The sequence below is a fragment of the Ornithodoros turicata genome, chromosome 5 (genome assembly GCF_037126465.1).
Source record: "Ornithodoros turicata isolate Travis chromosome 5, ASM3712646v1, whole genome shotgun sequence".
Lineage (NCBI taxonomy): Eukaryota > Metazoa > Arthropoda > Arachnida > Ixodida > Argasidae > Ornithodoros > Ornithodoros turicata.
This window is the reverse complement of record NC_088205.1, coordinates 52,260,216-52,548,573: the sequence shown is the minus strand read 5'-3', so window position 1 is coordinate 52,548,573 and position 288,358 is coordinate 52,260,216. Positions and strand designations below refer to the sequence as shown.

Sequence of the window (288,358 nt, the reverse complement as noted above, 5' to 3'; positions counted from 1 at the left end):
GCTATATGTAAACTATATTTCCAGTTTTTAGCCAACATTCTTTGGCCGCCGGCTATATGTACACCTCATTGCCCGTTTTGAGCCAATGTTTGGTCAAAGATTATATTCGCACTGAATTGCCCGCTTCCGTGCAATATGGTTTGCTCCTCGGCTATATGTACACCACATTGCCCATATTCAGCCAATATCGCCTGTTTCATGGCTATATGGCAACCATATTTCCAGTGACCAGCGAATATTGACCGGTTTGGACCAACATTCCCATGCAGCAACGATTATTGGAAGAATAATAGTAAACGTGGTCCTATATAGGACCGGTAGTTCCAGTGTCCCGACAATGATGGACAAGGATAGTGTACTGCCTGGGGTATCCCATAGTTACTAAAAATATAGAGAGAAAATCTGGCTGAAGTTTATCGCGAAAGTGGGTGGATGAACACAAATATATAAGTATAACAGGAAAAAGCTGAAAAAACGAAAAGCTACCAACCATGCAAGGAAACAACTAAAACAACGAATAAAGCAGAGGCATCAGTCATGATTCATGAAAGCGAAAAACAAAAGGCCCACCCCTGCTGAAAAATCATATATGCATTGGTTTTACACATGTGATGTTATTTGATATATGACTTATAATAAGGGATATAGGTATTACAGGAGTTATAGGTTTTACAGGGCTAACTTAGGTATTATAGGACATGTATCTCCTATACTACTCGCATTGCTTGTGGTTTGCGACCCTTACAGCTGGCCTTACCTTGGCCCTCGAAGTACTCTGCCTACGCCGCAGCCATGACATACCGTAGAGGCATTTCTGGAGAGAGATATATTTATTTACGTCAAGGGCCCTTCGGGCACTACACGACGGAGGGGTAAAAAATAACTTTCAATGCATAATTCATATAACACGATAAGAATGAAATACAAGACAATACACATTGAACAGTAAAATAAATTATGGTTCAAAATAATAGATATATGACAAATGCTCTGAAATCTTCTTTGTCGCATGTGCGGACATTTTCAGGAAGGTTATTCCACTCGATATTGTACTGGGGGAAAATGATCCAGAAAAATATTATGAGCGGCAATGAGGGCGTTTAATCTTTAGTAGGTGCTCTAAGCAGGGAGAGATATGGGATGCAGGGTGTAGCAAACATCCTCCTGATCCTATGAATGATATAATACGCAGAGTGCGCGCAAGGGTCGATTCCAAGGGTCGAATTTCGAGAGTCTTTCTGTTGGTGTGTTGTTATTGGAAACAATAGGCCTGCCGGGGATGTCAGCCGTATAGGGCGCGCTGGCGTGTACCTTGTGGATCTTGGGAAGTAAATAGAAACGTCCTGCGCCAGTGTTTGATGGGGTGAGGTATCTGAGGTCATCACGTCTAATGAGCTTTCGTTGGTGGAGGACCGACTTAGGAATATATTCATCCATCCAATACAGGTCGACATACCGCCGCGCAAAAAACCTAGCAGACTCCTTGGTCAACCCCAAAATCAGCAAAACCAAAACACACTACTGTGGAACAGGCCCCTGCAATCTCCTGCGCTGTAAAACATACAAGCACGTTCAACACGCTAACTCGATCAAAAACACTGGGAGCAATTACACCCACTCTGTCAACTACGCAATCAAATGCAAAAGCTCCAATGTCATATGCTGCACTGAATGCGGCAACTGCTGAATGCAATACATTGGTGAAACCGGTCAACAAATTAACAATCGCCTTCCCGGACACAGAACTGACACCTCCAACAAACTGTCCAAACAAAGCAGTCGCCGAACACTTTAGCGTTCCTGGTCACAATTTTGACATTAAGCTATATACTCTAGAAAGCAGGTTCAGATCCAGATGTGACAAAGAGTCTTATCTATAAGTTCAGCGCCCTTCGCCCGTTCGGTATCAACAAATCACAAGGCACCCTTGAAACACTTCACAAATAAAATACGCCCAGACCTTTTTCTTTCTATTCTATCCGCTTCATCACCTGTTATTTTCTGCATGTCCACTACTTTTTTACTTTCTTTATTTCATGCCACAACTGCATATTACGAATATACAGGGTGGTCCACCAACCATGATAGAAATTCATAGTAAAAACCGTAGGCCCCGGAGCGACATGCGGTCAAGGGATTTTTTTCTGCCAATAACTTTTGCCACATATTGGTAACATTTTTATTTCATTTCAACTGACGGAGAGTTAATTTCGTGAATTGAACTAAGAAAATTTCCCAAGGCAAACTAACGTTTTCTTTGCGGAAATGGATTCCCCGTGGTCATTTTACTCAGTATAGCACATAATCCCACTCGTAATGCAATATGTAAATACGCCGAAAATCCGTGGAAATGAGGCCTTGGCTCCGCCTCGGCTCGTTGTCTGAGCGCAAAGCAGCGAAGAAAGGAGGTTACATTGACACGCCACGGGGGAAGGGTTAGAAGCCGTCGGGTGACCTCATTTTTGATAAGATAGCTCTGATTCCCGCACTCACAGCGCGTGTTTGTTCTGTGGGGAAGGCTTGTAACCCTTTTCCCCCTCGTGTGGCCTGTCAATGTATGTATATATATATATATTAAAGAGACAAGTAAGTGACACTAGACGTGTTTGAAATTCAGAATTACAGATTAAGATGGCTTCTATGACTTCACGCAGAGAAACAGATACTCATGGAACGATGCGACAGCACCAGAGGACACGTGTTTCACCGTGTTTGCGGCTCGTCAGCTCTGGGTAGCTGCGCATCGTTCGGAATTGGCAAACCAGGGATCGCTCAGCGAGCGATATACACCTGGGAGGAGCGACCCCTGGTTTGCCAATTCCGAACGATGCGCAGCTACTCAGAGCTGACGAGTCGCAAACACGGCGAAACACGTGTCCTCGGGTCCTGTCGCATCGTTCCATGGGTATCTGTTTCTCTGCGTGCAGTCATAGAAGCCATCTTAATCTGTAATTTTGAGTTTCAAACACGTCTAGTGTCATTTACTTGTCTCTTTAATGGATTTTTTCCCTCTGATTATAATTCACTGGCTTGCACTGTGGCATTGAGGAGTGCTCAGTCACCCTCCCAGGTGTATATCGCTCACTGAGTGACCCCCGGTTCGCCAATTCCAAACGATGCGCAGCTTCCCAGAGCTGACGAGTCGCAAACACGGCGAAACACGTGTCCTCTGGTGCTGTCGCATCATTCCATGAGTATCTGTTTCTCTGCGTGCAGCCATAGAAGCCACCTCTGTAATTTTGAATTTCAAACACGTCTAGTGCCATTTACTTGTCTCTTTAGTGGCTTTTTTCCTCTGATTATATATATATATATATATATATATATATAAAGAGGGGGGGAAAGCCATTAAAAAAAATAGGTAAATGATGCTAGACGTGTTTGAAATTCAAACTTACAATTAAGGTGGCTTCTATGGCTGCACGTAGAGAAACAGATACTCATTGAACGATGCGACAGCACCAGTGCTGTCGCATCGTTCAATGAGTATATATATATATATATATATATATATATATATATGGGAAAAGAAAATTTGCAAGAGCTCTTTGGCTGCACGTATAACATATGTTTGTAAGTCAAACGTCGCCATGCCAGTACTGGACAGCTGTTTCGGCCTTGTTGGGCCATCATCAGCAGTACGCAGGCAGGCAACGTTTGAGCGGATGGCGTCAGAAGGTCACGTGGCACGTGATGCCTCCCGTCAGGGTGTCCTAAGACACCTCTGAAAGCCCAGTGCAAAGCCAGTAAAGTGTATAAGGGAAAAGAAAATTAGCAAGAGCTCTTTGGCTGCACGTATAACATATGTTTCTAAGTCAAACGTCGCCATGCCAGTACTGGATAGCTGTTTCGGCCTTATATATATATATATATATATATATGTATATATTACAAAAAAAAGAAAACCACTTCGCTTGCTCTGAAAATTTCCCCATCTAACCACTAACCTTCTTATCTTCCAGAATGCTCGCCAATTCGTGCCTGTTGACCCGTTTCGTCCCCTTGTTCGTGAACCTCCCATTTCTGTAACCGGTCTGGAGCCAAGATCACTCCATTCACATAGTCCCCTCAACACTCTAAGAAAGCGGCCATTCACTCCTGCCGCAATAGCCTGTGCGGACCCTTCTTTCCCCCCCTGCTATTGGACCCACAATTCCCATGAAGCTTTAACACGTCATACCTAACCCTTTAAACACCATGCCAATGATGAGGACGGTGCCCAGAAGAAGAACAGTCTATGTTCGAAACATCGGCGGTTCTCGTCCTGAGGCAACTCCCTTCATATTGGCTCATATAGTTTGTGAGGAACTTGTCCGACACACCAGATGGCCGTGCACTACTTTTCCCTACTAGTCAGGGAACATTTTACCTAATCAAAGCGCAGTACTGTTGTAGTGTAATGATTATCAAGAGTTAACGAAGAACAAATGTAAGTCACCAGGCTAGACTGAAAAAAATGCATAAAGATCGTTTCGCTCCAACAAAAAAGAAAAAAAGAAGGTTTGAGGGGCAAGCATATCAAAAACACAAAAATTGTGCAGTCAATATAAATTACGGTCCTGCAATTCATATAGGTGATGTACAAAGATGTGTCTATGATGTGTCACTTCGTTTTCTAGTCTGCTTCGTAATGATAATGTCGCCCACTTTCTTTTCTGTTTCAGTGCATTATGGTGAGTACGTTGCAGGGCTTGTTCTGAGCACCATAAAAGAGAAGGCTGACCTGAAGCTCGAGCAGCAGGAAGCGGAAGGCCACACCCACGGATACCTTCGTGTTAACGAGGCTCCTATTCGCGGAATTGAGAGCTTCAAGTTTCTGATCTTGCAGTCTCAGATTGTAGACAAGGTTCACGACGTCGTGGTGAGATTCCATGTTTCCTACGACAGGTGGTAGGTTATTATAATGCACAGCAGATGGCCGTCGGAGCCAAAGACCACTCGAGCTAACCCTAGGTTTCCAGTAAATGGAAGTAATAAACACCTGTGGCAGGCGATGCACAACTATTTGTAATCAGTAAGTAAGTTAGGCAGTAGTAAGTAAAGTAAAGTAAGCAGTAAGTAAGTGGTAAATTGCAGCAATACGTTTATACATATCCTCAGAGATTTATCACTGCGAACTACCGGTAGCTGATGCGCAAAATGACAAATTTTACAAATTCTGCGCCGCAGTGACGAAATTATGTAGAGTTGTCGACATAGGTCGTCGGTTGTTCTTGCTGTTATGTAAAAGTTCGAGACCTTGTGATTGCAGGACGGCGCACAGTGAACATTAGTGAGTAGTCCTTCGTAGCACTTGAGGGTCAATCGTTTCTAAACTCAAACATAACAGGCGTTCTAATTTATCCCCAAATCAGCCCCCCTGAACGGCCACGTTTGCGGCGGAGGATGAGCGCTCTACCGCGATGAACCTCTCACGCGGGGGTAGATTTCTCGCACATGCACTTCTAAGTCGCGCCACCCGCTGAGCATGCCGTGAGTCGTCACATTTCCCCATAGAAAGAATGAATAGACAGGGTGTCCCAGCTAAATGTGTGACGCTAGACTTGTTTGAAATTCAAACTTACAGATTAGGATGGCTTCTATGGCTGCACGTAGAGAAACAGATACTCATGGAACGATGCGACAGTACCAGAGGACACGTGTTTCGCCGTGTTTGCGGCTCGTCAGCCCTGGGTAGCTGCGCATCGTTCGGGATTTTCAAACCAGGGGTCACTCAGCGAGCGATATACACCTGGGAGGGTGACTGAGCACTCCTCAATGCCACAGTGCAAGCCAGTGAATTATAAAGAGGGGGAAAAGCAATTAAAGAAATTAGTAAATGACGCTAGACGTGTTTGAAATTCAAACTTACAGATTAAGATGGCTTCTATGGCTGCACGTAGAGAAACAGATACTCATGGAACGATGCGACAGCACCAGGGGACACGTGTTTCGCCGTGTTTGCGGCTCGTCAGCTCTGGGTAGCTGCGCATCGTTCGGGATAGGCAAACCAGGGGTCACTCAGCTAGCGATATACACCTGGGAGGGTGACTGAGCAATCCGCCGGGATCGAACCCGCGATCTTCAGCTTAGCAAGCCAGCATGTTACCGACTGAGCTACCGAGGCAATGTCAACTCCTAAAACAATGTCTTAATTAAATTTCAATAATTAACTGTAGATTATAACTGTCTAGATGTAACTGTCTAATTATAAAAGCGACGAAGTTGTCCCAATGAGAACATCTGAACTCTTCGGTCACCTGACACCGGAGCCGTTTTCAGAACAAAAATCCGTTCGATAGGTCGTCCGTCAAAAATTGGTGAAGGAACACACTTTTTTTCTTTATTTCGTTTATTGCGCATCTTCGGAGACGCATCTTTCCTTCACCCCCAATGTGAGAGGGTGGAGGAGCACAGTGCCGTCTCATGCGTCGAAGACGAGCTTTAACTTGCGGAAACAAAACAAAAACAAATGTATCGGGTGACTCTATCGGGACCGCCCTTATCTTGGGTTGCATTTTCTGTTCTGTTTTAATCTTTTTCCAAGACGCAAGAGGCGATAGTGTGCTCTTTCACCCTCTCAAATTGGGGGTGAAGGAAAGACGCTTCTCTAGAGATGCGCAATGAATCAAATAAAGAAAAAAAAGGTGTTCCTTCACGAATTTTTTGCGGACGATCTATCGAACGGATTTTTGTTCTGAAAACAGCTCCGGTATCGGGTTACCGGAGAATCAGATGTTCTCATTGGGACAACTTCTTAGCTTTTATAATTAAAAAGTTAATTATTGAAAGTTAATTAAGACATTGCCCTAGGAGTTTGCTAATGCCCTCCTAAGGAGTGCCCTTCAGCAAATGCTATACTGCAATTGATTTCATCTCGGAAAAAGTGATGTATATATTTTAAAAAATATGCTCGCATTTAGCTGGGACACCCTGTATTTTTAATAAAGAATGGTTTAATCGACCCCAATGTACGGAAATAATAGACATACGCAGTTGAGCGTTCTTAATCAGTACGATGACATTCCAAATTACAATTCTTATTATAACGTGCCTGAGCTTCCTATTCATGAACGCCATCATTGCGACAGAAATCACAGCACTGATAATTTCCGTGCCAACACAATCACAGAATAGACACTATCATAATTCAACCAAGATGCCACAGATACATCTAGCAACATGCAACCTGAGTATGTTATTATTGGAATCATAGCGAGCACTATCAAAGCTGTCATGATGTCAAACAGATAGATTGCATGCCCCAACACACGCCGACAGTTTCCAGAAATTGTATGCAAAGAACGGATAAACACAAAAGGTACAAGTGAAAATATTTTATTAATGCCAATGAACACGGATAGGTGTAAGAATCAGTAGTCACATCTGACACACAACACATTTTATTAGGAACACAATTAAATGTTGGTATTAGATTCAATGGCGCAGAGAACCCATGCATGCAATGAATAGACATTATACTAATACGCTATTCCGCATCACAACCAGCCCTGGTCCCCGAGCTTGAACTTTCCGTGGCAATCGTAATCTTTTTATTTACACTTCGCACGCTCCAAAGTCGGTTTATTGGCTCATGCGAGAGCTAGTGGCGAATCACACACTCTTAAAAATGAACTTCACAGCATAGCACGCTCCTAGCCCACCATTATCTCGAATGATATCGTTATCTGCCCTGATTTGTTGAAAACGGGAGGCGTACGCCTTTTCTGTGACACTTATGCGGTTCATAATTGTCACAGAAAAGGCGTACGCGTACGATATGATTCGAGATTATGGTTGGCTAGGAGCGTGCTATGCGGTGAAGTTCATTTTTAAGAGTGCAGGCCGAAGGCGTCCTGGGCCGACTTCTAAGGGAACTGAACCGACGTCGGCCCAGGACGTCTTGCGACAGGGCGTAAGTCGTGACGTTGCCCACCTCTGTGAGGCCGACAACGGCGAGCCAACAGGCGGAAGTGACGAATTGAACGCGCGTTGTGGGATAACGGCAAGTTAAAGACCGCGGCTCTTGATAGTGATTCAGGATTATACATGCAAGAGAAAGTGAGTCTGATATCGCATCCTGCTGTTTCAGATGCGCATTCGAGCTTCAGCCCTGGAATGTGTCGCTCCCATCGAAGGACGGATAAATGACGTGGTGATGTCCCCACCGCTGATGGTCCGCTTGACACAGAAAAGCTGTACTTTTGACATCATTCTCACCGTGAAGGAAGGGATGGTTAACGTGTCATCTGTCACCTACAAAGCAGGAGAAGTACCAACAGTCTCTTCCAACGATGGCCGCTATCCGACCGTAAGTGTCATGCAAGACCACATTGTGGAGGTGTACCTAGAAAACACAAAAAACGAGCTACCGAAGCAACTGAAGCGTATGCTTACAGGAAATCACATATTTGATCTCGGCTTGTTTCACGTCAAGAGACATAGTGATAGATTGGAGAGACTTTTCAGCGACTTTGAGGCTCATGTTGAAAGAGTCGTTGAGACCACTCATTTTTTGCTAAGAGACGAGCTGTAACGAGCAAGATAACATGAAAATTTTCACCCAATATATATTGCGGGTCATCCCACACGTACACGAAACTAAACAGCGTATTGTCGAATATCCCTTCTTAACAACACAACCTTAGCTATCTAGTTCGCTTTCCATTATTACGTTGTTATTACCGTTGCACGGCACGAGATGCAGGAAAACATTGTATGGCAGGTACACTAATCGTACACACGCCAGCTTTCGTGCTTGTGTAACTGGAATAACGCACAAATGCTTGCACTGACACATTGTATTGGTGGAATCGTTAATAAAAGACATGTTTTAACCAGTTTGTAGCGCAGGCACTGTTTCACGTAGCGGCGCTAGTCGTAGCGCCCCGACCGTATTCGCTATTTTTCGCACTCGCGGAATGGCGATCGCGCTGCATTTTAAACTGCTAAAGACAAAAGTATTTCAGCTACAAATACGGGTAGCGGCACAATCTTTCTCCGCTACAGCTACATTACTTTTCACGAGATGGAAGATGTGAAGGAAACACAGAAACAAAACTGGCGATAACGGGAAGGCAGATTTTTTTTCTTGCAATTCCTTTTTGTTACCTGTTAACCAGCCGAATTAGCGTGAGCGTGCTGAGAATCATTAAGCATTTCAAAGTGTATTTTGCAACTTCCGAGCAAATTCCTTCTATTCCGAGCAAATAAACGAGGCGTTTCTCTCGCAACAGGAATAACAAAATATATAACAATTTTATGCAATATAACGCAACGCAACGAAATACCGCCATGCTATAGAGTTTTAGTAGACCCTTTTCGCATCTCCGATACAATACCTGCTATAGCATTGGTCTTATTACACATAGGCGACGTTATCGAAGCTCCGCTTTAGTATCGCCGGTACACTCTAAAAACAGAACTTCATCGCATATAGCACGCTCTGCACCAACGATTGCCACGAAAGATAGGATTATCGCATCTGATTTGAGGAGAGAGGGAGGCGTACGCCTTTTTGTGTCAATTATTATGTATCCAAATCGACACAAAAAGGCGTATGCCTCCCTCTTTCTTCGAATCAGAAGCGACACCCTTATCGTCCACGGCAATGGTTGGCGCAGAGCGTGCTATGTTCTGAAGTTCATTTCAGTGTTTCTTTTTTTTTTTTTTTCAATAGTCGTGACGATGCCCACTTGAGTGCGGCCAACAACGGCAAGCTACTTCGACACCCCCTCATTTCAGTCTATCGAACGCGTAACGCGTGTGTTGCGGGGACCCACGAGAAGAAAAAGACGACTAGGCCAACAAGAAGATGGAGGTGCGAACTCCCGTAGCACTATGGTAGTAGCACGAAAGAGGCTTTCTATAGATGACGACACTTTTATGCTGCGCAATGTGATTGTGAGTAACCCTTTTGTGTAGGCGTTCGCCTTTTTGTGACACTTATGCAGAATTTTTATTGTCACAAAAAGGCGTACGCCCAGCGCTTTCCACAAATCAAGTGTGACAGAGGTATCACTCTGTACAATGATTGGCCTTCAGCGTGCTATGTGGTGAAGTTATTTTTTAAAAGTACGCCGCTAATGAACCCTACCGGCTGCTTCTACGGTGTGCCAAAGCGTCAACAGTGTTAATTTCGCGTATCGTGATGTCGTTTCGAATCATCGTATCGTCTACAGTACCTAGGCGTTACGATCAGCTAAAAAAACAATTTCTTTTTTTTTTGGGGGGGGGGTAATATCAGTGCTCCTTCAAAGCAATGACGCCGATACGGTTGGAGTGCAGTCATTAGTGAGTTTTACTAAACCAGATTGCAAGAAAATGAATTTCTGCAACGAATAAAATGAGCTCCAGCGAAAAAATGGTGAAAGCAGGTGACCTGCAGAGCACGCGCAAGGCTCTGTTAATGCCGTTCGCAGCGTTCGCAGTCACCCGCCCCGTCGGCGCTCTCCGTTGCTATGCTCAGCTGCCATGCGGGAAGGCGACCTTACAATGGGAAATTGCGTTTATGCCAAACAACAGCGAAACAGAATAAAACGTTGAAGATGTCATCGCCTAACACGGAAGAGCGCCGTGTAAAGAGCCCCCGAATACATGAAAGGTGCTAAGAGGATATAAATCCAATGCACCCTTATGACTGAGTACGCCCTCCAGGCGACATACCAACTGGAGCACGACTTGTAGGTGTAAACCTTGACGCACCCAGGGTCATCAAAGATGCGACCCAGAGACGACTACTCTGCTAGGCGCTCCACGAGCTAGTCCCAGTATTATTGTAGTACGCATGCGCTAAGACTCTACGGCCGGTCAGAAGGAGTTCGAACGTCGAAGGGGCATTCTTTGTTGATCTACAAAAAGGTTACACAATAGACAACTTTGCAACATTGAGTGCTTACTATAAATATTGTGAGGAGGAAGATCACCGATCCCAATCATCCCCATCGCTCTGATCATCGCGAGAGACGCACCTCCACCAAGTTGTTAGGTAGAAAAGCCAGACAGGTGTAGCCAATGGAGGTAAGGTTCTTTATAAGCAGCCGGAAAGGATGGAGGCCGAGACCAGAATGAATTGGGCGCGGTCTCGCGCGATGATCAGAGCGATGGGGATGATTGGGATCGGTGATCTTCCTCCTCACAATATGATACATTTTACATTTTATATCGTTTTTATACTAAACTGTACACCTTCATAAAATTGTTCATTTGGCCCATCAGAGACAGGGGTAGACCCAGCGCTTGGAGGGGGGAGGAGTTTCGTTGTCCAAGCGGCGAGTAATTGAGGAGGGGACAGGAGAAAAACTGGCGTGCAACTTGGCGTTTGGGGGGAGGGGGCGGTTGCGGGGGGAGCGCCATTGATCAGAGTGCATGTCATGGAGGAGATTTTGTCAAACGCTACCCCTCAGGGTGTAACAAGGGAAACAGGTACGCCTTGGCACCATGATTAAAGGGGTTTCGCAAGTTTCAAAGGGTATTCCTGCCGCCTTTTCTCAACTTTGCGGTCGCCTCTGTTTCAATCCCAGTTGAAGGTCATAGCGTATAGCCGTTGATAACAGCTCTTTGGCACCATAATATAAGTCGTTACGGTCGCTTTGGACATATTTTATTTTGTCTTTATTTCACATCATATCAAGCGCGAAAGTTTATGAAATTTGCGATTTCCCCCGACGACCGCAGTTTTGCAAACGACTTTGTCATACGCGACCTCTCAGGGTGCGACGGGGGAAAGAGGAACGGGCCAATAACTCCTTAATCTTAATTTCACATATACATTTTACAAAATCAGCTTAGGACATTTTTGATGTCATTTTTATATCAAATGATATTAAGCGCCGCAGTTCAGGCAATTTGGCCAGTACCGTTTTGGAAACGGTTTTGTCAAACGCGATCTCTTAGGGTGCAACAGGAGAAAGTGCTCCGATATCCGTGATCTTAATTTCACATATACATATTACGCTCACTAGAGCGAATGACCTGGAAAATTCGTTGTCAATTTTAAGCGAAGAGTTTGCACAGACGCCGCTTCCAGCAGTGCTTCAAGGAAGTTCCTCTTGCAACACACCTGACTTCCATCTTTCATCATTAATTTCTTAGGCACGTTGAGTCTTTGTATGTGTTTTTCCTTTCTATGTGTTCCAGTCTCGGAACATCAATTTCTCACATTTAAGTAGTATAGGACTGCTTCTCCCCCTGTCCACAGAGCTTCTGGTGATTCGCCTTCGAATCCCAAGCAGCACGCCAATATTGGTTCAATATTGGCTGCCAGTATTGGACCAATATAAGCTGCCCATATTGCGCCAATATTTTCGTCATAACGCCAACGGGGAGTCCGTGTAATAATAAAGCATTATCCGGTTTAATATTCACCATTGATATTACTTCTCTCTTTTTTTTTTGCTTTTTCATTGATGTAGATCTTATTGATCCACGTTGTATAGCATTACAAAAACAACACCGCATCGCCGAAAAAACAAAGAGCAGGCTCTATGCCAGTCTTGGTGAAGAACCCACCGAGTCCCACTGAACTATCAATGCCAAACATACCTCAGGAGCCTTCTTTGGGATCGCAATAGTGTGTGCATCAAAAATTTCCAATCCGCTCCGAGACCACAAAGGAGCAAAACACTTTCGTGACGGTGACGGACATACGCCTCAGCAACTCACACTGCCTGCAGTAACCTTGAAAGCACATAGCTTTACAGAAGAGCCATCCCTTCCTATCAAACATTGTGTTTTTTACTTGACCTGCCGCAATCCCGTTATCATTAGATGAACCAGCGACATTTTAGCCGGTATGAAAAATCCGATCCGACTGTCGCGCATGCGCATTAGTTACGCATTATTAGTACGACGCTTGATTTCGCTCAAACGACCAGGCTCTCAGTCGGTTCGACCGATTGGCATTGGCATCGCGAAGCAAGATGGCGGCTATGGGATTGTCACGTATGTTGACTGTTTCGAACAATGTGTATCATCCGCGGGAAGTTGTTGGATGTAACGACGTATTGAATTGAGCATTTCACACGCTTCAACGTCCAATCTTGCCGTGCTGCTTGGGCATTTGTGCAACACGGGTACCTACCATTTTCTGCATTTTCAGTCAATATGGAGTCCATATTGCAGGGATTTCCCCATATTGGCTCAAACTGGGTAATATTGGGCCCACATTGCCAGGATTTTGCCCATATTGGCTCAAGCTGGGTAATATTGGTCCCATATTGCCAGGCCTTTGCCCATATTGGCTCAAACTGGGCACTATGGGGCCCATATTGCCAGGATTTTGCCCATATTGGTTCAAGCTGGGAAATATGGGCCCCATATTGCCCATTTTGGGACAATATGGGGGAAATCCTGAAAAAAAAACGGGTCCCATGTTGGGCCCTTATCGCCAATGACCAGCCAATATTGGTCCAATATTGTGTGCTGCTTGGGTCGTCGCGGGTGACTTCGCTGTCGACACGAACAGTGCAGGTGATATGCGCCTGTGATATTGGGACCAGTGTTTGGGGGGCACCTGTGTGATGAGTGCAGTGGTGTCCGCCGGTGCTGGCACAAGGCAACCTCAACAATGCGTCAGCATTGCTATGGTCCGCACGGGACGGTGTTGGGGCGCAAAGTCGTACTCTCGTAACGTCTTAATCCAGGGCGCGACTTGTCCTTCAGGGTTGCGGAAGGTGATGATCAGCCACTGTAGTGCAGCGTGATCAGTTCTGAGTGTGAAGTGGCGCCCATAAAGGTAATGATGGAAATGCTGATGAAATAATGATGGAAATGCTGATGGAAATGACTACGGCCAACAATTATTTATATGTCACACAATGGTTCCTCTCCGGTTTCCGAAGTGCTCGGCTGAAGCATGCCACCATTTTCTCCTCGCCTTCCTGCACCTGCGACAGGACGGCCCTTATGCCAGTCTGGCTTGTGTCAGTGTCCAACATAAATGGAGCGTCTGGCTGGGGGAACGCAAGTGCAGGTTTCCTCGTTTTGCAGGATTTCAGAGCAATGCTTGGTTGCAAGTGGGTACCCAATGAAAGGTACATGCCTTGTTGAGCAATTGGTAGAGGGGATCAGCGAATTTCGCGAAGTGAGAAGCAAAACGACGATAATAAGAGCAGAAACCCAGAACTGTTGTGCGGGCGGACTTGTCTGTTGGAACAGGCCAGGGCTGGATGAGTGCAACATTCGCTGCGTCAGCTTGCACTCCAGCTCGTGAAACACGGTGTCCCAGGTAGACGACGGAATGCTTGAGATACTTGCAGTTTTTAGGATCGAGCTTCAGATGAGCCGTACGCAGTATCTGAAAGATCCGTCGCAAGCGATCTATGTGCTCATCTAACGTTCTGTTTTGTACCACGATGTCGTCAATATATACCCGACGGACCTCTGGAGGTGGCCCAGATAAGGCAGTTTCCATAAGTCGTTGGAACGTCGCAGGCGCGTTGCATAAGCTGAATGGCATAACTTTAAATTGCCACAGACCTCGGTGGTGAATCTCGTCTTCTTCTCGTGTCCTCCGGAGCTACTTCAACCTGCCAATAACCGCTGCGTAAGGCAAGAGTGGAGAAGCACGTGGCGCCTACTGATACATGTAAAGTGTCATCAATGCAGGGCAACGGATAAGAGTCGTTCGTAACTTGATTTAGGCGCCCGTAGCCCACACAAAATCGTGTGGAGCCGTCCTTCTTTTTGACGAGTACTATCGGTAATTTCCAGGGACTACAAGAGGGCTCTATCACGTTTTGACTCCATGTCCTGGGTGAGTTGGTCGACTTCCCCGATGTTACTCAGTGGTAGCCGTCGGGGCAACTGTTTGATGGGAGGCGCAGTACCAGCTTGTACCAGTACGGTTGTCCTGCCAGGGTCCGCGGCAGCCAACGAAAAAACGTCGTGAAACTCCGGAAATAGGGAGCGTATCTTCTGTTTTAATTCCATGATAGGCAAGCCTGAGCGATGGGCAAGACACGTAAGCAAACACAAACACGAAGGCTCTGTTTTAATCCCCGATCTCCATACTGTTGACAAGCTCGTCGGTATAGCCAGCTAGACGTGAGTCACCACAGCTGGAGGGATCTGCAGCACTGTCTTCTCTGGTAGTGGGGTGTATCTTCATGACCCAACTACACTTCGCTAGGCGTTGTCCTCGCTGAAGCACGATGGGTGAGGGAGTAGCGTTGAGGATACGAATTGGTACCAATGGATGCGCGTGACGAACCAGGTTGCGAGCAACGATGATGCCAGCGGTTGGAGGTCCTTCCAAGCACTGCTCGACAACGGAGACCTTGCATAGTTGCTTGGACGGCGCCGTTCCGGGAACAATCACTTTGGCATATGGTGGCACCATGACAGCCCGACGACACAGGACATAGGGGTTGGGGTCAGGTGCAGTAGTGGTACACGAAGAAAGGACGAACTGTTGGGTCCCCAAGTGTGGAGTACCTTCTCGGAGGTCAAGAATACATTGGCGGTTTTTCATAAAGTCAAATCCAAGTATGCACCGATCCACGATATCGGCGACGTAGATGGCACGCGAAAAAACGACGACGACGTTGGCGGAGCTCGGACGCGCTTAGTCTCTGCTCCGTTACCGTGTATTCACACCAGCGACATTTGTCCGCGTACTCCACAAGAAGATGCGAAACACGTCACAGCTTACTGTTGTTGCCCGAGCGCTCAACGTCATGTCTCCTAGTGTACTGGTAACCTTGGGGAATATGCTGCGGCGGCGGTACAAGATATTCCTCCTTGGAAGTGGTGGCAGACGACAAAAAAAGATGGCGTCGCAAGACGGTGGGACCAACGACGCAGTTTGTTTTGATCTGCTCGTAGTGATTGAAGCTTTGATTGATTCTTTTCCCAGCTGTTCGCCAGTAAACAGCACGTGTGTTTACAGTAGGTGGCCGGAAACAGGTGACGCGCGGTCTCCACTTCTGTTTCGTCTACTTGGACGATATCCTCGTTGCCAGCATCCACGCCCGAGGAGAACGAAGATCACCTACGACAGCTCTTTCATCGACCTCCAGGAATACGGCGTGGTGATCAATCCCGCTAAGTGCGAGCTTGGCGTGGCGTCCATCACATTTCTGGGCCACAGCATCGACGCCAACGGCGTTACACCCCTCCGGCGGAAGGTCGAAGCTATAGGCAGCTTTCCTCGCCCCGCTACACGCCGTAAGCTTCGTAAATTCCTGGGACTAGCCAATTTCTACCGCCGGTTTGTCCCACAATGCGCCCAGCTCATTCACCCTCTGTTTGCTCTACTCGCTGACCTCGGCGGACCCTCGCAATCTATTTCGTGGACCCCCGCAGCAGAGAAGTTTTTCGCGGACATAAAGAAGGCTATCGCAGACTCCGCCTTCCTGGCCCATCCCATTTCCGACGCACCAACCGTCCTACTCGTCGATGCGTCACCCGAGACCGTTGGATCAGCCCTACATCAGGTCACGCCTGACGGCCACCTTCAGCCACTCGGGTTCTTTTCTAAGCCGCCCAAACCCGCAGAAACCCGATATAGCACCTTTGGTCGGGAGCTGCTCGCGGTATATCTTTCCATCAAGCACTTCCGCCATTTTCTGGAGGGACGCCACTTCACAGTCTACACTGATCACAAGCCCCTGACGTTCGCCATCTTATCAGGAGCAAAAAGCCATTCGCCGCGCGAATTACGTCACCTCTCACCGAATACACGTCCGACGTTCGCTATCTCTCAGGCACCGACAACATCGTCGCCGACGCCCTCGCACGAGCGCCGATCGCAGCGGTCACCGATGGATTTCCCGCCTCGATTGATTACTCGGCATCAGAGGTGGACGTTTGTCCTCACTAGCCTCGCCCTCACTTCAATTTTCTAGGAGGAAAATTTTCCTCCACCTCACCTCAAAATTTTTCTTACAATTTTTTCTCACCTCACCTCAAAAATGTTTTTCGAAATTTTCCTCACCTCAATTTTTTCTTGAAAATTTTCCTCGTCTCACCTCAAGGGAATTTTTAGACTTTTCCTCACCTCATCTAAATTTTTTTTCGAAGTTTTCCTCGCATCACGTCACCTCAATTTTTTAAAAGCTATTTGTGTATTCGATGTGAAGATTGTGTATTCGATGCGCGTTGGCTTTGGGTGACTACCAATGTAAATGCATATACCTCAAGCGTGAGTACATACAGGGTGCGGCAGGAAACGTGTCATTTGACCATTATAAGAAAACGGCTTAACGGAAAACTATGGGTTAAAAAACTTTCTTCTGGACATTTAGTTTGTCACCAAATACAAATAGTTTCATCAATTTGCCATTGAAATACATTTTCAAAATTGAACCCATTAAATTGCTTAGTCAATGTAACGTTCTCTTTTTTTCTTGCTGGAGGATTTGGCCTAGTCAATCACAGAAAACGCTTCGTGGAACGATTGTTGTACCAATAAAAGTTGCGCGTATGCGCGTATCAATTGCGGGTATGCGAATCGCGCGCAAAGTCGGGCGTCAGAGGAGCGGCGACAGAGGAGGGCGGTCCCCGCCCACATAAGAGACAGAAGCTGCGGAGCGAAGGAAAGATATCCCGTGTACGCGCGGGAAAAGTTTTCATAAAGTGTGCGTTCGTAAATTTTTCTCGCCTCACCTCAAAAAAATTTCCCATAGTTTTCCTCACATCACCTAAAAAAATTGAAAATTTCCTTACCCCACCTCAAAAAAATTTTAATAAGATTTTCCTCTCCTCACCTCACCTCAAATTTTTTAAAAATATTTTCCTCACCTCACTTCAAAAAATTTTTTGAAGATTTTTCTCACCTCACCTCACCTCAAATTTTTTTTAATTTTCCTCACCTCACCTCAAACATCACCAGAAAAATTGGCCCTCACCTCGCCTTACCTCAAATATTGTGAGGTGAGGGTGCGGTGAGGGTGCTCGTACGCCCTTGTGAGGGTGCCCACCTCTGCTCGGCATTGGCAGAAGCGCAAGAGCCCGACGCCGAGATTCAAGAGCTCCTGCTTTCTTCGAACTCTCTCGACATCAAACGCGTGCCGACCGTTGATTCCCCGCATGCCTTGCTCTGTGACGTAACCACGGGAACCCCGCGACCTCTCATTACTCAAGCCTTTCGACGCTGCGTTTTCTACCTTTGTCGCTCTCTTCACCACCCGGGCATCAAGACCACACAACGGCTCATTGCCTCACGTTTTGTGTGACCTGGCATGAACCGGGACATCCGTCAGTGGGCCCGGTCATGCGTGGCTTGCCAGCGGGCCAAGGTTCAGCGTCACATAATCTCACCGCCATCGCAGTTCCCATAGCCCGACGGACGTTTCCGCCATGTCCATCTCGATCTTGTTGGACCCCTTCAGCCTTCTAAGGGCTGCGCCTACCTGTTCACTTGCATAGATCGTTTCACGTGCTGGCCCGAGGCCGTACCCATCCAAGACATCACTGCCGACACCGTCGTCCACACGTTGCTCCACTCGTGAGTCGCTCGCTTTGGGGCTCCATCGGTTATCACCACCGATAGAGGCAGACAGTTTACGTCCCACCTTTTCGCCGACGTATGCCGCTTCCTGGGCGCTCGCCACCTGCAGACGACGGCCTACCATCCCAGTGCTAATGGCATAGTAGAACGCCTTCACTGAACCCTGAAGAATGCGCTTCGCACTGACCCCACTGGCCGCTGGGTGGAGCGTCTACCCTTGCACTTTTCGGCATCCAAGTGGCCATCAGGTCAGACTTTCCTATTTCACCCGCAGGTCTCGTCTTTGGGACGCCCCTACGACTTCCGGGACAGTTCTTCGACAGCACCACGGCACAGAAGCCGGCCCCAGACCCCTTGCTGCTCGCCTGCAGGCCTACTGTGCGGATCTTCGCACGCCCCCGGCTCGCTCATCGTCACGCCCAACCTTCGCCCACCCAAAACTGGCCACATCCACCCATATCTTCCTGCGCCACGACGCCACCCGTAGACCTCTCCACTCGTAGACCTCGTCCACTCCCGCCAAGGCAAGACTGTGACCATCCAACTGCCGAACCGCCGAGAGGTCGTGTCTATCGACAGGGTGAAGCCGGCCTTCCTCCTTCCGGACGCTCCCGGCCCCAGCGCCACACATGCCCCTGCCAAAACCTGCAGCACGCCGAGAAGGCCCGCCTTCGGTGCGACTCGTGCCGTCGCAGCCCTCGGTCCCGCAGGGGGGGGAGGGGGGGGGGGGCTTCACTCATAACAGTAAAGGGTAAAAATCGCAATATTTTACCCTCTATTTCAGAAGTTACCAAGTACCCTCTGCGCAGTACCCTTTATAAAAGTTACAAAGACACCCACTAATTAGAGGTTACGGCCCTCAATTCAGAACTTGCCTGTAAAGGTTACGCCAACATGTGGCTTTTTATACCGGATATTTATTTTTATTCGTAACAGAGTAGCGCTCATTTGGCAGGTGGGTTATGTGAATTTTCGCTAATGAATCGATCCGTAGTTACAAACACGTGCGTCAGGAAATGTCGGAAATCTTTGTAACTACGGATGGCCAAATTAATGGCCAAACGATTAGCCAAAATTGACATAACCCGCCTGCCAACAGAGCGCTGCCCTGATGCGAATAAAAATAAACACCCTGTACATTGTGCGCATATGGACAGACATTTACAGAACACACCAAGGTACCAAAATGCACCAACAGAAAATGAGATCTTGCACATATGTATATTACAAAAACGGGACTCTATTTAGAGGTATTGTATGACAATTGACGTTGCGAACACTTGAAAGGCCACATGCTGACACAAGTGTGATTCTGATGTGAGGAGAAGCCATGGTCGCTTTACCAGAGATATATGGAAAGAAAAACGATCTTTAAGTGAGAAGTAATGCATAAAACTGTGCAGAAAGCCAGCGAGTGAGAACACTTGACTTATTTTTGCTATGCTAAACAGACACAACAAACCAGAAAATTGCAGCTGAAAAAAATTTATTCCACATTCGTGTTGCAGAGGCGAGCGCAACAGACACAGCATTACGTACAACGCACACAACCTTGGCAAACATGATTGTAGAGTAATGCAGGAGACACTACATTAGTAGCTGTGCACTGCTAGTGCACAGTGCACAGCTAGTGCAGCCAATCACATGGAGTTTTGTATGGCTCAGGCATAATGAACGTCAGATCTGTGAGAAAACTCAAATTATCAAGGTAACCTCGAACAGTATCAGAAGCTGGTTGACAGCTGCGTTACCAGCGTGGGAGGCGCTCTGAGACGAGTTTGTGTGAGGTACGCCATTGCGCAGGTGACGGTGTGTGAACCTGCATGTGGGATCCTGGAACACAAGTTTGGGCATTGAGAGAAACATTTACGGAACCATTCAATATGTTATTTGTGCATATACCGCTTTCTGATGAGCCCTCCAGCCACTGCCCTCCGCTCGAAGAACTTCCTGAGGTGAAGTAAATAAGCAGGTAGCCAATAAATTACCTGTAGCGCTACTCAGAGTTTTATGGAACACCTTTCAAGCAGGGAAGCGCCACCACAAATACAAAAGCAAAAAAAATATAAAAAAATAAAGATCACATACCTTCTTCTCTCCATGTGTCGTGTGGCACCTGAGCCTCCAGAGGCGGCCTTTTTTACGGCATCTAATTCCGCTCCATCTGCAAACATCAGCAGCCCATTATACCTAGCAGCAATTATGTACGAAATGTGCCGTGACCGTTACAACATACATGAAATCGGAGGCTAGCAATACGATAAAACTTGTTGCGTTGTGTGCCTCTATTTGCAACAATGCAGAACAGCCATCCTCATTTAGCAGCAGTGTGGACGAAAAAATGTTTTGCTAAATTACATCCGTAGAAAGCACAAGGTACGCTGAGAGAACAGCATAAATGCTGGAAGGCGTTCACTCCACGACTGAGTCTTAGCCGCGAGTTATAGATACTCGTGTTCTCTATGGATATACCCGCAGCTCAAAAAATGCACGCCGGCGTATCGACTTGCGACCAATTGAGTGCAAAACGTAGCAAGCGTAAGTGGCGTTCACATGCAGGACCACAAAACGCTTGCCATAATCACAACAAACATGCGCTAACAGCTCTTGCTATCAAAATAATGCACGTTACGTAGCACAAAATGTACACTTACCCAGTATATGAAGCTTATTGTGTGAACCAGGGCTGTGGCTACAATATAGGCACTTCAGCCGCGGTGAATGACGTTTGTATTCTTTGCAATCTTCGCACTCACTACGCCTTCCTCTCAGAACACCGAAAATATCCTTGTTTCTTAGCGACATCTCGCATTTATGTTGTTCCTGACGATGCTATGATAAACGCGAGGTAACTCGACAGGCAAAACCACCGATGAAAACAGATTACACCTGTCCACGGACGCACGTTGAGCGCTCCCCATTTCAAGGAAACCGCCATCAGTGTGGCTAGACCAGGCTCGACTACGCAGCGAAATCGAAACTGTCGGAAGTGCGGAACTCTTGGTGGTTGCGGCAGGGGAATGAACGTGTAGTATATTTCTATTGTTGGGGAAAACTCACGTGACCTCCGACGTCGGGCCACTCGTTGCGCCTCGGTAGAGTAGTTTTTTGCTTTGTTTTATTTTGTCTCCCTGGGTGACGGGTGACGTAAAGCGACGCTGCCGAGGCGTTTTTTTCCCTTTCCCCTCTGTTCTCTCCCATTGGCGGTTCTGGATTTTCGTTCGCATACACGGAAATAAATAAAACGCGGAAGCGTTGGCTCTTCCTGTTCCACAAGGTGCTTTATTTTTCGGGATTGGTATTTCCAAATCACACATATGCAGTCGTCTGTATCTGCGCCAAACACAAACTTCACATGAACATTGTTTGATAGCAAAATCTCGGTGAAACAGGGGAAGTCAAGTCTGAAGTTCCTGAAATATGCCGAAGCAACTTCGCATTCACTGTTAGCTGATATGTCTCACGTGGAAGGTTTCACAGTAGATCAGTAAATTCACTGCACAGGCACACACATTCCAAAATCCAGCATGACAGAAAACATGTCCATATTCCTTTGCTGCTTGTGTAGTGTCACATCTCAAGGCTGACTCGTCACAAAGGAACCTGTGCAGCTGCTAAGCCGAAAGATGATGTTCTAACCACTCAGGGTGGCTTATACATTCTCTTGCATCCATGCAGATGCTTTTCTGAAGCAGATATGAGTTGAGCAGTACCTAGTTGATACCTGAGCAAGAAAGACCAGAACAGGGATCAGAAAACGTGAAAACCCAAAATTCTACCGGCCGAAATGTTGCGTATATGCCACAGGTGTGCTGCTATGCTATGCTACGCTAAGCGGCAGAATGGAATAGGAACTGACTTATATACCTGCCATCGAGCGGAAAAACACAGTATTGATCCTTCTCTTCTTGAATCATTGTTGCACCAAGCAAGCGAAGCAGACCTGCCTTCCGCTTATCTATCACTGAATTTACTTGCAGAAGTATCCAAGAGGATTCGAGTTTTGCAGAGTCGGTATCGACGGGCACTAAAAACCATCCAAAGCGGTACCGGCAAAGATGCGTTGCGTGCGTCCCTGCACCATATTTCGAAACTTTACGGCGAGCTGCTCCGGCAGCCCAGACACGACGGTGCCGGCTTACACGCGCCTCGAAAATGTTATAATTTCAAACCGACCAATGAGCGCTCGCATACCGGGGGAGCGGCCGCAGGAGCCAATGGGACGCTCTCGGTAGAGAACTCGCGCTTCGACGTAAAAATTTTGACGTTTCATGACGTTTGATGACGCGAAAGGCTCGCAGCGCCTCACTTTAGTCCGCAAGTGAACTCGCGAGTTTCATCCCCTTGGTTGCGGCAATGGCAATGGTTTTCCACCTTGTAAAAAGAAACATGCTAACAGTATATGCAAGACTGCAAACTTACTATCCGTGCTTATACAGCTTTCATAATATTTAGTCGACGCAAATGACGCTGAAACAGATACAAAAATGTCAGCGTGCAAGTAGATTCGCAACTGTCGTCTCGAATGGGAGGCTGAAACGCGCCATTATGTTGCAAAACAGAACAAAAACAAGCGAAAAGAACATAACAAAGAAATAACCTCCGGAGATTTTGCTTAGAAGTTACAGTGTCGGAGTAAAGGGTACGTTTGTAAGTTACAACATGTTGTTTTTGTAACTCCGAGATGTAACTTCTATTGCTGTTGTAATGACATATGACTTCCGTCGCTTTTAACCTCTAGATATACGTTACAGATGTGTAAGCTATAAAAAATCTTGAGATCTACGTCTACATAGACGTTACATGTTTCTAAAAGTTACAATAAAAGGTACGGGTTTAAGAGTGTTGTAGCGGCAGTGTGCGTAGCCGACGATGAAGATGTCACCAGGCGCGTGTTGGCCACGATCTGCGCCAGCCACCCAGTCATTCTCATTCTTTTCCCAGCTGTTCGCCAGTAAACAGCCTAGTCCGGCCTCCTTCACTCTCGACCTAACACTGGCAAGCCCTGGCTGCCCAGCTACAGGCAAACCACAGTGGCAACGTCACTGCAGATAAGTACAGGGTGTGTGCAGAAAAACATGACCCGCATTTTTACATGTAACTCGTTGTCTACTTAGCCGGGGAACTTCCGGTGGCGCACGACGGCGTATTTATGCGTGCGAAAGCTATAAAAAAATCCTGGAAGCCATACTCAGTGTAAAAAAACTAAACAGAGCGCGAAAACTATGACCTTAGTTGTCTGTGTGCCATAAAAACCGGAATCATCATCATCATCAGCGAAAACATGGGCTTCCATGCATTAGAATAGGGCGGTCATGACAGTGCATGGTAGAGCATTTCGGTCTCAGGAGAGTTATGTGCAGGCACCGCTAGGGGTACTGCCGATGAGCATCCATGTGGGACATCGTTTCGATTTATGCGCCGATAGCTCCCCTAGCGGTACTTGAACACAACTCTCCTACGTCCACCGTGTTGCCCATTCACATACACCCTGTTGTCCACCATGTTGCCCTATTCTGATGCACGGAAGCCGACGTTTTCGTTGTTCCGTTTATTTTTTAAGCTGAGTATGGCTTCCACAATTTTTCTGCAGATTTCACACGCATAAATGCGCCATCGTGCGCCACCGGAAGTTTGTTAGTTAGGTAGGCAACAAGCTATGTGTCTAAATGCCGGTCATGTTTTTCTGCACACACCCTGTATATTGCTTCATCATATGCTTTTTGATGGTCCTGAGGGCGTCATTTTTCTTCTTTACCGTTTAATTTTTCCCGCTGGTATTACACCGAGGAAGTCGTGAATGTTTGACGATATGTGGTTGCGTTATTTTACATATCCTAAAGAAAGTGCTCTCCATCAAGAAGATGCAGTACCAAGATGAAAAACGGAGAAGACTTGTCGTAGAAAGTCGCCAGCCTCCAAAGTATATTGGGAAGTGGAGATTTTTCTCTGCTCTTACGTTCCTCGACACAAGATGTCCTGCAGTGCAAGACAACTCAGTCTTGGGGATGGGACTCCATCGCGTAAGTCCTGAGAGTACAATGCTTCGTATCTGTCTTCCTATACTTTCATTTTATACGTCTGCGCTCACCTACATTTGTGCCCACCTTAATTTTCTCTTCACTGTTGATCTCCGATGGATGGCGAGACAAGACACTAAATACGATAAGCACATACGTTTTTTTTTCTGAAAATCCCAGGTCGAGTCCTGTACAACAAATGCCAGCAAAACTCTTCTATCAATTGCAAATGCATCACCAGAGCACTCACCGAGCAGGGACAACTGTCACACAGAGATAGAACCAGTTGTGCAGCAAACACCAACAGAGTGCGCAACATAACAGTCTATCTGGCAGGCTAGCTGCCCTTTCCAAAATAGCAGACCCACTTTCAAATCCTGCCGATGAGTGTGAAGCTTTTGGCTAGCTTATTGAGTGCAAAGTGAGACACTTCCTTCTTCCTGCTACTCCGCATTCCAGCTTAAGATGCTGGAGCCTATCAGCCAGTTCGAACAGTTGATGTCCGGTGGCTCCAGTGTCCAATTATAAAGTGGCTGCTCACCTGAGGTATTCCTCTAGTAATGGTGTTCACATGCAGGGGCTTTTTCTGTGACAGCCCTAAATGTTGTTGTTATTATTTATGGCGAAGGAAACATAGCAGAATGCCCATTTCCAGCAACATGCACGTAACATACCATGCGTAATCGACATTAGTCATGGAACTTGCTGCACAAAATTCATTAAAGGATTATGAACACTATGTGAAGCATATCACTTGAGGTAGAGGTTCCAAGCTGCGTTAACTAACTAACAGGACAGAAGAAATGTTAACGTGATGCATTTCAGGTCAGCCATGGTGCAGAAAAGGTGTGTAAACATTGCACGATGCAGGAAAGTTACCAAAATAATTATGAGCCAGCCATGCATCCCAGTTGACGACATGACGACAAATCATTTGCTACATTACCTGCTTTTTCAGCCACGAGACTCGTGTTTGAAGAAACAGATTGCACTTTATATTCTGCATGACAGTAAAAATATGTCATAAAATGTATGCAGCATCGAGTGCTTTGATGTAAAGTGCAGATAATTTGCAGATTAAGGTTATTTACTGATGACAGTCCTTGCATCCTTTTTCCTTCTTTTCAGGGCCACCTACTGTCCTGACGATGCATTGTGCCATATTTTTCTTCGTTATTCATCAGTGCCTAAGTGTGTGAGTGCTTCAGCAAGCATTGTTTTGTACAGACACCTAATCCAAACCCTGCAGTAGCTAAAATTTGACACAGTGGACACAGTGGCCCCACAGATTCCCATTTTGTGTGGAACATTTGGCATCCTTTACCATCTTTCACATACACTAAATCATCATAGTACATCGAGTCACGTCGCTCAGGGTGCCCATACCAACCCTCTTGTCCCCCAACCCTTTCTGCTGTTCCCAATGTATCTGTCCATGTCTGTACACTGCTCACAGCCACAGGTGCTTTGCTGCGCTAGCATGTATACAGGGTGTCCCAGAAAACGTGTCATTGAATTATAATAAAAAAACTACGCCACCTAGAATCATGCGGTCAACGGCATTTGTTCTTATTTGGTTTTTGACACCTTGTAAAGTTAATGTCATGTACCCCAAGTTTAATTATGCAAATATATGCGAACTGAACTCAGAAATTTGCCAAGGGAAGGTCACTTTTTTACCCCACCAATATGAAGAGCGTGCCGAATTCACTCAAATTCATGATAATTGATAGTGATATTCACGAGCTATCCCATCGGAAAAAATAGCCGAATATCATGCTCTTCGGAGCACCGGACCATAACGCGCGATGTCTTTCTGAGCGCAATCGCTCGCAGTCCGACGAAAGGAGGTTCCGTAGCCAGCCTACAGAGTGATAGTAGAAAAAGTAACAGTTCCTGAAATTGGGAGAGGGAAAGCATTATCCCAGCGAAAGTCGGACGTGATAAGCCATACCTGCGTTATCTCTTTCTGCGATGCTGGGGTGGGCTGGGTTTCCAACCTCCTTTCGTCGGACAGACACAGATTGCGCTGAAAAAATCATCGTGCGCTATTCTGTGCGACCTCCGTCGAGCATGATGTTCGGCTATTTTTTCCGATGGGATAGCTCCTGAATATCCCTGTCAACTATGATTAATTTGAGTAAATTAGACACGCTCTTCACATTGGTGGGGTAAAAAAGTGACCTTTACTAGGCAAATTTCCGACTTAAGCTCGCAAAAATTTACATAATTAAACTTGCGTTACACGACATTCACATGAGAAGGTGGCAAAAACCCAGTAAGAACAAATACCGTTGACCGCATGACTCTAGGTGGTGTAGTATTTTTATTACAATTCAATGACACGTTTTCTGGGACACCCTGTATATATAAAAAATGTCCAAACACATTGGGTGAAAGCACGTAGGGGGGATATGGTTCGTATGACCGATAATTGTTCCTGCAAGGTAAGTGCCTAGAATAGGCCCAGCGGCGTCTAGGGTTTGGTAAGATAAGTAGCTAAATATACAATGCACGGACATAAGCTTTGTGTTTTCTCGCTACTGTATAAAACAGTCAACACAGGTTGCACACATTCCTGTTCGAGCAATAAAGTACACAAGACATGAACCACCAATCTTGATGTCCAGGTATCATTCAAAAATACATTTGTGTTCACACCAAATATATTACACCGGCTTACATAACAAAATAAAAGCGAAAATATAAGGACGTTTCGACGCCTATAGGGGTGTCCTAATCAGCTCGGATACACACGAGCATTCTTGTATGTATCCGAGCTGATGAGGACGCCCTTATAAGTGTCGTAACGTCCTATTTTCGGTAGTTTTTTTTTCTTTTGTTTGTTTTTTGTTATGTAAGCCGGTGTAATATATTTGTTGTGAACATGTCTCCTGACTTTTGGTCTGTTTTCAACATTTGTGTTTGTATTATTGTCCTTAGCAACCCTCACCTGGGGTCACGTCAATAAAGCAGAGCAGTGCACAATTTCTTGGTGTCATTTATTTGTGTGTATTGATTATTCAACTGACTAAAAATGTGAGAACAAACATTGAATGTGCTACATTAGACATTGTATGTGGTAATCAGTGGTTTATCTAGTATCTCAAGCACGGGGATTGCTGCTAAAATTAGTGGGAGGGCTGTCATTATTACAGTTGCATTACAAGGGCCTAATGTACCCTTACCGACATGTGGCTATGGCTGAAACTAAATGGGCCATTACTGTAGGGGAGCACAGGTAAAAAGTTTCGGGTTGTAGGGGGTATCTGGATGATCCACTGTGGCTCATTTTGCTCGGGCAGTCTTCCTTGGCGACTGAAATAGTCCTAGTCCTGAAGTAGTTGTGGAGTATGCATGTTGTCTCTAAAGTAGTTTGACATGTCTTGGCTCCGCGTAAATTGTATTGTGGTAGATACGGAAGCAGTTCGCAAGTATGCCGAATGATGCACTTTCTACTACATTTCTGGCTTATGCTGCTTATGCTGGCTTATGCTGCTATATTTCTGGCAAGTCTCTTATTAAATGCATGTTCTTCGGGGGAGAGATGACTTAGAGGATACGGCTTCATTATGTTCTCACTGAGAGGGAAAGCGTTGTCACCAAGAAACACTGGTGGTACTAGCAATGAGCCGTTTGGCAGCTGTATTGATTTTGGTAGGCCCAGTTTACCAGTTGTCAACAAAGTTTGTAGAGGTGTACGAGACCAGATACCACCAATACTTGGAGAGCCTGGGGCACTTGCATCGACATACACGAACTTGTACCTGGCATTTACGACTGCAAACAGTACAATGCAGTGTGTCTTCTTGTAATTGAAAAACACTGAACTGGACTTCTTCAGCTTAATGGGGCCGTAAACAGGCCACCAAACATTTCTGGAATAATGATACCCCATGAAAGAACGCAGGTCATAATACCCAAATATACATTTCGTTCGGCTCGTGCCAGCTCATTGACCCATATAACTGCTTTCAAAGATGAGCAACCAGCGACCCTCTCTCCACCACGCATACGTCGCATGGATACGCAGCATTTTGCCGTCCAATCGGGGGGCCGAGCTGCGCACATGACGTTTCAAATTACCAGCCAATAAACATACTTCGTTATCAGCTGTGAGTCGGAGCGCCCAGTTTGTTTGTGTGAAACGACGTTTTGCGCTCCGTGGTTCCGAAATTCAACGTCATGACATCTTCAACATATCCGGCTGGCCCAAACGTCAACAGTTGAGCTGCTATCACATGACGCGATTCGAACCCGGGCCCTCCCAGTCACGACGTGACATGGCCAGCACGCTATCCACTGTACCACGCGAGCTGGTGACGCGATGCCGCGTGGCTCAAACCAAAGTACGGCAGCCCAGTTGTCGGAACCATTCGAAGATGACGAAGATGTTCCATCGCGCACCTACCTAAGATTCCGGAACTGTAGTCCCGGATATTCATTCGCGCTCGTGGTGTGCTGCGTGCTGCTGCCCAGAAAACGTAGTGCGCGTATGATACCTAAATTAAACGCATTTCTTTTTCAGTTTGAGGCTGTAACTGTTTAGATTTTGAATAGAAGAGGATTCACGTTCATCTAGTCCAATTCCGCATTTGAAATAAAATCATACGTGGAACACTCGATCGTAATTGGTGAGGAAAGCGCTACGTCATAATGACGTAAAGTTAGAGCGCGGGGCGGAGCTAAAATGCGAAAGAGTGCAGTGAATATTTCATCCGTATGCAAGCGCCTTTTGTTTTTGAGCGTTAGTAATTGCAAGGAGTTTTCCCTGCCTAAGTTTCAATAATATAACACAAAGAAATGTGCACCTTTTGTACCTGTTTACGGCCCCTTTAACAACCTTTACATGTTTACCGTCCATTGCTCCTGTACAATTGGGAAATTGCCAGTTCATGCTGAAGTCCTGACATTTCTGCCTTCATGCTGCTTCTGTGTTTGGTAGTTCTACAAGACCAGATACGTGTTTGCAGATTGCAGTACATGTAGACCCTATCATGTTGTTAGTAGTGCTGTGACCCATATTGGCCTGAGAGCTCAGTGACTTGGCTGTCTCCTGTGGGGAGAAATGGAGCGCCTCGTGTTCATTGTAAGTACTGTTGCAATGTCATATGTTGTGATACTGATGGGCATCCTTCTACGTTGAATAAATAAACTTTGTTTTGTACTTTTGTGTGAAGCTGTAGCTGCATGCACTTCCAAATATTCCCTATTTTTAATGGGGCTCTATATAGTCGTTACAATAAGTAATTAAGATATAGGGAAGAGAACTTATGAGTGCAGTATGCTATAAAGCAAGCACTGCCATGAATGGATATCGCTCATGTGATGCCTAATCTGCATCATCGTCACCTCCCCCCCCCCCAATTAAAGATTTCCGCTTTGGTACTTGGATGTGGACCCCTTTTCGTTTGCCGTAACATTCGCAGTAAGCGCATTTTTTGATAATGTGAATTGACCATACCAAAAATTGTCTGATTGTTTACCACTTTCGTTGGCGAATGGTACGCTAGTCAGAATAGATGAAGCAGATATAGTACCTGTAGCGAGATGTCTTAGTGTTACACTAAGTTTGTCGTACAGTGAAATTGCGCTTCACATGACTGTGTCCTGCTTCTGGAGATCTGGCTGTACAATATGTAATAGTAGTAAAGATAGGTTGTGAAACTACGACAGGTCCAAACTACGGCACCCTGCCCATGAGCCCTGCGCGTATTTTTCCCCGCGCGGCGCGTGTGCGGAGGGTTCTCCGCGCGATTATCGGCGGGGGAGGGCTGCGAGTGCGCTTATCCTAGCGTATTTTTCGGCCTGGGCAGACTTCTTTGGCCATACGTGGGCCGACTTAAGATATTTTTTCCGATACAACAGGTGAGCGGTTTACATGCAGAGACATACAAAGGATAACCATACACAAAAGTACAAGTGAAAATATGTTTATTAAAGTGAATAGTGCAAGGAATTATGCTATGACTCTGTGTGGAGGAGAAAAACCTAGCCCAAAATACTGAAGCAGAAGAAATACAATACATGTAACAAAGAATATACTTATTAAAGGTATGATACAATAGCATTGAATAGGTATCACAGATCAAACACAATGTCTTTTATTAACTGTAATCACACAAGCTTTCAATGAATCAGAAGTGATAACACATTTAATCAAAGAAGATTATCTTAATCAATACGATTACAATCAAAATTACAAGTTTTATTATAAAAGCCTGAGACGTGAGAACCTCACGGATGTAAGTAATTTCGAGCACAATATGGAAGCTAAGTTTAATATTTCAACATGACTGAAGTGACCAAGGGTCCAGCAGGAGTCCAACCAACAACCAACCGACCTTTATTAGGTTCGGAACAAAAAGTCGTTCGCGTGAGTTTTTTCACGCCACACGCGCGCTCGCTCCAGCTACTGCGCTACTAACCGCGGGATGTTTGAACACATCTATAACAGTCCTTCCCACCTAGCCGGAGACACCTACACCGTAGAAGTCTGGCTTACGCCGAGTTCTCTTTGGTCGGCACACAGGAGACGAAGGGCTGGCACCACAGTCCCTGAACGTATTGTCGATCTCTTGTTCTAATGGTGGAGTCGGTAACCACAACCAGTCGCCATCAGACCTATCGCTCTCGGTCCGTTGCGTGCATCGTTTTCGTATTTGATTGATGTGAGCTCGTTGAAGGCCACCGTTACTACGTCTCAGCTCATGGATACAGGCACCCTGGGTACGCATTACTGTCGCAGGTACCCACTTATTGCCTCCAGTGTAGTGTCGCACGAAGACTTCGTCTCCCACTTGAAACTTCGGAGTGTCCTCCTTGCACCGCTGCTCTTTCGTGGCATTGGTTACCGGCTGAACCTGATGAAGTAGTGTCTTCAATCGTCGATTCATGAGGAGTTCCGCTGGAGTCTTCCCAGTGGTCGCCGATGGCATCGCCCGCAGTGTAAACAGCAATCGTGACAAACGACATTCAAGATTGTCGCGCCGCAGCTGGCGAAGCTTATTCTTCACTGTCTGCACCATTCGTTCGGCCACGCCGTTCGACTGCGGATGATATGGTGGAGAGAAGACGTGTTTGATGCCATTCCTTCTCAGGAAGTTTGCGGTCTCTAATGCAGTGAATGAAGTCCCATTGTCGGATACGACAATATCCGGTAATCCGTGAGTCGAGAAGATCCTTCGCAAATGTCTGACTAGTTCTGCTGCGCTCATGGATGTGACTCGTACCACCTTCAGCCATCTTGAAAAGGCGACCACCAGGACAAGGAAGGTCTGGCCCTGGAAGGTCCCGCATAGTCCATGTGAAGTCTTGTCCATGGCTTTTGTGGTGGTATCCACGGATGGGTCACGTCCTTTGGTGGCATGTTTCGTGTCATCTGACATATTGTACATCGGCTCACCATGGCCTCAATATCTGCGTCAATACCAGGCCACCATACAAAGCTTCTTGCTAGTGTCTTTGTACGGACGATACCAGCATGTCCTGCATGTAGAGTCGTGAGAATCTCCCGTCGAAGACTCTGAGGGATGATTACTCTCATGCCCCAAAGTAGGCATCCGCTCTGTATGGATATCTCTGAGCGATGTGTCCAGTATTGCTTGGCATCCTGCTCTCCGGGTGCTGACTTTGGCCAACCGCCTAGAGCCCATTGTCGTATCCGAGACAGCAACGAGTCCTTTTCTGTCTCTGTCGCGATATTCCTTGCATGAATATCCGCTTGTGGCACTTCTTCAATCAGGAAGACTTCGGGAGGATTAGGATCCTCAGGGTCTTCAGTCTGGACATGTAGGGGCAGTCGACTCAAGGCATCTGCGTTGCCCATGTCAGCTCCCTTCCTGTAACGAAGCTCGTAGTTGTACGCTCCCAATGTCAGTGTCCAGCGAAGCATTCGCGGTGAAAGAATTTGCTGCATCTGCCGATGTGGGTGAAAAATCCCAAGTAATGGCTTGTGGTCCGTATAGACTACAAATTCCCGTCCGTAGAGGTACTGTCTGAACTTTGTGACCCCAAAAATAATTGCCAACGATTCTCTGTCAATCTGGGCGTAGTTCCGCTCACTCTCGTGCAGTGTTCGTGAAGCAAACGCGATCAGTACTTCCAATCCAGCGTCGTTGACATGTGACACCACTGCGCCTACACCGTACGGGGATGCGTCACAAACAAGAACTAAGTCCTTCGTTAAGTCAAAGTGGCAGAGGAGAAGTTCCGAACTCAGAGCATTCTTGATCTTTTCGAAACTTGCTGTGTGCGCCTTTGTGCACTTCCACTTGGCATTCTTGTCCAGCAGTCGGTGTAAGGGTTCAAGTAGTGTTGCTTTGTTCGCTATAAAACGCTCGTAAAAGTTAACTAGGCCAAGAAATGCTTGGAGCTCTTTCTTGTCCCTCGGTTCTCTTGCGTCGTGAATAGCCTTTACCTTGTCGGCGCATGGACGTATCCCTGCGGCGCTGATATTGAACCCTAAGAAGTCCATGGAAGGCACGGCAAACAAGCACTTCTTGCCGTTGAGTTGCAGCCCTGAATGTTGTAAACGTTCCAACACCGCCTGAACTCTCTGGTCATGTTCTTTAACACACCTTCCGGTGATGATGATGTCATCCAGGTATACCGCAACACCTGGTATGTCTCGCAGTAACGTCTCAATAAAACGTTGAAAAATTCCAGGCGCGGCTGACACACCGAATGGTAAGCGCTTTACTTTGAAAAGGCCCAATGGTGTGTTCCGCGTCAAGAGCTTCGATGATTCTTCATCAACTGGCAACTGCAGGTACGCCTGTGCGAGGTCGAGCTTACTGAAAACCGCGCCATTTGCCATCTCCGTTGCCGTTGGTAACGGGTACTTGTCTGGGTGACTGACGGTGTTCACCGTACACCTGTAGTCTCCACATATTCGCAAAGTACCGTCACGCTTGTGCACGGGAACTATCGGTGTGGCCCACCTCGAAAATGCTATAGGCTCCAGTATTCCTTCAGAGACCATCTTTTGGGTGGCAGTGGCCACCTTGTCCCTCATTGCGAAAGGAATCGGACGACATTTCCTGAACACTGGCGTTGCGTCCTTTTCGATGTCAACAGAAACTGGTGGTCCTGTAAACTTCCCTAGTCGTTCACCAAACACTGGGTTGCTCAACCATGCCCGTCTCTCGCCGGTGACGGCGTGAACTCCCTGGACCTGAATGCCTAAATCCTTGAACCATGAATGCCCCAGCAAACAAGGTCCATCACCAGGTGCTACTAGAATCGACTGTCGAGTCTTCACGTTCTTGAACTGTACATCGACGTCGAGTGACCCCAAGATAGGCACCTGCTGATGAGCCCACGTCCGCAGAATCGTCGATGATGGCTGCAGCCTAGGAGGTTGGCTCCATAGTCTTCTGTACGTGAACTCGCTGTGAATCGACGGCCCAGCTCCAGAATCCACCTCCATGGTTACTGAAGCTCCGTCAAGTACAACGTCCACCTTAATCGGTTCCCCGTTTCTGGGTGACCGTAGCGGACCTAAGTGATACATACTGTCATTCTCAGGCATCTCTTCCTGCAGATGATGCACCGGTCCTTGTGGTGAAGCTCTCGTAGCAGCCTTCTTGAAACATACGTGCTCCAAGTGTCCTTTCTTCTTGCAGAAGTTGCAGGTTGCATCTTTGAAACGACAGCTCTGGCCTCCATGGCACTGTCCACAGCGAATACAGGTGTTCCTTGTCCTGTTGGGAAATTGCAATCTGGACTTCTGCTGCTTGCTTGCTTTAGTCTTCGGATGACTCGAAGTGTAGTTGATGTCTCTCGTAGATTCCTTGATCTCGGAAACGTTCTTGTTAGCCGCCTCTGCAGCTAGGGCTAACTCCAAAGCAGACTTCAGTGTCAAACGAGGATATGCGGATAAACGCTTCTGGGTCGCCTGATCCCTGATGCCGCAGACCAGACGATCTCGAAGCATATCATCCAAATCCGTGAATTTACAGAACCCACTGAGTCTTCGGATTTCGGCCATGTATTTCGTTATGCTCTCCCCTTCGCGCTGATCTCTCTTGTGAAAATGAAATCGTCGAAGGATCTCCGAGGGTTGCGGGGCGAAATGCTCTGTAAGTGACTTGTGCACCTCGCTGTATGAGCATTCCGACACTTTCCGTGGCAGCAGCAGAGATCGAGCCAGGGCGTAAGTCTCAGGTCCACACAGGGTTAAAAAGACAGACCTCCTACGACTTTCCTCCATGATTCCATTTGCTTCGAAGTAGAGATTCATGCGTTCCAAGTAGCAGTCCCAGGCGTCTGGCGTGCTCGGATCGAACGGCTCGATGTGTCCCAGGTACCCAGCCGTTGCTCGAACGCCTTGCAACGTGGAATCTCCGGCGGCATCAGTGGCCATCGTCGATTGTGGTATTAACTCCGTATCCGTCGTCGCCAATTGAAGTGGCCAAGGGTTCAGCAGGAGTCCAACCAACAATCAACCGACATTTATTAGGTTCCGAACAAAAAGTCGTTCGCGTGATTTTTTCACGCCACACGCGCGCTCGCTCCAGCTACTGCGGTACTAACCGCGGGATGTTTGAACACATACATAACAATGACACAAATTTAATTAATCAGTTTCTTATGAAGTGAATAGCGCGGACATAAGGAAATAATTCGAATCAACACATAGCATTAATATAGAACCAATCATCCAACATCTAGGGAGATAATAGCTACACCATATCAAAACGAGAAACGATCACAACACTTAATCAAAGAAGATATTCTTAATCAATATGATTATAAACAAAATTATAAGTTGTAAGACTATGGGACCCGAACACAAGAGGAAATAAAATCTATACCACTACAGAGAAGTTATTCTTAATAAAAACAACATAGTAATCTATCATTCAGAAAATCAGAAGAAAAAAAATCAAACTCATCAGAAAATAGATATGTTAAAAATGAACTTCACCACATAGCAAGCTCCTGGCCAACAAACAGAACTAATGATATCTGCCCTGATTTGCTGAAGACGGGTGCCAATAGATGAATGGAAGACCACGGAACACGAACGACAAATAATGACCGACACGATCCAAGAGGAAATAAAATATATACCACTACAAAGAAGATATTCCTAATCAAAACAACACAGTAATCTATCAATCAGAAAATCACAAGAAAAAATCAAACTCATCGAAAATAGACATGTTAAAAATGAACTTCACCACATAGCACGCTCCTAGCCAACAACCAGATCTAATGATATATGCCCTGATTTGTTGAAGACGGGTGCCGATAGATGTATGGAAGACCGCGGAACACGAACGACAAGAACACAAGAGGAAATAAAATCTATACCACTACAAAGAAGATATTCTTAATCAATATGATGACAATCAAATTACAAATTGTTTTATAAAAAGTCTAATATTCCTATACGTGAGAACCATCATTGCAATAGCGTGAATATCTGTCATAACATTTCGAGCGCAATAGGGAATCTCAATTTCATATTCCAACATTACTCAACTTTTAATTTCTTATTAAGTGAACAGCATAGACGTAAGGAAATAACCAGAAACAACACAATGAACAGCTACAATTAATAGAGAGCCAAACCTGTGCACCATCCAACACATAGAGAAATAATAGATAATCAATCTATCAAAAGGCGAAATATTACATTATAGCACAGACATAACGCTGAAGAACAGAGAAACACGCGGCGACACGTAAACAACAACAGAGGAAAATAATCTATCATTGGAACCATCCTAAAATCGACCAATATACAATTTTCATTCTAACAATCACTACGGACCTTGATGGAGGTATCCAAGACGTAGAAATATGCACTGTTTTCACTCTTTTCCTCAAAGCCAGGAGACTTTATGTCTCTATCTATGTGACCATAGCACAGCGCATGCTTTATCACTCAAAGGGTTAGGGGCTATATTACTTCGTCCAGCAAACGGGGCGCTCTAGAGGTCAGATAATGGAGTTGAAAGGCGATATATCCTATTGTGCACCGCAAATAGATGCCGATATCACTCGCGGGGGTCGCTATCTTTTCGCATCCTTTCCTTGAAACGGAAATTTTTCGTCGAAGTGGTTGACAAGTCGACTAAGTTTGTAGAGATGCGATATTGTTATTGAACATGTAGAGAAAGTCCAAATTACTAATTGGTAGCAACGATACTGAATCAAAAAACGCAAAACAAATTTAATTACATCGATTTTTGCAATATCTTGCAACAGAAATTTCTAATGAACCACACAGAAATATCAAATGTGAAATGCAACTCAGAGTTACGAGGCATTCCCATTTTAGAGGTCACTTATGTCAATCGAGTGAACAATTGAAACAAATACTTGAAACAAAATCAAAACAATAATTCTCACGACAGGTGGAGATTATAGCATTCTAAACAGATAATAAAATTTTAATCAATAAAATAAACATAGATATGCTTTTAATTAAGTGTAGACGTGCACTTGAAAACAGAAGAGACAATTGCTCTACATTGAAAAGATGGACAGATTTTGTACTCGATACCATAAGTCATGGGAAGATGTGATAAAAAAACTGCTTCGAAAAGGAGGAGCCGCAAAACGATTTCATTATCGCTGCATTTCAATACGTCCTAGACACGGTCGTATTCGGAGATATGGTATAAACTACAGAACTGAAGGTGCGAGAATTTATATGCCGAATCTACAATACTTATAAAAATATCTGCACATCAACGTCGGAAGGGCCACGGGGATTGATGGCGGAGTTTTTGAGGTTTGCTAACGAAGAATTGAAATACACTAGACCAGATGTAATTGTGATCATTGCAATGGCCATTGTGTTCATCAAGAAAGCAGTCGGATCAAATTATCATATACAAGCGGTCTATATCGCCCGATTCATTACGGATTTGTTGAAATTACATATATCTGAGATGGGAAGTACATAAAATCTTATCACATGATATGTTCCAATACCACGGCAACACAATTATTTTATTCTACCAGTCTCTGCAAAGATGTCGAATGAACAGAAGTTCAATATTGCCGTGCAAGGTCTGATGTATTATCACTTGTTGAAACTCAACAAACATATTAATTGTGGTGGACCACCAGACGATTTTCATCTAATACTCTCTTGTACGCCATTCAAGAATCTTCATACAAAGAAAGGAAACATCAATAAGAGACTGTGCAAGTTCATCGCGACAAAGTGCAAGTTGTTGAAGCAATACAAGCACGGCGACAACATATCGCCTGCGTTAATCAACGCTGGATTCAAGCGCCCAATAATCAGAATAAACTATTTAATGTCTTCGGAATTCATCAATGAAGACAACAAACGGAAACTTCAGAGTTTGAAAGAGAACTGTAATTTATCGAAATAAACAAGTGTATAACTGAAACAATAAATGTAATCTTTGTCATCATTATAATGAATTCTACGCATCACAATGAAAAACACATTGCATTTAGCATGGCTAGACATGCCTTCGGCATTCATCAATGAAGACAACAAACGAAAACTTCAGAGTTTGAAATAGAACTGTAATTTATTGAAATAAACAAGTGTATAACTGAAGCAACAAACGTAATCTTTGTCATCATCATAATGAATTCTACGCCTCACAATGAAAAACACCTTGCATTTAGTATGGTTAGACTGAGAACAATGATCGCTAAGGAAACGAATATTCCACAATTTGTGTAAGAATTCTCATATCGAACGAGACCTGACCACCAAATAGGTTTTACTCGACTACACTCTGTACAAGTTCAACACCCGAAGGATAGAATTGCCGGAGAAGGATGGGTCACTGAAATTTAGAGACATGATACAGCCGTCTATGATTACAAAAAGGGTCACTAATCTAATGTGAAAACTTATTATATTTCTCAATCAGTTGCACTAGCCCAGACATAGTAAAAAGAAGAACAAAAGGGGTCTTTGACAATCAACTCGATTGGAGTACGGAACAAATAAATAAATATTTTTGTCAGCAGAGTTGTCCGTTTGTATGACTGGATAGGAAAAATGAGCCGTCCAAGATATGGCAAAACGGGAAATAAGGCAAGATAACTGATTGCGCGGGATAACTCAAAGGGTTCGCAACACAGTGTCATCGACTTTTACAATCGCATTCGGGTTCAGTGCCTGGGAGATAATACGAAGCCTTTGCGAAAAGCGAATCTTTTATCAGATGCCACAGTGCAAACGAAAGATTTTACGAGCATGACGTGCAGGCCAAGTCTCCATTTCTAATCACGTAGTTTTCGTAACACACGGCACACAAACGTATATGAAATAATTTCCAATTGACAATCAGATTTTGGGAGAAGCGGATCACACAACCGCCTTCAGAAGTGCTTAACCAATATACAATGAAGATGAGCGTTATGCATAAACACAATGGAAGATATGTTATATTAATTATAATAACCAGATCAGCGCAGGTCACACATAAACGTAGATCCAATTCACAAAATATACTCGAGTTTTCCCGTAGCCATACAGAAAAACTATCACATTATTTTAGTGTCATAGCATCCGGGCACTAAAAATGGAAAGGCCATACTTTAAGTTTATAAGTCTTTAGCTCATAACGTTGTAAAACGCAAATTCCACACTAAAGATCATCATCTTTAAATTTTCAAAGTCAAAACTGCACGCTATTTCTTGCATTTTTCTAAAGATATAGGTTGAAAAGTTGTGCATATACTCACACATACTATACAAGATATTTGATTGTGGATTAAATGCTAAAATTTATCGATTCACATTCAGGAGAAGTGGTGACTACCACACATCAGTAAGAGTTTAATTAAAATTTGAAAAGGTGTTGCGATTTATGATCAGTGTCGTTCAATGTGTAATTTCACAATACGCAAGCTTTAATTCGCTTAATTTGACGAGCACTCTTTCATGACGTCAGGGAAGTTAATCGAATGGATTGATATTTTCTGTATACACTATAACATAATGCGAATTCTTTATGTCGTGGGTATTAAAAGTTACGAATATTTTCCTAACCAAATTTACTTAAAACTCGAAGAAATGTGAAATGTGAAGAAACTATGAAAACTCGAAAGAAACCCGAAGGCATGTCTAGCCATGCTAAATGCAATGTGTTTTTCATTGTGATGCGTAGAATTCATTATAATGATGACAAAGATTACATTTATTGTTTCAGTTATACACTTGTTTATTTCGATAAATTACAGTTCTCTTTCAAACTCTGAAGTTTCCCTTTGTTGTCTTCATTGATGAATTCCGAAGACATTAAATAGTTTATTCTGATTATTGGGCGCTTGAATCCAGCGTTGATTAACGCAGGCGATATGTTGTCGCCGTGTTTGTATTGCTTCAACAACTTGCACTTTGTCGCGATGAACTTGCACAGTCTCTTATTGATGTTTCCTTTCTTTGTATGAAGATTCTTGAATGGCGTACAAGAGAGTATTAGATGAAAATCGTCTGGTGGTCCACCACAATTAATATATTTGTTGAGTTTCAACAAGTGATAATACATCAGACCTTGCACGGCAATATTGAACTTCTGTTCATTCGACATCTTTGCAGAGACTGGTAGAATAAAATAATTGTGTTGCCGTGGTATTGGAACATATCATGTGATAAGATTTTATGTACTTCCCATCTCAGATATATGTAATTTCAACAAATCCGTAATGAATCGTGCGATATAGACCGCTTCTATATGATAATTTGATCCGACTGCTTTCTTGATGAATGCAATGCCCATTGCAATGATTACAATTACATCTGGTCTAGTGTATTTCAACTCTTCGTTAGCAAACCTCAAAAACTCCGCCATCAATCCCAGTGGCCCTTCCGACGTTGACGTGCAGATATTTTTATAAGTATTGTAGATTCGGCATATAAATGCACCTTCGGTTCTCTAGCTTGTACCATATCTCCGAATACGACCATGTCTAGGACGTATTGAAATGCAGCGATAATGAAATCGCTTCGCGGCTCCTCCTTTTCGAAGCAGTTTTTTATCACATCTTCCCATGACTTATGGTATTGAGTACAAAATCTGTCCATCTTTTCAATGTAGAGCAATTGTCTCTTCTGTTTTCAAGTGCACGTCTACACTTAATTAAAAGCATATCTCTGTTTATTTTATTGATTAAAATTTTATTATCTGGTTTAGAATGCTATAAACTCCACCTGTCGTGAGAATTATTGTTTTGATTTTGTTTCAAGTATTCACTCGACTGATATTCTATGAGTTGTGAACACACTGCCTGAAATAATTATTGTCTTGTATTTGTTTCAATTGTTCACTCGATTGACATAAGTGAAAATAATCTCTAAGTTGGGAATCCTCATAACTCTGAGTTGCATTTAACATTTGATATTTCTGTGTGGTTCATTAGAAATTTCTGTTGCAAGATATTACAAAAATTGATGTAATTAAATTTGTTTCTCGTTTTTTATTGAGTATCGTTGCTACCATTTACTAATTTGGACTTTCTCTACATGTTCAATAACAATATCGCATCTCTACAAACTTAGTCGACTTGACAACCACTTTGACGAAAGATTTCCGTTTCAAGGAAAAGATAGTGATCCCTGCGAGTGATATCGGCATCTATTTGCGCTGCACAATAACATATATCGCCTTGAACTCTCTTATCTGACCTCCAGAGTGCCCCATTTGCTCGACGAAGTAATATAGCCCCTAACCCTTTGAGTGATGAAGCATGCGCGGTGCTATGGTCACATAGAGAGAGACATCAAGTCTCCCGGCGTTGAGGGAAAGAGTGAAAACCGAGATGAAAACAGCGCATATTTTCTACGTCTTGGATACCTCCATCAAGGTTCGTAGTGTTTGTTAGAATGGAAATTGTATATTGGTCAATTTTATGATGGTTCAAGGATAAATTATTTTCCTCTGTTGTTGTTTACGTGTCGCCGCGTATTCCTCTGTTCTTCAGCGTTAAGTCTGTGCTATAGTGTAATATTTCGCCGTTGTTAGATTGATTATCTATTATTTCTCTAGTGTTGGATGGTGCGCAGGTTTGGCTCTCTATTAATTGTATGTGTTGATTGTGTTGTTTCTCGTCATTTCCTTACGTCCATTCTGTTCACTGAATACGAAATTAAAAGTTGAGTAATGTTGGAATATGAAATTGAGATTCCCTATTGCGCTCGAAATGTTATGACAGATATTCCCGCTATTGCACTGGTGGTTCTCACGTATAGGAATATTAGACTTTTTATAATACAACTTGTAATTTGATTGTCATCATATTGATTAAGAATATCTTCTTTGTAGTGGTATAGATTTTATTTCCTCTTGTGTTCTTGTCGTTCGTGTTCCGCGGTCTTCCATACATCTATCGGCACCCGTCTTCAACAAATCAGGGCATATATCATTAGATCTGGTTGTTGGCTAGGAGCGTGCTATGTGGTGAAGTTCATTTTTAACATGTCTATTTTCTGATGAGTTTGATTTTTTCTTGTGATTTTCTGATTGATAGATTACTATGCTGTTTTGATTAGGAATATCTTCTTTGTGTTATATCCATCGAAGATGACGAAGTGCGCATCGAGCGCGTGGGGATTTGGCGCGTGGTTGCGAGCCAATAAACGATTTCTGCATGTGGTTGTTAACCGTACTGGTCGCTTGTCTCGTTCGCTCCTGCCAGGACTAAAACATCGTGTCAGAAAGTTCTAGAACATAACCACGCTTCCACAACGATGTCTCTTCCCGACGGCGACACACAAGAGCGTTCGACGTTTACGGCATCCTTGGCTACATTCAATGTAACGCCACCGGAACCTTTGACGTTCAAGACGCCGAATGACTGGCCCACTTGGACGAAACGCTTTCTACGTTTCCGTGCTGCCTCTGGCCTCAACGACAATGCTGAGTTAAGCCAAGTAGATGCACTGATCTACATTATGGGTGAGCAAGCGGAGGACATATACGCCACGCTGAAGCTTAGTCCCGAAGACGCACGCGAGTTCGACAAGGTGCTAGAAGCGTTCGATGCCTACTTCGTTCCGCGCCGCAACATCATCTTTGAACGTGCAAAGTTCAACACGAGAGTACTGTAGAGGAGGTGGTCTTCCTCTACATGAGACCCGACCGGCGATGATGGTATGCCACGGAGAGGCGTTGATGGTGGCCTGTCTCCATGGCCGCGCCGGTGGAACTGAGGCAGGTGCTTCAGGCGCGTGGCCATCTTCGTCATTGTCCACGCCCCGCTACAGTGCTCCCCTCCCCAGACGCGGAGCGGCGAGAAAGAAGAAGAATGGTGAACTGCGTCTACACCGGAGGGAGAGAGCGAGAGCGGCCGTGGATGACGTGCACTACTGGACGGAATCGTGGGACAGGAGAATACCCGTTGCGTGAAGCTCTCGATGAGCGAGGCAGATGGAGGGCGAATCGTTGGGTGTCAGAGTCGTGGCCTGGGGTGCCGCAACCGGCACGGGAGCGTGAGCTCATAGGGTCCCAGGAAGTGATGCTGCGTACCCGTGAGGACTGCCGTAAACACTGCCGAGACGCCGGCTAATGCAGGCCGTGGCGTCGGCGGCCGCGACTGCCGAAACCGGCAGGCGAGCACTTTGCTCTGTTGTCGCGGCCGGCTGCGAATGAGCGTGGAGAGGCGGAAGGGAAGTGGCGGGTAGTGAGTTTGCCGGGTAGTGAGTGTGCCGGGGTCCGTGCACAGCGCAGGGCGGTCCCCGGGATCCGGCAAGCGATGGACGGTTAGAGGATCGCATGACCAGTGACCGGTTGGAGCGTTGCATGGTCGTCCGAATCGGTACCGTGGAGGGGGCCGGTACGTGAGCGTCGGCGCGTCAGTCGACAGGAGAAGGGCAGACGTGATGCTGTCGTCGTGAGCCGGACGGTGAAATGCTGCAGAGGTGGGCGGGGCCGTGCTGGACGGTGAGGCCGCAGGTGGAAAGGCGCCGGGTACGTTAAAGGCGAGGTTTGCTGGCGGTGGGTCCATGTATAGAGCGCTGTGGTAATGCTCGTCGAAGGCGTCGTCAGGAATTTGGGATAGTAAAGAGCCGAATTGCTCCGAACATGGTGTTCGTTGTTCGGGTCACCAAATGTAGAGGAGGTGGTCTTCCTCTACATGAGCCCCGACCGGCGATGATGGTATGCCACGGAGAGGCGTTGACGGTGGCCTATTTCCATGGCCGCGCCGGTGGAACTGAGGCAGGTGCTTCAGGCGCGTGGCCATCTTCGTCATTGTCCACGGCCCGCTACAGTACAACAGGATGAGGAATCTGTGGAGGAATTCGTGACTGTCCTGCATTCAATGGCAGACTCATGCAACTATGGAGCGTTGCGCGAAGAACTGATTCGCGACAGACTGGTTGCAGGCCTTCGAGGCAAGAAAGTTTCGGAACAACCACAGCTCGACTCCGAACTCACTCTACAAAAGGCTATCACAGCGCCTCGCCAGCGAGAAACTGTCCGGCTGGAGCAAGCTGAACTTCACAAAGGCAATGACGCTACAGTACATCGACGCACAAAGTGTCACCGGGATCCGATTCAAGGACACTGGCAGCCAGGAAGATTCACGCAGGCACAACCCGTCCTTCTTCAAAGTCAGCTTCCCAAAAGCTCTGCCGGTGGTGCGGCCGTGACAGGCACGCAAGACAGGACTGCCCAGCAAAACACCAAAGCAAAAAGCAAAAGACAAAAAAGTTATGCTCCAAATGCAAGAAGAAGGAGCACTTCTCATCAGTTTGCCTTTCGGCTAAGCAGACCCAATCTTCCCCCGACGGAACTACTGCATTTCTAGGAGTTGTAGCTCATGGAGGAACGTCGAAATGGCAAGTCCCAGTCCTTGTTCAAGGAATACCGTTAACGTTTAAAGTTGACACAGGGGCTGACGAAACGGTTAACCAGAGAGTGTTTTCCTTAAACACTTCACGGGAATCCGGCTCGAACCTCCCTAACGTCGCCTGCGGGGTCCAGACGGCAAAATGCTGATGGTCACAGGTATGACCTCTCTCCAGACAGTTTTTCAAAGACAAGAAAGCCAACAAGACATTTACGTCTTGAAGGAACTTCCTACATGTTTGCTTGGTCTACCAGCCATAGACAGCCTCAAAGTCCTTCCGACAATACAAATGCTCTCGGAGGCATCCCCATTCGAGGAATATGCTACGGTCTTTCAGGGACTGGGAGTTCTACAAGGAGATTACGACATAAAGCTAGCTCCTGATGCTAGGCCCTTTGCCCTTTCATCTCCACGGAGGGTACCACTGCCCCTATACCAAAAAACCAAAGAGGAACTTCAACGTATGGAGAAGCTAGGAGTCATAACGCCAGTCATGGAACCGAAAGCCTGGTGTGCGCCAATGGTAACGGTCCCAAAGAAGTCAGGAGGAATTAGACTTTGCATTGATTTCACCCAGCTCAACCGCTACGTACTGCGTGAATTTCATCCTATCCCTTCTGTCGAACATTCACTCGCAATGCTCAAAAATGCAAAGGTCTTCAGTAAACTCGACGCAAACTCGGGTTTTTGGCAGATACCGCTGAGCGAACAAAGCAAACACTTGACGACGTTCATAACTCCGTTTGGGCGATATTCCTTCAACAGACTTCCATTCGGGGTGTCGTCTGCGCCAGAACACTTTCAAAAACGAGTGGCAACGCTGCTGACGGACCTCCACGGAGTTTTGTGTCACATGGACGACATCCTCATTTGGGGAGCAAATCAAATCGAACATGACCATCACTTGGAAGCTGTAATGACACGCATCCAAGAAGCAGGGATATCGCTCAACAAAGACAAATGCATATTCAGTGTTTCACAAGTGACCTTTCTAGGTCACGTCGTCGACGGCTCTGGCATTCGGCCTGACGAAGAAAAGGTGAACGCCATTCTTAAAATGACTCCCCCTACGGACAAGACGGGCCTCAGGCGGCTACTTGGGATGGCAACGTACCTTACACGCTTTGTACCCAAGGTAGCAGAACTTCTACAGCCAGTATCGTGTATGTTTAGCTCCAAGCAGGAATTTGTGTGGGGCGCACCACAACAAGAGGCGTTTCAGAAATGGAACCAAATCCTCTCTACAAGCCCTGTCCTCGGCATCTACGACTCAGCCAAAGAGACGGTCGTCACCGCGGACGCATCTTCCTTCGGCCTCGGAGCTGTCCTGCGACAAAAACAAGACGACGGGAAATGCCAAGTCATCGCCTACGCCTCCAGAATTCTCACTGATGTCGAGCGTCGTTATGCTCAAATAGACAAGGAGGGTTTGGCACTGCTTTGGGCGAGTGAGAAATTCCAAGACTACCTTATCGGGAAAAAGTTTCTTCTTGAGACCGACCACAAGCCCCTGGTGAGCCTGTTCTCGACAAAACAGCTTGATGACTTGACGCCGAGGTTACAGCGCATGCGGATGCGTCTCATGCGATATACCTACGAAATAACGTACGTGCCAGGAAAAGACCTTCTAGCGGCAGACACCCTGTCCCGTACACCTCTCCGGAAAACGGAGAGCACAGACCTTACAGAGGAGATCGAGTGTTTCGTCCAGTATGTTGAGACTCACCTTCCAGGGACAGCGAGAAGTCTACTTGACATACAGCACGAACAGGAGAAGGACGAGACGTGTCAGCGTATCATCAGGTTCACCAGAGACGGGTGGCCTACTCGACGGGATCTCGGCCAAGACGCTAAACCCTTTTGGCTAGCACGGCACCAGCTGGCAGTAGCCGATAGTCTGCTAATGCATGGAACGCAGATTGTCATTCCCAAGACCTGTCAACAACAGATTCTCCAGCTTTTACACGAGGGCCAGTTCGGCTTGGAAAAATGCACCACACGAGCTAAACATGCTGTTTGGTGGCCAAGTATCAACGACGACATCGCACAAACGGTGAAGAACTGTCATGAAGGCCTGTAACTAAAGACAAACAGGAAGCTAGCCCACATTACAACGGACTTCCCACACAGGCCCTGGCAGAAAATAGCTATGAACTCTCTCATTGCCAGGGATCGTGGGGGCTCATTGTAGTTGACTATTACTCGCGCTACCCAGAGCTAGTCCGGCTACATTCATTGTCCAGCGAAGCCATCGTGAATCACTGGAAATCCATATTTACACGACGTGAAATCCCCGAAGTTGTGATAAGCGACAACGGTCCGCAGTTTTCGCAGAGCAGCAGCTCCCCTTTCGCACGATTTTCAACGGAGTATGGCTTTCGACATGTTACATCCAGCCCAGGCTATCCGCAAAGCAATTGACTTGCCGAGGCGGCAGTGAAGATCGTTAAAATGTCTATGAGGAAGACAAAAGATCCGTACAAGTCGCTGCTAGCATATTGGGCTTCACCCTTGGAAAATGGCTATAGTCCGGTGGAACTTCTAATGGGACAACGGTTGCGCACGAACGTACCTGTCGCGCAGTTACAGCGTGCACCGTACACCCCTGACTACGAGAAACTGGCAGCCTTCGAAACTAAAAACAAGAGGGACGAAGAGAGGCACTACAATAGGAGACACGGCGTGCGGGAGCTACCTCCACTTGGAGTCGGCACAGATGTTTGGGTAATAGATCTGCAACGGAAAGGCGTTGTCCAGGGACAGACTCCGCAACCCAGGTCCTATTCAGTCTCCACAGAGCAGAGAGAAGTCAGAAGGAACAGGACTCATCTTGTTCCTCTCCCAGGTCAACCAGAGCCCAGTACATCGACAGCGAGCGCTCCGCAAAGCAGCCACCTCGAAACGGACACTTCAACCGACGAACCGACAGACCAACAGTGCACCAAAGAGGGCGTTGCGTCATCCCTCCAAAAAAGTATCAATCTTGATCTTTATCTGACTTGACTTTGACTTTGACTTGACTTGACTTTTGGCGAATTCGGGTGGTCATTTCGGAGCAACCTTTTTGCCAGATCTCGAGCAGTCATGTTCGCTTGGTCAAAATGAAGCAAATCTCGCATGTTCGCATGGCGCTTTCCGAGCGCTCGGAATTTGCTAGCTAGCACTTTTTTTGCCCGGTCTCAAAACGATCGAGCTGCAGATTGCTCAACTGTATCCGGTGTCGTCACATCCGCACTGCAACGGTGGCGAGTGCCCTCATTGGCCCTCATGTTGAAATCACGTGGTTTAGCAGACGACAGAACTCGAAGACTTGCGACCGCGACGCCCCTAGCGTGATCCAAGTACCTAAAACCGCTAGATTTCTAGCAATCATGTTCGGGTGGGAACGGTCACGTGATCCAGCTCGGTCGCCAACCTAGCAATTTCCGAGCGCTCGGCCGTTTTGCTACGAAATGACCACCCGAATTCGCTATTTATCTACAAAAGGAGGGGGATGTGTTATAGCCATCGAAGATGACGAAGTGCGCATCGAGCGCGTGGGGATTTGGCGCGTGGTTGCGAGCCAATAAACGATTTTTGCATCTGGTTGTTAACCGGACTGGCCGCTTGTCTCGTTCGCTCCTGCCAGGACTAAAACATTCTTTGTAGTGGTATAGACTTTATTTCCTCTTGTGTTCGTGTCATTCTTTGTCGTTCGTGTTCCGTGGTCTTCCATACATCTATTGGCACCCGTCTTCAACAAATCAGGGCAGATATCATTAGTTCTGTTTGTTGGCTAGGAGCGTGCTATGTAGTGAAGTTCATTTTTAACATGTCTATTTTCTGATGAGTTTGATTTTTTCTTCTGATTTTCTGAATGATAGATTACTATGTTGTTTTGATTAAGAATAACTTCTTTGTAGTGGTATAGATTTTATTTCCTCTTCTGTTCGTGTCCCATAGTCTTCCAGGGTCTCTGCTGTTCACAGTTAGTTACATACAACTATCAGAACTTCCCGCTATTGCACTGATGGTTCTCACGTATAGAAATATTAGATTTTTTATGACACAACTTATAATTTTGTTTATAATCATATTGATTAAGAATATCTTCTTGGATTAAATGTGTTGATCATTTCTCGTTTTGATATGGCGCGCAGCTATTATTTCCCTACATGTTGGATGATTGGTTCTATATTAATGCTATATGTCGATTCGAATTATTGCCTTATGTCTGCGCTATTCACTTCAATAGAAATTGATTAATTAAATTTGTGTCGTATTGGAATATTAAACTTAGCTTCCATATTGTGCTCGAAATTACTTACATCTATCAGGTTCTCACATCTCAGACTTTTTATAATAGAACTTGTAATTTTGATTGTAATCGTATTGATTAAGAATGTCTTCTTGGATTAAATGTGCTATCCCTTCTGATTCATTGAAAACTTGTGTGTAGGATTACTGGTAATAAAAAATATTGTGTTTGATTTGTGATACCTATTCAATGCTATTGTATCGTACCTGTAATAAGCATATTCTTTGTTACGTGTATTGCATTTCTTCTGCTTCAGATTTTTTGGCTTTTTCCCATTCACGCAGAGTCATAACATAATTTCTGACACTAATGACTTTAATAAATATATTTTCACTTGTACTTTTGTGTATGGCTATCCTTTGCGCGTCTAAACTTGCATGTGAACCGCCCACTGCACACCTGTTGTACCGCCAAAATTTCTGAGGGAAGTCGGCCCAGGTAGAAAAATGACGAAAGAAGTTGGTCCAAGCTGAAAAATGTGAGAGGGTAAGCGCGCGGACAACCCTCCGCACACGCGCCGCGCAGGGAAAAATACGCGCAGGGCAGGGGTCAGGGGTCCAGGTTGCTGAGTGGACCGCCCGAAGCCTCGGCATGACCAATTACTACTCATGCTTAATTGGCACAACACAGTGCAAGGAAATTCCGGTCAATATGTCCTTCGTACAGGTTGCTACCATTGAGTGCACATGCCAGAGCTGTGCATGTTCCTAAAAAATAAGTGATCACAGTTACTTCAAACCATGCCCAATTTTTTACCCTAGAAAGTTGCTTTACTGAAAATATAATCAGTTACAAGGCAACAACGTAACATGTTACTGTTGCCATTACTTTTTAACCGTACATCAGAACAAAGGACAAAGCCAGAGTCATAGTAGCTCAATAACATTGTCTAATTCCACTGCTTGTGTGGGATCTGTTCATCCAATCACATATGCACTGTCTTTCACAGGCAAGATGCACTTACCATACCATGTTGTGCTTCTAGAAGGAGAAAATGGCAACCTAGTAGCACGCAGCGATAGCATGTCCGAACAGTAAGCAAACTTTGTCACGGACAATTCGATGTATGGCAATTCATTTTACAGTAATTCAAAATACGGAAGCAATTCACACCCAGCAATGAACACGAGTGATGTTTGCACCCTGTGACGTGAAACCTTGTTAAAACGTACCCTCTTACCTTACCTCCCATGCATATAAGGTGGCCCTGTTAAGCTGTACTACTGCTTAATGCGTAGCTTTTCCGCGTCCCTCACCAAGCACGCTTTAAAGGTCAGCTATGCCGATATCCCAAATTGTCGAAACGGTTGTGATATTTTTAAAGCTCACATCCAGCTCTCCCCAAAATGCACCTTCATTCTCTCCGTTCGGTACTCTACCATGTCAAAAAAATAGATAATTCATTCCGAAACACACATGGGCGCAGCCATTTTTATGACATAGATGCACCGGAACGGGCATTGTGACGTGTGCGCGCCTTCGTACTTGTCAGTGGATTCCAGCTACGGCTTCTTGCGGCTTCACGTATCTGTGCTTGAAGATGGCGGACAGCCGGGTTCCACCGTTCCGCGATAAGTAAACAGTGCAGCAGCTGCGAACTCATTCGCGAACCAACATCTGTGCGATGTTGTGACTGGAATTCGTCATTTGTGTTTTGTGAGCAGGTACAATTTGTATCAAGTAGCGTCTGCGTTAGCCCCTTTACAGCACTTGCCCATTGTAAAGACTGACGTTTCGACAGCTGTTTTAGCAAGAAAATGCTGACAGCATTTTATTCTTGCAGGAAAAAAATGTACTATGTATTTGAGAAACCGCATACTGCTATGGGACAAGTTTTACGTACGATTTATCAATGTGCAACACCGTCGACGATGGTATGTAACGACGAGGGACGTAAAACGAAATACAAATCACATTTTAAACTTTTTTGTGGGATTCTGTGAATTTTCCAGAAGCTTCCTTTGAATCACACACTCCCATGTCACGCCGCGTTGTATGGCACGCTACAAACCACTGCGTTTTATGTCATCTGGATATTGTTTGTAATGAGCACCGTAGTACAAAAACATGCACACGAAAGCTCCGGAAGTCATGTGGTTGCAAACTATGCAGACGCAAAAGAAGCACCAGAGCACATATTGCCACTTAGTAATAGTGTTTTTGGTGTTTTTAGAAATGTGGGGTCTGAAGAGTTAGGGCATAGCATAGATCCTAGAAATCAGGTGCACCTTATCCTTCTGTAGAGTGCTGTTTCAATTCACAACTCAGCCCATGGGGTGTAAAGTGTTAGAGGCAATTATGCGACACGTCGTCCTGGGTGACATCACTGGCGAGCCTCGGAATTAATTCCGTGCTCAGGAATTATTGTACAAATCACATTGTATTTAATATTTATCAAGTAGGACATGATAAGCAATATGTAAGTTGCAACCCTGTCTGCAGCATTCTCGATTGCCTCTTACCTTTACAGTTAGAGACACGTTACCAAACCGTTTGCAAAGGGCACTCTTACAGGGGCCGTGTAACTTGAGTTTTTAATTTATAAAAATTATAAAAAATAAGTATACAATAAGTAATATAAAATTTATATAAAATAAAAATAAAATGTATAAAAATAATTTGTAAAAAATAAATAAAAAGGCTTCATGGAAGCAATGCGTTAGCATACCCATTGCACATGAAGCACAATTATATATGCTTGGACATCATCTAATTAATCTTCTGAACCATATGTGTGGCCGCATACGAAATTTTTTATGCGCATGCTCTACCTTCCTATTCCTACATGTGCACACGAATAACAGTGAATATATGTGAAGTGGCAAAAAGCAATGCTAGCCTCTACCGTCGTTGTGCCTCTTTAACTTTGCCACATTTATGTCTGGTGAACAGAGAATATCTCACTAGAACAGACGACATTTGTGCATTGTTTGGCAAGCAAATAAATATATTTATTTACATTTCACATCAATCAACAATGTTGTGACCTTGTGAAAATATTAATGTCAACAAGGAAAGCACTTGCAAATTATTCCTATGTACTCAAATGCAGATATGACAATTCTCTTTTTGTACCTCAGCACAGTACAGTTTCAAAATTAACAAACTGCACAGCATCAGCAACCTTAGAGTATCTCAAGAAGGGAATCATGTAAAGCTCCAATAATAGACTGTGCAAACAAAGCTCCCAAAAACAAAGTACTTCAAGAAAAATCTGAATAGTCGGTTGCCATTGTGATATGTACTACTATGCACAGTTCATGAATGGAACATTTTACCTCATTGCATTGCCTCCATGTGAGCACTAGAACAGGCAGCTTTTTAGGTCGCTCTTTTCGTGTTTTTCTATTGCCTTTCTTTGTTTTCTGTTTTTGCAATAGCAAGCATGGCCATAGCGAAACACAAGCAGCCAAGGACAGGATGAGACATCTACAATGCGACTGCTAGCTGGCTAGTTCCATCTCAAATCGAACAATCCGGTACACTTGATGTCCCGAATAAACGGGGAAAAAATATATGTTGAAGCCATCGGTGAGTTAGGAGAAATAAACGCTTTCCGAATTCTCTGCGCTGCGCGGTTCGGGAAAAAGGAGAGGAGGAAAAAACTGCCTCTCATAAGAGGACGTCGTCGCGAGCGGGTTTGAGCGTTCGCTACAAGGTCATTTCTTGTCGCATTATAGTAATTTCTTGATCTGGCTTTAGACCACTTAGGGCACAATAGGATCCTTCGTTGGCAGTGCTGTACCGCTTTTTGTTTGTCTGCAAAAAATATCAAAGTTGACTCAAAGTGCCGAAAAACACCATATTCAATGCAGCTTTCCGGACGATGTACAAAACGGATAAGACTGAGCTTTATGCCGTTTAATTTGTCATTCATAGGGCTATCGAATGATGTATAATTTGTTGCTCTACTCTGTAAGGAACGTAAGCGATACCTCTTTTAGTAGCACCATACCACCGAAAAATGACGAATTTTGGAAGCCTTTATCTAAAAAACCCCACCAAAAACTTACCTCGAAAATTTTATATGTTGTAGGTAGTTCCTTAGACTATGCACAGAAGCAAAATCAAAATTCGGACTTGGTCTGTAGGCGCACTGTCAAAGAAATGAATGTGGCACTTGCTTCCGCAGAGAACACCATGTACCATGCTAGCAATGCATGCAAAAAAGCGCTCGAGTGCTCGCACATATATTGATGACAACACTACCTGTGTAGTGTAACGTGTTCTTTCAAGCATATTATGCACTCAAACCGTATTTGCCGCCGGGTAAAATGCAAGTGTGCTCGATTGAACGTCGGAAGAGCGATCAAGCAACCTGCATCGAGTGCTCGTTTTGGACAAAAAAACACTTCATAATGGTCAACTAAATATGCAGAATGAACGCCTATTTATTCCTCGATAAAGAGTGACTCACCTGTATAAATTTAGGCCCTGTAACCTTCCCAGTACGGTTGGTACGACCGTAATTGCATTGGTTTCTTCACGCTCGCGCTCCCTATCCGCGATCCAGCCTTTTACAATCGAGATCAGTGGTCGCTCCAGGGAGCAACCCAGACTGCTCCGCCAAAATAGGCAGATTCAACCGGAACTCTACGTGACGTGTCACTTGTCGCTTGTGCTTCCTATTTCCTGTCTCTGCTTCGGCAACATGGCCGCTTCCCGACGCGTCTTCGCCGTGACTAGTATTTCGCGTCGTAATTTTTTTTCTTGAAGAAAGCAATAAGCCAGACATCACCAGGGCAATGTTAGGAGATTAGGAGGACCTTGATGTTGCAAAACATGGCGTTGTATCGGAACATGAGTACAAGCTTCTTCTTCTTCTTCCTCCGTCTCTGGCCGCCATCCACCAAGGAAGATTGGCCAGAGCTAAACTCCAAGTTGGGCGCAAGTGTTCCAGTCGCAGATTCGGATCACTTGCTCTAGGCCAGATCAAGCCGCTCCACTGCGGAGTGTGCCACTTGCTCCGACTCTGCCATTGGAATTCAACATTGAACGATCCTTAGGACGAGGACGAAGTGTAAAAAACGACATGGACCGGCACTGATTTCGATGCTGAATTCATCAGCACTCGAAACAACAGATAGGGGGGCAGAGGTTAAGAACATGTTTTGATGCAACGCGCTCCCGAAGTAGCACAGTGTACTGCAAGTCGAGTGCAGTGGGGTGGACGGGTAGGTAAAAGGCCTTGAACACACCCGTGAAAAAAAAAAAAAAACACATTGATAAGACACATACCGTCCACCCCCATTGCACTCAACTTTCAGTACATTGTGCTGTTGGGTCTCGTTGGTTGTGCCTTTGGGGGTGAGAGGGGTGTCTGCTTGAGCATGCTCGAAAATAAAAATATTCCACTTGGTTGCAGTTCAGTGCCGGTCCTTGTCGTTTTTATCCTGCGGCCTCGTCCTACCCAGCACTGGGGGTTTTTAATCACTTTTAATTTAAACATGTACCAACCAACCCAAACACTTGTTCTGTTACAGGCTGTATGCATATGATAGGACGAAGATGAAAATAGCGCAGCATCGTAGCATCAATGGCGTCAGCTCTGTGTCTACATGGAAGAGATGAAGCAGAAGAAGAGGAAGAAGAAGCAGAAAGACAACAGAGCAGCAATGGAAGACACAGTCAGTAGAGAAAATGAAGCGCAGGGTGAAACTGGGGGAAAACGTGAGTAAGTCTTCCGTTGTTCACAGTTGGATGGCAGTGACGCGATAAATGTCTACAGCGCAAGCTGGCATACATCGTGTCCCATGTGAATTACGATGACGTGGTTAACAACATGCGTTTTCGCGTCGCTCCTCTACACAACACATCCACGACGCAATAATCTTGTATTTTTTGGTTTCACACAGAGACATGGGCTGAATCGGAAAGGTTGATTATAGAAGCTTGCTCGTCTTATCTGAAAATTCCTATCGCTCCGGAAACGATCGAGGGGGCTCATCGCCTTGGGAAATTTGTTCAGGGAAAAAATCGCCCTATTATCGTTAAGTTTGTCTCTTCGAAAACTAACGACTGGATTCTTGCAAGCAGTGCAGGATTCCGCAATACAAACCATGCTGTATCACAGGATTACTCCTCTGCGACGCGTCGGGCAAGGGCTAGGCCTTGCGAGCACGGCCGCTCCCTTGGTCTTTCTTTCAAACTTCGATATGACAAGCTGTATGTCGGTGATAGATGCTTTGCATATGATTACGCCTCTCACAGCGTACGGGAACTTTCAAAACCTTGGCTATTACGCTCAGCAGAACGCAGGGCAGGGCAGTCTCCTCCACGGCAAGAAATATCTGTTATTTACTAACATCCGCAGCATTCTGAATAAACAAGATGACTTACTCAGTCTTATAAATGACTGTTGTTGTGACGTCACTATCTTAACCGAAACCTGGCTATCTCCAGCTGTCAACGATCATGAAATTACCGCGTTGGTGCCAGCCTTTAACCTTTATCGATGTGATCGCGCTCATCGTCGTGGAGGCGGTGTCCTGATTGGGGTCAGGCGGGACATTCCTTGTACTCCACCCAGCAAACCATCAATACCCCACAGACCTCCCAAATTGGTCTCACACGTCACAGATGTCACGCGTATCCTCACAACGTCCGCTGTATATCCACCATGAGACGTCACAAATATCCCCCAGTGAATATTCTGTGGATATACTACGAATATCACAACAATGACATTTCTTTACCCTACAAGGATTTATTGTGTCGATAACAGCCATTTCCAGCATTCTCAGACGTGGCAATTTCTCACTTTTTCCTCATAATAACAATATTGATTTTATGCCCTCATATCCATACATTTTCTAATCATATTTGTAACGACTCATCACGTATCGCACCATAGTCAATAAACAAAAGAGAGGGAGAAAAAAACATATTTTACCTTTTCCACGGGAATTATAATGATCGGTCACGTATGTTCAGGGATATAACAAGAACGAAGTTCCCAACAAGCGCGAGCCGAAGCGTAACGTCTGCCTCATCGCCATCGACATTCCCCAACCGCCGTTTCAAACAGGCGAGGCGCTTCGTCGTAGCGGTTCGGTAGGATATGACATGTTACACGGAAGGGTCTTTGGAACCTCAGCATCATGCGTATTTTGTACTGGAATCTCGGGAGCATCGAGGCAGTACTGGCCAGTACGTCGAACAACTACGTTGTGCATAACAACGATTGCCGTGTGTGCGAGAGCTAGCGTTCCTTTGTTCTCCGGCTTTGCAGTTAAGGTGAGTTCGTTCTTCCTTTTGCCCCACTTAAGATTTGTGCGTTGTTCTTTTTTTTCAACAACCACATGTTGTAGATGTGTGGAGCAATGACAGCTTTGTATCTGGGTAAACAGCTGTAGTTTGCTTTACCTGCAGAGTCTGGTGCGTATCACTGACGAACTTATGCGAACGGCGGTACTGTGTGAGATTGTGTGTGTACAGCTACAAAGTGCAAGTCCAATTCTTCACATCTCTTTGATTCAGGATTTGATTGGGAATGATGAAAGCAATGGTGAAGCAAATTCTATTAACTATGCGCAGCCTGCTAGTAGATAAGCTTGGCTCAGCTACAGTTGTCTTTCATGTAAAGGATAGCAGTTATGTTTTCACGTTCGACTGCACTGTTTTTCAAAGTTCCTTGTTTTTTGCATGACCGCTTAATTTTCTTAAATGTCACATGGACGCGATGTGACTCTAGATTAATAAAACATGACTGTTTTACAGTATCCACACACAACCATGGATAGCCTCACACATGTGTAAAGTTACTGGTGTCTCTACAACACTGAAGAGCCAGGCATAAACCGGAAGACGTCGCTTGGGTCTGCCAGTGATTAGGCTGCTTCCGCATGTAACCATCTATACTGCATGAGAAACTGCGGTAAGTCACTGTCTTGCATTTGTTCCCACTTTTTGCAGAGTGTCTGTTCTTTACGCCTATTTATGGCAGTGTTTGAGCTGCTATCCCAATAGATGGAATTAACTATGTTATTGATTATCTTTCAGGGATGACGGTTGCGAAGTGGCGTAGCAATCACGTGAATATTATTATGACCATTATTGTCTTATTATGCGTCTTATCCGTGTCACCCTATATTGTTAATAATTAGCCTATTTATGTTGTAATATCATATTTTGTACTATTAGAAAGAGCGTTTCTTACAGTGCATGTAACATCACTGTACTTGGTTTGTGTTCAATAAACAAGAGCTCGTTGGTACGATGTTCTCTGTTGCAGAGTGGTATTTTCCGTAGAATAAGTAAAAATTGCAAAAAAAGCTACAAAATACAATAATAATAATACGTCCTGTATATGTCCTCTATATGTCCAAATATCCCTGACAGACATTCCTGGAACCTTCCCTGGATCAGCAAATGTGGAAGAAATACGGGTCCTCTGTCTGTCCCAGAGACGTCAACGGGCTATTCAGCCTAGTCCCTGGGATATCCCAAAATCCCAAGTGGGATATCGTGTGGACGTTTCTGAGACATATATTGTTTACTGGGCAGTTGATGTTGCATCCCAACTGGAAATGCGTTGGGTTCATATCAGGCTTGCGCATGTCAATCTACTTATCGGCGTGTTCTACAGGCCACCTGATTATTTGAATTTTGTACCGCAGTTTGCCAATGTATTGTCTTCGCATGTTCCCAATTTTCCTAACGCAAAGATGTGTGTTTTTGGCGATTTTAATTACGCTGGCATTGATTGGTCTGTGCCTAGTGGTATTTCTCTTGAGGAATCTAACTTTGTCGATGTCTGTGAGACGTTCGGATTGCTACAGTTAGTCCATGAACCAACCAGAGTCTCGTTCACCACATCATCAACTCTTGATCTAGTTCTTGTCAATGATCCTACCATTCTTGGTGATATCTCATTTCCACTGTCTCTTAGTGACCACAAGGCTATCCACGTGCCGTTGCGGTTATCGCGTTCATTACACATATCCGTGCGAAAAACTATAAAACTGTATGATAGAGCAGACTTTCAATCTATCAATGGTGACCTTCTTTCTTATTTCCCTTCATTTATTTCCGGTTTTAACGCACGCTCCGTCGACGATAACTGGCAGATATTTCGCAATAAATTGAACCAGTTAGTGGAAATGTACGTCCCTACAATTGTCATACGCCAGTCAACCATGTCTCCGTGGTATACTCATAGCCTCCGGAAGCTAGCTAACAAGAAGAAACGCTTATTTCGTCAGGCGAGACGCACGGGCTCTGTTTCCGCCTTTTCGCAATATCAGGAGGTCTCCAGATCCTATACCATGGCTATACGTAAGGCCAAAAAGGATTTTTACTCGGTCCAGCTCCCCGGTATGCTTTCTGGGAACCCTCGTTTTGGAGAGCCATATGTCCCCCTCGTACCGAGTCTGTATCTCTGACGGGAACAGATGGCTCTAACCTTACTGACGCTGACTGCGCGGTTAGATTTAACGAAGCCTTTGCGAGTGTTTTCACGCAGGATGCACGATTAGCACACTCACCTGTCACCAACTTGCACAGCATGTCCGCTCTAATGGATAAGATTGTGGTCACGCAGGCAGGGATTATAAAAATCATTGAGCGTTTGAAGCTGTCATCCTCATGCGGGCTCGATCTCATCGATCTAAAGTTCTTAAAAACACGAATATATATATATCTGTGTGCCATTTTTTCGCAATCCCTCGAGCTTGGGGAAGTCCCGAGTGACTGGCGGCAGGCGAAGGTCATTCCGGTTTTTAAGTGCGGAGACAGATCATCACCCCTGAATTACCAACCCATTTCATTAACAAGCATATGCTGCAGGATACTCGAACATATTATTTATTCTGCACTCACATCATTTGGAATATAACAACTACTTATTCCCATTCCAACACGGGTTTCGTAAAGGTTTTTCGTGTGAAACGCAATTAGCCTCATTTATCTTTGTTATCACATCTCATATGGATAACTCTACGCAGACGGACTCCATCTTTCTTGATTTGCGAAAAGCTTTCGACTCTGTGTCTTACGCGTGTCTCCTCATTCATAAGCTTTCTCTCCTTAATATCTACCCTGATGTCTTCCGCTGGATCCAGAGTTACCTATCCAACCGGTCCCAGGCTACATTTGTTAACCATACCCTCTCTCCATTCATCCCGGTTTCTTCTGGGGTCCCGCAGGGTTCAGTTCTTGGACCTCTATTGTTTCTCGTCTTTATCAATGACCTACCAAATACATTAACATCCTCTATTAGGCTCTTTGCTGGTGACTGTGTCCTTTATCGTCTCATACGTTCTTCTTCTGACCGGATGGCTCTTCAGCAGGATCTTAACTCAATCTACGACTGGTGTTCTGTCTGGCTGCTACCACTAAACGCTTCTAAATGTTGCTACCTGCCATTTTCTCGGTCCAGGTCGACTATAACCCATCAGTATCACATTGGTCCCTCCCCTGTCACTTTTTCTACCTCCTATAGGTACTTGGGTCTTACTCTATCCACTAACCTTTCTTGGTCCGACCACATTCATAGCATCATCAGTGAAGCAAATCGTGTCCTGGGTTTTCTTCGTCGGACCCTTAGACTAGCACCGTCCTCTGTTAGACTTCATGCATACCAGGCTTTGGTCCGGCCCAAACTTGAGTATGCTTTCAGCATCTGGGACCCATACCACGCTAATCATGTCGGTCCCCTTGAATCTGTTCAGAATCGTGCCACCAGATTCATACTTTCTAATTACACTTATCCATCTAGTATCACCTTACTTAAATCGTCTCTTGATCTGCCTACACTCCAGCAGCGTAGGAAACTTTCTCGCCTGTGCCTCTTCCATAAACTATATTACGTATCATCGCTTCGCCCTTCGTTCATATGTCCAGCCAGTTACATCTCATCTAGATTAGACCATTCTTGTAATATAGAGCCTTTTTCTTGTAACAACTCCTACTTTATGTACTCGTTTTTTCCCCAAACTATCTCCGACTGGAACGACCTGCCTCAGTCACTCTTATCTTTATATGCACAAATCACTGGAGAGAACGATATGATTGGGATGATGGCACTGATAGCATATGCTTTACATTGCACTCAACGGCCCACTTCCTCAGAGGAGTCGAAATCTGCAGTACGTCATTTACATTTGGCGTGAACGTACCATGTACGGCCGCGGGCTCGATGCTCTCCTGCCCTGGAAATCACATTGAGTACTTTGGGTTTCAAACTGTTTAGCAGCAAACTGTTCAGACGCCATTCATCATCTCACAATCAAGTAATCAAGTTGTTGTTGTTCAGCACTCTCTGACGTCGACGAATAAGTTTCCTCAATCTTTTCGACGATGGGTGGCTGAGGAGGGACTGCTGACAACACAATTCTCATTACTCTCAATCAACATGTACAGAAAAGTCTTCATCTTGATCCCGGGAACAAGGTGCACAACACTCGTGTTGCTCGCGTAGCGTATTCAAGGCGTCAGCCAAAATCGCATGGAGCTTTCTTGCAGCCCGCATAAGTGCCTTCATGTACACATACCCTTTACCCTTAACTTTCGGCATCACGGCAACTTCATGCACATTTAGTAAGCCCACCTTGAAACCCCACAATGGAAAGTGCCACTGGAGAAAGCACGCCGGCACAGGCGAGCGGATGATGATGATGATGAATGTGGCACTATTGTCGATTTCCATGGCGCTTTCTGGCTTGGTCGCGGCGGTGCAAGTTAGTGTAGCAGACGACGCTCAGCAGTCGACAGCGGGAAACATTTCTTTCTCTTTGATTCCAGAGAACCTAGTGCATATTCCGATTTGATACTGTCGCAGTTATATGCACATCAATTATTATATGCACATTAATTATTATATGCACATTAATTATGGAGTAGGTATTGAGTAAATGAAACTGGTGTAATATTTCTCGCAGGATGCCAGTCGCAACTAAACATAGCTGCTAAGGTTCGGCAACAAAGAATTATGTTATGTAATTTTAGGCATGTAGTTAATATAAGTTGCGACCAGAATGCACCACACCTTAAACCTGTTAGCCTCATTGTCAGTTTCAGGACACATCCGAAATATATATCTACAGGACATCCACGGGGCGTCCCGCTTGCAATGTCACCTCTGGATAAATGTACGAAATTTATGAATATTTTTGGATATCCATGAAACTTCAAATGGACATCCATCATGGATCTGGACGTTAGGACCAAACTTGGATGTCCTTGGACTTCGACGTTGATGTCTGTCTGGGATTTTGGACATCGTGCTTCATTCCACGCCCCTGGCTCAAGAAACAGTGCACGCGGCTGGACTCTTTGTCGAGGACGACGAACATTTAAAGAACGTTTACGACGTCTCGTCTCGTCCGAATCAACGTTACGGAAGGTTACGAAGGGTGGAAACTACTTTAACCTGGTCGGACAGATCAATACCGACCTGTTTCAAAAGCCGCGCCTGATGGTACCTGCCGTCGAAATCCCCGTCGTTTTCCTGTTAAACAACGACGAATGTGAACTCATATCGGCCTCCAACGACAAGAAAACGTACAATTACGAGGTGGACATTAAAGAGATGACGTTGCACTTGAGAAATGTGACGCTGGCACATTCTCTGTTTTTGGAATGCAAGCGGCGGCTTCAGACCACGCCGGGCATCTATGTCTTACGCAGGTTGGAAACCAAAGTGCGGAGTTTGAGTGGCGGGAACTTGGACGCTCACTTTGAAAACGTTTACCTTGAAAGGATGCCTTCCAAATTATTCGTCGCCCTGCTCGCCACATCCGACTTTCTGGGCGACATCCAATCGAACCCCTACAAATTTCGCCATTACGACCTGTCTCATTCGATGCTCTCCGTGGACGGACAGCAAGTGCGAGCCGAGTACGACCTTAAGAACGACCTCGTCAAAATTCCATTCTTTAACTTCTTGCAAGAACTGGGTGAAAAACATTTCAAGTACAGCTACGACCAATTTAAAACAAAGGGGTTCCTTCTCTACTTCGACTTGGAGGTGGACAAGTGTTCTTCTCCTTCGCATTTGAACGAGTGGCGAAAAGGAAATGTTCGCCTGCACTTACGCTTCGCTAAAGCCATTCCATACGCGGTCACTGTCCTCTTGATTTCCGAGTGTCCCAAGCTCATGTACGTCGTCAAGGACCGTACGGTCACCATCCCGCAGAAAAGATGTACGAGAGCGACATCTTGGAACTCGTTTTCCTGAACCCCCTCGCTTCCTCCATGCTGAGAGGCATTTGGGCTTCCGACGAAGCCTTCGTCTTACGCAAGCACGGCTACTTAATCATCAATACGGAGGAGCGAAGAAAGCGTAGGCAGCACTGGGTGCTCTGCTTGAAAAACTACGATGGGTCTGCCGTGTTTTTCGACAGCTACAGACTTGCCCCCATCGAAGCAAACCTTCGAAGCACTTTACTAGTGGACGAGTATAACGACCAGTGTATTCAATCACCTCTTTCGCCTTACTGCGGGCTTTTTTGTATCTACGTAGCTACCCGCATGTTGAAACACTACAGCTTGAAAAATTGTGTATTCATGTTTTCCTGTAACCTCGAAGAGAATGACGAAACAATAAAACGTCTCCTCTTGAGGGAACTCGTTTCGTAAAATAGTCTCTTTTTTTCACGACATACACAAGACGCTTGCGAGGCGATCTTCCAGCGTGCTGACCCTACGCTCGTCGCCGGTCACCGTGACGTCGAGGGATGTGCGGAGAAGCCAGTAGCGACGGACGATAGGTCGGTTGAAACCTGCCATGATGAGACACGGGTCGACTGCCTCTCCTTCGCAGTCCTACTACTTTTCCAACAGCTCGAGCTTGTAACCTACAAAGCGCTTCATTTTCTTTGCAGTCTTCCCACTTGGGTATCGTCTTGAGAATCGAGCGAAAGTCATCCTCGCAACCATCGCCGTGAATATAATCGCGTAATCGCTTGTCTTACAGACAGAACTGTCGGACAGACTTGTCGGCACAGACTTACAAACAGACTTGTCGGCAGTCTGTGTCCAGTCATTACTACTGACCACGTGATCATCCGTAACGAATCGCGAAGAGCGAGCCCGTTAACGGCGCCAAAAAGCGCGCGCTGACTGATCGAACTGCGCATGTGCGCTGCGTGCCCTCTCCTATACCCTCTTACTCGGATTCTCCCTCCCCCCCTCTGTTTCGGACGCTTGGGCAGGCCATCTGCTAATACTATCGGGAAGCAGAAATTGAAAATCCAGAAGGCGAAGGAATTCACGTGTACAAATATATTGACATGGTAAACATATAAACAACAAGCAACATTTGGATGTAAGCAAATCTACACGATTATAACAGAATACTGCACAATAAATAAATAATAAATACTGCAGAACAACAGAAAGCGTGACTATGATATTATACATTCTTTAGGGAAGGGAACCTATTCGGTTTGGAGAAAGTAGATATTATATACGCGTACACATACATAGCACGTAATGAGTCGCAGGACTCACTCGCTTCATCCTAGCACAACTGTAGAATTTTCTGGTGACAGGGGCCACATATGCTCGGGGATCGCAGGGCCACGAACAGCTGTCGGTGTCTCAATGAAAGAAGAAAAAAAAAGGAACCTGTTAATGATATGGTAAACCAGAGCATAGGCAACGTTAATTGGCTGAATACGCTATATAAGACATGCTATCGTTACGCGCCGACATGTCGACTAATGACAAAATTCGAGGAGCCCGGCGTACGCGATACATGCTGTTTTCTTTTTCATGCACACCAGTGTATTACACATCAGACACATTCAAATAGCGGAACAAAACTCAACTAGTAACGCCATACAGAATAGCACATCAACCAGGTCATGACTGATAACCTGCAGAAAGTGATGTAATACGGGACAAGGCGTACCTCAGTCATACACACTGTTAGGCGGCAGTATTAAACGTCTGATCACTGACATGCATCATACGTTTGTCTGCTTACCTTTCATTCCGGCGTTCGTCTGTGGCTCGAACATCTTTGAAATTTACGAAACGGAATCACCGTTTGCCCACGTAGACGCCAGCTGCACAACGGTCACACGGGTCGGCGCCTCGGAGGCGAAACGAACGCGAGCGAATCCACTGGTTAAATGAGCCTCAGCCAATTATGATCGAGAAAGGTCACGTGGGGGACCGGAGCCAATGAAATGTAAGTAGCCGGAATTTGGCGAGAAATGCCAGCGGCGACACTATTTTCGCTGTGGCGAAACCCGCTTACTGTGCCTCTGTCACTGCTTCTGAGGGTTGGATGTAGACATGCGCGTCGCAAACGCCGTTTCGAAACCATCGCGTCGAGAGCCCCATAGCACCTGTTTTCGGACGCGAAAACGCGCATTGCAGCCCTCTCGCAAAGTCGAATTTGTTTCTCTCGGTGCCGATGACGGTAGGTGTTTTGTGCTGTTTTTGACTTGTGTTTGTTCGCGCCGCTGACGCCGTCGGTGCTAAAATGTGCACGAGGCCGCTGTCCGTCAAGTTCCATTGGCGCACACGTCTAGCTGGGGCCCTATCCTCGTCAAAAGCAATCGACCTCGATTACTTTACGTCACAAGCTGTAGGGCGGGGCTGCCACGAAATACTCCGCCCTTAAATCCCGCCCGTTTCAATTGAAATTTATACCTAGTTTTCCTTCGCAGCCTCTCGGCCCTAATCTCGGACCGTGGCCCTACGTCATTTTAACGTAACAATGACGTAAAAGATTAGTTTCAAAGCTGAAAAGTAATCTAGCGAAAGAGGGTCGATTACTTTGAGCGGCGATGGGTTTCGTGATGGGTTCGCATGTGCATTTCCGTTTGTTGTGTTGTATAAAGTCTGTATGTGCTCGTCACAACAAAGAATTCATGTCTTTCTTCGTTTGTGTTTAATAATGAGAAAAAAGCACCGCGTAGCACCCTTTCTCTGCGCCGATCGTGGCATCGTATGCGTGAAAGCGGCGGTCTTTTCGAAGCGTCGTCCGAGCCGTACGTCGTACAATCAATGTTATTGCAACGTAGCGGTGTGCACACAAAGAACTCATCGATCAAAGTTCACTATTTCTTGAGTAGAACTATCAATGCTCATTTGCGGTATCATTACCACCCCCACAGCTCACGAGCAAAAGAAGCATATTGAAATGCGAATTATCATTTCGCATATCGAGCACACGAACACACAGAAAAATATAAAGTAAAGCTCATAAATAAAGTTCAAGATTTAAAGCACGAACCGATTTCTCATAAAAAGCGTTTACGGTTCGCGCCACCCTGTTCGTTCGACCCTTTGCGATGATCCTTCGCGCTTTTATCGTTTTGTTGCCTGTCATCAGCGCCATCTCACGGGCACATACCGAATTATAAATGCAAAGTACAATCACTGTGTCACACAAACATTGCCGTCTTGTACACCTGCACGTCAAGAAAAATGACAAACAGCAAAAAAGGAAATTACGAGCGTGCGTTTCCACGCATTTTCCACGAAATTCAGTTTTACGCCGGCAGAGTTTTCTGTTTCCGACACCTAAGAACCGAGCAACAAGGCAGGGCAGGCAGATCATAGGTGTGGTCTTCGGATTCTCAGGAGGAAACACCGATAAGGCGGGTCGCTTTCCAAGATACCACGTGGGGCGATTGGTTGATAGAAGATGTCAACCACTTTTTATATTCACGCCTTTTTCGATTGTGCACCAATGACAGAAGAAATTTCAAGTAATCGAGGTAGATTACTTTGACCAGGATAGGGCCCCTGGATGACTGTGCTGCTAGCGACGCACTGCGGTGGCTTCGGTATTGCTTCTGCGGCAGTGCCTCGTAAGTGGGATGGAAACCGTCTTCTCAAACACCACGTTGCGGAAAGATTGTCAAGAATGGCGGCTCTGCACTATAATTGCGGTTATAATTGGGGTTAAAGTTATGGAGGAAACTCTACCGTGTGTTGTCTGTATTAGAAAGCACCGACGCGCTGAAGTGAAAGAAACAAGAGATATCTTTTAAAGTATTGAATCGATAGGGTACTTAGCGGTGACCAGAATAAATATCGCAGGTAATTGGCAGTTTACATACATACGATATTTCAGTCACGTGGTGTTGGAGAGCACTGCACGCACTCAGAGGGCACACTCAAAAGAAGCGATAGCGCAGAACTACCACATAGTGCCGAATCCACGAGGGGGCCAGTTGGGCGATCACCCTCCCCAAACGTCAGTTTATACATTGGATTTCCCTCTCTCCCCTCCCCCGCCACGCGCTATGACAAACTAACAGCCCCCAAAAAGAAACAAATAATAAAACAAGGGTCCACCCCTGCTACCGCTGGGTATCATTAGCAGCACACTCATCCACTTCTCCATATGACAGTGAACTCGGCTATGCTCGCCCCACCTCATCCGCCGCTAGGGTGTTGCACCGAAATAAGAATCCGCAGCTTGTGTGTTCTGTAAACTTTTCCCAGAACCTGTACCAGCTGTCGGTAGCGCAGCGAAACGCGCCGCTCCGAAAACAATGTCGCTACTGGCACTGGCACTCGGGAAAATATTAATCGCGTGAAATATGTGGACGATCATTGGTCTCCGAGAACTGATGTTAGTTTTACTTCGCGCTGATTGAGCCAGAGTCGTCTGATTGAAAAGCGAGGAATCGGAATCGAACGATATCGGCATTCCTGTCGATATTGTCAACTTTTTTTCGATGCTATGTTATCGATTTCACATCGATATAGATATGGATAGGCAATTTGAAATATCAGTAATTTGACGCCTTGTGCGCGCGAGCAGGATGCGAAAAAAGGCATGAGCGTTTATTAGATTTTTTTTTTTTTTGCCTATCTCCCTTTTGATTTGTTTTTGTTTTGGCGGTGAGGAATGTTTGTAAATGGGGAGACGATTAAACGACCGGATGCCGATACTTCATGTAAAGATGTGATGCACGTTGGGGCATATCAGTGTTGATGTTGCAGAATTCGTGAACCGTGACGAGTTCGAGCCGAGCGCAGCAAACGGCAAGCTCTGGTATATTAGACGCGTGCTGCTTTTCCGCTAGTATATTACTTTCAGTCATGTTCCAATGACTGTGTCTATTGTGTCGAGGGAAATACTTAACTCGAAAACTAGAGCTCTCGATTAAACGTGTAAACGTCGAAAGGTATAAACGTTTTCTTAAGAAACGCGTTTTGTAACACGTTTCACAGATTAAAAGTTTTCTTAAAGCACATTTAAACGTGTTCTGTTAGATATACGTTCAACAGCACGTATACGTCTTTAAACATTTTCCCCGGATACGTTTAAACGTTTTCGTTTGCATAAACGTATAGCGGGACGTATACGTATATAAACGTTTTCCTAGGAAATGTTTAATCGTTTTTTGTTTTTTTTTACATAAAACGTCTCACGGTAAGAATACGTACGTAAACGTTTTTCCGGAAACGTTCCCTTTTTTCTTTTTTGGTTACCATAAGCGATAGATCACTTGTGCGTTAAACACGGTCCGTTATTTTTCGTTATTTGTATCATGTCCAAGATTAGCGGACACGTCTCCCTAAAGTGCGCTTAGCCTAATAGCACGTGTTCTGTAAGTAAGGCAACTTTACGTTTTTACACATGTATAGGTGACAGGAGGCATGAAACGCGAAAGGAAGGAGGAGGACAGAGAGCGAACACTTATCACAGGGCATTTCCTTCCCTTGGTGATAACGGGAACTGCGTGACGAGCTTGAACTGCTTCATTGCTTTCAAATGACACATTTCTTTTTAGAGGAGTATCGCTGGTACGAATCCCATTCCGAATGCCATCATCTCGACACTTTCTGTTTTCACTATCATTAAAGGGCGTTTCATTTAAAATGAGTAAAATTTTTCTTATCAAAACTTGAACGAGACTTAGTGCGTAACGTTAGAAAGGGTGACTCCGTCTATTTTCTGTTTCCTCGTTAATTACATAATTCGTTAATTAAAATTATTTGGTGGTCCTTTCAACTGCAGGGACTATAGCAAAACTGTCAAAGGCGGAGCTGTAGAGGGGTAAGGGGGTCTATGTTTCTCTTACCCTTGATTTTTCTTTTTTCTCCCCGGTTTCAAAAAAATGCTCCTAAAGTTTCGAAATACCGCCCGACAGGAGCACACACGCACACGAAAAAAAGTGATATGTTCGTTCAAACAAGAGGCGCCATCAGCGCATGCGCGGAGTTGGCGTGGGAAAAACCAGCACCTACTAGGTAGCATCAGGCTTGCGACCACGTGACACGGCGTCACACAGGAAGGCCTGCTTTGGATGCTGCTATGATGTCGATGAAAGAGCGAACGAGAAGAAAACTTGAAGCAGGTCGTAAAGGCCAGGCAGGTCTCCGTGGGGTGACGTAAGCACGCAGGCTTGATTCTATCTAGGAGGTGTTGAAAAAATCAAATGAACGCAGCCGTGCGAATGTTTTCCGCAGGTGCGACATCGACTGTGTTGCACTGCTACACCGCTCTCGACTGTCTCCTTCCACGATACCAGGATAATTTAGAGCTATGAACGAATCAGACAAGTGTCGCTACAATACCAAGTTGTTTATGAACGGTATACAACATGACGATCAGTTTGCGCTACACATCGACAACTGGACAGCCCAGCCACAAAACATGCCACCGATCACAATCACACTGTAGTTTATGTAATATTCTCGTCGAGCCGGTTCATAGCTGATATTGTGAAACCGTGCAAGCCACTGGAAGTACGCAATTACTTCACCTTAGGCGAGCTGTTTGATCGGGGCGTTTCTGGAAACAGCGTTGCTTTGGTACGGTGCACTGGTTCATGTTAGCGTCGTGTATTTGTCAGGGAATCTTTCCGTTTACCTGATCAAAACGGCTCCAATCAAACGATTTATTTGTTCAGCGTTGCGCAAAAACTTATAAAACGTCATTTCAACCTCTAATCATATGATAAAAAGTTGAAAGTTCGACAGTTCCTGTCTGCCTCTGGTGTTGCTTTCGAAGTCTAATGACTCTCTAAACCTGTCTCCATTAGTATTACTAGTACTCTCCTACCAAACTTCTGAGCAAACACTGCAAGGCCGATTTGTAATATTAGTGCCTTCAAAGCTACTAGACACGGACCGGTAGGCTTGGTGATCTCCCGAGTGAATTCGATCATCTACAGGGTGTCCCAGAAAACGTGTCATTCAATTTTAATAATAACACAAGAAAACTACGACACATAGAATCATGCGGTCAACGGCATTTTTTCTTAGTAGGTTTTTGCCACCTCCTGATGTGCACGTCATGTAACCTAAATTTAATTATGTAAATTTTTGCAAATTGAACTCGGTAATTTGCCAAGTAAAGGTTACTTTTTTGCCCCACTAAGGTGAAGAGCGTGCTGAATTTACTCGAATTAAAATTTAATTAATTAAAAATTTTCAGTGGAATCATTGTCAGTCCGACGAAACGAGGTTGGAAACCCAGCGCACACCGGCATGGTAGAAAGAAATAACACAGACATAGCTTATCGCGTCCGGCCTCGGCTGGGACCATACCTTCCCTCACCCTCTGCCAAAACTTTCTGTGAATCACGGGTCTCTAGATGAATTTATGGAACCGAGCGCCGCATATTAATTATAGATTACGATGCACCTTGCATAATTACATCCAAGCATGTAGATTTCAATGTTCAAATCGAGTGGCAGACTTAAACTAGACAATGACCCTTCCATTACAGTGATCAGCCGTGCGACATGAATTCCACGAGTTCCAAGTGAACGTACTGCATTGTGCACGAAGCACTAATATGCTAAGAAGCACACTTTTACTGACAGAAAGACAATGAGGTAATATGAACCCACATGTTAGGAAGGATACCAAACAAAGGGCCATGAAACATGGCACGAAGAGTACAAACTTACCTTCAATTCACCCAAACTAACGGCTTCTGAACGTACATTCAAAGGAATGCCCACAGAAACAGGTGCAGGTGTCACTGAGAGGGTGCAAAAACACAGTCACAGGACGCCGGGCCACCAAGCAACGAAGAAAGCCGAATTCTGAATCCAAACAAACACTCGCTCAAGAATCTGCCATAAAAAATATATCGTTCAAAATAAACTGTCTAAAAATATACTTTATAGCTATAAAAATGTAGCTTTAAATACAGAGGTGAAACCGGCTGCCAGCACCGCCCAAAGCAAGGTGAAGTGCAAGCAAAGGACTTAAACTAACCTCACAGGACCAAACGGGGGTTCCATTAATAAATCTAACAATAAATCATTTCAGAAAAACTCTTTCAAAATACATTGTTTTACAATAAACCGCGTAAAATTCCCCGATAAGGTATCAACCGCGCAAAATCCCCGCCCAGAAAACAATCGCTCAAGAATCCACCATAAAAATATATCGTTGTCAAATATATCGTTAAAAGCAAACTGTTAAAAAATATATTGCTAACAATAAACTGTTTCAAAATGTATCTATGACAGCGGAGTGATAGATATGTATCTCTACGCAGAGGATAGCAGTAAGACTAGCTTACATTGGTGGTTTTTGCCCTTGTTTGCACACGCCTTCTATCTAGTGATCTGTCATGGCTGCCATATTTTTTCTCTGTGTGTGTGTGTGTGTGTGTTGTTGCTATGTTTTCGTTTCTAGTGTAGAAACGCTATGCATTATATGCATGTCTCGCGCATTATTTCGCTCGGCAAAGTGTCGACAGGAAGTGTGGCAGTGTTGAGCGCTCGTTCGCGCGCGCGTGTCCTGAGTTCGCTTTACACTCACGTTCAAGTGAAGCACGCTTGTTTCACGTACGAAGTATCGAGGTGCGATGTACGAAGTATACTCATCGTAGGAGGCCAAGTAAATTTGCCGATTTTGGGAGCATTTGCCGAAGCTGATTGTTTATTTCACTCGCGGCCATACCACGTGACTGTTGCAACCGTAGGGTGGATTTTGGGGGGATTCTGAAACGATTTATTTGAAACGAAATATTCTTAACCGGGGACTCTTTAGTGTTTTTACTTACACGGGGATGTTATTTTTAAGGATTTCAAATGAGACACACCCCACCAAACTAGACTAAACTATGCCAAACTAACCAAACGAAACTAAACCGACCTAACATAAACTGATCTAACTCGACTCGGAATGTAATCAATCCGCCTCCGTGCTAGATGGTGAGGGGATTTTGAAATGGTTTATTTTTAATTGTGGATTATTAAGTGGTGATTTCTAAGCGGAGGTAGTAAGTGATTTATTATTGAATGTTTTATTCTTAAAGGACGACGGAAGCGAAAATAAGCTGCAAAGCTGTTTACCTCATATTGCGGTGTGCACCAAAACAATGCGGAATTCGACTTAGGTTCACTGATATTAGTTGAAATGTCACCATAATCGCGACATAAAATTCGGCCGCGGAGCACTCTGAGCCCTTGGCGAGCGCCGCCGCGCCGCCATAGCAGACTACGGAAGTGACGCACTTTGTCTCTGCTGTTGGTGTTCCTGACTTTCATTCCGCGGTTGTTCTGCGATCGGAGGTTGATTTTTGCGACAAGAAAAATTGTATATGCTTTTGAAGTGTTTCTTGGCTGTGCTACAACATGTTGCCGACTTCCTTTCGGCAACGCGAGGACAGGGTGTTCCTTGGACGAACGACACACGGGTAGACAGCACAAACACAGCGTCAAACATCGACTGACGTTTATTACAAAGACAACACTACCGAGGCTGGCCCCCATTATGAGCTGGAGCTCATTCAATCTAGGGGTGAGAGTCTTGCTGCTTACAGTGCTAGATGTCTTACCTTGCGTTCGGCAAGGTTATGTTTCAGAACAAACACGCTGTACTAGTCTGTGGTTGTTTCCATGGCCGTATTGACCATTGGCGCTAAGCTTGCAATTGAGAGATGCGTGGTTCAAATTCCGCAGATGTCTCGCTTTTTTATGACTCATATTTCAACTGTTTCCAAAAGACAGGAAACTTATTCTCGCCGCGAATCCGTCTCTGCCTACTTGGAGACAGGTGAAACAAGACAAGTAGTGTGCAGAGATATTGTTGACGAATGGTTCAAAACAAATCCGGAGGTGCTCATTAGCCTTGGCTTGACAACGAAGTGCATCCAGCTGCAAGAAGTAGCGGTTCCTTCTATATTTTCGCGGAAAGGGACGGCACAAATATTTGCCTCCACTTGGCCTTTCTGAGTACGTCTGATTCCGGTTGCGGGAAAAAAAAATGAGAAGAAGAAACATAGGTACGAACCTATCTCTCATCGGACACATCACCTTCACATTTCCACGAGATCTCCGAATCGAACATCTTGAGTCGCTGTTCGGAATTCGCCGTGTTTATCCCGTTCACCTGGCAGGCGCACATGGAGCTCGAGAGATATTTGACGTCACGCGCTCCTCAGATTCTCCCGCAATGCTTTGCGGCAGCCTGCGCGCTCCATGGGCGATCGTGTCGGGTGGGAGCCCAGCGGGCTCGTAATCGTCAAAAATATGCCCATCCGTACACCGTATTCACAAAATATTGGTGTGGAACCCATAATCCTACGTAAGATTTACACCTTGTTTGGATCCTTTCTTGCAATCGACGAATTTCGCTTCCGTTGTCCTTTAAGCGGTTTATTCTTGATGGTGGATTTCTGGTACCTCCCGTGATAGTATATGTATCTCTACGCAGAGGATAGCAGTAAGACGTAGATTACATTGGCGGGTTTTACCCTTGTTAGCACTCACTTTCTACCTAGTGGTCTGTCATGGCTGCGACTTTTCATATATATATATATATACCATGTACGAAGTATCGAAGTGCGATGTACGAGCTATACTCATGGTAGGAGTCCAATCAAATTCGCCGACTTTTGGACTATTTCTCGAAACGGATCGTCTATTTCACTCGGGGCATACAACGTGGCTGGTGGGTCCTACCATCCAACCGTAGGGTGGATCTTGAGGGGATTCCGAAACGATGTATTTTTAACGATATATTCCTAACCGGGGACTCTTTAGCATTTTTGCGTACACGGGGATATTTCAGTGATTATTTTTGTGCGTTCACTTTTAAGAGTATATTCTGGGAGATTTATTCTTGAACAGTGGCCACTTACGCGTTTATTTTTGAAAGGTTATTTTTAAGGGTTTCAAGCGGGGTACACCCCTCCTCGCGCTATATATCGAGAGCGGAAACTCGCGGGAAGACGGGACCAAGGCTGTCGGAGAGAGGACGTTTTCCCCGTCAAAATAAGGCGTCAATCACCTTCCTACACAAGAAAACAATCGATATAGACAGAGATGCCAACGGCCCCATGTATCAGCAGCTGTTGACATGCGGTCCCTAACTCGAGAACTGAGAGGGATAGAAAGGTGCTGCAAGTTTCTACAAGTTCGGCGTGTCGAGTACAGTGACGTTCTGAAAGGGAAGCTCAGGTCTGCCGCGGGGTTCGAAACTAAAAAGAGGGAGAAAGGTCACAGAATGGGGACCGCTTCAGTAATTTCGAAAATAACGTCATAACCCCTGGAAGCAGACGGCTAGCGCCAACTGGAAAGGTGAAGCGTAAGGAACGCATCATATACACTCAAAATTATAAGTATATCCGACGTAGGGTGAGCGAGTTACGGCACTAAACAGCAGGAAGCCTTTCCAAACGACGTTACCAGTCGTACTGGCGCCAGGGTTCCTAAATCGATATTTATTTTTATTTAATTATTTTTGTTTATGAAATACTGCACAATTCGTTGGAGTCCGAGTAGGAGTGGTCTCTGACACTACACAGAAAGGAATGCAAACGAGTATCTATCACAACAAGCAATTCCGAAGTCATCACATAATGCGAAAATACAATAGCAGCGCTTTGCACTTCCCGAGATCACAAGTGTTTGACAAGACAAGTGCTACATACGATCGAGACAGGAAAGAAAACAATGCAACCTGAGGGATATTATTCCAATCTTGTATAATGCGGACAAAAAATGAATTTTTAAATCTACTTGTACGAGCATATACTGTCATTAAACTGTATTCATGACGGTGTCGGGTACTTCTAGACTGTATGCTGGATACATACTGGTCAGGGTTGAGCCCTAGTCTACGCGTATACAACATATAGAGGAATTTTAACCGCGCGCATTTCCTTCTATGAGCTAGAGATTCTAAACCGACATCGCGAATCATTTGTGTTGGCGAGCTACGCCTGTTGGATGAATCTCGCTGCAAGGCGCTGAATCTTTTCAAGTTCACCTATGTATTTCTGTGTATTGGGATCCCATACCACGGCAGCATATTAAACCGATGGTCGAACAATAGATTTATAAGCTGCGATCTTAACGTCCTTGCTAGTACAGTGAAGCTTTATTCGCAATAATCCCAGCTTCCTACGGGCCACTGTACATATATTTGCGATATGTTTGGACCAGGATAATTTGTCTGTAATGGTTACGCCGAGATACTTATATTGACTTACTTTTGTTATGGCAGTATCACCTATGTTATATATGAATACGAAAGGATTCTTTCTTGCCGTTATGCTCATAAAAACGGTCTTTTCAGGATTAACAACCATGTCCCAATTGGAACACCACTCTATGTAAACTAATACTTAAGTGCTCCTGACCCTTAATGGATGACACAGGAAGAAACAATATACAATCATCCGCAAACATTCGGATTGAAACCTGGGGACCCACAAAATCCGGTAGATCATTAATGTACAGTAAGAACAATAATGGGCTCAAGACTGGCCCTTGGGGAACACCCAATTTGACTTCTAGAAGGCACGATAGTGTTTCACTTATGTCCACAAACTGCCTACGACTGGATAAGTATCTTTGGATCCACCTAATGATGTTGGATGGTACCCCTATAGCAGACAATTTAGAAATTAATTTTATTTTGTGGGACCTTATCAAATGCTTTGGAGTAGTCAAGAAAAATTACATCCGTCTGGCCACCCTTATCTGAAGTTTTTGAAAATTCATGAACTGCAGTTACGAGTTGAGTGACAGTGGAATAACCCCGGCGGAATCCGTGTTGGCAGTCTGACAGAATGCTGTGTTCTCTTAAAAATGCAGTAGCGCATTTGCTATCACGTGTTCCAAAAGCTTGCATGAAACAGATGTTAACGAAATAGGCCGATAGTTAAGAATATTATGTTTGTCACCCTTCTTAAACACTGGCACGATACGAGCGATCCGCCAACCTTCAGGAATACTGCACTGCTCAAGCGAACATTGGAATATTTGCACTAAACATTTTCCTATCGTTTCGGCATATCTCCGGAGAAACATATTTGGAACACCATCAGGACCAACAGACTTTTTCACATCTATATTCAACAGCATGGATAGAACACCAGAATAGGACACATCTATGTGGAGATGAGGGCCTTCATCATTCAAAACTGTCACGCAACCAGTACCACTTTCAGTGAATACACTTTGAAAATATGCATTAAACAGATCCGCCATCTCTTCATTGTCCGATATAACAGAACCATTATTCTGAATCTGCTCGACACACTTTTTATGTTCAGAAAGATGGGGTTTTGCGGGTTCTCCGTCGCACAGCGGGATAATGAGTAAGAAATAATATTTCTTAGTTTGTCGTAACTTTCCCTGTAGGGACAGTTTCAGTTGTGTTATTTTTTCCTTGTCTGAATTTGACTGTCTTCGTAACCTTTTAATGTTACGTTTAATGCGTTTTATTTCTCTAGTAACCCAAGGATTATTCCTCTGAGTACACTTCCTTTTGTTTGGAATAAAGGTATCTAAGCAGTTTTTGCAGTGATTCTTACATTTATTCCAAAGTACATTAACGTCGCTGTCTGTAAACGTATCCAAAGCCCGGTTCAGATATTCCACAACCTGTACGTCATTGGAAGCATTATAATTTTTAGCAGTGATGATTTTTGAAGGCCCATTGTTCCTTACTCCACTCAACATGACAACAAAATACACCAACCTATGGTCTGATATGCCCTCATCAACTGGAACAGTAGCCCTCCTTATACCACTGCTGACAAGTACATGATCTAACAAAGATGCAGATACGTTGGTTATTCTGGTGGGTTCGTGCACTATTTGAATTAGGTCATAGGCTGTCATCATATCTAACAGTACCTCTGAGCTCACAGCATCACTTCCGCCACACCTGAGGGTATTCCAGTCAATGTCCCCGAGATTAAAATCCCCTGCAATTATGAGCTTATGGTTCCGATAACGATCAACATAGCAATGCAATTGATGCATAAAATCCGGCACCGCTCTAGGAGCGCGACACACACCGATCACTATTACTGTATTCCCGCGGAAGTTAATTTTACAGCATAGACTTTCATGTTGTTCGATCTGATTGAGAGCAAGTACCCCCACATTATGTTTTGCAAGTATGGCGACACCGCCTCCCCTACTTGAACGGTCCCTTATATATACTTTGTAAGACGGGGGGAAGATAACGCCATCAGGGTAAGCGGAGATTAGCCATGTTTCAGTAATTATCATGACATGTGGATCATAACTTAGCAAAACATGCTCAAGTTTATCACATTTATTTACAACACTCTGAGCATTCAAACATACAAATCTGCATTCTTTTTCGCATTCACTTTGTCACTTCGCATCTAGTGACCTCGTGTGTACAATATTACGTGCGTTCTTATCGTCATCCCAAATATACAACGTACCATTAATGTATAACTTATCTCGAACTAGCCTTACGTTGTCCCCGCGTTTCCTTTCCTCTTGGGTACTTTCCCACAAACACTTTCTTTTACAAAGCGTTTCCTTGGAAAAATGATTTCTAACAAAAATGTTAGTACCTTTTAGTTTTGGAACATTTTTCATTATACGTTATGCTGTCAGCCAGTATTACAAGGATGTGCTGTGGTACTAGCACCTGATATGTACAGTAAACTTTATGTCAGCGCTTGGTATAGCCGGTATACTTCTGGTAAGAGTCTTGTATTACATATATTCAAAACAAATCGGCTGATACCTCTGCTGATACGTTCTGGTATCGATTCATATCAGTTTCTTCTAGTAGGGGCGAGAACAGCTTTCCAGTGGGTAATCCCTTCAGGACAGGACCGAATATGACGAAGTACCAGTTGCCACAGACACAGATGCCAAAAGACTCCCGGCTAATGATTACGAGAAGCTCCTGCACGAACTCATGAAAAAATATGAAGACGCAGATTTGTGTCTAAAGGGACTGCATTATTTACACTGGCGCCTGCCTCGTGATCAAAACAGCGAATCATGGACTTTATGGAGCTCCAGAAAGAATGGTTCGCAAAACCAGGGAATTAAAGGCCACAAAAGGAGATCTGAAACCAAATATGAGTACAACTCAAACCACCCACGGTTGCAGGACCGGAAAGGCGGAGTAAGGGAGTAAGTATTGAATAACGTCCGCAGTATACCCCAGGAAATAGAAGGGTCATGATTCCTTGAGGTCCTCCACTCCGCAACTTAGTTATTTGATACAGATTAAAGTTTGTCATTCAGTACGCTATTCTTCCGACACTTTCAAGAAACACTCGAAAAGAGACCACCTGTGACGTCGCTTCATGTCGCGAAATCATTGCTTCGCTCCAATTCATGTTTCTCGTAAATCCGCAATAAAACAATCTAAAGAAAACTACATGGGGCATGACCTGCCATCACTCCTCGTTAATAATCCCAGGAAATGCTGGAACGTGATATCACCCAAGACTAACGACAGCGTCCGTGTTACCGATGCAGCTGGCAATCCGATTCCACTTTCTGATACCGCTTCCGAGTTCGCCACATACTGTTCCTCTGTTTTTGGCCCCTCCAACAACGGATCATTCCAATTATGTTGCACCAAGCCAACATGCACAGATGGACGGCATCCATATCTCATCGCATGGCATTTGTAAAATCATCCAATCACTGAAGCCGTCTACCAGCTCTGGCGATGGCGGTATTTCTGCGAAAATGCTACTCATTACGATGCACATCTCCAACATAATCTTAATCTACATCTGTTCACAGTCGCATCAGGAAGGGGTGCTCCCCGCCGACTGGAAAACAGGGAAGGTCGTTCCAATTTTCAAGTCAGAAAGTAACCATCTAGCGAGCAACTACCGTCCAGTTTCATTAACTAGTATTTGTTGCAAGATTTTCGAACACCTTATCTACTCCCACACAGTGAAATTCCTCGAACACAACAATCTTTTCTACCCTTTGCAGCACGGCTTCCGTTGTAACTATTCCTGCAAAACGCAACTCGCCGGATTTTTACATGACCTACTTACTAATTCCGACTCGTTACTTCAGACCGACGCGATATTCTTAGATTTTAAGAAAGCTTTTGATAAGGTCGACTGTGCACCTTCCTGACATTGTGGCATACCGCAGGATGAAAGCTAAGGTAACACGAGAACTTAAGAAGGAAGACCGGAAGCGTTGGCGTAAGTTTTTTTATTTTTTATTTTTTGATTGCGTGTTAGCGCCGCGAAGCAACTGTGGCTATGAGCGGCGTACAGATGTGGACAGACGAAGAGAGAACAGGAGGAAGGAGTGGGGGACAGGGGGATTAGTATGCGTCCTGGGTCGACTTCAGGGGGAACTGTGCCGACATTCGTCTGGAAAGTCTTCCGAAAACCCAGGGAAAACCTCAGACAGCACAGCCGGCGGTAGGATTCGAACCCACCACCTCCCAGTCTACAGCACGACCTTGGTTACCACCAACGAGCGGACGCCTTAGCCCACTCGGCCATGCCGCTGGTCGTAAGTTCTGTCAACGCCTTTCACCGTTTGACCCCGCCACAAAGATGTGGAGGACAATTCGAGCTCTGAGGGATGCGCCCCCTCAAAAGAATCCTCTCGCGGCATTGGCTATCGTTAATGGTGAAAAACGAAATCACGCTAGCGACAGATTTCTCCGTTGTTCAAACGACACCGGTGGCTGCCTCGACGTCTGCGGTACACAACAATTTTGTCCAGAGCTTGACGACAGAAATCCACCAAGACTGGCCCCTCCCACCGGACGTTATGGACTGCGACTTTACTCTAATCGAGCTGAAGACTGCGTTGAAACTTGTGAATGCGCGATCGTCTCCAAGACCAGATAAAATCACCTATGCCGCCCTGCGCAACCTTGACGAGAAGTCACTCCAAGCTGTCCTTCATGTTTATTATACGTCTTGGCGACAGGGATCCGTAACATCTACGTGGAAGGAGGCATTAGTTGTTCCCATCCTGAAACCAGGCAAACCCCCAAATGCCCTATCCTCCTTTCGCCCTGTGAGCCTGACAAACTGTGTAGGAAAGCTGATGGAGATAATGGTTTTGCATCGCCTCGACTGGTGGCCCAAAAAAACAAGGTGCGTTCCCTCAAGAAGTGGCTGGATTTCGTCGCCGCCAAAGCTCCATGGATCCAGTTCTCGATCTAGTTTCTACAGACCAACATGCTCGTGCTCATCGGCTGATCGTTGTAGCGGTCTTCCTCGACATTAAACGCGCGTATGATACTGCCTCGCACATCTGTGTGCTCCACGGGTTGCGGTTTTTTGGCGTATCTAATCGCCCCTTGAGCTGGCTCCACGATTTCCGTGCGGACCGAACTGTCCCTGTCCGCATATCCCACAGCCAAAGCCCCAAGCACCCTATTCAGCAAGGCATACCCCAAGGAAGCATTCTCAGTCCGACACTCTTTAATGTGGTAATGGCAGGACTAAAATCGATAGTTCCTCGCAAGGTAGCATTCTCCGTGTATGCCGATGACGTTGCCTTTTGGACAGCAGACAAGCCATGACCAGACATTCAGCGCCGTTTGCAACACGCCTTAAACAATTTCCATCTCTACCTTACGCAACTTGGAATGGACCTTTCGCCTGAAAAGTGCGTCGAGCTCCCTTTGACTCAAAAGGCTATGCGTAATTTCCCTCTTTGGGTGGGTCCAAAGAAGCTCGAGCCTGTGCGTTCCCATCGCTTCCTTTGTGTGGTCCTGGACTCGAACCTGCGCTGGGCTCGCCACATTAAGCACCTTGAAACCAAAGTGCAGCGATGGCTTCCTGCAGTTCAACATCTTTCTGGCTTAGGCTGGGGCTATGATCAGCGCAACCTCCTAGCCGTTCACGCGGCTTTGGTGAGGGTGACTGGCTTTACACCCTTCCAGTCTTGCATAGGGTTTCTACAACATCGTTAAATACCCTTCGGACCCTGTTCGCCCGAAGCCTCCATTGCTGCCTTGGAGTTCCAAGAATGGCTGAAACATGGCAAGTCCTAGTTCAAGCTGGTGAACTCCCGGTGGAGGTCCTCTGTGAGCGGGAAACGTCTCGACTACTTCCAACGTTTCCAACGTTCCCCGTCACCCACTCCTCAGGAAAATTCGATACCCTCCTGAAAATGATTTCCATCGCGTAGCGCAGAGGCCACGCCACGCTTTCACGGGCTTCACACCTAGGACACTGTCACACCGCCGAACGACCCCTGGTCTCTGCCTGTGCCACCCACCTTCGCACGTCTTCCTGACCTCGAGGTCCGCAGAGCTCTCGTTCCCCCTCAAGTCCTTTGAGCCAATTTTTATGCTCTCGTAGACGCGAATGTTTCCACCTCTACCGCCGCATACACCGATGGCGCATCTCGCAATGGCAAGTCCGCGTCGGCATTCGTCATCTCATCCGAAGGCGTAGTTGAAAGACGTCGCCTTTGGCATCATACGTCATCCACAGCTGCGGAACTATATGCCATACTTTTCTTTCTGCAGCACATCGTTCACTTTACCCCACGGAATTGGGTGGTCTTCACTGACTCAATCTCTGCACTGCAAGCAATTCAAAATTCTGCCATACGAGGCTTCTCGCCACCGTCGGTTATGGATGTGTTAATGGCTTACAAACTTGTCTACGAAGCAGGACACAGGCTAATTCTTCAGTAGGTTCCAGCCCATTGCGGTGTCGAAGGCAATAAACAGGCTGACAGCGCCGCCGACGCAGCTCTCTCGTCTCGGAGACGGACGCGTATGAAGTGGAACAGCCTTTAGCCTTTAGGCTTTTTCAGAGCCGTTGAAAAAGAAATCGAACCATCACGGACCTCCCGCCATAATCTGGACGGGAGGTCCAACGTCTCTATGACACTTACCATAGGTCAACAGGTCCCCGTCAGCCCTTCCAAACGCCAACGGGTAGGGAGCCCTTCCTCTGGTGATCCCAACATTCCACAGATCGTGAATGTTCCCGACAACACCATGGACACTTCGGCACCGCCAGCTCCTCAGCAGACAGATGCGATGAACGATAGCAACCTTGCCACTTCACTTCATGACCCGTTCACCACTGTCACCTACCGAGCCGGCGGTATTCCCATACTGTTTCGACCAGCAACTACTGACTACTCCTTCTGGAATGTGAATCCTAATGCGGTCGCTAGTGAGATACGCCTGCTAACCCAACAACAGGTTATGCACCACCGTTTCCACCGAGATGGTTCTCTCTTCGTCTCCGTACGGTCCGAAGCAGCCGCCCGCAACCTTTTGTCTGCTAAGTGCTTAGCTGGCATTCCGGTGATACCATCCATACCCCAATCGTACGCCAGAAATATGGGCAAGATATATGATGTTCCAAGAGAGTATTCGAACGACGACCTCGTGCTCTATCTTAAAGACGCAGGGGTTTTATCAGCACGGCGACAGGTTCGGCATTCCCTAGCAGAAGATGGCAGTGATGTGTTCCCCGCGTTACGGAGCGTTATCCTGACTTTTGAACCTACAATCCGTCTTCCTCCCCGAATTGCCCTTGGGTTTCAGACCTTCACAGTCCAAGAGTACATAGAAGGCCCCATACAGTGTTATAACTGCCAACGATTTGGCCATATTGCACGAAATTGCCGAGGTTCTACACGGTGTTGCATCTGCGCCGGACCTCACCGGAGATCAGACTGCAACAATAAAAGAGAGCCAAAGTGTCCTAACTGCAAATCCAGTCATCCCGCATCATTTTCTTTATGTCCTGTCAAGACCGCCGCCACCGAGAGGCACCAAGACCGAACCCTACGACTTCCGTCTGACGCTCCTAGGGATGCTAGTGCCACACTCCCGTCTCGTACAAATGCACAAGAATTTCCTGCACTACCCCCTCGATCTGCACCAGGTAAACGAGGGTCGCTGAACACAGTCGCGGCTACGCCTATCACAAGCGCACCGCCTCCTCGTCCATCAAGACAGATTACAAACACTTACGCCAGTGTGACGGAACCAGCACCCTCATCAGCCCCCCTGTGCCCCCGGCCTATGCGTCATTCCACGTTACTTGCAGTGACGCCGACATCACGAAGTTGCTGGATGAGAACGTCTGGCCAAGCGACTGTCTATTCCGTGAATTTTCTGGCGTTCTCCGACCTACCATGATTCAAGCGGCTCCTCGCGATGACGCAGCCACCTCCTCTCAACACAATGCAGTACCTGCATAACGGCAGAAATAATGTGTTTGACTGCACCGTATATTATCAGAATGTCCGCGGCCTTCGTACGAAAAACGTTGAGTGCTTCCACAATGTCATTGATCTTGATTCTGATGTCCTTTGTTTGACTGAGACGTGGCTGTGGCCAGGCATACCAAGTTCCTCGTGTTTCCCAGAATATTACACTGTCTTTAGGTCCGACCGTTGTCATACGCAAGCCCAAAGGGGTGGCGGTTCTCTTATTGCTGTGCGATCCCGTTATAGCTGTCGCCGTCGTTCCGATCTTGAGCTAGTGCCCGATTGTGTTTGGGTTGAGCTCATCCTCAGTGGCAATGACCGTATACTAATAGGCGTGCACTACTTTCACCCTGGATATAGCCCAGATGCCCTTGAAAGGTACTTCCTACTTCTGGGAGAAAAATTAATTCGACTACAATGTAAAATATTAATCTTGGGTGACTTCAATGCTCCTGGTGTCGACTTTACTAGCAATAACGTAACAGCGCATACCTCCTGCTCAGTCCGTTTCTGCCATTTACTTCTTGACTTTGCTCACTTTCATCAGCTCATGCAACTGAATAATGTACCTAACAAGGACGGTTACACGCTGGACTTATGTTTTTCAAACTTCAGTGCCTCTGTCGAGCGCTCTCTCTCGCCTATCGTTCCTATTGATGGTTATCACCCCCCTCTGTCCATTGTACTCCCACACGTACGGACCCATGTCACGCGTCCCCAGTCCTCGAGGTTGGCTCTCAACAGAGGAGACTATGTCGGCCTCTATCATCATCTTGATTCGTGTGATTTCTCGTCTGTACTTAGCTGTTCTGACCCCAACGACGCCGTATCCCGCTTTACCGAAATTTTTGTTGATAGCATTACTAAGTATGTTCCGCAGTATACGCCTCGTCGTTCAAAGTATCCACACTGGTTTTCCCCTGAATCGCGTCGCTATCTCAGTAAGAAAAAGCATTTTCACAGGAGGTATAAATAACATGGGAACGCGGCTGACTACGAACAATTTGTTATTTTTCGCGCACGTTTGAAAAAAGCCGTTGTGCACGACCGCAGGTTGCACTTGAGCACCGTCGAAGCGAATGTAAATGATAATCCTCGTAACTTCTGGAAGTGGCACAAACTTCAGAAACGCGGTCCGGTCATGTCGCCTTCTCTCCGTGACGGTCACGCCTTGTACTCTGACCCCCCAACCGTTGCAAAGATGTTTGCTGCGCAGTTCAGTTCGGTGTACGACGGTACCAGTAACACTACTGCTTCCGCTGATTTCAAGACCGCACCGTACACTGATGATTTGCCTACATTTGTTATCACTGAGAGTGATGTAAGCGAAGCGATCCGCAGGTTGAAACCCACAACAACACCTGGCCCTGATGGAATTCCAGCTATTTTTCTGAAAGCTTACTCTGATGTTGTTACACCTGTACTATCGTTCATTTATAACTTGTCACTGAGATGCAATAATTTCCCTAGTCACTGGAAGTCATCCGTTGTGATTCCTGTCCACAAGTCAGGAGACCGGCACATTGCGACCAACTACAGACCGATCAGTATTCTATGCGCGCCTTCTAAGGCGTTTGAGCACATCATATATACGCACTTGTCGTCGTTTTTCAAACGCAAGCTCGTTGACTCTCAACATGGCTTCATGGCAGGCAGATCTACGGTAACAAATTTGGTATCCTTCATGTCTTCCGTTGCCCCTGTCGTCAGTGCTCGCGGTCAGATTGATGTTGTCTACTTCGATGTGTCAAAAGCTTTCGATTTAATGAGTCACGGCCTCCTACTAGATAAGCTACGTACATCCGGTGTTTCTGACCCGCTTGTTGCATTCTTCGAGTCATACCTAAGTCTGCGTTCCTGTTCTGTTTTTGTTTCGGGCACGTATTCAGATGCATATGTTCCCACATCTGGGGTCCCTCAGGGATCCAACCTAGGTCCTCTGCTTTTTAATATATTTGTGAATGACATGTCATCCTGCCTCAAACATTCTACTCTACTTCAGTATACGGATGATTTCAAATTAATGAAAGCGATCTCTTCGGTTTCCGACTGCTTACAGCTACAGGCAGATATATCCAGTATACTGTCATGGTGCAGTGCCAACGGTCTCAAAATTAACAGCGCAAAGACGAAGGTTGTCTCGTTCACACGCAAGACAAATATCTCTGTGTTTCGATACTTCTCCGACATTGAAATATGTCGTGTTGACAGTATCCGAGATTTAGGAGTTATTTTTGATGCCAAGCTGCTATTCCATGAACATGTCGCAGCGGTTCGTTCTTCCGCTCTTCGCACGCTGGGCCTCCTGTCATACACATGCAAGGAGTTTCAGACTCCTGCTGTCTTCGTTAAACTTTACAAGTCCTATGTTCTTCCCAGGCTTGAATATGCCTCTGTTGCTTAGAACGCACTTTCAGGTACTGATACAAAGCGTCTTGAGGCTGTACAAAAACGAGCGCTCCATATCATACACAATGGCTTTTTACGAAAAAAGTTATTGTATGACTATGACACACTATTGCAATATTTTCACCTTCACTCACTGGCCACACGTCGCTCTATCGCCGACGCCCTATTTCTGTACAAATGTGTTCATGCCCGTGTTGATTCGCCACTCCTGCTGAGCCTCCTAAACTTTTGTATTCCTCGCGCGGCTTTTCGTAATCCACCAGTCTTCTACGTTAAACGCTTCTGCCCCAGCGATCCAATTACCCGATGCCAAATTCTTCTGAACTCCCTTCCCCCCACATGTGATATTTTCCACGCCTCCAGCGCATCCCTTAAACGCGACGTTATTTCTTTCCTTCATCAGTGAATTTTCAATCGTGATATTATTTCCTTTGTTTTGTACAGTATATCGTCTCATTCCATCTTATAACTTATGTGCTGCGCGTAATCTATGTATTGTAGTTTTGTTGCTGATATTTCATTGCATGTACTGCCTGGTATACTTGTCTGTAAATATGTAAGTACGTATGCCTGTTATGTTTGTAATGTACCTCTGTTTGTATCCCACTGTATATGTATTATATATATGTCTGTATTGTATCTACTGTGAGTTATGTGTATTGTGTGCGCCAACACCAAGGCCTTAGCGGCCGTTCTTGGGCACTAATAAAAATTATTATTATTATTATTATTAAATATATGCCTCCTCTGGGGACTCTTCTCAGCGGTACTCGCTGCCCTTAAGGCCATTGTCTCTGCTTTTCCTGGTGCGTCGCAACTGCCCGAGGTTCAAGCGCTTCTGGCACTGGAGGCATTATCTTCGCATCAGCATGACGGAATTGTATAAAAACGCCCTGGCCATGCAGTGGAATCCTCGAAGCCTGCGTAACAAGCTCCCAGATTTTAAATTACATCTCCAACAGTACAAGTTCCCTTTCATAGCTATATGCGAACACGGCATGGATTGTACACATCGTGTTAGTGGATACAATCTATCGCTCTCATCATTCCCCTGAGAGTAGAGCAGCGCTATACGTTCGCAATGACCTCGTTGCTGCACCCATCGGCTCAGTTTGCCATCGCTCTTATGATTACGTCACATGCAGGATCCGCCTTGGCCCCATGCTGTTAACGGTCGTCAGTATCTATATCCGTCCCGCGGTACAGGTCCCGTGGAGTGACCTGGAACGCTTACTTGGTTCTCTGAAAGCCCCGGCGCTTGTGCTAGGGGACTTCAATGCACATCACTCGGCCTGGGGAAGCCGAAGGACGGATAGTAGGGGAAGGAGGTTGTTAGAGGCAATGGAGAATAATAACATGTGCCTGCTGAACAACCGCGAGCCCACTTACATGCGATCCCCAATGTCACTTGATGTATTGGACCTCTCGTGGTCCTCAAACGACATAATTCGCCACTTGTCGTGCGCTACGGACGTCGACACTAGAGGTAGCGATCATTTTCCTCTATATATTTCGCACGACAGACTGCCCCTCTCAGCAACTGCTGGACTGATTTCTTTCACAAACTGGAGACGTTTTCGTGCGGGCCTCAGAACATCTGTGCACACCGGTATGTCCCCAGAGGCTCTCTCTCAAGCAATTACCCGCGGTATTCAGGACGCGGTGGTCATGTCTAAAAGGGTAACAGGCCATATCGGCCATTCCCCCGCTATTAATCACCTTAGAGCATTACGTCGCCGAGCAGAAAGAACGGCTCGTCGGACAGGGCAACTTACGGACATTGTGGAATACCGCCGGATGAAAGCTAAAGTAACACGAGAACTTAAAAACGAGGACAGGAAGCGTTGGCGTAAGTTTTGCCACCACCTTTCACCGTTCGATCCGGCCACGAAGATCTGGCGGACAATCCGATCTCTGAAGGAGGCGCCCCCTCAAAAGAATCCTCTCGCGGCCTTGGCTATCGTTCAGCGTGTAGACGAGAACACGCTTGCGACGGAGTTCTGTGTGGTACTAACGACTCCGGCGGCTGCCTCGACCACGCCCCTACACCACAGTTTTGTCCACAGTTTGACGGCTGAACTTCACCACGACTGGCCCCGTCCCCCGGAAGTTATGGACCGCGACTTCACACTAATCGAGCTAAAGGCAGCGTTGAAGCTTGTGAACGCCAGCTCGTCCCCTGGGCCCGATAAAATCACCTATGCCGCCCTACGAAACCTTGACGGGCGGTCACTCCAAGCTCTCCTTCATGTCTATAATACGTCTTGGCAACAAGGATCTTTACCACATACATGGAAGGAGGACTTGGTTGTTCCCATCCTGAAACCAGGCAAGCCCCCAAATGCCCTATCCTCCTTTCGCCCGGTGAGCCTGACAAGCTGTGTGGGGAAACTGATGGAGAGAATGGTTTTGCATCGCCTCGACTGGTGGCTCGAAAAACGACGTGCGTTCCCTCACGAAATGGCTGGATTTCGTCGCCACCGAAGCTCCATGGATCCAGTTCTCGACCTAGTCTCTACAGTTCAACATGCTCGAGCCCATCGACGGATCGTCCGATCGGTCTTCCTCGACATCAAGCGCGCCTATGATACCGTCTCGCACATTTGTGTGCTGCATGCCTTGCGCTCGTTTGGAGTATCCGGTCGGCTCTTCATCTGGCTCCAAGACTTCCTTACGGACCGAACTGTCGCTGTCCGTACGTCCCAAGGCCAAAGCCCTCAGCATCCTGTTCCCCAAGGAGTCCCCCAAGGAAGCATTCTCAGCCCGACACTCTTTAACGTGGTGATGGCCGGCCTACAATCAGTAATTCCTCGCAAAGTGTCGTTCTCCGTGTATGCAGATGACGTCGCCCTTTGGACAGTAGGAAAATCACGCCCGGCTCTCCAGCGCTGCCTGCAGCTCGCTTTAAACAATATCCATACGTACCTGACGCACCTCAGGATGGACCTTTCACCCGAAAAGTGTGTCGAGCTCCCTTTCACGCGTAAAGCTATGGCCAATTTCCCACTTTGGCTTGGTTTAAAGAAGCTAGAACCAGTACGCTTTCACCGCTTCCTTGGCGTGGTAATCGACTCGGACTTGCGCTGGGCTCGGCACATTAAACACCTTGAAACTAAAGTGCAGCGATGGCTCCCCGCAATCCAACATCTTTCTGGCCCAGGATGGGGCTGTGATCAGCGTTCCCTGCTCGCGGTTCACGCGGCATTGGTGAGGGCAACTGTGCTTTACAGCCTTCCTATTCTGCACAGGATATCAACAACTTCATTAAATACGCTTCGGTCCCTGTTTGCTCGAAGCCTTCGTCGATGCCTCGGAGTTCCAAGAATGGCTGAAACACGACAAGTACTGGCTGTAGCTGGTGAGCTCCCGATTGAAGTGTGAACGGGAAACGTGTACGGGAAACGGCTCGGCACTACCTCCGTTTGCGTGCTCACATTCCCCGCCACCCGCTACTCAGGAAAATTCGATACCGCCCTGGAAGCGACTTCTATCGAGTAGCGCAGAGGACACGCCAGACTCTCACTGGCTTCATAACTAAGGACACTATACCGCCGGAAGCCCCCTGGTCTCTACCGGTACCGCCCACTTTTGTACGCCTCCCAAACCTTCTGCAAAGAAGAGATCAGGTCCCCCCTCAAGTACTCCGAGCCCATTTTCATGCTCTGGTAGACGAGAAGTTTTCTACGTTTACGGCAGCATATACTGATGGCGCATCCCGAAACAACAAGTCCGCCTCAGCCTTCGTCATTCCATCCGAAGGCGTCGTGCACGGAAGACGCCTTTCACATCCAACCTCCTCCACAGCTGCGGAACTCTATGCCATCCTTTTCTTTCTACAACACATCGCTGATTTTCCACCCCGGGAATGGGCAGTCTTTACAGACTCCAAATCTGCACTTCAAGCAATTGAAACTTCCGGCATACGAGGCCCATCCGCAACCCTAGTCACAGACGTGTTAATGGCTTACCACACTATCTACGCCGCAGGCCACAGGCTAGTTCTCCAGTGGGTTCCAGCCCATTGTGGTGTCGTGGGGAACGAGCAGGCCGACAGCGCCGCAGAAGCAGCACTCTCGTCTCGGAACCGGACCCGTATTGTTCTGCTCAGAGGAGACCGCCGTTCAATTCTGCGACGTCTAGTGACACCCCTGGCTTCCCGCCAACGGACAACCGACATTCTTCCCCCCTCTATGTTGAACAGAGTTGATCCCACGCTCGCTTTCCGCATGCCACGAAACACATCTCGTCAGGATGCTGCATTAATCCACCGCATGCGCCTCGATGTGGCCTTTACAGCTCAGTGGCGTTACCACTTGAGACAAATTGATTCTCCCACCTGCTGCCACTGTGGTGCTCTTGAGGATCTGGAGCACATTCTTCTTCATTGCCCTCACTACGAACCTTCCCGAACCACACTCTCCGAGTCTCTTCGTCAGCTGGACTCTCGCCCTTTCTCCCTACCGAAATTGCTTGGTCCCTGGCCCAATCCAGCCCAGCAACGCTCTGCGCTCAAAGGTCTTCTGACATTTCTGGACACCATCGGACTTCGATCGTTATTGTAAAGGGGCACGTTATTTTATTCCCCCCATTCCACCAAGCACTGGGGTAGAGTATCGCCTGTTGCGATGAAACTCCCCACTCTCCAAGGCCGAAAATAAAGTTGTTGTTGTTGTTCGTCAAGATGCCGCATTAGTTCATCGATTGCACATCGACGTGGCCTTTACAGCACAGTGGCGTTACCGCTTGAGACAAGTTGCCCCTCCCCACTGCAGCCACTGCGGTGCTGTTGAAGATCTGGAGCACGTTCTTCTCCATTGCTCACACTACCAATCTTCCCGAACCGTACTCTCCGCATCCCTCAACGAGCTAGACTCTAACCCCTCTCTCTCACAAAATCGCTTGGTCTCTGGCCACATCCAGCACACCAACGCTCAGTCGCCAAGGCTCTCTCCACCTTTCTGGACACCACAGGACTTCGATCCTTATTGTGAACCATTGTATATATATATATATATATACCAACCAATATATTATGCCAACTAGCCCAATCCCCAACCCTTCTTATTGTGAAGGGGCCCATTATTTCATTCCCCGCATCACCACCAGCAATGGGGTAGAGTATCGCTCCCGGCGATGAAACCCCCCCATCCATCATCCCGTAATAAAGTTGTTGTCGTTTTTGATAAGGTCCCAAACGAGTACCTTATTCATAAGCTTTCTGTACTAATCCTCGACCCATTTGCTTTTTTCGGTTGGATACGTGAGTTCCTCGCTAAAAGGTCACTCTTCGTGACGTGTAATAACAATATCATTCCGACCGTATTGCAGTCACATCCGGTGTCCGACAGGTTCGGTCCGCAGCCCACTTTTATTCTTAATCCATATTAATGACCTCCCTAATAACATTTCCTCTAGAGTTCGACTTTTCGCGGATGACTGTGTAATTTACCGTAGGATATGCTCTGCCTTGCCCTGCAGCAGGACCTCTCTGTCATTCAATCCTGGTGCCTAACATGGAGAATGCCCCTTAACCTTCAGAAGTGTCGCTGTTTATCCGTCGTAACACAATGAGATTCCCGCTTTTCTCTTATTCTCTAGTCAACAACGCTTCCTACGCTGACACATATAAGTACCTTGGCGTCATTATCTCTGCTGCCTGACGTGGAATTCATTACAGGCAATGCTAACAGCTCTCTTGATTACATCAGGCGGAACCTTAAGTTAGCACCCCGACATCTTAAAAAGCTTGCTTACACCTCTCTGGTACGACCCAAACTTGAGCACGCCTCCGCAGTCTGGGATCCCTATCAACATTATCTCTTTCGGGCAATTGAATCCATCCAGAACCGAGCAGCAAGATTCATCGTCAGCGACTATATACTCTCGTTTCTCCTCGATAACATTTCTAAAAGAGGATTTTTGCCTTGCCTCACTCGCTAACCGTAGTCTAATTTCAAGGTTATCCCTCTTTCATAGGTTTTTTCACGTTATCCCTCCGCACATATCCCCAATCTCTCGCTCTCGGCTAATCTTTACCCGTCGTGACCATCAGTACAAAGTCAACCGCTACGACTGCAACACGGACGCATTTTCTAAATCATTCTTTTGTAGAACAGCCATTGATTGGAACGACCTCCGAAGGTTTTACTTCCTAGTGGTGGACGTGTAACAACTTATGTATATAGTTTCTTTTTCTTGTCTGAATTATCCTTACCCCCCCCCCCACCATGTAATGCCCCAAGGGGCCTTTGGGGTACGTTGAATAAATAAATTACACGCACTACATACAATTTAAATGGTGCGGTAGAGAGACAGGCTACCAGGCAGGCCTGCATTTGCCCCATAGATAAGGGAGTAGTGTGTAAAATATAAAAAATGCAGGTAGAATATATGGTGCGCCTGTGGTAATCTCTGACCTGATCAAACTATCAGAGTTTATATCAGCATCAACAGTCCATCCGTGTCCCTAGCTTCTACTGATCTCTGCTATTTGAGAATAGAGTTCACCACATGTGACCTCTACTCACTCACCTCCAGCACAACTCCTTGTTTCCTCAGAACAAGACAAATGGTACAATACAACACGCTTGCAAACCTAAAGAAGGGAAGACTAAACCGTTTATATGTCTCTTGTTTACTTTATGTCAGGTTTTAGAGCTCTGTGAAGTGTTGCAAAGAATAATAGCCATACTTACAGTAACGAACGCAATACAGCAATACAATAAGCACATCGAACGCACTAACTTGGAATCACTTCAGAAATGGGTTCTCTTGCAAAACCCAGCCGGTCATGTTCGTCCATGCCATTCAAATGTCACTTGACGCAAGAGGTCGTACAGACGCGATTTTTTTTTTAAATTTTGAAACAGCCTTTCACACTGTTCCCCACTCTCGAATTTTATACAAACTTGAGTCACTAAACCTCGACCCCGCAGCTTTATCACGCAGAAGGCAGACGGTTTTTGCTAATGATACCTTGACAGAGTTCCTCCCTGTCGCATTTGGCATACTTCAATGATCCGTTCTAGAACCACTTCTTTTCCTCATATACATTAATGGCCTACCCCAATCCCTTTCTTGTTCCATCCGTTTATTTGCTGACGACTGTGTCATCATTTATCGTCAGATAAAGTCTAGCGAACTCATTCAAAATGATTTTTATCCAATTTCTCAGGGGTGCAAACATTGCACAATGTCACTCAATGTCTCCAAATGCAAAAATTACGAGTTTTGCACGTTCTGGAACTAATTCGTACCCATCTTATTCACTTAACATCATCCAGGTCTCATGCGTTTCAACATATGAGTATCTTGTGCTGCATATGGATTCGAGTATGTCCCGTTGAGGCCTTCATATCCAAAAAATCATCGGCGACGCCAATAGGAGACTCGGGTACCTTCGTAGGCGCTTTGTGCTTGCACCACCTCATGTAAAACTGCATTCTTACCGTGCATTCGTGCTGCCCAAACTCGAATACGCAACGGCCGTATGGGTTCCACCTCAAGAGCACCTAGTTCAAGCATTGGAGTCAGTTCTGAAGAGGGCAATGCGCTTCATTACCTCCAGCTATTCCAGAGACGCAAGTGTTGCAGGTATAAAGAAAAACCTTGGCTGTGATCTTCTCTCGACAAGACGGTTGATAGCCAGGCTGTGCCTCTTGCATAAAGTTTCTCACAACACAAACGCTCGCGATCGTCTCTTAGTCCCTGCTAACTATGTTTCATCTCGTCGCGACCACATCCACAATATTTAGCTACCCCATTGTAACACCACTTCCTTTCTAAAATCATTCTTTCCTAAAACAATTAGTGATTGGAATCTTCAGCCTTAACATGTTGCTTGTACCCACGACCCTGGTCGTTTTAAGGCTACCCTCCTTGAATTCACGGCTTCCGATGGATCATACTCTTCCCATGGTAACCTGGCCTTCTTCCCTTATAAACTTGATATTTCATTTTTCACTTTTTTGTAATACCTTTGTTATTGTATATATTGTATATGTATGTATATTGTATGTGTGTGTTTCTATTGTATTTCTATTGTCTCGTGTGATTCTCACCCATCCGTTATGTAATACTCCCTGGGTAGCTGAAAGAGGCTGAAAGAGGGAGGAGAGAGGCTGAAAATCTCACTCCGTCCCCAAGAGCTCTGAACAATAGCACTTAAAAACGTGCGTGTTTAGGTATATTTTAAGCATTGTTGCTTTTGCGGATACGAATTAAACGGTTTGATAAGTCCATTGTATAAACTGGAGCACATTATATCGTTCAGTTTTTACAGTATTTAGACGGCTGTTGTAGCTACGAATACAAACAACACGCTTACACACCAGCTTCCGTATCTGTGTCGTCCCTAATTGTGGCCTGCCTCGTCAATTCTCGTTTAAGTTGTACTTACTTTTGAAAAGTAACTCAGATACACACTCTTAAAAATAGACTTCACCACATAGCACGCTCCTAGCCAACCATCATATCGAATGATATCGTTATCTTCCCTGATTTGTTGAAAACGGGAAGCGAACGCCTTTTTTGTGACACTTATGCTGTTCATAATCGTCACAAAAATGGCGTACGCTTCCCGTTTTCAACAAATCAGGGTAGATAACGACATAATTCGAGATTATGGTTGACTAGGAGCGTGGTATGCGGTGAAGTTCATTTCTAAGAGTGCATGCATTAACATAAAAATTATGCGTCTGGCCTTTCATCTGATATTACCAAGTAATTAAATAGGGCAACTCCTCAATTCACCTGATTAGACATCTGGAAAATGTATCTTCTACTCGCCATTCTATAAAAGGAGTGAGTACATACAAATAGTGAGATGCACTTAGGGGGCGTTCACACGGGCCGATTTTCAGCACCAACTCAGACCAACCCGAAGCAACGTCTTTGGACCAACCTCAAGACGGTACCGTCTCCACGTTCACACGTACCAACTCGTTAGCTCCGCCCACAACCAACCTCACGGCAATCGGGGTGTATGGGTTCAAGTCCAACCGCTGGTGACTTTTTTTTAACTGTCATTAATCAAAACGAAGTCATTTTATTTCGCCAGAAGGTCACCAGTATCTCAAAAAATGCCTATTGATATGTTTATATGGCGCTAGCAACCAAAAAAATAAAAAAATTATCATGTACCCCTGTAGGATTTGAACCCATGCCAGGCAGTACGACAGGAACGAAATCGCTTGACGCCCTGGAGGGTCACGTGGCAATGCTCCTCGCGTTGATTGGTTAGACCACCACCAACTCTCCGAAGTTATCGCTCGGCGACCGATTCCCACCAACTCGAGTTGGTCATGGTCGGTGATGTCGGCCGACTGCCACCAACTCCAAAGTTGGTCCCAGTTGGTGCAGAAAGTTGGCCCGTGTGAACGCCCGCTTACGCAGTACTCATTATGATTTCAGCTGTCGCTGCACCATTGAACTCACAATCACACTTACGCAGTATTTAACTGTCGAGGCACAAATTAATAACAATTATCGCTGGGAGTCACAAAAAAAAAGAAAAGCGTACAGCGGCAAATCTGTACCATTTGGAGCTTGCGTTGTGGTTGTTGCTTCGTGGTCCAGCCTCAGAACAATTATTTTCCAGCGCGATCACAATAATAATTTAATAATGTCGTGTCACTATATGAAAAAAAAAGGAATTTGAACAACGAGGAGGTGAAAATCTTCTGGCATCAATGTTCACTTTTTTTTCTGCAAGTCTGGATGCGCAAAACCCTTGCACATATACGATGGGAAGGCATCGCTAACAACAGGTCCCCCAAACTCACCTCGGAAAAGCGTGCAACGAAGAAGGCCGCCACTAGATACCCCACTGTTGCCGTTCCGGATCACTTCAGCGCGCTAAGTTTAGCGGCATAATGTTTTTGTTGTTTCTGCGAATGAATCTAGTCTTTATATGTCCAAATAAAACGCGTATAACAACTTTCTGTGTCATGTTTCACTTTTTGGTCCCGTTTTTAAACTTGTTGAGCGATCGGAAGGATCTAGTGCACGGCTGCGTGCATCACATGGCGTACCTGTTGTACCAGGCGCCGCCAGTGGGCGCCGCAGGTGCAGTCGTCCGTTTCTCCTTCGGTGACTTGGCCTGGCTTGAATTGTGCTTCAACTGGATCTTTAGCGCGCTACAATCAAACGCAAGCCAACGTCTGGTAACAATGGGGTATCTAAGGGCGCCCTCCGGCATTGCACGCATCGCGATAGGAACAAATACATGGGAAAATGGCGACCTTGGGGGACCTGGCTAACAACAAGCACGACATAGAGAGAGGAGAATCTTTCAATGGGGCCCTCCCCCACTTTCCACTGCGCGCGCGCTCCTAGCGGCAGCGGGTTGCTTCTCCATTTCGGTTTCGCTCTCGTTTCTTTGCGCGTGTTTATTTGTATAATGGCAGCGAGCACTGCGCTCGTGTCATCAATACGTGAAAATGTTCAGCTTCCACTCATTACAAAATTGTTCTCGCCCCCACGCTTCTTGGGAAGAAGTGGAGAATGAATGTTTCAACAACGAAAGTCCCCGCAACGAGCTCGTCATCACTGCTTTTCGCTATGTGATAGACATCGTAGGCTTTGGCGATATAGGAGAGATCTCGCCGGGGGTGCTGCAGGAGATGGTGCGTCGGATCTACGCCCGTTACAAGATCGGCTGTATAATGGTTCCGGACGTACCCCTGGGACTGATGAGCGAATTTGTGAGCTTGGCCAACGCAGAATTCAACTACTACATCGCTGCAGACATCGTGGACCTTCTCGCTCGTGCCATTGCTCATTAAGTACGCCCTGCGGAAGCAGCGACATTTGCAAGCAGTCTACATCGTGAACTTTGTCACCGATTTAGTGAAATGCCATTTGGTTATCGAAATGCAACGCATTAAACAGTGAGAATAACTTTGACGAGACTCTGTGTTTTTTCACTGAAACATCTTTATTGAATACATACAAAGACGTCTCTTGAGTTGGTCGATAGATGCCTGCACCCTCCCTGACTTGTCTGATCTCACGAACAGTATATTACGAGATGATCAGACGTGCCAGAAAAGGAACTGGGAATCTTCATCGTAGCGTCATCATTGCGCGGGTCACTGCACCAGCACAATGACGGAATGGTCCTTCTGTTCGTACACCCATCCCGCTACCACACTGCCACGACGACCCGTGCTTCTCTGTCTGCGAGAGAAACAAAGAGAGGCATATATGGTTTTTCCCGGCGCTACACAAAGAGAGAGTACTATCGTAATCCTATACGCGTCAAAACACCAGGAAAACTTACCGTATTCGCAGCTTCCGTAAGGGAAGGAGTGTACGGCATCCACGAGATAGCGTCTGTCGTCGTACGGGACCAAGCTCTTCTTGAGTCTCGAAATGGTGTACATTGTTTGCTTTATACTCTGGATGGTGCACTGCTTCTGAAAGACTGTCTTCTCATTGAACAGAGAAACTCGGTACACTTCGTGCAATAAATATTTCCTCACCACGTCTTTCTTAAGTCCTTTTGCTCTCGCGATCTGTTTGTGTGTCCCAGCGAAAAGAATGTTGTACATTTTGGCTCAGATGGCTACAACTTCCTGAATAACACCACCTCCCGTCTCGTCTTTGAAGTACCCATCTGATTCGCGTGCTCATCGTTGAATAGTGGGTGGTCCGCTGGATAGGAGGACAGATCTAAGTCGTCCTCAATTTTCATCAGCTGCTCTTTCAGGCTTGCACACGTGAGAGCAAAAATTATGCTGTCCGTATCGCTATAGATCAATTGCTCTGGACACGTCAAGCGAGAAGAGAACGACTCGTAGATGAAGCTGTATATTCGGACTTTGGATATCTCTAAAATGGCAAAGCCCACGTAAAGGGGCTGCGTGCATTTGATGCGACGCTGTTTCATCTCTACAAGATGCACTTGTCACTCAGAATGTGAAAATGCTGACTGTCAACGGAGCTAGCGTTTCGGAGCGCGCTTTCTTCGTCGTAGGCTACAGCGTACCTTTTCATGCGTCTCACATTTTGTATCGACTTACCGAACGTGCTGTTCGACATGGTTTTGTACAGAAGTCCCTCAAATTTCGTGGTCGCGGCATTCCTCAACGCGACGTTTCTCTGCACGTAGGTTCTCAAAAAGTTGTCTTGGCGGAACAAGAGGATGCTGTGAACGCGTTTTATTTTCATGCCCAACCTCACGTACAGAGCGAGCAATGCATAATGAACGGCGTAGCGTTCTTTGTCGTAGCACGTCAGCAAGAGTTTCTTTGTGGGAGGGGCGTTTAGCGCCAACGCGTGTTTCAAGCATAGCTGGGCGAACTCACTCATGAGGGACCTCATGAGTGCCCCTCACCCTCACCTCACGCCATTGAGGTGAGGGTGAGTGAGAGCAAGCCCGCGATCAGGCCATCCGTGAGTGCACTCATGAGGTTCTTACCCTCATGAGGTCTCCTGTGAGTGCACTCATGAGGTTTTGCCCCTAATGAGACCTCCTGTGAGTGCACTCATGAGGTCTGAGGGGCGCCAGGTCTGTGTGAGTGAAGACACTGGTGAGGTCCGAGGGGTGTGAGGTCAGTATGAGTGCATTCAGAAGAAGAATGAAGTCAAATGACGCTTACGAGACGTGGGCAAATTATGAAGGCACTAGTGATATGGTTTCAGCGATCCAGCTACCGGCAGGGTGCACCTTAAAGGGCTGGTGCCCGTTTTTAGCAATTTCGTCTACGTCGCGCTGGAAACACAGCCAAGCGTCCTGAGCTGACGGATTAGTTGGTGATATGGTTCCAGTGACCCAGCTACCGGCAAGGTGCACTTTAAAGGGCTGTTGTTCCCGTTTTTAGCAATTTCGTCTACGTCGCGCTGGAAACACAGCCAGGCTTCCTGAGCTGACGGATTAGTTGGTGATATGGTTCCAGCGACGCAGCTACATGCAGTGTGCACTTTAAAGGGCTGGTGTGCCGTTTTTAACAATTTCGTCTACGTCGCGCTGGGAACACAGCCAAGAGTCCTGAGCTGACGGATTAGTTGGTTATATGGTTCCAGCGACCCAACTACATGCAGTGTGCACTTTAAAGGGCTGGTGTGCCGTTTTTAGCAATTTCGTCTACGTCGCGCTAGGAACAGAGCCAAGAGTCCTGAGCTGACGGATTAGTTGGTGATATGGTTCCAGTGACGCAGCTACATGCAGTGTGCACTTTAAAGGGCTGGTGTGCAGTTTTTAGCAATTTAGTCTACGTCGCGCTGGGAACACAGCCAAGAGTCCTGAGCTGACGGATTAGTTGGTGATATAGTTGCCGTGACCCAGCTACCGGCAGCGTGCTCTTTAAAGGGCTGGTGTTCCCGTTTTTAGCAATTTCGTCTACGTCGCGCTGGGAGTACAGCCAAGAGTCCTGAGCTGACGGATTAGTTGGTGATATGGTTCCAGCGACCCAACTACACGCAGTGTGCACTTTAAAGGCTGGTGTGCCCGTTTTGAGCAATTTCGTCTACGTTGCGTTGGGAACAGAGCCACGTGTTCTGCGCTGACTGACTACTTGGTGACATGGTTCTAGCGACCCAACTACAGGCACGGTGCACTTTAAAGGGCTAGTGTGCACGTTTTTACCAATTTCGTCTTTAAAGCCCTTTAAAGTACACCCTGTCGATAGTTGGGTCGTTGGAACCATATTACGAAGTAATTAGACAGTTCAGGACGCTTTGCTGTGTTCCCAGCGAGACGTAGAGGAAATTGCTAAAAACGGGCACAGCAGCCCTTTAAAGTGCACCCTGCCGGTAGTTGGGTCGCTGGAACCATATCACGAAGTAATGAGTCAGCTCAGGAGGCTTTGTTGTGTTCCCAGCGCGACGTAGACGAAACTGCTCCAAACCGGCGCACCAGCCCTTTAAAGTGCACCCTGCCGGTAGTTGGGTCGCTGTAACCATATCGCCACGTAATCAGTCAGCTCAGGACGATTTGCTGTGTTCCCAGCGCGACGTAGACGAAACTGCTAAAAACGGGCACACCAACCCTTCAAAGTGCACCCTGCCGGTAGTTGGGTCGCTGGAACCATATTACGAAGTAATGAGTCAGCTCAGGAGGCTTTGTTGTGTTCCCAGCGCGACGTAGACGAAACTGCTCCAAACCGGCGCACCAGCCCTTTAAAGTGCACCCTGCCGGTAGTTGGGTCGCTGTAACCATATCGCCACGTAATCAGTCAGCTCAGGACGATTTGCTGTGTTCCCAGCGCGACGTAGACGAAACTGCTAAAAACGGGCACACCAACCCTTCAAAGTGCACCCTGCCGGTAGTTGGGTCGCTGGAACCATATTACGAAGTAATTAGACAGTTCAGGACGCTTTGCTGTGTTCCCAGCGAGACGTAGAGGAAATTGCTAAAAACGGGCACAGCAGCCCTTTAAAGTGCACCCTGCCGGTAGTTGGGTCGCTGGAACCATATCACGAAGTAATGAGTCAGCTCAGGAGGCTTTGTTGTGTTCCCAGCGCGACGTAGACGAAACTGCTCCAAACCGGCGCACCAGCCCTTTAAAGTGCACCCTGCCGGTAGTTGGGTCGCTGTAACCATATCGCCACGTAATCAGTCAGCTCAGGACGATTCGCTGTGTTCCCAGCGCGACGTAGACGAAACTGCTAAAAACGGGCACACCAACCCTTCAAAGTGCACCCTGCCGGTAGTTGGGTCGCTGTAACCATATCGCCACGTAATCAGTCAGCTCAGGACGATTTGCTGTGTTCCCAGCGCGACGTAGACGAAACTGCTAAAAACGGGCACACCAACCCTTCAAAGTGCACCCTGCCGGTAGTTGGGTCGCTGTAACCATATCGCCACGTAATCAGTCAGCTCAGGACGATTCGCTGTGTTCCCAGCGCGACGTAGACGAAACTGCTAAAAACGGGCACACCAACCCTTCAAAGTGCACCCTGCCGGTAGTTGGGTCGCTGTAACCATATCGCCACGTAATCAGTCAGCTCAGGACGATTTGCTGTGTTCCCAGCGCGACGTAGACGAAACTGCTAAAAACGGGCACACCAACCCTTCAAAGTGCACCCTGCCGGTAGTTGGGTCGCTGTAACCATATCGCCACGTAATCAGTCAGCTCAGGACGATTTGCTGTGTTCCCAGCGCGACGTAGACGAAACTGCTAAAAACGGGCACACCAACCCTTCAAAGTGCACCCTGCCGGTAGTTGGGTCGCTGTAACCATATCGCCACGTAATCAGTCAGCTCAGGACGATTCGCTGTGTTCCCAGCGCGACGTAGACGAAACTGCTAAAAACGGGCACACCAACCCTTCAAAGTGCACCCTGCCGGTAGTTGGGTCGCTGTAACCATATCGCCACGTAATCAGTCAGCTCAGGACGATTCGCTGTGTTCCCAGCGCGACGTAGACGAAACTGCTAAAAACGGGCACACCAACCCTTCAAAGTGCACCCTGCCGGTAGTTGGGTCGCTGGAACCATATTACGAAGTAATGAGTCAGCTCAGGAGGCTTTGTTGTGTTCCCAGCGCGACGTAGACGAAACTGCTCCAAACCGGCGCACCAGCCCTTTAAAGTGCACCCTGCCGGTAGTTGGGTCGCTGTAACCATATCGCCACGTAATCAGTCAGCTCAGGACGATTTGCTGTGTTCCCAGCGCGACGTAGACGAAACTGCTAAAAACGGGCACACCAACCCTTCAAAGTGCACCCTGCCGGTAGTTGGGTCGCTGGAACCATATTACGAAGTAATTAGACAGTTCAGGACGCTTTGCTGTGTTCCCAGCGAGACGTAGAGGAAATTGCTAAAAACGGGCACAGCAGCCCTTTAAAGTGCACCCTGCCGGTAGTTGGGTCGCTGGAACCATATCACGAAGTAATGAGTCAGCTCAGGAGGCTTTGTTGTGTTCCCAGCGCGACGTAGACGAAACTGCTCCAAACCGGCGCACCAGCCCTTTAAAGTGCACCCTGCCGGTAGTTGGGTCGCTGTAACCATATCGCCACGTAATCAGTCAGCTCAGGACGATTCGCTGTGTTCCCAGCGCGACGTAGACGAAACTGCTAAAAACGGGCACACCAACCCTTCAAAGTGCACCCTGCCGGTAGTTGGGTCGCTGGAACTATATTACGAAGTAATCAGTCAGCTCAGGAGGCTTTGTTGTGTTCCCAGCGCGACGTAGACGAAATTGCTATAAACCGGCACACCAGCCCTTTAAAGTGCCCCCTGCTGGTAGTTGGGTCACTGCAACCATATCAGCAAGTAATCAGTCAGCTCAGGACGCTTTGCTGTGTTCCCAGCGCGACGTAGACGAAATTCTAAATACATGCACACCAGCCCTTTAAAGTGCACAGCCGGTAGTTGTGTCGCTGGAACCATATCATCAATGCCTTCATAATTTACGCACGTCTAGTATGCGTCATTTGACCTCATTTCTGAATGCCCTCATACTGACCTCACACCCCTCAGGCCTCACCAGTGACTTCACTCATACAGACCTGGCGCTCCTCAGACCTCATGAGTGCACTCACGGGACTTATACCCTCATGGGTGAGGGCTTGCGTTTGTGAGTGCCGTGGGTGTGAGGGCGAGTGAGGGCATGTGCCCATGAGGGCCGTGAGGGTGATGGCGAGTGAGGGCATGTGCTCGTGAGGGCGGTGAGGGTGAGGGCCTGTGCCTGTGAGGGCCGTGAGGGTGATGGCGAGTGAGGGCATGTGCTCATGAGGGCGGTGAGGGCGAGGGCGAGTGATGGCATGCGCCCGTAAGGGCCGTGAGGGCGAGTGAGGTTTCATCAAAATGCCCACCTATGGTTTCAAGTGCTCCTGGTAGGGGGACAGTTCGTTCTCGTCCACGCACCTGCGTTTGGGTGCTAGAGGAAAATCCCTGGTGAGCACGTGCAGATCTTCGGGATATGACAAGTCTACCACGTACACGTAACCCACTTCCGAACCGTGAGGAATGCTGAGAAAATCGATCTCGCTCCACCTCGAAGGATCGACCCACTCAAAACCACCTGTTGGGGGATGGAAAGTCATCGCGTACGGGTACAAACTGTCCACGTCGAGGTACTGGATAAAAGTATTTTCTTGCTGGGGATCGCAATCGACACGCCCCTCATAATTAGCCCGACAGTATCTGTGGAAGCTGTTACAAATGCCTCCCCTGATTCCCTTCTCAATCGTTTCCTACATCTCGCGATCGCTCATGAGCTCGAGTTTGACTTTGGTGAGCTTCAGAGCGTTGCTCCACGCGTAACTGGCGAGGGACATGGCACGTAGGATATCCATCCCATCCGTCTCTAGAGCAATCTTCCTGAAATACAGTACGACGTCGCAGAGCTGACAGGCGTCGAGCGTGACGTAGAGACGCGTGTAACCACCGAGGTTCTTACATTAATAGATACATGAACAATGCACTCGACAATAATTTCTATTGCACTCAAAAAGTGTGGACAGGTAGGTCCAGAGACCGCTGTTGCAAACCTGCTGTTCTCAGTCGGTACCAATGTAGCTGCATTTACCGGATCACTTATTTTCAGGCAGAATATTTCGTTTTCGTACATGATCACTTGGGACAGCCGCAAAGCTTGGTTCCTCTGATCTTCTGTAAACGCGATTGCGCTGAATCGCCATTTGTGTATTTTATTTTTGTCTTTCTGTGAGCTTTTTCGTTCATCCGTTCGTTTCATTACCTAGAATGTGAAATACTTGATAGAGAGAGAGAGAAAGAAATCTTTAAGCCCATGGGACAGATGTGGCTAACAAGAAAATGTGTCATCTGCTGGGAGTTCTTCTCCAATATGGACGCAGCTATGTCGGGGTCTTCACCTACCTTTGAATGACTCTGGAGCACACGTTTCCCGGCGTTTATCGTCACTCGTACACAGTGTTTTATGGAAGCTCCCCGGCTGAATTATCCGTAAACAGGTAGCGATATCTGAAAAAAAATGTTTTTAATGGGCATCCCTGTGACTTCGGTGAAGAACTGGACACTGAGCCTAGGAATTAGCATGCGCTTATTCATTAAATAAAAAGCCGCTTTTCAATGGACGCTCTCGGAACCTCTATGTTACCGAGAAGGACTTCCAGCAAAAACGTTCCAGCGAAAACCCGCGTCGACGCTTGGTGATAGTTTATCAACTCCTTTGTCACTGGAGGTAACCAACCGATAGTACATTTGAGACTCAGATTTTTCTTTGTATGGACCTTACTTTTATCTCGAAAACCCCTACTCATTCATTGTAGAGGCTAGGGCGCCAATAGCCACAACGAAATCAGAATACAGTAATTTCGTTTTCCGAAACACACGGACTCGGGCCGCCCATGAGCAAGTCCATTTGTTCTATGGCTGCGTTGGTGCCATCACTTCTAGTGCAGTTTTGTTGACCACACTCGCGTACAGCCTTCGCCTTCTCCACTAAGTCTTAACTAAGGCTGCCCTCACAAAAATTTCGAGTTTGAAACAGGACTCGACGGTATGAGAACTCCGCCAGTAATCCTCAACAGCGCAACCCCGGGCTGGATTGCAAATCTAATCTATTCGATCACCTGCTCTCCACGACTTCAATCGACACGGAGCTGCGGTCCGAAGTAGGTGCCGCTACATCACATGCAACACCTCCGGAGACAGCATCGCACGTTGAAGTATTTTGCCGACATTAGACACCATGAAAGACGTGTTCTTAAAACGTGCTAGGATCAGCGCCGTCTGTACCAATGTCTAGCGACGGAGCAATCTACACAACTGCTCTAAGGCATGAGCCAGCTGCTGGGCTGTCGTGCACACACAACAGCTTCAGCTACGTAAGTTAAGCTAGTTAAGGAAGGAGTCATATTGGCGAATGCTCAGCTTTTCTGCTTCTACATGGACAGTCATGGTCCAATCCGTACTTCCAGGTGTGCGCACTGTGTGAAACCCTCGGTATTCTGTGATGTCTTAACGAAACTATTGAATTACGTTGCGCCTACGGCAGTGATGTACAGGCAGGTAAAGCCAATTTTATGAGCAAATGTATCTGAAGTCTAAGAACGTATGTGTTTTTTAAACGAAGGCATGTCCTCTCAGCTCAGCAAAAACATACATTGTTGTTGCTTTCGGGTCCTCCACATTTAGGGCTGTCACACTTTTAGTTTCGATCCGTGTTCACAATGAATATACTCAATTATTCTGCTCGTCTATACAGTGCCCTATCCCATGGAGTGCGTTGCCATCAAATGTTGCAAATGTAGTCTTTATCACGATTATTTTGTTAAACTCTGCGAGCTTGTACAAATCTGCTGATGTAGCGCTTCTTCAGGTATAATAAACGAAATAAAACATATATGAAATGTGTATAAAAACAAAAGTGCCACAACGAGAATCGAACCCAAGAACACGATTCCTGAACTCGCCCCCTGTACCACGATACCAACAACGCAACACAATCGCACCTGGAATTTGGTTAGAAATACTCTTAACGCGATCGTAGGCCTATCTTGTACTTTTTCGTCGTCGGAAAAGAAAAAAAGAAATTGGATCTCCTACAGCTGCGCATAAAATTGCAAAGCGCAGAAGAAAGGTCCGCCTTTCATGTACAATGTGGACAGTTTTGGGGAAGCCCTGTTTTGGACGTAATTAAAGGACTAAGACATCCCGATGTATTCTGCTATGAAGCCAACACGCCGGAAAAATCCCCTCACAAAAAAAAAAAGAAAAGAAAAGAACACATTACGGTCTTGGGCTACCAATCCACTTGTGGACAATCGAGGAACCTTCCGTCGTCACGCCTAGATATGGACTTTTCAAACCCTCAGTGCTAATGGATATTCCATGAAAGAAGATGGAATGCATAGCTTCAATGGAGGGTTGCGAGTTCGCAGGTTAAGCCAGTTTTAAGAGTACACTCTAAACCTGGTACCTTCTAGTAAAGTGTAAAAATTTCAAAATTTTTGCCCTCTATTTCAGGAGTAATCTATGGGCAATACCTTCTATAAACGTTACACAGATCACCTATAAATGGAGGTTACTGTCTCATAACCGCCACAACGACGTAAAAGTTACAGTTTCGCATGGCATGGGTGTCTCTAAGACGTTCGCTTCTTCACAAACGCTACAGAACAAATGGTGCTCAAAATGAGCTCTCATCAGCGTACAACGCATACTGTCATTTGGAACATATGGCTATAATATACGTAATTCATCTAAGAGCATCCAGTGGCGAAAAGTGAGTGATCACTACATGTACAGATTCACATGCACAACAAATGAAAGAAAGAAATAATTGCAACTGGAGCATATGTATTATTTAATTGGGCAAACCTGGAACTACAGCTTAGGCAAGAGCACGAGGACGTCGCAGTATGAACACTTCAGCTGTGGTGAACGACATTCAGTTTCAAGGACGTATACTCTTTGCAGTCCTCACGTTGTTGCAATTTTCCAGTACGCCGAAAACATTTCTATTCCTTTCTGATATGTCAGAATGACACATCAGCGACGCGGCTATGGTTAACCAGAAGCACACGAAGAAGTAAAACACAAAGATGACAAAGGACTAAGGAAATAACGGACGTAAGACACATACGTACACACTGTGTTGAACCGTTGAACCGTGTTAGAGAGACACACTGTGCTGTGATTAGTGTTCCTAGACTGTCCAGCAAAAACGTAACCACGTAAACTTTGTAGTGAACATACCGTAGAAATACCTTGATAAAGTTCCGTCACTTGACGCTTGTGCATTCCTCACAGTTCTAAACACGATCCGCAGTTAGTACAGACGCAGAGACACAATAACGTAACGCACATTGATCCGACACTCTCGTACTGAATGATTGAATGTGCGGCTTGAACGAGAACGCAGTGACTTTTGAGCAGTACCTTTTATACAGGTTACTTTACAAACAAACAAGAAAAACAAACGAAGGAAATTCAAACGCGGAATTCGTGTAGAAGTTACCACGTTCCTATAAAGGGTACATTTACAAGTTACGACGATTGGATTTCCGTTGAACACTGAAGTAACCTCTATTGCTCTTCGAGTGGTCACGTTACAAGTCTCTAAATAAGGGTATCGGACGTGTAAGATCTAGGATATTTTGGAAATCTACGTCTATAGAAAGGTTACACATTGCTAAAAGTTACAACAAAGGGTACCGAGTTAAGAGTGTAGGCGTCGCGCAATTCTGGGAATGGTGCTTACGATGACCATACGATGACCACACGATGACCTTGAACGTTCGTTCCGGACATAAATTTAACGTTTTTATTAAGATTTCGGAGTTAGATTGTAAAATTCCTAGACGCACTGGAAAATCGTGTTTTGAGGCACAGACAATGAGACTCCCCTCTATATCGCCATGTGTTCATTGTACTCTTAAGCCGAGATTATAGATCCAGTGGATGAAACGGCGCTAGAACTCATCAGAAAGAGAGGTACACACAACACTACCTCACGTCTCCCTCGTTGTCATGTTGCGTCGCTGTTTCATCCACTTGATCCATGCACCAACTACCATAATTCTCAGTCTTAGATTGTAGATGCACGGCCTTCGAGCCACTACGCCATCCACCTGAGGTATTTGGATCCTATACATCATCAGGAATTACGTCCGGCGCTTGGAACCTTTCGAGCTACAGCATTTAAATGTCTGCCTTGACGGGAACGAGTGGTTACTGGAGAGGGGCGGGGGTCAAATTGTAGCAGAGTCATTCCATATGAAGCGATCCAATCGTGGCGCTCGACCCCCGTGGATTTCGATGTGATTTTTTTTACCGGTCGGAGTAAATGAGAAACCGACGCCCGAGAAGTATTTTTGCTGAATTACGCGGCGTTCCTGCGTTACGTGGCGCCAAACTCCGAGGATCGCCCTGAAACCATGTTATCTTTGACGGCTTCTGTAAGGAAAACGGGAAAAGGTATTTTGTGTCTGTAAACCTCACTGTAGCCGCAACAGGCCCTTCGTTCATCCTGAACCCGACAAAACAAAAGCTATCGTGTTTGTGGTACCTCACGGCTAACGCAATCATGCCGCTTTTTTACACGTCTTTGACATTTTCTGCTGACTCACTGCCTCCACCGAGAGACATGAAAATTACCAGCCTTGTTGCCCGGGACATGAGGCATATTTGTAAAAAAAATTGGCTCTCAGGATAGTCGGGCAAAGTGAGGAATAATTCGTGAAATACGCGAATTTTTGAAAATTCGTCATATTGGAACGTAAAAGAAAACATGTGGCCAACGATGTACGAACGTTCTGTCAACGGTGAAATATACGTCGGTCCCTCCACTTCAACATATAAAAAAATCTCAGGGGTACTTTTTGTTGTTTTTTTGCAATGATTTTTTAAATATGACACGTGTTGAAACTCGTATGTGAAGAAAAAGAGGAGCTGGTGGCCAGCTGACGTGCATGCACTTTTCACTTCTTTTAGTTAACCGAGTTGCGTGGTCTCGCTCACTTGTTCTAATTAAAGCTATTACTTAGACCCGCTTTCAGTCCTTCTCTTCTTCACAACATGGTTACGAGAAGCGAGCATCCGTGGCTGTTATGTCACCGAGGTCACAAATATACAGTCAGATACACATTTAAGGCATTCTTTTATTTGAAATATATCAATATTATGCAATGCAATCAAGGAACACACGCTATGACAACAATTAGACACCCATCAAGGACCATACTTCACTCAGTTCAAATCAGTGACACAGGACGGTGGTGGACTTAGTGTTCAGTCTTCTTGGTGCTGTACACCTTGTACCGGAGAGATGCCGACACTACACGTGCTCGCACTTGCGCTGTGGATAGGGGCTCGAAGGAATGGAAGTCTCGAGTACCCGGAATAGCCTTCGCTAGCTGGTAGCGAGGCGCCAACACGTCCTGCTCCTGCGACACATCAGCAGACGACACCCACATAGGCACTATGTTCCGCAAATTTCTTTGCGCCCACTAGAAAAGATCACGTGGTGTCAATATTTGACGGTCGAAGGGTCTCTGAAGGCTAGCTTTTGCCGCCAGCCGTTTCACGGTTCCTCCAATACCGTCACAGGGTCCTTTTCCATGTGAAGTACCAAAGAAGTTCCATACCCCTTGGACGCCAAAGTCAGCTTCGTGAAAACACAGGTTGATAAAGTTCTTCTTGTTTTTATATTGGGAAGCAGCACCATCAGAAAAATAATGTAACTTCTTAATGTGGCGGTGAGCAGTCAAGAATTGTTCTAGGAACATTTTTTGAAACAGATGAACAGAGGCGTTGTCATGGGTTAGGGAATCCGATATGAAAACGTACGACCCATTTTGCAGTGTTTCATTTCCCGGTTCCTTAAAGTGCGCTACAATCGGATGTAGTGTCGCCTGCGAAGTGTTCCAATAGAATGACTGGGGGGAATTTTGCGCTAGAAAACTGTAGTTCTCAGAGAAGTCCAGCTGCACCACCGCTTCATCTTCAGGAAGGTTATCTTTTAGCTGTTTTAAGTAAAGCGATTGCGATGAACTTATGAAGTGATGCTTCTTTACGGTCTGGAGGGCACTCAGGAGGTTCTGGCTGAATTCTTCCGTTGGTACCACAAAGGTACGAAGCGCTGAGCGCTCACCAGGCACCCATTGTTGAAATGTTACTGTGTCACAAAATTCCGATATTCGCGCCATGTTGACATCCAAGATTTGCTGAACCGTTGATAACCCCGGGCACTGAGCACAGTGGTCAAGCATACAATCCTCTGAGTCCAGGCGACACACCATTAGTCCGAGAAGTTCTTTGTAGTTCTCTTCGATCCCTGCTGCATGAAGCATCATCTTTATATTCTGATGGTAGCTGCAAACACAAACCGAGTGCGTTCCAGGATCTCCCGCCAGGACGCACCACGGTGGTCTCAGGGCTGCGAATGTGGAAAACCCAGCTTTCATCGTTGGATTGTTTGACTTCCATATCTCGAAGGCCTCCCTTAGGCCAGTCAGCATCAGCCGCTTTTGATGTCCCTTCAAGACGTCCTTCTTCCCGGGCATGCAGTACGATATAAAATCATCCTCGTAGAACTGACGGATGTTCTCTTTAGTATCATCTCTTAGTGCTGGCCTTCCCCTCGAGCTGGTGGGTTCAGTGAGGATTCCCACGTTTGTCCTGATGTCCTTTGCTTTGCGCACCATACGGTCCGACGCCCCAAAATAGTTCATAGTCTGCTGTCTTGACCATGATAATGGAGCCAAAGTCAATATCATCACTTTTCTGGAAGTGTTTTCTTCAGTCGCAAACCTTTCCTTCAGGTTCTCGAGCAAGGTTTTGTAATCTTCCACGACTACATGGCACCCTGTTCCTGAGGTGGACGGTTCGTTTAATGCCACTCCCAGCGTTGTCTCTAGAGCTTTCCTGGCTTTACATTCAATTTTTCGCAGCTTCGCTTGCGCGTAGCTCTGTCTTCGAACTGCTGACCTCTTTAACGTCACCGGAGTTTCTCCAAGAAGTTCCAAGGATTCATTAAGGAGATGTAGATCCTCCTGCTCCGTTTCCCTTACTTCTTGTGTGGGACTTGAGAGCGGATCTGCTTCAGTTGGATTGTCCTCATACTGATATTTCGTGCACTCCATATAGCATTTTGGACACAATCTGTCGCCGGGAGTAAGTTTAAACTGTGTAGTGCGCTTCGCCAGAGCCGAGGATATTATTTTAGTCCCGTGAACGTTCTTCTTGTGTTTCTCGAAGGGATCCACGCAACATTTCGATGCCAACTTATCCGTGTACTTGCGAATATAGAGGAGGTAGTGGTCTCTGCAAACTGCTGCAATTGAAGAAGGTAGCCGCTTTGCGCGAGCAGAAATGAGGTACTGCTCTTCTTCAGCTAAGTCGCCGAACTTCGTCACGGATGGGGTACGCACGTACTGATGGCATCCTTTTGGACCGAATGAGCAAATTGTAGTGTCACTCACTTCTGGTGGCGTAGATGCAGAATCCATGGCCAGGCATACCAGTACCAATGCAAGCAACTCAGTACCGTCCACAACACACGCGGCCAATATGAGTCCCGCAGAGGTACGATGTAAGTGTAGTCGGTGGGCTTCACCAGTGCAGTGTTGCGCACAAACTGACGGACACATGAAAGCTGTAGGCAGCTGGACTAGACAAGGTCCTTTAGCAAATGTCGGTAGGATAACCTTGTTGGACCGTCACATGTGTTGCCTTTATAACCGGCGTCTTTTGATCTCACGGCCGCCAGTGCTTGTTTTTGTATCGAAAACACGGAAACAAATCTTGTCACGACATTGAGTTTTAAGAGGATTTGAGGATTTATTGCAAAGCACATACACACACAAAGAAAAAGAGTGAGAAAGGGGAAGTTCAGCCAACCGTCATTATCGCATTTGAGCGAGCGCAGATACTGGTGCGCCTTATCTCCTCACCGGAAGCCGTCTAATGGGATACATGTGTTTGTGTCGTTATTGCCTGCATACTGTTGCGGTCCGTCTTCAAAGGGAGACCAAACGAAAACCAAAGCACCACTCGGACAAGGCACAACCAGCATAACCAAGAGTATAGGCGTAAAAATCGAATTGTTCGTAATCGTGACGTGAAACACGCCATAATACGGCGCACAAGGGTTGAAAGGCTACAAATTGCACACACACACACACACAAATAAAAAAAATAAAGAAATAAAATCAAATAAAATACACTTCGACTTCCCCCGTTGATGGCTTTGCATAATAGTGATATAGTTCCATATACGTATCTGACTGTATATTTGTTATAACAGCCACGCGGCAACAGGATGCTCGCTTCTTGTAACCATGTCATATTAAAAAAATCATTGCAAAAAAACAACAAAAAGTACCCCTGAGATTTTTTCATATGTTGAAGTGGAGGGACCGACGTATATATTACCGTTGACGGAACGTTCGTACATCGTTGGCCACATGTTTTCTTTTGCGTTCCAATATGACGAATTTTCAAAAATTCGCATATTTCATGAATTATTTCGCACTTTGCCCGACTATCCTGAGAGCCAATTTTTTTTACAAATATGCCTCATGTCCCGGGCAACAAGGCTAGTAATTTTCATGTCTCTCGGTGGAGGCAGTGAGTCAGCAGAAAATGTCAAAGACGTGTAAAAAAACGGCATGATTGCGTTAGCCGTGAGGTACCACAAACACGCTAGCTTTTGTTTTGTCGGGTTCAGGATGAACGAAGGGCCTTTTGAGGCTGCAGTGAGGTTTACAGACACAAAATACCTTTTCCCGTTTTCCTTACAGAAGCCGTCAAAGATAACATGGTTTCAGGGCGATCCTCGGAGTTTGGCGCCACGTAACGCAGGAACGCCGCGTAATTCAGCAAAAATACTTCTCGGGCGTCGGTTTCTCATTTACTCCGACCGGTAAAAAAATTCACATCGAAATCCACAGGGGTCGAGCGCCACGATCGGATCGCTTCATATGGAATGACTCAGCTCACAGATGTGGTCCCGTGGGTCTCTTCCAGAGATTGTTGTGCATCGCTCTGCATCTCCATGTTTCGTTCTGGCGACCCCATTCAACTGTATCGGGCATAATTTTGTGTCGATACGTGTCTGTTTTACGGGCATGGAATTTCCCTCATAACTGTCGTTGTCATCGACGTTGAATTCACTGAAGGAATGTGATCTAAAATTATAAAACGCTAACCTGTGTACAGGTCTGTCTATCGACTGCCTTTTATTTTCTAGTGGACCCTATACCAGTTGAGCTCATAATAAAAGACCCGACACCTGGCCGACTGCGGCAACATGGTTGGACTGGAATGCTAGGTCTTCCACTCCACGGACTGGACTTCCTTGTTGACACTGAACTCGTCTTTCTTCTAGGCAACCCGGACGTAAGTAGGTAGACGATTTCTGTGCCGTGTAATCTGTATTTGTAGTCAGTGTAATCAGTAAAGTAATCAGTATTTGATTAAGTGATGGTGACGAAATGACGCCTTGATTTGATGATGATGATGAAATGATACCTTCTTTTTCTTTCAAGTTTTCCTTTATTTTACGTTATTCAATTCACGGCTTTTTCTGTTCCTTAACGTGAATACGTCTTATAAATCGGGGTGTCAGATGGAAAATTGCGTGTCACGAAGATTTCGGACTATCCTTCTCGAGATCGGTCTCATGTCCTCCTCATTCCGTGTCGCACCAACATCCTCGACACGTGACCCAGCTGAGAGGGGGAGGAGGAAGACCCCATCTTTGCTGATAGCCAACCTGAGCAGAAGGAGGCAGGCTCCCTAGGGGGGATAATGCGACGTCTACGTCCCTCTGCAAAATGTAACGATCGTCTCATTAGATGGCGCTACATGAAACTTTGGCCACTTTGAAACTCTGAGGAGAGCGAGTGCCGCGGGCTGCATCCACGTTCCTTGTCTTTACTGTTGGCCATTGTGATTCTTTAGTTTTCTCTTTGGAGGAGGTATGAACTGCCACAGAATGCAGCTCATTTTGTTGGTTGTCCACTGTCCTTTTTCATTTTGTTCTCGGACCTTTAAAGACATTTTGACCTTTCAGAGGCGCTCGGAATTTCGTGACTTGGCATTCATAAGAAGGAAATACCGATGATCGCAACAAAAAAATTTATAAAGACAGAAATTGTGATGATGAAACTTTTTTCAACAGAAAAAGTAGGGCCGGTTGGTACAGCTCCATTTGTAGCGACAAGAATAAGGACACACGGTTAGACACTGAAAAGGCAAAAACAGGTCGCAACTTTCATCGGGTCCAGGCGCATCGGGTCCAGGATAGCCCCGGCTCTAAGCAACATATACCTGGCAGCGTTCGATAGGCAACGTCAGGGAAGACTGCAAAGGACTGCACCCAACGTGATACGAGTTTGTAGGTACGTGGACGATTACCTTCTGATTTCTGTGGGGGAAGTGGACTGGGTCCCCGTGTTGCGGCTGTTCCAGACCAACGAGTTTGGGTTAAAATTTACCCTGGAGGAACCCGCTAGGGACACATTGCAGTTCTTAGACTTGAGGTTGATTAGAGAAGCCCGACACTTGTGCTGGACGTACGGTCAGAGGACGGAAAAACCGTTACTCCCTTCCAATTCGAACCACACGAAGATGGTGAAGATCGGCATCGTAAACAGCTTGGTGAGGGCAGGTGTTGTCAAGAGTTGTCAACATCGAGTCGAGGCAAGCCTGTGTGGGAAAGCTGCTAAGACTTTCGCGGGCATGGTACCCGATCGATTTTACCAGAGGAGTGGTCAGGCGTCTTCTGAAGGGTTCAAGGGGCCTCGGTACAGACCGGGAGGAGCGGCCCGAGAAGACTGTGGTGATCCCGTATGTGCATGGAGCAACGCACCGACTGGTAAAAGTGGCTCAAAAGCAGGAGATCAAGGTTGTGCCCAGTGTCAGGAGCAAGCTCAGTTCATTGCCGGGATGGGTCGCGGCAGAGAGTGCCAGTCCGACTTGCGGGGTAAAACATAGGAACAGATTCGTGGAGTGTTGCGCGGGTGTAGTGCACTCCATACCAACGACCTGCGGTCCAGAGTATGTAGGAGAAACCTCTAGATGTTTGAATGACCGGATCCGAGAGCATCGAAACAAGGTGGACAAAAAAGATGAAGAGGGATCTCGGCTTGCAGGCCACGTCATTTATTGTCGGTGTCAACCCCAGTGCAGCCAGACAAAAGTCTTATACAGATCTAAAGACGTTCAGGTGCGGCATGTGTTAGAAACAAAAACGATATTGCAACTTAAAGATAAGTGCGTCAGTGTGGCGACGGCGACCCTGACAGAGGAACAATGACATCTTATCAACTCCGGACGGGTCTTCTGAAGGGCGGTATCGTCGTTGACTGGCTGTTGACGCAGTGTGCGGCGCTCAGGTATATCGAAGAAGAGGGGGAGGGTACGGGTGAGAAGATTGTATTTGGTTTCATGTTCGGGGCTCATTCCAGTAAAAGTGGTTGAAAGTTGCGACCTGTTCTTTCCTTTTCAGTGTCTAACCGTGTGTCCTTATTCTTGTCGCTACAGATGGAAACATAACACGCAATCGGAAAGTTTACGGCTCTATGTACGCTACAGCTCGGCGTCACAGGTTGATATTGCTTAAAATAAGAAGGCCGGTGTATGACAGTTGTAAGAAAAGGGGCAAAATAATTTTGAATTGAGACGTCCGTTGGCCCGCTGACAGAATTCTGCATTCCTTATAGGTCAAGAACTGCCCTATCCGCCACCAAGGCAGAACTCCCCTTATCGGTTAAAGGGGCACTCTGATTTCCAGATGTGAAGCAAATATGCCTTATGAGATCATTCATTACATCTCCCTGAGCCACCATGCAAATTATTTAGTTGTATTTTTGCGAATTTATACTGCAGTTTTCAACTTGCATCTTCTGCCCCCCAATGAAAGCCACACTTCGAACAGTCGTGACATTAGAAGGTTGTCTTTGCCTCTCTGAGCCTTAGCGGCGACTTCTGGCTTGGCTCCTCGTAGCGGGGTTTGTGTTGTGCTCTGTGGATCGCACTTCCTGGTCCCTGTACTCTCAATGCGCATGTCATTCCTGCTTTTTATTAACAGTGACTGGTTACTGCATGGGTGACGGCTTGTTGAGCGGATAGGCATAGGTGTTGCTTAGTGCATCGTGAGAACAAAAAAGAAGACACAACGTGAGTGTCGTTTTCGGGTTTACGGAGACCGAACCCCTAAAACAGTTGCGGATAGCCAGTATTCACCCCTCGGATAAAAGCTCGGTGCAGTACCAATGCCTTTTGAAGACACACTAGTATCAATACACATTTCCACACATTCCACGGATACTGTAGTTTCACACATAACACATACTTTGTCACCATACATAACGATAATAGAACTGAATGACTGATCTCCATAATGACCACCACGGGTGAGCAAGGACACTACAGGATGGACAAATCCTCGGTGCGGTTGAGATGTTCTGTGGTGAGTCTTATCGCCATGAGGTTGCAATACCATCATCCCACGTAGAAATAAAAGAAGCCTCGTCGTACCAATGTGTGTTTTACAACCAAGGTGGGAATAGAACTGTGTAAAAAGGGGCACCGTGAATACCAAAAATGGTGTAGCTCTAATGTCACAGCCCTGACGGCTACCAAAGGGATTGGTTGTAGGTCAGAGGTCTATGGCATCTGCTCGAGGGCTCTTAGCTCGCGAAGTATGACACGTAGCAAAAATAATAATTGTTTATCAGTGTTATGGTGTGGAGAACGTGGACCTATGATGCAACAAACTGTATCTATGAAAGCGTCCCAAACCCTTTAATCTTACCCTAACACTTCATATAGTTAAAATGGCTAAAGAACCTGGAGTGTCGTTTACCGTGTGAACAGGAAACTAGTGTTTGTTTTCCCATCCCTACTTTTCTACAGGAGCCACCGGTTAATGGCGAATGAGGTGCCGAAAACCAAAAATCCAAGGTATGAGACTGCTTGTACACGTTCACTGAAGCCCTTCTGTTATCCACTTGCAGTTAATGCTTTGCACAGTTGTCAGTGTTTTAGTGACTCATTCACTGTACCTCTTGTGGTGAGCTTGTGTATCCTCTTGCTTCTGGTCAGGGTCTCATGAACAGCCACCGCACACAGAGATTGAGCACAGCTCCAGTAAGCTCCTGGACTTAGCCTAACTTGGAAGTGAGGATTATTAGAATCCCTAAAACACACAGAGACAGCCTGCACAGTAAAGAAACAATGCAATTTCATATTTCAGCAGTTTTCTCGCATGCATCCCTCTTGTGTAGATACAACATGTGGCACACAGATAAGGTGGAAGTGGTCTTCTGATATATCTTAGATGCATGACCGAGAAACAGCATTGAGGCAAGGAAACTTGTAGTGCACACAATGACAGGGTCTACTTCAGAAGTGGAGGTACTGCTTGCGACATACTTGTTTGATATCTCCAGCCCTCGTAAAAGCGGGTTACCGAACCAAGTTGCTGTGCTACCGTCGCCTTCGCCTCACTTCCGTTCCCCTGGTGGCGGCGGGGCTGCGCAGCGCCACCAGACGGGAGAGATGGCGATCCGGTAACCGCGCATCGTCTGCTAGCTCCAAATACGTCGACGGGGCAGCGCTTTCTTCGGAATGCGGAGTGCGGATGCGTGGACCAATGAATGGTCAGAACACCTCAGGGATAACACATCGGGAACAATCGAGAAAGTGTTGATAAGATTATCAACACTTTCTCGATTGTTCCTAAGGTGTTCTTCCGCCCTCTACGCTTCCCTGCCCAGGCGAATGAGCGCTGTGATTGAGAGTGGAGGGGCACCAACGCGTTACTGAGGTCCCGTGTTCCACAGCGTTTCTTTGCCTCATTTTGTATAAATTTATTATTTCATTTTTAATCCTAGCCAGCAAGCGAGGCTTGCTTGCTTCACATAACACCAGTAAATAAAATGAGGTAATCCCTCGCTTGTGCCAGTTTCCCGGAGCAGCCGTGGTCCCTTGCATTACTGTGACACCGCACAAAAAGTCCTGACGACCGCAGGAACTGCTCAAATGTGGCCTAATCCCGGTGTACTTATGTTTCAAAAACGGTAAACAGGAACAAAAGGAAACAGGTTACAATTCCCATTGCACTCAACATTCCGAGGAAAGCGCTGCCCCGTTGACGCATTTAGAGCTAGCAGACGACGCGCGGTTATCGGATCGCCATCTCTCCCGTCTGGTGGCGCTGCGGAGCACCGCCGCCACCAGGGGAACGGAAGTGAGGCGAAGGCGACGGTAGCACAGCAACTTGGTTCAGTAACCCGCTTTTACGGGGGCTGGAGATATCAAACAAGTATGTCGCAAGCAGTACATCCACTAGGTACATCCAGCTGGTCGAACGTTTCAGTCCCTGTAAGTGAGGAATGTAGGACAATCGCTTATTAATCCCTGCTAGCTTGAAATATTGTTAATCACCTTCATGGAGCCAAGGCTTCAAGCCAAGGCTCCAATGTCTCGATGTGCACATCTTACACGAAGACCTTGATTCTCAGGAATATGTGAAGCTACAACATCATCGAAAGATCCATGATAATATTGTGAGCCGCTTTACCAGGACCAACTTTCCATTATCATTGCTTGTCCATGCACACCAGCAGAGGTGGTTTACAATGCTGTGGTACAATTTTTGTAGCACCGGATGTTGCTTCACCAGTGCTGCTTCATGTATCATCAGTTATACCGGTTAAGGGAAATATTAGTGAAAAATGTGCAAACCAGCATCTACATATTTAGCTAATATTGTCAATAATGTTAACAGTAAAGCTTGCCCCCAAACGTAGGCCTTCTAATAGGAAATATCTCGTCGAACAACATACACAAGCTGAACTGCACATGTGTATTACGACTGTGTGCACTACAAAGAAAATGTGGCTTATTACGTCTTGCAAAGTGTAGCACGTCAAAGTGAAGATCCACAGATGAATGAGCCCAATTGTGCCTATCGGTGATGTGCATGCTGACTGTCATCCCTTGCTGGTCAAGGTACTTGAGCACCCTTTGAAGGCATGCTGGTTGCTGAAGTCAACTTCAGCAAACTAAACACAATAGGATTTGCGGCTTGCGATAACCCTACATTACATCTTGAACACACAGCACTCACAGGCACAGCCCTTCTTTTAAAGAGAAAGAATAATGCTGTCATGAAGTGGGGTACGGGGCTCTTCCGCGGTTGGGAAACGGATGAGCCTGATCATACAGAAGTGAAGACAGACACGGAGCGTCTCAAAACAGGAACCCCCCTCAAGTTCTTGCTGATTTCAGCTGCTGTGGCTGTTTCGTCTTTTTTGTGCCCAGGCTCAGGCTTGTTGTAATTTCATGTAATTTCGCACCCAACTTCTCTGAGAAACTGCGTAGTTAACGTACAACCCGCGGACTATCGGGCTCAGCAGCCCCATATTTCTCGCTCACATGTTCATATTGTATGCAAGCCACAGTGCAAGTTCGTGCGGACACTTACCTGCAACTTCAGTCCTTTTTTGTTATCGTCTTTGTCGTCGTCGAACGAGGCAGGTGCCGCATCCCTTTTTGGAGACCTTGCAAGTCCAAATCGGTGCTCAGGTGAACGACCTCGTACATTCTGATACAAAGTGCTTCGAGCACACACGACTGTTACCTTGATAAGTTCGAGCACTCGACCACCGGTTGCGTACCACTCAATCGCGCACAAAATCAACTGGTTACTTGGTAGGAAACATCTTCGCTGTTAGCATAGCAGCTCGTACGGTGAGGAGCACGGCATTCTCACAATTCTTTCACTCCGCATCTCTCACAAGATGACACTGTCAACTAGGGTTGAAAGCCGAAAATGGCTGCAACCGAATAGCGACATGGCTCATTACAGGTTCGGCCGTGGCTCCGGGGGCTGGGGGGCGGAGTTTGGTTGTTGGCTTCTGATCCGGAAAGGGACATCGGTTCACATTCCGGTCACCAAAAGTGTTGGTGTCTGTTAGCTACAAGAGGAAGAAACAAAGCGATCGGCTTCCAGCAACAACTCATTTAATATGAAGACACGAAGGTGCGCACGAAGCTTCGTGCGTGAGAACATGACCGTGCTTGTAGAGGAGGTGGAGTGCCTTTGGATGAGCCCCGACCGGCGATGGTATGCCGCGGAGAGGTGATGAGAGTGGCATGTCGCCAGTGTCATCGCCGCTGGCCGCGCCGGTGGAACGGAGGCCTATGCTCCAGGCGCGTGGTCATCTTCGTCGTTGTCTGCGGCCTGCTACAGTTATGGTGAGATATACTACAGTGCTCCCCCCTCAGACGATGAGCGGCGAGCAAGAAGAACGAAGAAGCGCGTCTACACCGGTGGAGGCGGGCAAGAGCGACCGTGGAAACCGCGCATTGCTCGATATGTTTACGGCACAGTACAGCACACGTTGCAGGAAGAGGTCGATGAGTGGCGAAGTCGTTCAAGTCGTGGTCCGGGGTACCACAACTGGCACGGGAGCGAGAGCTTTTAGGGTCCCATGAAGTCAGGCTGCGTATCCGTGAGGACTGAAGAGACGCCGGCTGATGCGTGCCATGGCGTGCGCTGCCGCGACTGCCGAAACCGGCAGGCGATCACGTTGCCCTCGCTGCCGGCAGCGGATGCGCGTCGAGGTGCAGGATGCATCAGATTAAAGCACTGGGTCGTCAGTGTGCCGGAAGCTGTGGATAGCGCAGGTTGGTCCCTGGAATCCGTGAAGCGATGATCGGTGGGCGGATGCGATGAATCAGTGAGTGGTCGGGTCGTTGGTGGTCGGTCGGATCGGTAGCTGGTCGGTAGAGTAGACGAAAGCGGTCGGTGTGTCGGGCGAGAAGCATAGGGCGTTATGATGCGGTCTACATGGGTCGAGTAATGGCGGTGGATTCCAGGGATAGCTTGCCTTGATAGTGCTCGTCGATGGTGTCAAGAATTTGGGATGGTGAAGGGCCGTATTGCGCCGAACATGGTGTTCTTCGTTCGGGTCACCAAAAACAGGGTGTCGGAGCGAATCGAAAACCGGAACCGAAAACCGAAAAAAAACCCCGCTATTTTGGTGCGAACCGGAACGGAATCGAAACCGTATACGTTTTTTTTTTTTTTTTTTTTTGCTCAGGAGGGAAACTGAAAAATTTATTTAACGGTTTTGGGTTCAAGCAAAAACTTCGCTAGTTTGAACTACGAGTATGCGAATGAAACTGTCGTCGTGTGTTCTGAAGTCGTATCATGGATACTTTACGAGGGTAACGGTTACGGTGCAATGTATGTCGGTGTACTATGACCCTTAGGCCCCCTTTGTAACGTTTTATCGTTCGCGCACATAGACTTAGATGTACATGTGACCGGTTGTGACCCTCTACCAATGTGCGACCCAAAGGTGCTGCGAAACGGCTTCTCTTTCGGTAATCTCGCGCAACGTGTCCCCTGTTTGAGAGCAGCGAAGTTGAATACATGTACGACAAACAAGTCCCTCTGTATCATACGCTTCGAGAAAAGACAAAGCCCATTTGGAAAGACAGTCTCCTACAGGAACCAGGAGCTACCAATTTCACAGCTGCCTATTAATATTAAATACGATGTATGCATACAAACGGGTTTACATTTTGCAGCATTTTTTTTTTCTGGGAATGAATATGTCCACCAGAAGCGGAACCGGTTAAAACCGGTATGAACCGTTATTTTTTTGCTCCGGAGCAGAACCGGTACCGGACCGTTTATGATAGAACCGGAACGAAAATCGGAACGAAAAACGTTTCGGTTCGACACCCTGACCAACAATGTTGGTATGGGCTAGCTACAAGAGGAACAACCAAAACGATCGGCTTGCAGCAACAACTGATTTAATATGCAGGCACGAAGGAACGCACGAAGCTTTGTGTGCGAGCACATGACCGTGCTTGCCTGGTGCATTGCCTTGCATTGCAGCGGCGCTAGGACACCTTAGACGAAGTTCTGTGTGCTGACCATCCGAAGGAAAACGATGGTGATCAAATTTAGACGAAGAGGACGGTGCTCGTGGTCCTTGCATGTACGAGCTCTCGATTTCGCTTTCAGCCTGACGAATGCTGGCAATTGCGAAACCTCGAACAAGTCAACAAGCCAAGAAGAGCCAAAGCGAAAGCTGGCCAGACGTCACTGGTTTGAGTGCACGGCAAACCAAAAATTGATTTCTCCCTAAATATGGGGTATTTGGTCAAACTATTTTGGAGGTACATTCAGTGGGCAAAAGCCTTTGTGCCTGCTTGCTTGTGTTGTGATATGGGACAATGAATTTTGCCCGGAGTTGACCTTTAAAACTGATATGTATCGTCTTAAAGCAGATGTTGGTTGAGACTAATTTGATATATGTATTTCTATTTCCTCAGCATCAGAGATCTACCTGTACGGCTACAAGAAACACCAGCAACTTGTATACCGAGAGAGTAAGTGTATACTGTGTCTATCGTTTTATAGCGCTTGAACGTTAATTACAGCTCAGCTACGCGAATTTTCGAGTGTTACAGAATGAACCGGTACTCGCACGTTGTGTTTATAAGGGAACGCTGACTATGAGCGCAAAATAATTATCCCAAACTCCTCTCAGCTTTTCCAAACAGTTAATTTTTAGCTTTACTGAAATTACGTCTGTCGACGACACATTCGTGGTCTGGGCGGTCTGAGGGCGCTCCAGCTTGACATGACATATGACTTAATTGGTTTCTTCCGCCGAGCCGGCCGGTTTCTTGTGTCGAGCCGTCTGCTGTGCAGATTGAGACCGGGACATTGATATAACAGTTTGCTATTTGGGATTTCTGTGACTTCACTGTACACAAGAAATTTCAATAAATTTCTGTGACTTCACTGTACACAAGAGGAACGTGAGTTTTGCTTCCTTCGGTTACAAAGCATTTGCTGGGCCAGTGCGTATTCCTGGTGTGTTTAGTTCTGTGCTGCGTGCCAGGAATGCGTGGGAGTTTTGCTATAGTCCTCAAGAACACTTCAGTGTGCAGTTCCAATGTTTCAAACCACAAGTTTTCGAAATACGAAAAAAAAAAAGCTATTGACTGCAACAATCGGTTATAACTCCGACTGTGCGCTACTTTCGAAACCCTGCTGGAAATGAAGGGCATGATCTCAATGAATTCTCCCGCAGTTCCAATGAGATTCAATGTGAAATCAGACGACCAATTTATTCAATGTGCATAAGAGGAGTATTTCTCATTGAGGGAAATGGGGAGTTTTGCATGGAAGCGGCCTTCGCGACAACGTGTTCCACCATGTTGTGTGGCGAAGGCTGCGCACAGGGAATAAAGAACCAATTCAAGGAATTGGTCTAATGAGTATCAATGAGAAACGCTGACTTCCAATTGATTTAATGAGATACTCCACCAATACAAGGAATGCGAAGCCAATTGAATGAATTGGCTCAATGTGAACGACTGAGACACGATCATTCCCAACTGAAGGAATGAGATGCTACCTTTTCGGCGCCGTAGCACGTTTCCCCATCCGCGCTCCAAAATAGTTCGCGTGATTTCAAATGTTTTTGAATATTTCCTCAAAGGTACAGGAGCCGTGGTATAACCTACTGTTGCGCCTCCCACTTGAAGCTATTGTGTTGCAATTCATGCAATATTGCACTGCACAGAAGTGGAAGCGTCCGCCAGTCGCCAGCGGAATAGTCAGTCTCTTATGAATCGTCGAAGTGTGAGGATGGCGGTCGCGCATCTGCATCAATTCGCCCTTTATCTTTATGATTTTTGCCGTTTTAAGGTACGTAGTTGACGTGTAAGGCGTTCCTGCTCTTTGTATGCCTTTACCCCTGCAGGTATTATGAGCGCTGACGGAAAGATAGCAAGATGAAGTGGAGTGTTTTAGTGACTGTTACCAACCGCGCTGTGTGAAACGGTACGTAATATGCCTTTTTGCCTTCTGACATTATAGCGACGTCATTTCAAATTGTATTTGAAATATTATATGAAGTGTATCTGAAATGCTATTTCGTGCAGGTTGAACCTGTACAAGGCGGCAGGCTAGGGAGTCTTTGTCATCACGACGTCGTGGGAACGCAGTCTCGCCTGAGTTTGATATGCGTTAATTTTTGCTCAAGTACGGCAGGCTAGATCGTAAATCGTGAGGCGGCAGGTGCACAAGACAGTGAAGAACATGGTCGTCGAAAGACTCAGTGATTGAAGAAAATTTCCCCCCTGCGTTGTGCGCTGTTCGTTGTTTGGACGTTGCGAGAACGAGCCTCCATGGATTACGGTAGTGTGTGTTGGTGATGAACGTAGGTACGCCTTCAAAGACGCGTAAGTGCTGAATTGAGTATTTGTTCGTGCTATTTATTGTTTCGTGTGGTTTCTCAGTTCTATGAATACTCACACATGTGCAAGTCATTTGAAATAACTTTTCGTTTTTGTGTCTTGCTATTTGTCATAGTTTCACACCTACTGTATTGTTATGTGAACAATAAATTTTCACGAAGAAACCACACCGAGTGTATTTCTTTTTGCAGCCACAACTTCTTTCATTCTTCAACGTAACTTTCATTAGGAGCAACGGTTTTGAATACTACTACTCATTAAAAAAGTGCATTGGCAGGGAGAATATCAGGGTGACTTCAGTGGGAAATTCCATAGTGCAGCACGTTGGCTCAATGGGACGCAAGACTGACCTCGAATGAATTTGTATGGATGCTATTCAATGTGTCTCGAATTGGGCCCCATTGACTTCTACAGAGGATTTTCATTGAGACCAATTAAAACAGCAGTTGTGTCCTATATAATATTTGTTCCAAATCATCTATTGGGAATTGGAATTTCAGTTGATTTTTTAATGCTGTTCGTCTGAAAGACGTCCAATTGAATTCAATGAGTTTTTCGGAAAATCTTCAATGGGACCATTTCTAGCAGGGAAGCAGCAATTTGATCCGTTCATTCTGCCCGTATGAATGTTACGGAAGCAACGCGCAACTTTTACACGAATCCGAAAATATCTCGACCGGGATGCTGTGCAAACCTTATCGGCGGCTGGAGATTGCAGGGGCAGGACACGGCAAGAGATGAAGGTAAGTCGCGTAATGTTAGACAAGTCAGTCATGCTGTGCAAATGTCATCACATAGAAAAAAAAAAAAAAACGATATGTGTCGGTTACTGTATGGTAGCTAGAAAGGGTGGTACTTCGACCGCGCCGCTTCTCCCGTACATCGGAGCACGCCGCCGCTGGAAGACGGCGCCAGCGGGCGCTGGGAGTCTGAGGTATGCTATGTTCGCCGTGTTCGCGCGTACGTTTTGCTTGCGTCCCCGGCCCGCTCGTCTATTTCTTTGTCTTTTTAGCGTTTTGTATCTCCCAGCAAGTGACCACTTGGTTCTCTCAGCGCACAGGGATGACACCTGAATGCCTGGACAATGTAAGCAGCATGTCAAACACTGTTTTGTGCCCGGCTGCAACACTGGATACCGTTACGCAACTGGAAAGTTCGCGCTCTTCGCCGTTCCGCAGGATCCAGAAAGGTTTCAATAATGGAATCAGTGTACACCAAGTGCAGACATGCCTCTCCAAACGCATTCGGCCGTGTGCGAAATACACTTCGACGACTGCGCTTTTACGCCAACGCACCCGTCGTGAACGTCAAGATCGAGCCGATGAAGCGTGACCAGCCTATTCTGAAAGATGGTGCGGTACGTACAATACTCCCGGACCCAAAAATTCCCGGACAAATTCCAAGAAACTGCCCGCTCAGCGCAACAGGAGGAACTGCAACGTGGAGTCGCCAGTGCCTTGCAAAAGAAGGAATACATCTGACCCTGACATGGGTGATGAAGCTGTAGACGCCGGGAATACGTCGGCACAGAAGGACCCTTTCCTTCTTCCCTGCTTCCTTTGAAGCAGCTTTCACTAGATTTTTCAGCATGTACAAATTACATCCTGACAGCTATATGGGTTGACCACCAGTGCTCGAGCCTCAACACACCAAGTTGGTTGTGATCTCCACAGAAATGAACTAACAGGTGCTGAGTGCAAATTTTACTTGATCACAAAGCTCTGTTTTTACGTAAAAGGCGTAAACCTCGACAGATACCAGAGAAGAGTACCCAGGAATATGCCCAAACAGTCTCGACTAAACTATTATATCACGCAGGAAGACCAGGCCAAGCGCTTTGTTTATTTATTTATTTAAACAAGCTTTATTTATTATTTATTTAATACTTATTTTATTTTCGTTGCGGTAGCTGCTATGCAAGTCGCCAAGACTTCAGGGCAGGGCTGTATGATCGTCCTAGCCATAAATAGTCAAATGTATCCTGTTTGTGCAGTAAAGTGCCGTTATTGCTGAGGAAAGGGCGGATAACTAAAAGGTATAATATGCAATTGGAGCAGCTGCGGCAGCTTTTTGCGCTCGCTAGAATCTGTCGGCTGTTATCGTGCGAATCGCGTTTTGTTGTTATTGCTTTTTCATGTGAAAGCCCCGCAATCGTTCAGGAATACACGTAGCCCCTGTTCGTAGTGTCTCGGCTAAAAATAAACTCGCAAGAAAATGCTTCCGAACGCGATTATTGGCGAAACTCATCGAAATGCGAACCGCCGACTGGGAAAACAACGCATACCTCCGGCTCGGAGCGCCCTCTGCGCCTTTCTTCCAGCGGGAGCGTGCGCTTCTCTCGCAGGCCGGGGCACCACCCTTTCTAGCTACCATAGTTACTGCTTCATCTTTTAGAGATTAGGCCCCAGTGGGTGTACGTATTTTCATGTTTTAGTTTCACAACTGATTTCGAAGTGCCTGGTTTGGTAAATAATATAGCAGGCATTCTGGCACAACCGAGAAGTCTGCACTCCACGTCCCAACTATCACCTTCTGAAGAAGTGCTAGGGCGCAGGCGAGCTGGTACACCTTATCACCTTCTGAGTTTCGAGATTTGGCTGTGAAGGCTGTCATCACCGCCAACAAGGCGTCCCTTCGAAGTTCATCTGTTTTTGCTGACGGAGCAGTGACAATTGACCTGGTACTGGGAGATTTCATTTTCTGATGAATCAAGTGCGTTGCATCACTTGTGCTCGACTTCTTTTATTCGTATACCCTTGCTGTTTCTCGCTAGCTTAGAGCAAACATGCCTGAGGTGTTTTGCGTCCTTACTTGAGTGATTTCAAAGTGTACGTTTAAGCAGTATGATATGTCCGGCAGCTCATCTTGTGTATTTTGAATAAGCTATAAGTTTAAATATTGGTTCAGTTGTTCTATTTTGGTCACCATGAGGTGTTCTTCTAGAGCCTTTACATTCAAGCAGTTTCATGCGTGCAACAGCACATACTTTATCACAATTTTCAGCAAGGTAAATCTAAATGTTCCACTTGATGTGTTTCTGTCACAAATTACGTGCTTTTCAAGATGTTTCAGGATTACATTCAAGCAGCATCATGTGTGCCACATTATTTTTATCAGGCTTAAGTAAAGTCAATTTGTCAGCTGTTGTGTTCTTGCAATGCAACAGAAGCTTGTGTTGTATTCAAGTGATGTCATGTATTCAGAAACCTGCTTTATGCCTTTTTGTATCTGCTGTACTAATATTGTGGGTACAGAGACATTCCTGCAGAGCATATCAGAGCATCTTGTGTGCCCTTGTTCGTATGGTCTGCAGCAGTGTATTGATAGTGTTAACTATTCAATGACTTGAGCTCACATTTACGTTCCTGCCTGTCACGTAGCCCTCCTTCTTTGTATGTTTAGTTCAAGATTGTACCGAAACAGACCTCCTGAAGCATTACTTTTTCAACTGCCAGTGGCATTACTATCGTAACACGCCACACACTGCATGCCCAATGTACAATGCCTTATACTTATTCTCAGGTGCGGGCCGTTCCGCCTATGTTGTTATCTGTCACGGGTGCGGGGACACCAGCAAATAACCATTAACCGTCTTCATCAAAGCGGTATGACCCTGAACAGACATAAATGCAAATTCGGAGTCAACAAAGTTTCGTTTCTCGGAGTGATAGTCACTGATCAAGGAATCTTCCCTGACCTTCGAAAGATTAGCGCTATCAAGACCCTTCCACCGCCCACAAATGTTACGGAACTTAGGAGGTTCCTAGGAATGATGAATCATGTTGCGCGGTTCTTGCCCCAGTTATCGCACGCGTCGATCACAGCCACTTCGAGCACTTCTATCTAAATCTGCGCAGTGGACGTGGGATTCAGTACAGAAATAATGTTTTGATAACTTAAAACACTTGATAACGACCGATAAGTGCCTGGCAAAATACAGCCCTTCCCGTCCAACCATCGTATCAGCAGATGCGTCATCGCAGGGCCTGAGAGCAGTCTTGCTTCAGAAGCAAGATAACGAAGAAATGAAAGCAGTGGCGTATGCCTCAAGACCTCTGTCAACGGCAGAACGCCGATATGCACAGATCGAGAAGGAAGCGTTGGCGTTGACTTTGGCGGCGGAGCGGTTTGATGAATACCTACGAGGTATGGTACCTTGTCTTTAATACGGATCACAAACCGCTTGTGACACTTCTGGGGGAGAAATCTTTGGACATGTTAACTCCGCGTATACAGCGATTTCGCATGAGACTTATGCGATATTCGTTCAGTATTCAGTATGTTCCAGGAAAACTACTCGCAACGGCGGACACTTTGTCAAGGGCCCCGACAGAAGCGGATTCCGAAGAAACTGGGATGCTGACTGTCGCTGAAGTTGCTTCGTTCGTAAAAGGTTCGATCAGTTCCCTTCCTGCGGCGACTGACCAACCTCAAAGAATTCGCTCCGCACGGAAGGCAGACCCGTTATGTAAAAAATTATATAAACCGTGCAAGGAAGGATGGCCCTCCAAAGACGAGCTACCTTGCGTGCTAAAGCCGTACTACGCAAAGCGGGCAGACGTAACAGTGTGCGAGAACCTACTGCTCATGGGTAGTCGACTTATCATACCTGTCTCACTCAGAAAGGAAATGCTAGACAGGATACATGAAGGGCAGCAGGGAGTCGTTCGTTGCCGAGCAAGAGCGAAAGACTCTGTTTGGTGGCCAGGTGTTAGTGCAGCGCTCAGACAAGTCGTCACGAACTGTCAGCAGTGCGCGCTGAACAACAGCCATCCTCGCGAGCCGATGATTACGTCGGTGACCCGAAGCTTCCATGGAACAAAGTAGGAGCTGATTTATTCTACCTGAATCGTTTTAACTATCTGCTGTTGGTGGACTATTATTCGCGATACCCTGAAGTTCTGCGGCTTTCATTAACGTCAGCAAAAGCTGTAATTCAGCGCATGAAAGAAATATTTGCCCGCTACGGCATACCACAAGAGGTGTACTCGGACAATGGTCCTCAATTCAAGTGTGACGAATGCTTTCAGTTCTCCAGGGACTATAGATTCCGGCATACAACAAGCAATCCGAAGTACCCTCAGTCGAACGGCGAAAGTGAAAGAATGGTGAAGACTGTCAAAGGCCTACTCAACAAGGTGTCCGACCCATATCTAAGCCTGCTCAGCTATCGGACTACACCGGGACCGTCCGGCCTGAGCCCTGTGCAATTACTGATGGGCCGGCGACTTCGGAGTCGGGTTCCAATGGCTTCTTCTGTTCTTCGTCCTGGGGACGTGAATCTTCGCAAGTGGGCCAGAAAAGATCGCGGACAGAAAGCCCAGCAGAAAAAGAACTTCGATGAGCGTCATTTGGTACGGTCTCTACCTCCTCTTGCTGCAGGACAGCAGGTCTGGATTCCTGAGATGAAGACAAAGGGTCGAGTGGTCGGGAAAACAGCAGAACCGCTTTCATACACGGTGGAAACTCCTCGAGGTACTCTCCGACGCAACAGACGTCAGCTCATCGCCATTCCACCTACACCTTCCGAAACCCAGACGTGGCAGTCACCGACCATCCCATCTCCTTCACCAGGGCAGCCTGCAGAATTCAAGACTGCCATCACAGGCACCGGGTACTCTGTCGGACACGGTGAAGTGACCCAGCCAACTGAGTCCGGCCAGCCTTCGCACTCTCAACAAGGAAACACGGACATTACGCCAACATCGAACGTGAAAGTATCACTCTATGGACGGCGAATTAAGCCACCTCGGCGGTTCCCGGAAATCTGAAAAAAAAAAAAAAAAAATAGTGCGTGCTTTCTGAAGTTTTGCATTGTCTTTGTTCGCGTCTACTTGAATCCGTAAGTTAGAACCTGTGTATTCATTTCCGCATTTCCTTGTGTTTGTGCTTAAATTGATGTACAAGCGTTAGTAACCTGTATGAATTAAAAAAAAAGGAGATGTAGTGTTAAGCGCTATCTCTTCGAGCTCAAGCGAGCGATATCACTTGAACTGTAAACAATACGTGACGCAGCTGACTCACACAGAAATATACAAAAGCGAACCTGAATAAAGACTGAGTGTCTGTTTGGTCTTGGCCTGTGACCCAGCAGGCACGGACTTTGTACGCTTCTGTCTCGTGTGTTTCCTCTGCACGAAGTAACAATACACCTTTGTTCTATAATGGACGAGCGAACGCGGAGATAGTTGAAACATGTTGCAACCGTTCCTACGACATTCCGATGCTGCTAATGGCGATGACCCATTCGTGATGAGGCGACGGCGAGACACGGAGGCGCAGAGTCAAAATGTGGAGCAAACCTGTCGCATGCGCATGATCCTCATGTGGATATATATGTAAGTTGGAAATAAAATTTTATATTGAACTGAAGTATAAATTATACGAGCAACCGCTTTCTCAAAGCCATCGAAAAAGTGTATAGCTAAAAGGTGACAAAGTGGCATTCAAGCTACTACATTTAATCATAAGTTCAGATTCAAATACCGCTTTGTTTAGAGCGACGACAACAACCACAACATGAACACCCATAAGGGGTGTACACCCCACATGGTCCCCTAAAGCTTGTCTCCCGATGAATATAGACCAACAAATATGCCTCTATACACATGTACCCCCCCCCCCCCACGCCCCCATGGGATGCTCGGTACCCCGTAGTGGTCGACATCTAGGGACATTACCGGCCGATAATTCAGTGATTACTAATGCAGAATTCATCTATAAAAAAAACAGGTGGAAATAAGCACTTGCTACATAGGTGCACAGGAAGTCCACAAACTGTGAACAACGACACCTATGTACCTTGTCCACAGAAGGTACACATACGGTAGTTCAAGAGATTGTCAAAATGATGTCAACAGCAATTCCTGTTGACTTGATCAACAAGAAGTCAATGTCAACTTACTGTCAAGACAAACAAGAAGTCCACAAGAGGTCTGCAGAAAGGATAAATCCATTTTCATAAGGGGCACACGAAAGCTCCGGAAGCCATGTGGTTGCACACCATGCAGACGAAGGAAAAAAATACCAGAGCACATATTGCCACTTAGAAATCTTGTTTCGGGGATCTGAAGAGTTAGGGCATAGCATAGGTCCTTGAAATCAAATCAGTGGGTGCACCTTATCTCTCTGTAGAGTGCTATTTCAACTCACTACTCAGCTCATGGCGTGTGAAAGTGAGGCAATTTATCTGACTGTCGTCATGGGTGACATTGCTGGTTCGCCTCTGAATTAATTCCGTACTCGGGAATTATTGCACAAAGCACTTCGTATTTAATATTTTTGATGTAGGACATGATAAGCAACTGGTAAGATGCAACCATGTCTGCAACATTCACGACTGCTTCTTACCTTTACAGTTACAGACACGTTACCAAGCGATTCGCAAAGGCAAGTCATGCAGGGCCCGTGCAACTAGAGTCTTCACGGAAGTTATGCTTTAGCATAACCACCGCACATGAAGTACAATTATACAGGGTGTTTCAAAAAACGTGTCATTCGGACTTTATTAAAAAAACGGGGCGACGGAAAAATACGGGGTAAACGGCACTTGTGTGGCAACTGAATTTGCCATCTTGCAAAAATATTTTCATTTGATTTTAATTAAAATAAATTGAATTTCTTTAATTGAACTCTAAAATTTCCCAAGTCAACCTAACGTTTTTTTTTTACAGAATTAGAGAGCCCGTAGCGAACTTAGTCACATCCACCAAGAAATCCGCTCGATATTGAAAATGGAACTGCCCAAAAAAAGACCCGAAATTGAGGCTTCGAAGTTTCGGGTATTCAACGGCTTGTCCGTATTTTTCAACGTAATCTCCAGCTGCACTAGTACATTTGTCCCAGCGTTTCACGAGTGCTTGCATGCCACAGCGTAGAAATCCTTACCAGCGCGTAGCAGCCATGATCGGACCGCATTCTTGACCTCGTCGTCGAAGCTGAAGTAGCGGCCCCCAAGGAACGCCTTCAGTAGCCCGAAGAGATGGAAATCGCTGGGGGCGAGTTTGGACTGTAAGGGGGATGTGGCAGCGACTCCCAGCCAATTTCCTGTAAGGTGCGTGTCGTAAGGTGCGCGGTATGCGGGCGTGCATTGTCTTGTAGGAGGAGGGACTCCTTTGGTGATGGTGCCCGGCCGCTTTTGCTTCAGCGCCTTATGTACGTCCCTGAGAACGTGTAGTAATAGAACCTGTTGTGGAGTATATGCACTATTGATGGTGGTATCACTGGGCAGAAAATCAACATGAACAACGCCAGCCTTGTCCAAGAAAACCGTGGACATGACCTTCCCCGCAGACGGGGTGCTTCGGAGCTTCTTGGGAGCTGGCGAGCCCGGATGCTTCCACTGTTTTATGCGCGTTTATACCCAGGAGTGAAATGGTACACCCTCTTTTCATCGCACGTGATGATCCGATCAAGGAACGGCAGTCCTTCAGTGTTGCAACGGTACCTTAGCTCTTGGGAGATTTCCCGTCTTCTCTGCCGGTCAAACACGGAGAGCTGCCTCGTGACCCAACGGGCACTAAGTTTCCGAAACTGGAGGTGTTCATGAATGATAGTATTCTACGTTCCCGCAGAAAGGTCCATCTTTCGAGACAGTTCGAGACATGTTATCCGTCGGTCCTTGAAGGTCAGGCGCTCCACAAGTTGGATGTTCTCAGGAACTCTGACACTGAGCTCTGAGCCGCCGCGGCCGGGATCGTCCTGCACTGATGTACGGCCGTCTCGGAACCGTTCGCACCATATTCAAACGCTTTTCTGCGGCTAACTGTATCATGTCCATACTGAGCCTGAAGTCTTCTGTGCATTTCAGATGACTTTTCGCCTTCATTCACGAAAAACAATTCGCTGTTCGATGTGCGCTATCACCTCGTTGTCGGCCATCTTGTCCAGCACGTATCTACTGTTTTGCACAAACTTTGGACAACCACGTGGTGGACGCGGAGGCCTGTCGCGTGTGAAAATGACGAAAAAGAAGTAGCGCGATTGGTACACTCAGGAGACAGAAAGTCTCGGTCTGACTTGAACATCCCTCGTAACTAAGGGAATGCGTTGTGATCCAGGGGGCACTGTTAATAAAATGAGGAAATACGTAAATTAATATTTCATCAATCGGCAAATGATTGTATTTTCGTTCCATGAAAATATCATTACATTGACTTTCTCTGTAATAAGCTACGACTGTAATACATAGGCACCCTCACCACGCCACGCTGCACTGTCAGTGTGGTACTTCGCATATAAGAGGTGAACGACGGAGGAGCCAAGATGTAGAACATGTCGTAGCACGTAGCATTGCTCTTTGATGCAGGCAGTTGTAGTGCCTGCACACGTTGCTGGAGATTCTTTCCTAGTTTTGGCATTATTGCATACAAACCTTGCTCAACTAGGCTACCGAGAGCTTTCCTCGCGGTGCTACTTGGCTCTACCCAGCACGATGAAGTCACGTCTGCGCTGGCACGATTGCTTCGGGAATCCAAACTCCTGGGCATTCTCTGATACGTCCTATGCGCAACAATTAGTGAAGGAGCTGTTTCTTCTGTATTTTTTCATAATTTTCTGTATCCCAGCTGTTTGTATCTTCTCTTGTTTGCTTGAAAGCCTTAGGGAGAAGTAAGCCCATATCGTGGCACCTTTCCCTTCTCTTTTTTTTTACTTTGCATTAAACATATTCCCCCCTAAGCTATGATTTCGTTGTTCTGAATGAATGAATCTGAGTTATTTACCATTATTTACAATCCAATTTAAAAATTACACAGTTTGACAAACAATCCACTGCACACACTGCCAGTCTCCAGGAATTCCTGGAGATTCACCATAACTTCGGGAACCACCATGCAATCTACACTGATGGGACCAAAGTAAGCAATGGTGTGGCGGCCGTTGCCCTTGAAGGTGATTCTATTATGACGGCACGCCTGAACACGAACGTCACAGTTTTCACCGCAGAGCTTTACGCGATTCTCCTGGCTCTGCGGCACATTCAACAAAACGACCTTCAAAATTCAGTAATTTATTCCGGTTCGCTAAGCTCTGTGCACGCGCTGCTTTCACGCTATGAAAGCAAGAATCACCTCGTCAAGCGAGTACGAGCGCTTGCGACTGAACTTTGTTCCCGAGGCCTTTCAATCTGTCTCTGCTGGGTCCCCAGCCGCACTGGGATCCCGGGGAATGAACGTGCCGACCGTGAGGCTCGGCGAGCGTTGGCACAAGAGGAGTCAGCTCTAGGACTACCTTACCAAGACATCCTGCCAGTGTTAAAGGGAGCTGTGTACACACAGTGGCAGCAGGAGTGGGACATGGAAGAAAATAACAAGCTACACCTCACACAGCCACATGTTTCGCCCCCGCATCGGACTGAACACATCAACAAGATCCTCCGAAGTTCTTACGCGAGGCTGAGGATTGGGCACACATGGCTCACGCATCACCACGTACTCAGAGGTCAGGATTCGCCAGCTTGTGCGCACTGCGGTGACAGCTTGACTGTCTTGCACGTACTGGCATCCTGCCCTCACTTCGAACGCCAACAGCATTTCACCGCATTCTACAGATACCATGTCCCACTCCACCCAGCCCTTCTACTGGGTGACACTCCTCTTGTGACGTTTAATAATGTCATCCAATTTTTCACCATGTGTGGGTTAGTTAGTCAGATGTAGATGTTAAGTATTGCTCCGCTTTTATCCAATATCACCGAACTCCTCATGTAAATATCTCATCCTGGATCACCTGATCGCTCACACTTGTAGATAGCTTTTAACTGCCATACTCACTTGTTATCGTCATCCTCCTCTTTCTCTTATCCTTGTCCATGTCATCTCTCATACCTGTAGATAGCTTTTAACTACCACACACTCTTTCTCTCACATCATCTCTCCCATAAACATCTCTCACATACTCACTGTAGTTTTGGCGCTCTATGGCCTTTGTTGCCTTTGTGCCATTAAACCCATAATCTCTCTCTCTCTCTCTCTATTTACCATGTGCTGGATGAGTATGCCTCACACAAACTACCTGTCCACCCATGTGAGACACTTCAAAAAGTTACATTTATGCGGCGATCATGTACTTTTTATTAGAAGTTTCTAACGAATATGAAAAATCCCTGCTCAGACAAGAAGTTGATCACATTCAGAGTTTCAACTGAATGGCCTAGGTGAAGCCCTTCCTCTGTCATGGTTTCGTGATAAATGCTTGAAGGGACTTACATATCAGACGCACTTCGCTGTGGATATTCTTACACGACCTACACACAAGCACAAGCACGATGAAATTGAGAAAAGTGACATTGGAGAGATTGGCACTAAAAAGAATAACAGTCTAAGCTTCATCACCTGAACATGCGTGCTTTCTTGACGTGCCGGAATGCTAGGGCATGCATCTGGTTTCAGTACAGCCTGACTGTGTCAACCATAAAAGGAGGACTCGTGGAAATGAATTGAGCACATGAGGTCGCGTTTGTTCACTTCCTTAAGCCACTGGACCCATTCCGAATACCGTTCCGTATGTTGTCGGGGGAGCCTGTGAGGGCAACAAACTTGCAGTACCATTAAAAAAAGCAGCAGAAGTAGTGCTCTCTTTTTTCTTATATAACACATGTATAATACAAAAAAAATGTGTAGAAAAAGCTATAAGGTCCCCATCATACAGGTGCGTGCATCCCCATCACAATAGAGCCTTTCCACAGATGAAAGTAGGAATTGTAGGTCGCTTACTTGTGGAGAGGTACTGAACGTGAAACTGAACGTGGGAGCGTTCTGATTTCGGCTCCGTTTAAAGGCATCGCTAACCAAGAAATCCTTGAAATCGCCGATGAACTTCCGATCACCATCGTCATGTTGCTTTTGGCTGTCGCGTGACTGACTGCGCGATTAAACGTGATGGTTCCTTTTTCGGCTATGTTGCCAAACTCCTTGGTTAGCAATTTGCGAAATTGGTGACCGGACGTGATAGGAGCAACTTCCACTCGGCCTCGGCACATTTCATTCTCATGGCTACGCAGGCGGATGACCAAGCTGAGCAATCACTGGAGATCATCGCTCCCGGCGCTTCCCCATTTCGGCTCCCATCGTTTTGGTCTGCAGAGCCCGTCTTATGGCTCATCCATGCCGAATAACAGTTTGCAAACCGCAACGTCACGAGTCCAAAATACGAAATATCACTATGTCCTATCGTCTCTCTCACCTTCGGACATGGCGGAAGTTCGAGACATACTGTCACAGATACCCGAAGCAAATCCATACGACGCTTTCCGAACAGCGCTCGTAAAATGATTCACAGCATTTGAGTCGACACGCCTACGGCAGCTTTTTGTAACTGAGGAACTCGGCGACCGTAAACCCACTCAACTTCTTCAAAAGATTAATCAGTTACCTGGAGACAACCGCAATCCGCTGTAGACGATCGTATCGTACGGGAGTTGCTCTTCCAACGATTGCCAGCACAGGTCCGTATGATTCTCGCAGCGTCAGGGGAAATAGACCACGCCGCTCTCGCTGCGCTTGCGGACCGCATCATTGACTCCAGCAGCCAGTCATCAGCGTTGACTACAGTAACAACGACGTCACCATCGGTTATTTGTGCAACTTACTATAGGTGCCGTGTAAGGGTCGAGCAGTCGGAGAATCTGGTGTCACAACTGTGAACGCGCACTCGTTCGTCTTCGCCGCAGAGCAGGCGCCATCGACAGCTGTAGCCTCACGAACGAAGCCATCCCCCAAGCTCGGTTGCGCAACAAGGATCATGACGACGGTGATCGGGTCGCTACAAACTCACTAATTAAAGTTACCTTCACGCGCTTTAAGGCGGAATCAACCCAATGTATTCTCTATGGGCATTGCATTGGGAAGTTCATCTCGAAAACTACTGCAGTAATGGAGCAGTACGCCGAGCTGGTAATACATGGGCAAATTCTGCACGTCCTGACATATTTTTTATCTGAATACGGCAAATGGGCGAATTTAGACGATTTTTTGTTTCTGTGAATGCGAATACATGGAGTCTTATGGGAGCAGCAGAAATTACTTCTTCAGACCTTTCAGCGACGAAATAAACGCCTGAAAAATATGTCAGGACGTGCATCTGTGTCCCCTGCTGACAGTACAAGCTAAGTTGCAACGTTAACATTCGTATTATTCAAGATGAACGGGACAAATGTGTGGACATTTGTCGTCTGCTAGCATAGGCTGCATTGTGCTGCCCCCAGTGGGCTTCCGCTCCGGGAGAGGGGATACATCGAGATGGGAGGTGCGAGAGCGAGAGGGAAGGCAAACAGCTACGTGGCTACGTGCACTGCGTGAGGTTGTTGTTTCAACCTGCCTTGGCGACGGGCCAGAACGGCGCGTGTCTTATCATGGTGAATGACTTTGCCTGCTCTATCCGGCGTCAGCGTCGTGCATCGATACTCCTCACGCATGGCCTGTTACTGCGACCTCGGCTGCAATCAGTAGGACATAAATTGGCGTAATCGTGGCGTAATGCACGATACAAATAGGTGTTGAAGAGAAGGTACGACTTGTACTTTCTGTGTGTCAGTTGCGTGATGTTTTCGGGAGTGCGCTTGTTTTATTACAGTGGTTCACAACCCAGTGTATGCTTCAGCCCAAATATGGAGCGATATATTTTTCAGTATTCATACCTGAATCTGGCATGGTCAAGATGTGCTGACATGTCATGCAACCAACACAAGTCGATGTGTGGGTGATGAGGTGTCGAGGATGTAACTAAGCGGCCGCTACGGGAAGGATCGCCGTGAAATGTGGCTTGAGAACGAGAAGACGTGCCTTGATTTTGAACAAGTGTGTCGGAAAGACGCGTGAATTGTGTACCATTATTATTGTGTAGCATTCCACTCATGAGGACTTTTCGAACGCCGTGTGCGGCTGTGTTATATACAACAGCAGGTTCTGTTCGTCATAAATCAGACCATCTGTTTATGGAATTTTATCGTGCATGTGCTTCTCTTCGTTCCTAAGTCCATTTGTATGTACTCTGGTCATTCCTAAGTGTCGGTGCGATCTGTACTAGTTGTCAGAGGACAAAATTAAAGCCAATCAAATGGACTGTTCATCTGCATAGACAAGTGTTATTCATTTCTGCTTAGTTGCACCACGTACACACAGATGAGCGCAAATAACATGCATGCGGGTGACCGTAAGTACAAGAGGTACAAAAAAATCCAGCTAAAGTTGTTGACACTGGGCATATAAGACGACGGTTGATCTTGCTTGCGCCTTGCTCGTTATGGATGTCCGTTGAGTTTTTCCGGGTCTAGCTACAGGATTTGTGTGAGACCAACCACACGACTTCATCCACAGTTATTCGCGTGCTTGCACCGATGGTGCAGCACATCATATTTTCGGCCGTGAACTTATGTTGAATTGTGCGATTATGATACGTGAAATAACAGACGCAGGCAAGTCATGGGGATATTCCTGCCGTCACCCTATCTCCATGGTGTTATTTGCACAACATTTCGATTGGGGGATGGGTGAGGGCGGATATATTTATTGCAAAAAGAATGAAAGGGAAGCGCCAGCCAGGGCACAGTCCGATTGCTCCCGCAATGCGCTCACCAACAGGAGCGTATGAAGTTGTGCATGCATTAGATTGCATTGCATGCAGACTGAGTCAGACGTGTACAAGGTACTCGAAAATGTATTTAAGTAAATACAATAAATACTAACGTTAGATTGTAATTAAGATAGAGTATAAGTACACGAAAATCGAAGTAATTAAGATAGAGTAAAATACTTCAAATGGTATTTGAAATACAATTAAGATACTATTTATCCTTGAACGCAAAAAGTCACTGGTCAATGCGGCTAGTCGCTGCTATGTGACATGAATCACCTAAACCCCGCGCAATACGCTAGCCGCCTCTGTGTGATAGAACTCGTTTAAAGACAAGTCCCAAAAAGATGACAAAGAGGTACCACATAACTCCACTAAGTATACGTGACCAAAACAAAGCAAACTTCTAGCAGGTCCCTGCCCGGCGAGGTCAGAATTCGGCGTCAGGGCACACATAATTGAACCCTCACCCGCCAAGGATTAGTGCACACAGGGCAAGATCTCTAAATGGAGGCTTCCAGGAAGGGCCAATGTCCGGGTCAAGCCCTAGGGACTCAGGAAATTTCCACTGAACAAGCAAGATAATGAAAGACGAGACACAGAAAGTTTGAGAGGGAGATCCAAAATATGTAATTAGGTTATTGAGTACAAAATACCATGAAATCCATTTTAAATAGCGTACAAATACACAAAACAAAACGTATCAAGTAGAGTGCCAAAATACCGCTAATTGTATTTAAAAGACAGTATTTTAAGTACAGTACACCAAATACGTATAGGTCTAGACTGACTGTATACACACACGATATCTACACTCGCTGCACGCGAATAACATTATTATGCAGCTTGCCAGGATGATGAAGTTGCAACAGAATTAAAAAAGTTCGTCCAGTTCGCTCATGTCCACTGCTTTATCCCGTAGTTCCATGTGTCTCGTGACTCATGGATCAACTAGCTCAGGAATCATATATCCTACATAAAAGTTCTTAATGTTAGGCAATATTTTTTGCCAGAACGCAAGGTTCCTCTCGATGGTTACAACTTGCAGGTCCGTCGGCGACCACACTGCGAGTTTGCAGTAGCTCCTCTTCGCAATGTTTAGCTGAGCTTGTATTTGATAGAAGTAGTACTTGTGTGATTCTGGAAGATATAAGCTGCCGTCTTTCGATATTTTTACGCCGATGGAATGGTTGCGAGCGGTTTCTGCGATGGTCATGTAATTCTGTGCTGTTGCAGGGCATTTTATTTCGAGGATTCCGTCGTTGTCGATAAGGCGGTCAGGAGTGGTGCATACGTAAGGTATATCAGGGTCGACGAAAAGGCCACATTTTTTCACTTCAACGTTCGGGTATCTGGCTTGGAATGCTGATGCTGCGTCTTCCTCGTGGTCGATGCCGTACTGACAATCTTTGCTGCGGAACGACTTGGGATACATTATGGCCTTCACTAAAGAAGAGTGCTTGAATGTTTTTCTATGTGGGCGACATATACTATGTATTGAGGGTGATGGTATCCTCATCTTTCTTTGTGAGTGCCATAGATCAAACTTGTTCTGTTCTAGTGTAGACTTCTGCAGACTGTCAGCTTCCTGGCTGGTCATCTGTATGCCACGCACAAAGTCTTTGGCTTTCTCAATAAAAATTGTCCTGTCCAGATCTGGCTTTTGAGATTGTCCTCCATAGTCCTTGTCCCCAACGGTGCTTGCGAATTTGGGTGTTCTCGATATTGGAGCCCTGTCGAACCGCAACGCTCTTTTGCATTTTCGTTCGTTGCGCTTTTGTCTTGATGTTATTAGTTTCTTCAGAGCGGATGATGGACTTTTCGCGACGAACTTGCGCAGATAGAAGTCGTGCCATCTCGCACCTCTCATGTTGTATGCAAGAGCTGCGACGCGACATCTGTTACCGTAACTTTTACCCTTTGCATAGTCAACGCGTTTGCCACCGACTGTACGCGCCACCATGCTCATGTAGGTCTCAGCGGCATTACTTGTTGCGTCGAGGAGCAGCATATCGGATCTGTCTGCGAATACGTCTACTGCTTTCTGGATTTCAGTCATCATGTTGGATCTCAGAAGAAGATTGCCCTTTTCCGTTCTGCTTTCAAGTTCCACAGCATCGCCTCTCTTGACGGAGCAGTGCTCGCTGGGATACCAAATACGTGGTATGGGCCGTTCTTCAGTTGATGGCGCAGGCTACTGACCGCAGCAGGCGATACTGCAGTGTTCTCTTGTGCATGACGTCTTATTGTGGATCTGGCAAGACCTTTTAGGGCTTTGATGTTAGCAGTAGACAATAGTTTCCTGGCGTCTTTGCCTTCAGCTGTGGCGAATGTTTTAGTATCCTTTGCTAGGTTATACAGCCGTTTGGTATAGTTTTTTACCATGTGATTGACGCATTCTACCTTTCTCACTGAACGGCCGTAAGGAACCTGTTCCTGGACTGCAACGAAAACACTGCTATCTCCGTCTCCAATCAATGTAGTGTACCTAAGGGCATACATTTCTTCACTTTCTTTGAATCCCTGGACAATAATGTCTCGCTCCATGGACGTTGAAGACGATTTCCAGTTGCAAGAACACGAGTGGGGTAGAGGCTCCTTATGCTCCGACTCAGCACGTCGACAAGTTGTGCAGAACTTGTTGCGTACTCCGATGTAGAGAATCTTGCGCGTGTAACGACCGACAATGACAGCCACCCCGTATTCGCATTGTACCCATGGCCGAAGGATCGCTTGCTCCATCCTCCATCTACAATGACTGGGATGTTCCAAAAGCCGTCGGGATCGCGACACTCTTTCCGTTGTTTGGCAAGCTCAACCTCTTCGGCCGCGGCTCTCTTCATAGAGTCTAATGTCGCTGATTGAAGGTTTTCCCCAACTTTGTTCTCACATTTCTGGTAGAGCTTATGCGAAAGGAATGGGAGGCCGACTGACGCTGTTAGCTCTTGCGCCTGCGTGTACCCGATCCCGATGGAAAGGCACCCTCTAACAAAATCAAGATTTATGCTGTCGTTTGTGACGGTCATTTTTTCCGTCCGCACGAAGTGAGTGAAACTGCACAGAGGTGACTTCGAACAACGATACTCCAGAGTGGCGATAAGTCCAACTCTGACTTCTTTGTACAACTGTATCTCACCACAAAATAGACAGTTTTGCTGGTGGCGTGTGCACCCTAAGTAAAAAAAAAATTGCTTAGTATTAGTTAATAATATAAAAATATGTATGGAATAAAAGAGGTCACCCTGTACATTGTTCCAAAATGCATTGTCGAAAGCAGAGGCTGTCCGCGGGAACACGACAAATCTCTCGCAGGCGCCTGTTGTTCTTCCATTCTGACCTTTGTGGTTACATATGCGAAGTGGGCTTACTTTTTCCAACCTCTTCAACCTCGTTTATGAACCATTGATGCGTTTCATTAGTGCAAAAACAGTACGGAAGAACAAGATTACTTCGTGTTCACTCATTTTCCAGTGCACTTGAAAACGCTCACACATTCCGTGAACTTCGCATTCCATCGTCATTCCATTATTACGTGTATGCGTGAGTGTATGTGTCAATGTGTGTGTATTTTATTTATTATTTATTTGTTTTGTGTTCCATTATTCTTAAACAGGCACGCACACTCAGAATGAGGTGAGGCGCATGGCACGTGAAATCATAGCGATAATGCGCCGCTGTGCAGCATGTACTGTGTGTCCAGCCGTAGTCAGAATGTGGTGGTTGTTTGGTTCCCCAAATTCGCTATCTCCAACTCGTGGGCAGTTGAAGAGAAAGCCGGATACCAACATAGACAGGAGACATGGCCAGCGACTATGTCCCTTCCTACCTTTATCGCTGCTCACCAACTGGGACTGCAGCAGACAGGTAGAGAATCCTGGGCTTTCTCTGTAATACGCCACGCAAAGCTACTTGATAGATTTGTACCGCCTAATCCACATGCTGTAAATGTACACAACGTTATCACCCAAATTGCGAAGAACGAAAAATCAGACACAAGTTGGTCGCTCGGTTTTGCTCAGTTCCGCCTTCCCAATTAGCGTCCCTCATTCTGTAAGCAAGTCCAAATGGATTATCACTTCAAGCCATTCGCGAAACTGTCAGCAAATCTACGAAGCGATGACAAACCAGCCGAGACGATCGAAGCAGCTGAGCCACACGCCACATCTCAAACACGCGCCGCCGCTAAACACAATAAAGCATGGACAAATATAGCAGCAAACCATACGTGATTCATAGCTCAAGGTCAGGCCGAAGCCCGCGTGCTCTCGACGGCTCCGCCCTTACGAGGAGGAAACCGTCACTTACGTAAAGGAGAGCAAGGAGGGTAAAAAAAAAGCAAAGCATAAAAATTTCTCCCGCGCGCCATCTAGTGAAAGAAGAAGACGTCACCAAGCCGGAGCATTCCCCCTTAAGGCTTAATCGGTTTGACTGCCACGGAACAGAAACCCAAACCTAAGTAGACTCGAGTTACAAAGTTATGTGGGAGGCCGGTTATGTGGGAAAAACACAAGGTATGACCCATTCATGTTTTAATCGTTTTCAGCACGTTTCACATGTATTTGTTTGGTACACACAGCGAAAAACGACTAAATATGAACCAAACATCGTTCAGATTTCCTCCCGCAAACTAGCGATCTCCGCCGGTTCTGGCCGGGAACTCGGGGACGCCTAATAGCGGCTTCCTTCGTTTGCCGGTAGTACAGTGACCTAGAATAACCTAGTAGACTTCCCGGTGAAGCACAGCATGCCGCCGCCTCGAGATGGCGCTTGGGTAGCCTTCCCTTGAAGATCTCCTCGCGCCACACCGGGACGGTGGGTATTGGCGTAGTATATTCACCGCGTTGTGAAAGATATATCGGAGCCATTCTCATGTACGACGATGCAGAAGCAGTCTCCCTGCGCAGTTAAGTTTACGATACTACAGCACCACCAGACTGGTATGCCGTATTGTCCAAAAGTGGTGGTGAGCTCAAGGCGCCCGGATCACTAACTTCTGAACACTGAGTTCATCTGCGGGTAATCCGCCATATCCTGCTGACTTCATGGGAAGCTAATGTTATGCTACTAACAACGATCCACGAATTTTTTTTGCACTATCAAGAACAACGGCAACTTTTAGATGAGCCGCTTTGTTACAACGTAAATGTAAAGCTGATCACACTTGCTCTCAGTTTTGCAGCATGACTAGTACACTCAATGGCACCTTTGAACTTCACTTGCACCATAGACAAGGCGTCATCGGATCGTTACCTCTCATGTAGTACTGCCTTCGACAGAACGGCGTAGATGACGAGAGGGGCGGATTTAGAGGGCCCTGACCCCCTCCTCAATTTCTGTTTTCACATAGTGTTTAATTGACCGAGATTCTGTACCTAGCACGCTGGCAAAGCTGGACCGCCCCCCAGAAAAAGTTATGCATCCGTCACTGGATGACGAGGGTGCTGCCACCTGACGTTGGTGTACAACATGCCTTGCGTGACGCCTTGCGATTCGTGATGGCGTCACTCATGACCTGATGTTGTTACCGGCCTTGGACTGACTCATTAATGAGTTTTCAATTATTTCAATTATTAAATGAGTTTAGAAAGTGTATTTCTTCGTATGTGCGCCCCTTTTCATGCGTCTTGTTGTACAAAAATGGTGGATTTTGGCTATAGTTTGATATTTTCCTCCTCTCTCTCTCTCTCATTAGAATGAATTGAAATTGCGTAATTTATTGAATGAAAATGACATCCCGCGATTGATTATATCATTCTTATTCGTGGATGATGAGCTAAACCAAAAGATCGAAATTTAAATATTGGGAGTGGGAGAGGGGTAAGAGGGAAGGAAATATCAAATTGCTTGTTATAGGGACTATCGCATCCGGAGAGATGTGTCGGAAACAGTTACGAGACTGCATGGCACCATTGGATATTTCGCCTTTTTCCCCCCCCCTTTTTTTTTTTTTTTTTTTCAAATGCGAAATGCTCGAGTATTAAATAAACAAATCTTTTTGGGTCATGCAACCGCTGAAAAAAAAAAGAAAAAAAGAAAAACGCAGTAGTTAATTCGACCAACGCAAGGGCGGCGCCTCGCTCCCTCATTTTCTCTTCGAGATATCGTCTGCTTCGTGCATGGCTTCGAGTTTGGCTACATGTTTCCTCGAAATTACAGTGAGCTTCGCTCAATCGTGAACTTGTCACGCAGCCTTGTGTTCGTGGTTGCAAAAAAAGGTCTGGAGTTAGCACAGAATTGACATTTCACGGACGCAAGAAGAGTGACGTCATCGAAAAGGGAAAACCGCAACGCCGTCAGGCTTCCTGTCGAGGCAGAAGGAATGCGCATTCGGCACTGCTGTACAGATCCCGGCAAAAGTTTACGGAACACCACAGCGACGTATTTCTTGGTCGGAGCGACACCCCAGCGGCGAACGCGAATCACCCTGTCACCTGTTTGTAAGTCTATATATCTGCTCCCATTTGCAGCAACGGCATCGCTCGGATGTCAATACACGCCACTCCAGTGTTTCGTAAACTTTTGTCAGGACCTGTACCTCGTATTTTGTCGACGAAGCGTATTTATTGCAAATCCGTATGGGGCTATAGATGCAGAACGGAAGCGGTTAAACCATGACTGTGTCCAAATTGTTCCAAGTGCAAATGGTAACCCCGAACATGCAGGTGCGCGTTTGTTATAGATACTCCTGTGTGAAACAGAAAAAAAAAGTATATATTTACTTGACTAATAGAGGTACGAAAGTCACGTAGCACAAAAACATTTCAGTACAGTGCGTTGTGCTCCAAATGAAACTGGCGTGTTCCTATGGCATCACCGGTAAACATAACCTATAAGACGTTTTTCGTCACCTACCTATACCGTCAAGTGGCTGAAGAAGATTCATACTGTGGTCATCGCAACAATAGATGGATGCGTAGCGTAAACCAGAAGGAGCTTCATCCGCAGACACGAGTCAAGTACAGCTGACACATAGCTAAAAGAACTACAACATAGGCTTCCGTCAGGTTCCACTGGGGCACATAGGCATCTTTCACTTTGAAGTGGACAACCGCAAAGACGCTTTTCTGACTATGCACAATCACGAACGATTATATGTGCACAAAAGTATCACCGGACGGTTCGTTCGCGTGCCGGCACCTTCACCTGCTATAGGATGGTGCGGCAGAGGCTCTATGGAGTAAGGGTATAATCTAGCATAATTTCATTACTGATGTACTCCTCGAATCACTTGCAAGCGAAGCGGCGTCACCTTCAGATTCCGACGATTTCGACGCAACCAGCGCTTTCCGGCTTGCTCGCCTTTCCGACGCCCGCCGAACAGCTTTGCAGCAAGAGGTGCTCTGATTGGTGCAGTTACACGTGACGTTGTACGTGACGTTTTCGGGCCTTTCCTGGAGACGGACGTAAGGAATGCGTCGCCGCTCTTGCGTTGTAATTCGTCAGACTTCTCAGCGTATTCGCAACCCTTTCACTTGGGGCTGTCGCTGCCATTATCACAGGCCACCGATGAATATCTTGGCACTGAAGTTCCGGAATTGACCGAAATGGATGAGATAGTCCCATTAAGTCGTCATAGTAGAACACTACTCTCAAGTTTCTTAGCTAGCTGTGCATTATGCCCGGTGACTTTGTATGAGGATGTGACTTCGCAGATACCATAGTCACAGTTGCTGAAATGACTCACATTGTGTTTTGGGGATGAAGGATATGTCCGAGCTGTGCCTTTGGTTATGACATTCTCTCATAGTAATCTATCTTCTCTTTCAATTAGTCGAATATCCGTGGTGTATGATGCTTTGTCCTGGCAATCGGCAGTTCGACATGACGGGGATACGTGAAGGACAGACAGTCATGAAGTTCCGAAGGCCTTTTCGCTGGGAAAGTGGCTGCTGCGGGTGCTGCTGCTGCTGTTGCTTACAGGTAACGATGTCAGTTAGCATAATAATGTTACTGAATGGTGCATTCAGTTATTGAAGCAACATAAACGCTCACAGTGAAAAGAGAAAAATCATATTTTTTGCTTGACTTCACAATGCATATTTCTTCATTGAAATGGTTTATAGCCTGTCGCTGAGAGTCGCACAGGGCACAGAAGTTCAATTCAATTCAATTCAATCCAATTTTATTTGGCACCACTTGGCAACCACAGTTCATTCAGAGTACATGGAATTCATAAGACAGGACTTTCAGTGAATACAGTATTGTGCGCACACCTTCTTTCCATGTTGAATTGACATGCGATCATAATACCTATGCCTTTTAATGGAGGGCAGCTCGCTGTACCGATACGCGCAATCGTTACGTTGAAGACTGGGATAACGGTCCTGATTTCATCGGTCCCAGTCGCAATCCTTCATCGGAGGCCTTCGTCCAGGTGGCCTCCACCCTCCCGTCGATTTCCGACGAGGGTGCCATTGTTCTGTGCTAGTGAGTATTCGACGGTGTTACAAATGACGTTTGTCGCTGTTCCTCGATTACATTAGTGTCGACACGGTACACTACTGCGCCGCATTGCAAGTACTACATTAAAGGGGCACTTACGTTACACGCTACGTTTATTTCTTGCTTGCTATCACAATTCAAAACTTCGGAGCTACAATCGAAATTCCGTTACGGAGCTACAATCGAAATTATACCGGACTCTTTCTTGCTTCGGCGCTAAGCAGTGAACGTCGTTTCAGCTCGTGCATCGGTGTTTTTAGTCTATGCTGCGCGTGCCACGCCATGGAACAGTCCCGGTGAAAAACGTAGTGCGCGTTGCGAAGTAGACTGGCGTCGCTGTCCGAAGGATGTGAAGATAAATGTTGTCAATGGAACATTCACGAGAACTGTTGTGGGCCACAATTCAGTGAATCGGCACTGATAAATGCAGAAGTGCGCATCATGCCGCTCATATACGGAACACTACGATCGGCCCCGTTCCAAGTCCACATGCTCACGATAAGTATGCACACGCTTCTCCTGCTGTCTTATTGGATACCGCCACCCTTTGCATCCTGGGGATCCCATTCGTTGCCGCCAACGACGACTCTGTTTTTATTGCGGTTTTCTTCTAAGCGGTAGCGCTGTGTGAACTAATTTTCCTTGCTTTAGACCAACTGAATCACATACTTCCATTTGAGAGCAAGTTGTTTTTGCATTTTAGTGCCCCTTTAAGAGATTACCCGACGTTCCATGGGGAATTTTAAAAGATTCATAGTTGATGTAAATACCCTTATGCCATTGCGTTCTTTCACAAACTTCACGACTGAGAAAGAACAGTGCTCACTCACCGGAATCAGAAGCACTGAGTTGCTGTAGACAGTTGTGTCTTTGGGTACTGATGTTCGCCTCCGTCATTCACTTTGGTCATTCATCTGGTCTGTAAAGCTTGACAAATACTCAAGAAATCCCTTGGCCTTTGTGTTACTGTATACTATTTTATGTGTCAGGCGTAGATGTTTTTCTTCATAGTGTTTGAATATCGTTTACGGTGGTCACAGAAGCAATTATTTGGGAAGCAAAAATATGATGGAAATCGTAAGCCGCAGGGCAGTTTCACTCTTCATGAAAAGTACGGTAATATTGGACTTACGGAGATGGACCTGCAACGCCCCGAGAGCTTAACATATCTAGTTTTCTTACATACAGCATCCATGAAAAGGCTACTACTGTGAGGTTACTCATTAGGGAGAGTTCGGGTCAGCTTTTCTAGATAAGGCCTATAACTGGAGAGCATCTGGTATACAAACGATATGATACAGTTGTACGAATACAATAAACTGTTGAATCCGGCATTCTATAGAATATCTAGGCATTTTAGGAACTGCCCAAGATAGACTGACAATGTACGAAATGAAACGCGTCCCGTACTGCCTGCGACACGGTTGTCTGAAATCTCCAGCCTGCGGCGGAATGGTCCCCTGTCGGCGGTATTGCGCCCGAATGAACTATACTAATACCAACCCGACGGGAGGCTGCGCTCAGACGCCACCTGTCGGCGAGATAATTCAGATGATCGTCATGTACCCGGACATCGTCTGCTAGCGAAAGAGTGAGAGAGAGAGGGATAGCGGCCTCCCCTAGGGGACTGTACTCGTATGGTCCCCTTGTATGCGCCACTGCCGATAGGGCACCGCTCAGCCACATGCTGGGGAGTTCAGACAACCGTGTCGCGTGCAATACGTTGCCTAGGTATCCTATAGAAGGACTTTGCTGTGATAGCCAAGGTACAAAAATGTTTCTTTTCGTCATGGCGCCCCCGTGATGTGTTTACGCATAAAGAAAATACAGTTTAAAACTAACCAAGTTTGTTAGGACCGGCGAATAGTCTTCTGGGGCCTTCTGGGATCACCTGTTTATGCAAGAAAATTGTCCAAAACAAAACAAATCAGTTACGACGACTGCACAGTCTACGGGAACTGACCCTGATCGTGTGTTTATGTAAAAGAACACAAACGAAACAAATCAAGTCAATCACAACGGATGAAGAGACTTAGACCCATTCTGGTGGTGTGCTTATGCAAAAGATACAGATCATAACAAAGTGAAAGCAGAGCACGTCGGGAGCTTACGTTACAACAGGGCGTACATAGTAACACAGAAGCATGGCATAATACATACCCATGTAAACAAAAAATGACGTACTCCTCGGCGCCTTGCCAAACGCGTATGAAATGCGATAGCATTGCTACAATCGTTGTTACAACAACGAAGAACAGCTGAGGGTGGCTATAAAAGCAGACACAACCAATACACAGGCCTCAGAGACAGACTTGGGGGAGGGGGGCTTGCTTGGAGATGACGGCGCGTTGCACAATGGTAAAACAGAGGAAGTCGTGGAACAGGAGATGGAGGGAGATGCAGTTTCCTTTGCTCTCTGGTACTGACTGGCGACTGCAGAAAACACATGATCATTCCTCAGCTAGCCTTCATTGGGGAGCTTACTGTACCGGGTTATCATCAGGGTACATGGTATGTCAGATACTGCACAAAATAGACCTCTACCCAAGAAACGTCCTGTCGTAGGTAGACAGATTGAAACCGAAACAAATTGGAGGAGGAGGGCTGGGTTCTACGAATGGGCACTTGCTACTGAAAGAAAGTAGGACTGAAGCTTACGTCCCTTTCTGGGACCATCATAACACCCTCAAGACCATGGCTTTCAGGTGCATTCATGTTCGCCCCCTAGCTCTGAGCGTAGCTGTAGCGCTGTTGAACACTAGGATGTCATTTGTTTACAAGCAGGGAGGTCTGTTGTTTTCTGTATGTTTTATGGTTATACAAATACCATAGTTCAGCATTCGAAATGCACGAAAATGCGTATCAGGTGCTTTAGTACATATATTGATAAACAGTGCATGGTTTCGCATAAGTCTGCCATTCGATGATATTTGTTGGGAGCTACCATATACATCATCCTCAGAAGTGCCCTGAGACCATTGATCACGTACATATGGAATAAGCTGCAAACTGTTACGCAGAGGGTGCTTCACAGTCACTGTCAACACGCTCCCATTACGTGAGACCGCTTCCTCTTCTGCTGCATATTTGAACGCGTATGCTACCAGTTTTTCATTAAACAAAAGGCATGTCACACATATCACTTGGGGTTTGCTCTCGGCAACAGCAATGGCGGTGCACATCTCATACTGGCATCCAGAATTGTGTTTCAAACACTGACTTGACTTGTGTGACAATTTGTTTTATTCATGTAATTTCCAAGACTATTGGCAGTACAATCAAAAATATAAGGATGCACGCAACTTACACATTTCTGTCAGTTGTACAAGGAGTATTTGTTAGTTGCTGCAATCCATTTCCACAAACACTCTGTTTCAGATATAAAAAAAAATTGCTGTAAATAAAGCATTAGCAAGTTCTTGCCAGGTACAGTTAGTGTGTGCAATGTTGCAATGCTCTGCTCAATCTGCAGACCCTACACTGGACACGGAAACTACATTTTTCAACCGTGGAAATAAGGAAAGGAATACGGTGATATGTAAGACTCTTTATTCAGCTACATTTTCCTTTCTAGGAAAGCGAAAACGTCTATAAGCTCTCGAAGGAAACTGTTTCCTTATTTTATTTACCACGCATGATGGCACGGGTTTTCTATTGAATTTTCCCAAGTACTCCCACACCCACAGAATAAACTGTCGGTAGGATGTGTATCGGTACTGCCTGAAAAAAAAAATGTTGTGGTTGACATATGATAATAGATAAAGTAGAATCCTGCAATGGGTGCTAACTACTTTGATAGATCTTTTATCTACAACTACCAATTACTTCTGCAAAGTATAATTATAGCTACAGAGTAACTCCATTTTACATTAGACTCACAACTACTGCAAGCACTTTAAACTACATTTGCAATTCCACTCTAATTATTTTGATGCCCAAGTTTTATCTGACAGCATGACAAACAAACCTAAGCTTCACATGCAGTTGAACTACCAAAAAATAAGGTAGCTACACACTTCCAATTACTCCTTGTAAGGTAAATGCAGTAGCTGCACAATTATTCGCAATCTACTGTAATTAGTAGTTTAGCTATAAACGTGGTTGACCTACTATAAACGTGGTTGACTCACTGGAGGAATCCTATGTAAGGCTTCATTATTATCTCCGAATGTCGAAAGCAACTGATGAACGTACCACGTGAGTGCAGGGTGTACTATGCAGTTTTATATGAGTATACTTGTCTTCGTGCTGTATAACATCATAGTAGAGTTCCTGCGCTTTGTACTATGTATACTTACTCGTTCTTGGCTTTCCCCGCCTTTACTCCGCGTTGCCGAAGATCTCGGTTCGCGAGACGGAGCACAACCTGATTTAGACACGCGGTAGTGAATTCCTCGTGTTCCGTTATGCATTTGAGTTCGTGTTCCTCGATCATTTCGCAGGTTGTCGGGTAATCGAAGCAGCACACGGATCCCGTGGACGTTGGCATGTTGATGCAGAGTCCGCATCTGCACCTATAAAATTAGGATTCAAGTTACCATACGTGTGCGGTGCGGCCTCACATATAGTAGTCAAGTAGAGATAAGAAATGTGGTGCCATAAGATTGGGAGAAGATGCGCCAGTATGCACGCTGGAGGTGCCTTGGTCTTGCACGTCATCTGCGAATGGTTCCGACGACTGGGTTGCCGACGTACTTTGGTGCGAACCACGGGGCGTCGCGTCATATGATAACAGCCCAATTGTTGACGTTCGCATCAGCATTAGGCGTTCAGTATTGCTCAGTTCACTCGGAAATGCCATGGCGCTGGATCTCGGAACCACGGAGCGCAAAATGTAGCTCCACACAAACACACGGAGCACTCCGCCGCAGAGCTGATATTGAAGCCTGTTTATTGGTTGGTAAATCGGAACGTCATATTCGGAGCTCGGCCCACCGATTGGACGGCAAAAAGCGACGTAGCCCTTATGACGTATGCGTAGTGGAGAGAGGCGCGCAGGTTACTCATCTTTGAAAGGATTTATATGGGTCACTGATCTGGCACGAGCCGAACGAAATGTATATTTGGGTATTATGACCTGCGTTCCTTCATGGGGTACCGTTTTTTTTAAATGTTAGTCGGCCTGTTTACGGCCCCTTTAAGCTGCGAGGGTAGCCAAACCTTGAAAAAGTATCTTTCAGCCACATAATTATTGTAGTAGTGGTTACTTTCTTCATAATGGTTGCTTCTGGCAACCGTGAATAGTAATCAACTAGGAGTATTATATACTCATTTGTTGGTAATTGGCCACAAATGTCCAATACAAGTTCTTCCGGGTCTACTTGGTAAGGGTGTTGGGATGACTGCTGGAGGTTGATTATCCACGGACCCTGTATTCACACGAGTCAGTTTTCTGCCGGCTGACGCTCAGGCGGCAGGAAATGACGTCACCGCTCTCTGGTGCCACGTGACCGGCGCTCTTCGCCACGTCACCACTTTCTGATCTCCGGAGCGGCAGTCGGAGGCAGCTGGATATATTGTCCTCCCGGCACAGATTCTGACGACCGACGGCGTCTGCTGCCGGCAGAAGGAGAAGGTAACGCAACGGATACTTATCGCGCTTGCTTTTTATTTCATGAGGATTGTTCTGTATGTGTCCCATACAACGGCATTCACTATACTATGGCCAATTCTGAATTGGAATGCCAACGATGCTTGGCTTTACCGCGAAAGTGGTGCAACGACACACCGGCGCAGCAGCTTTGGAACAATTATGCGACGCATATGCCTACAATGTAGTGTTTCATAGGAAGCTTTTTCTCTACGTGAGACGAAACAGACACGGAATACAAAGCATTAATTTTATAAACGCGGATATTTCTTTCGCTGGACAGACGTTGACTACACATAATCGTTCGCTTGCACATTTCCAATACATGCATAACAACATAATAATTGGAAGCTACTCGTCCTACTGACAGGAAAATAAAAATTGATTTAATTTAATTTAATTTAAATAATTATTAACTACCTGTAGCTCGGCATCACAGCTTCATCGCCAGTCCATCACTTGTCAGCACGCTGTCGCGCCTATATTGATGCACAGCATCGGGATACGCTTCATTAGTAGAAAATAAAACCGAATGTGACAACGTCTATTATCAAAATACTCCGACAGGCGTTTGCGTCGTCCACACGGAGATTTGGGTTAATGCTGTTTTACATTCCATAGCACTTCTTCGGAAACTATTCTTTGACCCATATCTTGTCCCGTTTCTCACGTGAATGCACTCTGAATCATCCACAAGGAGCCCAAGGGTTTTTTTTTTCTTTCATTTGTCCATCCTACGCTAGACACAGAGGATATGCAAGCGCGAATACAGAAAGGATCGGAAAAGTGACAGCCGCCGGGAAAATGACTCGTGTGAACGAGCTACAGAACGAGCGGGCGTCCTCAGACGCGTAGTGACCTCGTTTATCTCGGATATCCTCTCACTCCTTCCATACTTGCTGCCGGCAGAAAACTGACTCGTGTGAATACAGGGTTACTAGTTCACATCCCGCACACTTCCGGACACTTACATCTTCCGCCTGTTTCTCCATTCCTGGCCACCACACCTTTGTTCTTAGCAATTGTTTTGTCTTGACAATACCTTGGTGGCTTTCATGCGCAATGTCCAAAATTCTGATTTTGAATCTACGTGGAATGACAATCCTTGTTCCTTTAAGTAAAAGCCCGTCTTTCTTGGAGAGCTCATATTGCACCCGCTTGTAAGCGTCATCTACATTTTCTTCATTCCAAGTTTCCCCTTTCATTTTCTTTATCACTTGCTGTCGGGTACGGTCTTCGTTTTATGCATTACGCAGTTCATCTTCAGTAATCGCCTTGGGGACCGCCTCCTCTAACGCAAAACGAACGTAATCTTCAGTTACATGCCTGACCAGTTGTCCTTGGTTTTTCAGCAGTCGTGATAAAGAGTCAGCAATATTCGTCTTTCCAGGTTGATAAATTATCTTGTACTGGCATTAACCGCAAAAACTGTCTCTCAATGCGAGCCGAAGGCCTTGACCTTGGTCCGTAAATTATTGCTAAGGCTTTATGATCCGTTACGAGTACAAACCATGCACCATACAGATACAGCCGTTATCTTTCTACTGCCTATACCACAACCAGCGCTTGTTTCTTCGTCTGCGAGTATTTTGCTTGCAGCAGTACCGCTCCTAGCACCACGCTGCTAGCATCAGTGACTGGTCTCGTTTGTGTATTTTGATCATAAAATGCTAGAACTGTGTCTTTGGTCAAACTGTGCTTTAAATCCTGGAAGTCTGCTTCATTTTGTGCAGTCCATTCCCATATTACTTCTTTTTTACCAACTCTCGCAACCTCGCAGTCCGTGCTGTTAGATGAGGAATATACCGTGCACAAAAATTAATGAGCCCCAGGAAACTTCTCAGTTCAGACACATTTCTTGGAGCTTCGGCTTCCTCGGTCGCCTTTATTTTTTCGGTACTTGGACGAATACCATCCCCAGAGACGGTATTCGCCATGAAGTCTAGCTTGCTAAGACCAAAATGGCATTTCTTCCGGTTCTTTAAATCTTTGGAGAACCATTGCAAGTCTCTCATCATGTTCTTCTTGTGACCTCCCACAAACTATGGTGTTGCCCGAAATGTTGGCCACACCCTTGCAACCCTTTAGTACATCTTGCATTAGCTCCCGGAATATTTCTGGTGCACAAGAAACTCCATAAATCAACCTTTTGTATCGAAAATTCCCCACGTGTGTTGAGGGAAGGGAGTTGCCTCAGGACAGAAGCCGCCGATATTTCGAACAGAGACTGTTCTTCTTCTGGGCACCGTCCTCATCATTGGCATGGTATTTAAAGGGTCAGGTGTGACGTGTTTAAAGGTTCATGCGAATTGTGGGTCAACAGCCCCGAGGGAAGAAAGGGTCCGTACGGGCTTCTACAGCCGGAGTGAATGGCCGCTTTGTTAGAGTGTGGAGGGGATTATGTGAACGTAGCGATCTAGGCTCCAGACCGGTTACAGAAAAATGGGAGGTTCACGGACACGTGGACGAAACGGGACAACAGGCAAGAATTTGCAAGCATAGCGAAAGATAAGGAGGTCAGTGGTTACATGGGGAAAATTCCAGAACGAGCAAAGGTTTTTTTTAAATATATATATTAGTAATACAAAGTTGTGGCATGCAATAAAGAAAGCAGAAAGCGCAGTGGCCATGCATAACATAACAGATAATGGTGATAGAAGGGAAAAGCATATTTTATTTGTGAAGTGTTTCTAGGGTGCCTTGTGATTTGTTGATACCGGACGGGTGAAGAGCGTTGAACTTGTATATGAGATAAGACTTCCTATCACGTCTGTCACGTGTGGGTCTAAACCCGGTTTCTGGAATATATAGTTTAGTGTTGTCAAAATTGTGACCAGGAACGTTAAAGTGTTCTGCGACTGCTTTGGGGAGTTTGTTGGACGTGTCGGTTCTGTGTCCGGTAAGGCGGTTGTTCATTTGTTGGCCGGTTTCACCGATGTATTGCATAGAGCAGTCACCGCATTCAATGCAGTATATGACATTGGAGCTTGTGCATGTGAATGCGTGGTTAACGGGGTGGGTGTAATTGCTCGCAGTGCTTTTGATGGAGTTAGCGTGTTGAACGTGCTTGCATGTTTTGCAGCGCGGGAGGTTGCAGGGTCGTGTTCCCGTGTACGGGGAGCTCGTTTTGCTGATTTTGGCATCGACCAAGGAGTCTGCTAGGTTTTTTGCGCGTCGGTATGTTACCTGTATGGGATGGTTGAATATATTGCTAAGTAGGTCACTGCTTTGGAGGAGGGGCTCGTGCTTCTGTAGAATGGCTACGTTCGCCACGTGTGTTGGGAACGTCGTAATGTTTTGTGACTCTTCATCTAGCTCAATCTGATGGTACCCTTCCGTGTGGTCCAATTCAGTAAGCACTGTGGCTCCGTCCATTTCTTCTAAGACTTAATCCATTGTTACAAGTGTTACACTGTTCAAGGGCTACAAACTAAAAAATTCATATTAATCAATCTGCAGTGCCGGTGGCGCAGCAACATCGAAGTGTTCCTTTCGACTGAGAAAGAAAGTGGAAGAAGAAGTGGAAAGGTTGCTCAAAGAAGATATTACTCAGCCAGTCACAGGACCAACATCCTGGCTTTCGCCTATTGTAGTTGTTCTAAAAGCCAGCAACAAGGTTAGACTTTGTGTGGATATGAGGATTTCAAACCTCGCTGTTAAACGACAAAGGTATGTGATACCAACAGTGGATGAAGTAATGGACGGCAGCCACAGTGCTTACTGAATTGGACCACATGGAAGGGTGCCATCAGATTGAGCTAGATGAAGAGTCAGGAGACATTACGACGTTCTCAACACACGTGGGGAATTTTCGATATAAAAGGTGCACCAGAAATATTCCACAAGCTAATGCAAGATGTACTGAAGGGTTGCAAGGGTGTGGCCAACATTTCGGACAACACCATTGTTTTTGGAAGATCACAAGAAGAACATGATGAGAGACTTACAATGGTTCTCCAAAGATTTAAAGAACACAACTTAACGTTGAACCGGAAGAAATGCCATTTTGGTCTTAGCAAACTTGACTTCATGGGGCATACCATCTCGGAGGATGGTATTCGTCCAACTGCCGAAAAAATAAAGGCGATCGAAGAAGCCGGAGCTCCAAAAAATGCGTCTGAACTGAGAAGCTTCCTAGGGCTCATTAATTTTTGTGCACGGTATATTCTTCATCTGGCAGCACGGACTGCGAGGTAACGAGAGTTGGTAAAAAAAGAGAAGAAAGAAAAGAAAAAGACAAAAATAAGAAATAAATAAAAATAAAAAGGAAGAAGTGACACTAGAATGGACTGCAGAACATGAAGCAGACTTCCAGGATTTAAAGCATAGTTTAACCAAAGACACAGTTCTAGCATTTTATGATAAACATGCACAAACGAGACTAGTCACTGATGCTAGCAGTGTGAGGCTAGGAGCGGAACAGCCGCAATCCAAAAATGGATCATACTCGCATAGGAGAAATACTCGCAGACGGCAAAAGAAGCGCTGGCTGTGGTATGGGCAGTAGAAAGATGCCGGCTCTACCTCTATGGTGCATCGTTTGAACTCGTAACGGATCATAAAGCCTTAGAAATAATTTACGGACCAAGATCAAGGCATTCGGCTCGCATTGAGAGATGGCTTTTGCGGTTAATGCCATTCTAGTACAAGGTGATTTATCAACCTGGAAAGACGAATATTGCGGACTCTTTATCACGACTGCTGAAAAATCAAGGGCAAGTGGTCAGACATGTAACTGAAGATTATGTTCGTTTTGCTTTAGAGGAGGCGGTCCTCAAGGCGATAACTGAAGAAGAATTGCGTAATGCTACAAAAGAAGACCATACCCTACTGCGAGTGTTGAAGAAAATGAAAGAGGAAACTTGGAATGAAGCAAATGTAGATGACGCCTACAAGCGGCTGCAATATGAGCTCTCCGAGAAAGATGGGCTTTTACTCAGGGGAACAAGGATTGTCATTCCGAATAGAATCGCAAATGAGAATTTCGGACATTGCGCATGAAAGCCACCAAGGTATTGTCAAGACAAAACAATTGCTAAGAACAAAGTTGTGGTTTCCATGAATGGAGATACAGACAGAAGATGTGTAGTCCGGAAGTGTGCTGGATGTCAACTAGTAACAGTGGATAATCAACCTCCAGCAGTCATCCCAACACCCTTACCAAGTGGACCCTAGGAGGACCTTGCATTAGACATTTGTGGCCCATTGCCAACAAATGAGTATACAGTAGTCTTAGTTTATTACTATTCAAGGTGGCCAGAAGCAACCATTATGAAGAAAGTAACCACTACTAGAATAATTATGTGGTTGAAAGATATTTTTTCAAGGTTTGGCTACCTTCACAGCTTAAAGACAGATAATGGCCCACAATTTATCTCCAATGAGTTTGGTAGCTACTTCAAGTAATGTGGGATAACTCACAAAAGAACAACTCCGCACTGGCCTCAAGCAAATGCTGAAGTAGAGAGGCTGAATAAGTCGCTCTTGAAGTCAATTAAAATTGGTTACCTTGGAGGTTCCAATCTCAGATTCGAAGCACGCCTCACTGTGTAACAAGCAAAACACCAGCTGAACTAATGCTTGGAAGATTGATAAGGGCAATGTTGCCAGGAATTCAAAGGAAAACACATGCCCAAGAATTAGGGACAAAACGTAAAGCAGGCTTCACCTAAAACGCTTCCCATAGAGCCTGTGCATTCTGGAACGAAAAGCGCGTGCTACATATTCTGCTGGCAGCGCTTTGCATTCGTTCTCTAATGGCATCTTGCCTCTGCCAGGACAAAACTTTTGAGCTATTTTTTGGGCATGAATAGTGGCATCTTCAAGGTTCCATTCGGGTTCAAAATTTTGTACCTGTAAAGGAGCCTTCCATCGCCGCACGAGCACGTTGCGGCGAAGCCTACGTTCAAGGCCACGCGCAACCACAGGTTTGGGAAATTACTCAGCGCAGAAAAGACTACAAGAGAAGACAAACAAGAAATAACAATAAGGAGATTTGTCTGTAACATGGTAAGGGTATAGGATATAAAAAACAAAAAACTTGACAGCTGTTCGGGGAACTAACATCGTTGAGGTTGTTATGAAGAGCAAACGTATGTACATTATGGCTGTTACGAAGTATGTTGGTATCTGCTAAACTGTGAGCAATCAAACATTTTGATCGATCGATCGATTGATTGATTGATTTAATGATTGGGGTTTTTTGCCGCAAAAGTGACAAAGGCCATAGAGCGCCAAAAACAGTGTGTATGTAGCAATCAAACAAAACACAAAATAAAAGTGTAGTCGGAGTGAACGGCACAACAACAACAACCATAAATGATGACGATGAGATGGGGTTTTTCACCGCGGAGGTGCGTAGAATACACCACTGCTCGTGGAACGTTATGTGAAGATGATGAAGGAAGGATGCAAATACAAGAAAGAACTAAAATGAACTGCAGAAAATAGACCAACGACAGCTTAGGGCGACATGTACTGCTTTGCACACGAAAATGTGATATCTGAGGTTCTACGATGTGCTAAGGTTCTCAAACCACGTTTATCGAGGATAGGTTCATAGTTATAGACACCAATATGTCGGTCATAGAGAATGTACAATGACTCCAAGGGCTTCGGTGCTGTCATTGGGTCAATCTTTGAAAATTAGTGAAGCTAGTTAGGTATACCATTTTAGTTAGCCATCGAACACTGATGCGACCGGCTAGGAAAGATATCCGAGAGGCTTCGTTTTCGTTTCTTCTTTCTCGCTCTCCTTTTTTTTTTTTTTTTTTTGGGGGGGGGGGGCAGTGGGAGGTGGCTTATTAATACCTGAAGGCAATTTATGATACAGCTATAGGATGTCACACTTCCTCACGAACGCAGGAGCCTCTCTAGCGAGGAAAACGCAATTGTAAAAGGTGGTCACTGTTATGTATGTAACTGTGATTGAACGTTATGCTCGTTAGGGGGCCTTACTTGTTATGTCCGCCGCTAGGGTGACTGTGATAAAAGGCCGGACCGCTACGTGATGATGTTTTTTCGACTCCAAGCTAGCAAGCGGCTAGCTCTATGTATGTACCATGTAGTGCCTGTGGCACACCACGAATAAAGACGCAACAACATGGCGACGAGGTGAACTACGAACTACGCAGTTACGAAGTATGGCGCAAGGCAACGGAACCAGCGGCGGGAAGCAAGCACCTGCACCAAAATGCAAGAAGGAGCTACAGGCCTTCCTCGGAGCACTGAACTTTTACAACAGGTTTTTGCAAGGAGCAGCACATACCTTGGAGCCACTGTATCGATTACTTGACGCGCAGAGCAAGTGGAAATGGACAGGGCGAGAGGCGACAGCCTTCCAACAAGCCAAGCAGTTGTTACAGTCATCGGACATCCTTGTGCACTATGATGTCCAGAAGCCTTTAGTCATGGCCTGTGATGCATCTCCATATGGTCTTGGAGTGGTATTAAGTCACGTCGAAGCCGATGGTAGGGAGCTACCAGTAGCGTATGGGTCTCGGACAATGACAGCCGCCGAACGGAATTATGCGCAGATCGACCGTGAAGCCTTGGCAATTGGATTCGGGATCAAGAAGTTTCATAAATACGTTTATGGACGTCACTTTCGTATTGTAACAGACCACAAGCCCCTACTGGGACTTCTACACCATACAAAGCCTATTCCGCAAGTGCTATCACCTAGGATGCTACGGTGGTCGTTGATGCTATGTGCGTATGACTATGAACTGGAGTACAGATCTGCCAGTCAACTAAAAAATGCGGATGCCCTCAGTCGGCTGCCTGTGGCACAGAAGGAAGTTCCAGACGAACCACTGTTCGAGGTCCGGATGTTGGAAGCGGCACCTGAGATACCTTGGGATGCGAGGAAGATTGCGCAGTGTACAAGGAACGACCCTGTTCTGTCCCGGGTGAAACACTGGACCGTGAATGGCTGGCCCCAAGGCAAGGTGACTGAACAGTTCAAGCCATACGCTCGACGTCAGCATGAGCTGTCCGAGTACAGAGGTTGCCTCCTGTGGGGGAGTCGTGTTGTTATCCCAAGACAAGCCAGGGACCATGTGCTGGGGTTACTGCACAGTGTGCACCCAGGTATTGTTCGCATGAAGGCACTGGCGAGAAGCGTGGTATGGTGGCCTGGCATCGACGACGAAATTGAACGAAAGGTGCGAACCTGTTTGCAGTGCCAGGAAACAAGGCCAGATCCGTTAAGGGCAAGGCTGCACCCTTGGGAATTTACCAGGAACCCGTGGGCCCGGCTCCATATCGATTTTGCGGGTCCCTTCCAAGGGAGGTGTTTTCTTCTCGTCGTGGATGCCCACTCCAAATGGTTGGAGGTCTTTCAGTTAACGTCTTTGTCTTCAGTAACGGTGTGTGAAAAACTACGAACATTATTTGCAACGCATGGTGTCCCTGATACCATCGTCTCGGACAATGGTGCAGCTTTTACGTCCCAAGAATTCCAAGAATTTATGAAGCGAAATCAAATTCGACATGTCAGGGTGGCGCCTTATCATCCGTCCTCTAATGGCCAGGTGGAACGAATGGTGCAAGAAACCAAGCAAGTCCTCAAGCGCTTGGGTAAAGGCGACTTGACTACAAAGCTGTCACGGTTTCTTTTGAGTCAACACACACTTCCCCACTCCACGACTGGAAAGAGCCCAGCCGAAATGCTAATGGGCAGAAGACTTCATACGGTGCTGGACAGGCTTCATCCCGACATGCTGACTGAGATGAAAGACAAACAGGAAAAGCTCATGCAGAGTGGAAACCAAAGACTTCGAAGTTTTCATCTGGGGGATGCTGTTTTTATTCGGAATTATCTTTCTGGTCCTAAATGGCTGCCAGGAATTATTACAGACATCACAGGACCAGTGTCGTTCAAGGTACGCACCGTTGATGGACGCCTTTGGAGACGTCACTTGGATCAGATTCGTCATCGTGAGTGGACTGAATATTACGAGCCAATGATTGAGCTGCCGGTCCCAGACCCAGTGTTCCAGCCGCAGTCTTCTCCACGGCTTCCGTTACCACCAGATGTACCTTTGGCAGAACAAGCATCGTTGCCCATCAGCTCTGAAGAAACTACGACGGGACATGGCTCAACAGTAGTTCCTGTTCCATCTTCACCACTGCCTACCGAACGATCAGAAGCAAGTTCTCCGGTTCCTGAGCGCACGACTCGTCCGCAGAGACAACGACGCCGACCTGACTACCTAAAAGACTATGTGGTCTAGGAGGGGAGGAGTGTTATGTATGTAACTGTGATTGAACGTTATGCTCGTTAGGGGGCCTTACTTGTTATGTCCGCCGCTAGGGTGACTGTGATAAAAGGCCGGACCGCTACGTGATGATGTTTTTTCGACTCCAAGCTAGCAAGCGGCTAGCTCTATGTATGTACCATGTAGTGCCTGTGGCACACCACGAATAAAGACGCAACAGTCACTTGGCCCCTTTGTATTGTAACGCATAACTCTGCTCTCTTTTGATCACAATAATGCTCGTTGCCTTGTCAATGTCATCTGCATTTTTTAGATACTGTAGATTTGTCGTTCACCTCAAAACTACAACAACAACAACAAAAAGAAAAAAAGTCAAGAGATCACGATTTTCTGTTGTTTGAGTTTGAGTTTGATTTGCGATTTTCTGGCGGCTTTCTGTTGCTGTCATTTCTCAAAATGTATCTATCAAAATCCATCAAAATAAGCACAATTTCAGACAACGAAAAAAAAAGGAAAATATTGTTCTGCGTTCCTCTCTTTTGTTTTCCATACTTAATACAGCTAACGGCGTAGTGGATCAGATCTATCACTATTGCAGCCTAATGCCGCGTGTTTTTCGACAGCCGTAGTCTTGGCTTTTCTTTTCGTCTGTGGAAAGGGTGCTAACAGGTGTGCTGTCTTATCAGCGTTCTTCTGAAGATTTACAATCTTGATGCAGCCGTACATGCTCGCGCTTTCAGCAGTACTGCTTGGGACTGTGTTGTTCGCTATCGCGTCTTTTTTCATTCCTACATCTTTGTTTCTGCAGGTGTGAAGAAAAGTTTATTGACTGGTTGATAAGCAACTGCGTGCACCACGTAAAAGTCAGTCGTGTAGCACCGATTGCTAGTACGTACGAGTCGAATACGAATGAAGCACGATGAACATTTGATTTACACATCGGAGTCTTCATGTTGGGAAAAACTTCGCATGGCTGCATATGCGATCACAATGTCCTCCTTTTAACGTTGAAGCCAAAATAAACGGGGGCACTTCAAACCACCTTACTCAAACTGTGACGCAACATTTGCGTCAGCTGGATGGGGTCGTCTGGATCTTTGGACGTCGTTCCCGATTTCCATTCTTAGCTCACCTCGCGTCATAGAGTCACCATCTAACACGCGTGACACGCGCTGTTCGAGTTCGAGTTCGCCACTTAAACGTGGCGAACACCTTCTTCCCAGTACGTGACGTCACGTTTCTGATATCTCATAGCCTGTATAGCGCTGATGAATTTTCTTCTATCCTTTAACATATATTTTAGCCCATCCCATGTTGCGTCCCATTTGCTTGTTTGCCGATGATGTAGGTTCTCTAAGGCACAGTTTTTCTTTTCTAGTCCTCGGCTAGAAAGCCATCCTAGTCAACGCTGCTGCATGTGGCTCATCGCGGCGTGATGCGAAAAAACAAAACAAAAAAAAAACATGTATATACGGGGTCACGCTCTCCTGTCCGTACCCCTTGCGTTTGGTTCCCAGATCTAGAAACATAGTTGGGACGTTTAACGTCTCCTGACGCAGATCTTTCCCTGCAGTATATTGCTCAAATTCTTTTACCACACCTCTGAAAAGATCCCATAACTGTGCTCGATCATCTCGTGTGTCCGAGGAGAGGACTAGGGTCACAAGGCGTGGTAGATTCTCAAGAAGTAAATCGACATTCTTTCCCGTTAATGATGTGAATTTAGCAACTTCCGTTTTGCTGTCAGTGAGCAGTATAACGATCGCACCAGATCCCTTTATAATGTCCACCAGGTTTCTCATGGATGTGTAATATATTCCTTGCACTTTCTCGTACAGATTATGGGTTACCGTTCTGGCAATTATTCGTTCTACGGCGTACAGGCAATCTGAAGACATATAGGAAAGCCCATCTGTTCGTACTCCCGTCGCAGACTCACAGAATTCTCAGGCGCAGAGCTATACGGGCACAAAAGCTCTTGCATACAAGAACAATAGCAAGAACGCGCGCAGTGAGAATAAGCTTTGGCAACGTCCTAGCATACTTCCGCAAGACAAGACCGCAGTGCTATCAGCTCGAGTAGATATCTTGATGAACAAGGAATGATTTCATTGGATGAAGTATGGAAGGAAAAAAAAAAGTCGCTAAAATCAAACAAAACAATAAGTCAGTCGTTACTTTTGTGCACGGGTTTCATTGATAGCTGCTGTAATCGCCCTCGCCTTTCTGTCTGTCATGTGGTTAACGCGGAAGTCGTGATGAAGCGGGCAACTCTACAAGATACAGATAAAATAATAATTCCGCGCTTGATGCCCCGGTACATGTACATCATGAGCTGTGCCACAATGGCCGGTCTGCGGCCGCTGTAAGAAGAAGAAAAAAAAAAGGAAACTTCAGCAGTTGCTTGGCATCGGCGAGTTCCGCAAAAGAAGCTGATTTATCGCTCTCAAAGAATTTGTACGCGGAAGGTGGACGGTTGTTGTGCTGTGAGACCTACAGACTAATTTATTTATTTACCCTCGCGGCCATGAGGCAATACAAACAGGAGGTTAACAATTGGTAGAATAACGTTAACAAAGCAGCATACAAGATTTACAACCACATGAAAAAATTGCGCAGATACGTGGAGGTAAATAAACAAGTACATGAAAGATGGAGCAATGACAACACGTACGACGTGGAAATTGAAAAATGACTATGCAGCGCAACGGTCATGTCAACCAGACGCGTGAGCCTTCCTCTTCATCTCCCCCTCTTCGTCCCTTCACCGAGCAAAGTGCCGCCAGTCACCCCTCATCCCCCCCCCCCCCCGCGGTCGCATAAACATTTCTTAAATCGTTTGGCATAGGTAATGGAATGCATATAAGCTCTTGGATGAACGATCCTCTTAGGAATTATTATGATAATCAATTTTGTGAAACAAACACCCACAAGTTATTATTCGGCGAGTGGAAAGCAGACGCAGATTGAGGTTATGGTAACAAGAAAAACTCAGTGCGGCATCCCCCATTGTTCTCCATAGAACCCCGCTTCATTGTCCCTGATGTTTTGCACATGAAGGTACGAATAGTCGAGCGGCTTCTTCAAAACCTGCTCTTGGAAATGCAGGACGTATACACTGCTAATAAGTGCGCCACCCGGAAGGAAAAGACACGTCCGTGAGAAAGCTCGTGGACATTATAAAGGGATCTGGTGCGAATGTCAGACTGCTCACTGACAGCAAAACGGAAGTTGCTAAATACACATCATTAACAGGAAAGAATGTCGATTTACTTCTTGAGAATCATAGTTATGGGATCTTTTCAGAGATGTGGTAAAGGAATTTGAGCAAGATACTGCAGGGAAAGATCTGCGTCAGGAGACATTACACGTCCTAACTATGTTTCTATAGATCTGGGAAACAAATGCAAGGGGTACGGAGAGGAGAGCGTGACCCCGTATATACATGTTTTTTCGCATCATGCCGCGATGAGCCACATGCAGCAGCGCTGACTAGGATGGCATTCTAGCCAAGGACTAGAAAAGAAAAATTGCGACCTAGAGAACCTACATCATCGGCGAACAAAACAAAAGGGACGCAGCATGAGATGGGCTAAAATATTGTAGAGGAGGTGTTGTTCCTGAACATGAGTCCCGACCGGCGATGATGGTATGCCACGGAGAGGCGATGACGGTGGCCTGTCTCCATGGCCGCGCCGGTGGAACTGAAGCCGGTGCTCCAGGCGCGTGGCCATCTTCGTTGTTGTCCACGGCCCGCTACAGTGCTCCCCCCTCAGACGCCGAGCGGCGATGCGAAAGATCGAAGAATCACGTCTGTACCGGAGGGAGAGAGCAAGAGTGACCGTGGATGACGCGCACTGCTCGACATGTCCACGGGCGGCACAGCACACGTTGGAGGCAGAGGTCGATGAGTGAGGCGGGAGCGGCAGCGATGAGGTTGGCCAGAGATGAACGTCGAAGTCGTGGTCTGGCGTGGAAGTCGTGGCCTGGGGTGCCGCGACCGGCACGGGAGCGAGAGCTGGTAGGGTCCCATGAAGCGAGGCTGCGTGGCCGTGAGGACTGCCGAGACGCCGGCTGATGCGTGCCGTGACGGCGGCTGCCGCGACTGCCGAAACCGGCAGGCGAGCACGTTGCTCAGGTGTCGCGGCCGGCAGCGAGTGCGAGTTGAGATGCAGAAATGAAGAGGGTGGTGAGTGTGCCGGGGGCCGTGGATAGCGCAGGTCGGTCCCTGGAAGCCGTGAAGCGGTGTGCGGATGCGATGATCAGTGAGCGGTCGGGTTGTTTCGGGTCGGTCGGTGCGTGTCGGTCGGGCCGTTGCGGGTCGGTCGGTCGGTCGGTGCGGGTCGGTCGGACCGGTAGCGTGAACAGAAGCGGTCGGCGTGTCGGGCGAGAGGCGAAAGGCGTTCGGGATGTGATCGTGATGATCCGACTAATGTATGGCGGCTTCCAGGTATAGCGTGCCGTGGTAGAGCTAGTCGATGGTGTTGTCAGAAATTTGGGATGGTGAAGGGCCGAATTCCTGCGAACTTGATGTTCATCGTTCGGGTCACCAAATGTAGAGGAGGTGTTGTTCCTCTACATGAGTCCCGACCGGCGATGATGGTATGCCACGGAGAGGCGATGACGGTGGCCTGTCTCCATGGCCGCGCCGGTGGAACTAGAGCCGGTGCTCCAGGCGCGTGGCCATCTTCGTTGTTGTCCACGGCCCGCTACAATATGTTGAAGGATAGAAGAAAATTCATCTACAGGCTAGGAGATATCAGAAACGTGATGTCACGTACTCCGAAGAAGGTGGCATCCAAGAGACAAGAGGAAAGAGGCCCCGTTTAAGTGTCGAACTCGAACTCGAACAGCGCGTGTCACGCATGTTAGATGTGGACTCTATGACGCGAGGTGAGCCACGAACGGAAATCGGGAACGACGTCCAAAGATCCAGATGACGGCAAGCTGAGGCAAATGTTGCGTCACAGTTAGAGTAAGGTGGTCTGAAGTGCCCCCGTTTATCTTGGCTTCAAAGCTAAAGGAGGACATTATGATCGCATATGCAGTCATGCGAAGTTTTTCCCAACATGAAGAGGACACTAACTCTGATGTGTAAATCAAATGTTTATGGTGGTACATTCGTATTTATTCGACTCATACGTACTAGCAGTCGATGCTACACAACTGACTTTGACGTGGTGCACGCAGTTGCTTATCAACCAGTCAATAAACTTTTCTTCACACCTACAGGAACAAAGATGTACGAATGAAAAAAGACGCGATAGCGAACAACACAGTCCCAAGCAGTACTGCTGAAAGCGCGAGCATGTACGGCTGGATCAAGATTGTAAATCTTCAGAAGAACGCTGATCAGACAGCATACCTGCTAGCACCCTCTCCACAGACGAAAAGAAAAGCCAGGAGTACGGCTGTTGTAGTGTGAAACCTAGTGCGGACCACATGAAAACGCATCCCCAAGGACATCATGTTAACCATGTTGCCATGGGCGCAGGTAACTCTAGATACGCCACTGTTTACAGGTTCAAAATTTGGAACCCGAATGGAGCCTTGAAGATGCCACTATTCATGCGCCGAAAATTGCTCAAAAGTTTTGTCCTGGCAGAGGCAAGATGCCATTAGAGAACGAATGCAAAGCGCTGCAGGCAGAATATGTAGCACGCGCTTTTCGTTCCAGAATACACAGGCTCTATGGGAGGCGTTTTAGGTGAAGCCTGCTTTACGTTTTGTCCCTAATTCTAGGGCATGCAAGATCAACTAAACTTGCAAGAGTTGACAAGAGGAGGAAGGAATATGAAAAGAAGTACGCCGATACAAGAAGGAGAGCAAGAGACAAAAATGTTAAAGTGGGTGACTACGTACTCATGAAAATAATGGCGAAACCTCATAAATTGTGTACAGAGTACTGGACTGAGAAGTGGAAAGTTCTTGAAATACATGGCACGGTTGTATTGGTTCAAAACACTGAAGGTGTTGTTCGGGAGCGAAATATTGGCCACGTCAAGAAATTCCTCAGTAAGGATAATGGGAATACTGCAGAAGACGGACGAAGGTGCACAACGGAAAGCGAACAAGATTCACCAGTGACTCACACACTACAAGAGTGTGTCTTTTTTTAGGTGCCACCGGTTTTTTATTAAAAATCTATGACAGCCCCAGATATGCCTTATACCAGATACTTATTAATCAAGAGTTTCAGGAAAAACTGAGATGGCAGGATTAAAGACTGTCGTATTCGAAAGCTATTCCAGCTGTCACAGATTTTGAAATATCTGTGTGCTTCAAGGTAGGAGCAGCTTTTGAGCCCTATGAAAATGAGCCGCAACCGAATCTGTGCGCTCAAGTTGCGCCAGAAGCGACGTTCTTCGTTCGCGTGCCAAAGGCTGTGACAACTCTGACGCACATGACATCGAGGAATTGGGTGAGGGTTTAACAGCACTGAAGAGACAAACATGTCGGCGTTTCAGATATGATTCGTGTTGTGTTCCGCTATGGGAACTGTTGTAAAGAACGACGTGTGACATGAAAGAATCGACGACGATTCCGTTGCGGTATGCACGTCTGTTCATTCCTTCTCCGGGCAACGTTCTGTAGGCATGGGTTGAATAAACGAGTTCTTCGAGTACTTTGCCGGAGTCCCTGAACTTCGGTCACTCGACTTCTACTGCGTAACATTTGGCGACGAGACGGTAGATACGACGCACGCAGTAGATGCAAGGTTCAGGGATGGCAAATCTAGGACACCTCAAGGAATTCAACCCACAGACCACGGCGTTCGATGTCGCGTGGAACGCTTCGAACTGTACGCTGCTGCAAACGGAATAGGGAACAACAAGAAGAGCAAGGTCTTCCTAAAGGCTCATTCACACATGCGTTTCAAAAAGCAGCGCCGCCTCAGCGTTCGCGGCGCCGCCGAGAGAGGCCTGTCACACATAGCCGAGCCGCCATCCTGAAAACGCGCTTCGTTGTTGTTGATACGTCAAGATCGTACCGACACTTCCAGCTAGAGCCCTGCACGAGCCCGGGCCCCCTACCTGGCCCCTGCCCGACCTAGCCCGCGGGCCGAGCCGGGCTTGTTATTGGCTGTGTGCTCCGGGCCGGGCCGAGCCCGGGCCGACAAAATACGCTAGCACCGCGGGCCGGGCCGTTAAAATACGCCACCACCGCGGGCCAGGCCGGGCCCGGGCCGACAAATATTTTTCCGAGACTCAGACCCGGCCGGGCCACGCAGCTAATTCCACACAACGGAGATGCATTAGTTCATATCATCATGCGCTTGTGTCATTCCTGTGCATATTTTGCAAAGACAGCAAGGGATACTGCATTAGGCATATGATTCGACCCTCTAGAACATTCTGAAAGCCACTTTACATTGCTCCTAACTCCTCACGTATTTCACAATCACTTGCAAAAGCTTGGTGAGAGGGATATGGACTGGGAGAAGGAGTTTGTCGACAGTATCCTCTGCCTCCGCAAAATCTTGACAGTGTAACGACAACGCCCATGCCCGCGTACGTTCTGAATTTAATTTGGTCTGGTGCGGTAATGGTGTTAAACCGCCATCACTTGTATGTTTGTGTTCTCTCCTTATAAATTTACGGATACATTTGTTTGATAATCGCCAGAAACGCGTACGTCGCGGCTGGAAATACTATGCCGGGATCTACTCGTTGGGTCACCGGGCCAGGCAGGGCCGGGCTCTAGCCACTGGGTCACCGGGCCCGGTCGGGCCGCATAAATATATGAAGGTCCGGGTCGGGCCGGGCCATTTTTCGATGCGCCCGGGCCAGGTCGGGACCGGAAAAGTCGGTCCGTGCGGGGCTCTACTTCTAGCTGTCTTCCTCAAAATTTTCATTGTGAAGGATGTAATCCATTTTATAATTATCGTGAAGCATTTGTGCTGGAATCATCAGTCGTTGGAACGGCAGACGTGACACAATAGCAGAGAAAGAACGGGAGAAGAAGAGAGACACATGTTTACCTACCGACGACCAACACACGGTCACACGCAAGTCGTATTTATTTTTGTCGATTCGCGCAAATTCCTAGCTCATCTTTGATACCTCAGACACCAAACAACTATTGGTGACAAGGAATTTACTCATGCGGTAGCACTAAACACACACACACAAATGACAAAAGATCCCAGCGCGGTATCGGGAGGCCCGTCGTTGCCCGCATGCGCCAAAAGGAAGCCACCTCCATCCCTCCGAGCGCTCCGATTGGCTGGATGAAAAGCGCTCGCGTTCCTGCCCTCCGAAGCTGCAGCACGGAGCGGTTCTGGAAACGCGAGTGGAAACGCTCCGCGACTCGCGTTTCGCGGTGCCGCGAACGCGAAACGCGTTCTAAAAACGCATGTGTGAATCCAGCTTAACAGCCATAGGAGATGAGGCGTGTACGACATACGAAGCCTGCTTCTTAAGCAGACGCCAAGTGCGGCAAGTTATGACAACATCGTGAAACAGCTGCGTCAGCACAACGCACCGACGCGGAACGCTATCAGTTCCTCCGCAAAAACCTGCAGGCACATGAATCAATCAACTACTTCGTAGTGGCTCTCAAGACCCTCGCACGGTCCTGCAACTTCGGAGCATACCTGGAGGACGCTCCTCGGGACCAAGTCATCACTGGTCTTCTCAATGACAACATTAGATGCCGTCTTTTGGCTATGGGTGAAAAGGAAGCAACACTCCACCACGTTTATCAAGTGGCAAACGCTATGGAAGCGACTGAGACACAGGCACGGGAGATGCGTCAGGAAGTGTCTGCAGCGACGGCTGACCACGAACAAGTATATGTGCACTGGAAGCAATCAAGAGCGTCAAAACAAAAAGGGAAACGGATTCCTGGGCCTGCTACACAAGGCAACAGGCAAGAATGTTATACATGTGGCAGATGGGCATACGCATAGTGATTGTCCTTTCAAGAATAGTCAGTGCCATAAATGTTCGAAACCTGTCCACTTAGCTAAATGTGTAAAACTAAGCTCCTTGCGAAATGAATGTCTGGACAACATGTAAAACTCGTAGACGGAGAGTTCCACGGTTCTATTGAGTTGCACACAGTATACCGTATTGGAACGACAGTTACGGCGTACAAGGTTCCTGTAAAGATAAATGGTAAACCTGTAGTGATGAAAATAGATACAGGATCGGCTGTGTCCATAATGTCAGTTGACGAGTTCTGCAGAATTTTTGGCAGTGTACGCCAGTGGCAAAAGTGTAAAATAGGATTGAGCACGTATAACGGAAATGTTGTTCCAGTACGGAGAGTAATTGATATCAAGCTCGAACACAGGCAAGCGACATACTCTTTGCAATTGGTGTTAGTCGATAGCTGTGATGGAGCTCGCATACCAGCATCGTTCGGCAGGGGTTGGTTAGAACAAGTAAGGATAGACTGGCAAATCATAGACTGGCAACCCGAGATAGACTGGCAACCAGAGAGGAGTAAGTTAGTTATGGCACCTAAGTTGACCAGAAACAAAAGAGAACAACCACGCCATTTTTGAGAGGGTGTAGGTCCGGAATGGTGTGTATATATACACCTGTAAAGGAGTAAGTTATGGTTAGGGTTCGTGGTTTTCGGCAGTTTCCGAAAAATGCCGGAAAACACCCCCCGAATGATTTTTTCAGATTCGGAATATTCCGAAAAAATCCGAATTTCTCGTATCTTGGCAGCTGCTACTCTTGGAACCGCAAAGGGAAATCCCCTTGGAATCTCCCGTTGTCAACTATTTCTCGAGCGTAGAATTATCTTCGGGCTGTGCCCTGACCTCAGCTCTGTTGTGCGGTCCGTGACCGCCTTTTGGTAGCACACGTACTTAGTGACACACCTACCTTTAGTGAATTTACTATTCAGAGCCTTTGTGGTCTGTTGTTGTCCGGTTAAAAAGAGATCACGAGTGTACGGAGCTCCCAAACGGTTTCAAAAGCCGATCGCTCATCCCCTGCCCTAGCCTTCTAGTTCATTTTTGTGTTCTTTGTATTCCTCTATCTACTCCCTTTCAGTTACGACTTGGAGTGACCCTTGTTTCCGTTCGTGAGGCACTTCAAGGCACGTCGATGCACTTCACTGTATGAGGACTTATTATTATTTGTTCTATGAGATGAATCTCGTATGGATGATATAAAGCGCGAGTTTTTCGAATATGCTGTATGCCCTGCCCCTCAGGTGGATATATCTCCTATTCAGTTTTGGACGGCCCGTTCCAGCACATGGCCTTTGTTATCGCAATGCGCGTTAAGCATACTGGCTATTCCTGTTTCTAGCGCGAATGTTGAGCGCGCGTTCTCTAAACTGCGTGTTATTAATCGCAAGGAGCGAGCCGCTATGACAGATGCGAACATGATGATGTACGCTTGCATCTATTACAACAAAAGGTAGTCTCCTTGTTTGCTGGTTTGGCACAGGAAATAAAAGACATTGTTAATGAAACCATGAATCGATTCACTTCTTTTCGGTTCGTTGTTACCTCGCGCGCAAAATAGGCTTTCCTTCATGCGAAATAAATAGATGCCCGTATTCGGGCATTTATTTTTTGGGCGGAATATAGATGCCGAAAAAATCCGATTTATAGTCCCCCATATAAATGCCGATAAACACCCCCCGAATTGGGTTGAAAATAAATGCCGAAAACCACAAACCCTAGTTATGGTATGTGGGAATTACACCTAAAATGGTGCTTTAAAATTAATGTTCTACGAGAACAAGGTATGCCTGGGAAGAAGGGACAATTGTTAGTGTGGTTAGCCCTGTGAGGTTTGTGGTGCACACGTACTTATTTGTGCATACTGACCACCTGCGATGCCGATCTGTGTCTCCCAAGATCTTCGCAGAGCATAATGCTCCAGTACTACTGGTCAGAGTCCATCTGCACAGCAGCGGCAGTGTGTAGCTGACATCCGCCGTCGTGATACTCCGCCTACTCCGCCTCGGACAAGTAGGCTGCAACCCGGAAAGGCTGCCACCGGGGACCCTCACTACTACAAGTTCTCCAAGGTCTGCCTTTAGTGAACAACTTGCAACTCAAGACGCCCGGAACGATCAACGCGGATTTCCGTCTACACCAGCTAAGACGACGCAATACGAAACACCAGACATCCGTAAAACTTCCAGGGTTCCCAAGACCTGCGGACCGCTCCAAAGCACTAGACTCCTGAAGTGCATATTATGCTTCAGTGCATATTAATGTATTTTCGATTCGTGTTTGTTTCCTGAAATTGTAAGAAGGAAGGACTGTCATAACGGAAAAAACGATATTGCATGATAACTGTTCCTTGAGGGCCCCCCCCCCCCCCCCCCCCTTCTCTCAAGTCTTGAGTTTATAAAATGCAGCGCACTTTACAATAAACGTTACTCTGTTGTCACCTGTCTCACTGTGTGCGCGTCGATTCTGACGCAGGGCCACAATTCAGTCTGCGATGTTTGCAACACTTTGTTTGCAAAGCGAGTTTGCAATGTTTTTGCTGCATTTCGCTGGCGCGTTTCGCTGAGCTGCCGACGGCTGATACAACGTTGAAGTCGCTGACGTTAGCATCCAGGCAACATCGATCGCCGGATGATATTCATGAAACCTTAGTGACATTCGGTGCTTCACTGGCTGCTTCAAAGGGACAACCATGCCGCCCCCTGTCATGCTGCCCGCCCGTTCTGCTTCAACACGCTCGGTGGTGGGATGGACCGTCGTCTCGAACGAAAGGCTCGTTTCCTGGTCTTCGAGATTAAAACGGTCGGGAGAGCCTTGCCCACTGTGTGGCACCGACTCCATGATTGTCCCACTTCCCTTCCAAGAACTGACTCTAACGAAACGCAATTCTCACGACCGCCCACCTCATTAACGGAGGAAGAGAAAAAATATTGTGCCCCCTATGCGAAGTACTGGAGCAACAGCGACCCACACATACGCGTGGAGCCCTCCACCGCTCATGAAGTCAAGTTGCCCGTTCAGCAATTTACGTGACCGCAGCCCTGCCATCATTGATCCGACTGCGCCCCAACCAACTTCATGGCCTTCACCACGTGTAAACAAGACTTTATTCTCGATATATGTTGGACAGATTCTGAACATTCAGACGACCACTCGATTTGACAGTGAGGGAACGTGCTCTTGCCGATTAGCTGCTCTGGATTTGATTTTCTCGACTATATGGTAAATAATCCGTGTTTTGTGCGGTGCTGTCCCTTCGTCGGATGGACCGGATCAAGGCTCGGTTGTGGGAAATCGCTTCTGTCCAGGTATAGAGGCAAACAACAACTTTATTTTCGACCTTGGAGAGTGGGGAGTTTCATCGCCAGAGACGAGACTCTACCCCATTGCTGGATGGAATGGGGGGAATAAAATAACGAGCCCCTTCACAATAACGATCGAAGTCCGATGGTGTCCTGAAATGTCAGAAGAGCTTTGAGCGCAGAGCGTTGCTGGTATAGAGGCTGAGGTATAGAGGCTTTAAACAGGATGCTGGTACAAACACAATTTACAGTAAATACAATAGCTTATTTTAGCCCCCTGATGGAAAACAATGTCCTCAATCACTCGTGCCGGATATACGCAGTTGCTAATGTACAGCTCTCCGCAACTTTAATTTTAAGTTCCGAACGGAGGAGTGGCAGCAGAGACTCCCCCGTGGGATTCAGCTGAACTATTGGTAGAGCCCGTCTCGGACTGTTCCACTAGCGGTGTAGAGGTGTTCACTGTTACTCAAACACATCGACGGTTGCCGTTTGTTCTTGAACGTGCTGTGAGGTAATGCGTGATGCACTTCTGTCCATCCCCGTTTATTTCGTTTCAAATTGATACAGTATCACAGAAGTTGTATTTGGGTGTACGAGGTCGCTCGTAACTGCCAACGCGGCCACGCCTCGGATATCCCCCGATATTAGCGATATCACATAGCATGCATCTCATACGAACACAAAGCAATCCCGATCTTGATAACAGTACCTTCACAACGCAACGCCCGCGCTCGAAACGTTTGAGTGACAACAGACACCCCAACACCGCGAGTAGAACAGCCGGAACGCGCTCTCTTCCCACTGAATCCCACTGGGGGTGTCTCTGCTCCCGCTTCGCCGGTCCAAATCGCGTTCTGGTTAAGGTTGTGGAGATCTGCACTTTCAGCATGAACGGAATTGCGTAGTCTTATGACACGACTTATGCCTCGGTATAATGGCACTTGTTCAAGTCCTAGTGTGCATGGCAAAGTGTGACAACCCTAGTGCGAGCCAACATGCATAGAGTACAACAGCCTTACCCTTCCATTCTTTCTCTCGTTTTTATCCTTCCAGGAGATGATTGTGGAAGCACCGGAAGGTCAAGTAGTTGGCTACGTACAGGAGGACTGCAGCGCCGTTGGCGCTGTCTTTAGTATCTTGGATGCAAATGGAGTCCCCGTATTCAAAGTGCAGGGCCTCTGTACCTGCTGCATTTCCCCCTGCTGCCCAGAAGGATCATACTTCGTGGTACTACCCTTTGCACTACGTACAAATGTGTGTGTGTGTGTTTTGGTGCATATCTCAAAAATATGAGAGATAATCACAAACGCGGAGCTAGGCCCATCTGTCCCGTAAACTCGCAACTCGTAAAGCTGGACTCGAATCTGGAAAACCTGTCTTCGTGGGCTTCCCGTTGTTGTTCCGTCGGTGCGTTGTACCTTTGTGCCGTCGCGCCGAGCCATGTCGAAGCGTCCAAGCGTGCGCAGAAAGGGTCCAAAGAAACAAGCCATTTAAACACCCCCACGTCGGGCCATCCTTCTCTCGCGCTTTGCTATATCGCGTTTTGAAACAAATGTCAGTAAAACATACCGCATGTGCTTAAAGGCCTGTTCCCACATACAGCGTTTCGCTGTATTGCGCTAGATCATTGCACTTGAAACCTAGCGCTGTTTACTCGCTTGCCGTTCTCACACACACTGTTAGCGAAAAAATTGCGTGTTAACGCATTAAAAGGAGTAAACGGGCTGTCCCATAGTGAACCCATTCAAAGGAGTTCTTCTTACTCATTTCTGAAATGAATGTATCAGTACTCCATCTGGAATTATGTAAATATACCACAGCTCAAGTGTGCATGGTGGTAAGTGGAACCACATCATAAGGAGTAAATATAGATCGCAGGAGGAGTGTATGGCCTCCCGACTAAGGATCTGTTGTCATTCTAGTGGTAGTAGGTTGTACCTTACATGGTACCTTCGAGGAAGCCAAATGGCGTCACATTATACTTTTTTCTTCTTTATATGGTTGTTGTATAGTACTTGTTCCCTGATATCGTTAAAACTCCGCTGATACCGCACACACCTCAGTGCACAGAACTACCGCATGGAGTGTTGGGAACACAGCGATATAACATGCACACATTTTATTGATGCTATTTGGATTACATTGCCTGTTCGCATACATTGAAAAATATTTGATAATGTCCAGTAGCTTCCAGTGGTTTAATCCGACAAACGCATGCTCAAGGAATGTAAGGGACCTGTGAAAGCCGCTGGGATACTCAATATGGAACACCCAAAAAGCAGCAAATATGCTGCAGGTTCCACTGAGCATCGACGCTGTGCACAACTCTTGCCCGTTCACGCCCACTCTTACGGTGTCTCCTAGAACGATGCATGGGGTAACAGCCGGGGCAACCTGAAAGCAGAACACATTTGTAGTCTCAAAACATGAGATTCCTGGAAACAGACGGCACAGCAAGAGACTGGGCACGAAGCAAGAACAACAAGTCTAATATGCCGAGTACGCTTGCAGAGTCCGCAGCAGATTTTTGTATTGCCTATGTCTAATTGATATATTTGTTTATTAACCTCGCGCTGCAACGAAGACACAGCAAATTATTAAAGGACCGTTATTTATACCTGGCTATGAGTTCGATGAACAGTGTTCTGCATTAACCATCTTTGCATGGAGGGCTACGATGGCTAAGTGCCCAGTCAACTCATCACCAAGATCTATTGCCAAGGGCTTCCATGACAGCCGACTGGCAGCCAACGGTTATTATCTAAATCACCCTGTCCTATAGCAACTACTTCCTCCAGTATCGATCATCCGTTTAGGTTGATCTAAACCGCATGCAAGACGGGAATCAACTTCTCTGGCTCTGTAGGCCTTTATCGCCTTTATAGAAACGCACTTATTGCATTTATTGCACTTATTTAAACGCGTGCAGATGATGCTTCGAAGTTTCTCTTTGCAGAGGCCCGCAACGATTTCCATTACACCCGGTACTGAGTTTCCTAAAAAAATAGCGTTCAGTGATAATACTAACCCACCAATGCAGTACCAGAAGATCTTTCGGGCAACATTACCACCACTCTTGCTTCACCATGTTCAAGGATTATGCTGGTGAGGTTCATAAAACTCTTTTCAAATCGGTGTATTTGCTTTAACTCGAGAAGTAACTGCAAAAAAAGTGCATCATAAATATGATCAGAACTGAGACATGCTGCAGAGTAATTTTAAGAAGTGCATGCAATTTCAGGAAAAAAGTAACTTATAGAAAGCGGACTGAAATTGTGTGAAGGACAATTACGAACTATATTACGATAAACACGTTAGTCACCTGCAGGCGAGCTGGTGTAAGGGACAATTAACAATTCCACCCTGGAGTCAGTAACTTCATACAAATACCTTCGGGTTCAAATAGTTGCTCACCTTTCATGGAAATCCCACATTTCGCTCATATGCAGTTCTGCCAACTCCTCACTTGGTTTCATTCGTCGCACTTTCTATATGGCCCCCTCAAACGTTAAAGTACACCTGTACGAATCCCTCGTGCATCCCAAACTCGAGTATACGCTGCTTCGGTTTGGGACCACCGGAAGCAATAGCCTTACTAATATGCTTGAATCAATTCAAAGTCGCGCAGCTCGCTTTATCATGGGAAACTATATACAACCGTACAGCAAGTGTTTCTCTTATGAAGCAGTATCTACAACTATCCCAACTAGCCTGTCGTCGTAAAGTTGCTCGCTTATCACTTTTTCATAAAATATTCTATCATGACGATCCCATCCTGTCCTCTTGCATGTCATCGCCCACGTATATCTCCAACCGCTTGGATCACTTTTGAAAAGTTAAAATCCATCACGCCAATACTAATTCTTTCTCCGACTCTTCTTTTCATTCGCACTGCACGTGATTGGAACAGGTTACCGTGTGACATGTCTACCATACAGGATCTGCCCTCTTTTAGGGATTCCACTACAGAGATATTTTCTACAAAAGAAGTGATAAACCCATTTTCGGACCCATGCCCTCCCGTTTTCCCGTTATTATGTGCTATGTCTTATCATGTGTTATATATTATGTGTTAATTGTTGCTACTACCGTATTATTCATTTTTGGAGCATCAGACTGTGGCTCCTTTGCAATGTTTAATAATTTTCCACCAGTGTGCACTTGCATGTTACTGTCTGTGACCCTGCCCTGTATGTTCATTCTATATTATTTGAGTGCCCAGTGCGCCTTTTTGTAACTGTTTGTATGTTTGTTCCATTTATGTATCAAGACCCTCCCCTCTTTTGTTCCCTTATGGCCTAGAGGGTATTGGAAATACTTAAATAAATTCGGTGTATTACGTGCGTATCTCATATGCATTTGCCAAACAAATAAGCAGTGAATATTTTCGCAGTACATCACTTGCTTGTGTGCTGTCGTTCGGTCGTCACTTTACTATCACGAAACTCGACGGACTCGCATGGAATGGCGGGTGGTTTCGTGTTTGCCATTTCCGGTTTCCGTTTGTTCGCTGAGCAGCAAGAAGATGACGGGTTACTGTGTGCATTCATCTTTGGATTACTGTTGCCTTCGGAAATACACTCCTGTACATTCGTTATGATGGGTAACGATTTATTGATTTCTCTCGCAAAGCATACAAAGGCCACCTCAACACGTCATAGGCGGTCTGTGTCGGTGGAAAGCAGACGGTTGGCGGTATCGCAGGTAATCTCATAGATAAGATATGATTCACGTTTGATATGACAGCGTTTACATTGTGATTCCGATAGCGCTACCCAATTCTGCACGTATCCCGATGATTCGTACATACTCAATCTACCCAAGCAGCACAATGTACTGAAAGTCGAGTGCAATAGGGGTGGACGGTATGTGTCTTATCAATGTTCTTTAGTTTCATCAGTCTGTTCAAGGCCTTCCACCTACCCGTCCACCCCTATTGCACTCGACTTTCAGTACATTTTGCTGCTTGGGTAGTTACACGGCTTGCTTCTTTTCCTACGCTGGACATCATTCCCTCCATCCGCTCGTTTCCCCGTTTGTTACCCCACGTGACTACGCAGGGTTGGTAACAAACGGAGCACCTCAGCTGTAGTTTGGGGGCAGAAAGTCGTCCACTAACACTGTCCATGACCGACGGATGGCTGCGCCCGGGCGGTCACGCTTGGGGATAGGAGAATCCCATTGGCGGCGCGCTAAGTACGTTCTCTAGGGTCTTCCTACTCTATGCTCTGCAGCGAGCGCGAGTTGCTATCGCGGGAAGGGACTCTCGTCGCTGTTGTAGAAATAACGGGGCGCAAAGATAAATTGGGACGACAACCCACTGCAGTGGCCTATTCTTATCTTTTATCTTCTTATTCTTATCTTATCTTATGTTTTAGGTATCTTTCTTATCTCTTTTATTTATTCCACAAAAACAGAAGAAAAGAGCGTGTGCCCTTGAGCACAAACAAAAAGAGAAAGGGGGACACGATACTCTTTGAATGCTTTGTCGGCCCTCCTTTCGCAGCAATAACGGAGGCCGTGGCCACAGGCAGGGATGCGTGCAGCCGACGGACAATGCTCACTTCTTCACGTAGGAAGGACCACTCTGCTTCTATAAATTGGCAATGTGCATCTTTGCTCCATATAGCGTCCGTCCATTGCTGATTCTATTCTTAAGGTTCCCCAGACGTTTTCGATAATGTGTAAGTCCGGGCTCTGCTCAGGCCATGTCAGCCGCATTACGCAGAGGTCATCGAGAAGGCGCTGCTCCCCAATGATCTGGACGGGCCGTTCCCGGATGGGTGCTACCATTTCCAGCACGATGGCAGCTCCGTCCATCGAAGGAAAACTGTCCAGCACCTTCTGGACGACTGTGGTGTAATGCAGCTGACATAGTCTCCGCAGAGCCCGGACACACAATTCAACAAGAACAACAAAATTAGAATAAGTACAGCTCATTACACATGTATTTAAAAGAATTTAGGTTATCGAGAAAAAAAATTAGCTGGAAACGAGTACCAATCATTAATACATGTTAATAAGGGAGAATGTTTAAAATATTCACTATAACTTAAAGGAACATACCACCGGTTAGAGTGATGAGAGCGTTGAGAGACGTATCACGGTGCACGTAGGTATCGACTCTGTTGTGAATAAAGTTTGTGCATTAATTGCAGCCACTGTGCATTAATTGCTTCTAACAAGGGAATACCACTGTCTATTTTGAATTTTGTTACGCCAGAATCCCTATCACATTTATTGAAAACAAAGCGCACTGCCTTGGTTTGAACGGATTCTAATTTCTGAACGGCAGACCTTTGACAGGGGTTCCATATGACTGAAGCATATTCAAATTTTGTGCGGATGAATGTACAAAGGCATGTAATTTCAGTCCTAGGGATGCTAAAAGAAGCGTACGACGAAAAAAGCCTAGGGTTTGTAGAGGAAAGCTGCATACCATTTGTATATAATTTCTGCAGGAAAGGTTATTAGTTATATGCATACGGAGATATTTATAGCAAGTGACTTCTTCCACAACGGTCCCCTGAAGGACGTAATCAAAGCTGACGTTAGATGGTAAACCTGGGTAACCTGGGCAACAATATCCGGAAGACCAGCTGCTGGGATGCAAGAGGGAATCCTACATATAGTAGAGTTCAATGATCTGCTTCACTCTGTGGCTGCAGACGCTTTCTAACAGCTGACACTACAAATGTGCTGGATAAACGTGCCTTCATCCCACAAAACTCGAAGCAGTAAGTGCCTTATTCACACTTGTATAGCTATCCTTGAGTTGTGGGGACGGGAGGTAACTGTGAGGGGGATGATCTTGGGCAGTGCTGCCGAGTAGCCTTTGTTTGTCAAGGTAAAATACATCTTTTGATGTTTGATTGACTTGCTTTGTGTTCCCCTCGGTTGAATAATTCATGAATAGGTGGCACCATCAAAGAACTTTTTTGGAAAGATCCTAGAGACATTTGCTAAGAAATGAGCAGCTCATTTGCATCGCTCACTAATTAAATAAGCATTATAAAGTATTAATTTTATTTTGGACGCTTTTGGTACCTGTTTTGTGCATAAAGACCTGCCGTGAAAAACGTGTCCACAATTAATGGTTTTTGCGAAATTCATTGCTTTCTGCTTACATATATTTGTACAAGGCAGTGAACCAATGTGATCTTTGTCAGCTATCTGGCTGTCAATTACGTGTTTCGTTGCCTCGGGTGTTACGTGAAGGAGTGCTGTAGGATTTAGAGCAGCCATGGGTGACGTTTTCACGTTTCCAAATACTAAACACAACCAAAATGATTCGACATAACGTGAAAGCGATTGTGTGTCTATGTGCTGACTGCGCTGACTGGCACCCAGCCATTTTCACTGTATGTGGAATCGTTTTGGTTGCATTTAATGCTTAGCTGTTTATCATTTTCGAGGTAAAACCACAGTGTATACGCTTCGTGCAAAGCGTCCGCCGCGCCACGCGCGGCAGCCATAAGAACTTTTTGTTTGAGTCCGCTTGGTTCTCGAGGGCTATTCGTACGCTTTCAGTATTCACCTTGCTTCGGTGACGCCGGGCCTGAATTGATAGCTGGTAAAAGACAGCTGATAGCAGGACAGTAGAACCTGTTGCCCTCTCATTCGGTGATTCATTGGCTTTTCAACTCCGTTTCTGCAGAAGATACGGTTTATCGACGTTCAAAGTATGACAGAACAACTGTAAAACCTGTCTGACCAATGACATGAAAACACCAGCTTGAATTGGGAATTGTAACATTAGGTTGAGTTGGGAACTACATCCAAGGACCCCCCGTACAGCGAATGTGAGGAGGGAACCAGGCTAGTGAGATCAGTGCAAAGCGTTTATGTGTGTTTTATTTTATTGGTACGAATACAGAAGGTAATGTGCCTCTTTACTTACTCCTCTGTAATCCGTCCTGTTATAAAAGAACGCAGGTACCATTTTTCGGACATATCTGTACGAAATCGCATTATCTGTACTCCACAAAAAAAGAAAAAGATAAAGAGAAGAGACAGGAACATAAGGAACAGTTGCAATGCGCTCAATACAACCGGTACAGCAAGTGCAATCGCTTTCCCGCCAAATCCACACGAAGTGGACAGGAGAAGAAGATGGGTGTAGGCCGTCAAACGTACGTGTCACAAAATAAGCTACCCCGTGAATTCTATCTGTCTTTTTTAGACCAATGATACTCATTGATTGCCGTAATCAGACCGTATATCGTTCGTGATGTGCGTTCTCAATTCAGAAATGAACTTCCAACTAGCTTGGATCTTGTCGCTTTGTCCCACTCAGGTAATGAGACTTTTGCATCCTTTTGGTGTGCGTGCAACCTTTGCAAAGTTACTGTAAAAGGTATAAAAGAAAACACACACAAGTGCGGTGCGCAGGAAGAAGAGCTAAAAAAATTTTAATAACTCTGACAAACCTTTTTCTGCATATCGTCTTATGCCTTTTTGGCCGCTGGGACAGAAATTAGTCGTTCGCACTTTCAAGCTATTGAAACCGGCAAAATTGCACAGCCGATTCACACATTTTTGATTTGCATGACGCCCGTCACATACACTTTTGACTGGTTCCGATATCGGACGACACACACAAAAAGTTCGCTTTCCCACCGCTACGTGGCCACGCAAAGCGCCACCTTTAGTCTGTGCACGAGGCGTACACCACGTCAAACAGAAGTAACAGCTTGTGTATAAACAACTACCTGTTGCTGTTCCCCCTCTCCCGGTGTATGATCCAGGCGAATGAACACTCAATTGACAGCCGGATGCCTGACACGCGGAGCACATCGGTGCAGTGCTCCACAACAGCTCCTGCTACAGCAGCACAACTGCTCCTTCAAACAACGATTCCAGCAGGGCAAAATTTAAAAGTTGGGTCGTTCCGTGCCAAACGTCCTAGACATATCGCTCAACCATCCCCGATTTCTTTCGGGTATATTGTAATCTTTATGAAAAAGTTTTTTTTTCCTGCACTACCTGTTTGCAAATTATCCAGCTGGGAGATTGCACCCGGTAATTGCACCCGGTAGGTGCCTTGACAGCCTGATCACAGATCACAGTGACAGGGAACTCACAGCAAACAAGACTCTCACGCATAAATCAAAGTGACACTGCATTGGCATTGGAGTAGTGTTAGAGGGCATCAAATTACTACATCAGCTTGTTAACATAGGTCAAGGTGCACTGCTGTGAACACAGTAAACAGCGCAAGAGCCAGCCGGCCGGTGTGGTGTAGTAAGCTGGCATAGCTCATGAAAAGATACACAAGGACTTAAACGAAGGTTTCGACAAATTAACTACTGAAACACCCATTGCTTCAAATACTGCCTGTCACTGGTCAAAAGACTGAACTTCAAGCGCCTTGAACAAAACATACATGTGAAAGCCGTGCTACGTGAAGTGTCTGGAGCAAGATACTTGACAATTCGCTCCTAATATACACATTCCTGGAGCAATGATGTTGAATACATAGCGAGGCTAGCAAGTCATTCCAGTCATCACTTCCAGGGATTTGAAAGAAATTCATTTTAGTACTAACATTCGTTTTGAAACATGTACATACATTTTTCTTATCTTTTAGAGCAAAATCTAAGAAGGTGGAGCTACAACTCTGTCTGGCTTAGACTGGAATGGTTATGTGCAATATGACTAGCTGCTTCATGCTCTCTAAGACTGACTTCTTGTTCTGCAGATTTGTCTGGGTAACAGCGTCCATGAGACGGGGAACCAGGGGTGCAAGAGGGAATGCTTATCCTACAATTACCGCACTTTTTCGAGGATCCACAGCACTTTGTGGCCCCAGCACCAGTGGTGCTTCCTGCCAACACTTTCAAGCAAGTGACACTACAAATGGGCAGATTAGCATTTCTTTAACCACGAAAGCTAATCACATTTTTGCACAATATTTGTGCTTCATTGTAACCAATAGATCTGAAGGGTTCACCCCTGTGTCTAGCTTTGCATACTTTGTGTACAGATGTTTGTCGAAATAAATTCCTTACAAAATGCGTGCTCTCAGACTGAAGTACTCACAAGGGTTATACACACAATTCACGATTTGTATTAATATGCACGGGGGGGGGGGTTGATTGATTGATTGGGGTTTTTTGGCGCAAAAGCGACGAAGGCTATAGAGCGCCAAAAACGGTGGGTATATGAATCAATATGAGAGTAAAAATTAAAAGTAAAATGATAACATTAAGAACAGAAACACGGTGTATCGTGCAAAATGAATTACTAAGAAGTAAAAATTTTACAACTTGCCAGCCAAGCCAATATCCTGTAGGAAGTTAAAAACAGTCTCGAACTCAACTAGCGGTTCATCGCACAGTAAGAGGGCTGGGTGAAGAGGTATGAAATGCTTGTAAAACGTGCTGAAATAATGCTGACGTTGACTTTGAAAGAGAGGACATGAGATGAGGACATGGAGAATGGACAGCTGCTCAGCACAGTGTGCGCATTGAGGAGGTTCCTCTCCTCGGATTAAAAACCCATGTGTGACATAAGTGTGCCCTATTCTGAGCCTGCATCGCAGGGTCTCCTGCATTCTGTTTTTCAGAGGATACCCCTGCCTTTCCATGTTCCTTTTGATAAGGTGGAGCTTATTATTCTCCTGTGTATTCCAAAACTCCTGCCACTCGGAGTTTATACATTTTCGCAGGACCCGAGTCAGATCCTGCATGGGAATATCAAACGGTGTGACGTCTATGTCCATGGCTTTGGCTGCTGCGCTGTCGGCATATTCGTTTCCTGGTATCCCGACATGGCTGGGTACCCAGCAGAATATCAACCTGTATTTTTTGTTTGTGATTTGTGATGCAAGATACCGTGCCCTGCAGACAAGGAAGCTTTTTGTTTTAAGTGGGCTGCATATCGCCTGCAAAGCACCAAGGGAGTCTGTGTAGATGACTGATGAGACGATGTTGTGCTGCAAAATGTAATTCAGTGTGACAATAATTCCGTATACCTCAGCACTAAAAATGGACATGTACTGGTTCAAACGGATTGCCCTGGTGCACCTCTCAGTCACCATGGAACATGATACGCCTGTGTTGGTTCTGGATCCGTCTGTATAGAATCCAATGTGCTCTCCCAAACTTTCTCTCAGATGTTCAAACTCCTGTTGCAGAACTACCATGTTGGTATCATTTTTCTTGTACCGTGCTAAGGAACTATTAGACCTTGGGGGTGGTGTCCATGGAGGTATAAGTCCAGTGGTTTCTGATACCTGACAGTTGAAACCAAAAAAGTGGTACTGTTCAACCAGTTGTGAGATACGCATAGAAAGAGGAGGAACAACTGAAGGCTTGTTCAAGAACAGCTGTTTAAAACGTGTGCCCCCACCACTCGAACGAGCAGCGTGCTGTGGGTAACTTCTCACCCTGAGTGCATAAAGGATAGAGAGATAGGCTCGTCGTCTTTTCAATGACCACTCACTGCTTTCAACATATAAGCTTTCCACTGGCGAGGTGCGGAAAGCACCAAGCACCAACCGTAGTCCGTGGTGATGTACAGGGTCTATGCGTTTTAAGACAGAAAAGCGTGCTGACCCATAAACAATACACCCGTAATCCAGTCTAGACCGGACCACAGCGGTGTACACTCGGTGTAAAGTCTCTTGATCTGCTCCCCAAGATCTGTGAGCCAAAACTTTCAGCAAATTTAATGATTTGGTGCATTTTACCTTAATGTTATTGATGTGGGATTGGAACGTGAGCTTCTTGTCAAAGGTAAGCCCCAAAAATTTGTGTTCCGATTGTACAATAAGAGGTTGACCATTTATATTCAAAGAGGGTTCCGGAAACAGCCCTCTTACCCGTGAAAAAGGCACACAAACCGTTTTGTCTGGTGAAAATTTAAAACCATTCTCAACCGACCATTTAGTCTATTAATTGCAAGCTGCAGCTGTCTCTCGCACATGGCAAGATTGGACGATGCATATGATATTTGCACATCGTCCACATAAATTGAATATGTGACCGACGGGGGTAATGATTGTGTAACAGAATTCATCTTAAGAATGAACAGGGTAACACTCAGTACAGATCCCTGAGGAACACCATTTTCCTGTATGAAAGGACGCGAGAAAGTATTTCCCAGTCGCACTCTAAACATTCTTCCCCGAAGGAAATCTAGAATACATTTGAAAAGCCGACCACGTATTCCGCAAGAGTGAAGGTCTCGTAAAATGCCGTACCGCCATGCCGTGTCATAGGCCTTCTCAAGGTCGAAGAATACAGACACACAGTGTTGTCTTCGTACGAAGGCTTCACGGATGGTGGTCTCTAAGCGGACAAGATGATCAGTTGTGAAACACCCCCCTCGGAATCCACATTGATATCTATCAAGGTACTTATTTTCTTCCAAATAATACACAAGGCGGTTATTAACCATCCGTTCAAATGTCTTGCCTAAACAGCTTGTGAGTGCTACAGGCCTGTAGCTTGACGGATTGGAAGCATCTTTGCCCGGCTTTAGAAATGGAATAATGGTTGCCATCTTCCAACTGGAAGGCAGATGTCCCTCCTGCCAAACTTTATTGAAGAAATGGAGCAGAGTTTCCTGAGTGTTTCTAGACAAATGTTGAAGCATAGAATATGTGATGCGGTCAGGCCCAGGTGCCGTCACTTTTGTTGTTGCCAAAGCCCTTGATAGTTCTATCATGGTGAAAGGCATATTATAAGATAACCTATCGCCACCTCCACTTGGTATTACTGTTTTCTCTGCGTTTTCTTTTATGTGTGTGAATTCTCTACAGTAGTGTGACGAGCTTGATATGTTCTGAAAGTGTTCACCGAGGGCATCTGCCTGTTCCTTCATATTCTCACATACTCTTCCATTTACTTGCAAAAGTGGGATTGAGAAACCAACATATAGTCTCCCCTAACTTTCCTTACTCTGTCCCACACTATCTTAGATGAGGTGTTACTGTTGATAGATGACACAAAGTTCCTCCATGAGAGACGTTTAGCTTGTTTCACTGTCCATTTAGTTTTAGCCCGAGCCCTTTTGAATTGGGTTAAATTTGCTGGAGTTGGGTATCGCCGGAAAATGCCCCATGCTCGGTTTTGTTCTTTGCGCCTTTGTTTGCACTCTTCTGTCCACCAAGGTTTCGAACGCCTAGGGAGCTGGCCGGATGTTTGTGGAATGGCCTTGAGTGCAGCATTTATGATCGTGTTAGTAATAGAACTGATTGCCTCTTCCACAGTCATGCGGTCGAACGATGAAGTCACGAGATTCGCTTCTTCTTGAAAAGTATCCCAGTCAGCCTCACATAGTTTCCACCATGGTGGCCGTGTTAGGATGGAAGTTGTTGTGCCCCGGAATTTAATGATAATCGGGAAGTGGTCACTCCCCAAAGGATTTTGCTGAACTGTCCAGCTCAAACTCTGGAAGAGGGATGGGCTGCACAGAGAAATATCCAGTGCCGAAAAAGATTGTGTAGCTGTGTGTACGTATGTAGGTAGCCCAGTGTTGAGAAGACAAACAGGTCTTGATAGGAGAAATTGTTCCAGCATTTTTCCACGAGTATCAAGCTTCACGCTGCCCCATAAGGGATTGTGTGCATTCAGATCACCAAGGATAATGAAAGGTCGAGGAAGCTGGTCACATAGTACCTCCAACTCCCTCTGTTCTATTGCTACTGATGGGGGAAGGTACAAGGAACATACTGTAATGACATTACGAAAGCCCACTTGGTCGGCAACAGCCTCCAAGTTAGTGACGAGTGGAAGGTGTTTTGCAGGAATGGATGGTGGGAGGATCACAGCAACACCCCCTGATGCACGTGTGGCGTCTGTGCGGTCCTTCCTGAAGATGTTATGCCTGCGAAAAGGATTACAATTGTGTTCCTGCAGGTATGTTTCCTGTAAGCAAAAGCACGACGCCCCATGCTGTGTTATAAGACCGTTAATGTCCTCCAAGTTTGACAAAAGACCTCTACAATTCCATTGCAGAATGCTCATTGTCAGAAATAACAGAATGACGCTAGGGGCACTCCGTACCCTGGGTCGAATGTGTTCCAACCGAGTGATTGTGTTGTGTGTACTTATGGTTAAGGAGGAAGCACCCTTCGCGGGGTCTGTTTCTGTTGTTCGGCACCTTTGTTTCCCCTGCCTCTACCTTTTGTCCTCTCATGTTTCTCTTTTGCTTGAGAGAAAGTGCTTGGAAGACTCGATGACGACTTCTGCGATGCGCAGTCCTCGTCATCGACTTCCATAATCAGTGTGTTTGTTTGGGAGGGACCCTTGGTAACCCCATCCCAAACTGAAAGGGAGCCACCAGCCTCTGAAGAGGTTGTGGCTGCATCATGAGGGCTGGCTTTTAGGCCAACCGAAGCAACCAGAGAGGACACTTGTGTCTCTCTCTGTTCTGGTTGGGGAGTGTGGAGTGGAGGCCCAGGCGTCTGGGTCGCCACGGATATTCTGAGTGGTGCCACTCCCCTACGCACCACCTCAGAAAACATTCCTTTCTTTTGAAAGTCCAGCTGTGCTTTTGCTGCCTTGTATGTCAGTTTTTGTTCGGTCCTGATTCTAAGTATATCTTTTTCGTATTTCCAGCGTGGGCATGACCTCGAATATGCGGGGTGGCTGCCTTGACAATTGACACAGTGAAATTCTCTGCTACATGACTCCGGTGTGTGGTCATTACCGGCACACTTTGGGCACACTTGTTGTCCACGACACATCTGGGAGCTATGGCCGAAACGTTGGCATTTAAAGCATCGTCTGGGGTTCGGAATGAATGGTCGTACCTGACAATTAATGTATCCAGCTTTGATCTCGGATGGAAGTGTGTGTAATTGAAAAGAGAGTATTACGTGCTTTGTTTGGACTTCCTTACCATCCCTTCTCATCACAATGCGCTTTGCAGATACAACCCCTTGGTCCTTCAATCCTTCCTCAATCTCCGGTTCAGAACACGAAAGGAGTTCATCCTCGGAGATCACGCCTTTCACTATGTTTAAGGTGCGGTGTGTTGTGACCGTGACTTTGATGTCACCAACCTGTTTCACTGCTTGGAGTGCGGTACTTTGTTGTTTTGTGTTGACTTCAACCTGAAGATCCCCATTGTGTAGCTTTTTAGCGTTGTATGATTTGCCTAGGAGTTTCTCAAGTACTTTCGCAAGAGGTATGGATTCATTATCAGATTTCATCACAAGTACTTTGGGGAACCAGGGTTCTGGGTTGAAGCCTACGACATCAAGTCTAACTCTATCGGTGCGACCCCTTTTCAAGGGCCGATCATGATTTTTTGTGCTCGCTGAATCCATAAAGAGATGTGAGTAATTCAGTGCAGTAGGGTGCCGCCCACCACCGAGCCCAACCAGGGGAACGTGCGGTCTGCACGTTAACACTTCCCCTGCACTATACCCTAGTGCAGCTTCTGGAGAGTGAAAGACTGCCCAAGGTTGACCCTCGCCGCCAAAGAAGGTGAAAAGAGGAAAAGGAGAGAAGGAAGGAGACCAAGGAAGAGAAAGTAATGAAAAGGAAGATGGCGACTAGCTGAATAATCCTGGCCTGGTCTACCAGGACCACCCGACTGTGGGAAGCAGGGACCAAAGCGGTGTATTGCTTTCCCGGAGGGGCCCCGAAGGGTCCAAAACAACCTCCGGGTCCACTCAACCGCCAGGATGGGGGGGGGGGGGGGGGTTACGATAGACAAGCGTCTAAACTACGGATAAGGGTAGCAAAAGTGAGATATAACAAAGGTCTAATCCTAGACCTACTTCGGAAATGGAGGTATAAAACAGATCTAAGTCTAAACTTCAGTGCTAATGCATGCAGAGCAATGCATAAGAAACGCATAATTTCATTTTAACGGAAAACGCCGACACTTTTCAGTGGTTCACCACTGGATCGTGTGAGATCTATATACAAGGAATTATGCCCAAAAGGAATTATCCGTATATCTACAAAAGCTTTTGTTTCCCCGGCGTTTGAAATCTTACACATTGTACTCAATTGGAGAGAAGTAGAATTTGCGCTCCATCGTGATTTCACAGTCTTATGCATCAAAATATATCCACTTTAGGTAATTTTCCACTGCGGTTTCACAATTAGGGGGACCATGTTTGGAACCTAAAGTGAATGTCTTGGTTTTGCAGCGAGCCAATTTTGATCCCGAGGGCATCGAAGTGCGACTAAAATGTGAGGGCTTAGCCTATCGACACTTCCGCATGTGGGAAAGCCGATTCCACATTTGACCACGTCTAAATGGGAGGAGGAATGAAACTCGAAAGGGAGGGGAATTATCAGAGTTCAGCGCGCATTCTCCTCTGATAACCAGCACCAGCAAGACGGGTTTGATAAAAATACAAAATAAAGGTGTGCTTTCACGGCCAAAGAGGCTGAAGAACATTTCTGGTGACTTCTGCTTTAACAACAGAAAAGACAGGGACTGCGTTCCCCTGAGGTTGGCGTTGTGGGAAATCGAACGCCCTCCTCTTCTTAGGATCAGTTTAAACTCTTTCTGACTTTGTACTTACGGCGCTAAAAACATGTACAGAAATTATAATTCCTGTAGTGTACCGTTATTGCATTGCGATCTGCCCGCCGATGATTTCCTTTTCATCTTTACCTTATCTATGACCCTAAGGTTTTTGTATGTATACAGTGTATGCTTACTTTTATGTTTCACACTCTTTCTTAATTTTTGTCGCAGCACCACGGGGAAGCTTGGTTGCCACCAGTATGAAATTTGATGGGCTGTAAAATCGTATATTTTTTCTAACGACGTGATATACCTCTATTTAGGAGAAGCGAAGGCAAGGCAATTTTTTTTTCTTCATGCATACACTTGTCTCGGCGACAGCATGCTTAAACTGTGCATGGCCGAGCCGTTGCGCCTGCGCTGTGCGGGAGCGTTACCAAAATGTGTATGTCATCTGAGTAAGGCATATGCCCCTGCGTTCAACTCACTTAAATGCGTCGAATACAACTGGGACCTAGAGCATATAATCGTGTTGTGTCAATGTTTTCTTGACTTCAAGTCGATCATGGCGGCGTACTTGTGCAGAAGCTTAACACATTGCCAGAAGCGCGCTTTCTGATCCTTCCTTTAAGCAAATGCTCGCAGACATGCATCATTCTGTGCAGTTGCCTGCTTATTTTAGCTGCATGTTTTGCGCGTAAAAGAGTGCACCGTGGGCGACTTTTGCAAACACTTGCGGTGACGTTGTACTTCGCCTCCGACAAAGTACTGTCAATAGCTTAAGATAACGTGGGAGGTCACCGAAAGAAACCGTCCAAAATAAATCGTGCTGAAATAAATCGTGTTAAAATAAATCGTGCCGAAATAAATCGTTCTAAAATAAATCGTTCCAAAATAAATCGTGTTAACATAAATCGTTCTAATATAAATCGTGCCGAAATAAATCCCAGTAATACTCCAACGGTTTTCAAAATCCCGCTACCGGCGAGAAAACCACCGCCAGCTCTCCTGCCACGGGCGTGTTTCAAAACCCGAAAGGCAGTAGATCGTATCGTTTTATTTATTTATTTACCTTTTTTTTTTCGTGTACACCAGGGGTGTCGGACTCATTCGTGTCTGCGAGCCGCATTGAACCTTGGAGGAACTACGCGGGCCGCATACGACTGCTTTGGGGTAACCTGCTTCTGGTATATACAGATGTCCCGGAAAACGTGTCATGGAATTCTAATAAAAAAACTACGCCACCTAGAATCATGCGGTCAATGCCACTTGTTCTTACTTGGTTTTTGCCACCTCCTGATGTGCTTGTCATGTAACCTAAGTTTAATTATGTAAATTTTTGCGAAGTGAACTCGTAAATTTAGCAAGTATAGGTCACGTTTTTACCCCACCAACATGAAGAGCGTGCCGAATTCTGCCGTTTTTTGGTACACCCTGTAGATGATCGAATTCACTCTGAGATCACCAAGCCTACCGGTCCGTGTCTAGTAGCTTTGAAGGCACTAATATTAAAAATCGGCCTTGTATGCAGGGTTTGCTCAGAAGTTTGGTAGGAGTGTACTAGTAATACTAATCGAGTAAAAATCTCACGCTGAAACAGGTTTAGAGAGTCATTAGCCAAGTCGTCCAAAGCAACACAGAGGCAGACATGAAATATCGGAATTTTTATCATACGATCAGAGGCTGAAATAACTTTTCATAAGTTTCTCCGCAACGCAAAACGAAGAAATCGTTTGACTGGAGTCGTTTTGATCAGGTAAACGGAAAGATTCCCGACATCGCATTTGTGAGATTGCCTCACAATAGCTGTGTAAAAAAAAAAGAAAAGAAAAAACATGAACCGGTGCACCGTACCAAATCAGCGCTGTTTTAAGAAACGCTCCGATCAAACAGTTCGCCTAAGGTGAAGTAATTCCGTGCTTCCAGTGACTTGTACGCTTTCGCAATATCAACTATGAACCGGCTGGGCGAATATATTAGATAAGCTACAGTGTGATTGTGATCGGCGGCATGTTTGGTGGCTGGGCTGTCCAGTCGTCGATGTGTAGCGCAAAGAGATCGTCACGTTGTATACCGTTCATAAACAACTTGGTCTTGTATCGACACTTGTCTGATTCCTTCATAGCTCTAAATTATACTGGTATTGGGGAAGGAGACAGTCGAGAGCAGTGTAGAAGTGCAATACAGCCGATGTCGCACCTGCGGAAAGCATTCACACGGGTGCGTTATTTTATTTTCCCAACACCTCCTAGATAGAATCAGGCCTGCGCGCTTACGTCACCCCACGGAGGCAAGTTTTCTTCTCGTTCGCTCTTTCATCGACATCATAGCAGCATCCATAGCAGGCCTTCCTGTGTGACGCCGTGCCACATGGAAGCAGGCCTGACGCTACCTAGGAGGTGTTTTTTCCCACACCAACTCCGCGCATGCGCGTATGGCACCTCTTGTTTGAACGGACAGATCAGTTCTTTTCGTGTGCGTTTGTGTTGCTGTCGGGCGGTATTTTGAAACTTTACGGGCACTTTTTTTTAAACCGGAGAAAAAAGAAAAAAGAAACAGATCTGAGAGGAGGTACATAATCACAGGTAAGAGAATCGATGGCTCCCTTCCCCTCTACGACTACGCCATTTACAGTTTTGCTATAGCCCCTGCAGTTAAAAGGACACCAAATAATTTTAATTAACGAATTATGTAATTTACGAGGAAACACCCTTTCTAACATTACGCACTAAGTCTCGTTCAAGTGCAATGCATCATTTTTATAAAAATGTTTAAAATTTTAAATGAAACGCCCTTCAATAATAGTGAAAACAGAAAGTGTCGGAAGTATGATGGCATTGGGAATGGCATTCGTACCAGCGGTACTCCTCTAGAAAGAAATCTGGCATTTGAAGGCGTCGAAGCAGTTTCAGCCCCTAACAGCTTCCCATGTAGCCCATTGTCGGGGATAATTCACACAACACTGTGGTAGCGACCAATCAGAATGTTTCATTAGTTCCCTCCACCATCCACACAGTCTTCTCACTCGGATAGCTGCTTGGCTGACTTGTAGCTTCCATGACGGCCAGTCATGAGCCAAATAATGTGTCCGCCCCCCCCCCTCCTCCGGATCCCCGCAGCCGCGACTGGAAACGCAGCAGCATGAGCTTTATCATATTATACTAATACTAACGCATGCTAAAGAAATACAGTCGACCCCCGTTTATCCGGACTTCATTTATCCGGATCCCGCGGTATCCGGACAAAAGGCACGGGAACGGATTTTCCTCCATGTATTTTGTTCTCGTTTATCCGGACTTCAGCTTCCGGACTCGGACAAGAATTCCAGGGAACGAAAGTCGAAAATTCTTGTAATCCAGCTTCAGTTATCCGGACTACCGTGAGTAAGAGGACACGCTGACCCCGCTTCGTCACCCTTTTCGCTGTTTTGGGGTTATTCCCGTCGCACGTCAGGGACCTACATTCCTCCGTAGGGGAGACAACCGTGCACGATGACCCCCTTTTCTATTTGTGTGCGTTGGGTCACGTTGACCAGTCGAGTCATTTGGAAATATCTCGAGCAACTGTCCGGTTCTAGAGGGGGAAACTCCAACCCGAGGGCCTGCTGCTTACGGCCCGTCGAGCTGCGATCCCTGATGCAGAGACTCACTGCGACTGCCGTAGATGATGCTGCGGTTTCTGACTACGTTCACGTTGATAAGGATGATGACGCGTGTGCAGCTATGACTGATGACGGTGTGATTGCTGCTGTTGCCTCCGAGGATGCGCAGCAAGACGGTGCCGATGACGCCAGTGAGAAACAAGGCTCGGACATTGACACTTTGCGACCGCACTGACATTCTTCGAGCAGCGCAACATGCAGCGTGGCTCAACTCAATGCAATTAGCAAAAGTTTGCAGGAATCGAGTGCCTACAGTACTATGTAACAGCTGTCATTGACGAGATTTCTGTGTTTTAGTTAAACCTTGCTCTGTAGGACGTTTCTATTCGGTCGTTTCATTCATCCGGATGCCCCGGTATCCGGACGATTTCGCCGGGAACGGCACCGTCCGGATAAACGGGGGTCGACTGTATAACTGAAGAGAAAGAATTATTTCTTTCATCGATCGCATTGTCTTCAAAGCTTAATGTGTACACTGGTTGAAGAGAGGTAACCCAGACTGGATGATGCACTACATAAGTTTCTGTGGCATTTGACCGAAACCGCGCGACTTCTCTGTAGGGCATATGCAAAGCAGCATAACACCTGCAAGCAAGCATATATCACACAAATGTGTGCTGAGTTGTAACCGCATAAATTTCGACCAGAGATCCATGACATACAAATACATTATACTTGAATAAATATCACGGTGTTAAGATGATGCATTTTGTGAGCTCTTTTGTGCCAGCTTTCTGAAATTACAGAAGTTGTCTGCATAAGACAAATGGGAAAGCAGGCAATGTAAATATGTACTTGCAACATACTTGTGCCAAAGCACTTCTACACATGGAACTATGTACAACTGTGATAGCCTAAACTTACGAATCCACATGTGACATGGATATAAATATGTAACATAATTCGATGAGCAAACTATACCATCAGTGCATGGCTGTACCAGAACTACGTGAAATTTGCCCACGACCCTTCACAAGCACAACACAATTAAAACGTAGTTCACAGAGGAAAATAAACAACAGATTACATTGATCCCACGCAAACTTGCAGGCCTGTAATACGGGACGTATATGCAACAAACAAGAAAAAAAGCAGTTTTTCACGTTTTACATCATGTTGCCCAAACACTAAACCAAGCACTCCGCACCATTTTCCCAGAGCCTGGAAGCCTTTGCCAGCCAGGTGCTCCGTGCCCTCAATCCTTCGCCCTTGAGCCCTAATTCCCCGAACGTCTAAGGGTCTTTTTGTGCTTTGTATCTAACTGGCCGCTGTGTCCATTGATATGTTATGCTACGTCGTCTGTATGTCTGCCCGAAGTTGTCTAGCCACCTCCTTTGTAGTACATTTATTTGTATTCTTCTCAACCCTCGACCTCTACTCTTTTGCGACTTGGGTTTGATATATTCTTGACTATTTGTAGCAGATCCTCAAACCGGAAGAAGTACAGCTTACTGCACGAAAGTATCGTTTTTCGCAAATTAAACTGTTTAATGTTCTCAACCGTTTTCTTTTTACTTGTGAATCGTTATCGCCGGAAACTTGCGCATTGGTTTTTCACGTTCTACGATGAAACCTGGAAAACCGGGTATTGTCAGGGAAGTTTAATGCGCCTGAAAAAGTCAGGATCGTCAGGGAAGATAACACGCACGCACACATATAAATGAGATGATGATGTGGTGGGTCAGATAACAAAAAGCGGCTAAAGTCAGGAAAAATCGCGCACACGTGCCCTGATTATACAAAGCGAATCACTAGTGTTGAGCAGTGCCGTTGAGCGCCCAAGCAGCACAGTGTACTGAAAGTCGAGTGCATTAGGGGTGGACGGTAGGTGGAAGCCCTTGGACAGACTCGTGAAACGATAGAACACTGATAAGACACATACCGTCCACCCCCTATTCACTTGACTTTCAGTACATTGTGCTGCTTGGGCGGCCACACCCCACCGCAGCAATATTGGCACGAGTTACAGTTCATCAATACAACAAGCTCAAATGCAGAAAAGTAGGGCAGCCCTACTAATAAGTGATTTCTAATTAAAAAGGGCAAAGATTGTTACTGAGGCACAGTACTGCTGGGTGAAATTTTGCATTTGACAGCTATGTGTGACTTAGTGCAGTACAACTCTAATCTCAAAATTAGCCATTAGCTCCAGACTGTCCCTCTAATATGGATCCCATGTTTTTGTTTTGTTTTTTTCACTACATCCGTAACTTCACCGCGTGCATGTTCACTATGTATGGAAGTTCAACTGCATCATCTGCTTACTCTTACACTTTTTCGCATTTGCCGTCCCGAGACCTTCTACGTGCAGCTTCCGTTACCTCCCTGTTTTTCAATGTGATGTGACGCTGCATTCGCTTCCCAGTAAACAAAGAGAGGAACTGTGCCTGGCATATGCTACAGCAAAATGGCTCCTGGGAACCTTGCATCAAAGCACTAACAATATGCTGCTTGTCGTGTCCGAGAAGTCCTTTATTGCTCTGAATCCCGACGAAAAGTCACAACGTACAAAATTTCCCCCGAACAGCAAACCTCGGCACGTGGCTAGAATGTCCACGCGCCTCATCACACTATCGTCGTCGGCCTCTTTATCGGCTCATACGACACCTCCCTTTTTTCCAAACTGGTTATGTACATTGATACCTCGCAGGAGGCCTGATTTCTCTGGCCGAACGAGTCCTTAGTTCCCGTCCTGTCTCTAGCACGGTCTGCGGGTGACGGCTGGCACGACGCACAACACGGCTTCGTAGGATCGTGGAGTTGTCGTCTGCTCAAGCACAGTTCCTCGCATCGCCATGCCGCAGAATATTCTCACACGGGCATTCCGCTCCAGAGGCACTCTTTCTCTTGCTCGTCGTCTCCTGTTGTAATGCCCAGCCTGAGCCCGCTGCTGCTGGCGGTGTCTTTTCCGGTATACCCGAAGGTCCGGCCATTTCGGATGTAGAAGCTGCTGCGCCGTTGGGACGGCTGTACGCAGGCGACGCCCCATCGGTAGTTGGGCTGGGGAACAGCCTTCGACGCCAGGAGTCGTCCGGTGGGCTAGAAGCGCGTCTTCGAAATCCGCGACTTCTTCAGAAGCGCTTTCGCAGTTCCCACGGTCCTTTCAACCATCCCGTTCCTTTGAGCGTAGTATGGGCTGCTGGTGACATACTGAGCATCTATCTGTGGAATGAACGTACTGAACTCCCTAGAGGCAAAGAGTGGCCTGTTATCGGTCTTCGGATTCCCAAACCGGGCGAATATGCGCTTCAGCGCGCGAACGACGTCTTGCACTATGGTTCTTTTCATCTGCTCTATCTCTAAGAAGCGGGAGTAGTAGTCCACGACAATCAGGTAATTCCGTTGCTGCCGTAGAACAGATCTATTCCGACTACTCGCCACGGACGATCGGGCAAGGCGGTTTGCAAAAGAGGCTCCGCGGCAGGCTTCCTTTCCGACTGGCATACCGGGCACCTGACGATGTAGTCCTGCATCTGTCGAGCAATAGCGAGCCACCACACCGATTCTCGTATCCTTGCGCGGCATCTCACAATTCCTTGATGTCCTGTGTGTATTTTGGCTAGTACTTCTTCCCTCATCGATGGCGGGATCACCAGGCGTGCGCCTCTCACGAGGAGTCCTTGAACTACGGAAAGTTCGGGGGCAACTGTGCTGTACTTTCGGAGATCCGGCGTTAACTCTTCCTGTGGTGGCCGCTGTGTCTTAGATTACCGCATGACGTCCAAGCATACAGGGTCCATCCGGAGCTCACTCCTGATGACGTCCAACATCTGTGGTGACGCTCGCAGCAGATCCATCGTCAGGAGCTCGTACTCTTGTATTGTGGCCTGGAGAGCCTATCCAGAGTCGTCCTTGCTTGGATTCCGTGACAGCACGTCTGCCATGAACAGGCACTTCCCTAGTACGTGTGCGATCGTGAAATCGTACTCCAGAATCTTAAGTCGCAGCCTTTGGAGACGTGGCGACATCTCGTCGATGTGCTTCGTAGTGAACAGTGGAATCAACGGCTTGTGGTCCGTCTCTATGTGGAACTTTTGTCCGAGAAGATATATACGAAATCGCTCGATACCCGATGTTATCGCCAAAGCCTCTTTTTCTACATGCGCATACTTCTGTTCTGCGTCGGACAGTGAGCGGGATTCGTCGTCTTCGTCCGTCGTCGCTTTCTTATAGCAGTACAGCTCCCAGGCCGTACGACGAGGCGTCCACCGAAAGAGTGGTCGGTCTGCCAGGAACGTAGTACGCAAGCGTTGGCGGCTGCTCCAACTCCCTTTTGATCCTTTCGAATGCCTCTTGCTACGGCTGGTCCCAAACCCATGAAGACTTGCCCTGAAGAAGATCCCTCAGTGGCCTGGTTTTGTCGGAAAGATAGAGTAGGAATTTCATTAAGTGGTTGACCATCCCAAGAAACGATCTTAATTCTCCCAGGTCTTTTGGCGGAGGTAGATCCCTGACTGCTTTCGTCTTAGTGGGGTTTGGCGCGATGCCGTCATAGCTCAAGATATGTCCCAGGAATTTCACCGATGTCTTCTTCAGCTCGCACTTGTTCCTGCTCAAAGTAATGCCGGCTTGAGTGAGTCTTTGCAGCATGGCATCCAGCCTGCGGTCATGCTCTTGTAAGTCCTTGCCGAAAATGAGAATGTCATCCATGTGACATATTTGACCGTCAAGGCCTTCTAGAACACGGAGCACCTGGCGCTGGAAGAACTCGGGAGCTGTCGAAATGTCGAACGGTAACCGGGTGAACTTGGATCTTCCTAACGGCGTAATGAAAGTCGTCAAGTCCTAACTTTCTGGGGTAAGCGGTGCCTGCCAGTATCCGGAGTTTGCGTCTAGCTTACTGAATATCGTTGCCCCGCCAATTTTTGCCAAGTTCTCTTCTACTGTCGAAATTATGAGGCGTTCACTCAGGATCTGTTTGTCCAATTCTCCGTAGTCGACGCATATTCTTAGCTGGGAATCGCTCTTCTTCACGACTACCATTAGAGCGCACCATTCGGTAGCGGAATCGACCTTCACCGTGACACCAAGTCCTTCCATGCGACCTAGCTCGTCTTGAACCCTCGGTAAGAGAAGCAAAGGCACGTGTCTTGGGCATGCTAGTGCGTACGGCGTAGAACGCGGTGCTAACTTGATCGTGCACGAAGTCTTCATCTGTCCCAAAGGGCTGAAGAGTGATAGAAATTTTGCTGCAATTCTATCGAGAGTACACTCTGCTTGGATTTCTTCCAAGTGCGCGAGCACGCCCAATGCCTGTATCGCTGGTCGTCCAAGGAGCGGATTCTGAAAGCCGTCGACCAGAAACACCCTCTGCACTGACGGCGCTTCGTTCCAGCTGATGACTGTTTCGATCTCCCCCGTAGTGTTGATGGGCGTTCGCCCAGGTCCGTACAGGCGTGGAGACGTTTTCTTTATCGGCCCCATTGTTCTCCTGTCGTAGACTGCGCTGGGTATCGCTGTGATATCAGCTCCAGTGTCCACTTTGAAGTTGACGAGCTCGTCATTCACTCTGGCTGCTATCACCCAGGGTGCATCCTTGGGTGTCGCAGAGACTTCGCGCAGGTACAGCTCCATTGTGTGACGGGCTGCGTCTGAAGTGTTCCGGGTCGTCTTATGCCGTCGTTTGTCCGCAGACATGCAGACGACGGAGAAGTGGCCTATCTTCCTACAGCTGGCACACTGCTTTCCGTAGGCAGGACACGCTGTTCGCTGATGTTGCAGCGTTTGTCCACACCATCTGCATGGCGTACCGTGCTTGCGTGCTAGATCCCGTAAGGAGTCTTTCATGGGCTTTCTGTCACCAGCACCCTTCCGTTTCAACTGTCGCAGCTCTGCGACGACTGGAGCTTCTGGCGCTCCACCGGTGTCTGCGTGCACGACCTTCTGCTGACTTTTAACAGGCTGTGCATTCCTGGCTCTGCTGACAGCAGAATCTAGCGTAAGGTCCCGGTCCATTTGCAGCTTGAGGCTAACTGCCTTGTCCAGGAGTCCGACTACAAGTCTGTCCCTGATGAGCTCCATCTTCAATGTTCCAAACTCGCACGTGTCGGCGAGCCTGTGAAGGTCCGTGACGAAGTCCTCCACTGATTCGTGCTCCATTTGTCGTCGCTGATTAAAGCAAGCTCTTTCGTAAATAACATTTCGTCGTGGAACGAAGTGTTTATCGAATACCTCAGTCTCTTTCTTGTAGACCTTGCTGTCCGCCTCGGACAGTCTCAACGAGAGCAGAACGTCCTCCGACTCTTGTGCCATTGCATAAAGAAATGCACTGACTTGCGTTTCGTCGTCCTGCTTGTTCAGCGCGGAAATAAGGCGATATCTTTCCCATCTTGTATACCATCGCTTTCATTCTTGCGGGTGGCGGAAGTCCAACTTCTCGGGTAATTCAATCGCGAACGGATTGAATGCTGTTGTGTTCGATGCCGGTGTGGTCGACGTTGTGACTCCCAGAGACATCGTCTCGATGGACTCGTGGCGCGGACCGTTGCGTTGAACGTCGTCGGCGATGTCAGGCTGGAGTGACCACCGCTGCCACCATGTCGTGTCCGAGAAGTCCTTTATTGCTCTGAATCCCGACGAAAAGTGACAACGTACAAAATTTCCCCCGAACAGCAAACCTCGGCACGTGGATAGAATGTCCATGCACCTCAACACACTATCGTCGTCGGCCTCTTTATCGGCTCATACGACACTGCTTTACCCCCTTTTTGTGAAGAACATCTTCAACTTTTGCTTGAAAGATACCCTCTACCTTGCAAAAGTATTGGAAAAAAGCATCGGATGGTGCGCGAAAGTAGCTCTCAGAGGCATGAGACTCACTTTAGAAATTGGAAAGCAAACCTTCTGCTTTCTGTCGTCCTCCTTCTGCAGCCTTTTGCAGTTGCTGCAGTTTTGGCAGGCAGTGCACTCTGAGGTCTTTAAAAAACAGTGTGGCCCCGAGTATGCATACTGTGCAGTAGCCTCAACAATGCCACATGGCTCCTGCACAGCATGCATCTCATGTTCAGTCTCTATTTCTTCACCTGCAGGCTTTCCTTCTGAGCAAGACGGTTCACAAGGAATGCTTGCAGCTGAGGAAGCCGGCTTGGGCAATAGTTCATTTAGAAGCTCAGTTGTATGAGCCTCGCAATTCCCTCAACTGGGAAGTTTGATGAGCCTCCCTGTGAGGGTATGCTTGAGGCCTGCAACAAATTGAAACGCGTTCGGTGTCTCATTGCTCCCGTGCATTTGTCGGAACTGACCAAACATGTTTTCCACGGGGTCCTGGTTGAGCCACCGTGTCAGCAGGTGCTCAAAATCTAAATTCTGGTGACGGTCCCGCACAACACAAGTACTGCGCTGATTGTGATTTGCCGCCCCCTTACAGTAGGAGGTTCCCTGTCACCGTCAAACTTCCACTGTGCAATCCACTGGGACTCTAGTGACTCCTTATGATTTGTGGAATCTTTCATTGCATACTTCATTTTTTGTGCTCACCTTGCTCGACAGATGAACTGTTCAAACAGTCGAACAGAACATCCACCTTGAGAAAGAAATCTGCAGTCGCAGTGGCTGCTGGGGGCATACACCCCATGCAGATAAGGGCAGCGGTCCCAGTGGAAACACTATCACTCAGTACTTGTGTTGCAGGTTTCACCCTCATACGGTTGAAAACTGTATGCATAATGTGATGGTCTGTGAGCTTGGGTGCCAGTCGGAGTTTTAGAGGGTGGTCTGATTCATGGAACTGTTTGATGAAGGACCACTGGACCGTTTGTTCAGCATTTCCAATCTGAAGGTCATGCTTCAACAGAAGGCTGCGTGTGGTCTTCATCAAGTGAGGTGGATCAAAAATAAAGTACACCTTACAGCCATTGACTGAGAAATATGGTTTTGATGGGGAAACGTCAAGCTTTCTAGACAGTGCGCTGTTGCTGGCACTTTGATCACAGACAACCGCTTTCACAAAAAGGTTGATTGCATGAAGCTGCTGAATCAGATCATAGATTAAATCATTCAGTATATCTGCTGACACAATAGACTTTGAAAACAAATATGACAATGGTTCAAACCCAAGAGCTTGTTACCCCTGAGAGCACGACAAGCAATGCCGAATTCGCCATCTGGGAGTTCTTTTGCTTCCCTGTGTCCACGAAACCATATACGGTGTCTGACATAGAGTCGTACTGCAGATGTTCTTTAATGGACATTTCATCGAATATTATGCAGCATGTCCGATCCTTCTCAGGTAACCTTTGAAGTCTTTTCTTCAATCCTTCAAGGACCGGAGACATGACTTCAGGTTCCACAGTGATCTCTTTCAGCCAGTTCCTCAAGGTACTCTCAGATGGTAAAGTCAGCGAACTGCTCAGGTAGCGAAATGGCTGAGGGCTCCGAAAGTGCAAACTAAGTGCAGATCCCCTGAATTCTGGTGGCCACCTCCGAGCAAACTTGTCTAAAGGCTGCAGGTAGAGCTGCACACGAAATATATATCTAGTGATTCTTTTGACAAGCAACGTCATGCACCCTGTACTATGTCATATTTCGTTAAACTGCTCAGAATGATGCGCCCTTTTTGCTCCTAACCAAGGATCTCTTCAGGCTGTCCCTTGTATCCTGCAGTCTAGAAATTAGAGAGGCTGTTCTTGGCAACCTCTGTTTCCGTGGACGTCCTTGCCCAGAGGTATGGGATGTGTAGCCTGGGAAATATGAAGAATGTTAGTTAAGAAAAGTAGCAAAAGGCAGAGGTTCCAAGTAACTTCCATGTGATATAATATTACAACAACTTTGCAATAATGCAATCCATATTCATGTATCAACCACACTATATTTAAATGCTTACTTAGAGCTCATGGTGTGCTCTAAACATTAAAGACAAATTGACAGACTCGCAGTTAGTAAGAATCTATATGGATGCAGTACATCCATATGTATGACAACTAAACAATGGATGGCAATTTTTTAGTGCAACTAACTATAACAATAAGTTTGACAGGGATTAACATTGGAACAAGTTTCACAACTATCATGAGCTGTCAGCTGACCTGGTGTGATATAATTTGCCCATATTCATGTTGTGTAACTACCAACATGAAAGACAAATTGAGCAGATAGTGTTTGAAAAATATATATGTATATAGTATTACAGTGGAATCTCGCTAAATGGGAGTCGCTTAAACTGAACTGCTGCTTCAAATGAAAGACAGACTTGTTTGGTTTTGTATTTATACAATACAAAAATGTGCACCTCAAGAAACCATCCAGGAGATCATTTAAGATCCTACACTGTATTTCCCCAGTAAATCAATTTCCTGACAAATGGAACATATTTACCTCGTACCTTCAGGTACCATAAAAAGAGATTCCACTATTTTAAACATAATTGTTTAAGTAACTGACAAGTTATGCGTGAACTTACGACGGTGGTCACTGGGAGCGGTGTGAGGCGGAGAGTCGACCCCAAGCATTGGTGATGCCACTCTACTTCTTCCTGAGATGTTGAGCCAATTATGTCTGAAGGTGAAACGTCCATGCTAGATGTACCAGGCACATCCAATCGAACTGCATTTTGTGTGCCAGGAAGGACTGCTAAAATCCAGAGTAGTCCGAATGCATTAATGTAAATATTTGATGTACTTTCTTCTTAACTGCAATGGAAAACTACTCAGACCACCAGGAAAGAAATCTCTGGCAATTTTGTACCTACCAGCTATTTTATACGGAGCATGATTTAGGGTATAATCTCTATTTGGGATGTACATGCTATGCAGGATGCAAGAATTTTGAGGTGGTGAACAAAGACAAATTGCAGTACGTTGGGAGGCACAGAGTTAATGTTTGGCAGCTATATTAGGTCAGATAATGAAGTGAAGAGAATGCACTCCACAGATTTATGCACTTTCGAGAAGTAGGGTTATGAAGGGGAAGCATACTAGAGCACTGCACGGGCCTAATTTTCAGGCCCGTGCCCGGCCCAGGCCCGGCTGCTACGAGCAACTCGGCCCGGGCCCAGCCCGTACTCGACTGTTTCCATGCTCATGCCCAGACCCAGCCCGCCTCTGCTCTATCTGTTCTCGAGGTTCAGAGGCGTATTTAGATTTACTAAAGAGCACAGCGTAGCAAGTAATAGGACGCAGCTAATTGGTGGAGAGTCAGAAGGTACACTCGAACGCAGTAGCGGCTGTGTTTCTGTGCCGGCAAGCCGCTCTGTGCTTGGTACTTGCTTGCTTGGGAACGCAGCGCGCAGCGGCGTATGTACATTGCGGTTCAAGAGAGACTCATCTCCGCTCTATTGCACATGCTCCGGTGTTAGTTCCCCTTTCTCGAGCTCTCACGCGAACGAAATGTATGCAGGAACACCTAACCTAACCGACCCTCTTGCCGGACTCTCATAAAACCGAAATACGTCAGAACACTTAGCCTCACTGACCCTCGTGCCGGACCCTCACGAGAACGAAATATGTCCCAACACGTAACCTAGCTGATGCTCGTGCAGGACCCTCAGCGCGCCCACCACACCAGTCGTCCCAAAATGTGTGTGAGTGCATGCGTGAAATCCAGACCAATGCACGAAATAAGCGTGATCACATGTAACAAAGTGATAGTTCTCAGGTGAGAATACCTGATATCCCATACCCAATCGGGAAAAAAAAGTAACGCGAAAATTCAGCTGTCCAGTCTCGTGAGATATATTCTCGTACGTGCCCGACTATGGCTGGTGTAGTCAAGCCCGTACCCGGCCCAGGCTTGCCTAAAAAACGCTTAGCTCGGCCCGTGGGCCGGGCCGGGCTTTCGGGTAAGCCCAGGCCCGTGCAGTGCTCTAAAGCACACGCGCTTTTATGGCTGGCAGGTGTTGCAGGATGTTCTTCCAGTAAGAGGTTGTGCTGCCCTTTGGATGTAGAGGCAGAAGCAACGACAATATGAGGATCAGGAAGAGAGTAGCAATGACTGGACTCTCATAGTGCACAACGCTCAACTGTCCTGAACACAATTTAATTAGCAATTAGAGCTAATTGGGGCCCCCCACATTAATCAGCACCCTCCAGGGAGCCACCACACTAATTGGGTAGCGTCTATCTCGTGTCCAGACCAGCTGAGCGTTGTGCACTACGAGAGTCCACAAAAAATAAAAAATAGGTAGAAAATAAAACAGATAGATAGAAATAGAGTGGAGAGAAACAATTTACTCGAAAATCGACGATGCCGCGGCGAAGAAACCACTCCACAACACTCGAGTGACCAGCGCCCGCCAGTTGGTAGTTGGCACCCAGCAGTTGCAGAGATTGACGACAGGTGGCCAGTTAGTTGCAAGGCATCACACCAGATGGCGCGACCAGCGTAGCTCTATGCGAGAAAGACAGAACAAGACAATAGCGGCAGGTAAAAATGGCAACACTGCTGAACAAGTCTAGGCATGCCAAAGAAAAGGTCTAACAGCTACTGCTGAACAGCACGCAGAAAACAGTACACATCGGGGAAAAGGCAATCGACTAGGCCCAACCACAGCGTCACATCACACGCAGCTAACACAAGGCGGGAACCACTAGCCACACGATGGTAAACGCGCGTCAACGGGCTTGGTACGGGACACCGCTAAACAAGTCTAAAGATGCGCGTACAGCGAGAAAAGGCTTAACACGAGCACGGTAAAACAATGCGCAAACATCGGTAAATCACCCACCTTTTTCCCCTGTGACTGCTCATCAGCCCGGCAGAAACTGAGCGAGCGCGGGGACCGCGGAGCAACTGAGCGCACGTCTGCTCTCTGCGACAGCCAGCCAGAAACTGAGAGAGCACGGGGACTGCGGAGCAACCGAGCGCGCGTCTGCTCTACGCAACAGCCAGCGAGAGACTGACTGGGACGCCGCTCCGCGGCCGCTACGCATGCGCGCGCGCTCTTAGCGCCCTCTGCAGCGACCACCTGCGAGAGGCTAAGAGAGAAGAGCATTCCTGCGCCTTCTGTTGGCCGTTCTCATTGGTCGTGACGTCATCCTATTGTCTCAGGGCTACATTGTTTTTTTTACACTAATGCTCCTTTGGACGAGGTCAATCTGCAATGAAGCCATGGCATGACGTCATCATGCACCTGCGTGGCTCAAGGACGCGTACGCTCTAGACAGAGGACCTATTTTATTGAATCACTATCCCAAGATTATTTCCTTTATTCTTCTATAACAATTGCATGGGAAACTATTGCAGAAGAGCACCGTGCATGAAAACTAATCGTAGGAATTCCAAAGTCTTACTAAATGAGACTTGCAAAAGAACAAAATATCCTAACACGTAACTCCATCAATGGCTAATAAGAGGACTAGGCACTCAACATATACGTCTACTCCATCCGACAGCCAGGCACGGAACTGAATCGTAATGCTTTTTCTGCTCTATAAAGTCATGCATCTGTCCCTCTTGCGGCTGATTTCTGAACTAATTTAACCATAAAAGTATTAAGAATAGCGCAATTCCCATTCAGGGCAGCACTATTGACATTGTCAAGACAAGAATGTTCCTTGTCAAAAAAAGAAAAAATGCAAAGTGTCAACACAGAAAAGCATGCATGTTGGGGCATGTCACGACACGTCAGGACAAATCGTACGACTGCTGGGCAACGGAGGAAAACAAACACAGACACTTGAACAGAGTGAAAAAGACGCTCACCATCATTTTTCACGTTCCCAGCATTGCCTCATTGTAAATCCGTTCGTCACAAAATCTACCTGCATCGTCGAACACCATTCACCAGTGACGAACCACACATCCGCACCCCATCAGAGGCAGACAGAATCCCACCGAAGCTACGCTCTTCCACTGACGGCCAACACAATTGCCTCGAGCAGAATTAGATTGTCCACACCCATCAGTGTCCAAGCGAGAAGGGAATCCTTGCGCCCCCTGCAGGCCGTTCTCATTGGTCGTGACGTCATCCTATTGTCTCAGGGCTACACTGTTTTTTTCCACTAATGCTCCTCTAGACAAGGTCATCCTGAAACAATAGTCTCGCGGTATGACGTCGTCAGGCAGGTGCGTGGCTCGAGGACGCCTATGCTCTAGACAGGGGACCTGTTATTTATTGAATCACTATGCCAAGATTATTTCCTTTATTCTACTATAATGATTGCATAGGGAACTATTGCAAAAAAACACCATACATGAGAGGAGATTCTAGGAATTAAGCATTTCATTCCCAAAGTCTTACTGTTCAGGAAAAAAATAATGGTTCAGCAAGACATGTCCGTCCCATTCGAGAGCCAGGCTGCTAACTGAATGATGACGTTTTGTTCCTCCTGAATAAAGTCACACACCTGTCCACCTCGTGGTTACTCTCTGAACTAAATGAATCGCAAAATTATTAAGGATAGCACTATTCCCATTCAGGGCAGCACTATCAACATCGTCAAGAATGTTTCTTTTCAAAAAGGAAAAACTACATGCAGAAGGAAAACATGACAGAACAGGTCAGGGCATGTCAGCGCATGTTTGTCAGACAACAAGGGGGAAAAAGCGAAAAGAAACACTTGAACAAACAAGAAGAAAATCAGCATCAAACTATTCCTAAGCACACGCACTCCTCTTATTCAAAAACAGTGCTCATCATAAATCCGTCCAGGGCAATACACACCATTTTTCGGTAGCAGATCGTATCCTCCAAACGCCCATTTCCACCGACGTCCCAATTCAACCAAAAACTCATTTCCTCCAAAATAATATTCGGAGGTTCTGGGCTTTCGGTTGATCTGGGCACGCGGGTGGCAGTGACCCATATCCCCAAATGATCTTTTCATCCAAGAGCCCAGAACCACCGAAAGCGCGATACTTCAAAGGACACGCGTCCACTGTTTAACAGGGAGAGGAAGAAGGGTGAGCGGTTCCCAAGTAGGCGGGTATCTGATGTACAGCTCGAGGCAGAGTTAACTGGAACGCCAATTCGACTGGCGGAGCTAAACTCGGGGAGAGAGCAACCCTAGCGGCTCTTACGAGAAATAAAGGCAAAATAGTGTTCCGACTGTCCCACTGCTGCTGTGTTGCTGTGAAGGTGTAAGCCTTGCCATGAGCTATTAGTGAGTTTTAGTATACCGTTGATAAAGTTATCGTGCCTATCGGAACCAATCGCAGTGGTGCGTGCCTCAGAATCTTATCCACTGATTGGTTCCGGTTGATACGGTTCGACGCAAACCACGTTATCAATGGTCTGCTAAAACTCTCTATTGACTCGGCATTGCCCTTAGGTGTGGTTATCGTCGCGATGTTCGTTTGTGTTTTCGGCGATTATGTGAAGGTGTATGCCGGCTGATATCGCACGGATACGATGCCTTTATCTCATTGATACACGCGAAAGCGGTCGCGTTCGCTCAGTGGGACATTTTCAGATTTGTGATAAAACAAACGAGGATGCACGGGGTCTAGTGGAAAATTTATTGGGGTTGCTGTTCCCCTTTGCACGTATCAATGAGATAACACCATCGTATCCGCGTGATATCGGCCAGCATATACCTTTACATAATCGTCTCAAACCCAAACAAACATCGCGATCATAACCACCCTTGAGAATAATGCCGGTTCAACAACGCATGCCAAGGCGGACACCCTCGCAGCATCATGGCGAGTGGTGGTCATTTGGTGATCACTTTATTTCTTTTCTTGCCAGATCCCGAGCAGTCAAGCGATCTTGCATGTTCGCGTGACACTTTCCGTGCGCCCGGAATTTCCCAGCTATTACTTTTTTGGTCCGGGCTCGAAACGATCGAGCAGCGGGTTGCCCAATTATATCCGGTGTCGTCAAATCCGCACTGCAACGGTGGCGAGTGCTCTCATTGGACCGCACGTCGAAGTTCACGTTATTTAGCAGATGACGGAACCCGAAGACAGGCGACCGCGATGGCCCTAGCGTGATCCAAGTGTATGAACTCTGCCCTGATTCAAAAGAGATGAGGCGAGCCTGATCCTGATCCTAAAACCGCCAGATCCCTGGAACTCATGTTCGGGTGGCAACTGTCACATGATCCAGCTCCGGAGCCGACCTAGCAATTTCCGAGCGCCAGGCAGTGTTGTAATTAAATGACTACCCGTATTCGCCATAAGTAGGACAGTGGAAACATTATTTCCCTTTATTTCTCCTAAGCGCCGCTAGGGTGATTCTCTTCCTGATTCAGCGGTCGAAGTGGCGTTCCAGTTAACTCTGCTTCGAGCTGTACTTCCTTCAACTCGCCAGAGAGGGTCACGTGGGTTCCTGACTGCTGCTCATCGAAATGATCTGTGCTCGAAATGATCTGTAGCATGAGGTATGCGCTCCGTTGATTTGCACAGCTTCCTTTGTTCCCCTGCTTACTAATAATTCTCCAAGAGATGTAACATATATGACTAATATAAATATCAGAGCTGATGCACGAGAACTATATTAAGGAAGCTTGAGCGTAGTTGGATAGAAATGACACGACACTCGGTGTGTACAAATGAGATCGCGTTGAAGAAGTGATCTGAACGGAGAGGTATCCCGAAAATGAATTTTATTGGTATGCACGTTGCTGACGGGAGAAGCACTATCTTCGGAAGGTCATGGAAGTCCGCGTCATGATTCACGGAAAAAGACCATGGTGGGAGTGGTATGTTCTGTGGCTGGAAAATTTAGCGGGAAGACGGAAAACACACAAACCTCAAGCGCCTTCAGAGGAGATCGACAGTTCAGACGATATGTTCATTTCATGCATTCATACTCTTTGCACGCTTTTTCTAGAGGTTGTTTCAGCGGTTAATAGCGTGTTTTCTGAACATCTGAACTGTATTAACAGAACGCATAAAAGAAAAGTAAAGGAGGAGGTCCTTTTTGTAACCTTCTTCGAGACCTGTGAAGTGGGCGCTTTGTTACTATTTGCGTTCTACTATGATGACCTAGTGCCTGGAGCCCGGTCACTCACATGCAAAATATCTCTCTGTTCGGATCGAATCATTTCTTGAACGCGATCGACATCAATTTGCAAACTTCACTCTGACTCAGTTGCAGGATTGGATTCCCGCACGCCCAAAAACCGCTCAGCCTTCCTCCTCTCCCTGACAAACAGAGGAATCTCTTTCCTTTCAAGTATCCCGCTTTCGGTGGTTCCGGGCGCTCGGATGAAAAGAGCTTTTGGGGGATATGGGTCACTGCCACCCGCGTGCCCAGATCAACCGAAAGCCCAGAACCTCCGAACATTTTTTTCGGATGAAATGAGCTTTTGGTTGATTTGGGACGTCGGTGGAAATGGGCATTTGGAGGATATGAGGCCTAACCCCATTTTTCTATTGCTACACTTCTTTCCAGTAACAGTCAATGCATTGCTACAGACTGCGTGACGTCATCATATCCTGTCTGAAGAAGACAGCGGGAAAGACTCCTATTAATTATTGAATCGCAAGAGTATTTCCTTTGTCCAATTCTTAGTGACGTTCACTTTCACAATAAAATTCAACAAAAAGCACCGTGCATGTTAACGATTTTCACCCCCAAAGGCTCATCATGGTCATTAGAATTACATCACCAGTAAACTACCACTGCTCTTTTAAAATAATAAGTGAGACCACTCAACATCATCACCTGGCTTATGTAATACATGACCCTTTCTATGCTCATACATTCGTTGTCTGAGGCTACACCTGCATGCAAAAAGGCACGAAAGACTGGGGGCAAAGTTCTATTCGCGGTCGACGGAGGACTAGACAGAACGCCTTTACGGGAACATGATGGCATTCCTATACTATATTGATGATTATTGCATTGTAGTTTAGAAAAGCTACTACAAAACTATAATTTTAGGAGCCTATTAAAATTCTACTTTCTATGGAAACTATAATTGCCCTATTACTTGGATCGTTATTAATGAGGCGCTCTAATTTTTTCTCTCTGCCCATTTTCAGCCTTGTCATGCAGCGAAGCAGACTCACATCCAAAATAATTAATTTACACTGAGGGTGCCGTACTTCAGGAATTCCTATCCTGCGCTCAGATGCAAGCATTTCTGCACGGATACCTATAACAGCGTACTTCTTCCACATACCGAGCTCCTAACAACATCTAACAAACAAGCCGAGAAACCCACTTCTCGGCTATGCCATGCGACTTTCTTCTGCGCAAAAGCAGTGATTTGAGGAAAGAGTAGCAAAAAATGCGCGCACTTGTGCTTGTCTTCAAAAACAGAAGTATATGCTAATAAACTAAGAAAAAGACACCCATTTCTGCTACCAGATAATTCTTGCTTAATGATACATACATACCTAAATTATAGTTGAGCGTAGTACGGACTTTTTGTGATAGTCTTTCTAAACTGCAATGCAATAATCATTAATACAGTATAGGAATACCATCATGTTCCCGTAAAGGCGTTCTGTCTAGTCCTTCGTCGAGCGCGAATAGAACTTTGCCCCCAGGCTTTCGCGCCTTTTTGCTGGCAGGTGTAGCCTCAGACAACGAATGTATGAGCATAGAAAGGGTCATGTATTACATAAGCTTGGTGATGATGTTGAGGGGTTTCACTTATTATTTTAAAAGAGAAGTGGTAGTTTACTGATGATGTGATTCTAATGAGCCTTTGGGGGTGAAAATCGTTAACATGCACGGTGCTTGTTAATGAATTTTATTGTAAAAGTCAACGTCATTAAGAATCGGACAAAGGAAATACTCTTGCGATTCAATAATTAATAGGAGTCTTTGCCGCTGTCTTCTTCAGACAGGATGTGATGACGTCATGCAGTCTATAGCAATGCATTGACTGTTACTGGAAAAAAGTGTAGCAATAGAAAAATGATGTGTATTGCCCTGGACGGATTTATGATGAGCCCCTGGCTACAGCGTAGGCGTCCTTGAGCCACGCACCTGCATGATGACGTCATACCGCGAGACTATTGTTTCAGGATGACCTTGTCTAGAGAAGCATTAGTAGAAAAAAACACTGTAGCCCTGAGACAATAGGATGACGTCACGACCAATGAGAACGGCCTGCAGGGGGCGCAAGGATTCCCTTCTCTCTTGGACACTGACGGGTGTGGATAATCTAATTCTGCTCGAGGCAATTGTGTTGGCCGTCAGTGGAAGAGCGTAGCTTCGGTGGGATTCTGTCTGCCTCTGATGGGGTGCAGATGTGTCGTTTGTCACTGGTGAATGGTGTTCGACGATGCAGGTGGATTTTGTGACGAACGGATTTACAATGAGGGAATGCTGTGAACGTGAAAAAAGATAGTGAGTGTCTTTTTCACTCTGTTCAAGTGTCTGTGTTTGTCTTCCTCCGTTGCCCAGCAGTCGTACGATTTGTCCTGACGTGTCCTGACATGCCCCGACATGCATGCTTTCCTTTGTTGACGCTTTGTATTTTTTCTTTCTTTGACAAGGAACATTCTTGTCTTGACGATGTCGATAGTGCTGCCCTGAATGGGAATAGCGCTATTCTTAATAATTTTATGGTTAAATTAGTTAAGAAATCAGCATCAAGAGGGACAGATGCATGACTTTATAGAGCAGAAAAAGCATTACAATTCAGTTCCATGCCTGGCTGTCGGATGGAGTAGATGCATCGTTCTGTGCTCCTTGTTATTCGTACTCTGTGTTGATTTGTTGAGTGCCTAGTCCTCTTATTAGCCATTGATGGAGTTACGTGTTAGGTATTTTGTTCTTTTGCAAGTCTCATTTAGTAAGACTTTGGAATTCCTACGATTAGTTTTCATGCATGGTACTCTTCTGCAATAATTTATACTCTATAGTTTATAGGTAATAGTTTATAGTTAATAGTCTATGCAATCGTTATAGAAGAATAAAAGAAACAATCTTGGGATATTGATTCAATAAAATAGGTCCTCTGTCTAGAGCGTACGCGGCCTTGAGCCACGCAGGTGCATGATGACGCATGCCATGGCTTCATTGTAGATTGACCTTGTCCAAAGGAGTATTAGTGGAAAAAAACAGTGTAGTCCTGAGCCAATAGGATGACGTCACGACCAACAGGCCACAGGGGAGGGGACCAACAGGTGAGAACGGCCAGCAGGGGGCGCAGGAATGCTCTTCTCTCTTAGCCTCTCGCAGGTGGTCGCCGTAGAGGGCGCTAAGAGCGCGCGCGCATGCGTAGCGGCCGCGTAGCGGCGTCCTAGTCAGTTTCTCGCTGGCTGTCGCGGAGAGCAGACGCGCGCTCGGTTGCTCCGCAGTCCCCGCACTCGCTCCGTTTCTGCCTGGCTGATGAGCAGTCGCAGGGGGAAAAGGTGGGTGATTTACCGATGTTTGCGCATTGTTTTACCGTGCTCGTGTTACGCCTTTTCTCACTGTACGCGCGTCTTTCGACTTGTTTAGCGGTGTCCCGTACCAAGCCGGTTGACGCACGTTTACCATCGTGTGGCTAGTGGTTCCCGCCTTGTGTTAGCTGCGTAGTGTTGTGACGCTGTGGTTGGGCATAGTGGATTGCCTCTTCCCCGATGTGTACTGTTTTCTCTGTGCGGTTTAGCAGTAGCTGTTAGACCTTTTCTCTCGCATGCCTAGACTTGTTCAGCAGTGTTGCCATTTTTACTTGCCGCTAGTGTCTTGTTCTGTCTTTCTCGCATAGAGCTACGATGGTGGCGCCATCTAGTGTGATGCCTTGCAACTAAGCGGCCACCTGTCGTCGATCTCTGCAACTGCTGGGTGCCAACTACCAACATGGCGGGCGCTGATCACTCGGGTGTTGCGGAGTGGTTTCTTCGCCGCGGCATCGTCAATTTTCCAATAAATTGTTTCCCTCCACTCTATTTCTATCTACTTGTTTTATTTTCTACCTATTTTTTTATTTTTTATGGACTCTCGTAGTGCACAACGCTCAGCTGGTCTCGACACGAGATAGACGCTCTCCAATTAGTGGGGCGGCCCCAATTAGCTCTAATTGCTAATTAAATCGTGTTCAGGACAGTTGAGCGTTGTGCACTATGAAAGTCCAGTCAGTACTACTGAAGAGCTCATAAAAAACAATAAGACATGATCAATAACCATGATCAATCAACCTGAGAATAGCGCATCATTCATAAATGTTCGATTATATACATTTCAACACTATAAGGCATGTGCACCAGGCACACCCGTAACAGCTAGAGGTAAAATATGACATATGTTCACTTACGACTGGTTTCGCATGTGTCCACCAAAGAGGAGACGACTACCCCAGAAGTTTCTGAAGAGAGCATACATGGTGTTCCATTTATCTCAAACCCCACCTTTAAAAAATTAACGGCTCATTGCATCACAACGAAACCAACTGCATAGCATTACTGCCTAAAGTGTTTCAGAGTATTTTTGTACGGCAATTAATTTATTAATGAGTGGAAATTAATTTCATAACTTTCGAGTTACGAAGATTACAACGAATATGTCAGTTGTGAAGTTGTAGGCGCTGCCATGAGAACACGAATCCAGTGGCTTGCAACACTCTAGCTCTAACGACTCGTTTTTTCCTGGGTCTGCAGAAATGTGCCCGGACTTCCGAAACTTGGATGGTGCATGTTTCCGTCACGCCAACAGAGCGCTCGATCGCAGCACCCTCCCACGTCCACTTGACGAAAAAGGAGATATGGGATCCATTCCACCTACACTCTTATCTATCATCCTTGCATAGATTGAAAGACGGAGAGGCTATCCACCATCCGAGGATTTGTCGTTCACTTAAGAAAGCTCAGCAAAACGTGGAAGGACATAACTGCGAGATGCGTAAAAATTTATTACGTTTTGATGATGTAATGAATGACCAACATAAGATAACATACGAGCAACGTACTGAAATTATTAAATCTAAAGATATCACGGTTTCTTAAATAGTACTACTGAGGAACTCGCTAAAAAGAGTGTATTAACTTTTATGCCCATATCTGCTAGGCGATCAGAGGGCGCAGTGACGATGACAAGGCGGCGGTTTGTCTTTTTATTGTTTGTTTGATTCCCTCCTGTTTTTTCTTCTTTCGCCGTGATGCAACTGAAAGTACGGGACAAGGAATGTTATCTTTCAACCGAAGCACCTTGATTCTTTGTTCACTTTCGTCTCCGTAGACGCACTCCTTGTTGGGTGCTCTGCGGGACAAATAATGCCCTGTTCCAACGAACAAAGAGTTGACATGGTGCTTGCCCTAGGTGCTTCAAAGAGCAATAAGAAAAAGGCAGTGAAGATTTTTCAGATGTGGCATCCCGGCAGGAGACCAATCCCTGCGACGATTGTTCGTCAGTACGAGGCCCTAAAATAATTTGCAAGTTTTCCCGAAAGCGTCGTAGGTCATTGACACCTTCAGTGCCAGTGGTCAGTGCCACCTGAGGCACACCCACTAGTCAGCATCTGCGAGGCCAGCGGTCAGAATGGCGTTCCGTCGTCGACGGTGTGGAGGGTAGCAAAACAGGCCTGCCTCCATCCTTACCACGTTCAACTGCATCAACAGTTGCAGCAAGGAGACTTTGAAAACCGGTTGCACTATGCAAACTGGCTTTTGCGCACTGTCGGTCAGAGCCCGCAATTTTTGAAAGACGAGGCAAACTTCTCCCGGGACGCGCAGGTGAACCTGCACAACGCTCATTATTGGAGTACCACCAATTCCCATTGGCTTCGCAAGTCCCATCATCAGTACAAATGGTCCCTCCACGTCTGGCGCGGCATTTGCGACGGGACCCTCATTGGACCCGTCTTCCTTGACGTGAAACTGGTTCCACTTTCAACTGGTCCCAGTCACTAAATGGTCCCACATTCAGAGTGGGACCTGTCCACTTTCAAGTGGTCCCACTCCAGATTTTTGCCCGGCACAAATAAAATGTTGTAATGTGCTGTTTATGAAGCATTACACACTAGTTTTGACACACCAGATTAATTGCGGCCCTTTTTATTCCACACATGACCATCGTTTCCTTTACTTGGCAAGATTGGCTGCACTGGCGTGCTGCAGCAACACGGAGCACAGCAGCTGAAGTACCACAAAAGAACCAATACAAGTGGTTTATTAGATAGCTGTCACTTTACATGTGGCACTTTTCATACAAAGTACAACTGCTCTAGGTGAAGCCAGCTTCCGCAAAAATAATCAGTCAATGGTGAGAATTTATTTGGCAGACTTTTTTTATGCCGATATGGTGATTTAAAATTCTTGAACCCGGCAAGTACTTTCAATTACTCGCTGCCGAAATGTTGCCGAAATCACAGCATAGCCACAAGTGCAACTGGGAAAGTACACTAGTTAGGTGTCACATACCTCATTGAGAAACGGGTGTATTGCCCTCCACCAAGATGAGACTTTAGATGGACATTTGTTTTGGCTGCACTGATAAAACGATATTTCTAGGACGACCATGTCAAAAAGGTTTGTAGAAGGGGTAGTGGGCTTAAAAAAGTTATTTGTACTTTTCGCATAAATGGCATGACTTAAAATCTGAATGACAAATGTTGTGCACCTCGCCACATAACCGCTGCTGCGTTGCACTCAACTATATGTAGCAAACCTCTTTTCTTTTTTCTTTTTTTTCACTACAAGGAAGAGCACAGCAGGTGCGAGTGTTGTAGCCACAAGCATTAAGAAAGTAATTGTCAATATTCGTGTACATATGTATAACAATACAAAAAATTCAATTTTCTTGCAGAAGCAGCCTTTTGTGTCTTATTCTCAGGTAGCTGAACAGTACAAAGATTTTAGATAGTAATACACACACCATTTTTGCATGGATACGGTATACCCTATGGATGCAATGTAATTAGCTTTGGGTCGGAAAGTTTATTAAACAGGCTGAAATAAATACAGTATAAATATAGTACTAATATAAATAAATAAAATATTCGATGCTAGAGATTTAAAACATCACATGCACATGATGTCCAGTGGATGTTACTGAATTATTGTAAAGCTATTTTATGGACGTCCATTACCAGTCCATAAAATATCTAATGAAAGACATTTCAAGACGTGGACATGCACGACATGTCCACTGGATATTTTAAATTATTGCCAAGATGTTTTCTGGAGTCCAGCAACCAGTAATAGGAATATCCATGGAAGGTCCATTAGACAACAGCTGAACGTTTACGGATATCGTGCAGATATCAAATATCCAGTGTCGAACATTCTCTGGATGTCTACAGGATGTAACATGGTTGTATGGGACGTTGTTGTGATGTAACCAGAAGTTATTTTCTTTCCATGCAAAAGCATATGCACGGTTCTGTTGTCTATCCAGTGCTTTCAGTTGTAACCTCGATTACACATGATCTCTTGTAATTCCTGTGTAGCATACGATTTGTCAAGTGCACTTTTGCACATAGCTCCTTACTGTGTTATTTGTATTTTGACAGCCATGCAGAGTTCAGTAGTCTGCCTATTATTTATATGTTTAGGGTATGTACACCTGTGTACATAGATACCTATAGCATACATTTCCTATTTTGAGTCTTCAAGAGTTTGCCTATTCTTTGGTACGTATTTAGTGCATACCTGTGTACATAGATCCCTAGCAAGGAATTTTATATTTTGAATCCTGCGCTGAGTTCAGTAGTTGTGTGTGTAGCGTATCACTACAGAAGGACGACACGACTCGTGCGGCAGAGGAACAAAAACTGAATGATTTAATTCACGCTCCACCGCGCACTAGCGGTTGGCACTTGTAGCTTTCAGCGCCGTCTTCGGCCGCACCACAGCCCCCCCCCCCTTTTGAAGGAGGTACGGAAGTGGGTGATGGTACGGGTGAATGAACCGGCGGCACGAATGGGTGGCAGGGCCCAGGTAACAGTTTTGTGCCGAGCAACTGGTTCATCGGCAGTAGAAATCGTGAGAAACTGTTGTGGTGCGGGGGCGTTGTCGAGAAAGGCAGGCTTCAACCGGTCAATGGAAACTAATTCCGGGCGGTCACGGATGTCAATTATAAATGTATTCCTGAGGCCCCGCAAAACTTGATAGGGACCGGAATATGTTGGTTCAAGGGACTTGCGTGGCCTGTCGGTACGTAGATAAACGTGAGAAGCGGAGTGAAGCCCTGCGGGCACGAAAGGTGGTGTAGAGTGTACTGGAGCGATGAGAGTGCAGTCCGGTGGTCGGAGATAAAGGTTGACTGGTTAGGGGGCGGGGTAGAGGAAGGGATGAACACATCGGCTGGCAGTCGGAGAGTTGTCCGTAGACGAGCTCTGCTGAAGAGCAACCAAGGTCTGACTTAACTGCTGCTCGGATTCCAAGTAGGAGTAGTGGCACCGGCTTCTTCCAGTCGTGCCGCGCGCAGGTGTGAGGCTGTGAGCCATGATGGCTTGCTTTAGGTGGCGGTGGAATCGTTCCACCAATCCGTTCGAGGCTGGATGATAAGCCGATGTACGCAGACGAGTGGTGCCGAGGAGTCGCGTGAAAGCAACGAAAAGGCACTTTCGAAGCATGGACCTCTGTCTGTGACAACTTCGGCTGGCACTCCAAAACGGGAGACCCATGTTTCGACAAAAGTGGTTGCCACCGTTTGAGCTGTGCAATCTGTCATGGGGGCTGCCTCGGGCCAACGCGTGTATCTGTCGACGCAGGTGAGGAGGTAGCGATCGCCCTCAGAGGTAGGCAGGGGTCCTACGACGTCAACATGAAACGGTGTGCCGGTGGCATTTGGTCGTCTGATGGGGTAGACAGGCACGTACCCAACGGCGAATGTCTTGCGGTGCTCCTGGCCAAACGAAGCGTTGCAGGATTCGCTTGACAGGAGTACGACTGCCGGAGTGCGAGAGTCCGTGAAGGCTGTCGAACACAAGTTTGAGTAAGGTGGCTGGAACAACGGGCTGAGGCTGCGCTTGACTGATGTCACAAAGGACGGGAACATCGTAACCCCGCAATGAAACTTGACGGAGTTCAGGATAGCCAGACGATCTCGTCATCCTGCACCTGTTCCCTAGCGATGAGATCGAGGGTGAGGACTGGAGGGCGAGTTACCACGTGCACGCGACTTAGGGCATCAGCTACGGCGTTGTTGACTCCTTTGAGGTGACGGATGTCAGTCGAAAACTCCGCAAGGAAAGCTAAATGACGGATCTCCCTTGGAGTGTAATTCGGGCTGGCTGAAGTGAAGGCAGAAACAAGAGGCTTGTGATCAGTCCAGATAATGAAGTTTCAGCCTTCCAAAAAATGGCGGAAATGGCGAACGGTGCAGTACGCCGCCAAGAGTTCCTTCCCGAAGGCGCTGTATTTGCTCTCAGCCAACTCGCGAGTCAACTTGCGAGAGAAAAAGGCGATAGGCACATGAGTGCCGTGGACTTCCTGTAGCAAGGCTGCCCCAAGAGCATTATTCGAGGCGTCCACTACGAGGGATGTCGTGGCGTCATGACCAGGATAGCTGAGCATTGTTGCGAACGCGAGAGCGTTCTTCACGTCATCAAATGCAGCTTGCGTGGAGTCGGACCAGTGCAGAGACGCCGCACCGGAGGACGGGGCAGTCTTGAGTAGATCTTCGAGGGGGCGGACAAGCACTGCGTACACAGGAAGTGAACGCCTGTTGACCAGTCCAAGGAAGCGGCGCAGCTGCTTGGCGGTATCAGGACGAGGATAGTCCTGGACTGCCTGCACTTCCTTCGGAAGCGGAGATATTCCGGCGGCGGAGATGTGGTGCCCAAGGAATTCCAGAGAGTCCTTACCAAATTCGCATTTTTGCACGTGGACGCGACTATATACCGTGCTCCTGGAACCGGGCAAAAAGTTGTCTGAGGTGCTCCAAATGCGCTGTCCTTCAGTTTCGCCAACGACAAGAATATCGTCTTAGGCGAAAGCGAAAGGAAGTGCTCGCAAAACCGTATAAACCTCAGGAAGGTTTGGGCGGCGTTCCTCAATCCAAGCGGCATCCGGAGGAATTCGAAAAATCCGAAAGGTGTCGTTATAGCTGTTTTGTGGAAAGAAAAAAAAAGGTGTTCCTTCACGAATTTTTTGCGGACGATCTACCGAACGGAACAAAAACTGAATGATTTAATTCACCAGCCACCGCGCACTAGCGGTCGGCGCTTGTAGCTTTCAGCGTCGTCTCCGGCTGCACCACATGTGTACAACCGTCAGTATGTACGCGCAGTTATGTACAGGGCTAAGCACCTTGTGCAGTTTGACAATCAACACCACATGGCAAAATGTGCACAAAATAGCAGAGGCACAGGACATTAGGGATGCTTTGACATGCCTTTAATACAAAATGCTGCTGTAATCAAAGTAGAAGTAGTCATCAAAAGGGTGTGTACACAGTGAACAAGGTTGTCATTGCTGGAAGCTGATATTATTGTGACTGTTTTGTAAGATAAAGTAACACTTATTCTATTAGTAATTAACTTGTGCCTTCTAATTTCGCCATAGCATTCGTTACGAATGCCAGAAGTTGTGGGGAGACATAGCACCACACAGTATGCAAATATGATATAACGTGAGCTTCAAGTGCAAATATGTTCACTTCCACCTTCTTTGTACGAGAGATATGTGGAAAGCTCCAGGTGTGCATGAGGACAGCTATAGCAGCATGCATTGGACATTAAGGTCCCGGGCCCCACCTGTGGCTGCTGGAATTTGTATATTATCCCTTCGTGCTTATTCAGTACATGGACTGTCATACTGGTTATTTTGCACATTATTCTGTCGTGGGTATTTATACTGTTTACAACGGCATGTGGAATTTAACTGTGATAAAAGAAAGCAAGCCCTCACCTGGTCTCCTGTGTCCTATGTTGCACGCATGTTGCTGGTGTCGATTCTTCTCTGTTTACAAATTGTTCATGAGCTTTCGCTCTTGGATCTGCTATTGCATTTGCTTTCAACAGTGATTGTGACATTCCGCGGCTCGATATCGCGATTGAAGTGACGAGTAGTACCAGCGTCCGGCCCGCCCCGCGCAATACGTAACGGTGACGTACCGGGTGACGTTATCAGGCCCCGCAACGAATGGATGACGCTGACGGTCTTTATCATGGCCGCCCTTCAAGACCTGGTGGCCAATGCAAGCTTCGCTACCATTTATATTTACCTTGAGCCTCATGCGACGAAGATGAGCTTTAACTTACCGAAACAAAACAAAAACACATGTATCGGGTGACGCTATCGAAACTGCCCCTATCTTGCGTTGCATTTTCTGTTAATCTTTTTCCAGGACGCAAGAGGCGACAGTGTGCTCTTTCATCCTCTCACAATGGGGGTGAAGGAAAGACGGGTTTCCGAGGGTGTCCAATGAACAAAGCAGTGAACAAAATAAAGAAAAAAAGGGTTTCTTCACGAATTCTTTGCGGACGATCTACCGAACGGATTTTTGTTCTGAAAACGGCTACGATATCAGCTCACTGAAAGGAACAGATGTCCTTGGGACAACTTAGTAGCTTTTATAATTAAAAAGTTAAGTAACGTTTTGTAGGTAATTAGTCATTCGACCGTTGAGCAACATATGGCCAAGAACGTCAGCTGGCCGAGAGATGATAGCTGAGATGAAAACTGCATGTCTATAGCCCTTATATAGATGGGTAGAAATCAAGCGAACCGGTAGAGATGTAGGAAGGAAGTTGCCTCAGGACAGAAGCCGCCGATATTTAGAACAGAGACTGTTCCTCTTCTGGGCACCGTCCTCGTCATTGGCATGGTATTTAAAGGGTTAGGTGTGACGGGTTTAAAGGTTCATGCGAAATGTGGGTCAACAGACCGGAGGGAAGAAAGGGTCCGTACGGGCTTCTACGGCTGGAGTGAATGGCCGCTTTGTTAGAGTGTGGAGGCGATTATGTGAACGTAGTGCCCGTACGGACCCTTTCTTCCCTCCGATCTGTTGACCCACAATTCGCATGGACCTTTAAACAGGTTGACCCACCTAACCCTTTAAATACCATGCCAATGATGAGGACGGTGCCCAGAAGAAGAACAGTCTCTGTTCGAAATATCGGCGGCTTCTGTCCTGAAGCAACTCCCCTCCTATAGCCCTTATATTTTTTTATGAAAAATCTGTATCGAAAAAAAAAAAAAGACACCTGTATATTGATTTCCTATTGATTTGTTTTTTGGAGATGTCTTCTTCGTTTTACTGCGCAATTTAATGCAGTTTTTTTGTTTTATTTACAAACGTTGTCTTTTGTTTGTTTTTTATGTTAAGTGTGTGCATGTATGCGTATAACAATTGTTTGTCATCCTATCCTCCCATGTAATGTCCCTTGACCTTTGGGGTATTTTGAATAAATAAATAAATAAATATATATTGAGGTTCATTACCAGCTTGGTTCCAAGGCGGATCTTACAGATGTAGACGTGTAGCCCGTTACGCAACCAAGTAGCCTGTTACACATGCTTCGACTATTCCACTGCATTGTTCTGGGCATTTTATACAATACTTCCATGTTGAGGCTAAGATTATCTCTCTTCTGCCAAAAGCACTTAGACATCGGGTGGTTGCGATACTCCAGGAAATGTAGACACAAATATCCGGAGTGCTATAGGGGAAATCCTAGTGCAATTCGCGAGTAACATTTGCGTGTACGGCTGATACACTGAAGTGGCCGACCGCCACAAACTATACTATTAGGACAACAACTATTAGTATAACGACAAGCAACTATTAGTGGATGGGCTACAAAGGTCTAAGCTAAGGCGTCTAGAGTACATGCGTGCTCCATGCAGGTTGAAAAACATTCGATTTTCCTTGTGCTAAAGCATAAAGCAAATGCCGACTGCATAGAGCGCTGCTAACAAAACGCACTTTGTCTTGCAGATCTACGTTCCGGACACGGTACAAATTCTTGGATGGATACATTTCGGTAACTGTCCAATTAAACAGAGTAGAATGCAGGTCGTCTTGATGAAGTATCCCAAGGACCTCGACGTTGGAATGAAAGCAACTGTTATTGCGTGTGCAATGCTGATAGTAAGTGTCTGTTCGTATCGATTGATCAAACGCGAAGCTAAACAATGCCCCAAATAAATGTGAACCACGAAGGGCACCTATAATGTGATCAGCGAAAAAACGCGTCGTAAAGTCATTACGCTTTATTGCAATTCGGTATATTCACCGTGATGTTTCTGGAGATGATTTAGCCCCTAAATATGATAAAGCTGTTCGCTTGGGCTGTTCCTGTCGCCGCCGCCTACTCTCAGAATCTCTTTCCATGCGCCAGACTATCGCATGTCTGGCAAAAACAAACAAACAAACAAACAAGAAAAAGTCTGACAATCAAGATCCGGCGACTACCAGCAGATGCTCCCTGCATTTGAATAACAACTCCTTCAAAACCTGAATTGTTTTGCCTCCTTTGTAAGCCCGGGCCATTCTTCTGCGAAAGGACCGCCTCTCAGTAGCCTCCTGCGCAATTTGAATTCCCACGCCTTCCTTTTAACAAGCATAGCTACAGTAGCATGCTGCCTTGCCTGTTTCACCTTCATGGGGATATCGTTACCAAAACACTTTCCTTGTACCAGAATACCGTGTCCATGAATTTTCCCGTTCATCCTTGAGTCTTGAATACCCGTGTCGAGAATCCGAGTGCTGCCATACCATGAACTGTTGCTTTGTCTCAGGATCAGAGCTGTGTAACCATATGTTTCATGAGCTGTAATAATCTGCTCAAGAAAAGTGTCACCAGAACGCTCAAGATCCTGGAAGTCAACGTGGAAGCATTTATTGAACATTGTTTCTCGTTGTTCCAACATTTCGGCACCAAATTGGCTGGCAGCATGCTCAGCCAGCTGCTCATGGAGTGCAATCCAAACGCATTATCTATAGGTATGCCTAAGGTATCCGCAACTGTTTTATCCGGGATACGCCGATCTTCGAAAATGACGTTATGGAAACAATCAACAATTTCGTAGAGATTCGTTGCGCAGTGTTGTACGTCCCCTCCACATGCTATTCACCCTCTGGAACCGCTCCTCTGAAGCAGTGCGACTCCTTGCAAGCTTGTGTCCTTTCCATGAAGAACGCGCAGCCGGACTTCGGCATGCAATCGAGCCTTCAACGGGTTACTGGAAGCTCACTGTCACTTGGAACATCACTTCACGTTTCAAAGCGCTGCGCGGTATAACTGAAAGAAATAATTGCGTATAATTTTACTCGGAAACCGAGCCGCAGTTACGTCCGGCCTTGGTTGATCCTCAGCTGAACTTGTCCACGGCATAACCTTTCTGACGATGTGTTCGCACCGCATAATACCCCGTCATCCGACCTTCATGTCCGACCAGCATACTGCTCTACACTCTAAACCTGGTACCTTCTAGTAAAGGGTAAAAAATTCAAAAATTTTTACCCTCTAATTCAGAAGTTACCTTGTAACCTATGGACAATACCCTCTATAAACGTTACACAGATCACCTATAAATAGAGGTTACTGTCTCTTAACCGCCATACAGACGTAAAAGCTAGTTTCTCCAGGTATGGCTGTCTCTAAGACGCTCGCCTCTTCACAGACGCTACAGAACAAATGGTGCTCTCATCAGTGCAGAACGCATACTGTCATTCGCAACATATAGCTATAATCTACGTAATTCATCTAAAGACGTCCAGTGGCGAAAAGCGAGTGATCACTACATGTACAGATTCACATGCACAACAAGTGAAAGAAATAATTGCAACTGGAGCATATGTATTATTTAATTGGCAAACCTGGAACTACAGCTGAGGCAAGAGCACGAGGACGGCACAATACCAACACTTCAGCTGTGGTGAGCGACATTCAGTTTCAAGGTCATATACTCTTTACAGCCCTCACGTTGTTGCAACCTTCTCTTCAGTACGCCGAAAACATTTCTATTTCTTTCTGGTATGTCAGAATGACACATCAGCGACGCGGCTATGCTTAATCAGAAGCACACGAAGAAGTAAAACACAAGGATGACAAAGGACTAAGCAAATAACGGACGTAACACACACACACGTAGTGTTGAACCATTGAACCGTATTGAAGAGACAGACTGTGCTGCGATTAGTGTTCCTACACTGTCCAGCAAAAAACGTAACTACGTAAACTTTGTAGTGAACATACCGAAGAAATACCCTGATAAAGTTCCATCACTTCAACCTTGTGCTTTCTTCACAATTCTGAACACGATCCGCAGTTCGTACAGACGCAGAGACACAATAACGTCACGCACACTGATCCGAGACTCTCGTACTGAATGACTGAATGTGAGGCTTGAACGAAAACATAGTGACTTTTGAGCAGTACCTTTTGTACAGCTTACCTTGCAAAGAAACATAAGAAAAACAAACGAAGGAAATTCAAACGCCGAATTCGTTTAGAAGTTACAACGTTCCTATAAAGGGCACATTTATAAGTTACGACGATTGGATTTCCGTTGAACTCTGAAGTAACCTCTACTGCTCCTCCAGTGTCACGTTACAAGTCGTGTTTAACCTCTAAATAGAGGTATCGGACGTGTAACGTCTACGATATTTGGAAATCTACGTCTATACAGGGTGTCCCAGAAAACGTGTCATTGAATTATAATAAAAAAACTACACCACCTAGAGTCATGCGATGACTGGCATTTGTTCTTACAGGGTTTTTGCCACCTCCTCATATGAATGTCGTGTAACGTAAGTTTAATTATGTAAATTTTTGCGAGCTTAACTCGGAAATTTGCCTGGTAAAGGTCACTTTTTTACCCCACCAATGTGAAAAGCATGTTATTAAAGGGACTATGAAACGATTTTTTACTTCGTTTCGTTCGAAAGAAGACATTTTTCTGAGTCTAGAACCGAAATTTTAGTTTCGTCGCGCGAGCGGATTTCTCGGGAGCGAATTTAAACGGAGCGGCGAAGGGAGGACAGCTAGCGCCGCGCCGTGGCGAGCTGCCGAGCGGAGACACAACGGGCAACTTGACGCGACCACGGCCGAGCCGAGGAATCCCGCCAGGAGCATGCGCCGTAGGATCCCGCGTATGCGTTCATCGGGAGTGGAAATCTCCATGACAGCAGCTTTCGCGTGATCGGCAGATTTCGGCAGTGGCGGCAGCCACAGCGCGAGCTCGCGGCATTACTTGCCATTGTGCAACACCGGTGACGTAACGGGGAACCGAAGTGCGGTCCGTACAGTTACACCATCGGCAGGGAAATATGCGCGGGAGAGGAGGAACGCGGAAGAGACATTTCCAGCGCGCGCTCCTCGCAGAGTGGAGCGATTTCGTCCGGAAAAATTTGTGGCATATTAGTTTCTCTGCGGGAAGAACAGTTTCCAGCGAAAAAAAGTATGGGGGTTCGGGAAATTTCATAATCCCTTTAATGATAATTGACAGAGATATTCAGAATCTATCCCATCGGAAAAAAATAGCCGAACATCACGCTCTACGGAGGTCGCACAGAATAGCGCACGATGAATTTTTCAGCGCAATCTTTGTCAGTCTCACGAAAGGAGGTTGGAAACCCAGCACTCCCCGACATCGCAGAAAGAGATAAAACAGGCACGGCTTATCACGTCCGACATTCGCTGGGATAATGTTTTCCCTCTCCCAATTTTAGGAACTGTTACTTTTTCGACTATCACTCTGGGTGCGTTCCAAAACCGGGTCGAGTAACTCGATGACGTCACTACCTGCGTTCCAAAACAAGGTGGAGTAACCAGAGAGTTAACTCGATTCAACTCTCCTCGGAAGGCCGGTCAGGGAAGGTTCGCTCGAGTAATGACGTCATGCTTTTGTCGTCTGCTCTTTCCCGCGAACGCGCGGTATCGAAACCAGCTGAGCGTTTGGTTGTTAAAAAGCCTCTACCTCCACGACGGGTTATCAATACAGAACTCGACACAGAAATGGTAACACTCTTCCGATGCGGATTGTGCGACATGGCTTCTGAGGACCAGGCGAACGCCCAAAGACATATGAGCCGGATACATTTCCCAGGACACAGTGTGCAAAGGACAAAGTGTGCTGGTACGCCTTTCTATTTTGTCTTCATGTACGTCGCTTTTCCATTATCTATTTAGCATATGTTCACAAACAGCTGCCCTGCAATGTTTATTTGTTTCACTGCCTTGTAGCCACGTGGTCCTTGTAAAGGCACAGCTCTATGTGAAACGCTCAAAACTATATTAGGAGCAAGGGCTGTTACTGACCAGCTAGAGCACTGCACGGGCCTAATTTTCAGGCCCGGGTGCTACGGCTCGTACCCAGCCCGGGCCCGACGTCTTCTATAGATTTCCATCCCGGCCCGAGCCCGACTCCGCCGGCTCCGGTCCAGCCCGTACCCGACTGTTTCCAAACTCAGGCCCGGTCCAAGCCCGCCTCTGCTCTATGTGTTCTCGAGGCTCGGAGGCGTATTTAGATTTACTAAAGAGCATAAATGGTACTGTGGTACTGTTATGTTACACGTAAGGTTTGTCTGCGCAGTTTTTGTGACATGTTGCACATGCCGCAGGGTAGGAATGCGGATAATTTGGACCACCTGGGGTTCTTTTGACGTGCGCTATGCTCTGGTCTCTGCTCTGGTCTCACTTCAAATCCGCGTATTGAAAGAGCACAGCGCAGCGAGGAAAAGGACCCAGCTAGTTGGTGGAGAGTGCGTATGTACGCTCTGTGTTTTACAGGCTGTGTTTCTCTGCCGGCAAGCCGCTGTGTGCTTCGTGCTTACTTGCTTGGGAAGGCAGCGCGCAGTGGCGCGTGGGCGATATGTATGTACCTTGCGGATCAAGAGACTCATTTCCGCTCTATTGCGCATGCACCGGTGTTATTCCTCCTTCTTGAACACTCTTCACTTGCTCAACGCGCCCGCCACACCAAACGTCCCCAAATGTGTGTGAGTGCACGTGTTAAATCCAGACCCATTACACGAAATAAGCATGATCACATATAATAAAGACATAGTTCTCAGAAGAAGATACCATGATACAGCATACCCAATGAAAAAAAAAAGTGACATTAAAATTCAGCTGTCCAGACTCGCCAGATATGTTCGCTACATGCCCGACCATGGTCGGCGTTGTCAAGCCCGTACCCGGCCCGAGCCCGGTCGCTGAAACTCGCGCCCGGCCCAGGCCCGCATAAAAAACGCAAAGCCCGGGCTTTCGGGTAAGCCCGTGCCCGTGCAGTGCTCTATGACCAGCATTATTACTATTATTACTTTTGTGTGCGTGTGTCCGAAATGGGATTTTAAATGGAATATTACTTTTCTTCCTTCGCCTTCACAGTTGTCAGGTGGTTTGTCGGTACAGTCGTGTGAATAGGTTTCAGATAAAATATGTACCATAGGCGCAGGCTAGCTGTTGGATAAATGCCTGAGTGGAAGTTGGATAAATTCTGAGCTGTGGAAGGAAGGGACAGCACGACATTACTGTGTCACGAATTTCCCGTCTTTTCGCCCAATCCCAGACTTCTTTCAATGTGAATGAAACAGGAGGCTTTTGCGCGCTTCGCGATATCATCAGAACCGCTTCATCGCGCTCTGATTACGTGTTTTGTTTGAGCCGTTCAGCTCACATTCGACTCCGACGCCGCGGACATTTCCGTGACCCTAATCACGCCCGCACCACTACCTCAGTTCCAGGATTCCAACTAGCAGCTTCCACCTTTTGTATTGTTCATCTTCTGTCGTCATGATGTTAACATTTCTTTTCTTTCTTTTTTATCTCTTTTGACTACAAAATGCAACGGGATGCATCCACTTCATGCATTTGGAGTAGCTTATGGTACGTGAGGTCTTCCATCCCACAAAAGATTAACAAATAAATGACGACAATGTCAGCTGAGTAGTGTATAGATTAACTCTGCAGCCAGGAAATGACTTCAAACAGGAAATGACGTCATCAAGGACGTATGACGTCACTCCAGGCCGCAGCCGCTCCGCCCTCATATCAGTGAGGTCAGTGGATAAGATAGTTAATCAGTGACGTCACATAGCTTTTCCCTTTCATTCTCCGATAGAGGGGCTTAAGAATTATTCTGCAGTATCTGGAAGAAATACTACCAGACAAGCAATCTCTGTAAAACAGATCTGTCGCGCGCGAGATGACAGCGGTGATGACATGTCCTCCATCTTGACTCGGTCAGAGTCCCGCCTGCGTTCCCAAAGCTACTCGATCGGGCGCGTACTCTGTGGTCACATGGTACAACTCGGTCATGTGACCTACTCGACTCGAGGGTTTGTTTTGGAACGCACCCTCTGTGGGCTGGCTTCGGAACCTCCTTTCCTCGCACTGAGAGCGATTGCGCTGAAAAAGTCATCGCGCGCTATGGTCCGGTGCTCCGAAAAGCATGATATTCGGCTATTTTTTCCGATGAGATAGCTCGTGAATATCATTGTGAATTATCATGAATTTGAGTGAATTCGGCACGCTCTTAAGGCGGTGCATCACCACCGACGCTCTATGGGAATCCCCATACATTTTTCAACTCTCGTAGCGCCGCGAAAATTTGGTTGATCTCCGTGCAACTGCTTTTAAATGGAAGAGGATGCTTAGATGTAGTGCATGATCGAAGCAGATTTTGCGTTATAGACTCAGAAATTCTTATATCGTCGTCGAAAGGTTTGGGAAAAGCCATATTTCGGGATTCCGCTCGCTTACAAAATAGAGCCGCCCAAAATCGAAAATCTGGCTCGATCACGCACTAGAAGAACATATCAAGAACCAATATCAACAAAAAGATTTCATCTATGTTAAAGGTCAGCTACGCCGATTTCCCGATGTGTTGAAACGGTTGTGATATTCAGAACGAGCACATCCAACTGCCCCCGAAACGCACCTTCATTTGTCAATTTTGTCTTCCTATTACGAAAATTAATTAATCAAAGAAACCAAAACAAGCCATGGGCGCAGCCATTTTTGTGACGTAGATGGGATAAACCTGCTCCATCTACGTAGATAGAGAATCGTGCGTCTGATTGGATGAAAGCTGAGGCTTTCTCTGACTTCCCTGGCGTCTTCTCCCGTTTGCGAGGAAATCCAGTTATGGCCGCCGGCTACGATGAATATTTCGTCCGAGGTAATCCCGAGAACTATTCAACGATGGAAACAACAACCGCGAACTCACCTCAACATCATTTTCGGCGTGAAATTGTGATTATGTGCTCGTGAACTTAGCAGTTCAACCGTTCAGCTGCCATTCACGTCAACCCGTTTGCTGCTTTTACTACAGGTGCAGGAATGGGAGCGATTGAGCAACAACGTGAGACTTGGTGATTGTTTGAGCATATACCTGCAGAGGACTGGTCTTCAAAGAAAGAAGGCCGTATTTCTGCCCATGCACATCGTGCGATTGCCAGGCTTGTTACACGAGATACATATATTGTGCAGCATCATAGCGCGACTGCAATGAACGACGTAGGAATGTATCGTGACCACTCGAACTGCATTCGTTGAACCATTCGTCGGTTATATGAAAGTGCTCATTAGAGTTGCCCCGCACAAAAAGTGTTGGATGTAGTTTTGTAGTGTGTTGTTTATCACGTAGAGCGCATCGCGGCATGTAGGTCGAGAGCCCTTATACGTATTTTTTGCATGTTTACTTGAGTGTGCGCATTGTTCTATACCACACAGGTCATATTTCATTCATAATAGTTTCGCAAATAAACACGTACGGGTCGATCTCATATTGCTTTTGAGTTAGGCATGCTGTCTTCAGATCAGGGTATGTGTATCCTGTTTGCTCGGCCCAACAGATGTTATTAAGGGTAGTGCAACATTTCCCACTTCTTGAACCATGCTAACATTGCCAGAATAAGGAACATTACACTGTGCTGTGTATTCCACACTCAGTTGTCTGGCGACGTAAACCCCCAATTATTATATTGGGTACTCCACATGTTCAACCAGTCAGCACTTCCCATATCCTATTTTTTTTAAACATGTGCTTAAAATTGCACAACTGTCACTCAAGTAACTTTGCCACCAAATTAGTCAGTGACAAAAGGTATATGTACTTTATCACAAATTTAATAACCTTGGTGGAAATGGTTGATGGTGTCCTCTGCCTTGTACGGTGCACTTCATAGCAAAATACGCAATAGTCTAAATGTTTTCCTTGTTCACAAATGCCCTGTCAAAGCTGAAAGACTCTTATCAAAATGGGGAAGCGGGCTTGCTTGTCGAGAGAAACAAATATGAAACTGCAGTGCTCAGCGTAAATAACTGCATGCTCAGCAACTAAGGCTGGTGATGCCGAAGACCTAATATTTCTAGGTTAAAAGGAACAAAGGAGAAAAGACCACTGCAGCGTATTAATGTTGTTTCAAAAGTATAACACCACAAAATTTGTGAGGGTCAGTTGGTGTATTTAGTTATGTTGGTCACCTCCTGCACCAATTTTTAGTAAGATTCAAATGCATTGCTACCAATCAGGACCTAAGCCTGACCTATGATCTAATAATAATAATAGTATCTATCTATGACCTATATGGACTTTCACCACTAGTTTGGTTTCACACGTGGCTTCTAGTAAAATTCGAAGCCGCTCAGTAGAGCTGACAGGAGACTTGCAGAGTAGATAATTTTTTTATTTATATTTTCCAAAGAACATGTAAAAAACAATGTGCTGTACCAACTGTATTCAAAGAAATACACATATACTTTGTTTTAGCTATGTGCATATTAGCAGATTACAGGTGACCGATGACACACAATGGGCGTCAAGGGTGAGAACACAAGAATACTACCACTGCAGGCACTGTCCTGAAATTCTAAGTCACCATCCACTGCAGGCACTCTCCTGAAATTCTAAGTCACCATTTGTCAGAAAGCAATGACCACACACAGCCTAAGGATCATATTGAGCTCCTTCCATTATTCTTTTTATTGACAGCATGTTGGCTGCAATCCAGTCCATGAAAGTCACCCTTATCGTTGAAAGAACGGTTCAACAGCAAGCGAGCTGGTGATAGTGTCCATGATGGCGAGACCTGACGAGGAGATACAAGAAGGGACATAAACATGCTATGTTGAGACATTGTGTATGTCCCTTCTCCCTTCCTATCCCTCGTCTCAGGGTTTTTCGCTATGGACCTTCATGATGTTTCCTTCCGGAAACTTTTTATGTACAATTGTGAAGGTACAAATCACAGAGTACTTTTCTTGAAACAAGAATCCATAGAAGGTGCACAGTCATCTTCAGCATTGCACACATCTATGGTACATGTTAATCACTTTGGAATGTCACAGACACGTCATGGAGGCCGGCACATGATTAGTGGTGTTGAGCAGACAACGATTTGTCATATTTTAGGCACAAAAAGCAGTTTTGGCACCTGCATGTTGAGACAGATGTATCTCTACATACTTTACCATGACACAAATATATGAAGCAAGAAATGTACCCTCTACTTTATTATGGTTATTAGTCAACACTGCCAAGAATGTGGGAACACAGTCTTGTACAACCTACACTCTTCAAAATGACCTTCACACATGACACACTGTAGGTCAACGAGACTCCAGAACGATGTCCTCTCCCTCCCCATTGGCTGAAAACATTTTTCTTTTACTTTGCATACGGGGAAGTTAGTACAAGAAACGCACACGTTCCTTTTTTGAGCAAATCAGTATTCAGAGCGTTACCATACTGTGGTGGGCCTGCAGTGCATTACGTGGTACAGCACATACTGCAAAAAATTTATGTCCCCCATTCTAATGACAGTCTTCTCCAGTTTTTCAAACTGCCATTTCTCATAGTGCTTTATGGTATGACACAGCATTTCTAAATCTTTACTGTAGTTTACCGATTGTAGCAGAAAAAGATACCACTGTTTCCGATCACAGGACGCAAGCCATAAGTGCTATACGGCAACAGTACATGCTGCTGTCTAGCAGTTGTTTGTGTTTGGACATGGTATGGTGCATGCAGGGTAAATTCCATGGTTAAAATATCCAAACGTGAACAACTGTTAGATTGCATGATGTAGAATGCTCTATAGTACAGTAAAACCTCCAAAGTCGGACACCCCCCTACCTCGGACAACCCCCCATGATTTCGTTGCACGGGCAGGCTCCTATTGAAACTACACGGGGACGAAATTCTCTTGGTCGGACACATCACTATCTTGGAAGTAGGATAGGGTTTTCCCTGCAAAGTCGGACAAAACCCTGACCAAATTACCTCAATATCGGCCCATCTTTGCACCAAAAAGACCCAAAATGAGCCAGTGGCCTTGACTTTTGCCCCTTTTTTCCCCTATACTGGTATCAGCATTTTGTTGCTTTAGTTTAATTTAGAGTCCAAAAACAAGTGCTGTCAGTCTACATTGTAATTCTTTATGTGAGCACTTGTCTTCAGTTTGTCTAGAGCCTTTGAACGAGCACTGCACCAAAGCTATGAGAAGTGGGCTGACGCTTCAGAGACAAGTCCTTGCTGCTCGAAAAGCTCCAGAGGTAATGCCATTGAGTAGAATCCGAACAGAATTGAATATACTAAAATCAGTAATAATTATCAGTGAAGAGTGGGTAGAGGTACCACTACCAGGCACCACCACCAGGTACCACTAAGGACCTTAAATTGAAGAAGGGGGACATTTCTCACAGCTGTGATCTCTTCCATTTTTTGTTGCCGTCATATTCTGTAACTCGGACACCTCTATAAGTAGGAGACGCTGCGGCTGCACCGCGGGTGTCCAACATAGGAAGGTTTCACTGTATTTATGTTCCGTGTCATGTGACCACAAACAATATATGCTTTTGCTCATGCTGCACAGCAAGGCGAATGGAGCTGCATGTGAGGATAATAACATGAAACCCGAGGCGCAGAGGAAAAGGCATGACTTTACGGTCTCTGTGTCAGTTGTTTCATGTTGTAATTGCGTACCAGCTGGCCTGTACCTGAAAATAGGTTTGATGCATTGTACACCACAGACATGCAGTATGTGGTGCGTTGTGATAGTAATGCCACTGCCAATTGATGAATAATGCTCCAGGTGGATTGTTCGGTGTTTCGGTACAATCTTGAACTATGCATACCAAGGGGTAGGGCATCTGCGTGACAGGTTTACCTGGAAGTAAGAATGTAAATGTTAGCTGAAGTCATTGAATAATTAACATTATCAATATACTGCTGTAGATGATACAAACAATAGCACACAAGATGCTCCGATATGTTCTGCAGGAATGTCTCTGTACTCACAATATTAGTACAGCAGCTACAGAAATGCATAAAACAAGTTTTTGTATACATGATACTACTTGAATGCAACAAAAGCCTCTGCTGCACTGCCAGAACACCATGGCGGACAGATTTACCTTACTTCACCTGAGAAAAAGTATGTACTGTTGCACACATGATGCTGTTTGAATGTCTCGAAAAACATAATTTATGACCGAAAGACATCAACTGGAAGATTTCGATTTACCTTAGTCAAAACTGAGAAAAACTATGTGCTGTTGCACACATGAAACTGCTTGAACTGCCCTTGAGGGCTCTGGAAGAACACCTTATTTGTGACCAAAATACAACAGCTGAGCCAACATTGAATTTATACCTTACTCAAAATACACAAGATGTGCTGCCGTGCATATGATACGATGATACTGCTTAAATGTACTCTGAAAGCGCTGGCACCTCGGGCATGGTTGCTCTAAGCTAGCGAGCAACAGCAAGGGTATACGAACACAAGAAGTCGAGCACAAGTGATGGAATGCACTTGATTAATCAGAAAATGAAATGTCTCAGTACCAGGTGTCACTGTTCCGTCAACAAAAACAGATGAACTTTGAAGGGGCGTCTGGTTGGCACTGGTGACAGCCTTCAGCTTGAAACCCAGACGGTGATAGTTGAGACGTGGAGTGCAAGCTTTTCGGTGGTGCCAGAATGCCTGCGAAATCATTTAACAAATAAGGCAATTCCAAATCTGTACTGAGAATACACCCGCTGGGGCGTAATCTCTAAAGGATGAAGCAGTAACTGACAGATAGCGTATTTTTCTCTTCTACGCGATGCAATTTGCACCGAATGACTGACTTGTCTAACATTAGGCGTCTTACCTTTATCTGCTGCCTAGTCCTGCCCCTGCAATCTCCTGCTGCAGATAAGGTTGGCACAGCATCCCGGACGAGACATCTTCGGCTTCTTGTGAAACAAGTTGCGTATTGCTTCCGTAACATTCGTATGAACCAGATGAACAGATCAAATCGCTGCTTTCGAATGTGGCACCCAGTCGGAGTTGTAACCGATTGTTGCAGTCAATAGATTTCTCTTTCGCCTTTCGGAAAATTGTGGTTTGAAACATTGGAACTGCATGCTGAAGTGTTCTTGCAAACGGGAGCAAAACGCTCACGCATTCTCGGCACGCAGCACAGAACACGAATCACACCAGGAAGTCTGTACTTGCCTAGCAAATGCTTTGCAGTCGAAGGAAGCAAAACTCACGTTCCTCGTGGGTCCAGAAATATACTGGCTCCCTAATAGCGAACTGTTTATCACTTCCCCAATGTGAATCTGCGCAGCAGACGGCTCGGCAGAAGAAACTGGCCGGCTTAGCGGAAGAAACCAAGCCAAAAGTCATGCCAAGCCGGAGCGCGGGCAGACCACGAATGTGTCGTCGACACAGGGTTTGCGGGCCACAAGAAGGGATGTCAGTGAAACTAAAAATTCACTTTTTCGGAAAACCGCGAGGAGTTTGGGATAACTATTTTGCATACATAATCAGTGTTCCCTTATGAACACATCGTGTGAGTACCATTCCATTCTGTAACACTCGAAAATCGGCGTAGCTGAGCTTTAAGCTGTTGACACGGCACACGAGTTTTTGTCAGGTATGGTCATCCGTCGGGTACGTCCCTTCAGAATGGGAAGCGCAGTGCTGCCATCATCGAGTGTGTCGTCACAAGCAACAACAATTTGACCGCTGGAAATGATATACCGCTGCATGTGGCCGGAAGACGACGAGGCCGACGTTGACCATGACGCGGGAGCACGAGCACGGGCAGCGTAGCCCAGCTCCAAATTTTGTTTATTGTGTGTTCAACGTTTCTCATTTTCTCGGGGAACAGTAGATGAAACTTATTTGTCTTGGAATTCTCAGTCGCAGCCACAGAAATGTGGAAGGATCATGCTTGTAAAAAAAATAGTGGCGCTGGATAGGTTATACAGTGAAATCTTTTCTTTTACACTGGATGCCGGAAACCTGGCAGCGCTTTTAGCACTCATCCAGTAGCGTGTCAACGGGAAGGGAGGTCTATGGTTTCATGGGACAACTTTAGAATAGTTATTTGAACCGCACTGGGCATCCCCTCGTCCCATGACGTGGTGAGGAGCGCGGATCAAGTTCCCTAGACTCTAAGCATTTGGAATTTCGGGCGGCGGATGGAGCTGGTTGGGGCAGATTTCACACACGTCCATGTCGTTTTGTGTACAATAAGGTACAGCGGACAATTTGATGGGCAAGTGTGCAAATATGCTTCGACTGAGAAAAGTTATTCGGGATCGAAGTTGAATCAGAATGGAAGCTGAAATGGAATCGGAGCACTTGGGGCCCAGGTCAAAGTACGGTAAATAAATGGATAGAAATGTTGGCTCCCACAGATTGGGAAATGAATATCAGCGTTACGACGTCATGAGCGAGCACTGGGATCGCAGAAGCCTCAAAAACCGGCGGCACGGCAAACCCACAGTGCCGTCTTCCTCACACCGTTACACAATGAGGGCGTCAGGGCGGACACTGATGAACGTGAGCATATGATGCCAGTAATACTTTAGTGGTACCTCAGAAAGTTATACATGTGTAGTTGCTCGCACGATGAAGCAAAGATTACAACACCTGGATGCTCACATGCGGATCAGTAGCTTCAAGGCGCTCGGAATCACCCATTCAGTTGTGCACTTGCGGACATGGATGTGGTTTCTGAACGCAGAAAAGGACTGCGCAGTGAACTAACACTGCAGTGCGAAATGTGCACACTAAATGGAGTGGCTGACACTGAGGTTCCACCAAGCATCGGACAAGACCATATGGACGTGAACACCGCTGTAGTCTTGGGAGTCCTCTCTAGTGGAACGGCATATTGAGCCGATGATCAGTTATGTGCCGCACTAAGCATGCCGTGTATGGTGACCGGAACATTCGCGAAATATCAGGACCAACTGGTGGACGGTAGCAAGCGTACAGGACAGAGTCACGTACCGGAACTGAGGAAGTGCGCGCATGTCTACTGGTACCAGATCCACGGCCAACTCCACGTATAACCAACCGGCAGTACTGCCTCTTCGTTGTAGATACTGGACGACACCTTTCGGAACGAGAAAAGGGTGGTGTACCTTGCGCGAATTTATAACGACTACCTCCTGCCAGAGCCTGTTGACCCTCGCTATCCTCGAAGCATGCGAATTAGGGCTCCCGATTACAGAAGGAAGTACGATAAGCTAGAAGAATTGTAATCAGTGTACCGTGTGCCTTTTGCTAATCGAGACAAGCTCATGTGATGTCGGCAGCCTCGACGAGGACGAGAAAGAAAGCTAGAGTGGATTTCTGGAAGTTCCTGCGCGGATAGGCAAGGTGACACTCACAATGACAATTTGTTATGAAATGCTCTCACTCCGAGATCCACGAGCTGAAAGTCATCTGCAGCCGAATGGGACATCAAAGACCCAGTTCACGGCTTGCTGACCTGTACATGGGCGAAGTCTGGGGCCGTGGTTAGTGACGACCAGGATGAGCACAACAGACCCGAATTATATACTCGACCAAACTGGAAACCTCCATTCGCGCTTTACATTCCAAGCAGCTGTATGGTCCACGCACACACATTTTTCTCCTCTACCCTGCTTTTCTTCCCTTTTCTTCTTCTCTTTTGCCTTTCTCCTCCTCCTCCTCCTCCACTGATGTCCAATGATATGGGAAATGCTATGCAGCCTCTTTGCAGTTTTATTTCATTTCCGTTGACTGTGCAAGTAAATGAAGCGCTTTGCACCACCACAACGTGGTCTGAAATTTGTAAGCCCAGGGTGACAGGAAATAAAGAAAACAGGTTGCGGTTTCGTTTCGCAATTTCCGAGCAATGTCGGTAGGCTATAACATGTCGACACAAACTTGTTTCAACCGTGTCCTCTCCAACTTAGGTTTTTTGTGTTCCGAGGGATTTCGTTTATTATATGCCCAAGCATTGCAGAAATCACACGAAACGACTGGTGACTAGCCCTTCGCCCGACAACAGCACAGCACGGAACAGCAACAGATCAACGAAGAAGTTCAGGAGACAGCTGGACAGCCTGTGCGCATTCAAAAGCCGCGCCACTAATTGTTCCGTCTGGCTGAGCGCGATATGCGTGTTTACAGTATTGGACTTTGCATGGGTGAGCACGAGCGGTCATATGTTTGCACAAGATTTCGCTTGACCCGTCGCGCGCCAAGAGAAAACAAAAATAACACAAAAAGAAGACGTTACGTCAGCGGTACTGTATTTCCAAGCAAGCGCCAAAATGTTGTGAAGCGGTGACTGCGCAAACCATTTCGCTCGCTGCGCCATCCCTCGACTGTAGACGACGAAGTGCCGGCTATGATGCACCGCCTTAATATTAGTGGGGTAAAAAAGTGACATGTACTTGCAAATTTCCGAGTTCAGTTCGCAAATATTTACATAATTAAACTTGGAGTACATGACATTCACATTAGGAGGTGGCAAAAACCTAATAAGAACAAATGCTGTTGACCGCATGATTCTAGGTGGCGTAGTTTTCTTTATTATAATTCAATGACACGTACGTTTTCCTGTTTTCCGGGACACCCTGTATTAAGGTTACACATTGGTAAAAGTTACAATAAAGGGTACCGAGTTAAGAGAGTATCATTACGCAATTAATTTCGATTCACGCCACACCGAACTTCGTCGTCTGCACCTCAACCTCTCACACTTTCCCCTGCACCAACATGCTCCGCAAATCCCATGAATACCTGTCCGGGTTCGAGCTTCTTGCGGCTCTCGGGATCCCGGCTGCGATCAACACTATGATTTTGAAATGGGCACAGGATGAAACGTAGACTGATCACCGCCGTCTCCGGGCATTTTGCGTTGACCTTTCGCTCCTCGCAAGCAAACGCGAAACACAAGCCTTGGCCATTTGACTAGGAAGGAAGAAAACCGTTGCATTGAAATAACATAGGTACTTTGGGTAGTTGGTACATAGCATGGGCAAGTTTTGCGGAGCGGGAACAGCACCAACAAAAAGACGCACAAAACTACGCCGATATACGGTTTTACAATCACACAACGACGCTGACGCAGATATCGGTATCGGCGTTGTGCTGCTGTTGCGCCGCGTAACTTGTCCCAGTAAGTTGAAGTACCGATAGTAAACAGGTACACACCTTCTGCGAAATTTCCTTCAGGGCAATCTTCCACCAAAGTCGTCAGATCGGCCGGAATCGACGCAGTTCTAAACAGAAAGAACTAGACATCTTAATTGGTACCCAATGTTTATTTGATGCCCAATGTTGCTAGCATTTAAACACGTAAAACCAACGTAGAACGATATATTTTTCGATGGATATGAGAAAATAAATTCGATCTCCCAAAATCACATGAACTATTGAACAAACAGTATGAACAAAGAGTAGGTATAAGAATAGACAGGGCTCATCGAAGGCAGAACTTGGATTAGTTGATGCTAAAATTGCCCTGAGTTTGAGGGGAACACAGAACGAGAAGATCACATGCCTACTTCTGTTGTGTTCGTTGAATTATTGGATTGAGAGTAGAGAGCGCGAAGAAGTGATCGAAAGAAAAAAAATCGTTTGTAAGGAAAGAGAAGTTACGACGTCTCGATAGACCTAGTATATAAACTTTAACAGGTCTTACTTAAAGCCGAACTTGGATTGCTCTATTGATAGTCCAGAAGCAGTACCTGACTGATTGTCCAGAGTGCGAATAAATGAACGATGGAAACAACAGGAGCATAAAAAATTTGTGACGGCATGATGAACAAATAGGTATTGAAATAGCGAAGGCTCGGCGAAAGTCGAATATGGATTACTGGTTTGAGAGTCGAGAGCGTGAAAAATGGTTGATAGATAAAGTGTCAAGAGAGTAATCAGGACATGAACAAACACTGGATATGAAACTGGGCAGGCATCAGAGAAAGCCGAACTTGATTATAGGAACGTCGAAATGAGAAAAAGAAAAAAAAGGAACACTGTCAAGGAGCCAGCGGTGAGGGAATCACAAACGTAATATGAAAACGGTTAGGAGCAAGCAAGGATTATTTGAACGAGAACTTTAAAAGAACTTTAACGAGAACAAATAAACCTTAGTTGCTCCTAACCGTTTTCATTTTTGATTATAGGTCTAAAAGTTCAGAGTGCAAATACATAGGAAATTGAGAAAAAGAATCATATGTGCAACTATGTAGTCAGGGCAAGAACAGGCAATTGTTTGGAAAAATACGAACCTCTGACCGAGAGTCGAACTCTGTTTACGGTTATAGATTTATTAATAGATATATATTAATAATATATTAATAGATATAGATACGGTTAATTGCAGTGACTGAACAGCATTCGGCCACTATCAGATCGCGTTGTTGTAATGCGATTTTAAAAATCATTTGCTTGGATGAAAACATACCTAAGCAGGAAAGTGGACCCATGTAAGAAACTAAATTAGGAAATTTACAGCTTGCGAAGTACAGAACAATGGACTGAATTGTAGCGCTCTATTTTTTCAGAAATACATCTTCTATGACGAAATGTCCATCCATTACTGGCTTGCCTGTGTGGGGATATGCTTGGGCACGTGCGGGGTTATAGCCCGCAATCACTAACTTCTGCGCGCCCTGCGGAAACATCAGCGACCAGAACTATGACGTCTTCCACGTGGGTTCCCGACGTGCTTTACGGATCTTCAAGATTTTTAGTTGTGGAAATAAAACCAACTAAGCGCGACGTTCACTTCCTCTTTTCTGCGGCTACGTGGTTGAAGTAATAAAAAATGTCCCGGTCTTTCGAAATCCCGTGTCACTTGATCGTATTCGACGCCCTAAGTTCTCATTGCTTGCAGTCGCATACCATTCATAACTGCCTTCAAAACGTTCGACAAAGAACACACTCGCGGTAGGGTGAATTTGGACCGCGTATGAAGATTGAAAGACGTTGAATAAAGACAGAAGCATCACCTGAATGTTGTATTTGAACGAACATTATGTACGCGCAGTGTGTCTAGTCAGTTTTAGTGCATAGTACGTTATTGCCTTTGCGTACGCAAGGGATAACGTTGGTGGTTCTGTGCACGCGCACATTGCGCAGAAGCGCTATGCTTTACGTACACAAATGCGGTACTGTACGATGGACTAAAATTCTCTTGTACCTCTGCTGTCAAGTTGGCGTAGCGCTTGCGACATGTGTGAAACCGAAAGCTCACAATTTTTCCTTACCTGAGATGTACAGGTGATGCAAGGTTATTTCACAAACACAAGAACAATAGAGCGTACATCTCCTTCAGGGAGGCCAAGCCAACACGAGCCATTATACGTACCTTTGATTGAACATTTCAGATAAGTGTGTCCCAAAAGCAGTACAAAAAATACTTTTGAATATACTGAGAAGCAGAGTTTAGAGGAAGTTACTCAACAAAATGAGCGCCTTACAAATCCGTGCGTCGAAAGTGTAACTAAGTTAATAACAAATAGTATGTCATGAAATGTCACATGAATGAACAACATGGGAGTTTTTAACTAACAAACGAGAAAACCGACGAGTTACTCTCAAGTTGCTGACCACGTAGTATCTACTGTTTAGTTCTTGGACAGCTTGTACGAAACGCCGTGGTGAGGTTGATCACATTTTTCCTCCCTGTCTCTTTTATCCTAAGCAAGAAAGAGGCTTGCGTGAACCCCTTTTGAGGACGGCCGTGAGGAATGCGGGAAAGGAATGGACTTCGGTAGAACGACGATCCTCACACGCATTTTTGTGTTAAACCAAACGTGTCCGTGATGCAGACGGCAGACAGTTTTGGGCAACCCCAGGCAGCACATGGTGGGATAATAGACGTCTAAACATGTCTAGGACGAAACTTTGTGGCTAAGGCTACATATAGATGTCTTATGGACGTCAAACAGTCTATATGTTCTGCCTTCGTGGCTATGTATCCCACTGCCAGCACCGACGCTGTGAACTTTGGGGAGGGTACGGAAGTCCCTACCGAAGCAGTCGAAGACTCAAGTGTGCACCTGCCGAAAACGGTTCACGGTGCTTCAACGCTGGACGGACAAGCCTCACTTAAAACGCAGGGTGAACAGCTCCACGAAGCCCAAGATGCCGAGCGCAAACACACACATCGAGCTCAAGCTTACACGGGATCAGGTCTACGCAGTTATCCCCACGCAAGTCGGCAAACGGATACTGTGCAACAGGCTCGTTACCCAAGTGTGCCAGATGCTGTCACACAATGGCTCGAAGTGGGCCCTCCTGCTCTCCCGAATCCCCTTGCTCCTAGCTTCGCCCCCGCAGGACAACAGCTAGAACGGAGTCCTCCACGCGCCACTTCACGTGCTCAATGCCAAGAATCTGAAACGACTAGTACTTGCTACGACCCTGTTCGCCGGACGGCTGCGCCCACAGGAACTGTCGACAGAACAATGACAGACTTGGCCAAGTTTTTCGTCCGCCGAGAACTGGTGAACAGCGGTCTCACCAAATTCGATGATTCTCCTGAGAACTACATGTCATGGAAATCTTCCTTCAAGAACGCTATCGACAACCTGGACGTCACAGCAAGCGAAGAACTTGATATCCTAGTGAAATGGCTGGGAAATGAATCCTCGAAACATGTCAAGCGACTGAGATCGGTACATGTGAACAACCCTCCTGCTGGTCTCAGCATGGCGTGGCAAAGACTGGATGAGTGCTACGGAAGTCCCGAAGCCATCGAGAACGCCCTACTGAAGAGACTTGAGGGTTTCCCAAGGATTCCAAACAGTGACCATCGCAAGCTATGAAAACTTGGTGACCTGAAGATGGCCTTCTGAGAATCGGTGGACGGCTTAGCAACTCGACGTTAGATCAAAATCAGCGGCACCCTATCATCATACCGGGTCGACATCACATCGGAACGCTGTCGCACGAAATGTTAGTAACGTTCTTGGCGGAGGTTACAGCGATCGTAAACAACGGACGGCTCATCCCTGTATCAACGGACCCGGAGAACCCCGCGGTTCTGACCCCAAACATGATACTGACACAAAAGACGGGTAAACACCATCCACCTGCTGGAGATTTCGATGCAGGTGACACCTATAGGAGGCAATGGAAGCAAGTACAATCCATGGCGAACGCTTTCTGGAACCGTTGGAAGAGAGAGTATCTTCCAACACTCGATGGTCGTCGCATGTGGCAGACACGTCAACGAGATATCCACGAGGGAGACATTGTACTTCTCAGGGATAAAGACACGGAGCGCAATGAATGGCCAATGGGTCGTGTTATTAAGACGCCACCTAGCTCTGACGGGCGTGTTCGGAAAGTGGACGTCAAGATCTACAAGAACGGTGTGCCGAAGGTGTTCCAGCGACCAATAAGGGAAATTTTCCTCTTACTTCCTGCGGAAAACTAGTGAACATTTTTTACTGTGAACATTGTATGTGTGGTGGTATCTTGTGATACCAGACGGCGAGTGTTCTGCCTTCGTGGCTATGTATCCCACTGTAACCAGAGCTACTATTTGAACTCCGTCTCGGCCGCCCCTTACGCGGTGCCTCTCCGAGGTGTAAGGTGCCTTCATGGGCATGCTCCACCGTAACTGGAGCCACCTTTTGGACCTCGTCTCGGGCACCGCTTACGCGGTGCCTCTCCGAGGTGTAAGGTGCAAGAATTTCAGTTGTGTTTTGTGAGGCGTGGCAGTAAGTCGCTTCCAAATGCTACAGTCTTTTTACCGCATTGCAACGCATTGCATCGCATCGTGCATCATATTGCATAGCTGGATATAATCACATGTACGTCTATGTATGCTTACGTCGGTTTAAGCTGTCCGATTAAACGTGTGTTTTGCAACAAACGTGTGTTGAGATCGGAATACTATACGTTATTTAGACATCTACAGGAAGCCGTCTACTATACATCGCTCAAGCGTTGCACAGTAGACATTTACTTTTTGACGTACAACAGGAGTATAATTTCTGAAGGTACAGTAGATGTCTAATTGTTTATGCGTAACATCTGACTAATTGTAGACCATATTGAAAAAGACCTGTATATGGCCACACTGATGATGTTTTGAACTTCCGTGTCTAGATCTACAGGGCAAATATGGTGCAATGCGTAGTGTATCGTACATCCTGTATCAGGTGATGTAGGACCAACCTGAAGCAATACAGAATTCCATAGAGACCAGATATCTTTAACGCTGAGCAGTGAAAGTCGTTTCAGCTAGTGATTCCGTGTTCTTAGTTCATACGGCACGTGCCACGACATGGAGCAGTCCCAGCGAAAAACATAGTGCACATTGCGAAGTGGACTGGCGTCGCTGTCCGAAGGACGTGAAGATAAATTGTGTCAGTGGAACATTCGCAAGAACTGTTGTGGGCTACAATTAAGTGAATCGGTACTGAAAAATGCAGCAGTGCCCATCATGCCGCCGATATACGGAACACTACGATAGGACCCGTTCCAAATCCACACAGGCACGATAGGTATTCGCGCGCTTCCTGCTGTCACATTGGATGCCGTCAATCTTTGTCACCTAGGGATACCATTCGTTGCCACCAAAGACGGTTCTGTTTTCATTGCGTTTTCTTCTAAATAGTAGCACTGTGTGACCTAACTTTGCTTGCATTACACTAATTGAAAGACAGACTTTTGTCTGAGAGAAAGTTTTTTTTTTGCATGTTAGTGCCCTTTTAATCTTCTAGGAAAAAAACACTAACAAATGTTGCGAAAAGTTTGGTGTTTTTTTCTTTCTTGGAAGGCATCTCCAAGCAGATATCACAATAATTTTATAATTCCGGATTCCTTGGGGACACCACTTTTATAAGCACATAAATTCTTGTGTGCTGCCTCATTCCCGGTGAGAAATATTAAGGACGACTATCGTAACTTTTCCACCCCTCTTCTGCAAATCTATGGGTCTCCCTGTGACAGTTTGGAAGACCAAGCCAACGTCCTGGGTGAACTCTTTCAGAGCGTTTCCAGTTCAGAACACTGTAGTAAAGAATTCTTGAAAGTTAAAGCATATGCTGAACAGAAGAGTATACCTGCCGGTCATGGTGAGCATTTCGCATATAATCTGCCTTTCAATATGACTGAGCATCTCAGGGCCTTGCCGTCGAAAGACATGGCCCCAGGACCGGATCGCACCGGAAGGCACCTGTCAGCCGAAGCAAGAGAACGTATTCTCCACTTATTTAACTTAGTTTGGAAAGAAGGGCTGCTTCCTTCTCGCTGGAAACCAGCCACAATTATTCCATTTTTGAAACCAGGAAAAGACTCCTCCAACCCAAGCAGTTACAGGTCAATAGATCTCACGAGCTCATGAGCTCAAAATGTTTGAGCGGGTGGTAAATAACCGCCTTGTCTATTATCTAGAAGAAAATCAGTGTCTTAGTAAGTATCAGTGTAGGTTTCGAGTGGGATATTCTACAGTTGACCATCTCGTTCGTCTAGAAACTACCATCCGGGTAGCATTTATAAGGAAACAGTACTGCTTATCGGTCTTTTTGGTATACAAAAGACCTACGATACTGCGTGGCGGTATGATGTCCTCCGGAACCTGAACGATTTTGGAATACGTGGGCGCCTGTTGCACTGCATTTCTAATTTCCTTCAGGGAAGGACTTTCAGGGTACATCTGGGTACATCACTCTCTCGTCTGTTCATACAGGAAAACGGTGTCCCACAGGGGTCAGTCCACAGTGTTACACTTTTTATTATCAAAATGAACTCTATCACCTATGCGATTACACCCTCAATTAAGTACTCTCTGTATGTAGATGATCTCCAGACAGCATATTCATCTACGAACTTGGACATGTGTGAGAGGCAAATCCAGCTGCATATTTAGATTTAGTAACTGTTTGACTTCAGTTCTTGAGTTAGACAGGCTTTTGAGAGCATGATTGGCACATTATGCGCCCGTGGGTGGAACACGAATTTTGAAGTGTAATCTCTTGTCATATTAATTACTAAGATGTCGCTGTTCGATGAATTCGTTTGTGTTAACGTATTTGAGAAAATTTTAGCAGTAGACTTTTTGTTTATCGACAATTGCCATTCGGTTTTAAGAACATCTGACAACACAGCAGTGCGTGTTCACGTAATTATGCTGCAAACACTGATGATAACTTCCCAAAGTATTCCCAGAAGTGCAGGGCACAGTTTCTTAAAGTTGGCTTGACCGGCGTACCCGCTGCCCTCTATTGAAGCAATGCATTCCATCTGGTTTTGTTAGAATATCTGTTGACACTGAGTCTTAGAAAGAAATGCCCACACAAGGGTGTTGCAGTGAGAGGTCCTTCGATGGCAGAGAAGTGGAGTGGAAGCGTAAAAATGTCACAGTTTTGTTCTTGGGGGACTTATTTTCGCCGTATTGGCTTGGTGGCAGAATGCATTGGTGTGCAATTGTTCTCGTACTTTATTATATTTATTTATTTATTTATTCATACTACTGGCTTACAAGTAAGCCTAAGTAGGGTGGGATACATACACTTAAGGTAAACACACAAGGTCAACAAAAAAAGAGATAACAGAAGACATTACTTCAGAACTGTCGCTATCAGTTTACAGAAATTCTCAACCGTAGGACTATTCATTCACTTGGCCAAAACAATGGGTTCTGCAGAAAATGCCCGTGCCAAATATGAAATGCGAAGTTGTCTCTTACGCTCTGCAGTTTTGTAAGCAACTGTGTGCCGCTGCACTGTTGTTCCCACGACAAACGAAGTGTTGAGAAGCTCAGTGTGGCCTGCGAAGCGTCTGTAGCGTCTGTATCACCTCAAGGTGATAGCAACGGGCGGTGTTGGCACACTGGTGGGGATGTTGGTTGTCGCTTTCGCGGTCTGCGGTTCGATCCGCGGACTGTTTATTTTTTTTTTTTAATATTATTTTATTTTTTATTTTATCTTTTATTTTTTAGTAGGAGCTATGAGAGTAACGGCAGGGCGAGAGCGTCAGAGTTTTGGCTTAATAATACCGTACTGGCTCTATGTCATACTGCATGCTGTTCGGCCTGATTTAGTTGCGGTAATGCTCTGCGATCGCCTGTGCACTTAATGTGTGAATAGCAAATGAATTTCCATTGCACTCCGACTTAGTTCACCGTTACAGGAATTCCCGTTCTGCACAGTGCCGCGCGTGTTTGTTGCAATGTAGATGATTATCAATCCTTTAACATGAATTCCGAACTTGTGGCTTAAGCGTCCTTTGTTCCCTGTGAAGGTGCAACTCATCAAATTTTCATTCGAGATCGATGTGACGACGGAACCAATTATGCGGGTCAACTTTGACGCGCTCTAATCGTAAAGGGAATTAAGATGAACAAACTACCACGCGTGTTTCTTGCAGTGTAAATACATGTCAATCATTTAGCACAAATTTTGGACATGCGGCTTAAACTTCCTTTATTTCCTAACTCACCAAAACTTTCGTTCTCAGCATTGTGCAAGGCCATGATCTCCTTACGGGTTAATTCGTTCTAGGTACCAAAATATGTGAATATATTTAAAATACCATGCAAGGTTATTGTCATAAATACAGGGTATGTGACGTAAGACCGACTAAATTTTATTAAATCCGCTATTGACTTTTTTTTTCGCAAAAGTCGTTGAATATATCTATTCCGGACGAGATCTACTCAATGGTTGTGGTGTATCAGAAAATAGCGCAGCCATTAATTAATTTTCGTAATTAATCTTTGTGATTAGTGAGAATCCGTTGACCGCGTAATTGCAAAGATGGAGAGTACAACCCTGGAGTGTCTACCCCACAACAACCGAAACCACAGCGCCTTTTTGTGCACTAGTAAAAAATGTGCGAAAATACAAAATAATTGAGCATTGTGCGGATTTTGCGGCCAATTTCTCCTCTCCCAGTCTCGGTGTCACTCCTTTTCAACTGACATCAGGTTCTTCCAGAAATCATGGAACAGCCCGCTTTCACCCCAGAAGTAAGCGTGATGAGAATTAGTGATGCCGTTTCTCAGTCTACGTTATCATAAAACATGCCGTCTTTGATTTTCTTTCCGTCATTATCGCGTTCGATCTGCTCAACACTGCCCAATGCAGTTTGCGATTTGATGTGATAAATGTCAGGCAATAAAACTACCAACCCAAGCAGCACAATGTACTGAAAGTCGAGTGCAATAGGGGTGGACGGGAGTAGTATATGATCAGCTCAACTGGCCCACAACTCACACAGTGGCCTGGACGCCATTAATTAGCAATTAGAGCTAATTGGGACCCCCACATTAATCAGGATAATTCAGGGAGTCATTACACTAATTGGGGAGCATCTAGGACGTGTCCAGACCACTGTGTGAGTTGTGGGCTAGTTGAGCTGATAAAAATAAAAAAATAGATAGAGATAGAGTGGAGAGAAGGAGTTTCGTTGAAGATCAACGACGCCATCTTGAAGGAAGCCGTCCGGAACGGCCGCTGACTGTCGCTGGGCGACGGAGCACGGAGGCAGGTTGCAAAGCATCGCAGCTATGACCACCAGTTCCGGACATCCTGTGACGTCAGCTGTGACGTCATCATGGCATGTCTGGGCAAGTTAGGACAGCTCTGGACATGCAAGGAGAAAAACACTCTTAATACAGAGGCTGGGAAAGCAAGAGTATGCAAACCATCAATAGCTAACAAGAAAAAACAATTAGTTACACAACAAATGAGCCCACCAGAACAGGAGCGCAGAACGATGCGACTGCTCCATCCGAGAGGCAGGCAGAGAACTGACTCGTAATGTTTTTTTTCTCCTGTATATAGCCCCACAGCTGCACCCCCTAGCGGTTACTTTCTCAACTAATCTCACCACAGAATTATTAAGAATCATGCCAGCGCTACTCCCGGTCCCAAGGCAGAAGATGATAGAAAATGGCGGGAATTCCCGGACAACAGCAACCAGCACCCGACGTGCACGGGCACGAAAATCACAAACAAAGCGGGAACAAAGTTGGCGAAAGCATTAGTTACACAACAAATCACCTCACCACAGCAGGAGCGCAAACCGATGCGACTGCTCTCCGTGACAACCAGCCAGAAACTGAGTGAGCGCGGGGAGCGCACGTCTGCTTTCCGCGACAGTCGGAGAGAAAGTGACTGGGGCGCCGCTCCGCGGCCGCTACGCATACGCGCTCCTAGCGCCCTCTGGGGCGACCACCTCCGAGAGGCTAAGAGTGAAGAGCGTTCCTGCGCCCCCTACTGGCCGTTCTCATTGGTCGTGAGGCTAAGAGAGAAGAGCATTCCTGCGCCCCCTGCTGGCCGTTCTCATTGGTCGTGACGTCATCCTATTGTCTCAGGGCTACCCTGTTTTTTTCCACTAATGCTCCTTTGGTCAATCTACAATGAAGCCACAGTATGACGTCATCATGCACCTGCGTGGCTAAAGGACGCGTACGCTCTAGACAGGGGACCTATTATTTATTGAATCACTATCCCATGATTATTTCCTTTATTCTTCTATAACGATTGAATAGGAAACTATTGCAGAAGAGCACCATGCATGAAAGCTGATCGTAGGAATTCCAAAGTCTTACTAAATGAGACTTGCAAAAGAACAAAATATCCTAACACGTAACTCCATCAACGACAAATAAGAGGACTAGGCACTCAACAAATCAACACAGAGTATGGGTAACCAGGAGTGCAGAACTCAGGGCAGTACTATCGTCAAGACAACAATGTTCCTTGTCAAAAGAGAAAAAAATACTAAGCGTCAACAAAGGAAAGCATGCATATCGGGGCATGTCAGGACACGTCAGGACAAATCGTACGACTGCTGGGCAACAGAGGAAAATAAACACTTGAACAGAGTGAAAAAGGCACTCACCATCATTTTTCCCGTTCACAGCATTCCCTCATTGTAAATCCGCTTGTCACAAAATCCACCTGCATCGTCGAACACTATTCACCAGTGACGAACCACACATCCGCACCACATCAGAGGCAGACAGACAGAACCCCACCGAAGCTACGCTCTTCCACTGACGGCCAACGCAATTACCAGGAGCAGAATTTGCGTGTCGAGACCCGTCAGTGTCCAAGAGAGAAGTGAATCCTTGCGCCCCCTGCAGGCCGTTCTCATTGGTCGTGACGTCATCCTATTGTCTCAAGGCTACACAGTTTTTTTCCACTAATGCTCCTCTAGACAAGGTCAACCTGAAACAATAGTCTCTCGGTATGACGTCATCATGCAGGTGCGTGGCTCAAGGACGCGTACGCTCTAGACAGGGCAGCTGTTATTTATTGAATGACTATCCCTATCAAGAATATTCCTTGTACAAAAAGAAAAAAAACTACATGTATAAGGAAAGCATGTCAGAACAAGCCCAGGCATGTCAGCACATGTTTGTCAGACAAGGGGGGAAAAAGCGAAAAGAAACAAAGAAGGAAACCAGCATCAAACTATTTCTAAGCACACGCACTCCTCTTATTCAAAAACAGTGCTCATCATAAATCTGCCCAGGACAATACACACTATTTTTCTATTGCCACACTTTTTTCCAGTAACGGTCAATGCATTGCTACAGACTGCGTGACGTCATCACATCCTGTCCGAAGAAGACACCGGCAAAGACTCCTATTATTTATTGAATCGCAAGATTATTTCCTTTGTCCTACTCTTAATGACATTGATTCTCTCATTAAAATTCAACAAAAAAAGCACCCCGCATATTAACGATTTTCACCCCAAAGGCTCATCATGGTCATTAGAATTACAGTAAACTGCCACTGCTCTTTTAAAATAATAAGTGAGACCACTCAACATCACCTCCAGGCTTATGTAATACATTACCCTTTCTATGCTCATACATTCGTTGTCTGAGGCTACACCTGCGAGCAAAAAGGCGCGAAAGCCGGGGGCAAAGTTCCATTCGCGCATTGCGAGCAAAAAGGCGCGAAAGCACAAGACAGAACGCCTTTACGGGAACACGATGGCATTCCTATACTATATTAATGATTATTGCATTGCAGTTTGGAAAAACTACAACTAAACTATAATTTTAGGAGTTCATTAAAATTCTACTTTCTATGGAAACTATAATTGCCCTATTACTTGGATCGCTATTAATGAAGCGCTCCAATTTTTTCTCTCTTCCCATTTCAGCCTTGTCATGCAGGGAAGCAGACTCACATCCAAAATAATTAATTTCCTGTCCTGCGCTCAGATGTAAGCATTTCTTCACAGATACCTTTAACAGCTGACTTCCTCAACATATCGAACACCCAACAAAATCAAACAAACAATCAGAGAAACCCTCTTGTCAGCTGTACCATGCGACTGTCTTCTTCGTAAAATCGGTGATCTGAGGAAGAGAGCAGCGAAAAATTGCGCGCACTTGTGCTTGACTTAAAAAACCTGAAGCATATGCCAATAAACCAAGAAAAAGACACTCATGTCTGGTATCTGATAGTGCCACATACACAGACGCATTGCCCTTGCGTAAAGAAAGCACAGGACAGGGATACACAAATATCCTTAGGTGAGCAGGGAAAAGGCTTAAGACCTCAGGAATAATAGCACAGTCACTGGACATCGCTACGCGGCTAACACAAGATAACAACAACAAGATAATAGCGGCGGGTAAAATTGCAACACTGCTAAACAAGCCCCAACATGCCATCATGACGTTGCAAACCAGGAAAAAGAAGCACGCGCGCGCACACAGCAGCTCAGGAATGCACAAGGAGAGGTGCTTTATAGGAATTTCTACTCCACACACTCAGATACCAGCATTTCTGCACAAATACCTATAACGGCTGACTTCCTCAACATATCGAGGAAAGCGAATACTGACACTCAACATATAACAAAAAACAAACAAATTCCCTTCTCATGAACTCTCCTCTGCCGAGCGGCTTTCTCCTGCTCTACCTGGATGCTGACTGTTTCCCCTCATCTACATTCTGAGTAAAAGCCGTGAAAGGAGAAAAGAACCGCGAAAAATTACACGCATTTGTGCTCCAATAGCTGTAACTGCAAGAAACCGTAGCGCACGCCAATACACTGAGAAAAAGACACCCATTTCTGCCACCAGATAATTCTTGCATAATGCCACATACACAGCCGCATTACCCTTGCTAAAGAAAGCACAGGACAGGGATACACTAATTTCCATAAGTGAGCAGGGAAAAGGCTTTAGTCGAACCGCTCAGAAATAACCGGAGAATCAACGCTTATCGCAACGAAACTCGACGGCTAGCACAACATGACACCAACAACATACTAGCAGCGGGTAAAATTGCAACACTGCTAAACAAGTCCAGACATGCCACGATGACGTCACAAATCAGGAAAAAAAGCACACGCATGCACGCACAGAGGACAACGCATTAAACACACGGAGCGCACAGGAATAATCGTAGCGTTACCGCACATCGCTACGAAGCTCAACGTCTAACACAAGACGGCAGCAACAAGATATTAGCGAAGGGTAAAAATTGCAACACTACTGAACAAGTCTAGACATGCGACATCGAATGCGAAAACACTGGTGATCGGGGAAAAGGCCTAAGCCTGCGGCGGATCATGATAGAGCATACACAACTTCATTTTTCTATTTTGCGTAAACTAAACGCGCTCTGCTTGGAAAACGAGGTACACATTTTCTTAGGGAGCAGAGAAATATAGAAATTTGTACTCCGTGCTCAGATACCAGCATTTCTGCTCAAAAACCTGCAAAATTAAGCTCTGCTTACTTCGTCAAGATATCGAACACCCAACAAAATCAAACAAACAACCCCACTTCCACTGGTAGAACACTATTCAGCTTTTACGCAGGAGGCTTTCTTCTACATAAAAAGTAGAGAAAATAAGAAAAGAGCAGCGAAATATTACACGCACTTTTGCACGCATTGCTATAAGAGAAAAAAATAAATAAAATAACGACGAACACGCTAATAAACTGTGACAAAGACACCCATTTCTGCTATCAGATAATTATTGCATAATGCTAAATACTCATTTGCTTTGGCCCTGCGTGAAGAAACCACAGGACAGGGATACACAATCTATCTTAAGCAAGCACAAAAAGTCACTTCTACTCGAACAGCTTAATACCATAAAGTCTGAATTTTTGCAAAGAAAATAAAGCCTGAACAGCGCTACGAAGGTGACAGACACATACTAACAAACAAACAAACACTTCTTCGAGTCTGTACTATCTTTTAAAAAATAACGAAAGCACACATAAAAAAAAATCGAATCGGCTAGGTAGCCTACCAGACGTTGTGCCTTAAAGTTGGCTGCACGCAATGTGCGGAAGCATGCTGTGAAGCCAACTTGCGGTTTTGCTGGATGCACATGAAGTCCGATTCCAATTGGAAATCGCGCTAAGGACGTGCCAAACGTGGAATTTTCGCAAGATTAATCCCAATACCTGGAATTCTGTTCATTTTAGCGGGAATGCTGGCGCTTGTGCTCCATTATTCGAAATTTTCGAATATTCGAATTTCTCGATTATCAAATTTTCGAATACGAATAGGGTTCGAATATCAACAATATTCGAACAATATTCGAAATTTCGAATATTCGCACACCTCTAGTGAATACTGACACTCAACGATATATAACAAAAAACAAACAAATTCCATTCTCATGAACTCTCCTCTGCCGAGCGGCTTTCTCCTGCTCTACCTGGATGCTGACTTTTTCCCCCCTCACCTACATTCTGAGTGAAAGCAGTGACAGAAGAAAAGAACCGCGAAAAATTACACGCATTTGTGTCACAGGACAGGGACACACAAATTTCCTTAAGTGAGCAGGGAAAAGGCTTAAGTCGTACCGCTCAGGAATAATCGGAGAATCACCGCTTATCGCTACGCGGCTAGCGCTTGAACAGCGCTACGAACGTGACAGATACATACTAACAAACAAACAAACAACAGCAGGACCGGCGTCGGGCACTCATCAAATACCCTGCCCAAAACAAAGACTTCGCCAGGTTCGCGAGGCAATTCCATTAAAAACGCTCGTCCTATCCTACAGATGGCAATGCAAACGCGACTGCCCTTATTTTTTAAACCACAATTTCACGCAATAGTACATAAATGTATCACTCGTGCCACACGAAAAGGCAAACACTTACTTGTCAAGTGGGGTCCCAGCGCGTGCGCGCGCGCACACACACACACACTAACATTTTCACACTCACAAACACAAAGTCTATTTTCACAACCACATAAACCCATATTATTCCTCAGGTCAATAATTATCCTGCCATCGCCAAAAGACGGCACAGACATGTATGCTTACGCAAGACAATAGGTCCTCGTTCCGGATGTAATAGGATATCGCCACTCGGCCGGCGCGAATATAGTAGAATAAATAGTAGAATAGTAGAATAAAGGAAATAATCTAGGGATAGTGATTCAATAAATAACAGGTGCCCTGTCTAGAGCGTACGCGTCCTTGAGCCACGCACCTGCATGATGACGTCATACCGAGAGACTATTGTTTCAGGTTGACCTTGTCTAGAGGAGCATTAGTGGAAAAAAACTGTGTAGCCCTGAGACAATAGGATGACGTCACGACCAATGAGAACGGCCTGCAGGGGGCGCAAGGATTCACTTCTCTCTTGGACACTGACGGGTCTCGACACGCAAATTCTGCTCCTGGTAATTGCGTTGGCCGTCAGTGGAAGAGCGTAGCTTCGGTGAGGTTCTGTCTGTCTGCCTCTGATGTGGTGCGGATGTGTGGTTCGTCACTGGTGAATGGTGTTCGACGACGCAGGTGGATTTTGTGACGAGCGGATTTACAATGAGGGAATGCTGTGAACGGGAAAAATGGTGGTGAGTGCCTTTTTCACTCTGTTCAAGTGTTTATTTTCCTCTGTTGCCCAGCAGTCGTACGATTTGTCCTGACGTGTCCTGACATGCCCCGATATGCATGCTTTCCTTTGTTGACGCTTAGTATTTTTTTCTCTTTTGACAAGGAACATTGTTGTCTTGACGATAGTGCTGCCCTGAGTTCTGCGCTCCTGGTTACCCGTACTCTGTGTTGATTTGTTGAGTGCCTAGTCCTCTTATTTGTCGTTGATGGAGTTACGTGTTAGGATATTTTGTTCTTTTGCAAGTCTCATTTAGTAAGACTTTGGAATTCCTACGATCAGCTTTCATGCATGGTGCTCTTCTGCAATAGTTTCCTATTCAATCGTTACAGAAGAATAAAGGAAATAATCATGGGATAGTGATTCAATAAATAATAGGTCCCCTGTCTAGAGCGTACGCGTCCTTGAGCCACGCAGGTGCATGATGACGTCATACTGTGGCTTCATTGTAGATTGACCAAAGGAGCATTAGTGGAAAAAGCAGGGTAGCCCTGAGACAATAGGATGACGTCACGACTAATGAGAACGGCCAGCAGGGGGCGCAGGAATGCTCTTCTCTCTTAGCCTCACGACCAATGAGAACGGCCAGCAGGGGGCACAGGAATGCTCTTCACTCTTAGCCTCTCGGAGGTGGTCACCCCAGAGGGCGCTAGGAGCGCGTATGCGTAGCGGCCGCGGAGCGGCGCCCCAGTCAGTTTCTCTCCGGCTGTCGCGGAAAGCAGACGTGCGCTCCCCGCGCTCACTCAGTTTCTGGCTGGTTGTCACGGAGAGCAGTCGCATTGGTTTGCGCTCCTGCTGTGGTGAGGTGATTTGTTGTGTAACTAATGCTTTCGCCAACTTTGTTCCCGCTTTGTTTGCGATTTTCGTGCCCGTGCACGTCGGGTGCTGGTTGCTGTTGTCCGGGAATTCCCGCCATTTTCTATCATCTTCTGCCTTGGGACCGGGAGTAGCGCTGGCATGATTCTTAATAATTTTGTGGTGAGATTAGTTGAGAAAGTAACCGCTAGGGGGTGCAGCTGTGGGGCTATATACAGGAGAAAAAAAACATTACGAGTCAGTTCTCTGCCTGCCTCTCGGATGGAGCAGTCGCATCGTTCTGCGCTCCTGTTCTGGTGGGCTCATTTGTTGTGTAACTAATTGTTTTTTCTTGTTAGCTATTGATGGTTTGCATACTCTTGCTTTCCCAGCCTCTGTATTACGAGTGTTTTTCTCCTTGCATGTCCAGAGCTGTCCTAACTTGCCCAGACATGCCATGATGACGTCACAGCTGACGTCACAGGATGTCCGGAACTGGTGGTCATAGCTGCGATGCTTTGCAACCTGCCTCCGTGCTCCGTCGCCCAGCGACAGTCAGCGGCCGTTCCGGACGGCTTCCTTCAAGATGGCGTAGTTGATCTTCAACGAAACTCCTTCTCTCCACTCTATCTCTATCTATTTTTTTATTTTTATCAGCTCAACTAGCCCACAACTCACACAGTGGTCTGGACACGTCCTAGATGCTCCCCAATTAGTGTAATGACTCCCTGAATTATCCTGATTAATGTGGGGGTCCCAATTAGCTCTAATTGCTAATTAATGGCGTCCAGGCCACTGTGTGAGTTGTGGGCCAGTTGAGCTGATCATATACTACTGACAGGTAAATGGAAGGCCTTGAACAGACTCGTCACACTAAAGAACATTGATAAGACACATACCGTCCACCCCTATTGCACTCGACTTTCAGTACATTGTGATGCTTGGGAATGTACCCAAGCAGCAAAATGTACTGAAAGTCGAGTGCAAGAGGGGTGGACGGGTAGCTGGAAGGCCTTGAACAGACTCGTGAAACTAAAGAACATTGATAAGACACATACCGTCCACCCCTATTGCACTCGACTTTCAGTGCATTGTGCTGCTTGGGTATTACCTCGGAGATAACAAAAATAAAATCACCGATTCTGCCGTTCGATAAGTGTGTACGTTCTACCAGATTTTAACAAAAGAAAAACAACTATATCTACCAGGACGCTAGGAAGCGGGGTGCCCCATGTTTTGATGAGCAGCGTGATGTCAGTGTTGTCAAAGGTTAACAGTGAGACAGCGGCAGGAAAAAGCGGCCGCCGAACGCGCGCAACGCTCGACGATGGTGCATTTTCGCATATTTTTTAAGGGCACAGCACAGTGCTACTGTTTCGATTCTTGCTGACTAGACTTCTCAGGGTTGCGCTCTACAAATCTGGAATTGCGCGTTCAACTTGTTTTCAGGAATTGTGAAGATTCATTATAAACGTAATGAACGGTTGCACTAATTACTGATACACCACCACCATTGAGTAGGCCCCGTCTGGAATAGATATATTCAACGACTTTTTGGAAAGAAAAGCTAACCACGAATTTAATAAAATTCTGGCCAGTCTCAAGTGACGCCCCCAGTGCAAATATACTAGTATATCACTCACTCTAGTTTCATCGCAATACAGGTCGTCATTTTCAATTGGAAGCGCTGCGGATTACCCTCGCCATATGAACAGATTTTTACGTGATTCTGATATTTCAGTTATTTCCAGAATTGCACGACACACCCTCCTCAAGTTGACTTGAACGGCGTACACGCTACCCTCCACTGAAGCTATGCATTTCACTTGGAATATTCGTTGGCCCTGAGCTTTAGAAGGACGTGTCAACACTAGGTACTTCTATGAGAGGTCCCACGATGGTGTACAACTGGAATGAAGCGCAAGGGTGTCGTTTTTTGTTGTTTGTTTGTTTGTGTGTGTGTGTGTGGTACTAATTTTCGCCGTTTCAAATACATTGGCGTGCTTTTGTGCTTGTATTTCGAGAAATTTGTTCCCCAGAAAGTATTGTCCTCTTCGAAAGCGTTCATGTCAGGCATGAAAGGCGAACCTGTCTTCTACGGTTCTTTTCGTGGCACTGTAGTATGCCCCAGCTTTTTTTATTTGTTTTTCTTCTTCTTTCTTTCTTTTTCTTACGCGACCAAAGAAGTAACGGCTGCTGAGTGTGCGTTCCAAAGCGGTTGCGTATTCGTCCCTCACGATGACAACATTCTAGGCTGGTGGTTCAGTGATGAGGATGTCGATTCTAGTTTCGTGTTCCCTGGTTCAATCTAAGGGTCATGCCTTTCTTCTTTTCTATGAAGAGAGTTTTGAGCAGTGATGGCCACTAACTACTTCTACGGTAGTTTAACTATAACTACTAACTACTTCGCGATGGAAGGGTAGAAATCCAGTGCCCCCTGTCCCCCACTCCTTCCTGCTATCCTCTCTCCGTCTGTCCACATCTGTACGTCGCTCATAGCCACAGTTGCTTCGCGGCGCTAACACCCAATTAAAAAAAAAGAAATTCAGCGACCGGTAGAGATGTAGGAAGGGAGTTGCCTCAGGACAGAAGCCGTCGATATTTTGAAAAGAGACTGTTCTTCTTCTGGGCACGGTCCTCATCATTGGGTGCCCAGAAGAAGAACAGTCTGTGTTCGAAATATCGGCGGCTTCTGTCCTGCGGCAACTCCCTTCCTACTTCGCGATGGAGTAGTTTAACTAGTAGTTCAATTACTTTTCAGGGGAGGTAGTTAAGACTATTTCTTTAACTACTGCAATGTATTTTAACTACATCTATAACTACTTATTAGCGTTGTCCATCAATACCAAACCATAGTGTTCTCGGACACTTAAATATGAATCACAAGCGGTGATAAAAGTGAAGATATATAGTACGCATGCACGGCACAATTGCACCTCCGTTCTCATCAAACAAGTAGCTCAAGGTAAAAGTCGGAAGCACAGTCTTGCCGTAAAGCTTGCCGCAAAATCGGAAGTAGTTGGCGCCTGCAGCAACCTAACTACTGTAGTTAACTACTCGAAATAGTAGTTTAACTAGTAGTTGCCACTACTTTTCTGCAAGTAGTTGATGACTACTTTTTAACTACAACCAGGTAGTTTAACTACATGTAGCTAACTACTAGCCATCAGTGGTTTTGAGATTACGGCAAGCAGGAGCGTCACAATTTTCTTCCTGGATGTCCTGTTGTTAAGCACAATGATATAACATGACTGGTATGTGAAAGGTAGACCACTTTTCATTGCATCCGAATCTACTACATCGTTATAGGAAGTACCTGTTTTGCAGAATGCCAAGGTGTTACCATTGCAAAACAACAGCAGACAGAGCATCTTCAACCGCTACCTTTGCAACATCAAGGCGCGAGGGGTCGAAATTCTTGTTTCCCTTTTTAAATTTTATTTGTTCATCCTTAACAATGTGCTCATGTTCGCACTCACAAGGCCTCCCACGTATTTTAATCAAACAGCCATGTCAAGTCATGCACGTCCCACGGAGACGGCGGGTTAAGCATCACAGTGCTTCCGACGGGTGAGAAAGCTTGTATTTGCATCCGTGTTTTTATTTACCGCTTCTCGATTATTACAAAGTGTCTTCATATGGGACTGCGAGGATTGTCGTTGCTTGCTAGTCGAAGTCTCTTATTTCACGTTATCAATACCAAGCGCAATATCAGTTTTAGCCAGACTTGTACAAAATACTGCGCAAAAGTATTTAAAATAAGATACTAAATACTCTATGTAAAACGTCTTTAAAATAGAGTACAAAATACTCAAAACTGAAAGTAATTTGAGTAGAGTACTAAATATTCTAAGAAGTATTTAAGATACTCTTTAAAGTACTTCAGTAGTAGCAGTAAATGAAACGCGTTTTCTGAACATGACCTCACAAATGAAAGGAATAAACTTCATCAGCCATGCTTAAGCATATCTTTCATTTGCAACGTCTTGGCGTCAAGTAATGTTTGGTGAACTTTGGTGAACCCAAGTAAACTTTGTTTATATGTTCTGACCCAAAACTTCGTAATCCCTCCTGTATGTCCGTTCGGGTCTTTCAACATCTAGCACGTGTTTATTGCTTTGGTGACCAAGGAAATAAATGCTGGGATTCTCTTGTACCACCTGGCAATATGAATAGGAACGGGTTTCTGACGAAGTTGGCTATTGACGAGCAAGGCCAAGGGTGGGACCAGCCTATTGTACAAGAGGATAAATGACAGATTCGCGAATTCCCGAAAAAAGAAAAAACAAATTCCAGTTAGCTGAAAATCTCGGCATGGCGGGAAGTGTGCTGGATGTGTGTGCGTAGTTGAAAGTTTAGTGGCACAAGGGCAACTAAGGCCAAAAAAGTGTCCTGGATATGGCTTAACGAGGAAGAAAAGTATTTTGAGTACTGAGTAGCAAATACCGAAGAAAGTATTTTAAATAGATTTAAAATACTTGTCGCAAAAAGTATTGAGTAGAGTACCAAAATACCGGCAAAAGTATTTAAAGTACTGTATTTTGAGCACGTACTCAAGATACGTACAAGTCCGGTTTTAGCAGACCGTTTGTAAGGTTATCATACTTGCCGGTGCCACTTTGTAGTTATGTACGGCTCAGAACTTTATCCACTGGTTGGTTCAGGCAAGCCACGTTATGAACGGTTTGGTAAAATTGTCTATCATGAAGAAAGAAGGAAGTCACTGAAAAGGTTGGCCAGCTGCAGGACTCGAACCCACATCTTCTGGATTGCCGGTACAGGAAGTGATTGTAGAGGAGTGTTAGCTTAGCTCAGTTGGTAGAGCCCTGGACCGACAATCCAGAAGATGTGGGTTCGTGTCCTGTAGCTGGCTAACCTTTTCAGTGACTTCCTTCTTTCTTCATTCATTGTTCTTAGGCACTTGAGGCTTTGTATGTATTTGTCCCTTCTATGTGTTCCAGCCTGGGAACATCAATTTCCATTGTCTATCATGTTCACAATAAAGCGAATTAGACACCCGCAAAAATTCCAGAAGAATCTGCGGGAAACATCACGGACGTTTGCGCGACTCTACACTTGGTGCGATGAAAGGAATCTTTGATATGACGTCCGTTGCTCCCTACCTTCTTATCATCACAGTTTGCAATTGCACCTTTCTTCCTTTTTCTCTGTTTCTCGGACATATTTGAGCACAGTTTACCCAACAGCTCCAAGATAAGGAGAAGGCCCGCGCCCTGCGTCACGCAGGAAAGTCCGACAATTGCGGATACTGCTATGAAGTAAATGAAAGAGACAACGAGAAGAAAGCTCGAAGCAGATAGCATAGCTGGACAGGCCTCCAAAGGTGACGTAAGCGCGTAAGCCCGCCGCTATCTATAGGAGGTGTTGGTTTACCAATCACCTTTTGTGTCGAACGTGACCCTGCTGCCACCTATAGATGTTCTGAAAATAAGCACTTTTCTGCTTGTTTGTTTGTTTATTTTTATTTTCTAGGGGAGGGTTTTGGTAACCGACAAACTCTCGATGGTGGCGGGAAGAGACTATATGATACAGTGATAACGGAGCAACAAGGTGCAAGTAACAAAGTGAACAGCAGTTACTGAATTCGTCTTTGTAGCTTATAGAGCATAATTTTTTGTCATCATAATGTAGGGTAATTTCTCAGGTTTTCCTCCGACGCTGTCACACATATACCAGCAGTTCCCTTAGAGGACGGGCATTTCTCATCGTTGACGGCATCCCCATTCCCCACAGGGAGAACAAAAACAGATAGTGACCAGCCTTACGAGTGCCAATCATCCCGTTCCACACGCTACGAGTAGCAACCCAGAATTCTGAGCAGCAGTACAGCAAAGACAAGCTTGGCAAAAGTTATCAGAGCTGATTCATCACGTTTTCATTCTGCGTTAGGCAATCGCTGCTGATATCCAGGCTCCGCGCACGATATCTGATGTACAAATTCCCTTTCTCGTCTGCCCACGCCTATTTCCATCTTCCTTCCTCCTCACCTCGTACTTTTCTTTCAAGTTGGCTTTCTGACATGTTCTTCTGCTATCAGGCAGAACCTGCATCAAAGGAGGTGTCCCTGAATTCTGGTCATGCCACACTGAAATTTGTACAGCCGGGTCCAAAACAAGCACAGGTGCTTCTTGTACCATGGTATCCGGCTCATGTACAAGGTCGCACTGCTTAAAGAGCACCACGTCCATCTTCACCACAGAGGGTTATGCCATCATTTTAGCACTGAACTTGCTTTTAGAGACGAACATCGAATCATCTGTCATATACACAGATTCTATTAGTGCTTTACAATCCATGTGCAGTATTCAACCACAGAAGAACCACAGCGAGCACAGTACATTGCCAGCAGAATAACAAACAAAGGTCTCTCTCTCATCATCTGCTGGGTGCCCAGCAACAGGGGAATGGCAGGTAACGAGTTTGCAGACAAAGCCGCACTCTCAGGTGAGAGTGCACCGCAGCAGCTGCACTCTCGGCTGATGTGACACCGTTTGACCCGCCTTTTCAGGACTTCAAATCTCATCTTAAGAAAACAATAAACAAAAGATGGCAGGAATACTGGGACACACAGACAAACAATAAAGTTCACCTTGTCCAAAACAGCATAGGACACCCCATACAGAGTTTAGAGAAGAGAGCACACGAAGTTACACGTACACAGCTGATACTTGGATATACTCACCTCACCGATAGTTTTCTTCTTCGCAGAGAGGAGCCACCCGAGTGCACGAACTCCTTTCTGTATTACACATCTTTATTATTAGCGCGTTGTATGAACATCTTCGTCATCGTCAGTTCAGGGAGTTTTATAGAAATCACCTACCGCTCCACCCAGCCCTACTGCTGGGTGATGAAGCTCTTTTACCCTTTAGTAGAGTCTATAATTTTATTAGAGACACCGGCTTTTTAAATCCCTTGTAATTTTAAGGAAGCCTTTTTTAAAACAATACCTAGGTTAATTTGTATCATGCATTGGTTTTAACCTTATCATTCCATATAAACTAGTGACGCTTTTAACATCGTTTTGGCGCATTATAGTCTTCGTCGCTGCTGCGCCCTAAAAATACTAGTCATCATCATAATCAACATTTCACTTGAAATGCTAAGCTGAATTGGTTGTACCTATCCTTCAACAAATTATGCCGCTAAATACAATCACTTTAATAAATTTTTGGTGCTGCGAAATTGCATTTTTTAAAATTAAAGTTCAAAATTTGGTGATTTAGTCTACACCTATAAGAAACACAGCGCACCACAAAGAACATTTTAATTTATATATATATATATATAAACATATGTTTGTCTCATCATTGACCCTGCCGAGCGGAGCAGTTTCAAACAAGTATCAGAAATAAGACTGTAAATGGGCTATCTGAGTACACTCAGTTTAAATATCCTCTTTGTTGCTCTCATCTGCTGCCCCTCGTTTGTGACGTTCTTCAGTTTGCGATACATGGTGAAGCCACGACATAGTTTCCTTTTTTCATTTTTCCTTCCCTTTAATGTAGCGACGCTTGAGACACTGGGATTTTCTGTGTTGTAACGTGAGAACAAACAAAAACCGAGAAGTCATTAAATATTTAGATCGTATAATCCATAAACCTTTTTTTTTTCTTCTTGCAAGGCTATATACAAGATGTTTTGCTGTTGAGAATACAGTTTAAAAAACAAAGAAACAAACAAAGAAGAGACCTACTTAGCTGCAGTTGCCGTGGGTTGGCTGTACCGCTTGGGGCGAAAACCTGTACTTATCACATAGAAAATAATTAGCTTGCAGTATTTAGCTTCTATTGATGGCTCTGAAGCAGCGCAGGAAGTAACCTACTAGAAAATCCAATATGATTTCTCCATCAAAAGAGGTGATACTGACATCAGAGGAGTTATTGACGGAGGAAGCGACAGAACGTTTATAACCGAATCGTTAGCCACCAGCCTACGTTTACCGATTGTGGACGAAATCAGTATCAGCATTGCCACCTTCGGCGACAGCGAAAAGACTAACCCGATCAAACGGAAAGTTGCGAATATACAGCTTCGGTCTCAGTATGACACTCAAGAACTCATAATCCAAGCTGTGATCATTCCCGCCATCTGCCACGACATTCGCAGCGCTTCTCCTGATGTGTCATTCCTTCGGGAACTCAGGGAACAGGGGAAAAATCTGGCGGATGGACTCTATTTTCCTGGAGACAGGTATCACGATGGCATCAGTATCTTGATTGGGGCTGACAAAATGTGGCAGGTGCTGACTGGAGAAGTTCTAAGGAAGAAGGGTTCAAGAAATCTCGTGGCGTTAAACTCTTTGTTGGGCTGGACAATTCAAGGACCGACCAAGGTTTCGTCTGCTGTAGAGTTTCGCCAGGGAACCTACCTTCAACAGTCAGCAGTAGCGTGTGTCCTACGAGTTCACTCATCGGTGGAGTACGCGATATCGGGAGAAGATGAAACTTCATGGGAGCCAACTCTTCGGTCGTTCTGGGAGATTGACTCCATGGCTATTCTACCAGAAACCGGCATCACCGACACCTCGACGGTAATGGAGAACTTTTCTAAAACGGTAAAGAAGACCGAGGACAGATATGAAGTGGCTCTACCATGGAAGATTGATCCTTCAGTTGTGTTGAATGACAACTACGACGTCGCTGTCACCCGTCTTAAAAAGCTTGTAGCACGGCTTAGGAGAACGGATGGTCTGTTACTTCGGTATGACGGTGTCATCAGAGATTACTTGAATCTGGGCCATGCTGAAGTCGTCGATGAGAGCATAGAACCAAAGAACTTGGTATATTATATGCCTCATTCAGCCGTGATACGAGAAGACCGAGCGACAACTAAAGTACGCGTCGTCTTCGACGCCTCTTCTCATGCGCCAGACAGCATATCCCTAAATCAGTGCCTGGATAAGGGTATCAATTTGAATCCCGATATTTTGCAGCTACTTCTACGATTCAGGAGTGACAAGGTTGCCCTTACCGCTGATATAGAAAAGACGTTTCTCCAGGTTTTGATTCGGAAAGAGGACCGAGATGTTTTTCGATATCTTTGGTTTCAACATCAACCTGACCAGGAGGCTTCTCATAATGATTTGGATGGGGTACAGGTTCTGCGTATGACGAGAGTTCCGTTTGGAGCGACCTCGAGTCCCTTCCTACTATCAGCTACCATCCAGCACCATCTTGCTACCATTACCGGCGACCAAGAAACAACAGCAAGAAAATTGAGCCGTTCGTTTTACGTTGACGATTTGGTTACTGGCGCAGACTCAGAGGAAGAGGCCGAAAAGCTCTACCGTGAAGCTCTAGAAATCATGAACACAGCGGGAATGAACCTTCGAAAGTGGACAACCAGTAACGATCGACTACGAGCTTTATTTGATGGACGTGAAAGTCCCGTACACGGAACCAAGGAAAAGCAGCAATTGTTAAGCCCGCAGAAGATACTGGGAGTGTCATGGGACACAGAGCAGGATAAACTGCAGGTGACGATGAAATCCCTATTCACGTTTCTTTTGGAAACTGCGGATACGAAGCGTTACGTGTTACAAGCCGCTTCGAGAATTTTCGATCCACTTGGAATACTAAGTCCTTTCACCATTCGAGTGAAGAAACTGTTCCAACAACTTTGGATTCATGGAGTAAAGTGGGATGACAAGCTTCCGGAAGAGGCCTTAACCGAGTGGAAGTCTTGGTGCGCAGAGCTTCTAACTTTGCGTCTAGTTAAAGTGTGTCGATACTTCGGACCACTGGATTCCACTACAGGCAGGCATCTAATCCTATATGCCTTTTCCGATGCTAGCATGCATGCTTACGGAGCAGTAGTATACGTCAAGGTGGCAGGTCAAGCAACAACGCACTCAAACATTCATCTTCTAGTCTCAAAAACGAGGGTGTCTCCACTTAAGTCTAAGCTAACTCTTCCAAGATTGGAACTAATGGGAGCTCTTGTCGCTGCAAGGCTAGTACACTACGTCAGAAGAGCCCTATATGACTGTACAGTGGCACTTCTGGGCAGACTCGACCATAGCTCTTGGATGGATTCGGCAGGACCCATCTCGGTGGAGCACATTCGTAGCAAACAGGGTTGCTGAAATTCGGTCTCTAACCGACCCTAACTTGTGGAAACACTGCACCGGAGACTCTAACCCAGCAGACTTACTGACCAGAGGTGTTTCAGCGCAGCGTCTAGTGGCGGAAGAATTGTGGTGGCATGGTCCGCCGTGGCTTAAAAGCGACCCTTCTGAATGGCCAATAGATGCTTCAAGCGGGCAAGACGTCGAAGACGAGGTCCGAAAAGCTCCACCAAAAGGCCAAACAAGTGTCCAGTTACTTACAAAATCAGCGGAAGACATCATTGATCTTCCGAAGTACAGTTCGTTGGACAAACTTTTGGATGTGACGTCATATATCCTACGGTTTGTCAACAATGTTAAGAACCCAAGACAGAGGATCGCTGGAGCGCTCTCCGCCAGTGAGATACAGGTTGCGAAGTTAAAATGGATACGTTGAGTGCAAGGAGAAGTTTATCAGATCAAAATCGAAAATGGGCACACTACATCCCCGATGCTGAAAGATCTTCAGTTTTTCATCGACGATGAAGGAATTCTCCGAGCGAAAGGTCGTCTTCAGCATATAAATGACGAAAAGCGTATCGAGCATCCCATCATCTTACCCAGCGATCACCATTTCACAACGCTCGTAGTAATGAAAGCTCATGACAGGGTTTTACATGGAGGAGTGCTGAGCACTCTCGCTGAACTGCGTGAGGAATTCTGGGTGCAAAGAGGCCGCCAAACAGTGAAGCGCGTTATAAGCAGGTGTGCTCTGTTCGCCAGATACAGAGCTAAGTCAGTCCAGGCTCCTACAGCTCCTCTGTCTGAATTTAGAGTAGCAAAAGCTAGGCGACCCCTTTCAGGCTGTTGGAGTGAACTTCGCAGGGCCACTGTATGGAAGAGGCAGGGGCACAATGTACTATATAGTACTCTTCACCTGTGCAACAACGCGTGCCATACATCTTGAGGTCGCCTCAGCGACAACTGCGGACGCCTTCCTAATGTGTTTTAGGAGGTTTGTTGCCAGAAGAGGTGTACCGTCGCTCATATGCCCAGATAACGCGAGAAGCTTCAAGAGAGCGGAAAAGGAGTTGCGAGGTCTTTGGCAGTCAACAAGAACATCTGAAGTCAGCCGGTACCTTGGTCATCATAATATCACGTGGAGATACATCGTTCCTGGAGCTCCCTGGTGGGGAGGATGGTGGGAGAGGCTCGTAAGAACCGTCAAATCCTCCCTCCGGACGGTTCTTGGCAAGGCTTGTTTGGAGATCGAGGCGCTTGAGACCCTGGTTACCGAAGTTGAATCTGTCGTCAACTCTAGGCCAATCACTTTCATAGACAACGATCCAGAGGAGTCAGAAGTCCTCAGAATTCGCACTTTCTTGTAGGCAAACGGGCCATCGCTTTACCGTCTCCGTCAGAAGACCCTAACACCATCAGGTACACGCCTTCCAAGGACGCGCTAACACGCAAAATAATGCATCGTGAGGCTATGATGCAGCATTTCTGGGAGCGCTGGAAAAGGCATTACTTGTTGCAGCTCCGAGCAGCGCATCATTTCAAGTCATCGGAGTCGAAGCAGCTGAAAACGGGGGACGTAGTCCTGCTTGAAAGTAAACTTCCTCGAAATATGTGGGATACTGGGAGAATTGCCAGGACATACCCTGGACAAGACGGCTGCGTGAGGTCGTGCCTTGTGAAACACCAAAGCGGGAAAATGACAAAGACGGCTGTGCAACGCCTGTATTATCTCGAGATATAGACGTTATTCGCCGCGGGAGGATGTTGGAAAACGTCCCTGTCAAGAGGAAAAGAAGACGCCTGCTCGCGGATGAGTTGCATGGCGCATGCTTGCTGGTTCATTCCTACAAAAAACATTGCTCGATCAACAGGGCAATAAACATTTTGCTCATCTTAGCCATCAGGGTTCCCATTATTCTACAACTGTCTTACTGATCTTTTAAGGAGTCCGCATGACTGTACTGGATGGGAGTTCATACCTTTGACAAAGTGGCGTCCACAAGTTCTGGTGCTCCGGCATGGTTCCCACGTTTCATCGCCGTTGGAGATACACACCACGTTGACCGAATCTCGCCTTTGCCTTCGTTTTTCCGATCCAGGGATACGATCAAAGCCCACATTTTTTAACGGACTTTGTGCAGCTCCACAACATATTAGTGAGCATCTGTGTGGCATACTGCCTTAGAACAACGTGCCGGGCGTGCTTTTGACTACTTTGGATTTTGGCGCGCGGCCACCGATCGCGAGGAGATAGAGAATCGGTAGGAGGCTAACATGCGGGAAGACGGGAAACACGTCTGTGGCGGGAATCAGAGCCATTTATAGGGAGAGTTTGGCTATTCTTTGATATTTTGCCGCCTCACGGGAGGAGCTTATTTTGATGTCAGAGTCGTCGTTGCGCAGCCCAAAAAGCCTGAATCCGAGCGGAATCCCCTTATCAGCCATCTAGACCGCGCCATATTGATGCTGTCCGCCAGCTGGCCGACAGCTTCGTGGTCGCGCTGAATGTAATCTATAGGAATAACCGGCTTATCATCCACTCGCGCCAGTGATAATGGGGGGCTTTGTGTCCGAACTCAAAGAGTTCAAGGACGAAAGGCTTTCCAACCAAGAAGTACGCACGTGTCTTCTCTCTTTGGATTGTAAACAACGATCAGCATCAATATGGCGTTGGCGACCGGTTGACGACTGGATGAGAATGGAGCACGACGAGGGAGTCGCTCAGCCGTGACGTCGCATGACGCGCTTTACGTTAGGCTCCTCCTAATGGCCAAACTCTCCCTATAAACGGCTCTGGCGGGAATCCACATCCAGCGCCATCTATTGAATGCGGAGATAATTTTCTCCGGCGCCCAGAGGTCACGGTGCACGCGGATAAACCCTATTGAAAAAGGTCCATCGGCGTCAGTCATGTGATCGTCGACAAAAATAAGCGTAGCACGCGACGTAGCCACTCTCGTGGTAGCTCCTTGGTAAATTTTAAAGTCCCCAAATTCGTCCTGCATGCTCAGTGAAGCATATTTCTGCACGTAGAGTATTTATGACAGAGGCTTGTCCACAACGTCATCCAGGTTCCTGAACACATTCGCTACAAACGTGGATTTCCCGCACATGGAGGGACCACTTCAGCTACAACGAAAAGGATGTCAGAAACGAAAAGGTTCGGGAGAAGACATTGTACATCTGTACACGTGACGCGAAGAAAAAGAATAGACTGAACCCCGTTTGCCATGCATGGCGTTGTTTCGTTGCTTCACGTCCTTTCCTTTGTGTGTCCTATTTATGCCGTTTCATCGTTTTGCGTCATTCGCTCCTGTCGCTTTTACTACACATTCGTGCACTTCTCGCGTAAACTTAGGTGGAGAGACATCCATGTGGAAGTTTGTTCCCATTAAATCGCAAATTTCCGTTCCTTGCTTTTTTTATGGTGAAAATATTTCCCTTCACTTTCGACACAAGAGTTGGGAGCAGAAATATTAAGTTTCTTATTTTGATTCTTGAATTCTTATACGTGCATTTGTGTAACTTAGCCGGCGATTTATACCATGCTTTAAAGAACGGCACAGTTGAATGATATCTCATCTGCCCTGCAACAACATACATCACAAACGCCAAATGAAGAGAGCGGCAACGCTGAGCCCTATGCAGTGCGTGACCAGTTCCTGGTCTTCTAACTTAAGGAAAGCGAGATGCAAAAAATGGTGAGTCGTGTTTGGAGTTGCGTTCGGCATATAACTTTGTCAAAGAGCTATCATAACCAAAAAGAATAGAGCTCCGACCAACAGCTCTATCACTCTTTTGCCAATGACATGGCAGAGAGGGTCATTCAGGATACGAAACAGTACATGTTTGTTTATGCTGACTTTACGGGGGGATGCAAGTGCTCACCGGAAGCAGCAGTACACCATCACAATAGGTTGCACACCACATTTCTTGTGTGCAGTCCGTATTTCACAACCTTTAACATGCCCGCGGTGTTCCTGGCAAACAAGCTCTTCGGAATAAGCGAGCACGTGATTCTAAAAGAACAGCGGAGACCACGCCAACGAAGTGACCAGTACCATCATCCAAAAAGAAATTTCGACAAGCGTGGGAATACCAAGACACCGGTGATCGATGTGGGAGACAAAGCAGTAATACGGCGTGGACTGCCAGAAAGTCACGCAACGGCCCATACACTGTGTGGAGAACAGTACATCAAAGGAGAATTGTAAACGCTGCCGGCTGTGACGGACCCTGCTCATAAAATTAACTCCTATGATAGGAAACGTCCTCCCAATACCGTCCCAGGAGCGATGGACTGTCGCGATTGGGAGTATAGTGACAGATGACGTATAGAGGAGGAAGAAGTTGTGCAATAAGCTATAGTGCTATAGTTCAACTCTACGATTCTTCTGGAACATTACGTTTTGGGCATTACATTCCTGCACCACCAACATCAGGGCTGGTTGTGCGACACATAAATTCATTAAGAGTGCCCCTGCTAAAGCACAATGCACCGCAAATCCACCAAAGCTCGGAGTGGTGTGGCCCCCTCCTGAGATGAAACATGCTGATTCACATGATGAGGATGCACGCATAGGCGTCAAAACGCTACAGTAATTTTTCTTTCCTTTTTTTTGTTAGGTGAAGCCAGTGTTTTGTCAGTTTCATTAGTCTAATTATAGTATGAGACAAAAGCTCAAAAAACATAAAAAATGCGACTTTAAATGCTTGATTGTTGCCTGTCGGATACGCAGTGAAAATATACATTATTGAATTACTGACAATTGGCCGGTTAATAGCGGGCGGTACATCCATTCTCATGACACCTACACAAAGGGTATGTGACGTGGCATCGTATAATACGGCGAAAATCATTGCAATGTCCTGTTGATGGGTATTTGAAGGAAGCTTCAGTATCTGTACAGATATGTTAACTGGTGTTGATGAAACGAGGCTTTAGTTTTTCACACGCTCTGGACCCCCCCACCGTGCACGTCGTCGTCCTGCACTGTGCTTCAAACGACATGCCGTACAGCGACCCCGACTCGGCCATTCGGCACTACGTGAGCTTCTGGACCACATCCGTCAACGCGGGAACATCGATCTAGTGGTATGTACCCGTGGTATGTCATTCTACCCCGGTCCTTCAACCGCTGTCGATCTTACCCCGACAGGCGCAATGAGTTCCAATGTAACCCACGGGCGTACGGCTTCGACATGCGGCTGCGAGACCTGTGCAAGCGATCGCGAACCTCTACTTTCTGGACCACGGCTTTCACCGACAACCCCCGATGAGAGTCCTAGCAACCGACGGCCTGCTCCCTAAGTTCAAGGAAGTCCGGCAGATAGCACACCGAGTGCGAACCCTACTGCCCCGGCTACTACGTCGGCTGCATCTCTGCAACGAAGGAATCACCGGGACGCCAGATCCAGTATGGCCCACAATCCAGGAAGCAGCAGCGAGCAGTCGGGGCCACGTCCATGTTCAGAAGACGTCTAAGAAGCAGGATTGACTAACCGGTGAGTCTGAAAAATGTTATCCCGCGAAACTACTAGCAGTGACACTCAGGCATTTTTTCCAACTCAGAAAAATCGCGGACAAAATTGCGCGCTAGCCCTCTCACATTAATACTCTGGTTACTTATGAAAGCAGTGGAAAATTCCCGCGAGGACTGAAGATTCGTAAGATGTCTACGTTTCCTCTTAACCAAAACCTTCAAAAAGAGTGGCTATCAACACTGCACAAGACGTCCATAGCCCTAACCAATATTTTATTTACGCAGTTTCAAGATACAATTCATCCACTGTCAGAGGAGACAAACACAGTCTCAAACGCAACCGCCTTATCTCAATCTCATAGAGCAGAACTAGATGAATTATTTCAAAAGAAACGAATGAGCCTAAAACTAAAGAAAGAAAAAAGCTCACTAGGGATAAGATACAACATCGTACCGCCGATAACGCGTTGCGATGTCCGCCCCGAGGGTTATCCATGCTCACAGTAAAGTTTCTTATTACAACCTTGTATGACTCTGTCTCATGCTGGCTTCTATCCGAACTACCCTGAGGGCTCTGGCGGCCACGTCCAGTGTAGGCACTGTGAATTGACCAGGTGTCACGTAGGTTGACTCACAGTCTGCCGCATCACAATTTTGGCGTCCGCGACAGGACGTTACGCTGACAGAGTTCTCAGGTCTCGGTGCTAGCATGAGCGGAGAGTTGGAGAAGTGGATAGCGCTTGGGAAATCACTAGGAGTGCGCGACGACGAGCTGAGGGAATGGGTCGAGGAGCAGAGAGCAATGGAGAGACAGACGAGGGCAGAGGAGCGGGCTGCGCGAGCAGCAGAGAGGCAGTTGGACGAACGAGTACTGCTAGCTGAGGAGCGTGTACTCGCGTTGCGTGTCCAGGCCGCGAATCAGGCCACGGCAGCCGTTGGCCCTGACTCGAGCAGCACTGCTAGTGAGAGGTTTCGACCGGGTTCGCACAAAGTGATGCCTGTCTTTGATGAAAAGAGGGATGACTTAGACGCATATTTACATAGGTTTGAGATAGTGGCAGAAGGACTGCGTTGGCCCAAGGAGCAGTGGGCAACAGCCTTAAGTTTATCTCTGGCGGGAGAAGCGCTGGCGGTGTTTGGACGGCTGTCGCCGCAAGAGTCTAACGATTACGAGAAGGTCCGAGATGCCCTGTTAGAGACATTTCGATATACCGCAGAAGGGTTTCGGGAAAAGTTCAGGTCATCGACGCCCGATAAGAAAGAGACAGCCAAGCAGTTTGGGGCACGCCTCACGCACTTCTTCGACAAGTGGGTGGAGACATCCGAAACGCCTAAGGAGTTCACGTCGCTGCGTGATTTAATGTTACGGGAGCAGTTTCTTTTGAAGTGTCCTCCGGCTTTGGTCGTATTTTTGAAAGAGGGCGAATGTAAGTCACTTGAAGAGACCTGTAAACGGGCTGATAAGTATTTGGAAGCCCAGGGCTTGAGGACGTTGGGAAAGGCTGAGGAGGAGCCGGTAGCACCTAAGAGTGTCGCGAGAAAGCCTACAGGTTGTATGTTGTGTGGCGAGATGGGGCACAGAGCCTCGGATTGTAGGACAGCCTTCACTAGGCAAAGGCAAGGGGCCTGTTGGTCATGTGGAGAGACAGGACATAGGTCGGTGAATTGTCCGAAGAGAGGACTGGAAAGCGGCGCTAAGAACGCTTGTGTTATGGGTGTTGGTTCAGGTCTTGTGAACGATGGTAGCGTTAGTTATCGTGAGCAGCCGCTCGAGGGTCGGTACACAGGATGCACCACGGTACCCAAAGAGTATGTAGTAAATGCTGTGCATTCCAGAAATGGTGACCGGCGTACATCGCTACGGTGGGGTAAAGGTAGAGTCAATGGACAGTCCGTCGAGGTACTCCGGGATACCGGTTCAAACATCGTCATAGTGAGGAGAGGTCTGGTAAAAGACAGCCAGCTGACTGGTCGTTCTGTGGTGGTACGTTTGGCGGACGGGACGCCGCGCTGGCTACCAGAGGCAGTCATAAGTATTGCGACGCCGTATTTGTCGGGGAATGTGGTGGCGTACTGCATGAATGCGCCGATAGGTGACTTACTGGTGGGCAATGTGACGGGCACGAGGAGAACGGAGCGGAAGTCTCCGGAGCCTGCAAAATACTCAAGAAGTGGGGCCCATGCAGTCGTAGGTGCTGTTCCACACAGATCGAGGGAATTCGATTGTGCTAAACGGTCAAAGGCAACTCAGATTTGCCCCTGGTTACACAACTCCGGTGCGAAAGAACAGTTGAGGCGTCAACAATGTATAGACAAAGGTGACTACAGGGGTTTTGGTTCCAACAGCAGACAGTGTACCACAGTGAATGAGAGTAGAGCACGGGGTATTTGGGCTGGCCAGCAGGCCGGCGTCAGACGTTGCTATAGCGAACGTTGTACTAGCGGTACTATGACGGGGAGAGCATGGTACAGAAGTGAAAAGGGCAATACATAAGTGGTGTACAAACGGTTTAGACAGTATTGTAAGCCTGTGGTTTCGTTGTGACCAGCATTCAAATATGTATCTATACAGCTTGAGAGGAAACGACAGTAGTGCGCGCTCTTGAAAGTGGGTCGCATGCAGTCTTCGAAAGTTGTTCGTCAGAAGGGAGTGTGAGAGTTGTTGAACTGACATTTTCTTGGAATGCATATGTCGTTTCGCAAATCATTTTAATTCAAATCGCTCCATTTCCATCGGGTTCATGTAGTGTTACACCCCGGCAGTCGGATTTAAAGTACAGGTTGTGCGCGGCTGGACCAGAGTGTGTGTATTGACGTTGATGTTTCGCACTATAGCTAAAGTGACGTAACGCTGTGTGTTTCTTTGAATCTTTATATTTGGTTGACAGTTTGCAGTCAGAGGTGGCTAGGAATGGTCATTGATATGTTTACGTCTACCTTAACGGGCATGATATTGAGACATTGGTATCGTATCAGTACATTGAGATTTAGAAGAATGGACAAGGACATTTCGGTTTTCTATTTGGTGGCAGCAAAGTGCAAAGTGTCTGGATTAATGTTTTGTGACGTGGAATTGTGATTTTCTGGAGACATTGAACAATTTGTGCTTGTGCAATGTCTTGCGGCGTGGGGGGTTATTGTGATGGTTGTGGGCACACCTGAGAAAAGGAAGAAGCTCGGGGGAAAACAGAGAAGGTGTGACGTAACGGGCACGGACGGAGGTGCACGGGGGATTGCGTTCTGGAAGAGAAGATCCCTGGCTGACTGTCGGCATCGTCTTGTGGGTCCTACCGCCTGGCTCTGGGTTTGAACGTCCACCTGGTCCTGGGTTCCTGGTGCTGGCTGCGGGTCTGCCCTACCAAGTTCTGGCTGCTGGTGTGCTCCACCGGGTTCCTGCCTCCGGCTCTGGATTGCGTGGTTGCAGGCGTTGCGATGTCCGCCCCGAGGGTTATCCATGCTCACAGTAAAGTTTCTTATTACAACCTTGTATGACTCTGTCTCATGCTGGCTTCTATCCGAACTACCCTGAGGGCTCTGGCGGCCACGTCCAGTGTAGGCACTGTGAATTGACCAGGTGTCACGTAGGTTGACTCACAGTCTGCCGCATCACAGCCTCAAACGCGCCCGATTTCTTGTCCACTTCTACCGTAGCCTCAAACGCTAACCTGCAACAAGTCCCTGAAACGCGCCTAAATCGTAACTCCCCTACAATGCGTGATACCGACCGACTACCCAAAGATCGTAACATAATCAACCTTTCCTCCCGTGAACTTACGAACTCCGATCGTGCCCTACTTTCCATTCTGCCCTAATGATGCAAGGGTAGATGAATACCAGTTACATTTGGATCTTGATAACCTTGCACGGGGGCTACAGCTTGCAGAATATTTTCAAAAAACGCAGAGTCGAACAGTAATCGGTTTCGTATAAAATCAGTGGTCACTCCAGAACCTAACCGAGATAAAACACTTGATATATGTACATTAAAGCAGTTCAGAGGGATGTCTTCCGTGCGTATCAGGACAGCGCCAAACGCTAACTCAGGTATAACCTCACTAAGCAGGAGCAAGAAAGTTTGTCGACATTAGAGAACGACAAATGCATCGTAATTAAGAGGGCAGAAATAGGAGGCGCAATAGCTGTAATGGACAAACAATCATACATTACAGAAGGCCTCCGTCAACTTCAGTGCGCGGAATTTTACAGATCTCTGGAAACTGACCCCACCCCCGAAATTACTGCCGACGTAATCAAAGCCCTAACAAAGTTAAAAACGCTAAAAAGATTGACGATAACTTGTACCAGTATTTACTCCCAAAGAACCCTATGCCTGGTAGATTTTATATGCTCCCCAAGATACATAAGCCGGGTAACCCCGGAAGGCTGATTGTTTCCTGTAGTGACACAGCCACTGAGAATCTTCCATCATTCGTGGACCATCTCCTCAACCCCATCCCGTCTAAATTCGACTCATACGTTAAGAACACCAACCATTTTCTTCAAGATATATGTAAAATAAACGTTCCCCCTAACTGTCTTTTAGCAACTCCAGATGCCACTTCCCTGTACACTAACATTCCCCTCGCAGATGGAATAGCAACAGCAGAGTCTGCATTTAAGAATCAACCCGATCAGGGTTATGATACGTCCGTCTTCACGGAGCTCCTGAATCTGATTCTAACAAGCAATAACTTCGAATTCGACGACGAACACTACATACAGGTAAATGGTACAGCAATGGGAACAAAAATGGCCCCGAACTATGCAAATATCTTCATGGCGTCCTTGGAAGAACCGTTCCTCAGAAATTGCGCACTGGAGCCACTCCTATATAAGCAATTTCTAGATGATATATTCATCATTTGGCCCGATTCCGAATGCGACCTTCAGTTGTTTGTTAATGATTTTAACCAAGTGCATCCTAATATTAAATTTACATTCAATTACTCCTCTTCAGTTGTTAATGTTCTGGATGTGGAAGTTAAACTACATAATGGAACCACAACCACCAGTCTTTATCGAAAGCCTACCGACTCCCAACAGTATCTATCGTTCCAGAGTTGCCACCCAAGACACACACACTAGACAGACTCAAGCACTACATTACCGGAAAATATGTTCTAACGAAGATGAACAAGGCAATCAGCTTCAAAGCCCTGAGGAAACATTCTCAGATAGAAAGTATCCTAATCAGGTCGTAAAAGCTATCATAGCCAGAGCTAGATCAACCAATCGAGAGAACCTATTCCAAAGACAGCCCCGACCTGATAAGAATTATTCAGTAAACCACACTATTATCTTCAACGGTTATGACCTCATACTTAAACGGCACTATGCAATCCTCACCCAATCTGATCGTATGAGACAGGTGTTTCCGGAACCACCCCGCGTTACTTATCGCCGAGCAAGGAACATCCAAGATAGACTTGTGAACACCAAGTTAAACAAGCCGTCGGAGCATAACAGTTGTCAGCCATGCAACGGGCGCAGATGCCAGATCTGTAAATTAATGCAAACTGCTACGATAGTAGAAAGCATAAATGTTAACTATCGCACAAAAATTAACGGTCTATCTAAGTGTAACTTCTCCAACGTTCTTTATTTTCTTCAGTGTAATAAGTGCAAAGCCCAATATATCGGTCAAACAGCTACATCCTCAAGAATCCGATTCAACAACCACAGATCTCACGTCTCAACGAAACCTGCCACTGTCTCGACATTTTAGTAAACCCGCCCACTCAATCAATGCAATCGGGTTCTGCAATCGGGTTTTCCATCCAACGCCTTAAAGAACAAAGAGAATCGTTCCTTATTTACAAATTTCAAAGCCAGATTAACGAGGGCACCGACGTCCTCTCAGCTGTTCGCAACTTAAATTCCTAATCCTCTCAGAATACATACACTCTTTTATATCTCTTCCAGACTCTCCGGTTGGTCACGCCGGGAAATCATTGCCCCCCGGCGAAGAACACGATTGCCTCTGATTCATTTTACCGTTTTACCTTGGTTTGACAAAGCACGTGTGCTGTCCTCTCCCCTTGTACATACTCCCCGCTCATTCTTTGGAATTGTCGTGCGTCACCATAATACCCCATTCCTGTTAGACAGAGCCGCTGTCGAAACGTCGAATACCCCCTCTTAGTTTTTAATAAAATCCCGTTTTATACCTTTTCCTGTAGGAGCATTGTCTCCACCCCCCCTTCCGATTCTTATTGACTATCTTCATTTTTCGTGGTCAACCGCGCTCTTCTAATTCCACTTATATATATATACATATATAGACTACAAGTAAGGAAGAGACTTGCAAAGCTGTATGAGGATTAAAAACAATTGCTACTTTTATTAGATTAATAATTAAGCGGCAGGTACTTGAAATAGATATACAGCATGGACAAAGGAACACAGGAGCGGTCCTTCCAACTTTTTGCCATTGGGACGGGCGTGCCAGGTGCCAGCCTTCGCATTGCATTCTGGGATGCTCCGGTCTACCATGTGACCGTACACGTGACCCCAAGAGCATGCGCAGGCCAGCTGCTAAAGCAGACGACGGGAGTCGTGATTGTCTTGCAGTTCAGATATCTGCGTTGTGATGAACACCGCGCGTCCACCTTTTATTTGCGTGTTCGGAGGTTTAATCTTGGTTTACCCCTCTACAACAAGACCGATCATGGTCTTCAGGACACGCAGGACTAGAAATATCATTCGTGGCAGCGACGTTGGTGTGACGACGTGGCCACGTTTTGTGTGTTTGTGCTGAAGTGGTAAAGCATGCCAGCAATCAAACTGGTACAACAATGGGGAATACCAAATGAATCTGTAGCTGTAGCACAGCGCCAGCTTGCAAACGGACGATTCAAGATGACTCTCTCACAGACAGAGGTAGGAAACAACCTATTAAGTACGTACTTACGAATGAAACGTTATTCCCGTGACAGAGCTGCTTTTTGTTGAACGACAGGCGCAACCGCGGTAAGAACACGTTAACAAAACGTTGTTTCCGCAATGGTGCTGACATATTAAGGGTAAGTGGCTTTGGAAAAGCACAGAAAGCAGCGCGAGGAACAAAGCGTTGCTAAACCGAAACTTTAGAAAGGATCACGTGATGGACAGGAAGCAATAGCGGTTTTGACAGGAGCGACCGCCAGAGGGGTCCCACGGAAATCTGTTAGAAACCGGCCGCTCCTGTGTTTCCTTCTTCCATGATTTACAGTTACAGTTAGGGGTCGACGTTTCGGCAGTCAGCGCTGCCTTCAACAGGACTAAACTTGGAAATAGGTGACAAGGGCTTATATACAAGGGATAGGGGCGGGGGAGAGGGGTACAGTACACGTGGAGCGGCGTTGGTGATGTTGCAGGAGCATTGTTGCTGGTCGTCCATTGAGCACTTGCAGGGGCGTTGGCTGCCTTCCAGGAGAGTTCTCTTTGATCGTCCGATAAACCTGAAATGATGAAAAGAGACGGCAGAAAGAACGAAAGAGGGTCGGGGGCTTGGTCTATGAGCTAAGGCGGCGAACTGTAGACAATATGCCGGGGTCCTGGTTTATCGTGGACTGGACTTCGTGGATTAAGAATGATTCACGCTGTTGTCTGCTGCGGTCTGAGGGGAAACCATCCAAGCAGCACAATGGCAGAGCCGTCGCGGGGCGAGTTTGCGCACGGGGCAGGGATAATCTGAAGCGCCCCCTCTTACGTTGCTGCCAGAAGCTTTATAAACAATGAAAAGAAAACATTTATTTGCACTGCCGAAATCGTAAATTCAAATTCTCCTCATTCCCGCTTTATACTGTCCAACTAACCTGCCAGGGCCTGCCTTTCGGCGCCCTGTCTGGTGAGGGCGCCCGGGGCGGCTGCCCCTCTGGCACCCCTGTCGCTACGGCTCTGGCACAATGTACTGAAAGTAGAGTGGAATTGGGGTGGACGCGGGGTAGGCGGAAGGCTTTGAAGAGCCTCGTGAACCAAAAGAACATTGATAAAACATATCCCGTCCACCCCTATTGCACTCGACTTTCAGTACATTGTGCTGCTTGGGCAGATTGTTGGGCTGCTTGGGCAAGATGTACACGCTAATGTCTTTGAATGAGTGGCAGGGGTTGATTGAAATGACGCGACACAGGGAGATTTTTTTTTTTTTTGTAATATCGGATCTGTGATTATTAAAACGAACTCGGAATGATGTTGTAGTTTGGCCAACATATATTGTGCTTTGCGTGTGTTGCATTCCAATAGATATGTTACGTTGGACGAGTTGCAGTCGGAAGCACTTTTGATTTTTACTTGGAAGTTGCTGTTTGTGCTTGGTACCGTGTCTGCAGTCTGCATTACAGCACAAATATGGCATCTTCGTCCGTTGCATGGGTGGCAGAATTTGGTTGTATGTGGTCACCAAGGTGGTGTACACCAAGTCCCCGGACCCTCTTCCGCTCTTTCTGCCGCCTCTTTTTATCATTTCAGGTTTATCGGACGACCAGGGAGAACTCTCCTGGAAGACAGCCAACGCCCCTGCAAGTGCTCAATGGACAATCACCAACGCCGCTGCGCGTGTACTGTTCCCCTCTCCCCTTCCCCCTTACTCTTGTATATAAGCCCTTGTCACCTACTTCCAAGTTTAGTCCTGTTGAAGGCAGCGGTGACTGCCGAAAGTTCGACCCCAAACTGTAACTGTAAATCTATTTCTAGTACCTCCCGCTTAGTTATTAATGTAATAAAAGCAGCAATAGACCTCTCCCTGTTTGTAAACAAATGATGTCATAGTGTTCGACAGCGCCACCGGTTTGGTAGAGTTGAACTATGCTCAAAGCTATGGGGGCGAACAAGGTCGCGCCCGAAAACCACGGTCTTGATGGGATTACGACGATCCCTGAAAGGAACGAGACCTGCGGTCCTACTTTTCTTGCAATAGAACAAGTGCCCATTCGTGGAACCCAGCTCTCCCCTTCCGATCTGTTTCGGTTTCAGTCTGTCTACCAACGTCATGATGACGTTTCTCAGGTAGAGGTTTATTCTCTTGAATCCTTATACGGCTTCCCAAGTCTCTTCATTACTTGTAGTCTATATACAGGGTGTCTCACGTAACGTGTAAAAAAATTATATTTAAAAATCTACACGTCGGAAAATTATGGGGTCAACGGTATTCAGAGACTTTTTGCCATCGTGTGAGAACACTTCTATGAAATGTTTGCCATGGGAAATTTAATTTTCCTAATTAAAGTCCAGAAGTTGCCTAGTCAACCGCCTAGAAGTTGCCTAGTTGCCTAGTTGCCCGTATTGTTCTGCTCAGAGGAGACCGCCGTTCAATTCTGCGACGTCTAGTGACACCCCTGGCTTCCCGCCAACGGACAACCGACATTCTTCCCCCTCTATGTTGAACAGAGTTGATCCCACGCTCGCTTTCCGCATGCCACGAAACACATCTCGTCAGGATGCTGCATTAATCCACCGCATGCGCCTCGATGTGGCCTTTACAGCTCAGTGGCGTTACCGCTTGAGACAAATTGATTCTCCCACCTGCTGCCACTGTGGTGCTCTTGAGGATCTGGAGCACATTCTTCTTCATTGCCCTCACTACGTACCTTCCCGAACCACACTCTCCGAGTCTCTTCGTCAGCTGGACTGTCGCCCTTTCTCCCCACCGAAATTGCTTGGTCCCTGGCCCAATCCAGCCCAGCAACGCTCTGCGCTCATTTCTGGACACCATCGGACTTCGATCGTTATTGTGAAGGGGCTCGTTATTTTATTCCCCCCATTCCACCCAGCAATGGGGTAGAGTATCGCCTGTTGCGATGAAACTCCACACTCTCCAAGGCCGAAAATAAAGTTGTTGTTGTTTTGCCTAGTCAACCTAAAAAGCTATCAGCCCTTCATATCATGCAGGTTGGCGAGCCGTATCATTAAAGCAAACGATTAAAAAAAGCGAAGAGTAGAACAACAAAAGAAGATAAACGCAATCACCAGATGAGTCTGTCGCTGAAAACATGAGGGCGTTGAGAGGGGAATTCAAGGGGCGGGGCGACTGTTTCTTATGCGTCGCTTCCCGGAGCGCTCTGGCGGGATGCGAAAGGCGAGCGGCAATTTGCAAGGCCCGAAATGGGATATTTCCCCTTTTTTTTTCCGCTCCTTACTTTTGTACCACGAAACGAATTTTTCCGTGGTGTGCTAAACCCGACCCGTGCTTCCCGAATCTGTCGAGAAAATGTGAGGTTGACTATGCAATTTCCGGATTTTAATTCGGCAAATTAAATTTCCCAGGGCGAAAAACTCATAAAAGTGTTCTCACACGATGGCAAAAACTCTCTGAAGGCGAATACCGCTGACCCCATAATTTTCCGACGTGTAAAATTTTAAATATAATTTTTTGACACGTTACGTGAGACACTCTGTATAGAGGGTGTCTTTTTTTTTAGGCGATACAGATTTTTAATTAAAAACTATAAGGGCTATAGACATGCTGTTTTCACTTCTATCATCTCTGGGCTGGCGGACGTTTTTGGCCATATATTGCTCAACCGTCAAATGACTCATTACCTAAAAATCGTTAATGAACTTTTTAATTATAACGGCTGCGAAGTTGTCCGAATGAGAACATCTGTTCCTTTCCGTGACCTGATATCGTAGCCGTTTTCAGAACAAAAATCCGTTCGGTAGATCGTCCGCAAGAAATTCGTGAAGGAACACCATTTTTTTCTTTATTTTGTTCATTGCGCATCTTCGGAGACGCGTCTTTCCTTCACCCCCAATGGTGGAACCTTGGCTTCACCCCCAATGGTGGAACTTCGTAGCGTTTATAATTAAAAATTAATTAGCAATTTTTAGGTAATTAGTCATTTGACGGTCCAGCAACATATGGCCAAGAGCGTCCGCCGACCCAGAGGTGATAGAAGTGAGAACAGCATCTCTATATCCCTTATAATTTTTTAATGAAAAATCTGTAGTGCCTAAAAAAAAAGAGACACCCTGTACATATACACCACCTATGCGAAGACCTCCGTCCGACGTCATTCCGACGACTGTCATTCACCAAGAAGACGTTCTGTGGCGGTGCTTGATATAAATCATGGTAAAGTAGGGATGTGCCAACCGAATCCGCGAATCCTCGAATGCTGGGCACGGATTCGACGTTCGGGAATCTGAATCCGAGTGCCCAAAAAGGCGAATAGAATCTTTCGAATCCACCAACCACGTTTGTTTGTTTCTTTTTCAAATTGGCGCCTCCTGAGTCTGCCGAACGCCTCTTGGCCGACGGCTGTCTTCTTGTTTGTTCGTTTACATTGCTCGTGACTAAAAACGTTCAGGCAGGAACTATTACATTGCAAGTTCGAAGGCAACATGGTTTTTCTTTTGATTGTCGCTTAGTTGTATGAAAATAATTCGGACTCGATAATTTATGTATTTGTACTCGATGACCAACGTGTTAAATAAACTAAGTTTAAGAAGAGGTATGTGGGCGTATTTTCGCCTGAAATGGAACTTTTTTTTTCCGGCAATTTAGAGTATCATATTCTGCTTTAAAAACACTTTTCGGTAGAAGTTTTTTCTTACTTCTTAAACTTTGTTTAGAGGAAGGATTAGAATAAAGATTTGTGGATTCGCAGAACCTTCCTTGGATTCAGATTCGGAAAATTCTGAGATTCGTCCCATCTCTATGATGAACGTGTACACCTCCCTTGAACAAAGGTACTAGGCTGTGATTCTACGTTGTGATCATTTTTGTCTCAAATACCAGCAGGGACCATCTTTTCCGGGGCCGTTATTTCGGAGAAAAATTTTACCCACAACCGATGAGCCCACGAGAAATCACATCGTTGTTGTGGAACTGACATCGCTTTTTTTTTACTGCGTGTTAGCGCCGCGAAGCAACTGTGGCTATGAGCGGCGTACAGATGTGGACAGACGGAGAGAGGACAGCAGGAAGGAGTGGGGGACAGGGGGGTTAGTATGCGTCCTGGGACGACTTCAAGGGGAACTGTGCCGACATTCGTCTGGAAAGTCTTCGGAAAACCCAGGGAAGACCTCAGACAGCACAGCCGGCGGTAGGATTCGAACCCACCACCTCCCTGTCTACAGCACGACCTTGGTTACCACCAACGAGCGGACGCCTTAGCCCACTCGGCCATGCCGCTGGTTCGCTTCCTACTGAAGTATAGGCTATAGAAATTTCTGTAGCACAAACCCCAGCTCTGCATTGCACTGACGGTGCCGCTTCAGGAGTACAAAACATAATGTGTGGTGACAAACAACAATGAGCGCTTAGAGCGCAACAAATACTCTCCATTGCTTCCCATTCTTCTCTAAGGACACCCAAGAACACGCTGACGTCCCTTATTGATCCCGAGAATGTCACTGAAGGACAGAAATGACATCCTGGAAATATTCCCAGAGTATCCTCAATTTATAAGAAAAGCGTTAGAATGAGTTTCCGGAGATGATCCTAAGGACAACATCTGGGGACAAAAATGGGACATTCTCAGGAGCACTCTAGGAACTTGTTCTTCGGCACGTAGTCAATCTTCTTTTATTTCTCTATCTCTCTCTTTCTTTTTTTCAAGTCAGGAGACGTTTCCAGTAGACACCAACTCACCCTTTTGCATTTTTTCAATCTCCGCCACCAGGTTGGAATTTTTCCGTTCCGCCTCTTAAAGCTCAGCTACGCCGATTTTCGAGTGTTACAGAATGGAATGGTACTCACACGATGTGTTCATAAGGGAACACTGATTATGTATGCAAAATAGTTATCCCAAACTCCTCGCGGTTTTCCGAAAAAGTGAATTTTTAGTTTCACTGACATCCCGTCTTGTGGCCCGCAAACCCTGTGTCGACGACACATTCGTGGTCTGCCCGCGCTCCGGCTTAGCATGACTTTTGGCTTGGTTTCTTCTGCCAAGCCGGCCAGTTTCTTCTGCCGTTTCAGTCTCTTCTGCCGTCTGCTGCGCAGATTCACATTGGGGAAGTGATAAACAGTTCGCTATTAGGGAGCCAGTATATTTCTGGACCCACGAGGAACGTGAGTTTTGCTTCCTTCGACTGCAAAGCATTTGCTAGGCAAGTACAGACTTCCTGGTGTGATTCGTGTTCTGTGCTGCGTGCCGAAAATGCGTGAGCGTTTTGCTCCCGTTTGCAAGAACACTTCAGCATGCAGTTCCAATGTTTCAAACCACAATTTTCCGAAAGGCGAAAGAGAAATCTATTGACTGCAACAATCGGTTACAACTCCGACTGGGTGCCACATTCGAAAGCAGCGATTTGATCTGTTCATCTGGCTCATACGAATGTTACGGAAGCAATACGCAACTTGTTTCACAAGAAGCCGAAGATGTCTCGTCCGGGATGCTGTGCCAACCTTATCTGCAGCAGGAGATTGCAGGGGCAGGACTAGGCAGCAGATAAAGGTAAGACGCCTAATGTTAGACAAGTCAGTCATTCGGTGCAAATTGCATCGCGTAGAAGAGAAAAATACGCTATCTGTCAGTTACTGCTTCATCCTTTAGAGATTACGCCCCAGCGGGTGTATTCTCAGTACCGATTTGGAATTGCCTTATTTGTTAAATGATTTCGCAGGCATTCTGGTACCACCGAAAAGCTTGCACTCCACGTCTCAACTATCACCGTCTGGGTTTCAAGCTTAAGGCTGTCACCAGTGCCAACCAGACGCCTCTTCAAAGTTCATCTGTTTTTGTTGACGGAACAGTGACACCTGGTACTGGGACATTTCATTTTCTGATTAATCAAGTGCATTCCATCACTTGTGCTCGACTTCTTGTGTTCGTATACCCTTGCTGTTGCTCGCTAGCTTAGAGCAACCATGCCTGAGGTGCCAGCGCTTTCAGAGTACATTTAAGCAGTATCATCGTATCATATGCACGGCAGCACATCTTGTGTATTTTGAGTAAGGTATAAATTCAATGTTGGCTGAGCTGTTGTATTTTGGTCACAAATAAGGTGTTCATCCAGAGCGCTCAAGGGCAGTTCATGCAGTTTCATGTGTGCAACAGCGCATACTTTTTCTCAGTTTTGACTAAGGTAAATCGAAATCTTCCAGTTGATGTCTTTCGGTCATAAATTAGGTTTTTCGAGACATCCAAACAGCATCATGTGTGCAACAGTACATACTTTTTCTCAGGTGAAGTAAGGTAAATCTGTCCGCCGTGGTGTTCTGGCAGTGCAGCAGAAGCTTGTGTTGCATTCAAGTGGTATCATGTATACAGAAACTTGTTTTATGCCCTTCTGTAGCTGCTGTACTAATATTGTGAGTACAGAGACATTCCTGCAGAACATATCAGAGCATCTTGTGTGCTATTGTTTGTATCATCTGCAGCAGTATATTGATAATGTTAATTATACAATGACTTCAGCAAACATTTACATTCTTACTTCCAGGTAAACCTGACACGCAGATGCCCTACCCCTTGGTATGCATAGTTCAAGATTGTACCGAAACAATCCACCTGGAGCATTATTCTTCAATTGGCAGTGGCATTACTATCACAACACACCGCATACTGCATGTCTATGGTGCGTGTACAATGCATCAAACCTATTCTCAGGTACAGGCCAGCTGGTACGCAATTACAACATGAAACAACTGACACAGAGACCATAAAGTCATGCCTTTTCCCATGCCCAAGAATTAGGGACAAAACGTAAAGCAGGCTTCACCTAAAACGCCTCCCATAGAGCCTGTGTATTTTGGAACGAAAAGCGCGTGCTACATATTCTGCTGGCAGCGCCTTGCATTCGTTCTCTAATGGCATGTTGCCTCTGCCAAGACGAAACTTTTGAGCATTTTTTGGGGCATGAATAGTGGCATCTTCAAGGTTCCATTCGGGTTCCAAATTTTGAACATGTAAAGGAGCCTTCAATCGCCGCATGAACGCGTAGCGGCGAAGCGTACGTTAAAGGCCACGCGCAACCACAGGTTTGGGAAATGGCTCGCCGCAGAAGAGTGTACAACAGATAAAGAAGACAAGTAAGAAATAACAATACGAGGAGCAAAGATTTGTGTGTTACTTCACGGGGTATAGGATATAAAAAGCTAAAAACTTGACAGCTGTTAGGAGAACTAACATCGTTGAGCAAACGTGTGTACATTATGGCTGTTACGAAGTCTGTTGGTATCTGCTAAACTGTGAGAAATCAAACAAAACATAACACAAAGGTGTGGTCGGAGTGAATGGCACAACAAAAACAACAATAAATGATGACAATGAGATGGGGTGTTTCACCGCGGAGGTGCGCACCCTACCCCACCGCACGTGGAACATTATGTGAAGATGATGAATGAAGGATGAAAACACAAGAAAGAACTAAAATGAACGGCAGAAAATAGACCAACGACAGCTTAAGACGACACACACACACACATACATTGGATGGTGATGGGGTGGGCGATTCACCGCCGCTGAGGCGGTACACTGCCGACGACACATGTGCTACTTTGCACTGGAAAATGTGATATCTGAGGCTCTACGATGTGCTAGGGCTGTCAAACCAAGTTTATGGAGGATAGGTTAATAATTATAGACACCAATGCGTCGGTCATAGAGAATGTACAATGAGTCCAAGGGATTCCATGCTGTCATGCGGTCAATCTCTTATCTTTGAAAATTAGTGAAGCTAATTAAGTATACCATTTCAGTTAGCCATCGAACACTGATGCGACCAGCTAGGAAAGATATCCGAGAGGCCAGGTATGGTAGGCGCCCAAACGGCACGCCCGGGGCTCTTCTATAAATTTTTAATAACAACTGTGGCACCTAACAAAGGACAACCTGTATATCCTTATGTGTTTCTGTACTGACTCCCGGAAGAATTCGAGGCTCGTTCGAGTAGACCGAATGTACAATCGTGTTTATAAAATAGCGCAGAAAAAAACAAAACAAAAAAATTGGATATGGTTGCAAAATTTGAGACATACAAAAATAAAAGATTTGACTAAAATTGGCGGGCTAAAGTGTGCCTAACGAACCAACATTCAGTTTGCTTATAGAAACAAGGTATTCTGAGGCACGATAGGTCTATAAGTTGAATGAGTGTTGGCGTGGATATGTCGCGGTGACGTAGATGGTGTCGTCTAGACGAAAAAAAATGCTGGAGGCTTGAAGGCTCGGCAGTGCAGAGAACCTACGGATACGCATGTAAGATGAGGGAAGTAGGACAACCATGCACGCACACGCGTGATGCTCAACTATAAAACCGATCTGTATATTCCGAAACTCCGAGTGGCTGAACACACCGCTTGTATAGACTGCCGGTTTCGTTTCTTCTTTCTTGCTCTCTCCTTTTTCCTTTTTCCTTTTTTTTTGGGGGGGGGGGGGGCTTATTAATACCTGAAGAGAATTTATGGTACAGCTATAGGATGTCAGGCTTCCTCGCGAACGCAGGAGCCTCTCTCTAGGGAGGAAAGCGCAATTGTAAAAGGCGGTCACGTGTTCCGTTTGTATTATAACACATTACTCTGCTCTCTTTTGATCACAATAATGCTCGTTGCCTCGTCAATGTCATCTGCATTTTTTAGATACTGTAGATATGTCGTTCACCTCGAAACTGCAAAAAAAGTTAAGAACTCACGGCTTCTGTTGTTTGAGTTTTATTTGCGATTTTGTGGCGACTTTCTGTTCTATCTATCAAAGTCTATCAAAATAAGCACAATTTCAGACAACGAAAAAAAAAAAAAACGCATCGTGCTGCGTTCCTGTCTTTTATTTTCCATACTATTGCAGCCTAATGCCGCGTGCTTTTCGACAGCCGTACTCCTGGCTTTTCTTTTCGTCAGTGGAGAGGTTTCTAGCAGGTGCGCTGTCTCATCAGCGTATTTCTTCTGAAGATTTACTATCTTGATCCAGCCGTCGTACATGCTCGCGCTTTCAGCAGACTGCTTGGGACTGTATTGTTCGCTGTCGCGTCTTTTTTCATTCGATCATCCTTGTTTCTGTAGGTGTGAAGAAAAATTTATTGATTAGTTGATAAGCAACTGCGTGCACCACGTACAAGTCAGTTGTGTAGCATCGATTGCTAGTACGTATGAGTTGAATAAATATGAATGAAGCACGATGAACATTTCATTTACACATAAGAGTTAGTGACGTCTTCATGTTGGGAAAAACTTCGCATGGTTGCATATGCAATCACAATGTCCTCCTTTTAACGTTGAAGCCAAAATAATCGGGGGCACTTCAAGCCACGTTACTGAACGCAACCACGTTGTGACGCAACATTTGCCTCAGCTTGCCGTCGTCTGGATCTTTGCACGTCGTTCCCGATTTCCGTTCTTAGCTCACCTCGCGTCATAGAGTCCACATCTAACATGCGTGACACGCGCTGGTTGAGTTCGGCACTTAAACATGGCCTCTTTCCTCTTGGGTGCCACCTTCTTCCCAGTACGTGATGTTTCTGATATCTCCTAGCCTGCCTGTAGCGCAGACGAATTTTCTTCCAACTTTAACATATTTTAGCCCATCCCATGCTGCGTCCAATTTGTTTGTTCGCCGATGATGTAGGTTCTCTAAGACACAATTTATCTTTTCTAGTCCTTGGCTAGAAGGCCATCCTAGTCAGCACTGCTGCATGTGGCTCATCGCGGCGTGATGCGAAAAAACATGTATATACGGGGTCACGCTCTACTGTCCGTACCTCTTGCATTTGTTTCCCAGATCTAGAAACATAGTTAGGACGTTTAATGTCTCTTGACGCAGATCTTTCCCTGCAGTATCTTGCTCAATTCTTTTACCACACCTCTGAAAAGACCCCATAACTGTGCTAGTTCATCTCTGGTGTCCGAGGACAGGGCTGGGACCGCAAGGCGTGGTAGACTCTCAAGAAGTAAATCGTCATTCTTCCCTGTTAATGATGTGAATTTAGCAACTTCCGTTTTGCTGTCAGTGAGCAGTCTGACGTTCGCACCAGATCCCTTTATAATCTCTGCCAGCTTTCTCACGGACGTGTAATATATTCCTTGTATATTCCCATACAGATTATCGAATACCCTTTTAGCAATTATTCGTTCTATGGCGTACAGGCAGTCTGAAGACATATAGGAAGGCCCATCAGCTCGTACTCCCGTCGCAGACTCCCAGAATTCTCAGCCGCAGAAAATAGGGGCACAAAAGCTCTTGCATACAGGAACAATAGCAAGAACGCGCGCAGAGTGAATAAGCTTTGGCAACGTCCCATACTTCCTACTCAAGACAAGACCGCAGTGCTATCAGGTCCAGTAGATATCTTGATGAACAAGGAATGATTTCATTAGATGAAGTATGGAGGAAAAAAAAAGTCACTAAAATCAAAGAAAACAATAAGTCGGTTGTCACTTTTGTGCACGGGTTTCGTTGATAGCTGCTGTAATCGCCCTCGCCTTTCTGTCTGTCGTGTGGTTAATGCAGAAGTCGTGATGAAGCGGGCAACTCAACAAGATACAGATAAAATAATAATTCCGCGCTTGATGCCCCGGTACGAGTACATCATGAGCCGTGCAGCAGTGGCCGGTCTGCAACCGCTGTAAGAAAAAAAGAAAATAAAAAAAAACAAAGAGAGAGAGGGAAACTTCAGTAGTCGAGTGGGCATCGGCGAGTCCCGCAAAAGAAGCTGATTATCGCTCTTATCTCTTATCGCTCTCAAAGCATGTACGCGGAAGGTGGACGGTTGTTTTGCTGTGAGACCTACTCTACTAGACTCATGTATTTATTTCCCCTGTTGGCCATGGAGGCAATACAAACGGGAGGTTAGCATTTCGTAGCATAATGTTAACATAGCAGCATACAACCACATAAAAAAATGGGCAGATACGTGGAGGTAAATTAACAAGTACATTAAAGATTTTGGTCAACTGGAGCAAACAATGACAACACGTACAAAGTGGAAATTGAAAAAAGGCAATGCAGCGCAATGGTCATGCCAGCCAGACGCGTGAGCCTTTCTTCTTCATCTCCCCCTCTTCATCCCTTCCCCCAGCAAAGTGCCGCCAGTGTAGGCATGCAGATCGCTCCAATTTCCACGTCACCCCTCCGCCTGCAATGGTCGCATAAGCATTTCTTAAATTGTTTGACATCGGTAATGG

General features: G+C 46.2%; 7 protein-coding genes and 2 long non-coding RNA genes across 18 annotated transcripts in view; 4 read left to right on the top strand and 5 right to left on the bottom strand.

The window, feature by feature from the left end:
• LOC135396036 (uncharacterized) overlaps nt 1-8,822 on the top strand; it is a 13,329-nt gene extending 4,507 nt beyond the window's left edge. For both annotated transcript variants that reach the window (XM_064627095.1, XM_064627096.1), the window contains 2 exons: nt 4,665-4,861; nt 8,072-8,822. In XM_064627095.1, coding sequence (XP_064483165.1) covers nt 4,665-4,861; nt 8,072-8,515 — 641 coding nt within the window. In that variant the 3' untranslated portion in view covers nt 8,516-8,822. The remainder of the gene's footprint in view (nt 1-4,664; nt 4,862-8,071) is intronic.
• A 22,095-nt stretch (nt 8,823-30,917) lies between these two features.
• LOC135395844 (uncharacterized protein K02A2.6-like) lies at nt 30,918-31,667 on the bottom strand. Its single transcript, XM_064626933.1, has one exon. The coding sequence runs from the start codon at nt 31,665-31,667 to the stop codon at nt 30,918-30,920; it is 750 nt and encodes a 249-aa protein (XP_064483003.1).
• A 20-nt stretch (nt 31,668-31,687) lies between these two features.
• Nucleotides 31,688-34,816, bottom strand: LOC135395843 (uncharacterized protein K02A2.6-like). The gene has a single exon (XM_064626932.1). It carries the CDS (start codon nt 34,814-34,816, stop codon nt 31,688-31,690), a length of 3,129 nt encoding a protein of 1,042 aa, XP_064483002.1.
• Nucleotides 34,817-54,114: 19,298 nt separating this feature from the next.
• LOC135394475 (phospholipid scramblase 2-like) lies at nt 54,115-238,859 on the top strand. 4 transcript variants are annotated; one of them, XM_064625228.1, is made up of 7 exons: nt 54,115-54,220; nt 110,942-111,094; nt 120,058-120,114; nt 144,338-144,486; nt 173,107-173,280; nt 220,800-220,952; nt 238,643-238,859. In XM_064625228.1, the coding sequence occupies exons 1-7, from the start codon at nt 54,118-54,120 to the stop codon at nt 238,736-238,738; spliced, it is 885 nt and encodes a 294-aa protein (XP_064481298.1). In that variant the 5' UTR covers nt 54,115-54,117; the 3' UTR covers nt 238,739-238,859. The 4 variants fall into 4 exon arrangements, with proteins under 4 accessions (XP_064481298.1, XP_064481300.1, XP_064481296.1 ...); XM_064625230.1 differs by lacking the exon at nt 238,643-238,859 and adding an exon at nt 175,010-175,158 and having other exon boundaries at nt 220,800-220,886; XM_064625226.1 differs by lacking the exons at nt 220,800-220,952; nt 238,643-238,859 and adding exons at nt 175,010-175,158; nt 175,964-176,370.
• On the top strand, nt 157,741-160,028 carry LOC135395167 (uncharacterized protein K02A2.6-like). Its single transcript, XM_064626408.1, has one exon. It carries the CDS (start codon nt 157,741-157,743, stop codon nt 159,832-159,834), a length of 2,094 nt encoding a protein of 697 aa, XP_064482478.1. The 3' UTR covers nt 159,835-160,028.
• Nucleotides 174,383-175,511, bottom strand: LOC135394476 (uncharacterized). The gene is made up of 3 exons (XR_010422914.1): nt 175,468-175,511; nt 175,082-175,214; nt 174,383-174,447 (listed from the first exon to the last, which is right to left on the bottom strand). It is a non-coding gene; the product is annotated as an uncharacterized LOC135394476 (long non-coding RNA).
• Nucleotides 194,118-237,393, bottom strand: LOC135394473 (uncharacterized). Of its 6 annotated transcripts, XM_064625223.1 has the most exons (5): nt 237,288-237,393; nt 236,874-237,044; nt 212,233-212,283; nt 201,552-201,721; nt 194,118-200,832 (listed from the first exon to the last, which is right to left on the bottom strand). In XM_064625223.1, the coding sequence occupies exon 5, from the start codon at nt 198,404-198,406 to the stop codon at nt 196,940-196,942; it is 1,467 nt and encodes a 488-aa protein (XP_064481293.1). In that variant the 5' UTR covers nt 198,407-200,832; nt 201,552-201,721; nt 212,233-212,283; nt 236,874-237,044; nt 237,288-237,393; the 3' UTR covers nt 194,118-196,939. The 6 variants fall into 6 exon arrangements, with proteins under 6 accessions (XP_064481293.1, XP_064481294.1, XP_064481291.1 ...); XM_064625224.1 differs by lacking the exon at nt 212,233-212,283; XM_064625221.1 differs by lacking the exon at nt 236,874-237,044.
• On the bottom strand, nt 228,313-233,505 carry LOC135394472 (uncharacterized). The gene is made up of 3 exons (XR_010422913.1): nt 232,969-233,505; nt 232,661-232,799; nt 228,313-231,980 (listed from the first exon to the last, which is right to left on the bottom strand). It is a non-coding gene; the product is annotated as an uncharacterized LOC135394472 (long non-coding RNA).
• Nucleotides 238,860-261,554: 22,695 nt separating the features above from the next.
• LOC135395842 (uncharacterized) lies at nt 261,555-263,848 on the top strand. The gene is made up of 2 exons (XM_064626931.1): nt 261,555-261,577; nt 261,619-263,848. The coding sequence occupies exons 1-2, from the start codon at nt 261,555-261,557 to the stop codon at nt 263,846-263,848; spliced, it is 2,253 nt and encodes a 750-aa protein (XP_064483001.1).
• Nucleotides 263,849-288,358: the final 24,510 nt, after the last annotated feature.

What these genes read in the sequence shown, in the direction of transcription:
- LOC135394475 (XM_064625226.1), top strand. Translation starts at nt 54,118, where the DNA reads ATGAAGCAGAAGAAGAGGAAGAAGAAGCAGAAAGACAACAGAGCAGCA. An exon ending in GCAACTTGTATACCGAGAGA is followed by an intron (nt 120,115 to 144,337) that starts GTAAGTGTATAC and finishes TCTTTCAATTAG; the next exon opens with TCGAATATCCGTGGTGTATG. An exon ending in CATGTTCAAGGATTATGCTG is followed by an intron (nt 175,159 to 175,963) that starts GTGAGGTTCATA and finishes TGATTGGAACAG; the next exon opens with GTTACCGTGTGACATGTCTA.
- LOC135394473 (XM_064625223.1), bottom strand. Translation starts at nt 198,406, where the DNA reads ATGGCACAAGAGTCGGAGGACGTTCTGCTCTCGTTGAGACTGTCCGAG.
- LOC135395844 (XM_064626933.1), bottom strand. Translation starts at nt 31,667, where the DNA reads ATGAGCGCAGCAGAACTAGTCAGACATTTGCGAAGGATCTTCTCGACT.
- LOC135395167 (XM_064626408.1), top strand. Translation starts at nt 157,741, where the DNA reads ATGGCGCAAGGCAACGGAACCAGCGGCGGGAAGCAAGCACCTGCACCA.
- LOC135395842 (XM_064626931.1), top strand. Translation starts at nt 261,555, where the DNA reads ATGGCTCTGAAGCAGCGCAGGAA. An exon ending in GCTCTGAAGCAGCGCAGGAA is followed by an intron (nt 261,578 to 261,618) that starts GTAACCTACTAG and finishes CTCCATCAAAAG; the next exon opens with AGGTGATACTGACATCAGAG.
- LOC135395843 (XM_064626932.1), bottom strand. Translation starts at nt 34,816, where the DNA reads ATGGCCACTGATGCCGCCGGAGATTCCACGTTGCAAGGCGTTCGAGCA.